Source organism: Homarus americanus, unplaced genomic scaffold (genome assembly GCF_018991925.1).
Source record: "Homarus americanus isolate GMGI-L3 unplaced genomic scaffold, GMGI_Hamer_2.0 scaffold48354, whole genome shotgun sequence".
Classification (NCBI taxonomy): Eukaryota; Metazoa; Arthropoda; class Malacostraca; order Decapoda; family Nephropidae; genus Homarus; species Homarus americanus.
The window spans coordinates 1,462,319-1,704,017 of record NW_024723833.1 but is presented as its reverse complement, the minus strand read 5'-3'; the positions used below and the strand labels follow the sequence as shown (position 1 = coordinate 1,704,017).

General features: G+C 40.8%; 4 protein-coding genes across 8 annotated transcripts; 3 read left to right on the top strand and 1 right to left on the bottom strand.

The window, feature by feature from the left end:
• The first annotated feature begins 31,147 nt into the window (after nt 1–31,147).
• Nucleotides 31,148–71,267, top strand: LOC121863720 (RNA transcription, translation and transport factor protein-like). Of its 2 annotated transcripts, none has more exons than XM_042362465.1 (5): nt 31,148–31,385; nt 61,928–62,152; nt 63,793–63,909; nt 64,517–64,656; nt 70,314–71,267. In XM_042362465.1, exons 1-5 carry the CDS (start codon nt 31,358–31,360, stop codon nt 70,515–70,517), a joined length of 714 nt encoding a protein of 237 aa, XP_042218399.1. In that variant the 5' UTR covers nt 31,148–31,357; the 3' UTR covers nt 70,518–71,267. The 2 variants fall into 2 exon arrangements, with proteins under 2 accessions (XP_042218399.1, XP_042218398.1); XM_042362464.1 differs by having other exon boundaries at nt 31,149–31,366.
• A 16,480-nt stretch (nt 71,268–87,747) lies between these two features.
• Nucleotides 87,748–106,451, top strand: LOC121863721 (transmembrane emp24 domain-containing protein bai-like). Of its 3 annotated transcripts, none has more exons than XM_042362467.1 (6): nt 87,748–88,111; nt 91,617–91,737; nt 94,165–94,235; nt 100,179–100,184; nt 103,334–103,460; nt 104,338–106,451. In XM_042362467.1, exons 1-6 carry the CDS (start codon nt 87,932–87,934, stop codon nt 104,457–104,459), a joined length of 627 nt encoding a protein of 208 aa, XP_042218401.1. In that variant the 5' UTR covers nt 87,748–87,931; the 3' UTR covers nt 104,460–106,451. The 3 variants fall into 3 exon arrangements, with proteins under 3 accessions (XP_042218401.1, XP_042218400.1, XP_042218402.1); XM_042362466.1 differs by having other exon boundaries at nt 100,176–100,184; XM_042362468.1 differs by lacking the exon at nt 100,179–100,184 and having other exon boundaries at nt 87,749–88,111.
• Nucleotides 106,452–119,573: 13,122 nt separating this feature from the next.
• Nucleotides 119,574–160,186, top strand: LOC121863719. Its single transcript, XM_042362462.1, has 4 exons — nt 119,574–119,761; nt 139,757–141,099; nt 150,693–150,875; nt 159,086–160,186. The coding sequence occupies exons 1-4, from the start codon at nt 119,608–119,610 to the stop codon at nt 160,076–160,078; spliced, it is 2,673 nt and encodes an 890-aa protein (XP_042218396.1). The 5' UTR covers nt 119,574–119,607; the 3' UTR covers nt 160,079–160,186.
• Nucleotides 160,187–178,260: 18,074 nt separating this feature from the next.
• LOC121863718 (zinc finger CCHC domain-containing protein 24-like) lies at nt 178,261–234,193 on the bottom strand. 2 transcript variants are annotated; one of them, XM_042362460.1, is made up of 5 exons: nt 233,396–234,193; nt 188,773–189,160; nt 184,950–185,080; nt 182,368–182,556; nt 178,261–179,549 (listed from the first exon to the last, which is right to left on the bottom strand). In XM_042362460.1, the coding sequence occupies exons 1-5, from the start codon at nt 233,642–233,644 to the stop codon at nt 179,436–179,438; spliced, it is 1,071 nt and encodes a 356-aa protein (XP_042218394.1). In that variant the 5' UTR covers nt 233,645–234,193; the 3' UTR covers nt 178,261–179,435. The 2 variants fall into 2 exon arrangements, with proteins under 2 accessions (XP_042218394.1, XP_042218395.1); XM_042362461.1 differs by having other exon boundaries at nt 182,392–182,556; nt 233,396–234,192.
• Nucleotides 234,194–241,699: the final 7,506 nt, after the last annotated feature.

Genomic DNA, 241,699 nt, shown 5'->3' with positions numbered 1-241,699 from the left:
ACTTCTATCATATCTCCCCGCACTCTTCGTCTTTCTAGGGAATGCAAGTTAAGTTTCTTTAACCTATCCTGATATGGAAGGTTTCTAAGTCCCGGAATCATTTTCGTCATTCTTCGCTGCACCGACTCTAGTGAATTGATATCCATTCTATAATAAGGGCACCAGAACAGAACCACATAATCGAGGTGCGGCCTGACTAGCGGAATATATAGTTGCAATAAGACCTCTGCACTCTTGTTACTTACACTTCTAGATATAAAACCCAATACTCTGTTTGCCTTATTTCGAATATTAACGCACTGTTTTCTAGGCCGTAGGTCCGGGCTTACAAGTAGCCCTAGGTCTCTTTCACCAGTCGACTTCTCTAGGTTGATGTTGTTAAGGCTGTATACATTATAAGTATTTGTTCTTCCAATATTAAGTACGCTGCACTTGCTGGTGTTGAATTTCATTTGCCATTTTTCAGACCACCCCTGCAGTTTATTTAGATCCTCCTGTAATGCATTTGCATCCTGCCCTGAATTAATCTGCCGTCCTATTTTGGTGTCATCTGCAAACTTGCTTATGTCACTGCTGATCCCAGTATCTAGATCGTTTATGTAACATCCTTAAATGGATTAGGGCGTGGTTACAGTACAGGAAACAGCGAGTGAGCATTAACGGCACTAAGTCCCATTGGAGCAACGTCACAAGTGGAGTTCCCCAAGGCTCAGTACTTGGACCATTATTATTTATTATATACATAAACGACATAGATATCGGCATAGACAGCAACATAAGTAAATTTGCTGATGACACTAAAATAGGACGTGTTATTAAATCTGATGAGGACTCAGCAAAACTACAGGAAGATCCAAACAAATTTTTCGAATGGTCTGAAAAATGGCAGATGAAATTCAACGTGGACAAATGTGAACATAAGAAATATAAGAAAATAAGGAGTCTGCAATAGGCCGGTTGGCCTGTGCATGGCAGCTCCTGTCGAGAGTTACTACCACTCTCTATCATCCATGAATCTATCTAGCCTCCTTTTGAAACTTTCCAGAGTTCCCGCACTTACTACAAAGTTGCTAAACTTGTTCCACTCGTCCACCACCCTATTTGTGAACCAGTTTCTTCCTATCTCCCTCCTAAACCTAAACTTATCCAACTTGAATCCGTTGCTCCGAGTCCTGTCCTGCTCGGATATTATAAGAACTTTATCTATATCCCCTTTATTGATTCCTTTCACCCACCTTAAATACTTCTATCACATCTCCCCGCACTCTTCGTCTTTCTAGGGAATGCAAGTTAAGTTTCTTTAACCTATCCTGATATGGAAGGTTTCTAAGTCCCGGAATCATTTTTGTCATTCTTCGCTGCACCGACTCTAGTGAACTTATATCCATTCTATAATAGGGGCACCAGAACTGAACCGCATAATCGAGGTGCGGCCTAACTAGCGCAAGATATAGTTGCAATAAGACCTCTGCACTCTTGTTACACTTGTAGATATAAAACCCAATACTCTGTTTGCCTTATTTCGAACATTAACGCACTGTTTTCTAGGCCGTAGGTCCGGGCTTACAAGTACCCCTAGGTCTCTTTCACAAGTCGACTTCTCTAGGTTGATGTTGTTAAGGCTGTATACATTATAAGTATTTGTTCTTCCAATATTAAGTACGCTGCACTTGCTGGTGTTGAATTTCATTTGCCATTTTTCAGACCACCCCTGCAGTTTATTTAGATCCTCCTGTAATGCATTTGCATCCTGCCCTGAATTAATTTGCCGCCCTATTTTGGTGTCATCCGCAAACTTGCTTATGTCACTGCTGATCCCAGTATCTAAATCGTTTATGTAGATTATGAACAAGAGTGGGCCTAGTACTGACCCCTGGGGAACCCCACTGGTTACACGGCCCCACTCAGATTTAACACCATCTACGCTGACCCTCTGCGTTCTATCGGTGAGCCATGATTTTATCCAATTTAAAACTTTCCCCTCGATACCATGAGCCTTAATTTTTCTCAGAAGCCTCTGATGCGGTACTCTGTCAAATGCTTTGCTAAAGTCTAAGTAAATAACATCGTAATTTTCGTCATTATCTACTACCTCGAAGACTCCTAAAAAAACGTTAGCAGATTTGTTAGACAAGATTTTCCCTTTGTAAACCCATGCTGAGAGTCGTAGATTAATTTGCTTTTCTCTAGATGCGATCGGATGCTATCTGCTATAATTGATTCAAGAAATTTCCCCACTACTGACGTCAAACTGATCGGCCGGTAATTTGACGCCGATGCTCTGTCTCCCTTTTTGAATATGGGTACTACATTTGCCTGTTTCCACAACTCTGACACAACTCCAGTGTCTAATGATTTTGTAAATAAGTTTACGAGGGGTCCGCTAATCTGTTCCCTACACTCTTTTAACACTCGAGGAAAAATTTCATCCGGCCCTGGGGATTTTGTATTCTTTAGTTTATTTATCTTCTTAAAAACATCCTCTTTTCTGATAGTGATATTCTTTAATTTTTCTTCTTCCTTTCCCTTAAATATCAGTTCCACCTCCGGAATTTCATCGCAAATTTCTTCTGTGAAAACTGATAAGAAGTAGCTGTTCAATGCTTTGCTTATTTCTCAGTATAGGAGATGTAAACAGGGAAATCAGATACCAGATGAACAACGATGCCATAGAGAAATCCGACTGCGAGAGAGATTTAGGAGTAATGATAAGTAGGAACCTTAAGCCAAGTAAACAATGTGTTTTTGCTCGTAACAAGGCTAATAAAGTACTTGGGTTCATACAAAGGAGTGTTAGTTACAAGACTAGCGAGGTCATCCTAAAACTGTATCTTGCTCTTGTGAGACCACACCTGGATTACGCAGTTCAGTTCTGGTCACCGTATTACAGAATGGATATAGAATCATTGGAAAGAATTCAGAGGAGAATGACAAGACTAATCCGGGCATTAGGAACCTTGAGTATAGAGACAGGTTAAAGCATCTTAATTTGCACTCCCTCGAGAGACGTAGAGCGAGGGGCGACCTGATAGAGGTGTATAAGTGGAAGTCAGGGCTAAACAAAGGGGACATTACAAAGGTACTCAAACTATCCAACTAGGAGCGAACTCGTAACAATGGTTTTAAATTAGACAAATTTAGATTTAGGCGTGAAATAGATAAACACTGGTTTGGAAACAGAGTAGTGGATGAATGGAACAAGTTACCAATTATCATCATTAACTCGAATACGCTGAATAGCTTCAAACATAGGTTGGATGCTTATGTGAGCAATAGGGGTTGGGTGTAAACGGGACTGCCCAGTATGGGCCAATAGGCCCACTTCAGTTTCCTCCATTCTTATGTTCTTATGAACAAGAGTGGGCCTAGTACTGACCCCTGGGGAACCCCACTGGTTACACTGCCCCACTCAGATTTAACACCATCTACGCTGACCCTCTGCGTTCTATCGGTGAGCCATGATTTTATCCAATTTAAAACTTTCCCCTCGATACCATGAGCCTTAATTTTTCTCAGAAGCCTCTGATGCTGTACTCTGTCAAATGCTTTGCTAAAGTCTAAGTAAATAACATCATAATTTTCGTCATTATCTACTACCTCGAAGACTTTCCTAAAAAATTCAGCAGATTTGTTAGACAAGATTTTCCCTTTGTAAACCCATGTTGCGGGTCGTAGATTAATTTGCTTTTCTCTAGATGCGATCGGATGCTACCTGCTGTAATTGATCCAAGAAATTTCCCCACTACTGACGTCAAACTGATCGGCCGGTAATTTGACGCTGATGCTCTGTCTCCCTTTTTGAATATGGGTACTACATTTGCCTGTTTCCACAAGTTTCCACTCCGGTGTCTAATGATTTTGTAAATAAATTTACAAGGGGTCCGCTAATCTGTTCCCTACACTCTTTCAAGACTCGAGGGAAAATTTCATCCGGCCCTGGGGATTTTGTCTTCTTTAGTTATTTATCCTCTTAAGAACATCCTCTTTTCTGATAGTGATATTCTTTAATTTCTCTTCTTCCTTTCCCCTAAATATCAGTTCCACCTCTGGAATTTCCTCGTGAATTTCTTCTGTGAAAACTGAAAAGAAGTAGCTGTTCAATGCTTTGCTTATTTCTTCACTGCCATTTATCACTTCTCCCCTCCCTGACTTTAAAGGCCCAACTTTGTCCTTGACTTTTGTTCTATATACCTGGAAAAATCCCTTGGGATTCACCTTGGATTCTCTTGCTATTTTGACTTCATAGTCTCTCTTTGCTTTCCTTACATTTTTCTTAACATTCCTAGATAGTTCATTATACCTATTTCTGAGCTGCTCCTCCCCTCCCTTTAATTTCTTATAAATTCCTTTCTTTATTCTTATGTTATGTTTAATTTTTCTGGTCATGCACCTTGGCTCATTCTTATTTGACCTAGTTTTTCTGTGTGGTATATTTTGTTCTTGTGCTTTATGTAATATACTAGTGAATATATTATAGTCATGATCATTGTTGTGTCATCTATGACCTCACCCCTTCCTACTGGGGACTGACGTGACTGTTCCCAGGTGACCTCACCTAGGTACCTTCTTAATCCCTGATAATCCGCCAACCAAAAGTTTGGGACTCTGTCCATATTGTCATTGTTTTTTGTTTCCCAATTTTGGGTGAACCTGATTTCTCTGTGATCACTGTTACCTAGTTCTTCCCCTACTGTGATATCTCTGATAATATTTTCTTTATTTGTTAATACTAGGTCTAATATATTGTCACCTCTAGTAGGTTCTGTAATTAGTTGTTTCAAAAAATTCTCCTATACTGCATCTAGGAAGTCTTCAGATTCATAGTCACCTACAATGTTGTCCCAGTCAATATTTCTGAAGTTGAAATCCCCCATAATGCACAGGTTATTATATTTTGCTGCCCTACTCATTTCCTGCCATATGGGCTGAGCTGCTTCTTTGCCCAGACTTGGGGGGCCTGTAAATCACTCCCATAATTAGTTTTTCTCTTCCTTCCGTGATTTCTACCCATACAGACTCGGTTCCCATTTCACCCTTTATTGAATTATTAATACAACATTTTAATGTATCCTTGACGAAGAGTGCGACCCCTCCCCCCTTCCTACCTTCCCTGTCCTTGTGAAAAAGGTTGTACCCTTCTATGTGGTACTCTGATAAAAAAATTTTGCTCGCCAGATTCATCCAAGTTTCGGTGATTGCTATGACGACTGTACAGGTAGGCGTTGCCATAGAATCGTTGCCAGCTATTAATGAATGCCCAACTATTGTTTGCACAATGTTTTTCCAGTCGGCAATTTATAGCAATTGCCCTGGACAGCCATTCACGACCAACCCCTCTTCTAGGCAAGACACCACATATTATCGGGATCCCTCCCCTATCTCTAATCTTCCACAGCACCTCCCTATACCTCTTGAAAAGATCCTCACTCCTAACCTTTCCTATGTCGTTTCCTCCCACACTAAGACACCACTGGATTGGTACCCTCCCCTGACAAAACCCTGTCTAATCTCTCAGCTACATGCCGTATCCCAGCCCCAGGAAAACACACCCTAAGAACATAAGAAAATAAGGAGTCTGCAATAGGCCGGTTGGCCTGTGCATGGCAGCTCCTGTCGAGAGTTACTACCACTCTCTATCATCCATGAATCCATCTAGCCTCCTTTTGAAACTTTCCAGAGTTCCCGCACTTACTACAAAGTTGCTAAGCTTGTTCCACTCGTCCACCACCCTATTTGTGAACCAGTTTCTTCCTATCTCCCTCCTAAACCTAAACTTATCCAACTTGAATCCGTTGCTCCGAGTCCTATCCTGCTCGGATATTATAAGAACTTTATTGATTCCTTTCACCCACTTAAATACTTCTATCATATCTCCCCGCACTCTTCGTCTTTCTAGGGAATGCAAGATAAGTTTCTTTAACCCTAGTCCTACGTTTCCTATCTCTTGTACAAAAAGTCCTATCTAAAAACCTCACCTGGCTGTCCCCAACTACCACGACCTTACCTCTGGGCAGGGTTTGTACAACTGTCCTTTCCTCCACCTGCACCACACTTTCCTGCCTCTTCTCTTCCTCGCCATATTTCTCCAGCATCTGGTAGGGGTTCCTACATTCCACACCCTGGTCAGCTTTCCTGAGCCTGACCCTAGTCCCCTTGGAGACAACCACTCTCCATGCCTGCTCCTCCTTCGCAGGTGTCCTGCTAGGCAGGACACCTACCAGAAGGAGTTCAGTCCTGAGGGCTTCATTTTCCCCCTTTAGAGTGTCAACCTCAGTCCTCAACTGCCCCAGCTGCCTTGGCAGAGTGGCCAAGAGGTCGTCTTTCCCCACACTACTCTCCTCTTCCCCCAAGACACAACGATCCAAGGCGGCCATTTTCCTTGGTCACTACGGGAGAACTTGGGGGCACGTCCTTCTCCAAGCTGGGTCAGGTAGCAACTGCCATCCAGGACAGAGGTTCATACACAAAGAAATACATCATATTAATTAACAGTATATATATATATATATATATATATATATATATATATATATATATATATATATATATATATATATATATATATATATATATATATATATATATATATATATATATATATATATATATAAATATATATATATATATATATATATATATATATATATATATATATATATATGCAAGTAAATCACTGTAGGTGTGCGTGATCCAAGTATATGCTGATAACCATAAGGAAACAAGAAAACACGAAGTTCCCAAACGCTTTCGTGTAATTCACATCTTCAGGGGTGAGTACAGACTAAGGAGAAATACTTGACAAGGCTAATATATACAGTAGATTCATGTGGGTGATGTCACTGTTCTCTGCCATGCAGGACAGAGGTTCGTACACAAAGAAATGCATCATATTTATCAGCAGTATATATACAGTAGGTCAGAGTCATGTGGGTGATATCACTGTTCGTTGCCATGCAAGACAGTGGTTCGTATACATTGGACGTCATATTGTAATTGGAGATTAATCAGTGTGAGCTAGCAAATTTGGGATAAACAGCAAGAATGTCCCCAAGCACCCCCGATTCAATGTAGTAATTACAAAGTTCATGATACAATAAGCCAGGTGGCCTGAAGTTTTTGATAGTGTCACATTCAATAATATAGTGTTCAAGTGTATGCTTTAAAGGTTTATCACAAAGTTTACATGTTGAGTGTTCCGGTATGGGTACAGCGTTACTAACTTGTCAGATGTGTCTGTATCCTAGCCTAATTCTGTCCACGAGTACATCACATTGTCTGGTTCTGTCCTTATGCTGGCCATACTGGTACCTCTTGTCACAAAATTTGTCATATTTACTAATGATACAACTGCCAGGTCTCTCTGCATTTCTCACTTCTTCTAGATCAGAGTTCATGATTCTGAATTGAATGTTTTTAAGTACAGCATTGGACAGGCCAAGGTCACGGTCAACATTTTCTTTCTTACATGCCTCATTGGCCAGTCTATCAGCACGGTCATGATACCTAATTCCAACATGGGACGGAATCCACACAAATTCGATACGAGAGTTGTTCTCATTGGCAGTTATCACATTTCTTTTAATATCACATAAAACTTTAGACATAGAACCTGACGGGCTGTTCATTGATTTCAAAGCACTCTGGGAGTCACAGAATATCACCCCACCTCCATTTTCTTTAAGGTAGTCTGTAGCTAAGTAGATTCCAGTTTATGTTAATATTGACCACCCAACCCTAACCTAACATAACCTAACCCCCCAGGTAGCGTCGATGCGTCAGGGTGATTACTCATCAGATAATATAAGCTGGGGGCTAATCTACATGTGGCCCAAAGATTCTTCAGCAATATAAAAATACCTTATGAATGAAATGAATTGATTAAGAACATCTCTTCACCCATCTTTTACTACTTACGTAGTGTACTTTGTAATATTCCCTATGAATTAAGGCTCTGGGTCTGAATAATCTAGTTGTTCATCTATGTAGTTACTCGACGGCAGGGTGGACGAGCTAGGGTCTGTAGTCGAACAAGACATCTTGACTTGTTCTGCGGTACTCCAGTCTTTTCCTGGAGGGCAACGTTTTGGAGATGTAGCCACCTGCTCAGGCAAGTTGCTCCATAAGTTCATAATCCGCAGTGAGAAATTGTCTTGTCTCAGTTTAGTGTGAGGACGTGTCTTGACTTTTAACACCTTGAAATAATTATAACCTCTGGTATCTATACTACACCTTTTCACATGTACGTTGAGACATTGTTATATACCTATTTGACATATTTCATAACCGAATGACAGAACACATATCGATTGACATTCTAAAATAACTGTTCGTTCATGCTAACAGAAATGATTGACAAAAGTTATGAAATTGACAGACGTGAACAATAAACCGACAGTCTGCATATAATTTGAGAATGCAACAATTGGAGAATGACATACCACCATAAGATTTTGACAAACAGATAATAAATTGACAAACAACATAACAACTATCATACCTCAATTCAATTTCAATTTCAATTGTTTATTCCTTGATAGAGGAAGCGGGATCCTAGTGCTGTCACTAGGTACCCCTGTACAATGACACCAGAATCATCTGGCAAGTGTGAAAAGTATATACAGTATAAATATTATAAAGGGGCTTACTAAAGCCTAAGGAAGGAAGGATGTTCCTTTAACACATAATTAATATTATTTACAAAATATCTGGCCAGTATTGGGAGGATCATCGTGTCTCCGTCAGGGGGTCGTGGAGTGGTGGTCCAGCAGGCGTCACGGAAGCGTTGTGTGTGGGGACATCTTAGGAGGTAGTGAATAAGGGTGCGGCTGTCGGGTCTTCTGCATAACGCACAAGAGCGTTGCTCAGGGGATGTGGGGATACCAATCTCCCAAGCAAAGTCATACCCAATGATGATACGGGCAGCAATCACGTCCCCCTTCCGCGACCCTTTCCCGTAGACGTACGAGAAGTCAGGAAGTTTACGGAGGACATCGTACCATGTGGGCGGGGAGTCCAGGGGGATGGCTGCTTCCCGAGCTTCTCTCTGTTTGCGGCGGATTTGGGTCCTAATCTGTAAGAGTGTTCGAGGAACAACGTAGTCAGGTGTGGCCTTGTTGCAGCCAGTCTTGGCAAGGTCATCTGCTGCCTCATTCCCCAAGATACCGACATGACTAGGTATCCATAGGAATATCACAGGACGGCCTTCATCCTGAAGTGTGGATGTTAACCCTCGTATTCGGAGGATGAGGTCCTTATTTTCCCCAGATCCAAATGCGATCCCGTCGAGAGCAGACCTGGAATCGCAGCAGACAAGCAAGGGGCAGAAACCATCTGCTTCTTCCTCAGCGAGAAGGGCAGCAAGGAGGGCTATTAGTTCAGCCTGAGTGGAGGATGCCCCGTCAGAAACTCTGAGAGACAGTTTGATAGGCTCAGGGGCATGAGGACGGGAGATGTAGACACCAGCCCCGGCCCTACCTGTAGCGGGGTCAACAGAACCATCAGTGTAGAGGACGACCCTACCTGGGGACCAGTGAGCGATCCTGGAGAGGTGGTATTTGCAGAGAATAACAGGGTTCACCTGGGATTTCGGGAGCAGTCCACCGAGGGCAATCACTTCAGGTTGAAAATCCAGCCAGGGAGAAGGAGACGAACCAACAGCAGGGGTGACAACAATATCAGGCAGGAGGTCGTGTTCCTGAAGGGCTCGGATGAGTGACCCTCGCCACTGTCTTCTAGATGGAGGTCGGTCTCGAACAGCAGTAGTCAAGTTGGTTTGGACATAGTTGCCCCTAGGATCCCGTAGAATGGAAACGGCAGTTTTTAGGTAAAACTCCTGGACACGATCCTGTAAGGGGGAAAGACCAAGTTCGTTATATAGAGAAGTAGAGCGTGTCCACTGAGGAGCCCCAAGGATGATACGAGCAGCTTTCCTCTGGATAACTTCGAGACGGTTGACAGCAGTCCGACTAATGTTGACGAGGGCAGGGGCGGCGTAGTCGACACAGGAACGAACAAAAGACTTGTACATGGTGAGAAGTACAGGGATGCTGGCACCAAGGGAACCCCTGCACATGGTAGAGAGGGGAGCGAGACGCCGAAAACATATGTCTCGAAGATAGCGGACTTCAGGGATCTGACAACGTGTGCGAGTTACATACACACCCAGGTATTTTGTCTCATTAACCCAGTCCAAGGGCGTTCCTGATAAGAAAAGGGGTGGAGGTACAACACGACCGTGCCACATGGCTTTTGTTTTCGCAGTTGAAAGAAGGAAACCAAGTGAATCACACTCTCTGGAGACCAGATCAAGGGCTTCCTGCATGCTGAGGTAGTCAGGGGCTTGGAGGAGGACATCGTCGGCATATCCTGAGTGGACAACTTCTGTCGGCCACGGGAGTGATGCAATGGAGTGCATGAGAGTGTTAAACAAGGTGGGACTCAGGACTCCACCTTGAGGGGTGCCGAGGTTCATTTCTTGAACAGGAGACATAGAGCCTTCAACGCGAACCCGGGCCTGACGTCCAGTGAGGTAAGAGGCGATCCATTGTAGAAGTCTCCCTTTAACCCCTAACCGTGCAAGTTCAGCTAAAATGAGGGCAGGCTGAGCCGTATCAAAGGCTCCCTTGATATCAAGGAAGACGGAGACGCGGGCAGTCTGATTGCAATAAAAGGAAGCAATGGAGTGTGCTGTGCTGCGATGTTGAATGAAACCATTGAGGGAGTTGTGGAAGCCGCCTATGGTGTGAAGAAGGCGACGATGGAGTACCCTCTCCATCATCTTGCAAACACAGGAGGTAAGACTAATGGGTCGATATTTCCCAGGATCTCCCGGCTTAGGGATGGGGATAATAGTGGCATTTTTCCAGTTGGACGGGAGAACCCCATGTTCATAAGACATATTGTAGAGAGCAAGCAAGGGGCCGTTAGGAATATTAGTACAGGCGTTGAGGACGGAGTAGGTTATCTGATCATCCCCAGGAGAGGTGTCTTTTCTAGAGCGACGAGCACTGTCAAGCTCGAACTGTGTGATGGGATGATCAGTGGGGGCAGGGGAGGTAAGAGCAGCACGAACAACAGGCTCAGACGCATCGATGCGGGCCTGCACTGCCTCTTGCATTGGATCTGGAAGTGCCTCAGGTGAGGAAGCTCGTGCCCAGTCCTCCATTAAAGAGCAGGCAAGGGAGGCGGGGTCAGGGTGGGGAGGAGGCCTCCGTCGAGTACCCCGTATAGCATTAATCCGATTCCATACATAAGAGGGTGACGACTGGAACGATAGAGATCCCGTGAAGGATAGCCAGTCCGCCTCACGTATCCGACGGCGCTCCTGAGTTGCAAAGGAGCACCAATTTTTGAAGTCTTCCCAGTCCTCTGGAGACCGAGACCTCCGTATGGCAGAGTGGAGATCACGGGTTACCTGCCGGAGATGTCTCATGGCAGGGATACGATACCAGTAGTTGGTGGCACTTCTGGGGTGACGGGGAGGGCGTGGAGGGGTAGCGCGATTGACAGAGTCATACACGGCATCAACAAAATCAGCGCTGTAAGAGTCAAGGGACTGAGGGACAACATAGGAATCCGCCCAGGTAGAAAGGTATTGGGTAAAGGGAGGAACAGCATCTTGTGTGAGACGAAGGCGAGGGGATCGATAAGGAGTTGATGTCGGGGCAGAGAAGGAGAGCCTGAGATGGGTAGTAACGGCAAGATGGTCACTATACAGAGCAGGCTCGGTGCAGACGGTAGGATGAAAGGAAGTATGACCGTTCAATAGTAAGCCAACATCAAGGAAACTATGGGGGAGGCGAGTAGGATCGTCAGGACAAAGAAAGCGAACATCATCATCCCCATTAAGAAACTGTGAGAGATGTGATCCATTAAGGGTACATGGAGTGGGATGATCCGGAGTAAGAGTGGGATGGCGGGCATTAAAGTCGCCAAGAACAATAGTGGGAACCCCATCATGGAGGTCGTGAAGAACCTGGGGGTCCAGAGAATCACTCTTGAAATGAACATTGACTACACGAAGGGTCCGGTCACCAAGAGTAAGGGAGACAGAAAGTAATTCAGACGGGGGTCCATGTGAGTCAGGTGAAGGGAGACGAACAGATGGAATGGTGTTACGCACAAGGGTGAGGAGGCCACGAGCCTGCCCACGGTACCGAGGCAGGGTGTAAACAGAATAGCCAGAGAGGCGGAGTGGAGTAACATCGTCTGTGATGGTTTCCTGAAGTAGAGCAACATCTACTTGATGGGAGAGCACAAACTGGGCGAGGTCTGTCCGGCGAGGTCTAAGTCCCTGGATGTTCCATTGTAAGAAGAGGAGGGAACGGCCTCCGGTGTGAGATGAGTCGGAGGGGCTAGACAGGGCTCCAGAGGAGGTACCAAATTCTGTTGAGAGAAATGGAGAGGGAGGAGTGGGAGAGCGAGGGATGGATCCTCCATCTCGGGAGATGGAAGGAGGCGGGTCATCAGGGCTTGCAAAATGCGCCCCTGTTGGGTCAGGGTGTCCAGAATGAGTTGTTGTTGCTTCTGCAATGTCGCAATTGTTTTCACAAACAAGTCGAGTTGGGCTGAGAGAAGGTTGATTTGCTTGGAGTGGCGATCCAGACGGAGAGTGATTGTTTCCATAGAACCAACTTGGTGTACCTGTGCATGAGCTGGAGGTGGCGGCGAGGATTGCCGAGGGCCCGACTGGGCATGTGGTGGTGGTAGCGACGGAGAGGGACGGTGAGGGTTCAGTTGAGTAAGAGGTGGTGGTGCTGGTGAGAGACAGCGGGGGTCCGGGTGGGCAGGAGATGGTGGTGACTGTGTGGCAGGGCCGGCAACGACCTTGTTCCAAGAACGGTAGGGAGAGGGAGGGAGGGGAGAAAGGATGGGTGGTAGGGGTGATGGAGGGGGTGGTAGAGGAGAGGAGATCAATGGGAAATCCTTGGTGGATGGAAGAGGCGGTGGTGGATAGGATTGAGGTTTGGTTGACAGGGGCTTCGTCAGAGACGAGGGCGGTGGTACAAGGTAAGTTTTCCCCGGGCGAGTGCCAGGACGCTGTGGGCAATTGGCATTCCAGGCGTGGTGACTGCCATGGCAATTGACGCACCGTGGAATAACTGGGATTTTGTTCTGAATTTTCGATTTGCATTCCACTGTGTCGTGAGGACCTGCACAGAAACCGCAGGCGACCATCCTCGTGCACTCCCAGGTGCGGTGTTTCCACGATTGGCAACGACCACAGATTTTCGGGGTTCCGATAAATCGGTCGAGAGGACAGTTGTGAATTGGTCCTACATTCACCTTCGGGGGGAGGGGGCCCACCCACCAGCCGATGAGTTCGATGGATGGACGTTTGGAGACCGGGTTGATGCAGCGTTCCATGTCCAGTAGTTGTGGGAGAAGAGGGCGAAGATCGTCGATAGGGATCTCCCAGTGTACGTGGCGAACCATTACCTTGGTACGACGAGTTTCTGGGGTGATGGTGGTGAACTTCAGCATCACCTCCCCCTGGGGAGCAGGAAAGCCCACCTGAGTGAGCAGGCGTACCGTCTCGTCCATTTGTGTGGTGACTATCACGGCTGTGGGACCTCGGCGGAGGCGAAGTGTTGAGTCCTGAAGTGGAGAGCAGTGACGGAAGAACCAGGTCGTCCGTGTGCTCAGAGGCAAGTCCCGAGGGAAGGCGAGACGACGAAGGCGCGACGGGGCAGGGAGACAAAGGGAATCCCCTATGTCCATCGTCGGCGGAGGGTCGGTCATTGAGCCACATGTAGGCTCACTTGGGGACCCCGATGACAGGAGTCCACCCTCTACAGCCCCAGAAGGGGTGCAAGGGGGAGCCGTGGCCCCTGCTGGAGACCCTGACTTCTGAGGTTTCTGCTTCTTCTTTGACGTGTCTTCAAGAAGAAAGTCGTCAGCATCACTGTCACCTACTGCCGCCGTTTCCAACGAACGGGAGCGTTTAACGGCGGGCATAGGGCACGTTGGTAACACTGCAGTCAGGTGGAGTGGTAATGACGTCACACTATCACATTGCGCATGCGCAAACTTGAAAAACTTTGCTCAGAGGGATCGGGTGGTAGGACCAGATGTTTTATCCCCAAAAAATGACAAAGTCCAAAAGTAACAAAAAAATATATGCCACTGTGCTGATAACTGGGTCTTACTATAGTTGTCTGCACAGGCTGGGATTGGTAGACACGCTGAATTCGTCAGAAATACGAATTTTAAGGAGCAGTCTCTTACAGCCTTTGTTGACACTACGCACGCATGCGCGTTGATCCTATCATACCTCTTGGTGCATTTTACACAGAGGGGTTGACCACTCAAAACCATGAAACATCATTCGAACCAGTGGTATGTACCGGAGATTCAGTGAAACAATGAATACGAGGTGACTTGGTGTGCTATCTGTAGGTCGGTATCAGTCCCGAGACACCCACTCAAGGAGTACTGTACATAGTCGGTCTGGCACACTTCGGAAGCACCCTGCTATGCCTCGTAGACGATATCGCCGGGTGTCAGACGAAGATCGTGATAGAATAATTACTCGATATGAAGCTGGAGAGGATTTTCTGGACACTGCTGCCGAGCTACGAATTCCAAGAACCACAGCTTATGAAATAATTCCCAAGTTTGTGGAGACAGGAGAAAGACGGGGCCGACATGGAGGGGGACGACCACCTGTGCTGGAAGACGAGGCGAAGGACTTTTTGGTGATGCTTGTTGAGGCTACACCAACGATCACCATTAGAGAACTTAACCATACAATTCGGCAAACATTTCCAGGCAAGCCACATGTATGACCCATGACTGTTTCTAGGGCTTTGGATGGCGAACTTATTATCCTGAAACAGGTACACAATGTACCGGCTAACCACAATTCAGAAGACTTGAAAACCGCTCGTGTAGCGTTTGCTCAGTACATGTATGAGGATGGCATTCGTCAACATCGTGTGTACGTAGATAAAACCGGCTACAACCTGTATGCGTGTAGGACCTACGGCCGGGCTCCACGGGGATAACAAGTCGACAGGATCCTTGCAGGACAGCGTGGCAGTAACCAGGGCTGTGGAGTCGAAGACAAAACCTTCGACTCCGACTCCGACTCCTCAAATTTTTATGCTTCCGACTCCGACTCCGACTCCGACTCCTTGGCCTATTTGTAACAACTATTTCTACCATCCTAATTGTAATTTGTATGTTGTAACCTGCATAGGTAAAAAGTAAAACACCGTGGCTATACTGCTACAGCTTTATTAATGATCTGGACGATATTTAAGAACTACAAAAAGATGATAGGCTTGACTTTCAAAGTTTCAATCAAAAGAAAAATAAATTTATTAAGAATTCAAGATATTAACTAGAAAACACCATTTACATGTATATCTAAAAGTTCGATCTCAGCATATGAATTTTGTTTAAGCTCATAATCTGATGTGGATCTAAATGATGATCCTACAATTCCTTTTAAAGTAAAGTTATATATTTATGTACATTAAAGAAATGAATACCTTATTAAGGAAAATGGATAAACCTTACATGATTAAGTTATTAAATTAAATTTGCCTTAATCTCACCAAAAACAGGTTGTAGCTAATTGTTTTGTAGCTGAGAGCCTCTGTGCAGTTTTCAACGAAACAAAATTTGATATAATTCAAAATTTCATATGGTAAAGAAGAGACTATCGTCCAAAATTATAGTGCTATACTGTGCCTGCTACAATAAATTCATAATAATGCTTATAAAATGGAAATAAATTCTTTTAATAATTTAAGAAAATTAGTGGGATCAGTGGAATCACTGCAATAAATATGCCTGAGTTCATATATTTGTTCTTAGGAACAGAATAGCTTCAGTCGGAGTCGGAGTCGGAGTCTGGACAATTTTACCGACTCCGACTCCGACTCCACAAGCCGAAATTTCCTCCGACTCTCCGACTCCGACTCCAGACTCCGACTCCACAGCCCTGGCAGTAACGTGACATTGATAGCAGCTATCTCCAATCTGGCAGGCCTATTCTATTATGAAATTCATGTAACATCTGTGACCAAGGAAGTATTAAAAAATTTCATGACCTCGCTGGAGTCTGTGCTAGGTCCTGAGGCTGCTGTGATTTTAATGGATACTGCACCTTGTCATGCAGGAATTGAACAGGAATTTGAGGATCGTGCCATCAAGAAACTTCCTCCACAATCACCTTTCCTAAATCCTATTGAGAATTGCTTCTCATTACTGAAAGCCACTGTGAAACGACAACTGAACATCATAGCTGATCGTTGCGATGCACGTGCTGCACCTCGACATGGGGTCACCAGTAGGATGTATCGAGAGAGACTTCTCCAACAGGTACTGAGGACAGCAATCCCCAGTATTGATGCTACCCTTTGTTCAGCAAACTACCAGCACTCCCAGACATACTTACGGAGGTGTATTGCACGAGAGGACATCTGGGATTGAAATCATCATTGGTAATGACACGTCTGCAGCTTTGTAATGTAAAGGAAGGGACCTGGGTGTTGCTGAATTAATTAATTGTTGAGCTTCTGTATATATCGTTTATATACATGCACTACTGTATATGTCATTCAAAGCTTATGCTAATTGTCAAATATATGTGTAAAACTATCCAATCTTTTATTTTCATTGTCAATATCCATAGTGCTTCATCAATAATTTTGTGAGTATCTCCTCTGTCAAACTATTTTGTTACAGCGTCAATTCATTACAAGGGAATGTCAAAGGATGAGATATAGCGTCAAAGCCATAGGTGAACTGTCCTTTAATTCGCTGAACTGTTCGAACTGTTATGTGATAAGGTGTATTACAATGCTGGTCATGCCTCTTCATAATACCTCCCTTATAATTACTGTATTTCGAAGTTCTCAATCAGATCCACGTATCCTGCGGGACTCCGCTAATAAGATTATCAACTTCCTAGCACGATTCTCCTAACTGGATTTTTCATATCGGGTTTCAAATTTGTTGCCCTCCTCCGAACGCTAGTGATTGCGTGAATGTCTATTTTGTGGGGATGCCGTATTCCACTTAAAAAAAAAATAAAAAAAATATACATATATATATATATATATATATATATATATATATATATATATATATATATATATATATATATATATATATATATATATATGTATATATATATATTAGGATTCACGGCGCCATATATATATATATATATATATATATATATATATATATATATATATATATATATATATATATATATATATATATATATATATATATATATATATATAATCAAAACCTCTCCCCGCCAGAATTCGAACCCACGATCTTATGACTGTGACCGGGAAACGTTACCTCTAGACCACCAGGATACTAAAAGCATTCCTAGACTCTGTTGTATTTTACAAAAAGCTTGTTCAACGAGCTTATGGCGCCGTGAACTTCTAATATATATATATATATATATATATATATATTATATATATATATATATATATTTCATTAGACCAATAAAGCACGCAGGCTTCTACATACAATCAACACCTCAACCCGCCAGGATTCGAACCCACGGCCACGAGCCTATGACTGTGACCGGGGAACCCTAACCGCTGCACCACCATCCAGCGGTTGTCCCAGTGCAATCATAAACTTTAAATGTTTAATTAAAATATATATATATATATATATATATATATATATATATATATATATATATATTGTAAGTGAGTCCCATAGGCGTGACTATCCGTAAGGAGGCAGAGTGGTTATTACCGCACTCGACCGCCTTCACTCCTCCATCTTGTACAGTTAGGTATCTATTTATAGCTGGGTAAAGTGCCCTGGGATCGACCCAGCTACCTGTAGGATAAGAGCAGAGTTCTGTATCCACATGGCCGCTGCACCCCATATATCACGTTGGTGTGCTCTAAATGTGGTCTCACCAAGGCCTTGTACTATCGTGCACAAAAATCGTGTCCACTACCCAGCCACAGTGAGGTTTCGAATAGCCTTGAGTCTGAAGTTTCGAAACAGCTGGGGGAAATGCTATGGTCGGCCAACAGATGTCGCCCACTGTAGTGTGTGGGGGGGGGGGGGGGGGTTAGAGGAGGAGGGGTTTAGTCTAGTAACAGGCTTTGTGTAGGTGGAGCATAACATCGTGAATTCTGCAATCACTGATTACAATAAGAATGTCATTAGTTAATATTATTAAGCATGGTGAGAGATGTGTAACGGGTAAATAAAAGCACTACAACGACCATATCTCTGCTGTTCATGGCTACGACGGTGCGACTGATGGGCACATCAGTAATTAATTCTCCGTGACTACGGTAATGGTAGTCACGGAGAATACACAAGTTGTTACCAAGGTTGGCGCCACTCACACCAGGGGAAGGAGATGACGTCGAACACTGAAACATGCCGAGGTCTCATTCCTACCATCGTCGTCACCAACAGGTAAGTCACATTAATTTGTCAGCACAGCCCATGTCGTCCTTATACTATTGCAGGGTGTCCCATGAGTGACAGCAGATATTTGTAGAGGTGAAAGAATATGTGATATTGAGTTGAAAATCTTCTATACACATAAGCATTTTTCGGTTGGCAAAAGTCCTGGGAAAATGAACCAACAAGTCATAAGGTAAAAATGATCAAATCATCAGTTTATCCTTGGTCACCATCAAAACAATCCTCTCGACATCACGAAACTATTCTGAATCGTCTGAGAATTGGGCATACGCGATTGACGCATGGGCAACTCATGTCTTCCCCTAATGGAGCCCCACCTATTTGCTCCAACTGCCGAACACAAATAACAGTTCAACATATTCTCATTGAATGCCCTATTTATAATCTGTATCGAACAATGTGCTTCACTAGCCCTACAATGTAAGATATTTTAGCAGAGACCCCAAAATTTTCCCTAAGTTCAGTTTTGACCTTTTTGAAATACTATGATCTCCTCCAAACAATATAACACTAAATTATAGAAACACAAATATATGTTAACTAATCCCTCTGGCCAGCCCTAGGAGAGACTCAAATGGGTCAAATGGGTGTCAGTGGTCTGGTTAAACTAAATCTTGATGATGAGGATGATGATTATCGGCGAATGTTTACTCTACAGTCGCAGGGGTGGTGGTGGAGGTTTGGGGGGGGGATCCACTTGCAGTTCACTATGAATACATGAAATAGGAAGGGTTTCTTGGGCAGTTGATCCTAAAAAGATTTACCAAAACGTTATGTCAGAGTAATAATACTTAACCTAGGTGTTACTAATACCATTAATTTACTCTAGTATATAAAAGCCTGCATCAGTTACCACAACATAATATTACTCTGCCATTTCAGATATGCCTGCAGGACGAGCAAATTCGTCGGCAGTGATTGCTGAGCGAGGCCAAATCATCGGGATGTGGAGAGCCGGGGCAACTGTGCCGAACATTGCTCTCAAAGTGGGGAGGAACTCTAAGACGATTTGGAGGTGGATCCGTCGGTGGGAGGAAGAGGGCTCAGTGGAGACGAAACCTCGAAGCGGTAGGCCACAAGTAACGTCGGCAAGGATGGACGCCATGATCGTGGCAGCTGCAACGGCATATCCAATGCGAACATCAGTGGAGCATACAAGAAATCTGGGCCTCAACTGCCATCACATGACGACGAGACGCCGACTTCATGAAGCTGGGATCGACTGCCATATTCCAGCTCACAAAGGGTGGCTAACACCTACTCACAAGGAGTGTCGACTCGGCTTTGCATTGGAACACCTTCCACATAGAGGAGAATACTGGAGAACCATTATATTTACCGATGAAACGGTGTTCAGGTCAGTGGAAGCCTTAAGCAAGGCAGTGCTGGCGGCTCCCCAACACACGCTACCATGAGAAACACATTCAACATCGCGCAGTGAGTGGTAGGGTGTCAGTTTTATTCTGGGGGTGGATGTGGGCACATGGGCCAGGTGAACTGGTCAAGATCAATGGCTGTTTCACTGGTGAGCAGTATGTAGACATCTTGGAGCAAGTGCTAATTCCTACAGTCCGGGCTATGGCAGTTCCAGCCCCCCACACTACCAGGCTGGTTCATGACATCAGTCCCATTCATACCAGCAACATAGTGAAGGACTACCTCCAGGATCACCCTGAAATTGAGGTCATCGACTGGCCAACACTAGGATATGATATTAATCTGATTGAACATATTTGGGCCATGATGAAACGTGATTGGGATATTGGGGAGCAGCGAACCTGTGCAGCAATAGAGGCCAAAGCTTACGACGTGTGGGAGAGTATATGTCGACGACCAGGGGTGTGCCTGTAGCTGGTCGACTCCATCCCTAATCGCCTTGATGAAGTCCTGAATGCAATGAGTGGCTGGACCAATTACTAAGATTGGTGTATTGTTTGGATTTTAGTATTGTTTGTAAATACAATTAATATATATTAACTCACCTACAGTGTTATCTTAAATCCATGTCCTTAATGATGTCTTAAACTATATCGCATTAAAATTCATAACAAAGTAACTTAACAGCCACAAATTATGTATTGTGTGGTATACAATGATCTGTATGACACGTCGTGGAATGTGTTGTCTTATAACACAATATAATTATATTGTTACAATTGCTACCATCATTGAAATGCTCATGATGTTCAGCACACAATATTAACGGTAACTGAGCACACTCCAAAATATATGAAGCTTGCATATTGTGGTGGGGTGTTTAAACACTGGAACTTGGAAGAATTGAACTAGATTAAGTCTGAATACTATTTTATAATACTGATAACTTTTTCACTCCACTCTTTTTAACATAAGTATATAATTATATAATATTGCATATTATCACAAATATTTATTAAGCAAAGGATGGGTGGAATATAAATAAATATTACCATAATCTCTTTGTCGGAATAACAACAAAATTGTGACGTGGTCGCTGAGTAAAACTAGCTGACCAAGGCCCTTCACCCTGATCCTTGCATATTTCACTTTTATCCTTAATATATTCCATTCTTTAAAGTATCATTGTGACCTGAGCGGCAATAAGCACCCAGAGCACTGCACCTGTTCCATGAATTCGTAACCATAAAGAAACAACTGTAAGACAAAACGTAGTTAAAAAGGCAGCTTGAAATTATGGTGGTATAAATAATAAATAAACCTGCCTCTCATCCAGCCCCCACCTCCTCTATCCCTCCCCACACACACACACACTACAGTGGGCGACATATGTTGGCATCGCATTTCCCCCAGCTCTTTCGAAACTTCAGACTCAAGGCTATTCGAAACCTCACTGTGGCTGGGTAGTGGACACGACTTTTGTGCACGATAGTACATGCATACAGAACACACATATGTGTGTATATATATATATATATATATATATATATATATATATATATATATATATATATATATATATATATATATATATATATATATATATATATATATTATATAATTATTTATAATGGCCAAATGTCATCAAATATTACATAATATCATAATATTATAATGTAAGAAATAAGAATTTCAACACAATGTGACACATCATTACTTTTAATCAAATTAGTTCTATATCATGTACATCTTATATATGGGAATAATGAAAGAAATACAATTAACTTGAAGCATAATCAATTTTGCAAGCACATGAAGTACAGCAAACTGTGTGAATTTCAAAATAAATTCTTCCTACTTTTTTTTCATGGAAAATTTGTCAATGATACTGTTTGTGTCAAGGGATTGTAGGAGGCCAGATTCAATGCATAATAATGAAAGTGAGTTTAATCTGGTTTGTCCCATGGTAGACCTCAGGTGATTTTTCACCCTAGATAGAGTAGAGAAAGACCTCTCTCCTTCACAATTTGTAATGGGGATGGTAAGGAAAATTCTTACCAAGATACTAATGTTTGGAAAGGCAGTTGTCAAAATACCATCTTTGGACCTCAGCAGAGTGAAGATGTTTGTCACTGACCTGTCAGATTCAGAAGACAAAATGTCTTTAAATTGCAAAAACTCATCTAGAACAGATGCTTCCAGGTCACTGGAAAAGGTACTGACAACCAATTCCAGTTGGGCTTTGAGATCATCATATTTCATACTGTCATACTCCGTTAAGAAGCTAAACAGCTTCTTTATTTCTAAATAGGCATTCACTCTGTGCTCTAATTCATTCCTAAGGCAATCTAATATGGTGTAGAAATTGTTCACCTTGAACTTCTCACGTGGATCAAGTTGAGTTTCAGTGTCAACTGATTCATCAAAGAAATGTTTTCTCTTTTTTTGTTCTTTTTGTTGTCTCTGTGTAGACAGGCTCAGCAAAAGCCCTAGCCTGATCTTCTATTTCATCAAACTGACCCTGTCTCATTTCTGAGACGAAGGAGATTAAACTCTCATACAGTTTCACAACTGACAGAAGGTCGGTCTCAACTTTTTGAAGTGATAAGCTGATTGCATTAAACCTTGTTAAGATTTTATACCATATTACAGTAAGAAGTGCTGTTTCAAATGCTTCCATTTGTCTTATGAGGCCTTCACCTTCAAGCTTTGTAGCCACAGTTTGTCTACTGTCAGAACATATGTTCTCCAGCGCTGACTTTATCTCAAGGTAATGTAAAAACACTGCTTTAACAGCATCAGCCCTCGCACTCCAGCGAGTTTCTGAAAGGGATTTCACTACAATCCCTTCAGCAGGTAGTGCAGCTTTCAAGTGATCCCATCTATATGCGGAGGCTGAGAAGAAGTTGTATAAGGCTTGCAAAAATCTGGAATATAAAACAGACCCAAGGCACCTGCTGGCAGCTGATGTTCCAACAAGGTTCAAGGAGTGACCTGCACAAGGGACATAATATGCCAGGGGATTCATAGCCTTTATTCTGGCTTGGAGACCAGTGTAAATGCCTGACATATTGGCAGCATTGTCATAACTCTGCCCTCTCATGTCACTCAAATCAAGACCAACATCTTTAATTAACTGTACAGCAGTTGAGGCTATGCTCTCTGCACCATGGTCAATTGGTCATGTATGTCTATGAACTTTAGAAATCGCTCAACAGGTTTGCCATCAGGTTTGACATAACGAACTATGAATGTAAGTTGGTCAGTAGGACTAACGTCCGGTGTGGAATCTACTCTAACTGTAGATATTTGGCTTGTTTCACTTCACATGATAATTGAGTGAATTTCTTCAGCCATCAGATTGACCATTTCCTCACAAATCGTTTTTGAGAGATATGAAGTCTTTCCACTACCTACAGCACCATACTTCTCCAGATGCTGTGCAAGAAAAGGGTCAAATTTTGCCAGGCGTTCCAGTACTCCAAGGTAATTCCCATTGTTGCTAGAGCCTATTCTTTCATCACTACCTCTGAGAGGAAAACCTCTTGGTGTTAAAAATTTTAGTGTTTCAACTATGCGCAATAGAACTTCTTTCCAGTATTTTTTCTCCAATTCTACTTGCAGAGCCAAAGTGGAATCAATTCGCCTTGCTGTAATTACCCTCACACCCCAAGTAGTAACTGAGATTTTATGCTCTTTGCTACTTTCATGTTCAGCAACTCTACGCTGGCAGTTGTTCCAGTCGCTAAACCCACTAGTAAACAATGAGACTTGCTTGCTGAATAGCTTGCATGGAACACAAAATACATCTCCAGTTTTTGGAGAATACACAAGCCATTCCTATTTAACTTTTTCATCATTTGCCATTTGACGTGTAAACAAGGATTTGGGCACATATCGAACTCTTTCCTTTTCACCCACATTTTCACTTCTTGCAGATCTTGAGACGTCACCTTGTTCACAATTTAGATCAAGAGGATGGTTTAGTAAATACTCAATCAGTTTATCATCAATTGTCAGCCAGTCAACCGGATCACTTGACACACACAAATCATCACTGACACCTTGTTCCTCAGAATGTTTCTTATAAGTCAACTGAGATGAATCGGATGAAGCTTCAGTCACAGGTGGTACTTCCATTGCTGCAGGTGCTGCTTTACTTAATCTCTGTGACTGTGACTCAGCTGACCTCGCTTCGTCATCTGTATCATGAAAGTGAACATCTACTGTGTCATCCCCTGGGAGTTTACTGTCACTGGTACTTGGCTCTGAATCTCCTTTTGGTTTAGAAAATGTTGTCAGCTTTGGAACTGATTGCAGTTGTGCAGCTTTGGCTGCTTTTAACGTTCTCTTTTGTAAGCCACTCAGATATTTTTTCAGGGACGACATATTTATCTCATGAGAATCCCCAAGAATAATCTGTAAGCAAAAAAATAGTGTAAGTCTATAAGAGATACCAACAGCACAAAAAATAGACACAAAAACACACGTAATATATCACTGAAGTCCATTAATGCAACATGTAAAATATCATTAGTAAATAATGAGTGCCGCGTACACAATATAAAATATCACTGAGCTGAGGCTGAGAAGACACTGACTGGCTGAGCGAGCTGTCATGGCAGGTTATTCGGCAGGCAAAAAACTTAGCAAGGAGCGAGGCATTTCGGGATGTATTCATTCACCCAGACTGCACGGTAATGCAGAGGGAACAGCACAAGAAGCTCCTGCAGGACTTGAAGCCGGGGGAGGGTAGTGGAAACAAGTGTGCCGACACAGGGCCAGGGGGCAGCAGTGCACCCTCCACCCACTCAACCCCCCACCCGGGAGGAGGCATCAGCTCAGCCTACCGGACAGGAGGGGGCGAGCGCCGTGTAAACAATGACATTTCTAACCACACCCTGCAAAATACAGTGTACTTAGCAAATGCTGCAGCTTCTGAGAATGTGGGGGTAGCGGGTTTATTACTAAGAGCAGAGACGTTACCGAGAACAAATTCTGGCTTGAATGTCATGTACACTAATACTAACACGTTCCTTGATAAGAGAGAGCAGTTTGAAACACTACTAAGAGTACACCAACCAGGTATTGTAGGAGTTGTAGAACTGTTGTACAAGAACAGGAGAATCGACCCAGAGGAATGTGAGTTCAGTATTGCTGGATATGAATCATTTACGAACCTTTCTCAAGAAACTTGCAAGGGGGGTGTGGTTATCTATGCTAGGCAAGACCTTAGAGCCAGCCAGGCGAGGGTACAGGGAGACGATGTTTTTGAAGAGTCCAAGTGGTGTAAAATTAAATTAAAGGGAGGGGGACTTACTTATCGTCGGGTTTATCTACAGATCCCCAAACTGTGGCCCACTAAATCAAAGGAACTTAAGAACCTTAATAAACAACGCGGCGATGCTCAACCCTAGCCACCTCCTTATCATGGGGGACTTTAACTATGGCGACATCGACTGGAGAAACGAGTCCACCCCGAATGACTTGAATAACCCTGCTACTCTTTTCGTAGAAACTCTGAGAGATAATTTTCTGTTCCAACATGTTAGAAGCCCGACACATTACAGAGGGGAGCAAACACCCAAGCCACTTGACCTCATCATAACAAACGAGGAGGGTATGGTGGCCAAACTGGAACACCTTGCCCCAGTTGGCACCAGTCACCATACAGTGTTGTCATTCAGATTTAACTGTTACCTAGTTCAAGATAAGGCCAGGCCAAGGTGCAAATATTACAAGGGAAATTACAATGGGATGAGAGAAGAGATGAAGGGTATCAACTGGCCTGACTTATTAAGGTACAAGAACGCAGACACTACGCTCAATATCATAACTGGTAAAATGACCCATTTGATCGATAAATATATACCTAAGACCAAACCCAGTGCTTCTAGGAATACGAGGGGCTCACTACACATGAACCATGCGGCGGTCGACAAAATTAAAAAGAAAACCCAGAAATTCAAGACGTGGGTTGGGTCAAACGACGAGCAAGACAGGAGGATGTATGCAAGAGCCAGAAACCAAGCAAAGATAGAGTGTAGGAGGGCTAAAAAGGAGTTCCAGAGGCTGGTTGCAAGCGAGGTCAAGTCAAACACAAAGGCGTTTTACCGCTACGCAAAGTCGAAATTGAAAACGCGAGTAGGAGTACCAGACCTGAGGCTGGTGGATGGTAGTTACGCAGATTCTGACCAGGATAAAGCTGAGGCATTGAACAGCTTCTTTTCCTCAGTGTTCACAAGAGAGGATGCAACTAACCTTCCTGCGTTTGAGGACAGACGGTTCGACACAGCACTGACCCACATTGTGTTCACAGAAGAGGGTATTAGAAATAAACTGTCCAGGCTAAAGATCCATAAGAGTCCCGGCCCTGACATGGTGCATCCTAGAGTGCTAAGAGAGTTGTGCAACGAGCTTGTAGAGCCCCTGAAGATCCTGTTTTGTAAATGCCTGGATGAACAAATGGTCCCCAGTGAATGGAAAGTGGCTTATGTGAGTCCTATCTTCAAGAAGGGCGATCGTCACTCCACAAACAACTATAGACCGGTGAGCCTGACCAGCATAATATGTAAAGTACTTGAGAGTATTATCAGAGATGCCGCAATGGAACATCTAATACGAAACAACCTTGTAAAAGATTGCCAACACGGTTTTATGAAGGGGCGCTCTTGCTTGACACAATTGCTCAAGGTATTGGATATTTGTACCCATATTCTGGAACGGGGTGGTAATATCGACAATATTTACCTAGATTTTGCCAAGGCTTTCGACAGTGTACCCCACGAAAGGCTGAAAATCAAACTGGAAGGGTACGGAATTCAGGGAAATGTCCTAGCGTGGATAGAAGACTTTCTACATGACCGCAAGCAGTGTGTGGTGATTAATGGCACGAAATCGTCATCTGTACCTGTAACAAGTGGGGTACCACAGGGCAGTGTATTGGGCCCACTGTTGTTTGTTTCATAAATGACATGCCTGACGTCGTACACTCCTCCATATAAATGTTTGCCGATGACGCCAAGTTATTTCGGGAAATTAAGAACCAAGCGGACTGTGAAGAGCTGCAGAAGGACCTCTGTGGGCTCCAGGAATGGTCGAAGAAATGGCTGCTGAGATTCAATGTCACGAAGTGTAAGAGGATGCACCTGGGGCGTACCAACGGTAAGGAGGCGTATCATATGTCCCAACGGGATGAAGAAACCGCACTAGTTGAGACTGTGTGTGAGAAGGACCTAGGTGTGTATGTTGACAATGAGCTGAAGTTCTCGGGCCATTGTGAGAAGAAGGTAAATCAGGCAAATAAAATTATTGGGTCTTATAAGAAGGTCGTTCAGATATCTAGACGGTCCGTTCCTCGTAACGATCTTCAAGAGTGAAGTGCTTCCCCATCTGGAGTACTTTCACCCCGTCTGGTCCCCGAGATATGCTAGGGACTGTCAGTTGGTTGAAAATGTTCAAAGGAGGGCCACCAGACTGGTGCCTGCACTTCGGCACCTCAGCTACCCTGAGAGATTGGAGCGCCTGAACTTGCCTAGCTTATACTACAGACGGGCAAGGGGTGACCTAATTGAGGTGTATAAGCATCTCAGGGGGCACTACTCAGTCGGGTGTCCTTACTTGGAGCTGGCGGACGCTCGCCCCACAAGGGGTCACAGCTCAAGATTGAAGAAGCTGCAAGTCCAGAAAACCGTGAGCGCAAACTTTTTCGGAGTGAGGGTTGTAAACTCTTGGAACAATCTACCAGAAAGTGTTGTGACGGCACGGAGTGTGAGCTCTTTCAAGACAAGACTTGACCAACACTGGAGCGGGTTCAGGTACATTTAGGAGCCGGTGCATGCCCAGTACTTGCCAACAGTGCGTAATTGAGACGTGGCCGATCGGCCAAGCGGTTAACGAGCCGATCTTTTGGTGAAGAGGATAAAAGAAAAGGAAAAGTAATCAGAGACGTGACAGATCGCCCAAGCGGCTAACGAGCCGATCAGTGGTGAAGAGGATAAAGTAAGTAAAGTAAAAGTAGTAACCCCCCATTCTCGGAAGCTGCAGCATTTGCCCAGTACTTGTAAACAGTACGTAACAGACGTGACCGATCGCCCAAGCGGCTAACGAGCCGATTAGTGGCGAAGAGGATAAAACTAAGTAAAAGAAGAAGACAGTAAGGTGATTTTGAGGTGGTAGACGTATAGAACTATTCTACCAGCTCAAGACTATTAAGAACAATGGGGGGATCTTATACAGGCCACTCACTCCCCATTTTCCCACGTCGTGGGCTTGTGGGGTACGGGTTATTGGTTCGCACTCAGGATGGGATGGAGAAAGGAAACTCACAATGTGCTCTCTGTATACATATTGTATTAGATGTACAATGCAGCTTGGTGCTGGGACGGCAGCATGGTTACAAGCGTGATGTAGAGAGAGCTGGTTGGTGAGGGTGATCGGAGGGGGACCAGCTTGTGGGTCGCCATGCTCGCCGGCGGGAGCGAGGGCCGCCAGGCAGGAGTGGAGTAGGAGGTGTTGCTTGCTGCGGCTGTAGCTAGAAGAAGGCTAGGTCGATGATGATGATGATAATGAAGTAAAGTGGCAAATGACTTTGCACTGGGAAAGGAGAGGAGAGAGAAGTAAAGCATAGAAACGGGAAGAAAAGTGGGAGGGGTAGATAGCAGGTGGGCTGTCCACCTAGCGGAGACGAGTTAAGGCTAGGTCACCACGAGGTCAGGTCTTATATAGCGGAGGTAGGCGTGGCTTAATAGTTGACCTCCGTCATGTAAGGCGGCGCTGGTTGACCTAGACCACGAGACATACACTGGGGAATTCGCGGGGTCGGCTACTCAGCGACAAACAGCGTTTGTAGGGGAGGAATCCACTTCAGGCTCCTTTAATTTGGGTGGCCATTATGTAAATAACTTACTATAGATACAATTATAATCAATACAATGCCTACATTATGGAGGGTGCTTATTATTATTATAGACTCACTTTAAGTTGTGCTTGACACGTGAATATTTATATAAAGATGAAAAGTGTTCCTAATATAAATTTCCAGGTTCTCTACTGTAAGAAACGTCAATCATTTCTTGTTCGAAGTTTGTCTGCCCTTCGCCAATTTCACAGGCTCTATCAATCTCTTTATTCCAAGTTTGTGTAGATCTAAACGAGCTTTGGCGTTTTTGTAAGCGCGGACGTTTAATATCAACTTTGTAAAACTTTCCTTAGCGCGAGTTGGAGAATTCGAGAATTGTAAAGGCTCTATTAAGTATATATGTATATATATATATATATATATATATATATATATATATATATATATATATATATATATATATATATATATATATATATATATATATATATATATATATATATATATATATATATATATATATATATATATATATATATATATATATATATATGTATATATATATATATATATATAATGTGTGTTTGTAATTACTGAGGAATATTACATGCCGGACCATTGGGAGGAAGCAAATCAAATAACTAAGCTATATAGTAGGTCTTATAAGAAGATTGTTCACATACATACACTATACACTGTGTAGTGTACCATGCTATTGTACTATTCCAGATGATACTAAATGTTACATAATACTTCCTTGAGATAAATGTATAGTATATATCAGGTGCCTCAAAAAGAGCTCAGGTTCTCAACTGGCTCAGCCATGTTAATATTGTTATTAAACTTATTATTATCCACTCTGTATCTGTATTTTTCTGGCTAAATAAACTGTTTCAATTCAAACTGTTTCAATTCAAACTATTTCAGTTCAATTCAGTAAATAGTTCATCTTCAATTCTCTTCATCGCCACTGAGTAGCCGCTTGGGCGGTCAGTCACATCTCTGTTACGGACTGTTGGCAAATACTGGGCATATACTGAATCCAGAATGGTGCCAGTGTTAAAACTTGACCAATCCTGGTGCAGGTACAGATTACAGATCGCTCTGAAGCCAATGCATTCGTCCAGTACAGTGTAACATGCCAACAGTGCGTAACAGACGCGACCCGGACTATTCCTTGGACGTGACCGAACGCCCAAGCTGCTAACAGGGCTATTAGTGGCGAGGAGGGTAAACTAATTACAGACTGAATGTGAGAAAGACCTGGGTGTGTATGTTGACAATGAGCTGAAGTTCTCGGGCCATTGCGAGAAGAAGGTAAATCAAGCAAATAAATTATTGGGTCTTATAAGAAGGTCGTTTAGATATCTAGACGGTCCGTCCCTCGTAACGATCTTCAAGAGTGAAGTACTTCCCCATCTGGAGTACTGTCTGGTCCCCGAGATATGCTAGGGACTGTCAGTTGGTTGAAAATGTTCAAAGGAGGGCCACCAGACTGGTGCCTGCACTTCAGTACCTCAGCTACCCTGAGAGATTGAAGCGCCTGAACTTGCCTAGCTTATACTACAGACGGGCAAGGGGTGACCTAATTGAGGTGTATAAGCATCTCAAGGGGCACTACTCAGTCGAGTATCCTTACTTGGAGCTGGCGGACGCTCGCCCTACAAGGGGTCGCAGCTCAAGATTGAAGAAGCTGCAAGTCCAGGAAACTATGAGGGCAAACTTTTTCGGACTGAAGGTTGTTAACTCTTGGAACAAACTACCAGAAAGTGTTGTGACGGCACCGAGTGTGAGCTCTTTCAAGACAAGACTTGACCAACACTGGAGCAGGTTCAGGTACATTTAGGAGCCGGTCCATGCCCAGTACTTGCCAACAGTGCGTAACAGAGACGTGACCGATCGGCCAAGCGGTTAACGAGCCGATCAGTGGTTAAAAGGATAAAAGTAAATTAGTAGGTCAATGTGCGTGGCTAACTGGCTAAAGGCGTAACTTTCATGATCATGTATTTTTTTAATCTCATTTTCGCCACTTATCAGATTACTGCCATTGCTTGTTAATTTAACAATACACTGAAAACACTCGACTCTAGTCGCACTTCCGTTTTCATCGTAAATAAAAAAAGTTATGAGTTATTATAATTGTCACGTGATTTACTAATACTCACTGCTGTGTGAGTTGCAATATAACAGAATTGTTTATAAATGTTATACAACAGTGAATGTTAGCGGAAGCTTTACTATTCTATATTCATGAGGTAATATCTATTGTCTCCATATGAAGCTCAGTACAAAGTGAGGAAGTATAAACCCCACCAATGAACCACTAATACTCATTCTAAACCGTATACTGAGGAAATAACGGTGTCTTACGTCAGAGTATTAAACCTATAATTTTCTGACACTGTATGGGCATTTGTTAGATAAGGTATTTTTCCTTAATATATGAAAACTGCCCGTCCCTAGCAAGGTTTGGGCCTGGGGTGCAGAGGTTGGAGGCCGTGATGGAGTCAGCGGTATCCGGCTCGTGGTAGCAGAACGCCTGGCACAGCTGGCATCGGCATCAAGGCTCACAGTCTGTCACGTTGCCACAATAAAAACCGCAATTGAACTTTTTTTTACATTAGATAAAAATGTTTCGGCGAAAGTTGACGGCGCTAGATTACATGACCCCAGAGAACTTTAATGCTAATGGTAAGCAGACGAGATTCAGGTGAGGTTAGACATGCATGTTACTGTTTTGTCCACTGTCTTGACTGCCTCCTCCCATATATGTATTATACACGTAATATAGGCAATGTATTTATTTCCATCATGTTAGCACATGTACCATAGCAGATCTTGATGTTAGAAAGAAGTGGGTGTAAATATTTTTAGTGATTGGGCGAAAGTGATAATGGTTTGTTTCTCTAGATTGTCTCTTAAGACGTTTTTTTTATAATATATTAAATATAAATACTGTACAGTGGGGAGGCTAGGATATGATTGTACATTTAATTTAAGATAGTTATTTACTACTATGCAGCCGTTGATTTTTCATAAAAAAAAAGAATTTCAAATGCCGCAATTTCAGTTTTATAGTTGACACTGTCTTAGTTATGGCAAATATGTTAAAAGGTCTTTATTTAAAAGTTCAAGTTAATTAACGTAACCTAACCGTACCTAACTTAACCTTAATCTAACCTTACCTTAATCTAACCTAACCTACCTATTAACCTAACCTTAAACTGATCTAACCTAACCAAACCTAAACTAACCTAACCTAACCAAACCTAAACTAACCTAAACCAGACTTAACCTTAACTTAGCCTTAACCTAACCTTAAACTAACCTTAAACTAACCTAACCTAGCATGACTTAACACCTGCTGTGGGCGAACTTACTGTTACTGAGACGGGGGAAAGCGAGTGTAAAGTCTTTTATATTAGCCTAATTTAATTTTTAAATGGCAAGTGGGCCATGACTGCCTTTGGTACTTTAGTAAATGAAAACAAGAAATCAAAGAACCTTGTATGATTTTATCATGAATGAACCAGTTCATGACATGGCACTTGCTTCAGCAATTTTTCCGGCATTTGTTCCGATTGGTTGAGGCTGTTGATATCATTCCATTATTGTATTTTGACAGATGATTGACTGCTATTTTGCTATTTCCTGGTTGAATCTGGCTATTAGTTCAGCCCACCTTAAACAAAATGACCCCTAACCTAAGTCAACCTAACCATATTTCTGGAATCTCTTTTATGAAGTCATAAAATGAGATACAGTAATTCAAACTTTTCCATAGTGCCTGTACATTTCATGTGTACATTTCATGTCCTGGAAGGATTTAAAAGAAGACGCAGAATATAGGTACGGCAGCCGTATGCAACACGCTGGTGTTTATTGGTATGGCAGCCTATTGAGCATTTGTGTTGGGCTGACTATACATTTATAGTTACAAAGATGGCCTTCTTTCTAACTAATCTAACCTAATCATACCATTAACAACACAGTCAGTACCTATAGCCAGTGTGTCAAAAGAATCATATGCAGTACTTGCTGAACGTCCGCATCCACAGCTTCCATGATTGCAAGTGACTGAATTCAGTGCAATGACCTTATCAGCATCATCAGCCTCAACCAATTTGAACAAATGCCAGACAAATATTGGAAGTGATTAAAGCTTCATGATTAGACAAATAACTAATGTCTAATGATAAATTCTTGGTGATTATCTACTTAGATCAGATGTAGATCAGTGGCATTCTTATTTTAATATGCTAGAAGCATGGCAGCCACAGCATACTTACCATAGCACAAACAAAAATCAGTGCTACTTTAGTTTGCGGTCTACTGAGCTGGAGTTGTGTCTACTGGAATATTTACAATGTAGCATCCATTAACCCAACCTAGGTTAGGTTTGGTTAAGATAGGTTAGGTTAAGATAGCTTAGGTTAAGATAGCTTAGGTTAAGATAGCTTAGGTTAAGGTAGGTTAGGTTAAGGTAGGTTAGGTTAAGATAGGTTGGATTAAGATAGGTTAGGATATATAAGATAAAGTTAGGTTTGGTTGGGTGAAAATATCCCGGTAGACCAACTCCAGTTCACCTCCAGGCCCTGATGTGGGTCAATGATCTGTGCCCTGGTGGGCTAATCCTGTAAAAAAAAAAAAATGCATTCTATAGTAGCATCCAAAAATCAAAGTAATTTTTTTATTCCACAAGATTTGTCCTCGATGCATTACAGTACTGTAATATTAATGTTCTATTTAAAGCCCCCCTCCCCAAAAAAAAACCAAACTGTTCCTAAATCTGCAGACATCCTAGACATTTATATTTTAAAAATACTACCAGTCAAATCTGTTTGGCACAATAATAATTAATATGGAGTGCTTGCTTTGCCGAATACCCTTAACCCCTTTTGCTAGCTGCTGTGCAATCCAAATCTCGCCTGTAGACGCTATCTGCGTCATTCAACATGCATACATTTTTCATTCAATTTATTTTTCATTTACTGGTAAAATTATGCAAATTTGTTCTTTTTTTTATCGAGTTAGAAATATAAATTGTTGGAATAAGTAATAAAAGGACAAAAATAGTTGCATAAATAATATGGGATGACTGCAAGTGTGTGAAAAGATAATATCTTAAACGCCAAACCCTCCCCTGTGACCGTGAGTGGTCTGGCCAGTGGGCTCGTGACACTCTTCTTACCTGCGGTGACCACTGTTTCTCTGTGGATGTCAGTCACGCTAGAATAACCCGTTATAGTACATCCTTCTTTCCTCACACAGCCAAACTGTGGAATGATCTGCCTTCTTCTGTGTTTCCATACTCAGACAATGTCTCGCTTCAAATACGTAGGTGGTTTTCCGGCATCTTCGTGGTGTAGATTAAGATAATCTTTTTCTTTTCTATTTTTAATTACTTTTTACTCATATTGTTTTGCCCCTTAGGCCCCTCTGTGGGTCAGTGACCTGTGCCCAGGTGGGCTACTCCCCGTAAAAAAAAGAAAGAATACAGTACAGTTAACCCTCACTTTATGCGGTCCCGCATTCCGCATTTCCACGTTTACGCGGTGCCTTGCCAGAACCTCACGTGCTCACATTACGCGGTACGTGAACCCCATTACGCGGAGAGTGTCCGGCGCGACGCTATTTTTAGATTCGCCCCACCCGCCACCCGCCCGCCTGCCTGCCTGCCTCTCCCTCCTCCTCCCTCCGCTTGGGCAAGCGGCGCGGTAAGGTTGCGCAGTGTGTGTCTTTGTTGCGTTATCACTGACGTCATATGACGTATCAGACCTGTGATTGGCCATGCATCCCTACCCCCCTCTGCTGCTAGCTGTAATTGGCTTAAAGTATTATGACGTGTCCACCCGGGGGAGGGAGGGAGGGAGGAAAGACGACGCTTGACCTAGCCGCGGCAGTTTCATCCCTCAAGGCCACTCCGTGTAAACGCGCATCCATTGTTCCGTAAAATGGCTTCCGCCGGACCACCACCCCCAGAGAGAAACCTTTCCTTACCTGGACCCAGCGGCACTAAACCAAAGAAGACACGACGTTCCTTAAGCTACGAGGTGAAGTATAGCATCATCCAAGAGTTGGAGAAAGGAACAAGGCAGGTTGATTTGGCGCGCCAGCATGGCGTGAACGAATCTACGATCCGGACTATAAAGAAGGATTCAGCCAAGATAAAGGAGCACATGAAGATCACAAAGTCTACAGGTGCTTCTATGATCAAGTATTTTCACAACCAGGTGCTTCTCAAGACAGAAAAATTACTTGTGAGGTACTTGGTGCGTCAGGCGCGACGGAACATGGCGGTCGACACGCGCTCTGTTAAGGACTACGCACGTGAACTGTACATGGCAGTGGCACGAAAGATGGGAACTTCAGAGCCCAAAACCTTTAATGCTTCCTCTGGGTGGTTACAGAGGTTTAAGATCCGGAACAAGATCACCAATATAAACATTGGTGGTGAAGAAGTGAGTGCTGATCGTGCTGCGGCTCGGGAATTTCCTCCGTTTTTACATGAGATTATGGAGGAAGGACAGTACAGTGACGACCAGGTGTTTAACATGGACGAATCTGGTCTTTTCTGGAAAAAGCTACCTTCCAAGTCCTTCGTTGTGAAGAATGCCAGCAGGATTCGGGGCCGGAAAATGCAGAAGGAACGCATCACCGTCCTGTTTACCACCAATGCCTATGGTACCTGTAAGCTCAAGTTATCGGTGATCCACACAGCCCGCAAGCCGCACGCCTACAAGAGCATGGACATGACCAAGCTAAATGTCCACTGGCTGACCGCACGTAAGGCATGGATGTTCTCTACACTGTCCCTCTCCTGGTTTGATGACTGTTTTGTTCCCGATGTAAAAAAATTCTGTGAGCGACAGAATGTGCCATTTAATATTTTGTTGCTGCTGGACAACGCACCAGGACACTCGCCCCTACTGTTAGATCGTCACCCCAACGTAAAAGTGGTCTTCCTTCCTCCCAACACTACGTCTTTAATCCAGCCCATGGACCAGGAGTTGATTTGCAATGTGAAAGCTGCATTCTCAACAAAAAAATTCCAGCTCCTGAACGACTACACCAACACCAGGGAAGAGTTGCGTAACCTGAGTGACACCACCACCGATAGCAAGAGCGAAGAAGATGAGGATCAACAGTTAGAACAGCAAAAAATACTCTTCAAACAATTCTGGAGAGTATTTAACATCAAGAAAGCTGTGGACTTCTTGGTGGAGTCATGGGATCAGCTGTCTATTGCTACAATTCGTCACGCATGGAGACATGTGTTGCATGGAATACCAGGTGAGAGGAGTCAATCTGTGACTGGTGAGGTTCAGAATGTTGCAGTAGCAGTGGACCTTGCCAGAGAAGCTGCGCAGACTGTTACAGTTCCAGGCTTCTCCGAGACCACCAACGACGACATCCTGGAGGTGATCAGAAATCCTGAAGTGACTGCCGACGAGATGTTGGAAGAAGAACACGTCAGTGAAGAGGAGGAAGAAGGTGCGGCAGTCTCCGAAGAACACAATTTAAGTCATAGTGATATTAAGGGTGCCATGGAGTGTGCAGAGAAGATGAAGTCCTTCCTTTCCCGCGACAATGACGATGACCGCTATGAAGTCTTCCATACCCGGCTGGTGCAGGCTATGGAGCCGTACATCAAGGTGTATCACGACAACATCAACGCCAGCCGTCAGCAAAGCATAACAGATTTCTTCGCCCGCAACCCACCACAGCCAGCCCAAGCCAGTGATAGTGGCAGTGAAGATGACTTTGAGGGATTTGTCAGGGAAGCCCTGACAACTGTAAGTGACAGTGATGGTGATTCACCTAGTAATGGTGATTCACCTGAGGGCCAGTAATCTGCCCTCTGCCTCGGAACCAGCCTCCATCCCCGTATGCCGACCCATCTCTTCTACTACCGTAAGTGTTACACCTAATTTTTAGTTTTCTAACCTTACCTTTATTTTTCCTATGTTAACCTTTATCTTTCCTAACCTAACCTCTTCTATATTACTTGTTTTTTCATACCATCATAAAGTTAAGATAAAATTTTTACTACAACATAGTTGTGTGTCGTCAAAAAGTGGAGTTTGGGGGTCGGCCCGGACTCCATTTCAATTAATCCCATATGTTATGTTATTCACTTTACGCGTTTCTCACTTTACGCGGGACCCTGCGGGTTACATTAGCCGCGTAAAGTGAGGGTTAACTGTATAGGCAATGCAGGTAGTAGGCAGCTACCAAACAGGGAGGTACTACTGCCTGGGAAGATATTGGAAGCATAATGTGTTGTCTAATGGTAGAACCTGCTGCTGTCAATGGCATCACGAAAATTGTGACCAAGTTCCAGGTTGCTGATCTGACTTTCTGCCTCATTTACACACAATTGCAGCGTCTCAATTGTTTCTCTTACTTTGACAACACTTGATTTTTTTTTCATTTTTGTATTTCTTTATGGTTCTTTATTATTATTTTTATTATTAATATTTTTATTACAGTGATCCCTCAGTTGACAAACGCCTCGGTTAACGTAATTTCGGTTAAAGAATTACCTTCCATAAGAATCTTCAATTCGGTTTACGAAATTCTTACGAAATCATGTCAACATGTTATGGCTTGCTCACCAGCTGGAAGATTAGTCCGCCAATACAGTAATCGGTTCTAGGGCTTATATTCGTTTCCATTGGAGTAAATCTCAAGAAGGTTGTGTTATTCAATATTTTTCTAAGTTTTATATTAAAATTATTAGTCGTTTTAACACTTATCTAACGTAATTGCAGTACAGGGAACTAATTTTTGGTGCGCCAATCAGCCACTTCACTCACCCACCAAGGCCTCAGTTGGTGTCTCTGTTCAGTGGAGGTAACATCTTGCTTGTGGGTCTCTTGAACACAGTATTTTTACGTTTTTACAGTACAATTATTGGTCATTCTGAAATTTATTTAACATATTGACAATATATATAGTGCAGTGCAGTGTTGATTTAAAGAAAATAATCTTGAATTACACCTAGTGAACTTAAAATTTTATTGGTGAAATGACGGCATCAAGCATTGGTCCCCTGAAAGGTGATTTCTTTTCCACCCCCCCACTTCCTTCTCTTCTCCCTTCTCCTCCTCCTCCACTTCTAATTCCCATCATCATCTACCAGGAGCCTTCTACATACACACCTCAAAGTAAGTGTACTTTACTGCATTTTGTTTTTACTTTGTATGTAATTTTCGGTGAGCTGGAACCAATTACCCAAAATCCCATTGAAACAATGGATTCGGTTAACGAACGACCCTCTGGAACGAATTGAGTTCGTTAACCGAGGGACCACTAAGTTGTTTATTACATTTTCGTCCCCCCAGTCCCCGATGTGGGTCAGTGACCTGTGCCCAGGTAGGCATTGCAGGTACACACAATCAAAAGGTAACTGTGCACATTGGGTCCGATGATTTCCTAAATGATCACACTAATGCCGCAACATAACCACCAACATGAACCACACTATCTATGCATGGTTTACAAGATAAACCTTTTTTCTTTTGAATGTGCATATAATAACAATACTCTTCTAACTATGGATAAAATAGGAAATGTTGCTAGCAAACGATATACAGTACTGTACAGTGGTCCCTTGGTTAACGAATGCAATTCGTTCCACAGAGTAGGTAGTTCGTTAACCGAAAATTTCGTTAACCGAATCCATTGTTTCAATGGGATATTGGGTAATTGGTTCCGGCTCACAGAAAAGTACATACAAAGTAAAAAAAAATGCGGTAAAGTACACTTACTTTGAGGTGTGTATGTAGAAGGTTCCTGGTTGATGATGATGATGGGAATTAGAAGTGGGGGTGGAGGAGAAGGGAGAAGAGAAGGAAGTGGGGATGGAGGAGAAATCACCTTTCAGGGGACCCATGCTTGATGCAGTAATTTCATCAATAAAATTTTAAGTTCACTAGGTGTAATTCAAGATTATTTTATTTAAATCAACACTGCACTGCATTATATATTATCAATATGTTAACTAAATTTCAGAATGACCAATACCGGGGTAATTCTAATGTAAAAATGCAAAAATATTCAGGGCATCAGCAAAATCGATGTTCACTCCACTGTCAACAAAGCCAAACTGACGCCTGGTGGCTGAGTCAAGTGGCTGATGGGTGCACAAAAAACTAGTTCCCTGTTCTGCATATATTATCAATATGTTAACTAAACTTTAAAATGACTAATAATTTTAATATAAAAAATGCAAAAATATTAAAGAGCACAACTTTCTTGATATTTACTCCACTGGAAACAAATGTAAACATAGAACAACAGATTACTGAATTGGCAGACTAGCCCATCAGCTGATGCTCACAACAAAACATCTTTTTCTTAAGGATTTCGTTAATCGAAGTTTTGTTCGTTAACCGAATTGAAGAGCCTTATGGGAGGTAATTCGTTAACCAAAATTTCGTTAGTCGAACCGTTCGTTAATCGAACCGTTCGTTAACCGAGGGGCCACTGTATAGCATTTTGTAATATCCATCATCTGTGGTGTCAGACTGTTTTGTGCGAAATGTACAGATACTTTTTTGATCGTGTACACATGGTGTGTATAGACTGTACCGGTATATATACAGTTTCCCATGTACCTAAACAGTGCAGGTATACAACAATCGTAAACAGTAACACCCGGAGTTTTAATGAACTTCTTCCGTTGACGGGAGTCATCGTGTTTACAACCAGTTTTAAAAAATTTGAGTCACAAAGGACACCGCACTGCAGTGCCCGACAGGGATTGATTGATTGGTGATGCAACAGCTTAGCTCATTTGTCACTGAATTAAAATATAGGCTTAAAACCCTAAAATCAAATAGGGAGGCATGGCAGTAAAATTAACTTATAATACTGTATTTGAATTAGTTTATTTTACCGCTACACCTCCCTGTCAAGTATTGTAGTGCAGTGTCCTTCAGGACTCAAATTTTTAAAACTGGTTGTAAATACGACAACCCTCGTTAATGGAAGAGGGTGATTATAACTCTCAGTGTACGGCACTTCGACCAAGGCTAGCCAACAAAGCCATCCTTTCATAAACATGACAAATCGTCTGCAAGTTTTTTGTATTGATGATTATGAATTGTTTTTAAATTATTAATATGCAAACAAAAAAACATGGTTTTACAGCAAATTTTTTATGATTAGTTTAGCAATTTTGTCCTGGCTTGCATTTCATCACACACACACACGTATGTACAGTATGTTTGCCATTGACCGATGATTTTTGTAAATACAGTACAGGTACTAGGATATACCAACCAAACCTGCTGAATCTACCATAGGATAGAAGTGCATTAATTTAGGTTAAGTAGATTTGGGTGTTACTGTATTTTGTTAACAGTTCATAGGGGAAGCATTCTGCAGCTTAGCATTAGGTCACTTGCTAGGAAGAATGTCAACAAATTAATTGTAAACATGGTGTCTGTGTGGATGGACCATATTTATTCTTAATAAAAATAAAAGAAAAAAATAAAGTTGTAAATCCTCCAACTATTATTACTGTATTTGTTATATATATAACCATTCCTCGACTTATGACTGGGTTAGGGACCCAATTCCAGGTCGTAAGTCGAATTGGTCCAAAGTCGAAAATGCGAAGATAATACATAGAAAATCTAAAATGGGTGTCTCTTTTTCTTCTCAGCACCATAAAACTCTCACTTTTAAGCATGCCAGCCATTTTAAAGGGAATTACAAACATTTTTTTTGTCAGTACACAGCGCAATCACTAACTTCGGAACTCGAAAATATGTACTGTAATTTGAAAAATTTTTTGGTACGACTGGGGCTGTCGTAAGGCGAGTAGGTCATAAGTCGAGGAGTAGATGTATTACAGTAGTATACAATATATTCTAGAGGAACAGTTCTTAATGGGGGGGGGAATAGGGAATTGTCTAAATGTTTGGAACACCACCTAATGACAACCCATCCTGAATTGGCCAACAAACCTAAGGCATTCTTTGAGGCAAGAAAGGAGTCCTTGAAGCGAGCGCAGATGGACAGCAGTGGAGCTTTTTGGCAAAAGACTTCAAAGATTGTTGAGGCTTCCTACGAGATTGCTCTGTTGATAGCAAAGGACAAGAAGAGCCATAACATCGGAGAGACTCATAAACCTGAGTCTACTGTGGGCAGCAGAACTCGTCCTGGGAAAGGATGGTGTTAACAAGCTCTCGCATATCTCTGTATCAAACGACACCATCAAGGGAAGGATCGATGACATGTCTCAAGATATCAAAGATCAAGTTATCGACCAGATAAGGGCCTCTCCTGTCTTTGCCATCCAGTGTTACGAAATGACTGACATTGCTCGTTTCATGTCAGACAACAGTGTCAAGGAGGAAATGCTGTTCTGTCATTCCTTGGAAAATTTTACGATAGCAACAGATTTATTCCAACTGGTATCGAACTTCGAGGAAAATCAACTTTCGTGGGACTCGCTGGTTGAGGTTTGTACAGACAGAGCTCTGGCCATGGTTGGTTCGCGATCGAATTTCATTAAGAAGGTGAAAGAAAGAAGACCCTCTGCTATTGGTACGCACTGTGTCATTCATCGTGAAGCCTTAGCATCCAAAACTCTACCTGCTGAAATGAGGGATGTCCTAAACCTGGTCATCAAGGTAATTAACTTCATCAAAGCTGGAGCCTTAAATACTGTAGTCGCCTCTTCTAACAGCTGTGTGCAAGGTCATGGATTCTGACCATCGAGCCTTGCTTTTTCCATACAAATGTACGATGGCTTTCGAAGGGAAACATGCTTGGGTGGCTTTACGAACTCTGAGAAGAAGTGGAAACTTTTCTAGAGTTGCAGCAAAAAACAGATCTCCATGAGAAGTTCCAGGCTGAAGAATTTCAGCTGTCTCTAGCTTACCTTGTGGACATCTTTGAAGCACTGAATGCCATCAACCTAAAACTGCAAGGGAAGAACTTCAACATGATAATGCAGTACGACGCCAATCGAGCGTTCATGGCCAAACTCAACCTTTGGAAATGTTGAATTGAGGATAGAAACACAACCTGTTTTGCAAACTTGGATTCCGCTCTCCTACATAGTCAGCTCGATTTTGAATTAAAAAACAAGTAATCTCTCATCTGATTTGAGTTGAAATCAGAATTTGTCTGCTATTTTCTGGATATAGATGAAAAGTGCAAGGCATGGAAATTCATCAGGAACCCATCCCACTGTAATGTAGCTGATGTTTCGGATGAAGTCCAGGAGGAGTTCCTTGAACTGAAGTTCAACTCCTCGGCTGAGGACGACTTTGAAAATCTGGATTTAGAGACGTTCTGGGTCAAGTACTGTACCTTCCTGTTTACCCCCTGATCTCATGTCAAGCTGTTCAGATTCTGACTGTTCGGAGCCATGTATCTTTGTGAGGCTGCATTTTCCACGCTCATTGCTGTTTGGACCAAATACAGAAACAGGCTGAACATTGAAGTGGACCTGCATTGTGCTCTTTCTGGCATGCGGTCACGCATTCAGGATCTGGTAGGTAAGAAGTAGTGTCAAGTATCTCACTAATGTATTGTGTATTTGCGAGTTGATTATACTTTACAGACTTCCTTGCATAATAAAACAAGTAAGAAACGCACACACGTTTCTCACTTCTCCTTTTTAATATAGGTCCTGCAGTCTTTGTTGTACAGTAGACTATAACCTAAAGAAATTTGAATTTAGGAAAAATTGTCTTAACAGACCTTTCCCCCAACATATCCTTAAAGAAAGGAGTTTACTACAGTATACTGCATACCAAGTTAGGCTTCAAGCTCTTATATTAGATCACTGGGGTACTGTACCTGGCCACATATTGAGGTTCAAGATTGGCATGTCACTAATTTTAATTTATAATTTCTCATTTTTATTAGGCTAATAATTGTTTGGGAGATCAATCTGTTCTGGAGTACCCAGAGAAAACCAGCAGTTTTGATGGGGGGGTCTCCCTTTTCTCATCTGATCCCAGTAATAATAGAAATAATATTGATTCAGTACAATTGTCATACAGGTTTACAATTGGAGGTACAGAGTACAGTTTTTATTCAACCAGTGTACATATTCACTCCCAGCCAATCATACCCATTTACGCTGTCACTATGTTGAAATGTGCTGTAGTATGATCTTCTCCCCACTTAATTATTATACAGTACATCATATTTGTATCACTTATGTTATTCGTCAATCAAGTGACCCATTCCCTAATTATGTAACTGTATATTTATAGCCTTCCGGCTGCTATGCCCTCTCAATAAACCGTTGTTTATTACTATTACTGTATTATTATTATTATTATTACAGTTGTATTAAAATGCATACAAATAAATAATAATGGGGAAATCCTCTCACAAATACTGTAATAAGAAACAACAACAAAATGTAATGTAATGTAGAAAAAATGTGAGTCTACCCTCGAGTCAGTTCTGTGCTTTGTTATTAAAGTTGAGTTGGTTGAGTTGCCACACGGCACCAGTGCCAGCTGGGTTGATACGTAGATCAAACTTACAGAATTTCTTTCGTAGCCATCTAGCCAACCCAATGTGAAGGATGTCGGTAATTGTGGTGTAATACTGTACTGTATACTTTTTCACAATACAGTGGGGTATGCTATAACGAACGTAATTGGTTCCAGAACCTCATTCGTTATAGCATTCGTTCGTTATAGGATTAATCCGTTCCAGGCCCCCAAATAAAACCGCTTAACACTGAAAAAATTCTGTGGAAAATGTAAAAAATACGGTACTTTATCTTACCTTAGTGTTATTCAGCATGCAGGTACCCCTAAACACTGGCACATCACTATCACTTCCACTGGGAGTCTTGGCTTTAAGGTCCTCAAACAATTGTTTAGCCTTCTCACAAATTATAGCTTCACTAATGTTACCACCTGCCATTTCTTTCTCCTTTATCCACACTAAGAGTAAATTTTCCATCTCTTCAATCACATTACACCTTGCTTTGCTAAGTCTAAAGATTCCCTTAGCCACTTGCACAGTTTTAACTCCTCTTTATTCTTCAAAATCGTACATATAGTCGATTTAGCCATCCCATATTCATCACTAAGTTTCGCAATGCTTCTTCCATTCTCACGTTTCTTTATAATTTCTTTCTTAGTTTCAAGGGTTATTAGCTTTCTCACTCGCTTTGGACGACTCATTGTTACAATTGTATACTTGTATAACAAAATAGTTATACAAATAACGCGAATTTCCACATCAAAAGACGAAATTTCAACAATAACACTGGTGCACAATGAGACAAAGATGGCGCCTGACGCTCTTGTTGTGGGTCGCGGTACAACAATATTCATGCGCCAGGCGAAGTAGTCCCGTATTCATCCGCCTTCGTTATACCATACCCCACTGTATATATATATATATATATATATATATATATATATATATATATATATATATATATATATATATATATATATAATAAAAAAAAAACACGAATGGTCAAAACCGCGATAAAAAAACCCACCAAAAACACGGGATTACTGTACTGTAATAGAGTACGAACTTGAGGGTAGACTGTGATATTTTTTTTTAATTTGTTTCTGATATATTTACAAAACAGTAAAGCCTCGAATAACGACGGTAATGTGTCCTCCAATATTGCAGTGTAAGGTGAATCGTCTTATTGCGAATCTTTAATTACCATTAAAATAAAGCAATAATTATGAGATGTGTTCCCAAGTGTGACCTTTTCATATCTTTTGTGTGGCTTTTTACCCTCTTTCCCCCCCAAAACAAAACAATTAATGAAAAGTGGAAACTATATTCTTTAAATAATGTTTCTGAATGCACTTTATACAATATGAATGAATAATAATATGGTCACACAAGAGGAGATGGGACGCCATTGTTTTTGTTTGTGTTTACAGCCGGGAGTCCGGGACGATAGTGCTACACGAGTAAATGAAGAAAATAAGACCCTGGTTGTAGCTGTAGTAAATTTAATTTAAAAAAATTAATATATATGTTTTAAGTAACGTTATTTAATGTTAATAAATGGAACAATTGAAGTAGCGAACCACTAATGGCAAAGAAAAAAAAAAGAGATGATTGGGAACGCCAACATATACACTCGCATTTAAGGATACCGTGTCATTTATCTTAAGAATATGTACAAAAGATTCATTATTGTTTATTACTGAATATGTATTTGATTGAATTAATGTTTACACATCTGAAATGAACAATGCAATTCATTAATAATACTTAGAATATTAAAACACACGAGGAGACAAGACGGCATTGTTTTCGTGGGTGACGATGGTTCTACCTAAGAAACTGAAGAAAATAAGACCCTGGTTGTAGCTGTAGTAAACTTAATTAAAATAATTGAATACCTGTATGTATGTTTTAAGTAATGCTATTTGATGTTAATAAATGGAACACTAGAAGTAGCTAACCACTAATGGTAAAGAAATAAGGCGAGATGATTGGGAACGCCAGCATATGAACAGTTAGTGCACACATGTGAAAACATAACGTCATTTCTCAACATGAATATGAAAGCAACGCTTATTTACTGTTCATATATGTTTTAAATAATATTTACGAATGTAAAACTAAAATTCTATTCACCAATGACGGTAAATTCTAAAACTTAATGACAGCCAATGAATATTGTGCGAGTTTTTACTCAGATGACGAAGTCCTCAGGTTCAACTCTGGCTGAAGCTGTAGCTTTCCATAAAGCTGTTGCTGAAACTGTTACTGGACCTGAAGTTGATGTTGAAGCTGCTTATGATGCTGAATTTGATGGTGTAGCTGAAGTTGATGGTTTAGGCCTTCGAATAATAAAGCTCTTGAAAGAACCTTGCACAGCTGCTTTCTTTTCTCATTACTGTATACATCTTTATGTAGAGGTCATTTGCATTTATTTAAATTTTAATACTTTGTTCTGTTAATGGATCCACTTCAGAAAATATGTTCATTGCTTGCTCCATATACAGTGGGTATGCTATAACGAATCCTAGTGGTTCTAGAACCTTGTTACGTTTATAGGATTAATCCCTTTCAGGCCCCAAATACAACCATAACACTGAAAAATATAATATAAAATTATAAAAATTGTAAAAAAAAGTGCATACATATCCATCTAAACCCCTGAAATAAAGAATATCATTAATACTTGTAATAAAAACAATAAATTAGTAAAAAAAAAAATTTCTTTTTAAATAATGTTCGTTGTAGGAGTTTCGTTCGTTATAGCATTCTCAATTTTATAGGTAAAACCGTTCGTTATAGGAATATTCGTAGTAGGATCCGTTCGCTATAGCATATCCCACTATAATATCCACAGACCTCTCACCTTTTTCATATCGTTATAACACATCTAGTTTCTTGGCTAAGCTTATACACTTTCTATTAGCTTTTTAAACAACACTACCATCACTTGCTCTCTTGCTCGTGTTGAATAGGGATGCAAAAATGCTGTAAGAAACCTGAGAAAGTTTTTCTCCAGTTCCTGTTCCAGATGCGTGAAAACAAAAGGCCCGCCAAGCTCCGACTGTTGTTTACCACTCATTAGCAAGGCAGCTTCTTTGCGCAAGGCGCTCTTCATTTTTTTACAGTAATTTATTTTTTATTTTTTTTAATACATATCGGGAATTAGTTATTATTTATATGAAAATGTAATTTCATTTTATTTTTATTATATTTTGATCATAAATACGAATGAAATAAGGACGTAAATTGAATTGGGTCCTAAATTAATTAGGGTCGTAAATATGAAAAGTTGATGGCCGAACCATTGATATTGGAGGCTTTACTGTATAGTAACATTATACTAACCCAACTCTACCTCTGATCAGAGCAGCTGTGTGGCTTGTTTATATTTTGGTCAAAGAGAATTACCGGCAGGATGTGAAACTCATATTTTTGGCTGTGATGTTTTGTGTTGCCGCGATCGGCCACCAGGGTGTAGCACCATCGCTATTGTTTTGGCGTCATCGACTCATTGCAAATGGCTGACTGGCGGCGGAACTTTCTGTTAACATTTCTTTAATCTTTCTAGGGTCATTTTTCATTTATATAATAAACAAATGTTTCTTAAAGGTAACATAGTTGTTAAATAATGTAAGACATGTATCTGGTGTGGGTTACATATGCTGGGGAAGGAGGTACAGTGAGATGTTGTGAGCTTCTCTCTGCCGTTAAGCCAATGTAAGCCATTATTTACGTCGTCTGCAAATTTGCCATAAGTTTGTGATTGTAATAATTTGGCTTGTTTTTCAGTATTTTATTATGAGTAATATTATTAGTAAAAATTTTGTGCTTATTGGACTACTGCTCGTCCCAGACTCCCTAGCTAGGCATCTCCACCTACGGCGCTCAGCCTCCCATCCGTAATACTGGTGCACTAGACACAGGGTAATTTGGGATACATAAAAAAAAAAATGCGTTTTATACGCCGGCAAATATGGTACGTAGGATGGTGTGTGTGTGTGTATGTAAATCAGGAAAAATAAATGAAGAAGGTTATGTATATCTACCCAAAAAATACGAGTTGAAAAAACCTTAACACCTCAAAGCCTGGGCCAGTAGCCTGGTGGATACAATGATGAGCTAACCTAGCTACAATGACAATATTAATCACTGTTAAGCACTCTTCTATCAGTAAACACTATTAATAACAGTAAATCCAGTGAAATGTGGCAGGGAGCAAGGAGAGTCAATATTGCAGACGGCGTGCTAACTGGCAGTCACTCGCCCTTAACTGTATGGAAGGTGCCAGGTGTATGTATGGGAGAAAAACATATTTTGTAGTCTATGAAAATTTTACGGGCTCTGATAAACAAATTATATAAACCATTCATTTTCCTACGATAACATAATAAAAAACATTGTATCATTACTAGAGTAAATGAATTAATATTCCCACAAACAAAAAATGTTGGCTATTTGTGTAGAGCCCATTTTCCTCTCCCCTTCCAATGATGAATATAATGATGAAGGCAGAGGAGTTACAAGTTTTCCTCCTCTGCTTCGGAAGAGGAGGCAGAGGAGAGTGGAGGGAGGTCAGCGGCAGGAGTAGGGTCGTCCATGTCGGAATTAGAATCAGGTGCTTGAACAGGAGGCTGAGGCTTTCTTGCAGGTGTAGAAGGTGTAGGGCTTGGGATCAGTCATACAGGACCTTGGCTTTCTCACTGATAAACTTATGGCTGAGAGGGATGTGCCGGCGGTTAAAGTCCTCAATCCAGATGTTAAGGGCTTTCTCCATCTTCACCAGAGCTGTATCCCTCACATTAGCAACAACCTTGGCCGAAGAGGGGGCACTTAGGGCAACTGCATTACGAATTCGTTAATGCCATACTCCCGGCCACACGCGGCAAAGCTTTGGCCACTCCCAAGTTTGTCCAGCAGTTGTATATTCTCCACTAGGGTCATGACCTTCTTTTCTCTCTTCACATGTTTGGGTGCCTTTCCACGGCTGGATGGAGGTGGTTGAGGGCATTTGGGAGCCATAACAAGCACGAGTAGCACAGTTGTTACGAGAGGAGACTCGCACATGCGCGGGACGTACAAATGTTTAGCCCTGACTGAGGCGTGGAGGGAGCGGTGTGCACGTGGGCCAGCCTCCTGGGACAAGAGTGACGCCTTGCGGGATGCCACAGAACTCGTGCACTTCCTGTCCCGGCCGCGAAAATGCCGGCAACTTTATAACTACCCGCATACATTCTTGGGTGTCATCCGCAAATAATAGAAAACCGCAAAAGAAAAATACGCGAACTTGGGGGCCCCTGTACTGCATTATATAAACGTCAGCATCAATATAGACATTGTAGGTACCCGTTATATGGTGAACATAGACCATGGGAGTATAGTACTGGATACAATTTTCTATGTGCCTTAGCTAGACAGTGCAGGTATACAACAAAGGTAAATAATAAGGCAATTTGATCAAGGATAGCCCAAAAAGATGTCAGGTGCTCGTTTCCAGGAGGGTCCTTAGCTTAAAGCTTATGCTTGGTCTCTAATCAGTACTGTAATACAGTGGGGTATGCTATAACGAATGGATCCTACTACGAATATTCCTATAAAGAACGGTTTTACCTATAAAATTGATAATGCTATAACGAACGAAACTTGTACAACGAACATTATAATTTTTTTTTTTTTTTTTTTACTAATTTATTGTTTCTGTATTACAAGTATTAATGATATTCTTTATTTCAAGGGTTTAGATGCATATTTATGCACTTTTTTACAATTTTTACAATTTAATACTGTATTATATTTTTCAGTGTTAAGTGGTTGTATTTGGGGGCCTGGAACGGATTAATCCTATAACGAACGAATGCTATAACGAACAAGGTTCTAGAACCAATTAGATTCGTTATAGCATACCCCACTGTACTACCATAGTATGTCTACAGGACTAACATTGGAAGTTTTTTGATAAATTCAACAAGCATTACATTGCATTTGGACTATCTGAGGCTGGCGGGTCACTTTAACAATAGAACATATTGTGGCTAATAATATAGAAACTATTGACTTGCTGTAGCTTCAGCTGTTATGCACTGTTTAGTTTTAGCTTTAAACTGTTTAATCCCATAACTGTTTTTGATGAAGTCTAGTAACTTGTTCCTGTCTGTTATAGCTGTAAGGAAGAAAGTGTACCATAAAATTGTGTTCACTCACTCCCGCTCCCAACCGGTTCATAACCCTACTTACAAAGTTTACTGTTACTGTTCATCTTCTGGGCACAGTCCATTGAAAATTCTCTTATTGTGATTCAGTCTCAGTTGCTTCACTCTCTCCACCACACTTAACATGTTGTGAACAATTTGTATCTTGGGTTTAGCTTATGTGTTAGGACAGAGTACCATGATGAGCAAGAGTAGTCCAAGTGACATTATATGAGCACCTAGCAAAGGGTCTTATGGGCATCAACTGAGAGGTATTTTGCATTTGTATAGAATTTTTTTTAATTTAGCATTACTGTACTGTACAGTACCTTTTTTTAAACTACTACAGTATATATTGTCTTTGATTAATTCACCAGACAAAAAAAGAGTCAGTCCAAGTACAGTATTTCTCTTTATCGACGGATTTTTTATCGACGGTTTCGATTATCGACGGATTATTTAGACGGATTTTTATTTTGGCTTTATTTGAACTCTGCGGGCCTTGTTTGTACTTTCGCCGCTAGGCGGCACTAGTGGCGTGACTAGCGTCTACCCGCGGCCCGCCTTCCCTGAACACAGACATCAGCCAAGCCGCGTGGGCAACAGTCTTTGATTTTCAACTTTTGCTGGTGGTTCATCACATCAACTTATATCACCATGCCTCCCAAACGACCTGCTGCTCCCTCTGGATCTACACCTAAGAGGGCAAGACGAGTGCTGACGCTGAATGAGAAGAATGAAGTGCTGAAACAACTCGACAGCGGTATGAGCTACGCAGCTGTTGGCCGCCACTTTGGGCTCAACGAATCCAGTGTGCGTGGAATTAAACGACGTGCAAAGGATCTGAAGCACGCTTTAGCTTCAAGTGCACCAGTGACATCAAAAGTGACAAGCCATGTGCGTGATGATGCCCTCATTAAAATGGAAAAAGCACTGAACATTTGGATAGAGGACCTAAACCGCCGCCGCATACCACTTGACTCGAAATTTATTAGGCAGAAAGCTAAGGAACTTTATGATAAGTTTTCTAAAGGTGATGATCATGGTGTTGGTGATGGTGATGATCAGGGTGATGGTGATAATCAGGGTGATGGTGATAATCAGGGTGATGGTGACAATTTGAAAAAATTTGCAGCTAGCAAAGGATGGTTCGAGAAATTCAGACATCGTTATGGGCTGCATAATATAAAAGTGACTGGCGAAGCAGCATCAGCAGACACTGTGGCAGGGGAAGCATACCCTGCAGAGTTTGCTAACCACATAGAACAAAAGGGTTATAGGCCGGAACAAGTTTTTAATGCTGATGAGTCAGGCCTATGGTGGAAGAAGATGCCACGCCGAACCTACATCTCTAAAGAGGAAAAAAGTGCCCCTGGATTTAAAGTTGCGAAGGACCGAGTGACAGTGATGCTATGTGGGAATGCGGCAGGGCATATGATTAAGCCCATGTTGTTATACACTGCCGCACGACCTCGGGCTCTCAAAAATAAAAACATGAACTTGCTACCAGTTTTCTACAGGAACAACAAGAAAGCGTGGATGACATCTGATTTGTGCGTGGATTGGCTGAAAAACTGCTTTGCTAGAGAGGTGAAAGATTATCTGGATGAACTTGGCATGGAGTTCAAAGTGGTATTATATCTAGATAATTGCCCTGGCCACTCTGAAGAACTCAAGACTGCCCACCCCAACATTGAGGTGGTTTTCCTGCCAAAAAACACCACCTCCATCATCCAGCCAATGGACCAGGGAGTCATTGTCGTGTTTAAGGCTAAATATGCAGAGAAGACTTTCAGCATGATTCGTGAGTGCCTTGATAAGGATGCTGATGTGACACCCAGAGAAATGTGGAAGAAATTTGATATTGCACAGTGCATAAACTTCATCGCTGAAAGCCACAATGAACTGTCGCAGAACTGTGTCCGATCATGTTGGAAAAAATTGTGGCCTGAAATTGTCCCAACATTCACAGGGTTCCCAACAGCCGAGCCTCAGTTACGCAACATAATAACTATGGCAAATGAAGTTGGAGGTGAAGGGTTCTCTGACTTAACAGCGGCAGAGGTGCAAGAAGAGTTATTGGGAAATGTTGGGGATCCATTTACAAGTGATGAACTAGAACAATTAGTGGAGCTGCAGGATGAAACAGAAGATGAAGTGAGTGATGATGAAAATAAGAACTTAACTTTAGATAATCTTGGTGAAGTAATAAGAATGAGTAAGGCCCTCTCTGCTCGTCTCTATGACATTGATCCCTCCCTTGATAGGTCCCTTAAAGCAAAGAGAGCTATTGAAAATGTTATGTTGCCATATATAGAACTGCAGAGGGAAATGAGAAGCAAGAAAGCACAGACCACCATCACCAACTTCTTCAGTCGCCGAGTGCCTGCCATCGCCGAACCTGCCGGCATCCTGCAACAGGAGGCAGAAGCTGCCGACACCTCACAACAACAAGACGTAGAAGCTGCCGGCACCTCACAACAACAAGACGCAGTACCTGCCCACACCCCTCAAGAAGATGCAGACCTTGACTCATCATACTCATCTGACTGGTCAGGCTTTTAATAAGCCTCAATCATCACACTTGTATATACTGTACACTGTATTGTTTACTGTAAGGACCGATGTTCACTTCAATAAATGAAATCGTAAGTTTGCTAGTATTTTTGTCCACTTATTATATTATTATTTATACACTATTATTTAAGGTTATGTGTAAAGGAAACGCATTAATGCTTAAAGGTACATTTATTCAACATATGCTAATAATAGTTAGAAAAATTACGTAACCATCACGGTATCGACGGTTTCTTTATCGACGGCCGTCTACAGAACGTAACCCCCGTCGATAAAGAGGGAGTACTGTACAGTATTTCTCTGAGGTTACAGCTGAGATGGGTTCATTCCTACATAGCACAATGAATTCGTTTTGTGTACCCTTATGAATTTTCATTTGGATCCAAATACTGTGTACATTGATATCGCCGATAGCCGGAACAATTGATGCAGAGCAGTTCTGGGAATGACAAATTTCCGAGTAATGAGACGACTCTATCAAAGCCAGAAAAAATCCCTCATCCCCGGATTTTTGGGGGTAACAAAAATTTTTCTCGGAGTGCCTGGAAAATGTGCCTAGTTTTCACCTCTCAAGCCCAAAAAAACTCCCATCCCCGGAATTTTTTGTAATTTTACCGGTACTGGGAAAATTTTCAAGGAACTTTCCAGAAAATGTTCCCCTTGGAAGATTGTTCCAAAAGCCAGAATTTTCCAGAAAATTCCGGATTTGTGAACGATTTTCTGAGAAAATTTCAATTCCGGCTCAGAGAGTTCTGGTTAAAAGGGATTCCTTCTAACAGAGATATTACTGCTGTAGTATTGCTTCAGCCATTCAAAGATGTAGGGATAATTTGTTGTCTGCGCCATTGTTTGCATGCCTCCAGTTCAGATAACTTGTTAGCTCCTGTACAATATATCATTTGGATCTTTACCTGACACTAAAATAGCACTGTTATTGGCATACAGCAAAAGTTTATATTTAACACTAATGGGCATGTCATTTCCATAACACTGGAACAGTAAAGGTCCAGGAATTAAATGCAGGATACAGTGCAGTGGTGAGAGTCATGTGCTCTACCACAGTGCTACCAACACTGTAGTTTACCTTGAAGAGTTAAGTGTGTTTGCAAATGTATCGGTGGAACAGTATTTTAGGGTTGCCACCATAATAAGGGTTTAGGTTCTTTGGAAGTATGTCTTCAATGTTTATTTTAATAACCCCTGTACTGCAGGGGTGGCCAACCTTTTGTGTGATGTGATATACTTTTTCCACAGTTACCCTGATGCGATCTACCATCCTATTATTCACCCAAAACACCCCCCGCCATTGCCATAAAATATGTAGATTCATAGCGAGAGAGAGGTACACAAATAATATTTTTCAATAATTATGATATATTGTTAACATGACAAAAGCATACACTTACTTTAATAATGAGATGGTTAGCATTGAATGTTGTCTGCCAGCTTTGTGTAAATAGGACTGCTAGCCTCAAGCAAGCATCCAGGTGTACATCTGACATTGTTGATCGGTATTTGGATTTGATGTGTTTCATGTGTGAAAATGTTGATTCACAGAGGTAGGTTGATCCAAAAAATACTGTGAGGTACATGGCACATTTTCTGACATTGGGATATTTTTCTTCACTGAGAAGGTTCCAGAAACTTCCTCCTGTTGCCATGGATTTGATCTGAATACCATTTTGAAGTTTCAGAAGCTCATTATTGACTTCAGATATGTCCATGTTAAATACTGATGCCATTCTAGATGCAATATCTTCAACATTTGTGTTTTTACCAAACGCAAAACACAAATACGTATGTTGCAACAGTTTCTATTGTTGCTATAACTTGAAACCGTCTGTCAAAATCTGAGACAAGGTATTGCACCTGTTCAATATATCGAGCACTGTCAAACTGGTCACACTCTTTTCCTTTTGTTTTCTCATTCAGACATATTGCTGATGTTTCCTAGTTGATGTTGCTACAGCTGCGAAGACACTAGTTTTTAGTTTCTGCTTGAAAGCAGCCACAGGACTAATCATGTCAACTAAAGTTTTATCTTTCCCCTGCAGATCTAAGTTTAGTTTATTCAGCATAGCAGTCATGTCAACTAAAAAAGCTAAATCTAACAGCCACACTCCCTTGTGATCAGAAAGCCGATCTTTTGAGGCAAAAAAAGAAGTGAGGAAACCTATCATCACTCCTGCACAGGGCAATGAACCCACTGATTCGGCCAACCATTGCAGGTGCTCCATCAGTTGTTATAGATACAGGCTTACTCACTGGCAACTGTGTACTGTTAACAAAATCACTGAAAGTCAGAAATGTGTCTTTCCTTTTAATGGTAGAATTTTCAGCAGTTCCTCTTTGGTACTCATGTCTTTAAACACCATTATAATTAAAATGCATAATTGTAATGTATCAACCACATCAGAATACAATACTCATCAAATGGTAATGAAAAGAACACACACTCGCGTATGTCTTTATTCACTTGTTCACCCAAATCCTCAGCCATAAATTCACAGTGCCTCATGACAGTTTCTTGATAACTGAACATCCTTAATAGAAGACAGTGCAGTATTTAAGACTTATTTTTGACAGTTTCAATCAATGAATCTGCTGCTTCTCAAAAGGCTTCTTTGAATATTTCTCCATCTTGAAATGTTTTTTTTTCACCTTGTAAGTACTCGACTTACCCTGAATGATAAAATGTTGCTACCCTTGATTTTGAGCTCTCACCTGTAAAAAGAGTTTGTTGTGCAGTAAGCTGTGATTTTTTGGGGTGGGAAATCATTATCATACTTCTTGTGAAAACTTTTGAAATGCCTTTCAAGAATTCCTTTCTTAGCTAGAGCTGGAGACGCATAGCAGATCAGACGCGCACTTCAAATTATTCATGGTAAAAAAATAGACTTCCTGCCATTCATTGTGAAAATGGTAAATTTTGGGCTTTTTAGTACTGTACTTGGTCCAGAACTCATTTTTGGTTCAGTTGATAGCCAATAAACCTGTACTATTTGGAAAAGGAAAAGTCGTACGTGAATACAAGAATTGCCTTATTTCATGACTTTTCCTATGTGAATATAAGAATTGCTAACCATGACAGCATAATGTTTTTATTTAAAAAAATTAATAAATACAGTAGGCCCTTAACATACGTGGGGGTTAGGTAACAGAGATACCCGTGAATGTTAAAAATCCGTGTACTTTTGCTGCCCCCCCCTAAAAAAAAAACCTGGCCCCCATGTCCTTATTTACCGTATATACCTGTGTGTAGTTCGAGTTTTTAAGACCAAATTATTTGGCAAAAAATTGGGGGTCGACCTCTAAATGGGTAATAGTTTCGTTAGGGTGAAAAATATTTACCAGTACCTACCAACGCACCACCAGCTGTGAGTGTCGGTACAGTTGCCAGGGCAGATCTCTTGCGTCATCATAGCAAGCCCAAAGTAGCTAAATGCATGGTATGGTATGGTATGCACAGGACGATGTAAAACAAAGTATTCATTTTTTTAAAGTTTGTTTATAGATACTGTACATAAATTTTTTTTCATTACATTTGAAACATCAATCTTTGTTAATTAAATTTGAAACAAAAGAAAGCTACGATACCGTATTTTCATTAAAATATTACATCACAAGTATATTTTACCTTAACTGTGACAGAATGAATATATTCTCAGAAATAAATATGGAAATGTAATATTTTGGCTGAAATGACGTACATATTACAGTGGAAAGTGGGATAAAATCGTGACGAAAACAATGACTTTCGCTTTCTTTCGTTGTTCAAAAGATTTTACCGTATTACAATAATATCCTATCATTAGCCTCATAATCCCACAACTGAAAACCATTCGAAAAGCGATTACAGTAACATCTTTTGAGCGAAAGAAAGCGAAAGTCATTGCTTCCATCACAATTTTATCCCACTTTCCACTGTAATACGTACGTCATTTCAGCAAAAATATTACATTTCCATATTCTCAGAAATAAATAGTAGTTTTGTTGAAATGTAATGTACAGTATTCAATATTAAAATGCAAAAAGAGCTATAAAAACAATTAATACTGTACACCTGTAATGTACTGGCTGGCATCTCCGCTCGTGCCTGCTCCCGCCAGTCACCACTCCTCCCCATTCTATCCCTCCGCCTCCTCCACATCGTCACTACTGTTGTATTACAATAATATTCTATCCTAATTCACTTGAATAAATACTACGATACCATATTTCTGAATATTTTCATTAAAATCCATCAAAATCATTTTCCTTGTCATCGTCTTCAACACCAAACAGCTCCTCCCAGTCTTCTCCTTGAACAGGGCTGGAGGGTACGTGTTTTTCGAATCATTTTCAGTTAAAAAAATTTACATCACATGTATATTTTACCTAAACTGCACCTGAATGAATATATTCTCAGAAATAAATAGTAGTTTTGCTGAAACGTGATGTATTTCAATGTAAAATAGGATAAAATACATGACGAAAACAAAAGACTTCATCTAACCTTCCGATGTTTAAGAGATGTTAATCGTTTTTATAATAGTTTTCGGTTAAAATACTGTTATATTACAATGATATTCTATTCATACTGTGCTTGATATACTACATTCACGGAAATGTAATATTTTTGCTGAAATGACGTACGTATTACAGTGGAAAGTGGGATAAAATCGTGACGAAAACAATGACTTTCGCTTTCTTTCGTTCAAAAGATGTTACCGTAATCGCTTTTCGAATGGTTTTCAGTTAAAAAAACTGTTGCATCACAAGTGAATTAGGATAGAATATTATTGTAATACAACAGTTTTTTAACTGAAAACCATTCGAAAAGCGATTACGGTAACATCTTTTGAACGAAAGAAAGCGAAAGTCATTGCTTTCGTCACTTTCCACTGTAATACGTACGTCATTTCAGCAAAAATATTACATTTCCATATTCTCAGAAATAAATAGTAGTTTTGCTGAAACGTGATGTATTTCAATGTAAATTAGGATAAACTACATGAAAACAAAAGACTTTACCTTACCTTCCGATGTTCAAGATATGTTACTCGTTTTTGTAATAGTTTTCGGTTAAAATACTGTTATATTAGTGATATTCTATTCATACTGTGCTTGATATAATACATTCACGGAAATGTAATATTTTTGCAACTACAATGCTGATGTCAACACAAGCGTGGTTACAGCGAGACTGACTGAGTGAGGGAGAGCTGTGCGTGTGTGTGTGAGGTTGCGGGAGCGGGCGGTGTCCCGTGTTCGGTGCCACGCGCGAGTTGAATGGCGCACGATTTGAATGTACAGTAGTACCCCGCTTTACGCGGTCAATTGAACCCACAGGGTACCGTGTTAAGTGAAAACCGCGTTAGGTGAACAACAGAACACATGGGATTAATTCCAATAGAGACTGGCCCGACCCCCAAACTCTACTTTTTCCGACACAATACCTATGTTCTAGTAAAAATAACATCTAAATATTATGATGGTACATGCACACAATTAATACTTAAGAGAAATAGAGAAATACAGTCGCCAAGTTAATGTCCATTCAAATAATGGACTCAACTCCCTCCCCCTCTTCTCACACTACACTGCTGGCTCTTCCCTCTCTGAGAAATTTTTGGGGGAAAACCACTAGATTTTAATAAATAATACCTCAAACTAAAGTTAGGATAATATAATTGACATTGCTGGATTCCTTGTAAGACCAGTAATATTTTGAATATAAATGTCATATATTTTGCACAAAAGATAACATATTTACTCAGAGTAAACATTACTGTATATCTAAAATTTGTATGTCTAATGCAAAATCTATGATGTTTATATTCAAAATGATCATCAAATTGTAAGAATTCCAGCAATGTAAATTATATTCTGGCCGGGTAATTTGTATGAATTTTCTGAGCTAAATAAAAAAAAAATATATTATACTTCACCGTGTATATGAGTAGATGAACCGCGTTAAGTGAAAGTTCGGTTCTGGCGAGGCACTGCGTATATGAGAAATCGCGTTAAGTGAAACCGCGTAAAGCGGGGTAATACTGTACTTCAATTACTTCAATGTACAGAATATTCCTCCGGCGGGGCAATCCGCGTATTTGCAAATCCGTGTATGCTAAACCCGCGTATGTTAAGGGCCGACTGTATAAGCAATTGCCGCTGGCTAGTGTGGACACTACTGTCTACTCTAGGGTTGCGGCGAGAACTGTTGCTAAGCTAAAAAGCCAGTAATTCTCGTAATTACCCAAGACTTTTCCATAACAAGAGACAGCACCTCACACTTTCAAGTAATGTACAGTATTGCAGATGACTGAAAATCACTGCATTGTTGGTGACACGTGTGTAGGCTCGTAGGGGCAGGGTTGCCAAATATGTTTCTCTCTCTTTACTTTTGACAAGACTCCTCAATATTAAGTCAACTTTTTATTCCCAAATTCATTAATACAAGGTTTAACGTGTGCAGTATTTGTAAACTTATAAGAGCAAATACTTGCTTAGTTCCTCACCATGAACCAGCCATCACTGGCCCGTATGAACGCGAACACTTCCTATCAGGTTCTGCCACATATAGCATGACACAGTCAAAGTTTTTTTGTATGTATCCTTCTGATGTATCCATAATGATAATCTATTCCCAGAAGAAAATCTTAACAAAAATAATATCCCAATGATTATGAGTAAAATTTGAATACGATTTTTGTATGGCAGCTTATGAAGCTGCCATACATTAAGTCTAATTATGCCATGCGATTGACTAGAGAAGTGCTTGTGATCGACTGGTTGGCCACCCCTGCCCTACTGTATACGTACAGTACTGTATTGTGTTGGTGCTGCAGCGGTAACAATTATATTTCTCTTTCTCACCAATATGTCAAGGATTTGAATCTTGCTTGGCCCAGACACAAGTGAGAAGGGTGTTACCCAGTGTGACCCTACCAAATTTCATAGGTTTCCCGGAGTCTGGTTTCATCTTGTACTAACACTGGATAGACCAACTGCCCAAAGGGCTAGTAAGCTTAAAAGTGGTGAAAATTATTTAAAAATATATTAAATCCTGGTGGAGCAGTAAGGAAAAATAGTGAATTTACTTAAGAAATGGCAAGAGAACCATTATCCCTACCTTTGGCACTTAATTACAGTAGTTAACAAACAAAACAAAGAACTGTGCCTGACTTTAGCAGTAATGGTCCTCTCAGTATTACCAGACTTAATTTTATAGTACAGTATGCCCTCCAAGTTCGTGGATTTTTACTTCGCGGTTCTCGGTTGTTCGGGGATGACACCCAGGATGTACCCAAGAATGTCTGTGGTTAGTTTTAAAGTTGCTGGCATTTTCACGGCTAGGACAGGGAACCATTCGTTCTATAGACTGTAATTTCCTTTACCTGTATTGTAAATATATATGTGTGTGTGTGTGCGTGCACGCGCGCAAAACACGTACAAATACAGTAGTACCCCGATTTACGCGGTCAATTGAACCCACAGGGTACCGCGTAAAGTGAACGACAGAACATATGGGATTAATTCCAATAGAGACTGGCCCGACCCCCAAACTCCACTTTTTGACGACACACAACTATGTTGTAGTAAAAATATTATCTTAACTTTATGATGGTATGCACACATAATTAATAATTAAGTGAAATATCAATAATATTAGTTTTTTTAACACTTACATTAGTAGAAAAGATGGCTGGGCACACAGGGATGGGGGGTTGGTCCCAAGGCAGAGGGCAGATTATTGGCCCTCACCTGTATCACTTATATCAATTGTATCACTATCCACCACATAGGCTTGCAGGCCCTCTTTGTCAAACCCCTCGAAGTCCATATAAGTCCATATCCTCACTATCACTGACTTAGGCCGGCTGTGGTGGGTGGCGGGTGAAGAACTCGGTAATGTTTTGATGACTGGGCGACCTTGTGCGCATCCTGCCCACGCCGCTTCCCGCGTATATGAGTAGATGCACCGCGGAAAGTGAAAGTTCGGTTCTGGCGGGGCACCGCGTAAATGAGAAATAGCGGAAAGTGAAACCGCGTAAAGCGGGGTAATACTGTAATAATAATTGGAAAATCCTCTCACAAATAATCAGAAACAAATTTATTAAAAATTTTGACAGTCCGCAAATGTTATTCGCGGATTTGGTGATTCGCGGCCATTTTGAGAACCCAACTTCAGCGAATTTGGGGGCCCCCTGTACTCGCTGGTCTGTTCCTGCTAAATATCAGATATTGTGAAGTGAATTTTTTTTAAAATTTTGTGGATATGAAAGCCGTGGTCTACTCGTGTTCGTACCCTAACCCTTTGCGGATGCGGATTCCCTCTGATCTAATAAAATCATATGGTGTTAGCCAAATAAAATATTAAAAGTGGCGTCCTCATAGTAAAGGGATTAAAGAGCAGTTATGCTGTGGAGGGCTTTCAGAATCTAGGTTCAGTTAAGATTTTTATTGTAAGAAGATATCTGTGGAAGTTAGTCCTTTACTGTTCTGCCATGGAAAATCTTTTGCTTTGACCTTCAATAAGTCTAGGATAGAGAGTATGGACTCTTTGCAAATGATAGTTGATCTAGGGAGGAGGTTGGAATTAGGAAGAATTATTGCCCAATAATATTGCTTCAGTTGTTGATAAGAATAGGTATTTCCTCTCCTCATTGTGACATACAGTACTGTAGTTGTTTTTGCTCATTCTCAGGATTTGAGTCAGAAAGAAGGGAGTGATAGTTTTCTGTCACTTTCTGCAGGTACCAGTTTGTGGAGGCCTGGGCTAGACTTATTGAATCTTGTCACTGCAGTTCAGCTTAACACTGATATTGCAAGCTTCTTGACAGTACTCCTTATGGATTCTTCTCATAGACAGTAGTATTTTAGGACTTTAGATCTATCTCTTTGAAACAACTTTTGATATTGATACATTCACCTGGTCCTGAGAACCAGTTCTTAGATTTCTGGAGTTTGTTGGGAATCTGATGAACGGATAATTTTAATTGGTTTTCATCAAAATAGTTTTTCTTATCTGCCCTTGCATCAGATAGAAAAGGGATAATACAGTATTATGTTCTCTAGAACCACTCTTAAGGCAGCAAGGTAGTCAACTGAGTCTTAGATTTTTATCAAAGACTGATTTCTGAGTTTGATGAAGGGATAATCTAATGATATTAGTTACAAGGCAGTTTATTCAAGAGGAACTTCTTTTTAATCATACATATATACAGTAAGTGGAGCTTCCAAAGGCTACACTTCCAAATGAAGGTGATAGGAGTTACGTTTTGTATGGGTATGAGGTGGTAGTGGCAGAACTTGTAAATTACACAAAGGTAAAAATGGTAACCCAGCTTATTCACCTTGGGAAGGACAGTTTAGCTGGTGCCTCCTAGGGCTCACAGTGGTGGGGGCAGGCATATCATATAGTAATTCTCAATTATCTGAACTTGACTACTGTATTTCTTTCTCTCTCTCTCTCCTGAAAAATATTTTTCAGGTTTACTGCACTAAACATTTCAAGTTAATAAGACAGTTACTTTGAGGATTTAGTGAGTTTTAGGGTATAAATTTGGGTCCCAGTACAGTACATAACTCCTTATTTCCTTTGTTCACCATTGATATACCATATGCAACCTGCACTGTCAGTTAACTTTTAAATGGCACTTGCCACCAGTGGAAGTTTCATGCTCCTTGTGCTGCAAGTGTACACATACACTGTAGGAGGGGTGTAGGGAATCCTTAGCCTCCTGTTGAGGGTTAAACCTAACCCCATGCATTAAAAGGGATATATTTTATGTATAATTATGTTATAGATTACATGAACAGCACAACAAAACATTATCAAGGTTATTCTTAACTATACAGTGTGAAGGAAAATCAAAATTACATCCTTATGGCTGTATTCTTATTATGAAGGTGCTGTACTAAATGGGCTAATAGGTTGGTAAAAGTTATTTTCTATTTCTGTTACTGTAATAATTAAATAAATAAGATTTTCTCAATGAAGTAATTGAAGATTGTTACTTACTTACAGATGAGAAGAGTTTCCGAGAACTCTTAGTCTGGCTTGAAGATCAGAAAATCCGGCATTACAAGATTGAGGACCGAGGGGACTTGAAGGCCATTGATTCCAATGACTGGCCCACAGCATACAAGCGTTACCTTGGTGGACTCAACTGTCCAACCAACCCTAATGACCGTCCAGCTGTAGTGGATTGGTTATTGGGGCTTGCTGTGCGGTTTGAGTATGGGGACAATGGTATGAGACCTTTAATTACACTGGAGAAGAAAATCTGTTATATTGAGGGTCTATCATATATGAAACCTCCATTTAACAAACTACATAGATGAGAAAGTCCATTATATCAATGGTTCCTTAGATGTGAAACCCCCATCTAATGGATTATATAGAGATATAAGTCTGTTATATGAAGGTTTTACTGTAAGAAGTTTTCTAATAAAACTAAAGAAATAGTCTCTTATGTGATAATATAGTTATTACAGTACAGTACTGTATAGATTTCTCATATTCAGGAGTGTGCCTCTTAAAGTTACCCAATGATTATAGCAGTTACTTTGTTACAAATGATCATGTGCTGGAAGAAATTTGCCATTTACAATCCCCTAATTATTATACAGTATTATTTTATGTCTATTTACAGACTGCACCTAAAAAACCTGGCAGTCTGATGATTTGGTTTTGTTCACTGTCAGTTTGACAGCATTTTGCACATTGTGAACTTAATGATTTTTTTTTCTCTGAAACAACTACCATCGCTTGGACTGTTCTTAATTTTAAATCTTCTTGTCAGTTTTTTTACTTTGATTTAGTGTTACAATATTTTTTCTCTTGTTTATTTAATTATTTTACACTTATTCAGTAATCTAGGATCTAAGGTTGTCCAATTCTGGAAAACTGATTTATTACTGTAATATTATAATATTTCCAGCTTAGACCTTTGACAGTGAAACAGGGACTTGAATGAAGCTGAATGGGCTAAAGATCAAGCTGCAGGAAATAATTACCTGAGAGTTACATCTAGGATTGACAGAATGGATGGGGTTAAAAAATACTGAAGAGTATGGGATGTTTGGATTGGCTAAGAGGACCGGTGGTGGAACAGGTGTGGGGAGACATTCTGTGGTATGTACACTCGCCACAAAAAGCTCTCGAATGCTCTAATGGTCATAAAATATTACAAAACGAACAAGAAATCTGAACATTGCTCTTTGAGGAAGTTTTATTGGAAATTAAATTACTTCTTTTCACATGTGAATACAATTAAGATGAACAACATATAATTATTACGAAATACTGAGTCACTTTGCAACCAGGCATACCAACCATTCTGAGATGACACAAGCCATAGTGCTCATTCTGAAATTGTCGTACCCTGCTGTTCGAGAACATTTTGTGCTGCGTGGACGTATAGGAATAAATGCCAGAGGATAGGATGATAAATATTATAGAGACTAAGTAGCAGATGCTTGGGATAGAGGAAACCTGTTGGCATTTTGGGAGGGCAAGGATGAATACTACAGTACAGGGTACAGTATTTTAAGGAAGGGAATAGAGGAAAAAGAAAATACAAACTGATAGGATGGCCTGGAGGCTTCTCCATCATTGTTACACCACCAAAGTGAGTGCCTTAAGGCAACTGCCAAAATCCTGCTGCTTGTTGGGAGACAACAGCCGAAATCTTGCTGCTTGCTGGGCTGTCAGGCCAGCGGCCAACAAAACTGGCAACATGTTTGGAGGAAAGTGCCCAGTGTGGCACTGCCTTTAAGGGAGTGATACAGCATGGCAAGAGGAGAACTGTATATGATAATGGTTTTGCTTTCAGATTATAATAGGAAATGAGTGTATATTTATTAATTTATGACTTTTGCTCCTTACAGTGGATAAATATAAAACAGAGACTGCTGAGAATGTGCGTAACAGACAACAGAGTGCTCCTAAAGTTGTCAACACTAACCCTCTTGATGCACTAGACTTCCAAAGCCCAGAATTTAGAGGTGAGTAATGTTAAAAAAAGTTAATAGTCTGCAAATAGGAACTGGAATGAGCTTACAGTTTCTTGTCATATGTAACAATTGCCAGTACCCTTTAAAATTACAGGACTTTAATGCTAAGGATAAGCTACACTGACAGAAAAACAAATGAAGAAGTACTAAGATTAGCAAAATCTTCAAGAAAAATACTTGAAATGTACAGAAAAAGAAAAATGAGATACTTGGGTCATATAATAGGGGATGAGGGAAGGGAATAATAACAAATATTTATGGTCACAGTTGAGGGTAGAAGGGCCAGGGGAAGGCAGAGACTGGGATGGATGAATGAAATTAAAAACTGGGTTTCCAGAGAGATCTAAAACCTTAAGAGGATTGGTAAAAACAGCCCGAGAATGTTTAGAGTGGAGGACTGTGGTTGCCACCCTTCAGATATGAGGAGGGTACTCTGGTTGATTGAATAGAGCTTAAGACACAAGTACATATTGAATACTGTACTTCTGTGTTTGTGTTTTTATATGTTAAAAAGTGTCTTGTGTAGATTTTACTCACATTTGTATCGCATGCACTATATACTATATAATCAGTTATGATACATTTGATACTTTTTCAGATGGAATAATCCGGCTGACACAGCAGCTAAATATAACCCCACATCCCGACCACCTTATAACACTCAAGGCAATTAGTAAACTCATCAGTACCAGACTGTCAACAGAAGCTATACAGAACCCTGGAGAAGTTGTTCATCAAGTATGTTGTACAGTGATTAGCGTACAGTGGTCCCTTGGTTAACGAGCACAATTCGTTCCAGAAGGTTGCTCGTTAACTGAAAAATTCGTTAACCGAAACCATTGTTTCAATGGGTTTTTGGATAATTGGTTCCAGCTCACCGGAAAATTACATACAAACAAAAAAATAAATGCAGTAAAGTACACTTACTTTGAGGTGTGCATGTAGAAGGCTCCTGGTTGATGATGATGGGAATTAGAATGGGTGTGGAGGAGAAGGGAGAAGAAGGGCATTGGGGTGGAAGAGAAGTCACCCCATGCTGCCATTTCACCCATAAAATTTTAGTTCACTTGGTGTAATTCAAGATATTTTCTTTAAATCAACACTGCACTGCGCTATATATTATCAATATGTAAAATATATTTCAAAATGACCAATAATTTGACTGGAAAAACAGAAAAAAGCATTTATGTTGAAGAGTCTCAAACAAGATGTTAATAATAATAATAATAATAATAATAATAATAATAATAATAATAATAATAATAATAATTAACGGTTTATTGAAAAAATTCTGCAGCCCGAAGGCTGAAAATATACATTGGACATAAATGACTTATTACATACATTGGTGGTTTAACAAAAGCCTTCATTAGAGAAAGGTAAAGGAACATGCAGTGAACATACAGATTAATGTAGGTATTGAACAGCAAACTCGTAGTGTAGTAACTCCCTCCCAGATGGTGTTAGGAGGAACTCACGTGGTGTAGTAGTTCCCTCAGATGTTGTTATGAGGGACCTGGCGTGGTGTAGTAATTCCCTCGCAGATGGTGTTATGAGGGATGGTAGTAATTACCTCACAGATGGTGTTATGAGGGACCTCACGTGGTGTAGTAATTACCTCACAGATGGTGTTATGAGGGACCTCACGTGGTGTAGTACCTCACAGATGGTGTTATGAGGCCTCACGTGGTGTAGTAACTATGAGGGGCATCACGTGTTGTAGTAATTCCCTCACAGATGGTGTTATGAGGGGCATCACGTGGTGTAGTAATTCCCTCACAGATGGTGTGATGAGGGACTTGACGTGGTGTAGTAATTCCCTCACATATGGTGTTATGAGGGACATGTGGTGTAGTAATTCCCTCACTGATGGTGTTATATGAGTGAGGTTTGGTCCCAGGCCTTCCTATCGTAGACGGATTAACACATCGGTGGTTGTTGTTGGGTCTCGTGGGGGCCGTTATCACTGGGTACCTAGGACCTCACTGTGTGAAGGCTAACTTGGGTATGACTGTTACTGTTGAGTTGCTCTCACTGACTTAAGCACTGTTCACCACTGTTCACCTCTGTTTAACACTGGTTCCGTTCCCCTCCCAAATGAAATTGCAACTTCCGGCGAGAACTTGTTGATATTCCGGTGGGGAGGAGGGTTGGTATGGGCCAACTCAACAGTTGACCTGGCTGCTCTGAGAGGAGCGCCAGGTACGTCTTGACCCTTCGGTGGTCAAGGATGTTCCTTCCTCTGAACTGGTAAACAAACTGACGCCAAGCTTGGTGTGTTGAGTGGCTGTTTGGCGCGCAAAAAACTAGTTTCCTGTACTTCAATTACAGTATTACCCCGCTTTACACGTTTTCACTTTCCGCGATTTCTCATTTACGCGGTACCTTGCCAGAACCAGACTTTCACTTTCCGCAGTGCATCTACTCATATACGCGGTGAAGTATAATTTTTTTATTTTTTTTTATTTAGCTCATAAAATTCATACAAATTACCCGGCCAGAATATAATTTACATTGCTGGAATTCTTACAATATGATGATCATTTTGAATATAAACATCATGGATATTGCATTAGACATACAAATTTTAGATCTAATGTAATAATTTGGTTTACACAAAGCAAATATTTTATCCTTTGTGCAGAATATATGAAGTTTACATTCAAAATATTCCCTGACCTGCAAGGAATCCAGAAATGTCAATTATATTATCCTAACTTTAGTCTGAGGTATTATTTATTACTAAACGTTAAAATCTAGAGTTTTCACCCACACATTTATCTGGTAGGGAGGGAAGGTGGGGGGGAGGGTTGGGACCGACCGCCCAGCTGGCGTGAGTGTGAGGAGGGGGGAGGCAAGGTGGGGTACTTTGATTGACAGATAGTGTCGTGAAGAATATTTTTTTTTTTATTAACTGAAGATACAACCCTCACTTTACGTGGTTAATGTAACCCACAGGGTACCGCGGAAAGTGAGAAACGCGTAAAGTGAATAACATAACATATGGGATTAAATGAAATAGAGACCAGCTGACCCCAAAACTCCACTTTTTCCAACACAATACCTATGTTCTAGTAAAAATAACATCTTAATTTTATGATGGTACATGCACACAATTAATACTTAAGAGAAATAGAGAAATACAGTCGCCAAGTTAATGTCCATTCAAATAATGGACACGACTCCCTCCCCCTCTTCTCACACTACACTGCTGGCTCTTCCCTCTGAGAAATTTTTGGGGGAAAACCAGGTATAGTAATAAATAATACCTCAAACTAAAGTTAGGATAATATAATTGACATTGCTGGATTCCTTGTAAGACCAGGAATATTTTGAATATAAATGTCATATATTTTTCACAAAAGATAACATATTTACTCAGAGCAATCATTACATCTAAAATTTGTATGTCTAATGCAAAATCTATGATGTTTATATTCAAAATGATCATCAAATTGTAAGAATTCCAGCAATGTAAATTATATTCTGGCCGGGTAATTTGTATGAATTTTATGAGCTAAAACAAATATCTTCAGTTAATAAAAAAAAAAATATTCTTCACGACACTATCTGTCAATCAAAGTACCCCACCTTGCCTCCCCCCCTCTTCCAACCAGCCAGATGGTCAGTCCGTCCCAACCCTCCCCCCCACCTCCCACCAACCCTCCCTTCAAGAGAAAGAGTGGGTGAAAAAACTAGATTTTAACATTTAGTATTAAATAATACCTCAGATTAAAGTTAGGATAATATAATTGACATTGCTGGATTCCTTGTAAGACCAGGAATATTTTGAATATAAATGTCATATATTTTGCACAAAAGATAACATATTTACTCAGAATGAACATTATATCTAAAAATTTTATGTCTAATGCAAAATATATGATGTTTATAGTCAAAATGATCATCAAATTGTAAGAATTCCAGCAATGTAAATTATATTCTGGCCGGGTAATTTGTATGAATTTTATGAGCTAAAATAAAAATCTTCAGTTAATAAAAAAAAAATATTCTTCACACGGTAACAGATGGTCGGTCGCCGGTCCCTCCCTCCCCCCCACCCCCCACCAACCGTCCCTACTACATAAATGTGTGGGAATACCAGACTGTTTACCTTTTTAGTAATAAATAATAAATCAGACTAAAGTTAGGATAATATAATTGACATTGCTGGATTCCTTGTAAGACCAGGAATATTTTGAATATAAATATCATATATTTTGCACAAAAGATAACATATTTACTCAAGAGTAAACATTATATCTAAAATTTGTATGTCTAATGCAAAATCTATGATGTTTATATTCAAAATGATCATCAAATTGTAAGAATTCCAGCAATGTAAATTATATTCTGGCCGGATAATTTGTATGAATTTTATGAGCTAAATAAAAAAATTATACTTCACCCGTGTAAAGGGGTACACCCACCGCGGAATGTGAGCATCCTGGGTTCTGGCAGGGCACCGCGTAAACGTAGAAACGCGGAATGTGGGACCGCGTAAAGTGAGGGTTGACTGTATTTACATGTTTTAGCTCATAAAAATACCTCAGACTAAATTAGATAATATAATTTACATTGCTGGAATTCTTACAATATGATGATCATTTTGAATATAAACATCATGGATTTTGCATTAGACATACAAATTTTAGATCTAAGTCTTAATTTTTGGTTTACTCAAAGCAAATATTTATCTTTTGTCCAAAATATATGAAGTTTACATTCAAAATATTCCCTGACCTGCAAGGAATCCAGAAATGTCAATTATATTATCCTAACTTTAGTCTGAGGTATTATTTATTACTAAACGTTAAAATCTAGAGTTTTCACCCAAACATTAATCAGAGAGGTAGGAGCTAGTGAGCTGGGAAGAGGGGGGGGGGTGGGATTTGAGTCCATTATTTGAATGGACATTAACCTGGAGACTGTATTTCTCTTAAATATTAATTGTGTGAGCATACCATCATAAAATTTAGATGTTATTTTTACTGCAACATAGGTATTGTGTCGGAAAAAGTGGAGTTTGGGGGTCGGGCCAGTCTCTATTGGAATTAATCCCATATGTTCTGTTGTTCACTTTACGCGGTTTTCACTTTCCGCGGTACCCTGTGGGTTCAATGGACCGCGTAAATCGGGGTACTACTGTATGTTCAATAATTATTAAAATGACTAAAAAATTTAATGTAAAACTTTTAAAATTATTGAATAGTACAACCTTCTTGATATTTACTAAAATGGTAAGGAATTTAAGCCCTAAAACCGATTACTGTATTGGCGGACTAATACTACAGCTGGTGGGCAGCCAAATGCAGGCGAAAACATGTTGGGAAAAATTCGTAAGGAATTCGTTAACCGAGGGCTTGCTCGTTAACCGAAGTGAAAAATCTTATGGAAGGTAATTCGTTAACCGAGGCGCTCGTTAACCGAGGGATCACTGTATTTCTATTTATTTTTTAATTCCTCATAGCTTGTCTCTAGAATTGTGTGGTATTCTGTGATTTCGCATGGCTATCAGAATATAGTTAGCTTGAACTGAGAAAGTAATGACTGTGAATAGGAAACAGCTGAGTTGGATGATTTTAGAGTCAAAGAAAGAATGTCTCAGAAATTAATGAATAATAATGAAATGGCAGACATAATGTATTAACCCATACATAGCCAAGGTTGAAGAGGAAATAATGGTTGTGTGAGAAAGGTTTGCATTGTAGAGATATACTGTGCAAGTAATTGGTAAAATGAACTGCTTTTAGACATCACTGTTGAATCAATCTAAGAAAATTTGTGACTTTTTATGGTTATTCAGCAATATCTCATAAATACATTTTAATTCTTTACTCCACGTTTGTCTGCTTCCATGCCAGGTGTATAGCCTGAGAATTATAGGGATCTGATTTTGTAGTAGTACTGTGCAGTAATCATGTAAGTGATGAGCCATGTTAGAAAAAACTGTGGGAAAATATTTTTGCTCTTCTATAAATGTTGAAGTACTTCAAGTTACCAGTACAGTACAGATAATCCCCAGCATGAAGTATATTCTACACACAAATGCCCATACCATGTTAAGTCTACCAGTTGCTCCCCTAAATGCAAAATCCTGAGCTCACTGCACAAGAGGTGCTTAGATATCCTTGTTACTTTCAGTTTCACCAAAATACTAATTCTCACAGATGTCTTTTATCAGTGAACTTTGGTTTGTTAAGAAACTTTTTTATTATTATTATTTGCTTTGATATTATTACACCGAAATGTAATTTGTTGCTCTTGAGGTGTTAATGATTATCATGATTAAAACATGATATTAAATTTATGGGCATGTTATATCAACAAAAAATAATATAAAACCCAATCCAGTGTCACTTTTGTATATGTAATATGTCTTTTTCTATTCGCAGGGCAAAGCTTACCCGATCTTTGAAGCTGACTTGGGCTTTGAGACTGGAGACTATGTCCTCAACAGTGCAGGAAAGGCACTGAGGCTAATGTATATTCATGACCTGAGAGAACTTCAGACAAAAATAAACGAGTGCATAGTATCAGTTCAGAACATAACTGCAGATCCCAAGACTGACACCAAGCTGGGAAAAGTGGGACGTTAATGGCAGATAACTTTACATATCCTCTAAGAATTTGGCCAGACTATGACAAACTGAATGATCTGACACATACTGTATTGGTATTTACTAGTCATGTCAGAGGAGAGTTTTTACTAAAGAGATATATACATAGCTATTAAGTGTGTGGAGGTAGAAGGTTACTGACTCCCATGCGGTAAAGTTTGACGAGTGTAACCCTATACTACTCTGAACCAAGTCCAAGACATATATGACTTATCTTGATGGCAAAAACTACCTTTTGGCATGATGTGCATGATGGCATTCCCTAGTCGTTACATATACAAATATGTTGCTATGTCTAATTTATTTTCCCAGTTGACACAAAGCCAGTGGTAAACTTGTTATGCCAAATAAACACTAATAAACACACTGCTATTAAACTTAGGGTGTGACAAGACAACTCATCCAACATTTGAATGGGTGTACATTGAACATTATTAATGCTCAAATTTTGTATTGAAGCATACAAAATATTTGGAATTTGTACTCACACTTCTGTTTTGAACAATATAGCCAAGCTTGGACCTCTTTCATTCTTACTCATATTTAGTATCCAGTATTTCTGTGATATATGACAAAACCTTGAGACTATATTAAGTCTTGCTTAACAGTGATTTGTTCAGTGGAGTATATCTCATATATAGCCAGTGTTATTGAGAGCAAGATGTCTGTGCCTGCCTGATTGTTTATGCAGTAAGAAATAAGGAATTGAAAAATATAACTACTATAAAATATTGTTTTATTTAAACATTAATTTTATTAGTAATGCTTGCAGGTTTACATATGTTCTGTACAGTGGTTCCTCTTAGTTACATACTAAGGTGTTTACATCTCCCAGCGTTGTCATGATGTTAAGGTATTCTCATGCTTGCTCTTATCAAATGGTGGTAATCTCAGCAATCTTGTAATACCAACTCCTGCAAGAGCTGAAATATATAAAGAGATATACATTAACTTAAAAAAACACTGACAATATTTTGAACAATTACCGAATATTCCAAAGATACAAATGTAAATTGTAGCAGAGATGATGCTGTCACTTACATGCCATAAAGCATGGAAAGACATTTTTTAAGGTGATTGTACACATGCCAAGTGTGGAGGAATGCCAATTAAAAATACTTTTATTGCTCATGGTGTTTGATACTAAGCACTTGTAAAATGTGAGGTAGTTAAAATGCTAGTCCCCTAAGCTTCAATATCACATTCAGAACTTTGTCTAGGTGGAGGAAATTATAATGGGTTGAAGAGCAATTCATGTTACAAAATAAGCACTCTTTATTTTTTATAGTTCATCACTCAAATCACAGTACAGTAATCATGTGCAACCTCCAAAGTGTGTGAGCCAACAAGTGACCTAGAACACTGACAGCGTTTAATGGTAATGAGCTATGGATGATGATTGCAAATTTTTGCTGCTTCTGGATGCCTAAGGCATCTACATTGTGGAACATTCAAATTTTCACTAATTATGGAGGGGTATATGGGAGCGTAGACCGATGTACAGTACTGCACTAATTCTCATTTCTTGACATACCCATCACTTAAACATTTTTTTTCCTCTAAGTTCTTGGGAAGTCTCGATCTAAACAATTTTGTCAATTATGTGTCCTGTCCAACATATCCTTCTGGATGCACTCTAGATCTAGTTTTGTTTTCTTGTGACTGTGTGTTAGATGTTGCAGTTGTCCTGGTTGATCCAGAAATCTCTGACCAAGATTTGGTCACTTGGTTTTAATGGTTTTACAGTAAAACAATTACTTTCACAAACTATAGAAACATTGACCAGACCATGATTAATCAGGAAGCTGATCATTCTGTTTTGTCCTCAGCTGAAATGGTTAAATTACATAATGAAGTCTTCCAGTCCATTTCAGACCATTATTGTCCAGAGGTCACAGAGAGAATTACAGTATGGGATGACACTCCAGGGTATGACTCATCTATAAGTTCTCTTCATAGGGATCATACAAGTGCTGAATGAGAGTGGTGTAGGTGGCGAACAGACCATACTAGATCAGAGTACATATGACTGCGTGTAGGACTGCTGTTTGTTCAGTGAGGGAACGCTTAGTTGAATACAGAAGTCAAGTAGCCTCTTGTGGCAGGGGATCAGAAAAATTGTATGCAGTTATGGATGGGCTGTTGGGCCAGAGGTCTGGAACTACTATACAGTAGTACCTTCTTCCACTTCAGATGCTCTGCTTGCCTCAGATTTTTCCTTGTTTTTTTTATAACAAAGATATCGCATGTAAGAAATGACCTTGATGGTGTTTCTTTAATTGAGGAATTTTTAGTTGAATTTCAACCAAGTTACACCATAAACCTAACTCGTTCATCATTTTGTCCTGTAGGGGTGAACAACATTTCTCAGCTATACCAAGGACTAGAAGAAGACTTTTGTTGTCTTCATCCTGTAAATGTATCTAAGGTACCACTCACTTATGAACATGCTGCAGACTTCATTTGTAGAATCCTAAGTATATGTTTTGCAGAGGACAATTTTGTGCAATCTGAGAAACAGGCTTTATTGCATCCACTTTTTAAGAAAGCTGATCTAGATACTGAAAATATAGGCGTTTATTGAAAGGCGTTTTAGATGAAGGAATAGCTAACTCGTCCGCTATTCTGTCTGCACAGATGCTTCTGCTGAGATCTGCACATGGCACCTCGAGAGGGAAAAGCAACACCTTGATCAGCAATTAGCGTGTGCCACGCCTGAATAGTTAACAACCAATCAGCGAGTTTCTCCCACTAAAACAGTGGGTAAATACGCAGATCATGGCCACTTATGGAGAATATTTCGATTAATATTGAAGAGTTGGGGGCATGTAAGGCATAAAAACTGTGATATAATAATAAAAGTACAGTGACCCCTCGTTTAACGAACACCTCGGTTAACGTAATTTCGATTAACGAACTGCCTTCCATAAGGATCTTCAATTCGGTTAACGAAGTTCTTACGAACCGAACTCAACATGTTTTCGCTTGCACTGACCAGGCAACCAGCTTTAGTATCAGTCCGCCAATACATTAATCGGTTCTAGGGCTTAAATTCCTTACTATTTTAGTAAATATCAATAAGTTTATACTATTCAATAATTTTAAAAGTTTAATATTCAATTTCTTAAGTCATTTTAACAATTATTGAACATAATTGAAGGTAAAGTGACTAGTTTAATGCGCGGCATCCAGCCTCTTAACACAGCAAACAGGAGGTAGTCTCTCTCTGTTTTCACTGGAGGTAACATCTTGCTTGAGACTCTCTTCAACTAAATGCTTTTTTTCTGTTTCCAAGCAAATTATTGGTCATTTTGAAATTATTTTACATATTGACAATATATAATGCAGTGCAGTGTTGATTTAAAGAAAATAATCTTGAATTACACCAAGAGCTAAATTTTATGGGTGAAATGGCACCATGGGGTGACTTCTCTTCCACCCCAATGCCTTCTCTTCTCCCTTCTCCTCCACCCCCATTCTAAATTCCATCATCATCATCATCATCCAGGAGTCTTCTACATACACACCTCAAAGTAAGTGAACTTTTCTACCATTTTTGTTGAATTTAGGAAATTTTCGGTGAGCTGGAACCAATTACCCAAAAACCACTAGCGTAGCTAGGGGGGGGCGGTCCGCCCCGGGCGGCACTTTTGGGTCTGCTCATCACCCATATCTGCAGCTACTGGAGACGTTAATCCACCCCTTTGTATCGGTGGCAAGTTAATCCTTGTCGTGTCTGACCTAACACCTGACCCACATCATCACGGCCACGTCATGAGATACACCCTTGCTATGCGCCCCCCCCCCGCCACACACACACAACCTGTAACCTGTTGAGGATTAAGGAAACAACTTCAAACAAGTACGCCAGTGAGCTCATGTGGTGTGGGTCAGGTGTTAGGTCAGGCTTGTGAAAGAATAACACGCTGTCTCAAAGGAGATTAAATCTCCAACTAACCTAAACTCACTCTGATCTCGAGGTCCAACATAAAATGGAAACTGCAGCGGGCCTATTGGCCCATACTGGGCAATCCCATTTACACCCAACCCTATAGCGAATATAGCAATCCAACCTATGTTTGAAGCTACCCAGCGTAAAGTTAACGATGATGTTTGCTAACTTGTTCCACTCGTCCACTATATTTCCAACCCATTGTTTACCTATTTCGCGCCTAAATCTAAATTTGTCCAATTTAAAACCATTGTTACGAGTTCGCTCCTGGTTGGATAGTTTGAGTACCTTTGTAATATCCTTTGTTTAGCCTGCCTTCCACTTATACACCTCTATCAGGTCGCCCACACACCACTCTCACGTCTCTCAAGGGAGTGCAAATTAAGATACTTTAACCTGTCTCTATACTCAAGGTTCCTAATGCCCGGGATTAGTCTTGTCATTCTCCTCTGAATTCTTTCCAAGGATTCTATATCCATTCTGTAATAAGGTGACCAGAACTGAACTGCGTAATCCAGGTGTGGTCTCACAAGAGCAAGATACAGTTTTAGGATGACCTAGCTAGTCTTGTAACTAACACTCCTTTGTATGAACCCAAGTACTTTATTAGCCTTGTTGCGAGCAAAAGGCACATTGTTTACTTGGCTTAAGGTTCCTACTTATCATTACACTCCCTAAATCTCTCTACTTGGTCGGATTTCTCTATGGCATCGTTGTTCATCTGTGGTATCCTGTTTGCATCTCTCCTATATGGGTACTTTACATTTGTCGTTGAGATTTCATCTGCCATTTTTCAGACCATTCGGCATTTGTTTTAGATCTTCCTGTAGTTTTTGCGAGGTCCTGCGTCAGATTTGATAACCGTCCTATTTTAGTGTCATCAGCAAATTTACTTATGTTGCTTGCTGTCAATGCCGATATCTATGTAGGTTTATGTATATAATAAATAATAATGGTCCAAGTACTGGGCCTTGAGAGACTCCACTTGTGGCGTTGCTCCAATGGGACTTAGTGCCATTAATGCTCACTCGCTGTTTCCTGTCCTGTAACCACGCCCTAATCCATTTAAGGATGTCACCTTTGATGCCATGTGCTTCTACCTTTCTAATTAGTCTTTCGTGGGGGACTCTGTCGAAGGCTTTGCTAAAGTCGAGATATACCACATCATAATTGTGCCCCTCGTCCACCGATTCGAAAACTGATGAAAAGAATGTTAATAGATTAGTTAGGCAAGAACGTCCGCTTGTGAAGCCATGCTGGGAATCATTGATCAATCGGTGCTTCTCCAGGTGATTTCGAATAGAGTTTGAAATGATTGCTTCCAGTAATTTGCCTACTATTGATGTTAGACTGATTGGGCGGTAGTTAGAGGATAGTGATCTATCCCCCTTCTTGAAAATCGGTATTACATTCGCTATCCTCCAGGATTCTGGTACTACACCGGTTTTTAATGACATGTTAAACAACTTTGCTAAGGGCATACTAAGCTCTTCCTTACATTCCTTTAATACTCTGGCAAATATCTCATCGGGACCAGGTGACTTATTAGGCTTTAGTTTGTCTATTTGCTTACTAACATCGTTACTAGTCACTACTATCTCACTTAATTTGTTTTCTTCACTATCTCTGAATAGAGTCGGATCATATCAGTTCATGTACAGCCGACCAATCCACCAGTTACAAGCAATTCACTTCAGTTCTGCACAAGTCTCCATCGTGACAAGACGAGGGGAGGCTAGACGACTTTTATGTTCTCTTGTGTTTTCGATCCAGTTATTTACTTCGTTGGAAGACATAATACTATAAGGTAAGAAATATTAAAGTATTGGTTAAAAAATATTGATGTGACTTTTGCTGCGGTACTGAGATTAAATATTAAGATTTTTGTTTCACAGCATTGCGATTTTATACTAAGACACTATCCTCACTGGGGTACAGACAAAAGCCCCCCCGACGGCGGCGGCAAACTCAAGGGCCGCCCTGGGCGGCACACACTCTAGCTACGCCACTGCCAAAAACCCATTGAAACAATGGTTTCGGTTAACGAACTTTTCGGTTAACGAACGACCTTCTGGAAGGGATTGAGTTCGTTAACGGAGGGGTCACTGTAATTCTATATACGGTAGTACAGTAAAACCTCAATAAATCGGACTTCAATATATTGGAATTCGCTTTTTTCGGACTCTTGAGATGCTCTGGTCATCAGAAATACCTAAAAAAAATAAATAAATAAAAATGAAGATTAAATAGAAAAACTGATGAAATTAACCACACCTACTGAACACTGTAGTGGTCAAAACAGATTTGCTATAGGCCTACTGAGAACTAAGACACTTGAGTATGTAAGCAGACTGGGGCTGATCAGGTGTTGACACATTCATCAGGTTTATTTATTTATTGACTCAGTATTATATTCTCATTTGATTGGCCTCTTATGGTTTATTGTTCATCAAGATTAATATAACATCTTCAGTCATAGAGAAAAAATACAATACTGTACGTGATTTGTAATATGACTTGAAAATAAAAGGATAAGCTGTATCAGAAGGTTGTTTACTCAAGATGCATTCGTGTGAAAGCTTTCAGTCGACCAGCTTACAACAGGGGTCACTATAACACACTGTATAGTATTTGATGTGAAGATACCTTCTTAAAAACGTTATTTACTACCTTTGAGTGTTATATGGTGACTCAGTTTGGCTACTTGTACACTTAGACAAATGATTAATGAATAAACCAGGGTATATGCAGAAGTACACTACAATATTACCTATTAAGTGATGATAAATGCACGACTGGACTGTACTGTACTAATTTACAAAGTGTTGGAGACACATTGTGGTAAGCCGATCACCTGTTTGCTCTTTGTAAACAAATGAGTATGAAATAACTCATGTTCAGTGAGGTTTTCTTTTTTCAGGAAAGTTGATTCTTTTAGGATAATATTTTATCAACCTGGCACCAGATGATCCTAAATTACCTGAAAATTTTGGTGGAATTGCATAAAAGTTTTAATGGAATCTTGGGGGAGGGAGTAACCCTGCCAGTTGCTCCCAGATAAACATTTTTCTTCCACAAACAATATACTCCTACACTTATTTGTTCTTACTTTTATCTTTATAGTACTGTACAGTATATAGTTTTCTCTTTATTCATAAGACAAATTCTGTGGTTACTTACATAACACTACAGTAAATAACAATCATCTCGGTGACAACAGTTGTTGACAACCAGACTTATCTGATTTTCAACCCAGAGAGTTCTGTTTCATATTTTTTTTCTTTGTAATATTCTTTTAATAACCTTGTTATACACTTAAAGACCTTAATTATTGAAGTGCAGTAATAACATAACAACAACTGATTTTCTTTAAACAGTTCAGATAAGCAATGTTATATTCAATCCGCCGCCCCATATACAGTACAGTATTCGCTTTTCTCGGACTTTCGCATTTTTTGGACTGGGGGTCTGCCCCAATTAGTCCGATTTATCGAGGTTCTACTGTATATTGGATAGGACCTAAAACAAAGTGTACGGCATGAAAGAATTGCACCTATTTGAAACATGTTTTGGCTCCGCCCGTTTTTAAGTGGGTGCCCTCCGATTTCATCAACCGTTGGTGACTATGGCGTAACAATATTGATAATTACTCAAGTATGATTGAAACCTTAATATCATCACTCATAAGATAATTTAAATAAGGGTGAACAAGTTCATTACAGTTCTGTAAGTGCAAAAATTAAGACCTAATGAACCTGAAATTGGTTGTATTTCGTGTATAAATATGCGAACACCAAGCGGTGAGAGCAGTGTGGTTTCAGAGTCCGGGAGAAATTTCCTTTACAAAAGGCCGGATTTTTTTTTTTCTTATTTATTGTTGACTGATTTACCTTTTTTTGTCTTTCCATAATTTTCTATATATTTTCTTCACTATTTCTTTCTGTATTGTGTCCAAATAACAGTTCTCATAATTTTAATGTTTTCTGAAGACTGTTGTACAACAGTTATTCCCAAGATGCGGTACAATGTCGTATTTTTTAATGACAGTCCGGAAAAGCTAACGTGTTAGCTACTTCCGTGCATCTACAAAAAATGCCTTAGGTCAAATTATCGTCTGGTCTCCAATTTCTCATTCTTATCAAAGGTAACAGAGCGTGATATGCTGGATCACTTACTTCCTCTGTTAAGAAATAAATGGAGTGATCCCTCTGGTCCAGTCAACCTATACAAAGCATCAGTCAACTGAAAATGCTTTATGTAAAATCCACAACAATTAGGTAATAAATACTTACTCAAGATTCTTTCAGGGTTTGGTGTCTGTGAGAATGCACGCTCACTGTTTGAGTTTTATTTGTCAAAGTGATGGTTGGTGGAATAATTTCAGACATGGTCCCATTAGCAGCATGGAGTCCCACAAGGATCAGTTTTGTGACCACTTCTGTTTACAGTCAATACCAGTAGTCTTGCATCTGTTGGATGCTCATGGTGTTGCCTACCATTTCTATGCTGATGATACACAGCTTGATGTGAAAATAATAAATCTTGAGATAATGAAATCCATGATGTCCGATACTAAGATTTGAATGGCTAGGGCAAAACTTAAGCGGAGTGACGTCAAAACCGAGTTTATCATCATTTAAAGAAAACGTACAGTAATACAGGGTATATCAGTGAGCTGGAATCCCTCGAACCCGAAACTCTGAGATAGCCGGAATTCTCCGAGGGGTATAGTTCTGGGGAAAATTTTCCCAATACCCAAAAAATTCCAAGGATGGGGGGAGTTTTTTCCGGGTTTGGGAGATGAAAATCAGGCAAATTTTCTGTACATAACGAGAACAATTTTCCAGTAGCCAGAAAATTCCGGGGATGGGGAATATTTATCCGTTCCCCGTAAAATTCTGGGGATGAGGGATTCTTTTCCGCCTTTGAGAGAGTCGTCTCGTTACCCGGAAATCTCTCATTCCTATAAGTGCTCTGCACCAATTGTTCCGACTAACGGGGATACGACTGTAGCAAGGGAGACAGCATATGATTTTGGCTCCTTTAACTTTGGGGAAATACAATTCAGTCCTGTCAATTCTGTTCGTGATTTTGGAGTGTACTTTGACTCTAAACTAAATTTTAAAAAGCATATAAATTCGGTAGTTAAGAATTAATTTTTTTTTGGGGGATAGACATTGTGTTCTGATACTATTACATTCACTTATTTTATTTTGGGTTGACTATTGTAACTCTTTATGGGTCTGCCTATGCAATTATCTGCTGAAGAAAGTTCAAACAGTATTGCCAGGATTACTTTTTCTCTCCCACCGAGGACTCCCACTAGCCCATTCTTGATCGAATTAGTACATTGGCTTCCAATTAAAGCTAGAATAAAGTTCACCTCATGACTTTTAAGACATTACGGAGAGAGACATTTGACCTTTGACCCGTGTGATCACCACCTGTGACCCCACTTGGACTTACCCAATATTAGTTAATTTCCAAGTGACCCACTGCCACATAACAGCTAATCCATCAAACAGACCGCGCCGAACTTGGCCCGTAAACTCACATAAGTTAAAATGGTTTTTAGTGTTTATATATATATATATATATATATACCATTACATTTTTGTAGCTACAGTGACCCCTCGTTTAACGAACGCCTCGGTTAACAAAATTTCGGTTAACAAAATTGCCTTCCATAAGGATCTTCAATTCGGTTAACAAATTTCTTACGAACCGGCCTCAACATGTTTTCGCTTGCACTGGCTGGGCAACCAGCTTTAGTATCAGTCCGCCAATACATTAATCGGCTCTAGGGCTTAAATTCCTAACTATTTTAGTAAATATCAAGAAGTTTATACTATTCAATAATTTTAAAAGTTTAACAATTATTGAACATAATTGAAGGTAAAGTGACTAGTTTAAAGCGCAGCATCCAGCCTCTTAACACAGCAAACAGGCGTTAGTCTCTCTGTTTTCACTGGAGGTAACATCTTGCTTGAGACTCTCTTCAACTAAATGCTTTTTTCTGTGTTTCCAAGCAAATTATTGGTCATTTTGAAATATATTTTACATATTGACAATATATAATGCAGTACAGTGTTGATTTAAAGAAAATAATCTTGAAATACACCAAGAGAACTAAAATTTTATGGGTGAAATGGTGCCATGGGGTGACTTCTCTTCCACCCCAATCCCTTCTCTTCTTCCTTCTCCTCCACCCCCATTGTAATTCCCATCATCATCATCATCATCCAGGAGCCTTCTACATACACACCTCAAAGTAAGTGAACTTTTCTACCATTTTTGTTGAATTTAGGAAATTTTCGGTGAGCTGGAACCAATTACCCAAAAACCCATTGAAACAATGGTTTCGGTTAACGAACGACCTTCTGGAACGGATTGAGTTCGTTAACCGAGGGGTCACTGTACCTACGCTTGGTTGATGAAACAGTGAAGAAATGTGTGTGAAGATTATTATTTCAATAAATATTGCTTAATTCGCCATAAACTGGCTGCATCTACCTGAACCGCGGGTTACAGTAAATAAAATTTCTCTATCACTCTGCGGGCTGCACAAAGACATGGTTCGGGCCTGCCTGTCTTAACCTATAGCTTGTAGTGCAGTTTATAGTATTCATGAATATACTGTATTTGAGTTGTTAATACTATGAATAATCAAACCAATTAGCTATACTGTACAGTACAATCCATAATATATCCTTCTACTGCTACTTACTCATCTTGTTAGATTACCCATCACACACTATTATTCTGTTTCATTCACCCTCTCATTTCACACAGTATCGTAAAGCTTTTCCTTCCCATTACCTATGTGGTGCATGAGCGGGATGATGTGTTCGTAAACCAATCGCCTTAAATTTTATAAGGTCCTCATCTAAGCAGAAACAAATGTGTATTCATTAATATTAATAATCTTCAACTAAAAGCTTTCTTGTGTACGTATACTGTAACTACTACTGTACTGTATTATCCTCTGAAGTCCAGTCTTAAATCTCTCATTTCATGTCATATAAAAGTTTTCACTATTGTTTAGTTTAATCTCATAAGTATCATTTATTAATTTCCTTTCTTAAATATGTCCACATGTCACATTTGCTTACCAGCCTGACTTATCTCTCTCATTTTTCACTTTATCATGTGTGCCTTCAATAGTTCTAGGAAAAAGTGTCATTTCATCGATATGGCTTACTATTCAGTTCCCCCCTTTTACAACAAACCTATGGATGATCTATTTATGCCCAAATCCTAATATCTATTAACCCAAATTAGTATACAGTACTGTATAGTACTTACAAAAGGCTGGTATAAAATGACTGCTCATAGTAGTAAATACAGTACAGTATAGAAATGCTATAATCACCTCCAGCAAGCACGAAGGTGAAAGCTCTCCCGGTGCGATTTGCATTCCTTGATGCATGATAGGCCACATAGAGGGAAGCTCCAAGGCAACCACCTCCTCCAACCAGTCGACAACCTAAGCAATCATCAGACTCCTTGACAGAAGATTCTTTATTGTCGGTCATCTTTTAAGTCAGATCTGAAATAAAATTTTTACAAAATTTTACAATTTCTGATAATATAATTATTCTTTGAAAACAGGAAAATCTCATTAAATATGTCACTGAAATTTGTGCTTTATAAACCAAAAAATGAAGTGTTGATCCTGAAGTTTCATTTCTTAAATAAAGACCAACCTGGGTGATTTTCACAATTCACCCAACTAAGCTTATGAGGTCAGAACAGAGACTTACCCCCTTGAAATTGTGGTTGGGACTAATTAGATGAATAGTGAAGACATTTATCTATAACCAGTATAATGAAAGGATGCTAATACCGGTATGTGTATGTGTTGCCATTTAAAGCGGCAGTGCATGGGGATATATATCACAGCGGAGCAGTGTGTTCAAGAGAGAAAATCCATAAACATAAAACAGCACAATATCATAAAAATATTGTTCCTTCCAAATCTTTGGACTTTTCATGTGGTAAGAAAGTATTTAACTTTGATAATATTGAATGACAGTTGTGCATATTAACCCCTAGGCTTTGGTTCATATCATAATTATATGTGATGTTTAATTAAAGGGCTTTGGTTCACATCATATGACTTATTATAATTTTGCAGGCGATACTGTTTGAATTGCCCAATGGGCCTGGCTAGATTACATTGCCAAATTGGCATTTATCTTTCACTCACTCGTACATGTTCGCCTTCCAGTCTCCTTTCTAAGCTTTTGTGATGTAGGGATCTCGCTCTTGGACTTCATGCACTTCAAATGTGTTTCTACCCCCAACCATCAGCAGATTTGTAATAAATTACTGGAGGCAGTAATTGTAAATAGTTATAACATAATAAAAAAGTGTCCTGTACCTCATACTGTCTACAAATCAGTGTTGTTTAACTTGTACTGCGTCACACACTTCCTACCCTGTGATGCCAACCTATGGTAAGAACATGTATTTCTTGTATTTTTTTTACTGTTTATGTTATGCATGACCAGTTTGTAAGATCAGAATTATTTGTTTAATTTATAAATATTTTTAATTTTCCTGAATCTACCCAAGGGGGGGGGGGGGTTATGCCTACCGTAGTCTAGTGTCTGGGGGTTAATAAGCGACTTGAAGAAATTTGTCTATAAAGATAAATGCTTTCTTACCTCAAGGAATAAGTTTTTAGAAACATTAGTTTACATTTTTTTGTCTGAAACACTTCTACACCCACATGTGAGATGCATACGGTATCCATTGTTCATATTAAAGACTTTCGTTTCAGTGAAAAAATGAACCAACCTTGTCTAGATTAGGTTTGTACATTTTATGTCCAATAAATTATATAAAGTAGCTGGTAAGTCATTCCCCTGTGTAAGTGTTCCAACCTATAGATGAAAGTCCCAGATGTAGAGTGAAGGCTGTTGTGTCGTAGCCTGTGGCTCTGCAGCATATGTGGGACACATAAAAATCATAAAAAATAATAAGATGAAAAACTTATTCCTTCCCATTTTTGAGGAGCCTTCATAGGTCGAGAATGCATTCGTTCGTCTTTCATAGAAAAATTTCCTCAAGTTCATGGTTAACGTGCATTACTTTCTTCTAGTAATAATAAATACTGTTCACTATGAGTGGATGCTCTTGTAAAATTATGGTTTTGGTCATCCACATATTTGGAAGCTGTTCAAAACAAAACATCAGAAAAACAAAATTTTAACCTAACCTAAACTCTTAATCCTAAAATTCGCTGGATGACCAAAACGATATAAAGGTATTTTCATAGTAGTTCACACAACATTCCTACCCCAAAACTATTATCAAAATCGAAAAAGACGTCTAATTTTAAGATAATTTTCTTCTATTACATTACCGTCGGAAATGTATAATAACGGAGATTGCGCACACCAATCTTTCTCTATTTAATTCCATTACAGTGGTCCCTAGGTTAACGAGCGCCTCGGTTAACGAGTTACCTCCCATAAGATTCTAAAATTCGGTTAACGAGCAACCCCTCAGTTAACGAGTTTCTTACGAGCCGACCTCAACAAGTTTTGGCTTGCACTGGGTGGTCAACCAGCTGTAGTATTAGTCCGCCAATACATTAATCGGTTCTAGGGCTTAAATTCCTTACTATTGTAGTATATATCAAGAAGTTTATACTATTCAATAATTTTAAAAGTTTAAAAATAATTTTTTTGGGTCATTTTAACAATTATTGAACATAATTGAAGGTAAAGTGACTAGTTTAATAAGCGGCATCCAGCCTCTTAACACAGCAAACAGGCGTTAGTCTCTATGTTTTTACTGGAGGTAACATCTTGCTTGAGACTCTCTTCAACTAAACGCTTTTTTTCTGTGTTTCCAAGCAAATTATTGGTCATTTTGAAATTTATTTTACATATTGACAATATATATAGTGCAGTGCAGTGTTATTTTAAAGAAAATATTCTTTATTTACAACAAGTTTAACTTTGAAAAGCACGTGTTGATATTGTTTGAATCCAGCATGGGGCCTAAGAGATCAAGAAAAGCAATTTCAATCCAAACCAAGCAGGAAATCATAAAAAAAACATGAACAAGGCATTAGAACAAATGCGCTATGCAAAGAATATGGCATGTCGACATTAACTGTGTCGACAATTCTTGCACAGAAAGACAAATTTAAAGAAGTGAAAGTGAGAGACAAATCTACAAGTGTGTTTAAAAGTAGATCCCTAATTGCAGAAACTGAGAGGTTACTTATCATCTGGATTAGGGAAAAACAGATGAAAGGTGATTCAGTTTCTACTGAATTCATTTGTGAAAGAGCCAGGGAGATTTACGAACATTTAAAGACAGATCAACCTGGTTCTTCAGGCACAGAATTTGAAGATTTTCGAACCAGCAAAGGCTGGTTCGAAAAATTTAAGAAAAGTGACATTTTCAGTGTTGTTAGGCATGGTGAAGCTGCTAGTGCTGATAAGGAAGGGGCAGCAAAGTTTTTAGATGAGTTTAAAAAACTGATGGAAGAAGAAAATTATCTTCCACAGCAAGTGTTCAATGTGGACGAAACTGGCCTGTTCTGGAAAAAGATGCCCAAAAGAACATTCATCACCAAAGATGAAGCCTCTTTACCTGGGCATAAACCCATGAAAGACCGTCTCACTCTATTGCTTGGTGCCAATGCTTCAGGGGATTTCCGACTGAAGCCTATGCTTGTCTACCACTCTGAAAACCCCAGGGTGTTCAAGCAACAGAAAGTGGTAAGAACAAAGCTTGGAGTTTATTGGAAGTCCAACCGTAAGGCATGGCTGACAAGACAGCTCTTTAATGAATGGGCTGTTGATGTGTTTTGCCCTTCTGTCAAGAGCTACCTAACCACCAATAAACTCCCTTTAAAGGCTCTTCTCCTCATGGATAATGCTCCTGGTCATGACCCTGACCTTGCCAGAAATTTGGAGTATTAATTTGACTTTGTGAAAGTGTTGTTTTTGCCTCCAAACACTACATCAATCATACAGTCAATGGACCAGAATGTGATCAGCAACTTCAAGAAGTTGTACATGAAGAAAATGTTTAGGAGGTGTCGTCAGGCAACTTCCAATGATCCTGAACTAACACTGAAACATTTCTGGAAGACACAATTCAACATCCTGGAGGCTGTAAAATTGATTGTGTCATCATGGCAAGAAGTCTCCACTAAATCCCTCAATTCTTCATGGAAAGCACTGTGGCCATCAGTAGTCCATGATTTTGAGGGATTTGAGGAAGAAACAGAGTTGGACCAGGAGATTGTGTCCATTGGTCAGTCATTGGGCCTTGAAGTGGAGGAGGAGGATGTGGAAGAGCTTGTGATGTCTCATGAGGAGGAACTTACTCCTGATGACTTGAAGCAACTGGATGAGATGTTACAGGTAGAGGCTGACAGTGGTGAGGAGGAAATTGAAAGTGATGACCATATGTCAGCTAAACAGTTGAAAGATGTGATTTACTACTGGGAGAAGTTCAGGGAACTGGCTTCAAAGCACCCAGAAGTGGAAAAAACTGAACTAACTTTGTGTCATGTTGAGGACTCAGTGGTTTCCTTCTTTAAACATAAGTTAATGGTGAGGAGGACAGATGCCCCACAGACCACAATTGACACTTTCTTCAGTAAAAGGCAGAGGGAACAAGATGCTATCCCTCAGCCTTCCACTTCAAGAAGGAGAGAGGATGTTCATGGTGGAGAATCTGTCAGTCCAGAGGTTCCTGACATTTTCATGGAAGGTGACTCACCTTCCAAGAAGCAGTAAAATGCTTCTCCTCCACCTCCACTTCCTTCTCTTCTCCCTTCTCCTCCTCCACCTCCACTTCCTTCTCTTCTCCCTTCTCCTCCTCCACCTCCCACTTCAAATTCACATCATCATTATTCAGGAGCCTTCTACATACACACCTCAAAGTAAGTGAACTTTTCTACCATTTTTGTTGAATTTAGGCAATTTTCGGTGAGCTGGAACCAATTACCCAAAAACCCATTGAAACAATGGTTTCGGTTAACGAGCAACCTGCTGGAACGGATTGTGCTCGTTAACCGAGGGACCACTGTAATCTTCTCTTCATAAATTGCCAAGCGCATGCGTTCCCGTACATGCCACATGGCCAATAAAAAGCGGAGTTTTTTTGCCACCAATTAAAATGAATTGTGGTTTCTACTTAAAGAATTCGTGGTATTTTTTTGCCCAATCAGATTCGAAATAAGGTAAGAAATAATGGTAAAGGTGTAGAAGAGGATGACCACCAGAAGGAATTGTCCGAATTGGTTGAAATTTTTTCTGCACACTAATATCATGACATCAAACACAAAAATGGAAACGACAATACATAGAACCTGACCTAACATACCCAACCTATGGGTTTGTTAGGTCAGGTTCTATTAGGTTCTGTGCATTACTGTATCGTGTTAATTTATGTTAAACAGCTTACCGTAATATTGAGGTTGATATAAATCAGCAATAGCGAGGAGGAATACGTGGGAGCGTTCACCATCATTTATAGGAAACATCTCTTGAAGAGGGATTCAGCGAGGTAAACAACCAAAATGGTGCGGGGAGGAGAATTGTGAAGCGGGATAGAGTAAATAAAAAATAATAATACTTAAAATCATAATAGAAAGTTGTCATTTCTTTTAATACACTTAAAATCATCAAAACACTAAGTACAGCAAAATATAAAGAAAATCAACAAACAACTTCTGGTGGTAGTCATTATCTACACCCTAACCGAAATAACAAGTGATTCCCTCATATGGTGAGTCTGGTTACGTAAAAACACCGTGAGAGTTAGGTTAGGTCATCAAAAGAAGGTTAGCTTTATGTTTTCTAGTGTTTTTGTATTCACATATCCATGATTTTTGTCGGAAAACGGTTTCATCTGTCCCCCACCAGGATCCAACTATAAGGTTAAGCACTCATTGATAGTGTGCTAATAAACTTATCAAAATCTTAAAGGTGTGTTTGCCCTTAATCAATACTTTTGTTAATATAGGCGTGATAATAAGTGTGGAACAGTTATCTTGACCTATTATAAGACGTGGACACAGGACCACGCCTCACGCCTCGCTCCTGTTAACACCTGGAGAAACATACACACAGTAACTAAAAAACTAAACTTTTATTTCAATATTCAAATCTTTTCTTAATAATATATCCATATAAAATATATAATTTGTTTATACTTATATTTTTATGAATTATAATTAAAGATAATCATTAAAATTATAAATAAAGTTGGTAGTAGGTTGATGGTGGCAGCTGGGGGGACTTACGTGGAACTCGTCTGTAAGTGAACGTCATCGGCGGCTTTCACCAGATAAACTCAGTTATTAACAAATTACAGTTGTTCTGTCAATACCTGCCGTTCGAATAAGTGTTGTAAGGCTTGATGCTATTGACTTGAAGGGGTACTGGTGTTCTAGAAGAGGAGAATGGAACGGTTAACATGGGTAATGACGATATTAGGGGTGTTGGTGGCGGCGGCGGATGGAGTGATGTTCCACCTACAGCCTAACACTCAGAAATGTCTCAGGGAAGAGATTCATAAAGATGTCCTCGTGTCTGGAGAATACGAAATTCAGGAGTCACCTGGACAGAAAGTCGATATACAGGTAACCGCTCAAGTGAACATTACGTTACACATCTGTTTCATCAAGTGCAATTTTCAAAACGAATTTATGATTGTAAATTAATATTCCAGATTTTTTCTAAGGTAAAATTGTAGTTTTGGTCATCCATGGTATTTAGATATGCAAACTAATCTAACCTAACTTAGGTAATATTGCAGTAAACGTTAATAATTACCTTTGTTCAGTCAATATTGAAATTAATTTACTATATCACATTGAATTAATATTTTGGCTAATATTGACGACATACCCGTTACCATGGAATTTATTTTGATGGATCTTTTCATACTGCTGGCATAATTTACATCACTGAGTTTGAATATAATTTTCATTTCTTGTGCAAATGATTTGTTTGTCTTACACCACTTCACTTTCTTGGCTTTGAAATGGTATGGTGGCCTGATCCACGTGTGATGTAGTTATCTGCTGTTTGTTTGTGTGCTTCAGTCGGTTTGAGCGTACAGTACTCTAATGTCCACAAAAAACGTAAAATTTCACCATAACAAAGTAAGTTCTTTCTGTTTGATATGCTGGGGGTTGGAGTCCCCTGGCTAGAAACTTCGGTAAGGTTAGGTTGGTGCCGTTTACAAACAACACTTCAGCCGCTTGTTTCTTATCGTCTAACGTTAGGTGAGGTTTAATTTAGAAATAGCCCCATTTTAACACGTGCCCAAACTATGGCAGTGTCCACTGCAATGCACAGCGAAATTGTGGCATTTTAATTTTATTTTTTCTGGGAAAATTCAGTGACGGGTATGTCATCAATAATTACCAATATTTTAGTAAGAAAAAGTAGAAATCTCTTATTGGCTTCAGAAAGTTGTGTACGGTAATTGAAAACTTTCCATCTTTTCCTGTAATTTTGAGATAATACTTTATATACTTGATCCTTTTCACAGTGGATATTTTGCCATGATGGCTAAGTTCCTGCTAATGCTATTTCACTGTTAGTGTGCTCTGATTGGCTAATCGTCCATTACCGTTGAACAAAACGGCAAAAATATCCAAGCATTAATTTTTTCTCAGTGTTTTTTGGATAACAGTAGGAAAATAGAAACGACAATGCAAAGGTTAGGAAGTTAAGTGAGGTTAGGTAGGTGAGGTGGGGTATGGTTCTAATAGGTTTTGTGCATTGTCATTTTGATTTAATTAGCCAATCAGAGCACACTCACGGTAAAATAGTGTTAGTAGGAACTTAGTCGGTCATGGCAAAATATCCACTGGGTATCCTTTTTTGCCACTGATCGACTCAATAGCTAATTGGATGATCAGTTGCATCTATTTTGCACTGTTGGCATGTGCTGGTTCCTGGATGTATCTGTACCTACTCCAGTGTTGGTTAGTATGGTCTTGAATGAGCTTACATTCAGTGCCATCACAATGCACTCTGGCAGATTGTTCCAAGAGTTGTGATGCTCACTCCAAACAAATATGCCCTGAAAATTTTTTGAACTTGTGGCTTCTTCAACCTTAATCTATGACCCCTAGTGGGGTGGGCATCAGGCAGCTCCAAATATGGACACTCGACTGAGTAGTGCCCTTTGAGATGTTTATACGGTAATGGACGAGGTGACGGTCAAAATTTTTTCATAAGATGGCAGGTCAATGGGTAAAGAAAACGCTTAAATTCACTATGATAATGATATTTTAAAATAAATTGGGCCAAAAAGTGTCAAAAATATGGGTTAAAGTTGCTAAAAAGTCACGTGACTGCAAAAATATCTGTGATTGGCTGTGATAACGCTGTAGTTGTCCAACCGTCTTGGCTGATCGGCTCTGTAAATAAATATTATTAGATAATTAATTGTGCTTTACTGTGCAACACAGTAATACTATTTTGAATATATAAATATTACTAACCACATAAACTAATTCAATGGATATTAGCTGCCCATACAACAAATTTCATAGTACGTATACCGGTAAACATTCCAAACAATAATGGTATTATTTTGGTTCTGGTCATCTGGAGAACCTTAAGATTCTAACTATGGGATTAAGTACTTTAAACAATAAGACACATTATCCATACAGGATTTCTGTCACAAAACATTATTCGATTGCATAAGAAAATGCAGATCATATATAAGATTAGGTCAGGGTATGATGAGTTATAAGGCTAGCTTAACATACATTGGTAAGGGGGGGGGGTAGTAACTCAAAACTGGTGATTTCCGATAGAAATGAAGGTCTAAATCGTTCATAATACATCGCAAACCATCAGAAAAAACCATAAGTCTGCAAGTCTAAATACAGGTATGACCAAAACTTAAAATTTACCCAACATAGCCTATCTCGAATCTAAACTTCAAAATACTTATGGTAGTTATAGTAAAAAATTTACCCATTAATTAATATAAATGATGTTATATCCCAGTGGTTCATAAGCGAATCATCAAAACAATAACAGCACTATGTTGTCATGTTAACTAGCACCAAGCTTTATCAAAACAAAGGCCAGACAATGTCATCACTTCTAAATTGACTTGTATCTCCCTCTAGTACTGATATACTCTGTAAAGGCACTGAAAAAAAAAGAGAAGTCTACCAGGTAAGTGACATGACAGCTGAGCTGGTGTGAACATGGCAGTTTTTTATGTCCAAAAGAACATAAGAATGGAGGAAACTGCAGTGAGCCTATTGGTCCATACTGGGCAGTCCCATTTACGCCCAACCCCTATCGCTTATACTGTATATCCATCCAACCTATGTTTGAAGCTGCGCTCCACAGCACATTTCTTCACTTACAAAATGTCCATTGACTTAGACCATAAAAAAAACCCACCCTAAAACTTATCTGAACGTGGCATTTGGGGTCTGAAGAGGCCTTCCTTTCTACTACCTCCGACTGCAGCGATGAGTTTGAAACTAGTGACGTCATTGCAGGACTTTAAACTTTTATTATAAATTATATATACCGTATCACTCTACAAATGTGGCAGAGTGTATTTCTTGTGTTTGCCCAGAACCGTCAACTCGTCCTTCGTGCAGATTACAGCAACCAAGAATTCCGGAAATTCGCTTCACTCATTCGATAGAACGATTTTTTCTATTATCAATTTCTTATATACATTTCCGTCGCAGATTTAGAATAATGAAGTTTTTGAATTTTAAAAAGAATAAAATCAGATCACCTGTCCCTGACTTAGACTTTGACTCAGAGTAAGGTAGGAAATACTCTAATGGCTATTTATATTATTGTGGAGGCTTACCACGCGACTCTAGGTTATTACCTAGCATATGGCCCTAGCCAGGGGGCCACCAGGGGTCTGGGGGCTCTTCATTATGAAAATTGGAAACCCTCACATTTTATTTAATTTCCATGAGGTAATAAAGGAAAAATTCCTAAAGTTGTTGGTTTACCTGCGATGCTGCTCCAGAGTAGCTCATCCATTATTAAAACTGGCAGCAGTTGGTATGAATATGTTTTATATGATAATGATAAAGCTTCACTCCACAAGTAAATCTTACATGTGATATGTTACAGGTTACAGACTCCAAGGGTCATCACCTCTATGTAAAAGAAGAAGCAGAGAATGGCAAGTTCATTTTCAACACCGAGGACAATGATGTGTATGAAGTATGTTTCATTTCTAGGGTCCCCCCAAGTAAGTTAAACTCTATATTTTTCATATACAGTAATAACAAATCAATTAAACAAGGAATATAGACAAAATACCAAGCTGTACTCCTTTGATTCCTTAGGCTTAACATTAAATTCATTGACTATTTTGTTTATGAGTACAGTACAGGAGTGTGATCTTGTCTGCATTCTTGTGTACAGTAAAGTCCTGCTTAACTTTGAAAAGTGTTCATTCGGTTAATTCTTGGTACAGGTATATAACCAGGACTCATTTTCCCATAGGATCCCATTTTAACCCTTAAGCCCCGGGTTAGGGAGCTGCTGGCAGTACCCCCCATGCCGGGGTAAATCGAGAAAAATCAAAATGTTTCTAAAAATAATGTTTAACCTTTTTAAACAATAACACAGTAAGAAATAAACTATATATTGATGCTCTAGAAACTTCCCTGGCAGTGCTGAGGGAGGGATATAAGGGGACAATGTTGTTTTGACAGCTGAGCTCGTGGTCACCTATGCACTTACCAGCTATTTTTAGCTTGCCTTTGTGTCCGAGATGTCCATTAATGCGTATATTTACTGATCATAATACTTATTTGCTATAAATAATTCATTTAGAATATTTTATTTGCATTATTTTTCATAAAAAGTGCTTGGCGACCCACTCAGTCGGCCGCCAAGCTGTCCGGCTGTCTTTGTGTTTGGTAGAGCAAGTAATGCATAAAATGATAATAATTCCACAAATAAATACATTTATAACAGTCATAGCATTATTTTCCAGTAATACTACACTACAATACTTTTAGCAATATTACAATAAGTCCTCGCTTATCGTCGGGATTACGTTCCTAAAATGCGACGTTATACGAAACAACATAAAGCGGATCAATTTTTCCCATAAGAAATAGATAAAATACGGGAGTTACGTTCCTGAGCCTCCCTTTGCCCCATGAAATACATTACGTATACAGAAAATCATTGCCATTTCTATAGAAAATTGTGCATACATATACAACTACTAAGTTTGTATTGGTACTCACTGATGGGCGGAGGTGGTAGAGTGAGTGTGTGGTGGGTAGTGAGGCGGATGGTGGGAGCGGAGGAGTATGGTGGGAGTGGAGGAGAAGTGTGGTGAGTCACTGAGAGACTGCGGCTGCCGAGAGAGCGTAGCGCAGCCAGACAAGAGAGGGTGATGTGCCGTAGCAAATAGTCCATAACGACGCAAAACCACGTTGTACCGAGTCATCGGGATGTTAAACAAATTTTTTGTATCTAAAGATTAGCGACGTAGTATGGAAACAACGTTGAGCGGGCTTACTGTACAGGTACTTTGATACAACATGATAAAATGGACAAACAATGGAAATGAAACAAACAAAAGTAGGTAATGACGTTCAGGAAGCTTCCCTGTGGCCGAGCGTGTGGCGTGACAGGCAAATAGTCACACTGGAACTTGATAACCCGCGCTGGGCATTTAATCACTGGCTGGAAATGGCGCGCGTCTTATTCCGTCACCTGGGGCGCGCTAGTCGGGCGTCTTAGTACGTCACCCGGGGCGTACGGGTTAAAGGCCAAGATGTATTCCAGCCCCCAAAAATTTGTCCCAAAAGACGATGTTATAAACTTTTAATCCCAAATCATAATATGAAAATATTAAACTTGGACCCTGATGTGGTAGTGGAAACCAGGTGAAAGGGTTAGGTCACTACTTAATGACTTGAATATGGTGGACACCTACTGTCCCTAGGGACTTGATCTCAATCTCCTTTACTGTATACAGTATATTAGCCTCGTCAGTAACTACTCCTTAGTCTGCACTCACCCATGAAGATGTGAATTACACGAAAGCGCTTGGGAACCTCGTGTTTTCCTATGTAGTTATCAGCATATTCATGGATCACGCACACCTGTAGGCACCAGAGCTGAAGATTTGTGTTACCTGTATTAGCTTAGCATTTTTTATAATATATGCATAATGTTTTGAAACAAATGAAGTATAGTACAGTACTGTATTGAGTTAAATCTTAGGTAAATATCAATATTTACTGTTATAGAGTTCAAATGATGGCATTTTATTTTTATTACTGGAGAGAGATGATACAAGGGTAAGCAGATTTTGAGTGTATTGAAGTGTTATTGAGGTATGAGTGCATGTTGCCTGATTTGAAGAGGTGTGTTCTGAGGTAACTAGGGTCTAGAATTAAAGTTTCATACTTTACTTGTCTTTTCTACACTTGTCATTTCCTGCTCACCTATACATTTTCCCTTCTTTCTTGAAGTTTGTTTTCCTTGAACTACCCAATACAAAAGTGGAAAAGGAGTAAAGATGGTGGAGGGATATTTCTTTTAGGAACCTCTTTAAGATATTATGGTAATTTTACACCTCTTACTTACAGTTTTATGTGTTCACCACGGTGGTTGAAACATGTATCAAAGCCCTTTTTTGTTTTTACAGCTCAGCGAGGCATCCAGCAGGAGATCACCATCAAAACCAAACATGGGGTGGAAGCCAAGACATATGAGGCAGTAAGTCATGTGTGTTGACGTCACATTGTAAAATGGTTACTGTGCTGTACAGTAGTATTTTAACTTAATTCTGTTGATAGATTTGGGCTCAAATGAAGTTTAGTGCGAGATACGTATTTTTATATAGTACTGTACTGTACAGTATTGATGTAGATTTGAGTTCAACTGTTGAGAACAGTGTGAACTTTTCTTTTATATATTTTTCAAGCGTAATTAGAATTATTTAAAATTTTGCCCATGGTTTATTTCTGTGTTACATTAATCTCTGGAAATTCCCATGGAGGGCTATCTTATTTAAAGGTGCTTCCCGGCTTTGCTCAATACTTCTTCTGAAACTTTTTCTGTGGAATATGTACCATTGGTTGGCAACCTACTGCCCATGGGCCATATTTGTCTTGAAAAAGATTTCATCCAGGAATATCAAAAGGGGCACAGCTGAGATTTTTTGGGGGGCTTATACAGGTACACCACCAATTATCCGGGAACTGATGGTCCGGCACCTCCTTTAGTCCGGACAAAATTATGAGGGGGCACTTAACTTCCCTCCCTCTCTCCCAGCCAGGATAAAGGTAGTTTTAGGCTTAAAGTTTTATCGTATAAAATGTAGCTGACTCGACTTAGCAGAATAAAAATTGCATTGCTGGAATTCTTGTAATATAGTGATTAATTTGAGTATAAACTTTGCATAGTTTGCACAAGAGATAAAATTTTTAGTCTAGTGTAGTACATTTGAGTACAAAGTGTGTACAATACAGTTATGTTGCTAAAAATTATTGCTTTTTCACATTTAATTTACATTTAATATATGTTTAATTTAAGTTTCTAGCAGTCCATGGTGCTTTAGAGACACAGGAGGTATAATTAGTGGGTCAGAGGTGTTTTATTGAATTATTATTTCCTGATCTCGGTTGGTCCGGCAAAATGAATAATCCGGCAATGCTTTGGAACCAAGGGTGCCGGAAAATCAGTGGTATACCTGTATTGGGAAATATTCTGATGTCAATAGTAGTTACTTTTTACTTTACAAAAATGCCCAAGTACAATACAGTACTGTATAAAAGAAAAAATATTCAAATTTTCTGAGGAAAGGGGGATTCAGACCCCTAGGATCCACCTCTGGATCTGCCCCTACCATCTGACTTGCGGTGACAAATTTAGTGTAGGTATTAGCCATCTGACCACCTAGGTGCAGGTCAACATTCAGACTTTTCACTTCACATGCTGCAGCACTGTATACTGTATCAAATTATGTTATTAAAGTGTGTACAGTACAGTATATTGTATACATATTTCTGTTTTATTGAATTGACTGAAAATCAAAATATTAATTTTTTTATGGGATAACTGCCTGACAGGCTGTTTTGGGCTATTTTGTGAGTCCATTGTTTATGTAATAAATATAATGGTATAATAGTATTTATTGTAGTTTACAAATAAAAACATGACTTGTGAGGATATATACAACTATAGCCCAAATAACATTCTTGGTATTTGCACACTTTAGTTAAAAATGTACAATGGCCACCAGGTAATACATGGCCCATTGTCCACTCAAGAATACCCCTGGGTATACAGTGGGATGAATCTTCAGGTGAGTACTGAGATCCGTGCACTTATCTTTATTTTATCCTCTTCGCCAAAAATCCTCAGCTGGACAGGATGTGGATTTTTGCAGTTCAAGATCAATTATTCCTAAATTTTATTACTTTCATTAATTTAATTAGTACATGGATTAAACAGGGAAGGGATTTTGTGTAAAGTGTGCAAATACCGCGTGTGTAATTTTCACTAAAGTGTGCAGATACTCACTTAGTAAAAATAATAATAAATAAAATGAGAAAAACTACTGCATTGTTAATTGGCAATTTTCACTTACCTGGGACACAAGACAGAACAGCTAAGAGATCCCCCCTATCCCTCTCCTATCCCCAGCTGTGAGTGTTAACTCCTGCGCACATAAGAAATGTTTATTTCTATTTTGTTGACCTTACGATAATTATTTTAAATTTGTTTTTACAAATTCTGTATGAACGATTGTGTGTTCATATAACAGTATAAAAAATTAAGAAATTAAATATTCGGTAAATTCTTATAACTCGGCATTCGATATCTCAGAATTTCATATAATTCGGCACGTATAGGTTCTCGGAATGTATCTTAAAATAACTCAGAAAATGCCAAGTTATATATAATTATCTGGGAAAATCTCAGCACATTTGACCACGTGGGTCACACTCGCCTTGCTGTGCTCCACGCCTGGTCAGTCCGGTGTTTGTTATTGTTGTGGTCGGGTGTGTGCTGGCTCACTCCACTCAGTACATGAACGTAGGAAGGGAGGGTGCTGTAGCACCCAAATATTTAGGGTATAACATACTATACATTGCATCACAGATTGTCTAGGGCACCAGAATTAATACAGTATTCAGCACTTCCTGGTAAAATTGGTTCCTGCCAGACTAACCCAGTAACATGCAAGAACCTTCCTCATTCATGTCAGGCCAGCCACTGTATGCAGAACATCTCCACTATTACAGTAAATCCAGTGTCGTAGATATTATTTAATGTACAGAAGCATTTCATTTAATCTGAATTCCTACTATCTGAATATTCCAGGTATCCCAACTTTGTCTCCTTTGGTAAAAATTTTAATTTAGTCCAACAATCCAAAAGACACTGAAGTTGCTTATTCACGTGTCTGACACCTGGAGCGCTATAACCGCTTTTTTAAAAAAATTTGCTGAGATAAACAATAAAATTGATACAGAGTATATCATAAAATACAATAGCATTTATTTTATGTGCAAAATATAGCTCCTTCCAAACTCGAACCATCATCTAAGTGATGCCACAGTTCAGCCAACCAGCTGACTTAGACGTGTTTGTGCCGTGACATTACATGGGAGGGAGGGAACCAGGTGAGTCAGCTGTGCAGTACAGCTCACTTCACATACGTTCACCTTCCACACACACACCTAGGCTCTTCATTTTTCTTATTTTATAGTTTTATATTATATTTTCTTTATTTCTAAGCTACACTAGAGTACAGTATACTCTCAAATTTACGGAATCCGATATACCAGTAATGAACTCTCAATTTAGCGAAAGGATTTTTTTTCGTTATTAAGACACCTCATACACTTATGTACAGTTGGGTCAAAGGTCTTGAACACTTAGCAATATGTGGCATCTACTTCTGAGTTATACTTATATGGTTGGGATATACAGTATAGTCTGGATTTATGCGGTTTTTGTTTACGCGTTTGGTCATTTATGTGGTGCCTTGCCAGAATGAAATGTTTTAATTACTCGGTAAATTTGGTCATTTACGCGGCGAGGTCCAGACGCGCCGTGCCATTTTTTACTCACGCGGTCCATTCTTCACCATACGCGGGAAGCGGTGAGGGGTGCGCATTAGGCCACTCTTACGTTATCGCTGACGTCATATGACGTATCGGACTGTGATTGGGCCATGCATTCCCTCCGCTGCTAGCTGTGATTGGTCTAATGTAACATGACGTGCCCTGCCACCAGAGGGTAGAAGTCGCTGGCCTAGCCGGGCCAGTCTCATTGTTCTCAGTCCGCGTATACAGTTCTCTCTTGTGCCCGCTATATTCCCCTCACAATGGCTTCCGCTGGACCCCCACCACCCGAGAAAAACCTTGAATTACCTGGACCAAACCATGATTGTGTGAAGGAAATCATCGAGTTGGGGGAGAAAATTAAGCTCATCCTTGACAACGACCCAGACAAGCATCGGTATGAAGTGTCTAATAACCTTCTGACGAAAGTTTTGGAGCCGTATATCCAGATCTATCTCGACAACATCAATGCTAGTCGTCAACGTAGTATTAAGGACTTCTTCGCCCACAACCCACCACAACCACAGCCAGCCCAAGTCAGTGATAGTGACAGTGAGGATATGGACTTTGAGGGGTTTGTCTGGGAGGCCCTGCAAACCTCTGCCAGTAGTGAAAGTGATTAACCGAAGGGCAACTAATCTGCCCTCTGCCTCGGAACCAGCCGCCATCCACGTTTGCCGACCCATCTTTTCTACTAATGTAAGTGTTAAAAAACCTAATATTATTGATATTTCTCTTAAATATTAATTGTGTGTGCATACCATCATAAAGTTAAGATGTTATTTTTACTACAACGTACGTATTTTGTCGGAAAAAGTGGAGTTTGGGGTTCGGCCCAGTCTCTATTTCAATTAATCCCATATGTTCTGTTATTTCACTTACGCGTTTCTCGTTTTACGCGGACCTCCACGGGTTCAATTGACCGCGTAAATGCAGACTATACTGTACTTGTAACACTACTTGTCATCACATATTTTGCGTGAACCACAAAATGGGATAAAACTCTTTAATACCTAAGATCTGTGGTTACTTACATGCCAAATACTGTCAAGCGTTCAAGGCTTTTGACACCGACTGTACATAGAAACATTATTCATGGCTTACCTTAAACTAGGGGGTTTGTTGTTTGTTTCAATTTTTTCTATAATTTCCAAACTTTTTTTCAATTGATAGCTGCACTCTTGTGACTTTCTCCCCCACACCACTTCCTTTTTGAGACTTTTGGCATGATGTCTAAGCACAGTGTAGTTAGTTGACCGAGAGATAGCAGTAAACAACATACGCGGTGGTGGCAGGACACGAGTGGATGTAAACAAACCCCATGTACCAATCGGCTCATTTAGCACACAATTTAATGGAATCAAACTCGATTTAGTGAACTAGTTTGCTAAATCAAGCAAAAATAGCAGAAAGTTCGATTTAACAGTAAGGGGTGGCTCAAATTAGTTCATTACATCTAGAAAATACTGTACTTTAATTTATACTCTTTTGCTCTGTAATCAAGAATGCTGTTTACCTAGGGTGGACTATTATATCCTTAGTGATATAAGTTATGTGTTTATTTACATACTCAGACTTAAATTATATGTAGAGAAAACGATATTTATTAAAATTTATTCTATTTTGTATAAATGACCAAATTACAGTACAGGTAGTATACATTAGTGCCGCACTGTTTATGGAGCGTTTCCCCATTCCTTGCGTCACCTACCATTCCCCTGTGTCACCTACCATGCCTCCTGCCTACTACTGTACAATGCATCATTCTTTGCCTACAGTGCTGGTAGGTGGTACTTTTTGAAAATGAGTAATTACATGTACTACAGTAAACGTATATGGACCGATAATTAATTATTTTTTGTGGGGGGGGGGTTTGCCTCGATGCGTTGGAATTTGGGATAATTCGGCAAGGCTAGAGCCCCGTATATGCCGAGTTATCAAGGTTTTACTATACTGTATCTACCTGAAATTATTACGTAAACAATGAACCAGCAAAATAGCCCAAAACAACCTGTTAGGCTATGATGCCAGGACCGAAAAATTAGCCTGTCAGACTATTTTGCTGTGACCGGTAGTGTAGCCTATTCATTCTTTTATACCCTCTCAGGGCTTTTAATTACCTCCCCTTTCAACTCCTTTTCAGTTATCTCACTAGCTCTGGCATGCAACCTGACCGCTCTCTGATTCATCTGACCATTAGTAAAAATTTCTTGTTGTATGCTACCCAACTTCCCTCTCCTCAGAATTCAGGCTTCCTTCCCATCCTTCTAGATATTTTTACCCATTTCATATATTCTTTACCTTGCACAGTTACATCATACTTCCTATATGGGCTTTTATGTTGTTTATCTCCTTTCAGATGATACCAGAATTATTATATAAAATCTTTTGTTAATCTCAGCAACATGAATAAAAAAAAAAGATCTGTTGTGTCCATCAGAATCAGCAAAACTGTGTTGTCTTATTAAAGTTCAAATTGAAATATTAAATAAAATTTATTTTAGGAAAGTTATATACTAGAAGATAAACTTATTAATATATTATTTCTTTTTCCGCTCATCGATATGTACATTTACTTCAGCAGATGTTTGTAAGTTTCATTTGATCCGTGACTTGTATGTGTTTTTAAGCTTCCAGCCCTGCTGCTTCTAGGCATCTGTATGTGGCACATCACTGTAGGCCAACATTTGGTTAACTAATCTTGTGTTATCACTCACTTATCATCTTACAGCATTTAGTAAAGTGTGCCATATGTTATTAGAATAACAGTGTGGTGTGTGTGTGTGCTGCTTAACCTTTATAACCAATTTAGCTAAAAATAAAATTGGTTTGGAAAATGACTGGGTTAAAAAAATAATAATTTTATGTGATGGTGTGCATGAAGTTACTTGAAATAAATAGTATGAAACACGGAAATTACGTTGATGATCCTACATAAGAATTGAACCTGTCAGTTTTTGCTGGAAGGCCTTCTTCATGTGTTTTTACTCTGTATTTTGACTGGTTCCTTTCCAACCAAATTATCATCTCCAATATGGTTTCAACAATCTATTTAATAATTGGTCTTTTCCTGAATTATGGTATCTAGTTAAGTTTCATCTTGGTCTACTGCTGATATGTTCATATTGCAATATAATCAGCCTGTTGTACTTAATATATTAAGTATTCCATGACTGGGTTAATTGATATGCAGTCAGTTTGGTTCAGGAAGAACTTTGGTTGTATATAGACATTCCTTTTTGAAACAAAGGTCACTTTCTGTAATGTTCCAGTTACTCGTGGAATTCTCCAAACTTTGATTACACAGCCATCAATAATATACTGTACTCAAGACATAGAAAAAGACATTTACTGTACAGGTAATGTTAAAAGTGAAAGAAAGTAAACTCTTGTACTTTATTGTCTTTTGTACATATATTTTTATTGTACATCTTCTGTACTCTGGAATGGGGGTGACAGTGCATTAAAGGGTTATACTAACCATTAGAGGTTATTGTGGTCTGTTCCAGTCATCAGTCTTTGAACAGCATCACTTGCGTTAACTTTACACTGATACACCACTAATTTAATCTATTACCTGTATTTCAAGCTTTTCTTTTAATTCTCAGTCACCTTTTCTTCTTGCTTTTCTTGTCTGAAGGCTTGGCCAGCACATTAGGCATGGTTCATTAGTTATTTTACGCATGGAAATTAATATTGAACAAAATGAAAATAAAATCACTGCATCACTCAAGTTTGTATCACAACAGCAGTAGAGACACTGGTAGGATATAAGTGAGAGGGAACCAATCACAGCATACTTTGGTACTTGACTAATCCTTTAGCACTGAGCTTACATACTCCTGTGATATAAGAAGTTATCAAACCACATTATGAGCATGGTGGACTGGAAATTTTCATGAGTAGCCAGAAATGTGGAAACATTTGGGAAACACATGCAAATTATTGAAGATTTCCAGTAAAATGAGGCTTGAGTGAACTTGAAATCTGTGAAAACTTTGTAACAAATGAAGCATTTGAAAAACCATAGCAAAGTATTGTATTGAAATTCACAGTCCCAGCTGAATATGGGATAGATGTAAGACTGTGTATAGAGTGGTAGAGGTAGAGTCTTGAGTGTTTTGTGTCCATGTCTATAGTATACCTGTTTGTGTGTTTGTAAGAGCAGGTACTGTATTGTATGTCTTAATTTGTGTGTGTGCACAGGAATTTGTTTTGAATGATATTGATATTTGGTATAACATAGTTTGTCAAGATTACAACAAGTGCAGGATAATAAGCATATAATGCAAAGGATGTTAAAATTATTTGGAATATAGATTCTGCACTTCAAACACTAGTTTTTGGAGGTAGAAATGGATAGTGTAGAGTATAGGATTATTATATGATGTAGGGGATTTGGGTTTTGTTAATGATTAGAGACATGAATTATCATGCGGGATATGAATTTTGTATAGAGTCGAATGTATGAGATGGACTTTTGTCCTTTATAAATGTTACTGGATTGGGGTGTGAAATGTGTACAGTACAAGGTTTATCTTGGTGTTTTTTAATGTACAGTATCTGGACTGCTATACAGTAAAACCCCACATAATGCGAGGGCCAAGTTCCTGTATAGCAACACCCTTGATTCTATTTTCCCCGTCCATATTTTAATTGAAATGCAGTAAATTACTCTGCTACTATTGATGAATAAACCATAAAAGTATTTGATTCTTAACTTAAATATAAACAAAGCACTTAGATTCAGCTCATAAATACATTGGAGACAGTGATGGTTAACTCCTCTGGTACTCTTCATACCCATGGGGATAACCAAAGTCTGTCTGTGCTGATTAGGATCGTCTGGCATTTATCAGATATAATATTAAAAGTGACGCCTGGTAGTGAAGGGGTTAAGGCAGTGGTTGGGTTGTATGATTTCTATCTTTTGTTTCTTCTAAGTTGAAACTTCTTGCCTGCTGCAGCACCACCAGAAGGCTGTACAATATAGGGCTCTTGGGACCCACTATAATGCAAAAGAACTACGTAGTACACAAAAGACACAAACAATGCGGAAGTTAAGATATGTGGTACACAGAGTGCTGTGCAGACAGACATTATGCAGTGAAAAATGCTAGGTGACTAATACTCCCTCCTTCCACACCATGGGCATTTCCTAGACAGTTAGTGAAAGATTGTCTGTCTGCACCACACAGAGAAACAAGTGACCTATCTCACTAACTTCATTAATTGGAGTTTTTTGCCATGTTTTGCAAAATATTATAACAGTTATGTATTGCGTATCTGTGGTTGCATTATATGTGGTTTTACTGAACAATATTGTTATGGTGTACAGTACGTACAGTATTTGTATTATGAATTTGGATATTAATTTGTGTGGGTTTATATTTTGTGTGTCCACATAAAAGTTTATTTAACAGTACTAAAACAGAATGTTGTTGTATTTCACAAATATTAAATTTTGTTCTTTGAAGATGAAGTAACCTTCAGCACATAATAATTAGGAGTGAAGACATATCCTTCATGTTCTAATTAATAATTATACTGTTGAGGGATAATGGTACAGTATTTGAATTTAGGACAAAAATTTTTACAGGAAATGGTAATGGTTTGTTTCAGAATTTGTTAAAATGATTTTTCATGTTAATATACTGAGTTAGAATAATTGGTAAATGTTACTTAAACTAAAAGATGAAATGGTGTTATTTGTTATTTGGTATTTTTCTTGACGTGCAGTTGGGCGAAGCAGCCAAGTTAAAGCCTCTGGAGATTGAGCTGAAGCGTCTGGAGGACCTTAGTGAGAGCATTGTACAAGACTTCTCATACATGAGGCAACGTGAAGAAGAGATGAGGGACACCAATGGTAAGAATCATAAAGTAACTGACAGTTATTTGAATAATTATGATAAATTATGTAGTTTTATAATTCTTTGTAATATCACACCACCTATATTCACAGCCAAAATTTTATTTGCTAGACATTTGTGGACTTGAATGCTATTTATTCAGTACACCAATAATTCTAATAATTGTTCAGAGAGTAGTGAGTATAGTATAGACAGGAGGTTGTGTACAAGGATATGGGATCAGGTTTGAAAGATAGGCAAACATTAAGATTTGTAAAACAAATTGGTCTTGCTTATTAAATGTTTGTCTTTAAATGCATATTAGAATGAGCCAGGATTCTAAGATAATAGAAATGAACATAACTACACAGTGTTTTCAATGCCTTTTACAATGCTGATCAACATCTTGTGTTCTTCATACTGAGAACTAGTCATTTAGTTGGGTATTTTCAATGCTTGTCATGTGGAGTTATTTACTCCTTGATTTACTGCCATCAGGGTTTAAGCCTTGGTAAGTAAGTCCAAGTCTTAGTTGGCAGAAGGATGTGTTACCAAATAGGTAACTTAACTACCTGTGTACCTCAGAGAGGCTTATTGGTTTTATAGGTTGTTTACTTTTGCAATAATAATGATAATAATATATAATGTTATAAAGGATTATAATCACTTTGTATTCTGCATGTTGAAGTTGAGGATTTAAGCACATATGTGTGAACTATTTATCCTTATGCCCTTTGCTGTCTATTGCTACACATATACCACACTCTCCAAATATATCCCCCCTTTCTTTGTGGTTCGGCTCCCCCTTGATTCATCCTACACACAAGTGGAAGAGGAGTGTTTACAAATTGTTTTCCCATTTCACAGTTTTCATTACCATTTGTTCCTTTCCAGAGTCTACAAATTCTCGTGTGCTGTACTTGTCTTTGTTCTCTCTCTGCTGCCTAATTGGCCTAGCCACCTGGCAAGTCCTCTACTTACGCAAGTTCTTCAAGGCCAAGAAACTCATTGAGTAAAACTAAAAACCTCAGTTTAACAAAGAACAAGTGTGTCTCAAGTTTGGGATACAAATTTTATTATCCTCAGCATTAAAAATCTGACACATTATTTTGAAAATATTAGAATACATGTGTACTTTATAAATTATTTATGCATTTAATGAATGTTTTTATTATTCTTAAATTTGACTTGTGTCATTATTTCATAAAAGAATAATACACTGGTAATTACTGTATTTGAATAAACATAGCTGAGAACTATTAGAAGTATTTAGAATTTTCTTCTTATGAATACATTCTTGCTAATGCATTTTAATTTTTGTTGAGATTTTTATCCAGTTGTCGCAAATGGTAAAAGGATCAAAAGTTATAAGTACACAAGAATTATTATTTCTTAGAGAGAAAAAAAGGAAAGTGCTAAAGGCTGAATAGTTTTTGATTTTAAAGGAATCCTAAAATAAGTAAATATGTTTATATGTACTGTATACAGATGTGATTTGAGTTCTTGATTTTGTCAAGGACTGAAACATTGACCCTCGGATTACAATTATCGTTTCTTAAATATCATTATAACTCGGCACAAGATTCTCAATTCACATAAATTTTAAGGTAAAGCTTTTGTAAAATAATGTGAGTGTGGATAGGAATACCCAAACTGTTGCATCCTTACTTCTGTAACACTTGCATCAGTGTAAATGAATTGTGATTACTGTGGCTATTTAGAAATTTTCTGCGTGTAACTTTCATAAAAGGGAAACAGGTAAATATTCATTGCCTTGTGATGCAAAGTGATCACTTGTGTAAGTGGTGCATGAAAGTTTGTTGGAAAGATCATTTGTCTTTTACAGTGTGTTTCATGTGATATATTGGATGTGCTGTACTGACTGACAGTGTTTTGTAATACCATTAGCTGTATACTGTATGCTATTGTACAGTTACTGTATTGCAAGTTTAAGTTAAACAGAAGTTGGATGTACATTTTTGTTTCTTGTTTTCTGTTTTATGTGTTTACTTTTCTTTATCTAGGTATGTAATTGCAAGTGAACAGTGTCAAAATGAGCACACGTATTCCAGAAGTTTTAGGTAATAGGATATTTAGGAATTAATGCTGTCTAATTGCAACACCTCTTTATGGCTCTATAGAAGCACACAAAATATTCAGATTTGGTAAAATATGAAGGAATAGCTATTAAGATTTTTCATATGGAAAGTAAAGTGGTATGCAGGTGTTGTGTGACATTTCATTTTGTACAGGAAGCTTTGCTTTGCTTTTGAACTATAAAGTTTATTGGAATTACTGTGGGTTTATCTTTGACATGGAAATGAAAAATAAAATATATTTTATTAAACAGGGTTTATGAAAAATCCTGATAAAGCCCTCCACAAAATATTGATGTTTTCTGTACACCATAGGACAGGCATACTCATCAGTAATGTTAGGTCTTATACTTTGCTTGATGGAAAATGCAAAATCTTTTGATCTATGTATCGTCATATAATGTACCTCAACGAGATAGCGTGATAAGAGTACTATAGTTAACAGCCTTGCTAGAATTTAGTTATTCATACAAAGCTCTGTCATGTTACACAAGTTGAATCATTAATTCAGCATTTGTATTGAAGCAAGGTGTTTTAAATTGTTTTATGGTGCTGAAAGCTTGGGTTGAAGGAAACAAGCAGTCTCCTTATATAATGTGCCTCACATGATATCTTTGGGATTTCAACCGATTCCTTGTAGAGTGGAATCAGATCGGTCAAAACGACTAAAAGTTGCACGAGTTTTTGAAGATTAACCTTTTGCACATTAGTTTATCACTGAAAGTCTTTAAGTACATTTTGTAGGTTGACAGAAGTTTTTCAAAATAATTAGAATGAGCTATGTTGTATAATGCATTATTTCACATGACTTATATAAGCTCGCATATTGTTAGGTGGTCTGGTGTGACTGTGTGTGAATCTGTGAGTCATTCTCAGTGAAGTGTTCAGATCTTGAATAAATAATAATTTGTATGTGATGTTTATTCTATTCATTATAAAAAAAAATTACAGCAATTAAATTGCTGTTACTATGAAGTGGAAGACTCCTTTTGCATTTAGTAGAACTACATGATTATTAATGTCAGATGCTTCATATACTGTAATTCTGTTTTATTTTTCACGTGAACCCATTACTACTTTGGCACTGGGTGGTCAGAATCAAGAACAACACAAGACTTTATTGTTTGTCATTCATGACTTTATTCTAGCTGCTGTAGCATGTTATGTGATATAGTTGACCTCGGTCATATACGATAATACAACCAAGTACAGTATCTCATTATCTGTTATCGGCACCACGTTCATCCTCATAAATCACATACAGTCATGACTTCCAGTCATGCACTTTCACCACTGCTTTTTGGGGTTTTTTGTAAATATTGAATTCCATTGCTGATGTAATAACTGGGTGGCCTAAGATAACCTTAAAAAATGTTTGTTTCTGGAATATCTAAACACACTGCCTTTTTTGCTGTGACTTAATACTCAAAGCAAAATTGGCCCATAGGCATGACCATATTTGATGAAGTATGGTTGCACAAAGTTATGACTGCTCAGAAGGAGTTTTAAGTGATAATAAAGGACTAAAAGCTAATGGTAAAATATAAAATATGCACTATGCAGATGATGCTTTTATCACAGATAGTGAAGAGGCATTACAAAAACTCGTGCACAGATTAGTGGAAAAGGTGAAAAATGTGGTTTAAGAATTAATGCTGTAAAGACTAATGTAATGATTGTTTCTAAATTGGAAATAAATCCTAAAATAAAAGTTATGGTGGTTAGTAGGCAGCTATCAGAGAGGTACTACCAACCTGGGAAGATATTGGAAGCATAATGTGTTGTCTAATGGTAGACTTTGCTGCCATACGGCATCACGAAAATTGTGACCAAATCCCAGGTTGCTCATCTGACTTTCTGCCTCATTTACATACAATTGCAGGGTCTCAATTGTTTCTAGTTCTTTGACAACACAACATATATATTGTTTTTCACACTCGATTTGCTAAATTTTTTCCATTTTTTTGGACTTGTTGCTTCTTCAACCTTGAGCTTTGACCCCTTGTGGGATGGGCGTTCACCAGCTCCAGGTATAGACACTTTACTAGGTAGTGCCCCTTGAGATGTTTATACACCTCAATTAGGTCACCTCTTTCCCGTCTGAAGTATAAGCTAGGCAGTTGCAGGCGCTTTAATCTGTCTGGATAGCCGAGGTGCCGAAGTGTAGGCACCAGTCTGGTGGCCCTCCTTTGGACATTTTCAATCAATTGACAGTCCCTAGCATATCTCAGGGACCATTCTTGAAGCTCAGAGATTTTTCTGCAGCTCTTCACATTCTGTTTGGTTCTTAATTTCCATGAATAACTTGGTATTGTCTGCAAACATTTGTATGGAAGAGTGTATAGCTTCTGGCATGTCATTTATGCAGCAAGCAAACAACAGTTGGCCCAATACACTGCCCTGTGGTACCCCGCTTGTCACGGGTACACATGACCATTTCGCGCCATTAATCACCACTCACTGCTTACGGTCACGTAGAAAGTCTCCAATCCACGCTAGGACACTTCCCTGAATCCCGTACCCTTCCAGTTTAATTCTCAACCTTTCATGGATTATGCCATCAAAAGCCTTGGCAAAATCTAGGTATATACGTATTGTCAATATTGCTGCCCTGTTCCAGAATTTGGGTCCAAACATCCAGTACCTTGAGTAATTGTGTCAAGTAGGACCGTCCCGGTATAAAACCGTGTTGGCAATCCTTTACAAGGTTGTTTCGTAGTAGATGTTCCATCATGGCATCTCTTATAATGCTCTCAAGCACTTTACACACTATGCTGGTCTGGTTCACTGGTCTATGGAGTGATGATCACCTTTCTTGAATATGGGACTCACATAGCCATTTTCCAATCACTAGGAACCTTTTGCTCATCCAGGTATCTACAGAACAGGATTCATGGGCTCGGCAAGCTCGGTGCACAACTCTCTTAGCACTCTGGGATGCACCATGTCAGGGCTGGGACTCTTATGAATCGGTAACTTTGACAATTTATTCCTTATAACCTTTTCTGAGAACATAATGTGGGTCAGCGCCTTGTCAAACCATCTATCTTCAAATGCAGGAAGATTGTTCACATCCTCTCTTGTGAACACTGAGGAAAAGAAACCGTTCAATGCCTCTGCTTGTTCTGATCAGAATCAGTGTAACGACCATCTTCAAGCCTCAGGTCCGAAATGCCTACTTGTGGTTTTAATTTCAACTTTGCGTAGCGGTAAAATGCTTTTTGGTTTGACTTGACCTCACTCGCAATCCGCCTCTGGAACACTCTTTTTTTTTTCAGCCCTTCTACACTCTGACTGCTTGGTTCCTGGATCTGACATACTGTACATCTTTGTCGACCGCCACGTGGTTCACGTGTAGTGGTCTCCTTGTATTCCTGGAGGCACTGGATTTGGTCTTGGACATATATTTATTGATCAAACAGTTCATTCTACTGACTATGGTATTTAGTGTAGTGTCTGCATTCTTATACCTTGAGTCAGGCCAGTGGATACCCCTCATCTCCTCCCACATTCTGTTGTAATATTTGAACCTTGGCCTTGTTTTATCATGAACCAAGTAACAGTTAAGTCTGAAGGACAACGTTACAAGGTGACTGATGCCGACGGGGCTGAGTGTTATGATGAGGTCCAGAGGCTTGGGTGTTTGCTCCCCACCATAATGAGTTGGGGTCTTTAGCATGTTGGAACAGAAAAATGGCTCAGAGTTTCTTCAAAAATTGTAGCCAAAGTTAAAAATTCCCATGACAATGAGGTGGCTTGTGTTGAGCACCATTGCATTTTCTATTAAGGCTCTTAAGTTCCTTTGGTTTAATAAGCTACAGTTTGAGGATCTGTAGATACACCCGGCAATAACTAAGTCTCTCCCCTTTAACTTAATTTTACACCAATTTGATTCTTTAACTATTTTTTAAATGTGGGGCAATGAAGCCAACACAAGAAGCATTGTAGTGGCTCCTCACCTCTACAACTCCCAACTGAGCTCCGGCCGCGCGCCTACCAGCCAATCAGCGTACAGCCAGCTACGCCGAGAGACTAGGTCTATGCAGTAGACGTAGGGGTACGATCGCCGACCTAGTCTCGACCTTCAACCTCCAGCTCAGGATCAGAGCGTTTCACACCTTACGCTTAAGCCGCTGTGATTGGCCCTCGTAAATTGTATAAATACGGCCATGCCTGGCCAGGGAGACCATTCTACACTCGGCTACCGGACCAGCAACATCTCTCACAGCTCCTCACCACCCAGCTTCCTCAGAAACCTCCTCACCCTACAGGACCTCGAGCAAGTTTCTCCTCACCTAGTCACTCCTAAGCACTGCGCTGTACAACAATATATATACAGAAAGCGCATTGTGAGTTTATCCTACCTCATTCCTGAGTGTGAGATATCTACATGTACGTACGTTTGTGTGCCCATACTAAGAGAATTGACAACTGGCCACATACAGAACGCTACAATTGGTGACCCCTGGAGCCGTGAATACCACACTCCTTTCTGCTGCCTTACTCCTGGAGCTGAGAAGATCGTCCTGCCTGCTGCCAGCCTAGGCCAACCGCCTTACCTGCACCACTCGCTACCCCACTACTCCACAACGACACCATCTCACGACCGTAAGGTTTATAACGCATTAGTCTGTTCTCCCCACTGGCGGTGTGAGTGACCCACATCACAGCTGGAGAGCAACTGTTGTGCGATATTCCAAACGTGGTTTGAGCTCTTTTGCCTATTCTCCTATTTTTCTTTTGTTTTTTTAGTTCTGGCCTAAGAACCTGCACCCTAAAAAGTGTATTCGTCCCGAAGTCCCCCCTGCAACTGTTCACCTCCCTCCCAGGAGATTGTGAACACGGAAGGGGGTCGGAACAAGCGCCCATCCCTCATCCTTCCCTAACAGGTGTGACATACTCCCGCAAGAATGGACGGACGGATCTCTCTACCGACCTTCAACCACAACGTAGAGGACTGGTTAGTTCATGTGGAAGCAACCCTCATCGGCTCTACAGCTACAGACGAGCAAAAGTACGGCGCCCTGCTCTGTTCCTTGCCCACTGAAGTCGCCACACAAGTCTCACAGACCACCTTCAACCCTCCAGCGAACAACAAATTCGCCACTCTGCGGGATGCCTTAAAAACGCATTACCAACAGACCCGCCCCAGTCTCCGACAGAACCTATCTTCTATCTCCCTTGGAAACTCAACTCCGGGATTTCTCTGGGAGGAGATGTGCAGGTTGAACTCCCGGCACACAGACAGACTTCCTGACTCTATCCTGCGCCAGCTTCACACACAAAAGCTACCCACACAAGTACGCAACATCCTGTCCGCAGTAGATTACTCTACGGCACCAGAACTGTATGCAACCGCGGCAGACAGAATTTTCAACGAGTGTGCTGCTGAGCGCCTTGCCGCCACGGACAACCCCACGGTCACACCAGTACCTACCACCGAACTTGTAAGCCGGGTCAACACCCCTCAGCCGAGCAATACCTCACAAGACATCAGGGACCTGTTGCAAACTTTGAACTGCAGGATGGACACCATTGAGCAGTTCTGCTCCTCCATACCTGCTGCTGTGCCAGTTCCTGACTCACGCACCACGCCCTACAAGTCTCGACGCACAGCAGCCAGCCCCCAGCACAACAAATATACCCTCTGCTGGTATCACCGGACTTTCGGCCACAATGCTCAAAACTGTGAGCCCCACTGCACCTACTCGGGAAACTGCAACACCGGAGGCTGGTAGACGCCTCAGCCCCCGTCCATTCAGGCGTCTCATTACTGCACGTCACTGACCGCACCTCCGGCAAGAAGTTCCTCATCTACACAGGTTCATCGGTCAGCATCATCCCTCCTTCACTACAAGACAAGTCAAACCAACCCTCTTATGACCTGCTCGCTGCCAATGGCACCCCCATCGCCTCCTACGGCGTACGCACCCTCGCCTTAGACCTTGGTCTGCCCAAGACTCTGCGTTGGTTATTCGTGATCACAGACGTGTCTCAACCCAACCTTGGCTTCGACTTCCTCACCTTCCACAAGCTCGGCGTCGACCCAAGTCATCTATGCCTCATCCATGAGCCTACAGCACGCAAGATCCAGGGTTCTCGTGCCAGACACACCAACACTATCACCTGTCTTGCGCCTTCCAACGAGTTCTCCTCCCTGCTCGACGAATTCAAGGAGCTTTTCTCACCCTGAGTCTCTCTACCCCCTCCACCTACGTCGGGAATTTTCCACCACATCGAAACCAAAGGACCACCAATCTTTTCACGCCCTCGCCGCCTGCGCCCTGAGCTCCTGAACACAGCCAAAGCAGAATTCAATAAACTACTGCAAGACGGCATCATTCGTCCTTCAAAGAGTCCCTGGGCATCGCCTCTTCACATGGTTCCTAAGCAAACACCCGGCGAGTGAAGGGTGTGTGGCGACTACAGAGCCCTGAATCTTGTCACCAAACCTGACAGGTACCCTATTCCGCATGTCCAGGACTTCCACCACAAACTTCATGGCAAGACTATCTTCTCGAAGATCGACTTGGAGCGTGCCTTCCACCAGATCCCAGTAGTACCTTCAGATACCCAGAAGACAGCCATCACCACTCCGTTTTGACTCTTTGAGTACACTTTCATGAGTTTTGGCCTACGCAATGCAGCACAGACTTTCTAGAGGTACATGGACCATATGTTTCGCAACCTCGATTTTGTCACCGTCTACATTGACGACATCCTCGTCGCATCTTCGATGCCTGCTGAGCACCACCACCACCTACAACTCCTTCTCCAACGCCTGCAGAACAACAACATGAAAGTTCATCCTGCTAAGTGCGTCTGTGGAGCCTCTGCCATCGATTTCCTCGGTCACAGAGTCTCGCCCAGTGGCATACAACCCCTACCACAGAAGATAACTACGATTAGGGAGTTCCCCAAACCTGAAACGGCGAAGAAACTCTTGAGAATTCCTGGGTTTAGTCAACTACTACCACCGCTTCATTGACAAAGCTGTCACCGTCCTAGTCCCCCTATACAACCTGAAGGGACTCCCAAAGAAGTCTCACAAGCCTCTCGTGTGGACTCGAGAGGCTGTTACGGCATTCACCACTATCAAACAGCACATTACACGCCTCACCCTCCTGGCCCACCCCGCGCCTAACGCCAGGACCACTCTCACAACAGACGCTTCTTCTACTGCAGTGGGAGCCGTCTTACAGCAGGAGATCAACGGAACTTTCATGCCCGTTGCTTTCTTCTCACAACGGCTTCAACCACCACACCTCAAGTACAGCGCCTTTGATCGAGAACTGGCCATATACCTGGCTGTCAAACATTTCCAGCACTTCCTCGAGGCCCGTCAGTTCACCATCTTCACTGATCACAAGCCCCTCGTCCACGCCTTCGCTTTAGCTTCCCAGTCACATACACCTCGTGTCCTGCGCCACTTGGCTTACATCTCGGAGTTCTCCAGCGACGTCCAACACATTAAAGGCAGCCACAACGAGATCGCCAACGCCCTCTCTCGTTGTATATCCAACATTCTTCCCTCATCTCCACCCATTAATTATGGGCAGCTCGCCGCGGCTCAAGAGAACGACGAAGACCTGGCAGCATACAAGACATCCCCCTCAGGCCTCACACTCCAAGAACTCCCTGTTCCTGGCACGAACATAAAATTGTGGTGCAATGTATCCTGTGGGCAGCGTAGACCATTCGTGCCTCACGTCCACCGCCGCGCTGTTTTCGACCGCATCCATGGTCTCAGCCACCCGGGTGTGCGGGCCTCCCAGCGCCTCCTCACGCAACGTGTCGTCTGGCCCAGCATCAAGTCTGATACTAAGAAATGGGCTGCCCAGTGCCTGGCCTGCCGGTCCTCCAAAATATATCGTCACATACGGGCCCCCTTAGGAACCATCCCTATTCCCAAAGGACGTTTTCAAGTAGTACAACCTCGACATCGTGGGACCTCTTCCATCATCTTATGGTAGCACCTACATCTTCACCTGCATCGACCGTTTCACCAGGTGGATAAGCGTCCATACTGTGATACCTTGAAGACTACCGTCCGCGCCCTTCATGTGTCGATTGGGTTTCCGTTTATTTACCAACCTATCATCTGGCCGAGGCGGTTTGTTTGAGTCTGTCTGGCAGGACCTGGTTCTCGGCGTCTACAAATAACGTACCACCCTCAAGCCAACGGCATGGTAGAGCGGTTTCACCGGCAGCTGAAGGACGCACTCAAGGCACAGCACGACCCTTACAGCTGGACTGATGCACTTCCCTTAGTGCTCCTTGGCATCCGTGAGTCACACAAGGAGGATATGGACTGTAGCCCAGCAGATCTCACACTAGGCGAGCCCCTTCGCCTACCCGGGGATTTCTCACTCCCTCCTGACCTCCACCAAATCACTCCTGCCATTCATCACGACGTACTCCAAAAGCTACGACAAGCAGTTTCTGCATTCAGAGCTACTGCTCCACGCCAGCCTACTCGGCGCCCTGAACACATCCCTCCTGCACTACTCACAGCCGAGTATGTTTTCGTCAGGCATGATGCTCACCGCAACCCAGTACAACGCCCCTACGATGGACCCTTCCAGGTGGTTACCCGTTCAGCAAAGTTCCTGACGATTATCCGGAATGGCAGACATGACACCGTCAGCATATACCGATTCAAACCGGCCACCTTACCCATTGGGCCCCCAGCCCAGCAGCACCACCAACAAACTACACCTGCACCAGTCTACCCGCAGTTACCACCGGCAGCATCACCACGCCCATGACATTTCTGGGCACCCTCTTTTCACCCTCAGGTACCCCCTGCTCCTGTCCTGGACCTTGCTGCTGTTGTAGAGCCTGCTCCTATCATAGACCCTCCTCCCGTCATAGAACCTGCTCCTGCCATGGACCCTCCTCCTGTCATAGAACCTGCACCTGTCATAGACCCTCCTCCCGTCATAGAACCTGCTCCTGCCATGGACCCTCCTCCTGTCATAGAACCTGCTCCTGCCATGGACCCTCCTCCTGTCATAGAACCTGCACCTGTCATAGACCCCCCTCCTGTCATAGAACCTGCTCCTGCCATGGACCCTCCTCCTGATGTCGCCCCTGACCCGGTCATCCCAGCTAGAGACCATGAGGACGCAGCCCCTGCAGCAGCAGGAGCACAACAACCATTGCTTGTACAACCTCCTCTAATCCCAAACCCTCTTTCTCCCCCTAATTCTCCCGCAGGTTTTGTGTCACTAGATGGAGTTATTACACTTAGCGGCCGAGTCGTACGTACACCTGCCCGGTATGTGTCATGTGTGGGACGCAACCCGGACAATATCCAGCCTCCCGCCGCGCCGGGAGGGGAGGGGGAGTATTGTAGTGGCTCCTCTCCCCTACAACCCGCAACTGAGCTCCAGCCGCGCCCCTACCAGCCAATCAGCGTACAGCCACATGAACATGAAATGCTAGTGACAGGGGGGAAGGAGGTTCAGGGGAAGGATAAAGGGAGGATTGAAGTGAATTTTAGGAGGAGAGAATAGGTGCAGTGGCTAAACACCACTTGCGTGAGGGAGTATAAGTTGGATGCAGCAGCAACTCGCCCGGACGCGGCTTGGAGGCGGCAGGGCAGAGTCAGGTTAGCGTCAGGTGCGTGTTTGGTTGGGCCATGGTTTCTCAGTGCTTGGTCGGCTTGATTGTGTGTGTTGTTTTCTTGTGTAGAGGAAATGTCTTGGTCTTCTGTCTTGGTATTCTTCTTAGCTTGATGTTGATTTTCTTCTAACTCTCCTCCTCTTCTTGCTCTCTTGAAGTGTCCATTCATTCGTGTTTGGGTCTTGTTGTTCGTCTTCCTCGTGTCTTATGTCCTCATAGGTGTGGAAAAAGTCGGAGACGGTGAGGTTGACCACGTGGGCTTCAGCTCCATGGGCCTCATGGTGTTCTTGATTCTGTGTGGTGGGTGTCTTTTCTTGAGTTTTCTTTTCTTGGTTTTTCTTTTCTGCTGGTTTTTTCTTGTCTTGGGAGTGTACAGCAAGGAGGGCCTCTTTGTAGCTCAGTTTCTTGTCGAGTCGAGCCTTGGCTATCCTGCATTCCTCCTTCCATTTCGGGCAGGTCCGATCGGCGGAGGAATGTGGGCCGCCACAGGCAGCGCATTTTTTTACTGTGTTGGGGCAGACCGTGTAGCGGTGTCCGGGGCTGCTGCACAGGGAGCAGGTGTCCTCCTGCACTTCACACTTGTTGACAGTGTGTCTGTAGTGCTGGCATTTGTAACAGCGTTTCGGTCTGCAGTAGGGCTTGACTGGCACAGTTACCCACGCCAGTTGAGCCTCCATGGGTAAGGTTGTATGGTGTCCGATGAGGGCAGTGGTGTCGGACAGCTTCTTCACAACTTGGAGTTGCCCCTTGAGGAGCTCACTCAGCTCTGCTTGGTCCACGTGGGAGATTACACCCAGCTTCAGGTTGTCCCACTTGTAGGCAATCCTTTTAAATGGAATGCCGTTGATGTCTGGGATCTCCGCGAGCTGTACGGGCATACCCTTCTCGGCGAAGGTGATCTTGATGTCACCATGGAGCTTCAGTCGTTCCACCTTGGTGACCCGCATGATCTCATTAGTTTCAAAGAACTTCTTGAGGACTAGGAGGTTTAATTTCTTGGGGCAGGTCGGCGTATCCGGACGTATCCGCGCCACGTTATCAAACTCGTAACCGTTCATGGTGAGAGAGGGTTAGAGAGTGGTTGACTGAGGTTAACCAGCTACGCCGAGAGACTAGGTCTATGCAGTGGACGTAGGGGTACGATCGCTGACCTAGTCTCGACCTTCAACCTCCAGCTCAGGATCAGAGCGTTTCACACCTTACGCTTAAGCCGCTGTGATTGGCCCTCTCGCTACGCTCACCCCAAATCCTGATCCTCGTAAATTGTATAAATACGGCCATGCCTGGCCAGGGAGACCATTCTACACTCGGCTACCGGACCAGCAACATCTCTCACAGCTCCTCACCACCCAGCTTCCTCAGAAACCTCCTCACCCTACAGGACCTCTGAGCAAGTTTCTCCTCACCTAGTCACTCCTAAGCACTGCGCTGTACAACAATATATATATAGAAAGGGCATTGTGAGTTTCTATCCTATCCCATTCCTGGGTGTGAGATATCTACATGTACGTACGTTTGTGTGCCCATACTAAGAGAATTGACAAGTGGCCACATACAGTACGCTACAGCATCACAGCCGCCCTAGATAAACCGGCAGATATAGATACCACAAAAGGATCACGAGAAACATATTGGAAAAGTTACTTTGGTTTATGACGCTATTAGAGTTGTGGGGTTTTTGGGATGTTTGGTTCACACTCAGGATGGGATGGAGAAAGGAAACTCACAATGTGCTCTCTGTATACATGTTGTATTGGATGTACAATGCAGCTTGGTGCTGGGAAGGCAGCATGGTTACAGGCGTGATGTAGAGAGAGCTGGTTGGTGAGGGTGCTCAGAGGAGGACAGCTTGTGGGTCGCCATGCTCGCCGGCGGGAGCGAGGACCGCCAGGCAGGCGGAGGAGGAGCGAGGGCCGCCAGGCAGCGGCGGAGGAGGTGTTGCTGGCTGGTTGGTGTAGGTAGAAAGAGACAGGTCACCAAGAGGTCAGGTCTTAATTAGCGAGGGGTAGGCGTGGTTTAGTAGTTGACCCCCGCTCCGTGACGTATGGCGGCGCTGGTTGACCTAGACCACGAGGCACACACTGTGGAATTCGTGGGGTCGGCTATGCAGCGACAAACAGCGTTTGTAGGGGAGAAATCCACTACAATACTCCCCCTTCCCTCCAGGCGGTGTAGGAGACTTGTTGTCTGCAGGGTTGCATAGCACATGTGAGGCAGAACGGGCGGTGCGTGCCTCATGTGAGACAACGGCGATGGCGTGGATGAGCCGGTCACTGGAGACAACTGTCTAGATACACAATATCTGTGGGAGTAGAGAGGGAGAAAAAGGGTGTGTGGAGGCGATGAATGTTGTGCTTCCCTTACGGCAGGTACAGAGTCGTCAGATGCGCCTGCTGGGGTGTGTGGGCCTGGGTCAGGAGCAGGGGCTGCGTCAGCAGAAACGGATGAGGGCTCGTGACAGCAGCTGGGTCCACGACAGCAGCAGGACGCAGGACATTAGCAGGGAGTACCTGAGGGAGAAAAGAGGGGTGTATGGGTCCGCACTCAGGAACAGCGGCCGCGTCAGGAGAAGCGGCATGGGGTACTGCTGGGCCGGGGTCGGCGTCTGAGGCAGGACGGGTGTGTTGGTCTGCGTCAGGAGCAGGGGCCGCATCAGGGGCGGCAGGGGTTACTGCTGGGCCGGGGGCGGCGTCTGAGGCAGGACGGGTGTGCTGGGGTCGGTAGGACGTGGTGCTTGGGGCAGGAAGAGGAGCTGGCGTTTGCTTAGAGAAGCAGTGCTGCTCTAGGGTGTCTAACCTGCGGTGTAGAGACAGTAGTTGTAGAGCCGATGAGAGCTGCTTCTGTGTGGATAAGCCAGTCTTCCATGTTGCTTGAAGACTGGGAGCGTGATCAGTTTCTCCTCCATCCTGTGAGTGGTCACTCCGGGGTCACCATTTGTGGGGTTTTTGGGATGTTTAGGTTCACACTCAGGATGGGATGGAGAAAGGAAACTCACAATGTGCTCTCTGTATACATGTTGTATTGGATGTACAATGCAGCTTGGTGCTGGGAAGGCAGCATGGTTACAAGCGTGATGTAGAGAGAGCTGGTTGGTGAGGGTGCTCAGAGGAGGACAGCTTGTGGGTCGCCATGCTCGCCGCAGGAGCGAGAACCGCCAGGCAGGCGGAGGAGAGGCGAGGGCTGCCAGGCAGCGGCGGAGGAGGAGGTGTTGCTTGTTCAAGTAGAGAGGCCAGAATGAATCTCAATGAAGAGACAGAGCTTATATACCCAGCAGCCGTGAGTCATCTATGAGTCATGTTGGGAAAACCCGAGAAACTCGCTGGTCTTTTGACTCAGTTGCTAGGATACGGTGACATCTGGTGACGCCGCCGCCTGGTTGCTAGGGAAGGTGGTAGCAGCTGGTGGCTGTGGCTACGCAGTTGTAGGCAGTTGTAGGGGAGACGTCCACTACAAGGTGTTGCTGGCTGGTTGGTGTAGGCAGAAAGAGACAGGTCACCACGAGGTCAGGTCTTAAATGGCGGGGGTAGGCGTGGCTTAGTAGTTGACCCCCGCTCCGTGATGTATGGCGACGCTGGTTGACCTAGACCACGAGGCATACACTGTGGAATTCGTGGGGTCGGCTACTCAGCGACAAACAGCGTTTGTAGGGGAGAAATCCACTACAGAGTAAGGGATAATAGTTGAAAAGTACTGAAGTTCGAATTGTTTATTGATTTTTTTTACGATTTGATAAAAATTATAACATATAAAGTGTAGTAGTGATAGGAAAATGATTAAATTGATGACGAAGAAAACCATTTTTCTCTGAATGATATTAAGTAGGAGTGATTTTTGTGAAAAAGAAAGATTTCAAGAATTGGAGTTTTATGTATCGACCTCAGTAAAGACAGCAAGTTAGATATTTTTTTAGTAAAATCTTTAAAGGAATTCACATTTATTCAGCATGTATATATATATATATATATATATATATATATATATATATATATATATATATATATATATATATATATATATATATATATATATATATATATATATATATATATATATATATATATATATATATATATATATATATATATATATATATATATATATATATATATATATATATATATATATATATATATATATATATATATATATATATATATATATATATATATATATATATATATATATATATATATATATATATATATATATATATATATATTATATATATATATATATATATATATATATATATATATATATATATATATATATATATATATATATATATATATATATATATATATAGACAATTTTCATCAAGATCAATTCGACAAAGTTTTATATTTTAGTTTCTTCTTTATCATTACATCAGCTTTATAATGACGTCATATCCCTGTAGCTCTCAGGAACCATTGATACGTCACGACGTCAACAAACAATTATGCTCAATATAGCCTTTGATGTGAAGATCTCTGAACTATTAGGATATTTTAACAGTTTTGAAAAGGCCATAAAAGAAATTCGGTCATTCCAGAGAGAGACAGGAACTTACTTCTGCCAGGCATGGAACCACATAAGAGATTCAGGTCACACAGGTTTGTATTCGCTTATGGGTTTGGTCAACATGATGGATAGATAGATCGAGTTTATTTTGTATTTAACAGGCGTAAAATCATGAGCACCTTTCATTACACTCAGAGAGTCTGGGAATTTCTAGTGTACCAGACGTTGCGGTCAGTTTTCGTTAACCACTCGTCACCTTTTTTCACATGAAAAATTAATTTTTTCCGGTAAATTTTTACTTTAGGACACGAGTCCGTAGGAGTTGACCAGTATGTTTTGCCAGTGTATTATGGTGTGTTTTAAGCGAATCTGACCTTCATTTTTACCCGAAATTGCTCGTTTTTTGCCCCCCCCCTCAATAATGTGGGAGAGCCTGGGAAATGGTGATTGGTGTGGGGAAGAAAACGAGTCATCTAACCTAACCTAACCTAACCTAACCTAACCTAGCCTAACCTAACCTAAATGATTCAGTAGTGGACGCGCCATGTCTGAAAGTACAATACCTTAGTTAGAGGTGGAAGTACCAGTGATACGTAAGAATTGGATAGAATGATCGTCTTTCTTGTAAAACTCAGCAATGAACTTAAAATAATCGTAGGAGCATAAATGACAACCAACCTCCACCACGGCCATTGTGAGACTGGTCACTGAATTTCAAATCCATACCTAGGCTGCTTCCTTTGAAAAATTCAAATGTGATTGGGAAAAAAAAAAATCGGGAGATGATATCGATACATCATTGGTTATGACTGGATGTCATCAGTCAATATTGCGCATGCGTGATACATAATTAACTCGGTTTTGCGTCGTTAACATCTCACAGACGAAGACTGAAAAGTATGTAAAATCAATTAAATTAAATTGTGTCGCTATTTTCTATTTTCGAATGGTATAAATGGGGGTTCAAAATGCTCAGAATAGCGAGATCTAGATGTTCAGTAGCTTATAACTTTCGGGCGCGCTGTGTCCTAAAGTAAACTAATACCTTTTTTGCTCGTTTTCTTGCTGTTTTAGATGATTCTGACATTTATCTTTGGGGCAAATCACTTTATTCTTTTTTTCTTTTTTAGTTAGGTTAGGACGTGGCCTGTTAGGTTTGGTCAGCTAACTTAACCTAACTAAAAAAAAACAAAGTGATTTGCCCCAAAGATAAATGTCAGAATCATCTAAAACAGCAAGAAAATTAGCCAAAAATTTATATTTTTCATGTGGAAAAAGGTGATGGGTGGTTAACAAAAAATGACCGACGTTGCTACATTCATGCTTCATAAAATGAACCAAACTAACCTACCTATCTTAATGTAATCTCGTTTAACCAAACCCAAACTAAAATAAACTACAGTTAATGGTACTTTTCTGTTAATTCATGAAAAAGGAGTAAATTCTTTCTTGTTGTCTCCAACAGAATATCGGAAATTTGATTTGTGCAATCAATATTTTAATGAAAATTGGGTAAATTTGCAGTTTCACTACCAATTGGTTTTTCACCAGAAGTCTTGGTCAGTTTATAGTCTTGCACCGGTCTTTCTTTCGCTGTTATTGATATTTATTTTGTAACGTTTAGACAATTCTAAGACATTTTTCTTCTATGATATTTCCATCAGAAATTAAGGATAACCGAGATATTAATTTTTCAATATTATTATAATCTTTTAGTCACAAGTTTCACCAGTCTTGTTTACTTTTGGCGGAGTAGGTAGTATTAAACCGGTCTTTATTTTGATATTAAAAATAGGTTTTTGCTCTGGTATTTGAAGAGTTTTGAACGAATTTGATTTTAATTTCCGCTGGAAATCACTATTTTTTTTTTAGTTTAACTCCCCACCCACACACCCCCCCCACCCAACAATCATAACGGAAAAAGTTGGATTTTTTTTTCGAATAAATCACATAATAAAATACCAACCAACCAGCAAAACCAAACCTAACCTAACCTGAGCTACCCTAACCAAACCTAACCTAACCTAACCTTTGTTCATGCCCCCATATACTACCTTATTCTGAAAAAGAATCAGGATCTCTGGGTCGTCAATGCACATGCGCTGTAGACGCTTAAGAAGTGAAGACGGAGGTAAGGAGGTGTCAGACTACGCCAAAAGTAAACACGACATGGTAAAACTCGTGACTGAGCTAATGTAATAATATTAATATCTCGGTTATCCTTAATTTCCAGTGGAAATATCATAGAAGAAAAATGTCTTAGAATTGTCTAAACATCATATCTGTCGGGAATCACATTCTTTGGATGTCTACATACAGGTATGACCGAAACTAAAATTTTACCGGAAATCAGTTGTTTTTGAGTTATCACCCCATCCAAAGAAACCTACCTAACCTTAACTAATTTCCTAGCTGGGAGGGGCTCCGCCTTCCAGACCTCATGGCATATTAAACATAAAGTACTTATTTTGGTATCTGGTACCAAGGAAAGCAACTTTGTTGAAGCATCATGGTGTAATTTTACTTTTTTGTGGACGTTTGCCTCACAAATGATCTAAAAATGACCTAACCTAACCTCCTAACTGGGGAGGCTCTGCCCCCTGGAGCCCCTGGCATATATATTTCATTTATGAGAGAAACATCATGGACAAAAAGTGTCTTAGAATTATCTGAACTGTTGATTGCAACCATAAACTTTTCAAAATGCTTTGGGTGGCAACAAGTAAAATACTGAACAGTAGTCATAAAAAAAGAAGGGTAATGTATGAGAACACTGCTACCACCAGAAGGAGTTGTTCAATTTCATTAATTTTTTCCACAGATGTCCTTATCATTACAGTAAGTATTTTAAGAGTCAACCTTGGTTAAGATTCATTTTAGTTACACCACAGAACTTCGTATTTCTATTTATTTAGCGAGAAAGAGCAAAAACTATTCTGTTACATAGCCATCTCAGATTTATATTTTCCAAGTATTTTAACCGATGAGACCTCCCCAATTACCATCAATATTGGTTGTTCAAAGTGGACAGGGCTTTGAAGTACAGTAGGCTCTCACCAATAACGTTTAATAGCTGCCTGAAAAACACCGTTATTAGCGAAAACGTTATTTGTGTGACATTAAAATACATGTAAAAAGGGTTTATTGGTGCCTCTGCCACAAGAATTTCATCCATTTTTTCCCCCTTGAAGCCCTGCCTAACACTTTTTGTTAGCTGAAATAAAAAGAATTGCTATTCAATCATCAAAATAAAGAGTTTGAGTAATATAACACTTAGTTTTTGAGGTGCTTGGTGTGATGATTGTTCCGTATCTGAGGGCCACTAACATTTGCATTCTACAAGCTAACCATTTCACAAGAAAATGCTCTGTTATCACTATCAACCTGTTTCTATCACTTTTATCATTCATAGCTCGCCTCGCATTTCCATCACTACCGAAATATTTTTAGCCAGCACAAACTCTTCTTGGTCTCCTCTAAGTTCCTCTTAATATTTCGCACTGTAGACTCAGGACAGTTCAATTTCCTCACTTTAAAAGTTCCCAGTCATTCAGGTGGCAAATCACTCCCTCCACCACCTCCCTAGCCCCCACAGGCAAAAATGCATTAGCCACTATTGATCACCGACCCTAACAACCACTGGTTATAGTGGCGAAAATCTCACGCGTGGGCGCAGCGCTGTATTCCACTGAGCATGTGTGAGAGTGAGGCGGAGTGGACAACTACGTCATCAACACGGCGGCAAACAAATGCTATCATTGATGCGCTCGGACGCTTCCCGCGAAATTTCCGTTATTCAAGAGAATCCAGACGTTATTATCGAAAATGGGTACCTATTGTAACTTACCGTTATTGTCGAAAACGTTATTGTGGAAGTCGTTATTGGCGAGAGCCTACTGTAGAGGGAAAATGTGGAGTAAAATGTTGAAAAGAACACCAAATAAACCTTTGAAAACCTTACCTAACCTTTCCTAACTTGTAAAAAGGTTAAGAATTGCTTTGAGTGTATGGATTCCCACCTCATCTGAACACCGAAAACAATGCCACATACTAAACACCGAAAACGTGACTAAGGTACCGGTAAGTCTTTTATGGTTTTAAGATTTTTGTAGGTTAGGTAAGATTTTCAAATGTTTGTTTTGTGTTCTTCATAGTATTTTATCCCATAATTGATCGATTTCAAAGCACTGCCCACTTTCAACAACCATGATTGTTGGTAAGTGGGGGGGTCGTATCTCCATAATGGCTCATTGTCAATGGAAATAAAGGTCAGATTCTTTAGAAGTAGCAAAAAAATTACTTGGAAAACCTATTTTTGTTAGTAGTTTCTGTGGTGTAACTAAAACAAATCTTTACCGTGACATTTACTAGAACCAAATAAAATCTGACCTAACCAGCCAAAGAAACTTACCTAACCTTATGATAAATTATACTGGTCAGTACTGTACTGTATAATGTAGCAGTACAGTATCTGGTACTTTCAAGAAGTTCCCAGAGTCACTGAATGTAAACAAGGGTGCTCATGATTTTTGGTTTGTCAAATACGAGATTACCGTTTTATATTTATTTTATGAAATGCTCATGTAAATTTACGTTTAGTGTACTGTATTTCATTGTAGATTTTTAATTTTTTTTTTTTTTTTTTTTTATCTATGTCGGACTTATGACCATGTCGGACTTACGACCTGGATTTGGGTCCCTAACCCCGTCGTAAGTCGGGGTCTAGCTGTATATATATATATGGGTGAAGGTAGTTTTAGGCTTAACGGTTTTATCTTATAAAATGTAGCTGATTAAACTTAGCAGAATATAAATTGAATTGCTGGATTCCTTGTAAGATAGTGATTAATATGAGTATACCGGGTAAACTTCGCATAGTTTGCACAAGAGATAAAATTTTTAGTTTAGTGTAGTACATTTGAGTACAAAGTGTGTACAGTACAGTAATGTTGCTCAAAATTATGGCTTTTTCACATTTAATTTACATTTAATATTTGTTTAATTTAAGTTTCTAGCAGTCCATGGTGCTTTAGAGACACAGGAAGTGTATAATTAGTGGGTCAGAGATATATTGTTCAATTATTATTACCTGATCTCAGTTGGTCTGGCAAAGCGGATAATGCGGGAAGGTTTTGGAACCAATGGTGCTGGAAAATCGGTGGTGGACCTGTGTGTGTGTGTGTGTGTGTGTGTAGACACACACATACAAAACACATACTGTACAAATAAATAATAATGGGAAAATACTCTCACAAATACTGTACTTCGTAATCAGAAACAAATTTATTAAAAATGTGACAGTCTACCCTCAAGTTAAAATGTTTATATTGTTGAATATTTATACTTATTTTACTTTTACATTTTCGTAGTTACTTACTATTAGGTGATGAAATAGTAATGAATTTTATGCGAAGATTATTATTTTAATAAATATTGCTTTACTTGCCATAAACTGGCTGCATCTACCTGAACTGTGGGCTACAGTAAATATGATTTCTCAATCACTCTGTGGGCCACACAAAGACATGGTTTGGGCTGCATGCAGCCCAGGTTGCCCATGCCTGGTCTAGAGCTAATTTTTTTACAAGAAATTTAGGTATAAAGGTTTCTAGAGTTGCTGTCTTCATAATAGTTTGTTTTATTTCTTAATTTTATTCACGCTCTTGCGTTTGGATAGGTGCTCTCCCTTGAAACACTCGGGATCTGGCCTATTACTCACCTCACTGCACTTGACTGCACCACATTAAGAGATAATTGTACATAATGAGTCATAGCAAGCTTGCTACTTGAGATAAAAAACAGGGTTTGTTGCATTAGCATTGTTAATAAATTACAGTATTTACAAACTGTTTTATATGAGTAATCATGATGAAATGATTATTTCTATATGTAAGTGAGAGTAAAACCTCAATTTTTTTTCCCGCTTAATGAAAATGATTACAGTCTCTCCCTGACTAAGGACGGGGTTAGGGACCCAAATCCAGGTCGTAAGTAAAATTGGTCGTAAGTCGAAAATGCAAAAAATAATACATAGAAAATCTAAAATGACATACAGTACAGTAAAAGTAATCAATAATGAAGAATGAATTCAGTGTTACTGTGCTCTTACCTTTAATGTAGTCAGCTGAATGCACACGGGGCCCCCATACTTTTCTAATTATACATGGAGACTACATTAAGTGGATGAAGCAGAGGAGGAGACAAGGGCTGGGTGGGTCATCAATGTCGCTTTCTTCAGACAGGTTAATATACAGGGGAAACTTGCTTGTTGAAGGTATTGGATCATCTTTATGGAGTGAAGAGGTAGCACTGGTGGGGCGTGAGGAGACAGCAATGGGGGAGTTCTTAAAATATATGTCCAATTTAGACTGCACAGTTTGCTTTTTCTTGTCATTGTAAATCTCCCTGTAGCAAGCAAGTGCATCTTGGATCATTCTGTCAACTTTTGCAAAACGCTCAACATTTTGATCCGTTCCTTCAAACATTTGCATCCCCTTATTAATTGTAACAAATGCCTCTGCCATTTGTTTCACAGAAATTTTTTTGGGGGGGCTGCAGGTTCTTATACATTTTGACTCTCTTCTTCCTCTGCAATTTTCTGTGCTTCCAATTCAATAAGATCCTTGTTACTTAGCTCTTCTGCTACACTTTCAACCAACTGCTCAACATCTTCATTATCAATTTCTAAATCAAGATGTTTACCCAACTCCACTATCTTGTTACTAATCTCAGAAATTACCTCATCTTCATTAAATCCTCTGAAACTGTTCACATATCTTTTCAGGACTTTCTTCCATATTCCATTCATGCACTGACCTGTAACCTCATCCCATGCTGCAGCTATGTTCTTTATACATTTCAAAATGTTGTAGTCCTTCCAAAATTCTCTGAGCATTTTCTCACCTTCAGTAGCAGCAACAGCCTGAGCGAAGGTAGTACGTAATTAATTCGCTTTAAAAGCAGCAATATAGCACCTTGGTCCATGGGTTGGATGATAGAGGTAGTGTTTAGGTGGAATGTAGACTACCTTAACATCAGGGTGCAGGTCGTCCAGGTGTGGTGGGTGTCCTGGAGCATTATCTAAAATTAACAAAATCTTGAATGCATTCCCTTGTTGCAGACAATACGCCTTTGCTCGTTGAATGAAACAAGTCAGGAACCAATCCTCAAACAGTACTAGGGTTATCCATGCTTTCTTGTTACTGGGATAAAACACTGGCAGTGTGTGCTTGCTGACATGTTTAAAAGCCCTTGGGTTCTCTGAATGATATATCATGAAGGGCTTTATCTTGAAACCAGTTACAGTACATTCCCTCCCAACAGAAGGGTGATTCGGTCCTTGAATCCCTTGAATCCCGGCATGGTTTTCGCCTCTTTGTGGATGTATGTCCGTTCTGGCATGCGCTGCCACAATAAACCAGTTTCATCCACATTAAATATTTGCTCAGACAAATAATTTCTCTCCACAATGACACGATCTAGCTCCGTAAAAGCTTCGGCAGCACCCACATCAGCACTTGCTGCCTCTCCACTCACCTTTACACTCTGCAAACTGTTGCGGTTCTTAAACCTTTGGAACCACCCATGACTTGCTGTGAAGCTTTAGTCGCACTCATCTCCTGCCTGTTCTTTCAGGTTTTCGAAAAGGCTTCTTGCCTTAGCCTGTAGGGATAGAAGGCTTCAGGGTACACGCTTTTGTATCTGATCTTCCATCCATATCACAAGTAATTTCTCCATCTCATGAAGAGGACCTTGTCTTTTTTTCGTTATTATTGTTCCCTTTATAGGTGCTGATCCTTTCACTACCTCACGAATACGTTCCTTGTCCTTCAAAATTGTCGATGTAGTCGAGTGTTAGAAGCCAAGGTTGCGTGAAATGGTTGCTACCGTTTTTCCATTTTCATACTGCATTATTATCTTCATTTTCGTCTCAAAAGCAATTGACTGTCTCCTTTTCTTCTGAGCACCACCATTATTCTCACTTCTATGCTTGCCAGTCATTCTAAAGTGAATTAGAAACAAAAATATTGTCAGTACACAGCTCGATCACTATCGACAACAATGACAGCCAAACACCAACTAAGCGCTCTACGGCGTGGGTGCTGTAGCCACGAGGCGACCCAGCCCACGTGATGCTCTCGTACGGGACGGAAACATTTTGGTCTAGAAAATAAGTGCGTCATTTGAAAAAATTTTGGTACCAACTGCGGCAGGTGGTCGTACCGACTGAGGCAGGTCGTATGTGCAGGTGGTCGTACCGACTGAGGCAGGTTGTATGTGCGGGTGGTCGTAGGTCGAGTATGTCGTAAGTCGAGGAGTAGCTGTATTATTTTCGCCTTTTCAACTTACGACCAATTCGACTTACGACCTGGTCGTCGGGACGGAACCCCGTCGTAAGTCGATGAGACACTGTACAGGTATCCCTCGTTTAAGGATCGTTCACTTAGCGATTTTTTGGTTTAGTGATTTAGAATTGCTGTACTGTATTAACACCCTTTGTTGTTTCATGATCTGCAATTTTAGGTTTAGTGATCTTTGACTCACTGATAAAAATTCTAGAGGGAAGTTGGAAAAATGGGGATTTTGTGCTCCAAGTGTGCATCTCTACTGTCACTTAATACTCCTAATGTACGTGGTTTAGGGCATAAATTAATGTCTGCTAAGGTAAGAGACGCCCAGGTTTAGGGCATACATCTAAGCGTTTTAAAATGATAAAATTCCCATTAATCTTGTAAATGGTGTAAATATACTGTACTGTGTGTAATTTGTCATTATTTTAGGGTCAAGTGCCGACTCCTAAAAATTGCTTCAGTGAATATTTTAGTACAATAAGTAGTAAAATAAATGTAAAATTATTTAAATTTATATATTTTTTTAAGTAGGTGATGTCTGAAACTCAACATGGCATGTTTGTTGTGCAGCAGTGGTCTCTGATATTCATATTGCACTTAGAATTGCCACATGTAAATAAATAAAAATAAATTATGTTTGAATTCCATCTTCTGTTCACCGACCTATCCAGTACAGTGGAAATAACAAAATATAGTGTTAGATAGATGCCGAATGTGATGTCTCCCGGCCCACTCTGAGATTTTGGCAACATTGGATTTCCAAGGCCAAGGCTTAATCGGAGATGCTATACAACAATACCTACAATTCAGCCAACCTGAATTTTAGAAATATTTTCCAACAAAAAACACAAATTAAGTTATTGGTAACCAGAAGGGGGTATCTAAGTTTATTATATGGAAACTACATAGGAGTACGCTACCCGAGCACCACCAACCCATCCTCACCATATACCCTGTACTACTCTTGTTTACTGCTTGTCGTTTGATCGTTGTCTTCCATTCTTCGCTGTTATCACTCCGTACATTATCGACCTATGTACATCGTCCCTATTGCTGTGCATCTCCCTTATTGTTGTGACTTGATTACTGTATGGACTGTTCATATACCCTGTACTGTTGTGATATTGTGTAAAGCGAGTGAACTTTGTGATAATGTTAGGTAAGTATGCTACTCTTTCTCCTTCCTCATTAGGCAAGGCCAAGCTCTTCCGCAAGTCTTTGAGCTTGGAGGTGAAGCTTGACATTATACATGGACTTGGTGAGTGTTACTTCACTGTAGTTTATTGTTATAGCAAATTCTACGTATTTTCCCTCATTTTGCCATTTGGGAATTGTTTCACTCCGCACGGGACAAGAGACAGCAAAAAGCTGGGAGATCCCCATGCCACTCCCACCTCCCGTTCAACTCCCCTACACTGTGGGCTAACTGCCAAACACCTAGGAAATGTTTATTACCTTTACTTTTTTTATTTTATTTTTTTTCACATCCTGTATGAACGATTGTGTGTGCATGTAATAGAGTAAAAGAAAAAGAAGAAAATTACGTATATCTGCCCCAAATTACAAATTGAACAATAACATAGCTCACAGTTCAGCCTCACCCACTCATGAGTGCTCCTGGATGGCGAGTCTGAGACTGGACTAAACAATTACTGTATGTGCCATTTTCACGGATATCATTCCTTGTTATCCCTCGTTTCGTATATTGTTTCTCGTTTTCCTTCTTTTAACGACCATTTCACTTAGCAATTGTTTTTTCGGGAATGCATCCCCAATCGCTAAACGAGGGATACCTGTACAGCATGCCCTGACAATTCGTGGACCTCTATTATTCGCGAATAACACCCTGGATTTACCCAGGAATGTCTGAGGGTACATAAGAACATAAGAATGGAGGAAACTGCAGCGGGCCTAGTGACCCATACTGGGCAGTCCCGTTTATACCCAACCCCTATTGCTCATATAAGCATCCAACCTATGTTTGAAGCTATCCAGCGTATTCTAGTTAATGATGATATTTGGTAACTTGTTCCATTCATCCACTACTCTGTTTCCAAACCAGTGTTTACCAATTTCACGCCGAAATCTAAATTTGTCTAATTTAAAACCATTGTTACGAGTTCGCTCATGATTGGATAGTTTGAGTACCTTTGTAATGTCCCCTTTGTTTAACCCTGACTTCCATTTATACACCTCTATCATGTCGCCCCTCACTCTACGCTGTCGAGGGAGTGCAAATTAAGATGCTTTAACCTATCTCTGTACTCAAGGTTCCTAATGCCTGGGATTAGTCTTGTCATTCTCCTCTGGATTCTTTCCAAGGATTCTATATCCATTCTGTAATACGGTGACCAGAACTGAACTGCGTAATCCAGGTGAGGTCTCACAAGCGCTAGATATAATTTTAAGATGACCTCGCTAGTCTTGTAACTAACACTCCTTTGTATGAACCCAAGTACTTTATTAGCCTTGTTACGAAGCAAAAACACATTGTTTACTTGGCTTAAGATTCCTACTTATCATTACTCCTAAATCTCTCTCGCAGTCGGATTCCACAATGGCATCGTTGTTCATCTGGTAACTGGTTTCCCTGTTTACATCTCCTATACTGAGTACTTTACATTTGTCCACATTGAATTTCATCTGCCATTTTTCCGACCATTCGAAAAATTTGTTTATATCTTCCTGTAGTTTTGCAGAGTCCTCGTCAGATTTAATTACACATCCTATTTTAGTGTCATCAGCCAATTTACTTATGTTGCTGTCTATGCCGATATCTATGTCGTTTATGTATATAATAAATAATAATGGTCCAAGTACTGAGCCTTGGGGAACTCCACTAGTGACGTTGCTCCAATGCGATTTAGTGCCGTTTATGCTCACTCGCTGTTTCCTCTCCCGTAACCACGCCCTAATCCACTTAAGGATATTACCTTTGATGCCATGCGCTTCTACCTTTCTAGTTAGTCTTTCGTGGGGGACTCTGTCGAAGGCTTTGCTAAAGTCGAGATATACCACATCATAATTGTGCCCCTCGTCCACCGATTCAAAAACTGATGAAAAGAATGTTAATAGATTAGTTAGACATGAACGCCCGCTTGTGAAGCCATGTTGGGAATCATTGATCAACTTGTGCCTCTCCAGGTGGTTTCGAATAGAGTTTGAAATGATTGATTCTAGTAATTTGCCTACTATTGATGTTAGACTGATTGGGCGGTAGTTAGAGGATAGTGATCTATCCCTCTTCTTGAAAATCGGTATTACATTCGCTATCCTCCAGGATTCTGGTACTACACATGTTTTAATGACATGTTAAACAACTTGGCTAAGGGCATACTAAGCTCTTCCTTACATTCCTTTAATACTCTGGCAAATATCTCATCGGGACCAGGTGACTTATTAGGCTTCAGTTTGTCTATTTGCTTATTAACATTGTTACTAGCCACTACTATCTCGCTTAATTTGTTTTCTTCACTGTCTCTGAATAGAGTCGGTGCCTCGGGTATCATGTTTAAATTTTCGGTGGTGAAAACTGTTGAAAAATATTTACAGTTAACCCTCACTTTACGCGGTTAATGTAACCCGGAGGGTACCGCGGAAAGTGAGGAACGCGTAAAGTGAATAACATAACATATGGGATTAATTGAAATAGAGTCCAGGCCGACCCCCAAACTCCACTTTTTGACGACACACAACTATGTTGTAGTAAAAATATTATCTTAACTTTATGATGGCATGCACACACAATTAATAATTAAGAGAAATATCAATAATATTAGGTTTTTTAACACTTACATTAGTAGAAAAGATGGCTGGGCACACGGGGATGGGCGGTTGGTTCCGAGGCAGAGGGCAGATTATTGGCCCTCACCTGTATCACTTGTATCAATTGTATCACTATCCACCACAGAGGCTTGCAGGGCCTCTTTGTCAAACCCCCCAAAGTTCATATAAGTCCATATCCTCACTATAATTATCACTATCACTGACTTGGGCCGGCTGTAGTGGGTGGCGGGTGAAGAACTGGTAATGTTTTGATGACTGGGCGACCTTGTGCGCACCATTTTCGCACCTCTTACACAACATGGCGGATGGCGGGAGGTTTGGATCCAAAAATGGCGCGGCTTGCCAGCCGCTCTCCGCGTAATGGGGTACACACACCGCGGAATGTGAGCATGTTAGGTTCCGGCAGGGCACCGCGTTAACGGTGAACCGCGGAATGCGGGACCGCGTAATGTGAGGGTTGACTGTATTCAGATTATTGCTCATTTCTCCGTCGTTATCAGTTAGCTCGCCGGTATCTGAACGTATTGGTCCAATCTTATCTCGTGTTTTAGTTTGATACATTTGGTAGAATCCTTTGGGGTTTGTCTTTGCCTCCCTTGCTATCTTCAGTTCATTATTTCTCTTTGCTTTTCTTATCTCGGTCTTAACCCTTCCGGCCAATACCTTATAATACTCCCGGAGGTAAATTTTGCCACGATTTATCCTTCTACTATAGCCTTCCTTTGACCAATAATGTTCTTTAAATAATTATTTATCCATTTAGGGTCATTGTTGTCTGATCTGAGTTTTTTGTATGGTATGTTCTGCCTTTGTGCATTAAGTAACTCATTATTTAAATTGTCATGGAACTCGGCAATCTCAGATCTTGTTATCGGGCTGGTGTCATCTGTCAGGTTCACGTCCAAGCGCGACACCCCCTCTCTCAGCTGCCTCTTTAAACTATCAAAGTTTGCCCTTCTGAGATCTGGGACTTTAATGGAATTTTCCTTACGTCTGACCTGAAAATCTAACTGGAATCTAATTTCTTTGTGATCGCTGTTTGCAAGTTCGTTCCCTACCTCGACATTGTTAATGAGGTTTTCTCTGTTTGACAGAACTAAATCGAGTATATTATTACCCCGGGTGGGTTTGGTTATATGTTGACTTAGGAAACAGTACTGGATCGTTTCGAGGAAATCCTCTGATACTGAGTTACCCGTAAGGTCAGTCCAATCTATTTGGCCAAGGTTAAAATCGCCTACTATACAGACTTTGTTGTGTATGGAAGCCCGGGACAGGGAGCCATTCATTCTAGAGACAATAATTTCTTTTACTTGTTTTGTATATGTGTGTGTGTGTGTAGACACACACATATGCTACACATATATACATACAGTATATACATACACACACACATATATACAGTAATATCTCCGTTAGCCCTAATCCCTCAAACCTGGAAATCTCCAATAGCCGGAATTAAAATTTGCTCGGAAAAATGATTCCCAAAGCAGGAATTTTCTAAAAATTTCGGGCTTTAGGAAAAAATTTCCGAGGTAGAAAATCGAGAGAATTTCTGAAATTTGATTTGAATAAAGACGAAAGTTAAAGTATTTTGGGGGGGATCTGACCTGACCTGATTCAATGTCAGGTGGAGGTAGGGTGGGGGATTAGTGGTCTCATATTACTGATCTTCTGATGGAATGTCAGGTCGCCCTTTCTTGGGTGGGGGTTTGTGGGTCTCATGACCTGAAGATGTCTTGAATAACCACGAAAGCTAAAGTATTTTTAGGGAGATTGTGATAAGTATAAATGAGCTAAGTTGTATCCCTTCAACATTACATTACATAACATTTTAAAATATGGAGTGAGAAAGCAGAAAGGTGTTGGAGATTAGAGAGATGGAGTGGTAGCATGCACCAGTGTAGCCAGGTGATAAGCTCCTCAACATCTGATATTTTAATTCACCTTCATACAGTCACACAACAAGACCCTCACTGGTTGCTTGTTGCCTCAATTCCCATGTGTGTGTGTGTGTGTGTATGTGTGTGTGTGTGGTTTGAGCTTGTCAAGCACATATTAGGATTTTAATAAGTTGATGAAGAGTTTGTTCAGGAGTCAGGTGGTGAGGTGACATGCCAAGACACTTACACAGCACACACATTAACAGCACTACTAAACTATTGTCTTATGACATTTTACATTACAGTCAACCCTCACTTTACGCGGTTAATGTAACCCACAGGGTGCCGCGGAAAGTGAAGAACGTGTAAAGTGAATAACATAACATATGGGATTAATTGAAATAGAGTCCGGGCTGACCCCCAAACTCCACTTTTTGACGACACACAACTATGTTGTAGTAAAAATATTATCTTAACTTGATGATGGTACAGTGAGTTCTGCTATAACGCGTGTTTTGATAACACGAATTTGCTCTAACGCGATTTATGAATAGAGGACCAATATTTGTATAATGCGAACGCTTGTTTGCTGTAACGCGATTTTTGCTTACTATTTCTCCAATTTTGTGGTATTAACTGTGAATATGGTAAAGAAGAATATCTCCAAGAAACGTTCTGGTGATCGAATTCCCGGTGATAATCGTAAAAGAAAGGATATAACACTTGAAGAGAAGCTCGATGTTATCAACCTCAAAATCACCCTTCTCCCCCATCAAGTTATATTCATATTTTTTCGAGGTAAAGTGTTACATTTACTGTATGATTTCATTATTAGATATGAATGTAACATTTATTTAGACTGTGCTATCCTTTGTGTTAGGCTAACTACTAATGTTTTTTCGATTTCGAGTAGTAATCTGCACCTAACCCTATTTTCTCCATAAGCCCTGTTATTTCTATTACGCGATTTTCTATAACACGATATTTTACAAGAACACAACTATCGCTTTATAGCAGAACTGACTGTATGCACAAACAATTAATAATTAAGAGAAATATCAATAATATTAGGTTTTCTAACACTTACATTAGTAGAAAAGATGGCTGGGCACACGGGGATGGGCGGTTGGTTCCGAGGCAGAGGGCAGATTATTGGCCCTCACCTGTATCACTTGTATCAATTGTATCACTATCCACCATAGAGGCTTGCAGGGCCTCTTTGTCAAACCCCTCAAAGTCCATATAAGTCCATATCTTCACTATAATTATCACTATCACTGACTTGGGCCGGCTGTGGTGGGTGGCGGGTGAAGAACTCGGTAATGTTTTGATGACTGGGCGACCTTGTGCGCACCATGCTCGCGCAGCTTACACAACATGGCGGATGGCGGGAGGTTTGAATCCAAAAATGGCGCGGCTCGCCAGCTGCTCTCCGCGTAAAGGGGTACACGCACCGTGGAATGTGAGCATTCCTGTTTCGGCAGGGTGCCGCGTAAACGTGGAATGTGGGACCGCGTAAAGCGAGGGTTGACTGTATAATTTCTATATTAAAATTAATTGATATATGATGGCTTGACTGGGCTACTTTTCAATTCATCTCTTTAACACAAATACAGTACAGTAAAGATAATAACTTTTGTTGTGAACTAAGCAGGAGGGAGAAGGGTCCATTGGGGGGTAAAGGTCACCACAACCCCCCCCCCCTCCAAAGGGTCGCCTCTGTTTGTCTACTGTACTGTCTCATTCATGATACAATGTTGTTTATTTGTTTTTCATTAATGAGTGAAGATGCATTATTGTAATAATCTGTACCACATCACCCCCACCATCACCACCCCCACACATCACCACCCCCACACATCACCACCCCACACACCACCACCCCCACACACCACCACCCCCCACACATCACCACCACCACACACCACCCCACACCATCACCACCCCCACACATCACCACCCCACACATCACCACCCCCACATATCACCACCCCACACATCACCACCCCCACACATCACCACCCCACACATCACACACCCCAACATTAGATGCACATACTCCAACAACCACCCACAGACACCCTCCAACAACCACACACACCCCAACATCACACCCCTGACACACATGGTACACATTCCAACACACATCCCCCAGCAAGGGAATTAAGACAGCAAGCTTAACCTTTAGGTCCCGGGTGACGTTCCAGAACATCCGCCTATTTTCCCGCCAATTTTTATTTTATTTTATTATTTTTGAAAAGTTGATTTTTTCTCTCAATTTAACCCCAAGATACTGCCAGCAGCACCCTAACCCGGGGTTTAAGGGTTAAGGAGTGAAGGTCTTATTGTATGACACATTTGCGTCTGTGTAAGAGGTCTAGTTCAGACACTCGGAAACTTTTCCCAGTAACCGTAAAAGGTTGCGGGGAAAAGGAATTTTTCTGGGTTTGAGAAAGTCGTCTGGTTACCCAGAAATCTCTCATCCCCGGAAGTGCTCTGCAGCAATTGTTCCGGCTAATGGGGATATCACTGGACAATATTGTACAGGTTAAAGAAATAATTGTCCAAAGGGCAAACACATAAAGGAAATATACATTTATTTGCACACATGTAAAAATGTACACACACACACACACACACCGGTCAACAAATGTTATTCGCGGATTTGGCTATTCGCGGCCATTTTGAGAACCTAACCCCTGCGAATTTTAAGGGCAAGCTGTACTGTATTTTGAATGGTACAGTACTGTTTACTACAGTACAGTCATGCGCCGGTTAACGTCCAACCGAACAACATCCGATCGCTTATACATCCGTGTCCTCTAAAAAAACTTACGTGACGCCTGCTGGACCACCACCCCACGACCCCCTGACGGAGACACGATGATCCTTCCCATACTGGTCAGATATTATGTGTGAAAGGAATATCCTTCCTTTGGCTTTAGTAAGCATTTGCCTCCAGGTGTAATGTTAACCTACATCTATTGAGGATAAAATCTTTCACATACAAATTGACAATAACACATTTGCTGTAATCAGACATATCTAGTTGCCTCAACAATTGCAACCCCAGTTGCAATTGGGGTTGCAATTTCAAATTCTGTGTCATTACTCAGGAATAACGAAGTCTCTGGTGCACTGCACTCTAAGATTAAGATAAAACGGACTCAGGCGTCCTGAAGCGAGAGAAAACGGACTCCTATGATGGGGGACACAAGCACTCACACATGCCACTCATACTGACAGACTTGACACTCACTTACTTGACAAGTTTTACCAACCATTAGTTGTGTACGTTATCTAGTGAATTTAGTCAATATTGTACAGTACACTGCAATACAGTGGTCCCTCGGTTAACAATGGAACAAACCTGTACTGTACATGTACTAAATGATTACGGTACTTAAATTGTTATGTCTATTGCAAATATAGCTTGTTTATACAGGTATTCAAATAAATCACTATCTTAAAAGAATCCCAGCAATGTAAGTTATATTCACCCAGGTCGTTTGGGTGGCAAATTATGAGAAGAGCTTAGTCACTCTAAGTAATGATAAATAGACACGCAGCCTTCAGCGCCAACTGTCAAATCTTATCTCAAATAAATAAACAAACACCAGACACTGTCACCTCACCTCCCCCCCCCCTCTTCCCATGCTCGCTGGCTATCTCCCTCCTTGTGTTCCAGACAAAAGATTGGTGATAACTTTATGCTTTAAGGTGTAAATTTTATATAATATCTCAGACTAAAGTTAGGAGATTATAATTTGCATTGCTGGAATCCTTGCAAGACAGCCAATAATTTTAATATAAATGTCATATATTTTGCTCAAGATATAAAAATTGTAGTACATTAGTGTACAATACTGTAGTACATTTTATAATACAGTATAGTTTTCAACTGTATTTTTGGGTAGATTTACATAAATTTCTTCATTTATTTTCATCAATTTACATGCACACACCATACTAAAAGAAACGTAAAAGAAATAAATGACTTTAGTGCAAAGCTGGAGTGTACATGTACTAATTTGATTACGGTACTAAAATTGTTATGTCTAGTGCAAATTACTGCATGTTTATACCTGTATTCAAATTAATCAGTATATTACAAGAATCCCAGCAATGTTAATTAAATTCTTCCAGGTTATTCACTGGCATTTTAAAATGAGAGAAGCTTAGTAGGACTGTTAAATAAACAAACAGAGACCTTCGGCTCAAACTGTCAAACATATCACCTCAACCGCCCCCCACCCCTCGCTGGCTGGCTGGCTCTGTCCCTCCCTCCCCCATCTGCTCAGCCAGGGTTTTAGGCTTACAGTTTTTATCTTATATAATATCTCAGACTAAAGTAAGGAGATTATAATTTGCATTGCTGGAATCCTTGCAAGACAGCCAATAATTTGAATATTAATGTCATATATTTTGCTCAAGAGATAAAAATTGTAGTACAGTGGTCCCTCGGTTAACGAGCACAATCCGTTCCAGCAGGTTGCTCGTTAACCGAAAAACTCGTTAACCGAAAAACTCGTTAACCGAAACCATTGTTTCAATGGGTTTTGGGTAATTAGTTCCAGCTCACCGAAAATTGCCTAAATTCAACAAAAAAGATAGAAAAGTACACTTACTTTGAGGTGTGTATGTAGAAGGCTCCTGGATGATGATGATGATGATGGGAATTAGAATGAGGGTGGAGGAGAAGGGAGAAGAGAAGGCATTGGGGTGGAAGAGAATTCACCCCATGGCACCATTTCACCCATAAAATTTTAGTTCTCTTGGTGTAATTCAAGATTACTTTCTTTAAATCAACACTGCACTGCATTATATATTGTCAATATGTAAAATAAATTTCAAAATGACCAATAATTTGCTTGGAAACACAGAAAAAAAGCATTAGTTGAAGAGAGTCTCAAACAAGATGTTACCTCCACTGAAAACAGAGAGAGACTAACGCCTATCTGGTGTGTTAACAGGCTGGATGGCACGCCAGAAACTAGTTTCTTTACCTTCAATTATGTTCAATAATTGTTAAAATGACTAAAAAAGTTAATATTAAACTTTAAAATTTATTGAATAGTATAAACTTCTTGATATTTACTAAAATAGTAAGGAATTTAAGCCCTAAAACCGATTACTGTATTGGCAGACTAATACTACAGCTGGTGGACTGCCAAATGCAAGCGAAAACATGTTGAAGTCGGCTCTTAAAAAACTTGTTAATCGAGGGATTGCTCGTTAACCGAAGTTAAGAATCTTATGGAAGGTAAATCGTTAACCGAAATCTCGTTAACCGAGGCGCTCTTAACCGAGGGATCACTGTACGTTAGTGTACATTTTATCATATAAAGTTTTTCAACTGTATTTTTGGGTAGATTTACATAAATTTCTTCATTTATTTTCATCCATTTACATGCACACACCATACTAAAAGAAACGCAAAAGAAATAAATGACCTTAGTGCAAAGCTGGAGTGTACATGTACTAATTTGATTACAGTACTAAAATTATGTCTAGTGCAAATTATAGCATGTTTATATTCAAATTAATTAGTATCTTACAAGAATCCCAGCAATGTAAATTGCATTCACCCAGGTCATTTCACTGGCTTTTTATAAGAGAAGCTTAGTCACTTAAGAAATGATAAATATACACTCGTTAGACCTGGGTCTGTGCCAACTATCAAACTGCTCCCCTCCCCCCACTCCCTCTCGCTGGCTCCCTCCCTCCCTCCCTCTCTCTCCCCCATCTGCCCAGCGTTGCTGGAATCCTTGTAAAACAGTGAATAATTTTAATATAAACGTCTTGTATTTTGCACAAGAGATAAAAATTAATCACCTGTATCTTATTACAGTAGTGATTTAAGAGTAAAAGTGTATATGTACATATATAGTATTCCACATACACGTAAGTATAAATACAAAGTTTATGTGATGACCGGACAACTTCCATTTCGGTTAACGGCACGTTTCCAAGAACGTATCTAGGACGTTAACCGGCGCATGACTGTATATGTATACAGTAGTTATTATGGGTCTGCATTTATTTATTTTCATTCATATTTTTTCAGATGTGAAACCTGGTGCACATAAGATATTCTGGAATGATGGTGAAAATAGCAGGATTAAGATGTGCCATCTGGACTTTGATGGTATACCGTATATTGTTCTTGGAAGCCGGACATATGACTGCCAATATGGAGTTGATCGTAACTTGAATCACAAACGAAGGTACAAGAAGACTCGGATGAAAGGAGGTAAAATAATCAAAAGACACTACCATCGGGTCCCAGGAACTAAAAAACAAAACTGTCCAGCTCAGATATATATACGAGAAGTAGTAAAATTTCCAAATTTCAGAATAACATCAAATACTGAATACTATCGGAGAAAAGCCTCATCCCAAGTTCAAAATGCCATGAAAGATGGGAATGCTTTTGGAGAGAGAAGGACATATGTTCACTTTCCATCTATGGCAGATCACAAATATCATTGTGTGGAACAAGTTCAGGGGTTAAAGCGGCCCATTGACTCTAGAGTTAAAAAGAAAATACATGACTTGGTTGCAGAAGGAATAACAGATTATAAAGTTCTTAAAACAAATCTTCAACAATATATACAGACTGAGTTATTTGCAGGACAGGATTTACCATCAAGGAGCAGTCGACGTTTCTTTCCCCCAAAATCAGAAATTGAAAATTGTATAAATTTAGCAGCAATGAAATTGAGAATCTCTCAGGCTGACCAAGAGAATGTGAGTGTTAAGATAAATGAATGGCAGCAAAGTCAACCAGAGGACAGATTCTATTTCAGACCTTTTACAGATGTGAAAGAGGAAGCCTCATATCATCCACCTGTTTATGGACAGCAATTGTTGGTTGTTCATCAGACCAAATGGCAATGCCAGTTGTTGGAATGGTATGGCCAGGATATCTGTATATTGGATGGTGTTTATAGAAGTATAGAAAATTCTCTGCCTCTGTTTTTTTTAGTTGTTAAAACTGATGTTGACTATGAAGTAGCTGGATCATTTATAGTTCAAAGTGAGACAGTGGCAGCTGTGAAAGAGGCCCTGGGTGTTTTGAGGGAATGGAATCCCAAATGGAAACCTTCTGTCTTCATGTCTGATTTCTCTAGAGTGGAGATGGTTGCAGTTGAACAGACTTTTGATAATGTGAAAGTTCTCCTATGTGATTACCAACGTGAACAAGCTTGGGAAAGATGGGCACTGAATGCTGATAATGGCGTTTACCCAGTAAAAGAGGAAGTTCTTTCTCAGCTTCGAGCTATTGCCCATGCAAGTTCATTCCAAGAATACAGTGTGGCAGAGAAACACCTGTATGACAGTGACATTTGGATGAAAAATCAAAAGTTGCAGAAATGGTTTGGGAAAATGTGGCTGCCTGAACATCAGGTATGTACTGTACAGTATTTACCCATTATGTATACTAAATATTTTTGCTGAGAACCTTTCTTATTTAGATTATTTTTTTTTATACTCTTATCTGCATTGAATGATTCAGCTTGTGACAATTATGTGTTAAAGAAAAATATAATGCATTCTGTTTCTTACAAAATGAAATTTAAAAATTTAATTTGTTTTAACAAATTTAATTCTATTTTTACTATACTGTACAGTACAGTGTAATACAAGATTACAATACAGGTACATATAATCTTGAAGAATATTATTAAAGTTTAAATATCATTTTTTTTTTATCAGGAGTACAGTATGCACTCCTGCAGAGCCATCTTAAGATACAGTATCATGGACTCTGTTTACTTACAAATTTAAGCATGCTGACTTTCTTGGTACTCTTTCTAACATCCAGAGACTACATATTTCTTATTTTACTGCATCTTTATTTACATAAACAAAGCATTCCTCCATTCCATATTTGGAGTTAATTTGCCGCTCTTCAGTATAATATTAGATCTGTAGAATATTTGTCTAATCATCCCAAGAGGTTGACTTAACTCTGTCAGGGTTTTCATACACGTTTCCTGTATGGAATTTATATACTGTACCCATTGGTGACTTCATATGCCTTTTGTGTAAGAAGTAGCACAAAATTATGCAAAATATAGTACAGTGAACCCTCACTTTACGCGGTCAGTTGAACCCACGGCGGCCCGCGTAAAGTGAGAAACGCGTAAAGTGAACAACATAACATATGGGATTAATTGAAATAGAGACTGGGCCAACCCCCAAACTCCACTTTTTCAGACACAATACCTACGTTGTAGTAAAAATAACTTCTTAATTTTATGATGGTATGCACACACAATTAATAATTAAGAGAAATATCAATAATATTAGGTTTTTTAACACTTACATTAGTAGAAAAGATGGCTGGGCACACGGGGATGGGGGGTTGGTTCCGAGGCAGAGGGCAGATTATTGGCCCTCACCTGTATCACTTGTATCAATTGTATCACTATCCACCACAGAGGCTTGCAGGGCCTCTTTGTCAAACCCCTCAAAGTCCATATAAGTCCATATCCTCACTATCATTATCACTATCACTGACTTGGGCCGGCTGTGGTGGGTTGCAGGTGAAGAACTCGGTTATGCTTTGATGACTGGGCGACCTTGTGCGCACCCTGCTCGCGCCGCTCTCCGCGTAAAAGGGTACACACACCGCGGAAAGTGAGCATTCCGGTTTCGGCAGGGTACCGCGTAAACGTGGAAACGCGTAAAGTGAAACCGCGTAAAGCGGGGGTTTACTGTATTTTATTTGCATGTGTTTTGAGTAAGATGCAGGGTCATATGCCTTGTACACCAAACAGTGGGGAGTATGGCGCGTTTTGCTAGACCAGGTAATGTGAGTACAGTACTGTATCTTGCTACAGGTGATGGGGGAAGCAGTTGGGATCCCGAGAGAGTTAATAATGCATGATTTCTGGTGTGTGTTTCACACAACAGCTAGGTAAGGACTTCAAAAAAATTTAATACAGTGCTGTATGTGGATATATCACAAGATCTCAGATAAGTTGGATAATCAGCATTTATATGAACACTATTACTTCTTTGCATTATGGGCCCTTGAACTTAGCTGTGGCACAAAGAGAGATTTGGGATTCTTTACTGGTAACTTTGTTTTAATTTTCTCTTTTTACTTAAATAATATGTTTCCTTTGTAAGAAATGAAACTCACCTCCTTGTCTACATTTAAGCATTTTGTTATCAAGATCCAATAGCAGGAATTGAAATTTGCTCAGAATTTTTCCTGAAAATTTCTATCATTTCCGGGTTGTGAACTATTTTCCGAGGTTGAAAATCAGGCGCGTTTTCTGGAAATTTTCAAGAAAAGCCCAGAAACTCTCCCGATCACTCCGTTTTGGGTCTGGGAATAAATTTTCAGGGCATTCTGAGAGATTGCATCATGCTCCAATGCATCCTCATGTGCCAGGTAGGGGGGGCGGGACTTAGCTGCTTGGATCACTTAGTTTATATTATGTTTATATTATGTTTTGTGTACAATTTGTGTTGTGCAGTGCTGTACATTACTGTACCAGAAGAAAATCAACCAAGAATACAGTGTTAAGAACGTAAAAGGTGATTGCAGCACAGTTACGTAAACTACAGGTATACTGTACACTCATTAAGTGGGAAACACTGGAGCACCTTAGCTTTCATCTTTATTGAAGACATCTTCAAGTCACAAGACCCACTGATCCCTCACCCTGACAATGGGTGACCTAATATTGCATCAGGTCAGGTCAGTACTGTAACATCATCCACTAATCCCCCACCCAACTTCCATCGCAAGTGTTAAGACATGATTACAGTTACGTATTTCATGAAGCTGAATGAACAGTGTCTGTCCACTGTAGGCTCAAGATGACAGAATCTGCTGGTGAGTGCAGAAAATGCAGTATAGTAGTCGTATACATTACAGTATTTTGTTTACAGTATGAACAATATTGTACGTGTACAGTGGTGCTTGCGTAAATAAATGCAGCTCCATGCGAGATGCGTCATTTAGACTAGGAAATTTTCTTGTGAAGAGCGGAAAATACCACTATCTTTGTTGTAGTACACAGCTTCATTCGTGCTCTTATCACATAGATTTTTTTCTAAAGATATTTAATTAGCCATACTTTTAGATACATTATTTAGTATTATTTTGGTAAAACAAATGGTGTGTCTAAGTTAATTAGAACTGATTTTATTGATTTGGGTATCAACATTTCTTAGGTTTTTTTTTTTATAAAAGAATGGAATCCCCATCATTATATCATAACAAAATATTTTGTTTAAGGATACAGGCATCCCCCTGGTTACGGAAGGGTTAGGTTCCGGAAAATTTTCCATAAAGTGAAACTTTTTCCCATTGACTTGATTATAAAAGTTGAGATGCGTTCCTAGGGAAAATTATTGAGGCCCAAAAACGTGATACAAGCACGTATATGTATGAAATTTGGTTTTAACCACAAACTGTACAATGAGTCAATCATGATAATTAATTAACAAAACAGGTGAAGTGGTGAGGTGAGGTGGTGCAATTGGAGTTCATGGGAGGGAGATGGTGGGTCGCTGCTGAATCCTACCTCTCCCTGTGGGTCATCATCATTTTGTTTTGCTGCTGGTTGAGGTTTTGGGGACAAGAACTTGTCCAGTGTGGTCTGTTGTTGATGGTCCAATTTCTCTGTGTACAGCTCCCTGTATCCCCTCCTGGCATTCTTGATTTCTCCTGTAAACTTGTGGCTGTGTTTATGGTCTGGATCATGTGTCTCAAAGGCATGCACCACTGTCACATCTTGCAGTTGACTAAAACTGTAGCTTTGGACAAAATCTTAGTTGTTAATTCTGTGGCTGCAGATGCAACTTCTGTACAGGTGTCCTCCTGTTCCTCAGCAGATCCTCCCTGTGTGACCCTTAATTGCTCTACAACACCAACCTGGTCTACCTCTTGGAAACCTGAATCATTTGCCAGAGTTGCAATTTCCTGTTGCACCTGATCCAAGGTCTGGACCTGGGGAATACCTGGAAAATCATGAACACAATCTGGCCAGATGTTCTTCCACACACCATTCATAGTTGTATTTTTTACCTCATCCCAGAAGTCAGTAATGTTGTTTACAGCATTCGTGATGTTAAATTGTTTCCAGAAAGTGATTATTGATCCTCACTATCAGTTGCTGCTATAAGTTGTTTAAGTGGCCTGCATAGATAGTAGGCCTTAAAGTTGGCATTCATCCATAGGCTGTAGCAAGGAAGTTGTGTTCTTCGGCAGGTATTCAACCCTGATGTTTGGTGAAAGGTCATTAAGGTTAACAGGGCGGCTGGGAGCATTATCAAGAAGTAGCATGGCCGGCCTTGTTGGAAATATTTTGTTGGTTACTGTACCTTTCTACAGCCTGAGAGAAGCAGCTAGTGAACTAATCTTGGAAGAGGGTGCCAATCATCCATACTTATTTTATTGGAGTGCCATATTACAAGTAACCTGGTTTTGTTGTAGCCCTTGAAAGCCCTGGGATTTTTTGAGTAGTAAACAAGCATGGACTTCAGCTTGAAATCTCATGCTGCATTACCCCTTAACAGCAGAGTCACGTGATCTTTAGAAGCCTTGAACCCAGGAGCTGTTTCCTCTACAGGTGAAATAAAGGTTCTGGTAGGCATACACTTCCCAAAGAGGCCTGTTTCATCAACATTATACTCTTGCTGTGGTGTGTATCCATCAGCCTCAAATATTGCTTTTAGTTTAGCAGGATAAATTTGAGCTGGCTGCTTCACCTACCATCTGTGTTGTGTAGGTTTGAGCATATTTTAAACTGTTCAAACCAGCCTCTTTGCTGGCATTAAAGGGTTTTTCATCTGAGCTAGCACCTTAAATCTGCATACAGACTCATAGTCTTCTCCTGAATAATCATTGTACTAAGGACCACATTTCACATGGTCTGGTCTTCTGTCCACACACTAAGTAAACATTCCATTTTTATCATTAAATCACTCCAGTGAAAATACACTATACTATAGTGTACGGGCTGATGATGGAGTAGCAACCTCAGTACCAGCCCTAATTTTGTCTTTGTTAATACATCTAATTTTGTCTCTAAAGTAATACCTTTTCATGCTCAGTACTACTACTGGCACTAGCACTTGCTGGCCTCTTTCCACTCATCTTGAGTAATAATGCACAGTACAATACCAGTAACAGCCCAGAAAACCGAGAGAAAGCACAACATTGGCTGGAAATTCAAGCAGACTGAAACCATTGTTGTTGTTGTTGTGGGACCACTGGTGCCTTTGTGCTGCTACAGATGCATTCACTTATCATATTTTCTATTTTTTTTTAATGTTGAGAACCAAAAAATTGCAAATTTTTTTTATTTTTTATTTTTATTTTTTTTTATTTTTCAAAATTGCATAAACGCATTTTTTTCCATAACCCGAAATTAAGTTCTAAGTTTGTAATTTCTGTAAGGGTGAAATTCCGTAACCAAAATTCCATAACCCAGGGATGCCTGTATCTTATTGGAAACGTCTCGTAGAGAATTTATTCGGGATCATTGTGGTGTCAAATTCATCTCTCTAACTCAATTAGAAGTTTAGAACAGATGCTGTGAGGAAGGGAGGTAGTGGGAGTATGGAGGGGGAAGGGACCATTGGGGGGTAAAAGTGACTGCACAAACACCCCCTTCTTCTCCCCAACCCTGCAAAGGGTCACTTCTCACCCAGTGCTTGTCACTGACTCCTGCCTCTCATTCATATTGTCATTCATGATACAATACAGTGGTCCCTCGGTTAACAGACACAATTCGTTCCAGAAGGTCGTTCGTTAACCGAAAATTTTGTTAACCGAAACCATTGTTTCAATGGGATTTTGGGTAATTGGTTCCAGCTCACCGAAAATTACATACAAACTAAAAATAAATGCAGTAAAGTACATTTACTTTGAGGTGTGCATGTAGAAGGCTCCTGGTTGATGATGATGATGATGGGAATTAGAATGGGGGTGGAGGAGAAGGGAGAAGAGAAGGCATTGGGGTGGAAGAGAAGTCACCCCATGGTGCCATTTCACCCATAAAATTTTAGTTCACTTGGTGTAATTCAAGATTATTTTCTTTAAATCAACACTGCACTGCATTATATATTGTCAATATGTAAAATAAACTTCAGAATGACCAATAATTGTACTGTAAATACGTAAAAATAGTTTATGTTCAAGAGAGTCTCAAGCAAGAAGCTTCCTCCACTGAGCAGGGACACACACTGACGCCATTTTGGGTGTGTTGAGTGGCTGTTTGGCGCACTAAAAACTAGTTCCCTGTACTTCAATTACGTTAAATAATTGTTAAAATGACTAAAAACTTTAATATAAGACTTGGAAAATTATTGAATAGTACAACCTTCTTGATATTTACTCAAATGGTAACGAATTTAAGCCCTAAAACCGATTACTGTATTGGCGGACTAATACTACAGCTGGTGAGCAGGCAAAAGCAGGCGAAAACATGTTGGGAAAAATTCGTAAGGAATTCGTTAACCGAAGTGAAGAATCTTATGGAAGGTAATTCGTTAACCGAGGCATTCGTTAAACGAGGGATCACTGTATTGTTAATTTATTTATTAATTAGTAATATACATGTACATTATTGTAATAATCTGTTCTTATTAATACTTATACCCTTCATATACAGTATTGAATATATCTCAGAGGTAAAAAATGTCATCAGGAACACATCTCCACATATGCAATGGTATGAAATTAATTTCTCTTCCAGCATTGGCTGTTAAGTTGTTGGATCTTTCCTACTGGATAGTGAAGCAGCAGGGACATATGTGAAATGACCCTTGATGTTACTTTTAGAATGTAAGAGAGAATCACGTTTGCAAAATATTCACATCATAATTTGCATTTACATTCTGTGGTAAACGGAACCACTCAACCCACCAGTAATTCAGCATGTTGAATCATCGGCATCATCATTATCACTGTTTAACAACCATTTTCCACATTTATTACCAATAATTCCATTATGGCAGTTCTCTATGTTGTGCAGCCTCTGGCAGCCTTTCCTCATCTTGTTTTTATCTTAAAGTAATTTTTTACAACCTCTCCCCATGTTATTCTTGCCCTACCCCGAGCTCTCTTTTCCTCCACATTCAGACTCAATTAGTCTCCTCAGTTATTAGCATGTAATAAGAACTGAGATGTTTTGTGAACTGTTGATTGGCAACCTATAGAGGTTTTTCTGTATTTCTAATGGGCAGAAAGCGAGGATGAATTTACATGAAGTGAAATACCTATACTAGTAATCAGAAGGAGGACTGTGAGATTCAGTATGCTATAGGACACGAGTTGAGAGATTAAAAAACTTTAAGGACAGTTAATTCAGAGCTGAACGGCAATAGTTACAGGAATTAAAATGGTTACCCATCTTCTGGATGGGCTAATGAAAACAACTGTTAATTTGAATCCCTTTTTAAGGAATTGAGTTGAACTTGAAGAAGATGCACTTCATAACAAAACTACAGTATACTCTTGATTTAACGGAATCCAATATCACGAACTCTTGATTTAGCAGAAGGAATTTTTTCCATTATTTTTCGCTCAATTTAATGAGCTAGTTCGTTCAATCTAGATCAATTCCGTTAATACGCTCATACCTACAGAGACACCTCAGACACATGATATGTACATAGAACCATTAGAAATATTATTAATGGCTTACCTTAAACTAGGGGGTTCAGTGTTTTTTTTTTTTTTCTATTATTTCCAAACTTTTTTCCAATTGATAGCTGCATTCTTTTGACTTTCTCCCCCACACCACCTCCTTTCTGAGACTTCTGAGAGATTTTCGGCATGATGTAAGAGGTCTGTCCAAAAAGAAACCAAACTATTTAAAAAACAAATTTATTGCTTCACTTACAACTTAATCAGACTTGTCTCCTTCAAAGTACTCCCCTCCACTGTTGATACACCGCTCCCAACGTTTTTTCCAGTTCTGGAACGCGTTTTGAGGGATGGTGCGCAGGTCTCATAGCGAATTTTCTTCTATCTCTTCTATCATCTGAAATCGGCGACCTTTCAGGGTGGATTTCAACTTTGGGAACAAAAAAAAGTCCGCAGGGGCCAAATCCGGAGAGTAGGGCGGCTGGTGGATGATAGACGTCTCGTGCTTCGCCAAAAAGTCACGGATAAGGAGCGACGCGTGAGCAGGTGCATTGTCATGGTGCAGCATCTAGGTCTTGTTTGTCCACGCCTCAGGCGTCTTCCTTTGCACTGCCTCCATCAAACGCTTCAGGACCTTCAAGTAAAAATCTTTATTGACTGTCTGACCACGTGGAACAAGCTCATGATGAACGATTCCCTTCCAATCAAAATAGACGATCAACATCACCTCCACATTTGAGCGATTCTGACGTCCAGATTTAGGATCGTCTTCGGTGGATGTTCTTCCCCTTTTGAAACGCTGGTATTACACGTGACATTGCGTACGGCTCAAACAATCCTCTCCTTCAGCCTGTTGCAACATTTGAAAAGTCTCCTTAAAAGTTTTTCCCAATTTGAAACAGAATTTCACACAAACACGTTGCTCTTCAAGATCCTTCATTGTTCAACTTGCAACAAATCGCCAAGTGCACTAAACACACGTTCACTCTAGCACGTGTAGCTCGATGACTAATTGACGTGGTGTGATGCGGCTAGTGTTAGACTAAAGTTCAAGGTCACCGCTACACAGCGCTCCCGTCGTGAGCACACTGCACCGGCTCGTTGGCACGCTATTTAAAAAGTTTGGTTTCTTTTTGGACAGACTTCGTATAAGCACAGTAGTTGTTGTCTGAGATGTAGACCGAGAGGTAGCAGTGAGCAACGTACGCAGTGGCGGCAGGACACAGACTTAGTGGATGTAAACAAACCCCACGTGCCAAGTGGCATATTTGGTGTGAAATTGAATGGAATCATGCTTGATTTAGTGACCTAGATCGCTAAATGGAATGAACATAACAGAAATTTCAATTTAAAGCTCGCTGGAGTTAGGTAAAATGGACCCTGTGAGAAAGCAAAATCCATGAGTTTTTCATGCCGGTGTCCCAGGAGTGTGCAAAATACATATACTGTATAAATAGCTATATGCATATGTATAACAACATTATGTATGCATAAGACAATATAATAAATAGGAAATGCATAAACATGAAATAACACTGTATGGACAATAGGTCCACACAGTGATAGTTGTGGTAGTGACAGTGTAAAGACATACCTCTGAAACATCAGCTGATTGGTGCACAGGATGTAAACAATCCCTGTACTGGACAGTACCTAATGAACATGCCCGGTACCGATAAGTATTTGTAATGTGTATAGGTACCTATACTGTACGTATAATTATATCCTTTTGTATTAAATTAGGTAAATTTTATTATTAATACCAACAAATGTTTGATAACAGGTCCATAAAGTGATAGTGAGTTGTGGTAGTGAGAAACATGATAGCATATAACCAGTAACTTGGCTTTGCCAGTACAGTAAGCTATTAAATCTGCAAAAATTATTTTTCCAAAATATACCTTGCTAATTATAGGGTGCATCTTATGACCTGGGAAATATGGTACTCTGTACTGTCCTGTAGTGTTGACTCCTCTTGATCCCTGGCACACAGCCTCAAATTTATTTTATTTATTTTCCATGGTATTCCGTGAGTTTCCAAGGAACGCGAGCTTTAAAACTGTGAGCTTTAAGGGAATACAGTATTGTAGTTGCTATTTCAAGAGGTTGTAAGGGTTCTAGCTGCATGGACTTTATCTGGCTGTTATCCTGATTCATCCGCTCCATTCTCAGACATAAAATGGGATACAGTATCTGGAGCAATTATCCAGTTTTATAAATGATCACATTGTAATCAACAAATTTTTCTTCATATTTCCTTCTTTTATTGTGCAATTTTCCTTGTGTTATAAAAAAATTATATAAATTTAAATTTTGCCTTTACTTAAAGATTTGTTAGTGTATACTGTACTTTACCACATACTATTTCTCTCTTTTCTTGTAGAGATGGGTGTGGGCATACCGCAAGGATTATATTACTGACATCAACACATATAATGGAATTGAACAACTTAATGAGACCCTTAAGTATTATTATCTGAAGAGTCAACATCAACATGTCTTGAGTGGACTGCTGGCCATTGTTGTGGAATATTTCGTGCCTCATCTTTACACCAAGTACTTACAGGTAGGTTACAACTGTAGACCTGTAGACCAAATAAATGTGCTGTGGAGTGAGTAAAGTCTCCTAAGAGCTGTATTTGTCAGCTTTCTGGATATCTTCCTTGCTTGAGTGACTTGACTGATGCACTGAGAGAATAGAATGATTTCAGGTTGTCAGAAAAAATGGAAAAATAACCTTTAATAGTAAATGCACAGAATTTCACCATGGTAGTATGCTTATTTTTGCAAGAATAACTTAAAATAGGGATATATAGGATTTTGAATTAACCAAAATTGTATGTGGCATCAGCATGCACTCTGATTGGTTGTGATGTAAGAAGCTAGTGGCAGAGCCTTCATTTGGTGATGGTGTGTGGGTGATACTGTTGAAGGTGCTCATAATGTCACCATGTCAGAGACTGTAAAGAGACACAGGTTGTGCTATGTGCCAGAGTGCTGATAAGACCACACCTGGAAAAATATTCATAACAGTTCCCAGGGAGCAGAGAGTCAGGAATTTGTGATGGCATGTTGTTTGTGGTACTTACCCGATACCTAAAGCTTGCATCTGTTGCTGTGAAGATCATTTTGTTGTCAAAACTGTCTTTAATATCACTAACAGATGCTAATGATAGTATGAACAGCTATATCATAAATGCTTCTCACACTATTTCTCTGAATATTTTAAAGTTCTTGGTCATATTATATACAGCTCCTCCCTGACTTACGACAGGGTTACGGACCCAAATCCAGGTCGTAAGTCGAAAATGCTTAAATAATACATTGAAAATCTGAAATGAGAGTCTCTTTTTCTTCTCAGCACCACAAAACTCTCACTTTTAAGCTTGCCAGCCATTTTATAGTGGATTACAAACGAAAATTTGTCTGTGTACTGACGTTGGGACTCAAAAATACGTAATTTGACAAAATTTTGATACGACTGAGGCAGATCGTAAGTGCGGGTGGTCGTAAGTCGAGTTGGTTGTAAGTCGGGGAGGAGCTGTATAGCTTATTATGTCATAAATTGGTCCATTCAGGTATTCCTAATATTTTACTTTTAAAACCCATACCGTATATCTCGGCCTATAAGGCGTCGGGGTGCATAAGACGGCCCCCCCAAATTTCCATTTAAAAAGTAGCTTTTGAGCTCTATTCGCTGTATAAGACCAGTACCCCAAATGTGACACTTACCCACTGACTCAGTAGTCCTTTACCAACCATCCTTGGTTTTTTAAAATAAGGCCAATTCACTTCAAGTAATGTCATCAAATGTTACCCGCTGGTGTAGTGTAAACACTAGTGACGTCACTGAAGCGTCTGCTATTTACCGGTAACTGGAACTAATGTCTGTGTCGAGTAAAATTTTTCCATTTACTTGAAATATATATATATATATATATATATATATATATATATATATATATATATATATATATATATATATATATATATATATATATATATATATATATATATATATATATATATATATATATATATATACATACACATACATACAAACATACATACACACACATACATACATACATACATACATACATACTTTCTGCCTCATTTACACACAATTGCAGTTTCAATTGTTCCTCTTACTTTGACAACACAACATACATACAGTATATTATTTCTCAGTTTTGATCTTTTTTTTTAATTTTTGTATTTATTTATAGTTAGTTACTTAAAATAAGGCCAATTCACTTCAAGTAATGGCATCAAATATTACCAGCTGGTGTAGTGTAAACACTAGTGACGTCACTTGAGCGTCTGTAATTAACCGTCGATAGTTTCAAGAATTAATGCACTCATTTACTGAATATTCTTTGTAAAAAAATAAAATTTAAATCAATTATTTATAGGAGATAAATATTATTATGAGTAAATATACCGATACCGGTATGCATTACTGACCACCTCCACGGCTAAAAATAGCCCAATCTCGCGGTCACTTTCCCTTTCTTGTCTCCTCACTGGCAAATGGGGGGGGCGTGGGGAGGGGTGTGTGATGATAGCTGTGTTTATTACAGGGTATGTTAGACAGGTTTATAATACATTTTTATTATTTTAATATACCGGTAATCTTAATTTGAATCCAGCTTGCCAAACGTAAGTTTCAGTATAAAATAATTACTGGTAGGACTTTGTGAGTGGCTTACGATGTTTCCATCACCACTCTTGACACAATATTTAAGATGTAAGAATTTTATATTTGTTGCTTAAGACGACCCCCTAACTTTGGGCAGATTTTTTTAATGTTCAAATTTCGTCTTATAAGCCGAGATATACGGTACATGGGGCATTAACATTAGTGTCAGAGTATCAACCCCTAGGGTGCTATAGTGACGAACCCATGGAATTGGAATCACAGTATATTAGTTATAATATATTAAACATAATACAGTAGTACAGTTTGCTCTAATCTTTCAAAATTACATGTAATATATTATTCTAATGCTGCAGCCTATTGTACTATTGTTGGGGTATGTGCCAGTTTGGCAGGAGTGTATCGGTCCGCCAACGGCCGCGGAGTTAGTTCCGGCTCAGACGCTTCGCTGTGAGGACATGTCTGTCTTTCCTTGTCACCTTCACCAATAAATGGACTATGCACGCAGCCTTTACTTACCCCCCGGGTTGGCACCCTAACATTGTGCAGTGTACTTCTGTGGGTGACCCAGAGAGAATGTCGCCAACTTATACAGTGGTATTCCTAGGCCGGGAGTGCTGCGAAGAACACAGTTCACACGTGGTCGTCGACGCTGGCCCAGTACCATCGCCACAGAGCAACGGCGGCTCACTGTGTTGGAGCCGGCCTGCTGTACCCTATGACCCCACAGCAGTCCCAGGCAACATGGCACCCACCTGCCCCGCCGATGGCCCTGGGCAAAGCGTCCATGGGCATGTCTCCCACCGAATTCAGGGGATGGGCATTGAGTGTCGCCACCTACAGGTATGGATGCAACTGGCCACAGGTTCTGGCAGCAGGCTACGTCTTCCTTCTTTGCTTCACGGAGGTGCAGCTGTGCATAGACGCTCGGGTGAAAAGTGTGTCTTTGATAACATGACGGTGGAGGAAACCATAAGGGTTATGGAAAGTATTGTGGTAGGCCCAAAGTGCATTGTGGGTGCATGGGCAGACTTTTTCGCATATATACAAGATCCCGGCGACAACGTGTCCATGTATGTGGTGAGGTGCAGATTGAAGGCTGCGGAATGCAAGTTTCAGTGCCCCTCATGTGAGTCTAGCTTGGATGACTACATGCTAGCGAAGAAACTAGTGATGGGGCTCGCTAACCCCAGTATGAAAGGTGAAGTGCTGCGCCGGCTCCCACTTTTAAAAAGATGTGGGCGACGTTAATAGTGCATGTGAGGTGTATGAGTCAGCAGAGAGAACTGCTTCCATGTTGTGTGCAGGAACCCGCCATTTTAAACCAGAGCTGCCGTCGCCTAGCAATGCCGGTATCCCTTGCACCCAACCTCAGCAACGTTGCCAAACGTGCGGACGCGGCAAGTGTGCTGGCACTTAACCTGTTTCAAGTGTGGCCTGGAGGGACTCCTCGCACGCGTCTGCAAGTCACCAGTACAAACCAGCGCCTATGCAAGCCCCTCGGGCACAGCTGTGGTCGCGGGCCTGACGAAGGACACGGCCTGTTTAACAGTGTCGATCAGCTGCAGCGGGGCTGAGGAGGCGCGGCAACTGGGCACCATAGCAGACACTGGCGCACAGGTGTGTCTGATCAGGCTGCAACACGTCTGTGCCACATCTCCGGGGGGGTCGTGAACATACTCGGGAGCAAGGAGTGCCAAGTCACCATGGGACATTCCACAACCAGGACGCACCTGTAATTTGCGAAAGGCATCCGGTCTCCGTACCTGTCTTTGCCTGTGTGCAGAAGGCTAGGCTTGGTGCTGCGCGACTTCCCCAACGCACCCACAGTAGTCGGCACTACGGGGCTCATCAAAGAGGAGCCAAGCGCTCCTGCCCGACCCATGATGCCCCCATGCGAGTTGAAAGAAGAGAATGTGGAGAGGCTGGAGAAGTGGTTCGTTGAGCACTTCGGGCGTACGGCATTTGCGGTGAACCGCACCCACCTGCCCGAAATGCAAGGAAATCTCCACCACATTAACCTGCTCCCGGACGCTAAGCCGTACGTTGTGCACACGCCCGCAACAATACCCCACCATTTCTATGACAAGGTTCGCCAGCAGCTCGAGGAAGACGTGAGGAGGGGCATCATCGAGCCTGTGCCTGTTGGAGAGCCGACAGAATGGTGCTCTCGCATGGTGGTCGTGCCCTAAAAGGACGTGCGGTCGCGCAGGACAGTAGACTTTCAGCGCCTCAACCAGGCAAGCCAGAGTGAGACCCACCACACCCTCTCCCCCCCTTTGACATGATCTCGAGCGTCCCGAAGCACACATTCAAGAGGGTGGTGGACGCATACCTGGGGTACCGCCAGATCCCACTTGATGACGAGAGCAAAAAACTCACAACGTTCATTACCCCTTGCGGCTGATTCCACTATAAGCGTACCCCCATGGGCCACTGTCCGGCGCAGGACGTGTTCACCAGACATTTTGACGACATGCTGGCGGACATACCAAGGAAAATGAAGTGCATCGATAACACATTGTTATATGACCGCAGCATCGCCGACGCGTTCTGGCACATGTACGATTTCCTCGAGACACATGCGAAGGGCGGGGTCACTCTCAGGCCCGACAAGTTTCACCTTTGCAAGAGGAGTGCAACATTCACGGGCTACCTTCTCGACTGGGAAGATTACCAGCCGAGCCAGGACCTCATCAGCAGCATCATCGAATTCCGCATGCCACCCAAGCCCACAATCACCAACATATGATCCTGGTTTGGCCTCGTGAACCAGGTGGCCCCGTTCATCGTTGTCGCGCCCCTGATGGAGCCCTTTCGCGACTTACTGAAGAAGCCCGCCAGCAAGACAGCATATTGGGACAGCCAGTTGCAGGCGATTTTCAAAGAGACGAGGGAGGCGGTGGGCAAACTGGCTGCGGAAGGGCTGCTGAACTAGGACGTCTCGTGGCCAGCAATGGCACTCACCGACTACAGCCGACAGGGGATAGACTTCGTTATATAGCAACAGTACTGCCAGTGCGTGACGCCGGAGACGCCCCTATGCTGCAAGGGCAGCTGGAAGCTGACTCTGTGCGGCAGTTGTCACCTGACGCCGGCTGAGAAAAACTATTCCACTCTGGAGGGCGAGGCACTAGCCATTGCGTGGTGCCTGAAGAAGGCCGCCTGTTTCTGCTCGGGTGTCCGGACCTCACCTTGGCCACTGACCATTGAGTGATGACGAAGATCTTCAAAAACAAGGAACTCAAGGACATAGGCAACCCACAGATACTTAACTTGAAAGAGAAGACACTGATTTATTCGTTCCGCATCAAGTACCTGCAAGGGAATGGCGACTGTGCAGCCGACACCCTCTCCAGGTACCATATACTGTGCAGCAAACATGACGAATCTGACAGGGAGGAAGATGAGGCCGTGCGTGCATCATTAGCAGCCGACACGGCTTGTGCCATGGAGGGCAAAGACGCATTTGTCGTGGACCAGCGTCTTGTGGAGGAAGAGGCCGGGCGCGACGACGAATACAGGCTGCTGCATGCCCACGTGTTGACCAGCGATTGGGAGGATTGCAAGAATGGTGAACCGCTCGCTCTCCGCCCCTTCTACTGACCTGGCATAGACGCGGATGTAGAGCACAAAAGGCGTCAGTGCCAGGTGTGTGAGCGGCACACACTGTTCTCCCCCGCAGAGCTCCTGATACCCACGCCACCGCCGGAGTACCCATTTGAGCAGGTCGCGACCAATCTGTTCCAGCTGTACAGGCACACGTACCTCGCATATGCGGACAGGCCCACAGGATGGCTGGAGGTGGAGCACCTACCGAATGGCGCCGCAAGCAGCAAGCTGGTGTCCACCCTCAGGAGGCTTTTCAAAAGGTCTGGTATCCCTGAGGTTCTGTCGTGTGACAGGGACCAACTTGATGAGCGCCGAAATGTCAAAGTTCTTCAAAGACTGATGTGTGATGTCTAGGGTGTCGTTAGCGCATTACCCACAGTCCAACGGCCGGGCCAAGGCCGCAATGAAGTCGGCCAAAAGACTACTTACTGAGGGTCTACACGGGTCTATGGGACTCCTTAGACACGGACAAGGTTGCGAGGGCCCTGATGCAGTACCTGAACACACCACTGCAGGACTCAACGCATCCCCGACACAGCTCTTCACGGGGCGACAGCTGAAGACTTGGTGCCTGACGCCAGGCAGCACTACAACGTCAGCAGGCACTGGGGGAGGTCGCTGAGGAACAGGGAATGCGCGATGGGGCGCACCAATGAGAACATGTCCCGAAGGGTCAACCTGACCGCCCACAACCTCCTGTCTCTCGTATCAGGTTAGCGGGTATGAGTCCAGAACTAGGAGTCGGGGCAGTGGGACCGGTCGGGGGTGGTGGTGGAGTCACCGGCCCCCAGACAGTACCTTATGTACATGGATAGCAGCGGACGAATGACGAGCAGGAATCGCCGTCACCTCCACCCTTGACGCCCACCGCCGCGCCAGAAGCCACCCCAGACATCACAACAGCTCCCACGCCACCCGCCGTGAAGCCCGAGTGGACAAAGTGCGCTCCCAGGCACCTTTAGGATTATGTCTCTTAGATGTGCCGATTTGGCAATGGTGTATCAGTTTGCTAACGGCCGCAGAGTTAGTTCTGGTTCAGACGTCTCTCTGTGAGGACATGTCTGTCCTTCCTTGTTACCTTCGCCAATAAATGGATTATGCACACGGCCTTTACTTATCCCCTGAGTTGGAACCCTAACAACTATCCAAACGGTTCTCCCCACCTTAACACACTCTGGATCGCCTGCAATTTATTTAATGAGCCTGTCACTCATGCACTCTTGTTGCTATCAAGTTTATCTAACACTTCAATATTCTATGCCAGTCATGACTTTCTTCACTTTCTTTGCACCAGATGCACTACCACCAGTTAATGGCCGTTTGGGAGCCATGACACTAATAATTAATGTTAGAATTTCTCTCAGACGAGACTGGCGGGCAATGCAGAACTCTCAAATGAGACTGGAATGAAAGAACAGCTATGCAGGATGCAGCATAATGCCATGCCGTCACATCTTGGGGACACCCGTGGTTTTTAGAATAAGCACCTTACCTTTTTGTTATTTTAATAGATAACCTCTGAGATTGTTTTGCGGATAGTCGAATTCGCGAGAGTTGAACTTGCATATGTTGAAGTACAGTACTGTACTGGTGTATAAGTGAAAAGTGAGAGTTTCCTGTTGATTCCTCTTTGTGCTGTACCCACATCATTGCATCAGTCAGTATAAAATGCACATGTCAAGAAAGAGTAAACCAGGAGGAAGATGATGATGTACCCGTAATCAGAAAAAAATATAATGTAAAAAGTAACAGTTACAGAATAAAAAGTAAAAATAAGTGGTGGTTAGGTGCGCAGTCACCAAAATGTTTATATACCCTTTTTTCCTTGCTATTTTTTTGGTCCTGGAAGTCCCAATGTGACTGACAAACAATGGACAGATGTAATGTACATTGCTTACAGCTAATATAACTCCATGCTTCCTCATCCATTAACCTGAAGAGGCAACCTTTATTTGCAAGTATCTCTTTTAGGATGATAGTTGCAGTGGACAGGTAACAAATAAATGGTTCATCCAGGGCATCACTGTCTAGGTATTTCCGGAGTTTTAATACTGTTGACTCAGTGGAATATACACAAATCACCTGGTCCAAGTGAAGGTGGGTTCCATAGGCATGACTGCCTGTTATGGCCAGTGTGGATACTGTTTACTAAACCTTTGGTACTCAAGAAGGCATTGTGGCTGGCATTGCACTCCACTTCCTTCACTTACCCAACTTATAAAGTTTGATACTCATTTAGACATTTACAGTTGTGTGGACTGGGAGTGCCCTGGGATGAAAACAGCAACCCTCAGGACAAGAGGCAATTTGTGTAAAATGGAATTCCCAGGATAATTTTTGGTTTTATGTATGTGCAACAGTTCATAATTATATGTACAGTAGTTGTAACATTTTCATATAGGTTTAGCAATTTTTCCTGGACAAGTTTTACTTGTGTGTTCCTTTACTGTTTTTCTAGTTTGGTATAAAAATATATAAGTAAGATGATTATTTGTTGTTTACAGGAGAATGCTGAAGAAGACATAGACACCAACATCCCAGAGGAGGCACCAGTTTATGAGCAACCTGAAGAAAATTTTGCGTTAAAGTGCCGTGAAGTGATTGACCACATCCACAGTTACACGTATCTTTTGAATGATCAGTTAATATTACAAGAACTTTATGAATCCCTTTTGATTACATATGACACTGTATTGGATTATGCTGAGGGTAAAAGAGAACCAACAGTAAGACAATTAGATGATCAGTTGCAAGCAAATCAGGTCATAAAGGTCACAAAAAGATCCAGTCTCAAAGAAAAAAAGAAAAAAATCTTGAAGGTTCCAGTGGATGACAAGGCTTGTATTATACCTGAAACTTTTGAAGTGTTAGCACCAGATGAGGAAAATAACAAATTAGGTAATTTTGTAGTGGAATCAGAATGGAGTCAACCTCAGACTGAAACTGTTGAAACTTGTATCACTTATGAAACAATTTTGGAGGATACTGATTGTGAAAGAGAAATAACACTAGAGGAGAAAGAAGGCACATTTGAAGTGAAGCCAATCCAGATTATTAAAAACTCAAATTTTATTCAATCAAAAGAAATTGAGAAAAATATTGTGAACTGTGTAGGTGGAAAGACATGTGTAATGCCTGGAATTTTTCAAGTGTTAGTGCCAGTGGAGGCAAATAATAAAACAGGTGATGTAGAGGAAAAGAATAGTGTAGTGCCAGAAACATACCAGGTGTTAGTACCAGTTAGGGAGAAAAATAAACTTGGTGATCTTGTGGTTGCACCAGATTGGACTCCATCTCAAAGTGATGTAGCATCTTATGTGACAATATCAGACACAAGAGGAAAGAAAAGAAAACGTGAGGGAAAATTTTTGTCAGTCAGTCCTGAAAAATCGACTAAGCCAATTTTTAAGGTTAACAAATCGGGTAAAAACCATCCAGAATCAGAAGAAGTAACAGAATCAACGATTACTTTATTTAAAGCTATTTCTCAGAGGTAGAAGACTTGCACTTGGGACCAACCAATATTAACCCCTCATACCCTGGGCCCCCTTCATATAAGCTGTCCTGGCCTGTAGGCACCTAATTGGATAATTTTTTTTTTTTTACATCTTTCCTGTGACAACCGATTCATTGTTCCCTCTTGGCTCTGGATATTCTCACCATTCAGTTACTGACAGGATGGCAAGGAGAGAGTGTTGGCCTGTATCAGCACAACTCATGGATTAAATGTTTTCCTGTTTTTTGTACAGGAAAACATGGATGTATGAACTTCAAATGTGCTAATGCTCTCTTCCTGGGACAAAGAGGTACAGTATTAAATAATAAGGGGGGCTAGGGTCTTAGTTAATGTAATATAGAAGGACCCTTTTTAGGGGGGGGGCATGGTTAAATATTATTGTATTAATAACAGTTACAAGATTAAGGGAGCTTACTGAGATTTACTTTTTACTTTTACTTTACTTTTATCCTCTTTGTAACTGATCGGCTCGTTAGCCACTTGGGCAGTCGGTCATGTCTCTGTCATGCACTGTTGGCAAGTACTGAGCCTACACTGGCTCCTGAATGTATCTGAACCTGCTCCAGTGTTGGTCAGGTCTGGTCTTGAAAGAACTCACATTCATTGCCATCATAACACTGGCAGATTGTTCCAAGAGTTCACAACTCTCACTCCGAAAAATTTGCCCTCACAGTTTTCTTGACTTGTGACTTCTTCAACCTTGAGCTGTGAGACCCCTTGTGAGGTGGGCGTCCGCCAGCTCCTGGTATGGACAACTCGACTGAGTAGTGCCCTCTGTAGTATAAGCTCTAATTTCTAATCTGTGGATAACTGAGGTGCTGAAGTGCAGGCACCAGTCTGGTGGTCCTCCTTTGGACATTTCAATCAACTGACAGTCTGTAACATATCTCAGGGACCAGGTGGGGAAGCACCTCACTCTTAAAGATTGTGATGAGGGATGGACCATTTAGATATCTGAACTACCTTCTTATTAGACCTACTAGTTTAGTTGCATGATTCACCTTCTGAATAACTTCCCATTTCTTATCCCCACCCACCAGTGTGATCTTGAGAGGGTGGGGCTTGTTCTCCTGCCTTTGCCTTGGCCTCCTCATGTCATGAGTGGGAGCTGACAAGTTTAGAGCCTCTTCACAGATATTCTGAAATTTCATCTTATGCATTTTCCTAGTTTCAGCTTCCTCCAACTGACTCTCAGGGACTCCAAACACTATTAATTTGTTCCTGCTCTCGAAACGTTCCTGTTGTTCCTCCTCTCCCATATCAGTAGGTCTACTAGTTGCCATCTCTTCAACACACTTCTGTAGAGTCCCTAGCTGCTGAAGGACCTGTTTGGATCCCGCATTACTCTCCATCACCCTCTATGACCCTGCTGCAACCTGAGCATTGCTCCTCTTAGCTACTTCCTCTATTCTGTCAGCTACTTCCTCAGTCTTAGTGAGGATCTCTTTCCCAACTTGCTTTAGTTTGGTAACCAACAAGAATCCAGCTTCCTCTATTTTCGTCTCCATCTCTCTTTCCCTTATGATCTGCAATAACCTCATATACTTTGGTTATACAGTCAGGGCAATACAGCCTCCATACTTTACCGTATTCTGCAGTGTCCTAAACGCTGGTAAGCTTAGATCTCCACAATCCATCCTAGACTTCCCCTTACAGTAATTTTATGTCAACAAACTTCCTGGTGATGCTGGGGTTTTAACCCCTGATTTCCTACTCCTATTCATGTTTGTCACAAACTTTCTCCTTCCTTTTACGTACTTACACCTGCGGGATATGCATTGCTTGACAGCTGTCGTTGTTGGCAATCCTGAGGAAGGGGGGGGGAGGGAACTCCAGACTCTGTAAGAATCTTCTTAGCCTTAAGGCCAGTTTACGATGTGATAGAATTCTAACTGTTGGCTTAATAATAATGGTAATTATTATTATTATTATTACAATAATTGTTTTTTTGCATTGGTGACAGGGCTTAAGTGTCAAGGACCTTTTAAAGCTCACGACTTAACTACATTCGTACATAGGCCACTGTGTCTGGTGTGTGTGTGGGGGGGGGTGATGCCATCCTCCATAATCTCTCACTTGCTGGGATGACTTCCTTTATAATTACACCTACTAATTGTAATCTAAGTGAACTAAGATGTGTGAGTGATCATTCCCTTGTGGCAGGATAATATTATTTAAAAATCACTTGGCTATCCTGCTGGTCTTGATCTCGCTGATACCCTCATTCATCCATTTTTTGTTTTTTGTTTTACTATTTCATTTCCAGTTCTCCTCGACTAGTTGATGGTATCTCTATGTGGTATCACTTTGTATATGTACACTGTATCTCCCGATGAATGGTGGATCATATGCACAATTGCAGTCCTTTAGAAACACATGCACCTGTATTTTTATTTTTATTTTTTTTGTGGCAGCAATAATGTGCCTCAGTTACTTCTAGGCACTCATGCCTGTTGCTTGCCTCATTTTTTTTCACTTCAATTTATTTTCAGTTTCCACTTTAGTTACTGTTATCACTAAGGACTGCCCTAGCTAAAGGCACAGTACTACAATGTCTGATCACCCTTTGGACGGTCAGTCACAGCCATGGACATGCCTCACTAAAAATTTTCTGAGTAAATCTTGGCAGAGGCAGTGGTTTTATGGTTGTATCCCAACAGCCTACAGCTCCAGTTGAGTAGAAAGAATATTTAAATATACAATCACAAATCACATTAAAAATCTTATATCGATTTACACATTCACATCACTAAGACGATCTTGATGCTCTTATGCATTCACTGTCCATTTTCCGCCTTTCAACAACGACAGCCCAAATGCCAACATGCTTTGTTACAGAGACGCAACACAATATGACCCACAAGTTGGAGAGACTGTTCCGATTTTATTTGTGTCACAGAGTACGGTAAATGAATACTGTTTATTATTAAGTGAATTTCTCTTTAATTGTAAATATAAATAAGATTTAAGCATTGTGTTGGTTCTATCCAATGGTGTTTACAATTATTAAATGACAAAAATGAATGATGATATTATGAAATCTCTTTTTATACCTCAGGATATTAGAGTATTGGATGAGTGAAATAAGTTACCAAATATCATCATTAACTTGAACTCACTGGGTAGCTTCAAATATAGGTTGGACGGATATATGAGTCATAGGGGTTGGGTGTAAACGGGACTGCCCAGTATGGGCCAATAGGCCCACTGCAGTTTCCTCCATTCCTATGTTCTTATGGATTATTGTAAGCTTTAGTTACAGATAATCACCTTGTTAACCAATGTTGAAGCAAATCTTCAAGCTCCTGGAACTGTGGTGTCTGTGAGAGATTGTGAGGATTCACGCCCGTATTATTAAACAACATCTTCCCTCGAAGAGGGTCGTCGTGTTTCAACCCGAGTTTTACTAAATGAGTCCTGAGGGACACCGCAGTACTGTACTTAACGGGGTGGTGTGGTGGTAAAATTAACTAATTCCAATATTATAAATTACTTTTATTGGAATTAGTTAATTTTACCACCACACCACCCCGTTAAGTACAGTACTGCGGTGTCCCTCAGGACTCATTTAGTTTAAAACTCGGGTTGAAACACGACGACCCTCTTCAAGGGAAGATGTTGTTTAATAATACGGGCGTTAACCCCTTGACTGTAGGGATGCTGCTTATAATATTTTATTTGGCTAACTCCAAATGATTTTATTCAACACATAGGGGACCCCCATCACCAGGTTACAGACTTGAAAAACAATGCATGTAGTTCCTTCTTATCCTAAACGTGCCATCTATAATATGAGTCATGGTTCATTTTATCACAGTAACTGCCAACTTGGAATCTCATGAAAGGAAGAAGATGGGAAGCCAGGATGCTTGTTTCCTCCCTTAACTATAAAATGCATTTTCCTATTCAACCTTACTTATATGGCTTAAAATGGAAAGTCGATGAGTGGCGTATGTTTCAAGCCAGCAGAAATGTAGGGTGAGGAAGGCTAATTGTGAGTTGTAATATGAACCTATTGACTGCTTCCTAACTAGGAAGAGTATGACAAAAAAAGAGGACTCGTAAATTTCCCAGTACAGTGACCCCTCGGTTAACGAACTCAATCCGTTCCAGAAGGTCGTTCGTTAACCGAAAAATTCGTTAACCGAAACCATTGTTTCAATGGGTTTTTGGGTAATTGGTTCCAGCTCACCGAAAATTTCCTAAATTCAACAAAAATGGTAGAAAAGTTCACTTACTTTGAGGTGTGTATGTAGAAGGCTCCTGGATGATGATGATGATGATGGGATTTAGAATGGGGGTGGAGGAGAAGGAAAAAGAGAAGGCATTGGGGTGGAAGAGAAGTCACCCCATGGCGCCATTTCACCCATAAAATTTTAGCTCTCTTGGTGTAATTCAAGATTATTTTCTTTAAATCAACACTGCACTGCATTATATATTGTCAATATGTAAAATATATTTCAAAATGACCAATAATTTGCTTGGAAACACAGAGAAAAAGCGTTTAGTTGAAGAGAGTCTCAAGCAAGATGTTACCTCCAGTGAAAACAGAGAGAGACTAACTCCTGTTTGTTGTGTTAAGAGGCTGGATGTCACAAGATTAAACTAGTCACTTTACCTTCAATTATGTTCAATAATTGTTAAAATGACTAAAAAATTGAATATTAAACTTTTAAAATTATTGAATAGTATAAACTTCTTGATATTTACTAAAATAGTAAGGAATTTAAGCCCTAGAACCGATTAATGTATTGGCGAACTGATACTAAAGCTGGTTGCCCGGTCAGTGCAAGCGAAAACATGTTGAGGTCGGTTCGTAAGAAATTCGTTAACCGAATTGAAGATCCTTATGGAAGGCAGTTCGTTAATCGAAATTACGTTAACCGAGGTGTTCGTTAAACGAGGGGTCACTGTACTGTACAGCGGTCCCTCGATTAACGAACAGTTCAATTAATGAAATTTCGGTTAACGAATTAGCTCCCATAAGGATTTTCAGTTCCATTAATGAACAAAACTTCGATTAACGAAAGCCTTAGGAGAAACACACTTTGTTGTGCGCATCAGCTGATCGGCTAGTCCGCCAATACAGTAATTGGTTCTATGTTTACATTCATTTCCAGTGGAGTAAATACCGGGTATCAAGAAAGTTGTGTTCTTGAATATTTTTGCATTTTTTATATTAAAATTATTGGTCATTTTGAAATTTAGTTAACATTGATAATATATACAGTACAGGGAACAGTTTTTGTGCGCCCTTCAGCTGATCGAATCACCCACCAATGCTTCTCAGTTTAACTTTGTTTACAGTGGAGTGAACATCCAGTTTGTTGGTCTCTTGAATATTTTTGCATTTTCACAATAAAATTATTGGTCATCCTGAAATTTAGTTAACATATTGATAATATACAGTGCAGAAATTATTGTGAAACGTGAAGAAGGCATTAGAACCAATGCACTCTGTAAAGAATATGGCATGTCATCATTGACTGCCTCTACAATCAGCTGATTGATATGTAAACAAAGCTGCTGGGAGTACGACATACACACCTAAAAGTAAGTTAAAATATAGTAGGCTATTGAGATTTTATAGTATTTATAATTGAACGGCATTGATCTCATTAAAATTAAGTGAAGAAACAATTTTAATTGATTTTAATGCAAATAGGTTTTCATTAGAATATTTTTTTATACAAATGATTAAAAATTACATTTAACATTTCATTTGACTTTTGTTTACTGTACGTCCACTGAGTGCGGCCAATATGGATTCTCAAGCCTTCCCAATTATTTGGAAAATGTACTGAAACTTCCTCTGTTGATTAAGTGAGGGACTGCAGTGTTGTGGGATTTCAGAGATTCATATATCATGAGTCACGATCTGCCTTTGATCTTGTTTTGTTCCAAGTGACGGCTATACACGGGAATCCAGGAAAAAAAAGTCACAGAAAAAAAGTCACAAAAAAGTCACAGAAAAAAGGCACGGAAAAAACCTAAACTAACCCAACCTAACCTAACTTAATCTAACCATCTACGTGCATCATATATAAATTGTGTTGTCAATATGTAAAAGTCTTTATTGTCAGTTAATAACTGTTTTAAATTATTTTTAGTTTTATTACCTTAATTGTTTATGGCATTTTAATAAAATGTGACTTTTTTTTCCTGTGACTTTTTTCCGTCCACCACACACGAACGGTAGTGCTGCAACTGAACGTGTGAATGGAAAACTTTCTGACCAAGAATTGAAGTTTGCGGAAATTTTGCCGAGTGATAAGGTAAACTGACAAATATTGTAATGGCGAGATGTAACATCATCCGGATGTAACAATGCATTGTTATGTAATTTCCAACATTAAGAACAAGGTAAGAAAGAGAAGGCCGTGTGTGCTTTGATAACCTTGTTTACTGAGTATGTGTAGTTTTTAACATTTATTGTGGTAAATCTAGATGGATAACAAGGATGGCTGTAGGTACCCCAGATAGGTTAGACTTACTGAAATTTGGTTCGCCTTTCTTGATGTGGGACTGTCTTTTGGTGAAACTTGTCCAATTTTCGAGACTCGCTCGTTTGGTGGGAGGCGCTCTTTTCAAGGACATAATTGTTTTTAATGACTATGCCCTCAGGACAAATTTTCCCCAGTTTGATATACCCGAAGGACTCTCTTCCTTGTGTCCGGGTAAATCCCGTTAAAAAATGTACATGTCCTTCAGATATATCATAAAAAATTATGTCTTCGGGAAATGTTAAAAAAAAAGGGTAAATGATTAGTCGGTCATCAGGGGAATCTTAAGAATTTATCTATTGGAATCAGTAGTTTGGAGAATTCTAAGACAGTATTCTTCTATGACGTTTCTCTCACAAATGACCTAACCTCCTAACCGGGGGCTCCGCCCCACGGCAATATCCAAGTTTTCACCACAGAACAAACAATTGTTTTTGAAATCAAATTCTTTTTCTGACCGCAAAGTACACTCTCTTTGTTTTAGGGCTTCTGTTTTGTTTTTAATCTCTGGCTATATTTTTTTCCATAATGTATTCACGTCTGTAAACTTTATGCATTTCAATTGTGTCCACTTTCTTTAACATCTCAAAATTACCGTCTTTTCGGATTTGACTTACACGTCTCATTTGTGGATGCCATCCTTCACATTCACAGTTTCACCCCCATTTAAACTCTTCTTGCAACAAAAACAATTCCTTGTTGATGCCATACTAAATAACTGGAATTTCATTCACATCTGAATAAGAAAAGTGAATTATATAGGTATTATTATATTTCCGCACCCAACATTCCTACCCTTAATCTATTATCATATTTGAAAAAGACGTCTAATTATAATTAGACGTCTTATTCGAATTATCTTATAATTATAAGATATTTTCTTCTATTACATTATCGTCGCAAATATATAATAACGGAGATAGCGTATCCAAAATTTCTCTATTCCCCCTATTAATCTACCGCCATTGTCGCCTACTCACCTCCCACTTTAACACTGCGTGTCTCCATAAATCATCACGCTCATGTGTTCCCGTACACGTCACGCGGCCAATCAAAAGCTTTTGGGGAGGGGGGCTTAGCCAATTAAAATGATTTGTGGTTTAATTCATGGTATTTTTGGCCCAATCAAATTCGATTTTTATTTTGGGTTATATTTCGAAATTCAAATTCATTTCCGACCATGGAAGTCTGCGATGGGTGTTCCCCAGGGCCCAGTACTAGGCCCACTCTTGTTCATAATCTACATAAACGATCTAGATACTGGGTTCAGCAGTGACATAAGCAAGTTTGTGGATGACACCAAAATAGGGCGGCAGATTAATTCAGGGCTGGATGCAAATGCATTACAGGAGGATCTAAATAAACTGTAGGGGTGGTCTGAAAAATGGCAAATGAAATTCAACACCAGCAAGTGCAGCGTACTTAATATTGGAAGAACAAATACTGTCAATGTATACAGCCTTAACAACATCAACCTAGAGAAGTCGACTTGTGAAAGAGACCTAGGGGTACTTGTAAGCCCGGACCTACGGCCAGAAGACAGTGCGTTAATGTTCGAAATAAGGCAAACAGAGTACAGGTATTGGGTTTTATATCTAGAAGTGTAAGTAATAAAAGTGCAGAGGTCTTATTGCAACTATATCTTGCGCTAGTCAGGTCGCACCTCGATTATGCGGTTCAGTTCTGGTGCCCTTATTATAGAATGGATATCAATTCACTAGAGTCGGTGCAGCGAAGACTGACGAAAATGATTCCGGGACTTGGAAACCTTCCATATCAGGATAGGTTAAAGAAACTAAGCTTGCATTCCCTAGAAAGACGAAGAGTGCTGGGAGGTATGATAGAAGTATTTAAGTGGGTGAAAGGAACCAATAAAGGGGATATAGATAAAGTTCTTATAATATCCGAGCAGGATAGGACTCGGAGCAACGGATTTAAGTTGGATAAGTTTAGGTTTAGGAGGGAGATAGGAAGGAACTGGTTCTCAAATAGGGTGGTGGACGAGTGGAACGAGCTTAGCAACTTTGTAGTAAGTGCGGGAACGCTGGAAAGTTTCAAAAGGAGGCTAGATAGATTCATGGATGATAGAGAGTGGTAGTAACTCTCAACAGGAGCTGCCATGCACAGGCCAACCGGCCTATTGCAGACTCCTTATTTTCTCATGTTTTTATGTTCTTATATGGAGCTGATTGTGAGTTTTAGGGAAAAAAGGAAGAAACTGTAGCATTTTTTCGATCTCATGGTGTTCTCCCGACCTCAGTAAAGTGTCCTTGCAAGAACGAATCGTCAAGTCCAACATATGTGGCATTGTGGTAACTCCAACGAATGAACGAGAACCAGGCCAATAAGGTAAGAAATAAGTGATTCCATCATATGGTGAGAGTCAGTTAGGTTAGGTTAGGTCAGGTCAGGTTTATGTTTTTCTAGTGTTTTTGTGTATTTTGTATTCGCTAAGCCATTATTTTCTTTCGGAAAACGCCCCATAAAAAAAATCGATAAAAAAAACGGCCATTTTCCGAAGGAAATGAAAGTCATAACCGATCTAAATGCACTAGAATTTTTTTTTTTCTATCAGAGTTGGGTGCACTTCTACAAATTTACCATGATAGAAAACATTTATAACTTCATAAAAACTTCTCTCATCAACCCATATAAAGAACTTCCCACTCTACAATTTCATTATGTGTAATTTTAATGAAAAATTAGCCGTTTGAGAGTTATTGATGGGAAACTGAGCGCGAGACGGAAATGTCTGTCTTTACACTCAAACTCGCCTTCCACTTCCAGTCTTGTTTACACAAAAACTATAACTCCTTGGGCAAAAATGCATATAGAAAATCTTGTACAGAATTTTATTTCCAATATTGTTTTTCTATATAAACTTTTTTTGTCCGATGCACCGTTTTCCAAACAATAAGGAAATGTAGTAAAAAGGTCCCCCTCGGTGGTTTGGACCCCCCAAAGGGTTGGGGGGGGGGGTGGGTTGCTGCAGTCGAACGGAGGGGAACTCTTTCGATCTTAAGGGCCAATTGCAAATCAGTCGTTGGGTGTACGATGCCGTTTACGATGACCTTCTTGCCCTGATCTTGTTTCAGTTATACCACCCTTTTGAAGCTCTGGAGAGATCTCGAAGTTTCGATATTTTGAGTACAGCACTAGCTAATAATTCCCACCAGGAAACCTGTTTCGAGACTCCTCCAAAGCTTCGAAAAGTGCAGAGTTCCATGTGTTAAAGGCAATATTGCTGAAAAAGACCAGGGCAAGGTAAATGGCGTCGTACACCCCATAACCGTTCTTGCAATTGGCCCTATAGTATCAGGAATTCCTTAATTACCAATGTATAAGTGAAAACATCATTGCATGTATACGTAATCGTTCAGAATTTTTGCTCATGCTCTTCAAAGCATTGATTAATGAATGTTCAGTTGTAGGGATAAAGAAAAACTTGAATATTTTTCACTACTGTTTATTGAACGACAAAGCACACACAAGGCGCGTCAGTAAGAGTTAAGTACAGCAGTACAAGGTTACAGTCACTACATGCGTCTGCTGCTACGCGAACACGGACGCATGCATCATACAAGAACCACCTCAAAAGCAATAATCCGGAGTCATAATTAAAACATAGTTAATAAATTAAATCGTTAGTTGCATTTAATTTAGAGAAAAAAATATATAATTATGATTTCAAATACGCATGTAGCTCCTAGAACAATCATCCTTAAGTTTGAAATGAACTCCGGATTTTGCTTGCGGAAATGAGCGCCTTCTTCGGCCCAAATTCCCTGATGAATGTGAAACATTAACATTGTCATGGCAAAACGTAATGCCGGGACTTAAAACGAAATTTTTCACATAGCCCCTAGAAAATTTATATTTCACCTCGCCCAATAAACAAAACATGTCAGAAAATATCCTCTTTCTGAAAAATATGGCCAAAATTTACAAATCAACTCTTCTCGAACTATATATGTGACAGAAGAAGTGACAGAGGCTTCTCTTTGTATGATCTAAGTTGGATTAATTGAATATTAGACTCAGTGTGAGCTGTGGTTGGCTCTAACATGCAAAGGAGAACTGTCAAAGTCACAGTACTGTTCTCACTTCTTCGACGCCATTACAGTAATATTTATAGAAAAACTATGGGGACTTTGAGATATTACGATCATTTAACAGAGATGACGCCGAATATTTGAAGAAAAAAAAACTTCCCAGAAGGTAGAGAAGAAATTTAGTTAGAGATATTCAAATCACTTACCGGTACATAAAAGCATCAGACTGCAGATGGAAAGAAGAGGTGGAAGGAAGATCAGAAAAATGAAAATAGTAGAAGTGATAGAAATACTAAGTGTAGTAAAGCAGCGGACACTGAGCCTTACTGAGGGAGTAGATGAGGTCCCTTTTTCTGTCACGGTGAGGGGACTCCCCGGGTCGACCTCCACCTGCACAATATTGCACGCTAACTGGCACACATGAGTAAAACAGTTTCCGTTCTGACTTGTTGCTGCCGCCTGGTCCACACCGCCATTCTTACCCAACACACGATAAGTTTTTCCAGGTACTTTCTTAACCGAAACTTTTCCAGGTTGCCACATGACTGATTTTGCTCTAGCCTCGTAACTGAGTCTAACGTGCAGTGATTATGCCTTGATTATATTCCATATCCACACCAGACTTGTATGAGATGAAGAGGTCGTGCACAGCTCACAACACTGGGAAGGTTTAACGCCAGCTCAAAGTACCTTAGGTGTTGTATCGTGTACTTAAAACACCGTGGAGAGAAAACATGTGTCACAGGTTCTTATTACTGGAAAGGTTGTCTTGTGACCTCACAACACGGAGAGAGTGAAGGTTGTGTCGTGATCTCAAACACTTGGTTAATATTATAAACCTGAGTCAGCAATATTTAAGGCGAGGTAAAGGAGGGTGGCGGCCTCCAACACAATGCATGTGTGGGTCACAGTGGTCGGTGTTGTCCAGTAGGTGTTATAAATTTGTATCCAGACGGCTCTCGTGATGAACAAATTTTCTCCTTACTAACAGGAAAAAAGTGGAGATTTGGATCTTTTTTTTATCGCCAAAAAGGAATCAAACTATGTGTCTCACGAGGACCTTATATAAACTTGAGCAGCACTCATGAAACACACTTTACTTAAGTTAGAATTTCAAATAGTGACTCTAAGAACGTGGCTAACAGTAATGAAATCCATCTATATATACACTGAGAGTCTGTAGCATCCCTTCAGTGGAACTCCGCTGGCGTGAGTCTGAGACTCTGCTTAAGTAAAGTGAGGTCCAAGAATACTACACCTACGCGCCCTGCCTGGCCCCGCCAAGAGGTACGCAGTACACACCAACATATGTGGAATGCTGTTGTCTTCATCCTGCGGCTGGCACCCCTCCCCCCCCAGCACGCTTACTCTTAAGAGGATTGTGGCATGTGCCCCCTAAAGCACGCTCACTAGGGGGGTGATTATAGCATGACCTCCCCAAGAACGGCCAGCAAGAAATAAACTTAACAAGGATCGTGGTGTACTTACAAGTGGATAGTCATGGTACGACCCCCAGAACGGTGTGTGGTCGTAGCATGACTTTCCGGTACAACCATTAAGGGGTGGTCCCCATGACGGTCACATCATGGCTCCTCGGTACATCACCAAAGGGTTGATCATAACACGGCCCTTGGGAAAGCCTTTTGGGGGATGGGCATAAACCCCTCACAGGACGGCTCCTTGGGGTTAGTGGTAACATGGCCCCCAAGACGGCCTTTTGGGGCGGTCCTAATACGGACACTGAAGGACTTTCCTGTCAGACCTCCGAAGACGGACATTAAAGGGTGGCCTGCCATGACGTGACCACCCGCAGGGTTTTAACACCAGGGCAGTTCTGTAAACAAAAGAAGGACCATGGCTGAGGGACGCTCGTTGTGCTCGGTAAAGTGTATTACTGTACTGTAATGCTCTACGCAAGACCCACAGGGCTAACTACTGTACAGTACAGTATATGGAACTAATGTGTCTGTGAAATACATGAACCTATATGGAAGCGCTGTGTCCCCCAAGTATCTAAATCAAGAGATACAAGTCATTGGAAGAATACCTTAATAATTATCCTTATTACTTACTGTAGGTATACAAGAGGCAGGACGTAAGTTTCTTTGTCAAGCACGTCACGTCCTGCCAATACTGGCACTTGTCCCTGGATGCTTCTAACACCTCACAATACCTACGTCATTACAATAATCATTCACACCATTTTTTTTACCATTAATCCTAGTTTCCTTAAACCTTAATAATACCACACGTGACATGCTGTGTGCGATGACTGGACGGGTTCATGCGTCATCACCAAGGTGTATATGGTATTATTGTGTTTGTGTAAAATGTGAAGGTGATACTTAACTTGTGTGTTTAAGCCCCGGGTGTTGGTTGACATTAAGAACAGGTCATGAAGTGTTGTGGTTGAGGTGATTGAGCGCCACCTAGAGAGCCAACCGGTTCTTCTTGTGCTTACAACAAGTCAGTGTAGTGACCCACTTTCATCCCTCACACTCCACGCTGGCTGATTCATCTCTTGCATCATTACCTCAGCTGGACAGTTTAATATTTGACACATTCATATGCCAATTTTAATGTTTAATTTATTATTAGACAGTGTCATTTAACTAGGGCGAAGACGTCAACATCGTCTGCGATTTCTTCTGCAGTTAAAAATCAGCATCAGTACAGTGTATATGAAACACAAAAACATTCAGAGAAAGTTAAATATTTTGTCAATTATTTAAGACAGTTTGACACAGAGGTCCTCCCTCGTCACTGAGGAGATCCTGCCTTTAGTGGACGTCAAAACATCAACAAATGCCGTTCTTGATTAAGGCAGTTTTGTTTCTGTGTATCAGGTGTGAGGAGTGAAGAGAGTCACAATATATATGGAATTCGTAGGAGCCAGTCAATAACACTAAAACCTCCCTCCAATTGTCAGTCATTTGTGTAAATTGAACCTTAATTATGTTGATAAAGAAGACTTAAGATAAGTAGGGGACGCATAGTGGTGTTGGGCTCGACCAACCCAGAGTTATAATTTTTACAGAAGTAAACTTGATATTAATCTTATTCAAATGAACGACCGGTTTATGTATTTATAAAACAAGAAAATGTGTGAAGTTTGTGGTGACAAGTTAGGTGGCGGCGTGACACACCAGAATATTTTAGGCATAGCTCGACACCACACGTTCCCCTTCAAGATGGTTTACACCACTCCCATCCTCCTGTATATGAGAGAAATTATAATTTCATACACCAAAATAATAATCAGAACAGGACTTCATCTCTTATCAAGATAGGATAAGCTGCCTTCCTTCATATGGTGTCCACAAAGTATCTAAACTACCATCCGGTATCTATATAAAAATAATTATAGCGTGACTTATATCAAAATGTACTAAGTGTTTACATCATCCTGTCTTGATCAAAGACTCCAGTATATATATTAAGTACAAGCCAAGGTTACAAAAATAATACATAATAAGGCACATCGCGTGAACACCAATACAAACTGGTACTCAGTTCATCCTGTAACTCAGTGGACACATCAAAACCCTATGCGGTGTTAATACAACAAAAAGCTACAACATGAAATAATTAAGTATTACCAGTAGAGTATATCATTAATTAAGACATCATCATCTGGAGGTTGTGTGCTCGTCCAGCAACACAACAAGTGGAAGACATGGAGAGCTCAGCCATGTGAGCGGTCACTATCCTAAGTACGGAGGATTGTACACTCTTTATCAAGATTACATAACTCATGTTTATTTTACATATAAAATGCGATCGTCCGAGAGATACATTCCGGACTCGAAATATTTGATACGACATTGCACCGCAACATCATTAGTTTATCAAAACATGGCAACTGTAAGTTACAATGCAGTCTTAATACGAATAAGGAAAAGAAGGTCATTTCCCCAGCCTGCTGTTGTGTCATCCAGGCGGACACTCCCACAATAATACATCACCTCACCTTAAACTAAATACTGTAAACAACAACAACACACAACTACGATTAATGGTGGGAGTTAGGGGAGGTTAGGGGCCGAGTGGTGGGTAATGGGGTGGGGGAGGGGCGTCAATGCCTACCAGCACCGCCCACCCTGGCACGCGCCCACCAACCACGGGTTTTTTAGTGCCTTATTTGGCAACACTTCGAGGGAGACACAGTTACGTATATACTGTAATAAAAATATGTTCCTCGCCGGGAAACTTTAACTGTGTTAAATCTCGCAAAAATGTTAAGTAAAAATAGTGTCTTTGATAAATTCAAGTATTTTTGCTAGTGGCATGAAGCGTTACTAGTGTGTTGTGTACATGGGAAAGTGAGACTGAGTTTCTCCCCCGTGGTGTGCAGCAGCTGGTACCGTGAGTACCTCCACCGTGGCCCCGCAACCCGTTCCCCCTGCCCACCAGTGGAATTGTTGTCGCCCTGGCGGGGAGCCCCGCACCCTGGCCGTCACGTGACCCGCGACCACCGCCACTGTCTCGTACTACCCTCACGTCTCCTCCTGTCTCTCTGCTCCATTTACATTGCAACAATTAATGTTGGACTGTCAAGTCTTATAGCTGTAATTTGTTATGCCGAAATATATATTTCGGTTGATTTATTGAACTAAAGATGTTAGCAATTAAAAGTACCTTAATTAACACTCATAATAATATCCCATTATGGCCTAAACGTCACAAATAAAGTTGAACATTGTGTCGACGCCACAGTTCAGTGACCTCGTTAAGGATGAGGGTGGTGGCAATGTCTCGACCCACGCAGCCCGCCACCGCGTCCTCACCTCACCCATCAACACTGCCAATAGTGTAAAACCTTCGGCAGAATAGCTCATTTTAAGTTGCCTCTGTTTACGTTGAGTGAATCACCGAAGGCGTCAAATAGTATGGGCACTAAAACTGCAATTTACTTAGAGAAGTCTCTTGGTACGACACAAAACTCGGATGCACGTTAGTTGGTGGCGACAGTACCTTGTCTACATTACCGGTGTTTATTGTAAGCATAACTCTGGTTGGGAAGGCAACATGTATGGATCTTTTGTCAACTACGTTAAGGTGTGGCTGCCAGGAAGCAGGCGGGGGGAATTCGGCCAGGGAGAGAGGCTGATGGAGTTAATTTTAGCCCGTACTCCTGGCAGCCGCAGAACACTCTCTGCTCAGTCACCTCCGCCGCTCCCCTCGACAATCCGAGAGAACCAAAAACTAGTTTCGCTTAAGTGTTGCACAAATATGTGAATGACACCTGACTGATATGTCCTGATGTAAAGACTGCCATGATACATTACGTAATGACTAAGCTCATAATAAGCCTAACGACACTTGAGTCTGAACGCAGTCACAACTCCTGATATGCGAGGTATTCCATGACCCAACCTTGTTGTTTTTCACTATGAATTTATTGTAATTACAGTAATTCACGAAGCACAAGAGATGAAAATAATGAGATGGATAATAATTACTGACTTATAGAAATAACCGAATTACATTGTTTTTAGAATTCTCGGGAGGTCAGTAGTAAAGTACTGGTTGTTTATACTAAAAATGGGTAGAATATTGATAAAAAAGACCGAGTGAGTTTTAGGTTCAATCTACGTACATTACAAGTTACCCTTTGTATGACTTAACGATCTTGTAAATCATTGCCATATTAGTTTGTAACACTAAATGAGCAAGTGAAAAATATTTCTAATTTCTATACAATATTTAACACTATGCTTTCTGTTGTACAATGATGGAAGTTTTGAGCGGGCCATAACGGTCGATTGTACTCTTGTCCGAGTATAGTGAAACAAATATTTAAGCTCTACACCTCGGAGACAGTAGAAACAATGTAACTCAGGAGACTAAACGCTCACCGACGTCTTCTTGTTCGTATAATAATCTACTACAATTCTGCCTGAAGTAAAGCGCAGTTTGTGAATCTCAGAGACCTGCTGAATGACGTCACTCAAACATAAACACAGTTCTGAGTGCGCTAAGGACACGCCGCCTTTAACACACTCCCATTAAAAAAATCTATTACACTTGTTAAGAAGTCAAATGTCTAAATCAGATTAATTGATTGAAAAAATGGCGTAACTTAGAGAAGGGCAATTCGACGGCATGAATACATTTATAGCGTCTCGAGAGCAGTATTTAACAGACCAAGAATCTTAGGAGAGTCCTGGGATAGATTCAGGGAAAAAATGTTCCGATTGGCTAAGATGTCCAGGGTGAGGGACCGAAAATGTGTAACGAGGGGTTGGAGGAGAGACGTGTTCTGAATAGTTGACAGATCCAGCGAAGTATCCTGATTGATAGGTTGTGAAGGAAAGATTTGTTTAGAGTTTAGACAGACCATGACCATGGGATCGATTAGTTCTGACTGACTACATAGAAATTTACTTAATGGAAGACGTAGCTGGTATGTAAACACTGGCACATAAGGCAGGAGCCGACGTTTATGAATACTTATTATAGTTAGGATAATACAAGATGCCTTACGAAAATTTCAACGCCCATAATATGAATTACAAATGGTTCATATAAAGATTGAAGAGCATTTAATGAATATTCCGGCGAACTAAGAGACAGTGACGTCACAAGGGGACGGGGCTGCACGCCACAAGCGGTACACGTCACAGCCGAGGCGTGATGACGTGTCGAGGCCAGATGATGTTCCAGGCCAGCTCTACCATGAGCTTGTTGTCCCATTTGTAGATGCTTCTTCAGCTCCAGCTGAACATGATGGTGTATTGCTATTGTCCCACAGACTTTGAATACATGAATTGAAATTGTGGTACAGCGGAGCTGGCGGGCTAGTTATATATATATATATATATATATATATATATATATATATATATATATATATATATATATATATATTTATAAATCACAGAAAGAAGCAACAGGCACCTTAGCTTTCGTCTTTATTCAAGACATCTTCAGAGTTGCCTCTGAGATGTGGCAGGCGAACAGAATATATTTCCCCGTGTGTATTTATCAAATTATCTTATCCACGTTTTTCATTGTGGATCTACATGAAAAAAAAAAAAAAAAAAATATATATATATATATATATATATATATATATGTATATATATATATATATATATATATATACTATATATATATATATATATATATATATATATATATATATATATATATATATATATATATATATATATATATATATATAACCATTACTTTCAACGAATTAGATTACCTTTCGTTGGAAACTTTGAGTGCGACTAGCTAGTTTGTTCCTCCCTTGGCTCGTGGTAGTGAGGCACTGAGAGCGTCAAGCAATGAAGCTGGGGAACATACTTGAAAAGAGAGGGCAAAGTTCTTCTGAATAATAATAACATTATCGTGAGGAAGTGTACGACTCTGAAGAAGTTGAGGGAAATGCTGCTACTAGATATGTAACGAAGGGTTAAAGCCTGATTTGACTTCAAAGAAATACTGTAGTTTTGTTTGTCAAATGAAATGACAAACTTAATGTAGGATGTTGTAAAATAATACACGACAACATAGTACCGTCGTGATTCATTCGAAGAAAAAACCGAGCCATAAATAAAGATTGAATAAATGTCATTAAAATATTAAGAAAATAAGCATTGAAGCTGATAATAAGTGTATTACCTTAACCCATGACAGTCGACACTCCTCATTCGTCCTTAAGAATATTAGCACCAATCTTCAGCGTAGCCGAGACCAGTCCATCGGCAAGTCACAGTGCTCACCACAAACATATCTCATGCATATGTATAATAAACTAAAGAAAATTAACACCAAAAGACTTCACCTGGGGACATACCAGAGCGACAAAATAAGACAAAAAAAATTGACATCCATAGATTTCAGTCTACCTTCAACACTAATATATAGAAACTGGATATATATATAGAGACACAGAAAACCATTTTGTTCAATACATTAGTAGAGTAAAAAAAGTTAAGGCACGATACTCATAAAAGGAACTGATGCCTATAGGACCTTTATCATACAGTGGCAGGAATCACACCTCGCTTTCTTCAGTATACATTTGACATAAAGAATACGCATAGGGGTATTAACACATACATTCTATATAGCAGGGGTTAACAGTGGTTGTTTACTGGGATAGGCAGCTTCTACTCTAAGCCTCAAGTACACACTCATGTAAGACACTTTATTCCTGTAGTGGGTCAGTACACGACGCTCCACGTAACCACCACGCTGGGAACGAGATGAACCCTGAATGCACAACTCATTGAGCCGATAATTGTGAGAAAAAAATCCATAGAAATTAAATACTAAGGATTACAGTATATCTCAGATTCCTGTAAAGCGTCAGGTAGTGGATATCTTTTACTGAGGCACCACTACAGGGGTAGGAGGGGTGAGGGGAGGGGAAGGTGTTGTGTGTGTTGGGCGGGGATGGATGGTGGCAGCTGGTCAGGGCACCAGGGCCACCCCACCAATCCCCCTAACAACACACCACTAAAGCTACTGTTTTCTCTGCTGCAAGCTGCCTTGTCGGAGGATACATCTTCATGTCTCTCAACTTCGAACTAGTCGTTTACGTGTTACAGTTATTACGTATCGTTAACTCTCCTGAGCCGCTGACACAAGTTAGCCTTCACTGGAGAGCTGGGTCTAAGGAGGTGCCTCTTGACCAAGGGCTGTAATCCGATCCACCTTGAGTAGGGGTTGCCAAAGAGTGAGGGAGAGTGTGAGTGAGTGAGTGTAAGTAGGAGACTATCACTCCCCCTCACTCCTCATGGTGGAGGTGGGCGGGCGGGCGAGGGTGTTAGTTGACCCTCCTACAGTAGTAGCCAAGGCTCTTGCACTTCTCACAGAGGTGTTGCGGGTGAACCTTGGACTGGTCAGACACGTCCAGGCCGTCAGGCTTGTCCAGAGGTCGCTGTGGGGGGCACACACATCAGTGACAGATACATGCATCAACCGTCCTTATTGAAGAAACACTCACATTATGTAAAAAAAAAACAAAAAAACCCTAATTCATAAAGTTATGTGTATTAGTTCACCCATAACTGGAGATATGAGAACCCACGTCACTAAATTATAACACAATGTTAGCGTCCAGAATAGAGTTGTATATATACTCGTATATGTAATGAAACTAAGTAACTGCTTTATCTTATTCTCACCACGGGAGAAAAGTTCAACGTAAAAGTCTCTCAGAATCTGGTGGCATGAGACATACATTATCTACACTTCAGATATACGAGTATTATGATGCCAAATAAACCATGACCGCTTAAGAGTGAAGGCACCACTATGACAGATCAACGAGGCTTATCAGTAATGTAGAGTTATATGACACCAGATGATTTGTGTTTGTAAATAATGAAGACACAAGATGCTTAAGTAATGCGAGCTATACAGTAGATGTTAGACGTGTGAATGACGTTTGTTGATACCGAGAAGGATATGGGGAGGTAAACAAGGTGTGTCCGCCCTGATGGAAGAAGCTTGTGGAATGATGTTGGTCGATAATTGTGATATGAATGTTGACTAATGAATGATATTTTCTATAATAAAGAGATGGAGGTGACAATGTGGCTCAACTTACAATATACTGGAAATAAACCTGTAATTTACTTAACATAGCTGTAGTCTACTAATGATCAATTTGTATTACTTATGGGTCAACTTATAGTTACTTATATGGTATGTGTAGTTAATCCCAAATAAGACACCTCGACATAAACATACTTACAACAGGTACGTTGTAACTTTCTCTGTATGTTTTTTGCTGGCAACTTCCTTCTTAAGATGGCAATTTTCCGTCTACCTTTAAATGGCAACGCTCCATGCGCCATCTAATGAAACTCTACCTATTAATGGCAATTCTCCATCGACATTTTAATGGCATCTCTCCCTATACATTGACATGGCAGCTGTAACCCATGACGCCAACTCTTCATGCACCTCTTAGTGGCAATTCTCCGTTCACCCTTTAATGGCAACTTTAGAGGTATGTCCCCCATTCCCTACCACCACAACTAACCCTCCTACCAGCCCAACTAACCCTCCTACCAGCCCAACTACCCCTCCTACCACCACAACTAACCCTCCTACCAGCCCAACTAACCCTCCTAACCTCCTACCACCCTACCACAACTAACCCTACCAGCCCCTCCCCCTCCACTGGCCACAACCCCCTACCACCCAACTAACCCTCCTACCATCACAACTAACCCTCCTACCACCAAGCTAACCTCCTACCTTTCCACCACCTAACCTACCTACCACCACTAACCTAACCCTTCTACTAACCCCTCCTACCACCACAACTAGCCTTCTGCCACCACAACTAACCCCCTACCTGCCACCACCACAACTTCTCCCTCCCTCCACCACAACTACCCCTCCCACAACTACCACCACTTCCCACACTCCACCACCACAACTAACCCTCCTATCACCACAACTAACCCACTACCATCACAACTAACCTCTACCACCACAACTACCTCCTACCACCACAACTAACCCTCCTGTCACCACAACAACCTCCTGCCACCACACTAAACCCAACTACCCATCCACTATCACCACACCACCACAACTACACCCTCCTACCACCACAACTAACCCTACCACCCATCATCACCACAACACTAACCCCTTCTACCACAACTAACACACCACCAACTACCATACCATCTCCCCTACCTTCTACCACAACTACCACCACAACTAACCCTCCTATCACCACAACTAACCCTCCACACACAACTTACCACAACTGCCCATCCCCACCAACTAACCCCACAACTACCACCACAACTAACCCTCTCTATCCTACCACAACTTCCCCTCCTATCCACACTAACCCTTCTCACCACAACTACCCTCCTACCACCACAACTAACCCTACCCCCCATCACCCTCCTTCACCACCACCCACAACTACCCTCTGTCAGCCTCTACCACCACAACCCTTCCTATCACCACAACTACCCTCTCCTACACTCACCCCAACCCTCCTACCACCACACAACTAACCCTCTAATCTACCACCACAACTACCCTCCTACCACCACAACTACCCCTCCTACCACCACAACTAACCCTCTATCACCACACACCCTAACCCAACTTCACCCTCCTACCACCACCCTACCCTCCTACCACCACAAACTAACCCCTCCTACCACCACAACTAACCTCTACCATCCAACTAACTCACCCTTCTACACCACAACTACCCTCCTACCACCACAACTATCCTCCTATCACCACAACTACCCTCCTAACTTCTACCACCACCACCACAACTGCCCCCTCCTACAACCCTCCTACCACAACCACCCCTCATGCCAGCCCAACTACCCCTCCTACCACAACTAACCCTCCTACCACCACAACTAACCCTCCCTATCACCACAACTAACCTCTACCACCACAACACCCATCACCACCTACCTCCTACCTCCTACCACCACATCTACCCACACCACCCCACCACAACTCACCCACCTAACTACCCCTCCTACCACCACAACTACCCTCCTATCACCACAACTAACCCTCCTACCAGCCCAACTACCCCTCCTACCACCACAACTACCCTCCTATCACCACAACTACCCCCCCTACCACCACTGCTTTATCGTGTGTATTCACATTACAAATTGTCTTTGCTTATAAACTCCCTCCTACTGGTGACTTCCCATGAGAGCGAGTGAGGAGCAGAAGGGCATAAGACTCACGGGGGAGAGGGAGCCAGCACGGACCTGCTTGTGGGGGTAGACGTTTATGCGGCACTTGATGCACTCTTGCCCGCAGTTGGCCCACGAATTGCCGCTCATCCATTTTCTCTTACACTTGGTACAGCGGAACTCCCCGAAACACCTCTTCTTCCCTTGGTACGGCGTCAACCCCTCACCCTTGGGACGCGCCTGGTGGGAGACAATATGGCCTTAAGGTTATGTGCTGTAGTGACTTATTGGAACGGATGAGGACAAGGGCGTGATCTGGTAGCAGAGATGTGTGAGAATCTGTAAAGCAAGGTTATTGGGGAACTTCCTGAATGAGGGGGGGTGAGGATGGGGGGATGAAGTCTAGCCACAGGTGTTATACCAAAGTACATTAGCCAGAGTCATGGGCCTAACACTTGTAAATAGTCAAAACTTTTATAGAAACGAGCAGTGATATTTTTCCTCATACAACACACGGATCACCTCAAGATTAGCCTCCTCCATCCCTCCCAGTTTATTTCACCTGAAGAGTAATCAAGATAATGCTAACCCACCCAATCCTTAGGTCTCTTTTACGCGATATTATTATTTTTCTTTTGGCGACACTTAGAAATAAATGAAGTTCAATATACGTCCGTGTGAAAGGTGCCATTAAACTCCATCGATTTCTAAGTCGCGCGACGAAAACACGCTAATGTGAAAGAGGCCTTACCCCTCCCCCCAGCAGCGTTAGGGTCTAGGGGGGGCGAATCTTCAGGGGAAATAAGTTGGGGGCGAATCTTCAGGTGATCCCCAAAAAACTTATGTTAACCCTTGTGAAAATTAGTTAAAAGCTTCGTACATGTTATCTACCTGTGGCAATTAACTACCTGTACATACCTGACATACAGGGACAACAAGTCTATAGGCCTACAGTATAAACACAATATACGGTGTTGTGTTTTCCCCAGGACGACCTACAACACACAGCATGTTAGGGATAAAGGAAACAATAAAGTAGACCCAACTGGGGATGTTTTCTATCAATGACTGTGTTGTGTTGAGGTTTGGGGGCCAGGATGGTATCGGGCGGGGAGGCAAGTACTGGCTGTTATTCCCTTGAGCCACACGTCAGGCGGGTGTGAGCGTGACTGACACCGGAAATGCTATCATCTTGCTGACATGAGGGAGAAGTGCCCATATCCGGGTATCATTTACCTCCTGAGTGACGACTTCTCTGGGCACACACGGCTGGGTGCACATCTACGTATACGTGGCTGACGCCCGGAGTATTAAACACCCTCTTCCGTTGAAGAGGGTGTTTAAAACTCCGGGTGTCATTGCACATATGTACACTTTTGAATGTAAGGTTACGCTGTTGAAGGGTGTGGCGTTCAGGATGTGGGGTTCAAGGTGTGGGGTTCAGGGTGTGGGGTTCAGGGTGTGGGGTTCGGCGTGGGGGGTTCAGGGTGTTGGTTATAAACGTCAACCCTCAGTTTACTGGGAGTCATCAGAATAAATAATGAATCCAGCGTGAACATTCCAAAGCTGCCTTCACACACACACACACACACACACATACACACACACACGAAAGAAAGCCAGTACTTATCACCGATTTCTTCTGTATTTCATGATAGCAGACTGTGGTAATATATCATGGCTGGCCTGAGTGTTTTATATGTATTGGTAATTGAGTAAAGCTCATCTTATATGAAAAGGTAATAGTAGTCTTTGAGCTTATAGTCTCCCGCCAGCAGGAAGTAAACTGAGAGTGAGTGAGTGAGAGAATTTATAAACAAAAGACTATTACAAAGTCGTTTCGGTTATACAATCTTGGAATTAACTTTTGCTCGTAAATTACTGGAAAGTAGTAAAGGTTTATAGCACATCGGTTAATACTTTATGAGTGTTTTTTCTGTTTACTCATGTACGAAATAGTGATTGTTGTGTCACTAAGAATTGTGAAGAACAGGTCCCTGGTTTTTGATATAAGTCCTCCTGCATCGTCCACTGATATGGTATACTTACACCTTGTTCAGGGATTATATTGAGGGGTTATACTGTGTCAGGAGTTGTGTGTGTGTGTGTGTGTGTGTGTGTGTGTGTGTGTGTGTGTGTGTGTGTGTGTGTTGGGAAGATCATACATTTGTTTCTCCTCAACACACGTGGATTTTTGTGCATGTTTAAGTTCAAGGTTTTCACACACACACACACACACACACACACACACACAGGCGCCAATATCACCACCGTATCCACTATGACCCTCTGATAATAATAACACATGAACTCTTTTGGAGGTTCTCGACTCTTAACTCTATTTTAGTCACACTTTACGTCTACTCGAGATAAGGATCCATTTCTTTATGGCCTCACACTCCAGGAGATGGAGTGAGAGATTAGTCTGGGTCTCTGGGATCATATTTCCATGGGACTATAATGTGAATTAGTCATATCATCTTGTATCAGTTGTCGGGTTGCCTCCACTGACATCCTCTGATTTTTCTTTCCCTCTGACGTCACCACTGACAGGACTTGACAGGTTACATATACACAACACACGTTCATGACACCTGCCCTGCTAACCAGAGTGTGTGTAGTGAGTGACGCACCTGTGGACAGTCCTTGATGTGGTGACCCTTCTTGAAACACAGGTGACACAGGTAATTGGGCGGCAGCTTCCTCCCCTTCACCTTCTTGTCCAGGCCCAGCGTCAACTCGTTTAGTTGGTCTGCCAGCTCACCTACACAACACAACAACAAAAACATTTTATTCAACATTTATATCAGTAGTAATAATAATAATAATAATAATAATAATAATAATCTAATGTTCCAGTTTTGTTTGCGTCTGTATTTCTATTCAGTAAATGACTAGTCTACAACAAAGATATTATCATAAAAAAGAACGACCTTCCAGACATGAGGTATTAATATATTTGGCGTAAGTAGGTCACGAGTATTAAACATAAGGGTCATTAAGTACTTATATGGTGGTCAACAAATTCATTTAGTCGAGGTCGCTGTCACGTTGGTACGCCTGTGAACGCACCACCACACGGGCGTTCAACCTCCAGTTACATTATTCTTTTGATATTTACTGTAATACTAACACGGTAAAGATAGTCCTTACTATCTTTTGCATTTCATTTACTTTTTCAAATGGTTAAGTATTTGTTTTAGTTATGGCCGTCAAAGTGAGACGCACAACGTTTGCCAAGACGAGTGTTCAGACATGGCACGACACTGTTTTGGTGTGTGTGTGTGCAGAAGACGTTAACAGTGTGTCTAAGTGTTCGTTTGCACGTGTGTATGTGTTCGTACAGGAGGTAAAAAATCAGTGTTAATAAAACTTTGAATGTACTTAGAGGTCACTAATAGACTAGCAGTTTGTACATGATTAACAGCGCCAGGCCAGGTATTCAGGCTTACCGGCTGAAAATAGCAACAGCCCAGCGGATGTAGAGACGAAAATAAACGTGAGTGGGGAGCAGGACAAAGGGATGGAAGCTTAGACAAGGAGAAAGAAATTATACATTACATCTGTGGACATGATAGACGTGTATATTCAGATTATTGAACACCCCACTGGATCCTGTGCAGAGCGAAGCGCCAGTGTTTACAGTGCCCAACGGGGAAGCGTGCGGAGTTAATGCTTGCTTACTTTGACTCCTGCGATTAAGGACGCGAGTGCCTGAAGGGCCATGGATTATGTCGACAAATTACATATAGTGACAGGAGGATGAGTGTGTGGGGGGGAGAATTCCCGATGCAATTCATCTATTTAAAGCAAAGCGTGATGGGGTCCCTAATAATGTCAGGTGCCAGATCTGTCTCTACAGGAGGAGGGATATTTGGTTAGGGAGGGACGAGGTGTTGGTGACGGCTGGGGACCTGCAGGAGGAGGTCTTAGGGCAAGTCAGTAAGATGAATATGAAGGTCGTATGGAAAGTGTTGACCTTGTATGGTGGTGTGGAGACATTTACTGAAGGTTGTTATGAGTTTTTAATATAGAAAAAACAAAGCGTGTGTGTGTGTGTGTAATAAGCGGAGCAGTGCGTCAGAGAGATGTGTGATGTCATCTTGGTTACTTAATATTATCTTCTAGGAAGCATTAGTAAGTAGTATGGATGAACGGTTGACTGTAGAATGAAACTAAGAAATGATGACACAGTAGATGTTGTCATATATATATATATATATATATATATATATATAAGGTCACCCTGTATATTTAAGCCTCTCTCTGTCCATGTAATCCAGTTGCCTCTGAAGATGTCTTGAATAAAGACGAAAGCTAAGGTGCTCCGTTGTTTCTCTTTTCCCGTGTGATTTTATCAATATATATATATATATTGTATGAAATCACCACAATCTCTGAGTTACACTTGAGGGAAGTTGAAGAAAATGGTGATATGTATTGATGTATATTACCGGATTCTTTTTTATATACGTAAATACTGTGAGGAAAAAAAGAGAAGGTTGGGTTGGGTTGGGTTACGTTAGGTTGGTGTATTGACATCACGAGGTGGAGGCCCTAAATATATGAAAGTGTGTTAGAGAAATGTTCAAGGAGAGAAACGGAAGAGCGGAAGATAACGATAGAGTAATGCAAGGAAGAAGAACAAAGGAGGCACTGTGAACATTGATTAATGGGAGCAGTGTAGTGTACAAGGGGGGACTATAATGAGGGACTGCTTCTTCCAACTCTTACATATCGTTGAGAACGTCAAGTACGGCACAATATATCAAAGTAGTGACGGATTAACACTCACACCACGACAGATGGGGAGTTTGGAAAGAAACATAGGAATAAGAAGACTTAATAGAGTGAGTAATGGAGATGTAAGATGAATAAGCTACGTAGTGTTTTAAAAGTACACGGAGGTTGTGACTGACGAGTTAATTACAGGTGGACAGACTATAACAGGAGAATTAGTGAAGTTTAACGTGACATTCTGTTCCTTTTGGAGGCGTTATCATGTTATAGTGGCTACATAATCAAACACTGTGGGTCATTATGGATGTTAAAGGTTCACTCTGTGTGTGTGTGTGTGTGTGTGTGTGTGTGTGTGTGTGTGTGTGTTAGCCCATCTCTGACACTTACTAATATTACTTAATTTTTCCTATGAGTAATTGTGTGTTACTCTTGTACGTTATTCTCTTATTCTTTAAACTTACTGTACACCGTTTTCTCTGTTATCCCCCCTCCCCCCTGTGAGGTTTCTGTACCCCTTGATCTATCCCACACAAGAGGTGAGTGTTCGCCCTACATTTGACTGAGTTGTAAGTTGTGGCTGGGTGGGAAGACGTGAGAAAGCAGGGAGTTCTTAGATGAGACCTACGAAGAATGGAGGAGGGTAATGGTGATGGAGTTGTACTTAGTGGTCCTTGCACGCAGGGTGGATGATAATGACCTGTATAATGACTGGAGTGGACAGAATGAAAGAGAGGGATGGACTGGGTTACATTATCACGATGGCCGTGGGAGTAATAGAAGCAAAGAGAAAGTAAAGAGACAAGAAGAGGAGAGAAAGAAAGACTTAAGCGACTGGTCGTTGGTGGAGATAATAGCTTCTGGTTGTGTTTTGTCTAATGATGATAAGTAGAACTATGATGTGCCAGTCCACCATGACTAGACCCTGTCCATGGTCTACGTTCTTACTCTGGTGGACAATAACTCTCAGGAGAAGTGAAGCATCGCGCTGTACTGAGGCAAGGAGCCAGGGGCATTACTTACAACACAGGAGTGACTAACAACGTTCATTATACCCAACAGTTTGACCTATGACGCGTTTTGTATCATATTTACATTCAGTGTTTGTATTAACAACTACAAACTAAACCAGCATTTGTCTTCCATTCCTCCAAGAGAAGCTGAATTCACTCATCTACAGTTAATAGATTTATTAAACGTTTGTCAAATTCTGTAAAAATATCATCATCTTTTCCTGTCATTGTGAGGTTTTTAACTTATAGATAAAAATATTTTATGCATTATACAAATTTTATATATTTACCTACAACCTTTTTAAGATGGTATTATTGTTACTTGATATTGTCCACGGGGAAGGTATGTACAGTACACCCGCCACTCACATGCACTACTCAACTGGCTCTGACAACACTCAACTGGCACTGACAACACTCTACTAGCTCTGACAACACTGGTGCACGCAACTTGTACTTAACTCGCTGCTGTCGTTATCTCAAAGCACCATAATAAACACTGGCTTTTGTTTTAATGTTGTATGGTATTAATCCCCGTTAAATTTCTGTTTTTTTTTCCGTGAGAATAGTTAAGTCAGGGTGAGATTGGTGAGGTTTTTGTTAAGTGCGTGAGTTAACCCTTAAATACGAGAACTTAACTTATAAAGGTGCGATAATTTCCAGGTAACTGTTTACATTTAACCGAAACTGTATTGTGGTTTCTTACCTATACTGCCGTTTAAGCTGCTGCTGTTAACGGGGCTATTAATCCCATTGAGACCGTTGCTGAAGCTTCCGTTGATGCCGTTGAGTGAGGTGAGGGAGGTGAGGGCGGAGATGTCAGTGGGCGTGAGACCAGCCAGACCGTTCAGTAGGCCGCTGCTCAGTCCGCCGCCCCCGTTCAACAGGGAGTTCAGTCCGCTCATGTTGCCGCCCAACAAACCCATGTTGCCGCCCAGGCCGTTGAGGCTACTACCAGCTAGGGAGCCTAGGGAGGTGGGTGGCATGGACCCCACACTGCTCACCCCTGAGCTGCCGCCCACACCCGACCCGCCGCCCATGCCGTTGCCACCCGCCATGCCCAGGGCGTTCCACCCCCCAGGCATCATCTTGTTCTGTAAGAGAGGAACACAAAGATTATGGTCACCTGCAGATATTGTTCTCCAGTGTTCACAAAGTCCCTTGATGTTTTTGTTTACAGTGTCTTGATGTTTGTGTTTACACTGTCTTGATGCTTGTGTTTACAAAGTCCCTTGATGTTTGCGTTTACAAAGTCCCTTGATGTTTGCGTTTACAAAGTCCCTTGATGTTTGTGTTTACAAAGTCCCTTGATGTTTGTGTTTACAAAGTCCCTTGATGTTTGTGTTTACAAAGTCCCCTGATGTTTGTTTACAAACTCCCTTGATGTTTGTGTTTACACTGTCTTGATGTTTGTGTTTACAAAGTCTCTTGATGTTTGTGTTTACAAAGTCCCTTGATGTTTGTGTTTACAAACTCCCTTGATGTTTGTGTTTACAAAGTCCCTTGATGTTTGTGGTTACAAAGTCCCTTGATGTTTGTGTTTACAGAGTACCTTACTGTTTGTGTTTACAATGTCTCTTGATGTTTGTGTTTACAGGGTCCCTTGATGTTTGTGTTTACAATGTCTCTTGATGTTTCTGTTTACAGGGTACCTTCATGTTTCTGTTTACAGGGTCCCTTGACGTTTCTGTTTACAGGGCCCCTAGATGTTTGTGTTTACAGGGTCCCTTGATGTTTGTGTTTACAGGGTCCCTTGATGTTTGTGTTTACAGGGTCACTAGATGTTTGTGTTTACAATGTCTCTTGATGTTTCTGTTTACAGGGTACCTTCATGTTTCTGTTTACAGGGTCCCTTGACGTTTCTGTTTACAGGGCCCCTAGATGTTTGTGTTTGCCGGGTCCCTTGATGTTTGTGTCTACAGGTTCCCTAGATGTTTGTGTTTACAGAGTCCCTTGATGTTTCTGTTTACAGAGTCCCTTGATGTTTGTGTTTGCCGGGTCCCTAGATGTTTGTGTTTACAGAGTCCCTAGATGTTTGTGTTTACAGAGTCCCTTGATGTTTCTGTTTACAGAGTCCCTTGATGTTTCTGTTTACAGAGTCCCTTGATGTTTGTGTTTGCCGGGTCCCTAGATGTTTGTGTTTACATTGTCCAATGACCACTCCTCAAGACACCCGAACCACATGTCTCTGGACTTACGACCACTGGCAAAAATAAATTCTCTCCGTCCTGATAAGATACACAAACAACACCCAAATACCGTGTATAAATATATCTCCACAGACTAAAGCAAAAGAAAACCTAAAAATACACACGTTATTTCCTCCATGTAAAACCTAACCTAACCTAACCTAACCTAACCTAACCTGTTGAAGAAAACCGACAGCCTCAGATATTTACTCCACGGTGTGAGTAAGTTCGCGGGGGAAGAACATGGTCGGGTAACCTCAGACTTGTGGTTTATGAGCCGTAACAGCCTGCTGGATAACGTCCTCAAGTAGTGTTTGACACGGGCTGGGGCGAAGGGCGACAGGCGACTACAAAAAAAGACCCTCCCTACGTGTAAATACTCTTGTTAGGCCTACTGTAACGAGCTCACCAGCCCCACCATCCATCATCCTACCACCACCACCCCATCACCATACCATCTCACCACCACCCATCACCATACCATCACCACCCCATCTCACCACCACTCCCTCCCCACTCCCTCCCCATCACCATACCATCACCATACCACCACCACTCCCTCCCCACTCCCTCCCCATCACCATACCATCACCATACCACCATACCAACTTATCCCACCTACCCATCACATCCCCCAATACCCCATCCTGCTTCACCCACCCCATCACCGCCCATCACCCACCCCATCCCTTACTGTCACCACCCCATCAACCTTTACCGCCCCATCAACATGCACCATCTCACCACCACCCCATCACCATACCACACCACCCCATCAACATACCATCTCACCCACCACCCCATCACCATACCACCACCACCCCATCACCATACCATCACCACCCCATCATACCATCACCACCCTATCATACACCGCCCCATCAACATACCATCTCACCACCCACCCATCACCCATACCACCACCACCCCATCAGCACCAACATCCTCACCATCCCATCATACATCCATCACCACACCCACCACCCCATCACCCACCACCACCCCATCCACTATACCATCACTTACCCCATCACCATACCACCACCACCCCATCAACATACCACCACCCCCCATCAACATACCATCTCACCCACCACCCCATCACCATGCCATCACCCACCCCATCACCCATACCACCACCCATCCTGCTACATCTTACCACCCACCCCATCACCCTACCACCACCCATCACCTTACCACCACACCCAGCCTTACATACTCACCCCCATCACCATGCCATCTCTTACCACCCATCCACCATACCACCACCACCCGTCACCATACCACCACCCCATCTTATACCATCTCTTACCACCCCATCACCATACCATCACCATCACCATCACCATTACCACCACCCATCACCGCCTATACCACCCATCCACCATACCACCACCCATCCACCCATACCCCCATCACCATACCACCACCACCCCATCACCATACCACCACCACCCCATCACCATACCATCACCACCCATCACCATACCATCTCACCACCACATAAATATTTACACTCCCCAGACCTTGTAGCCTCACAGACTTTGTTTACACCCACCAGGAGGCGCTGAGGAAGTTCTACCCATCACCATCACTAGCATCACCATCACTAGCATCACCATTACCATCACTACTACCACCACCATTAGCGGGAGGCACTCACCATGTGACCCACTATCATCATAATTACTACCACCATCACCACCACTATCATCACCATTACTACCACCATCACCACCGCGTATTGAGTTTTAAGATTATTAAATATTATTTATTTATAAGATGTTTGGCTGACAGTAAAGTACTTTGTATTACATCATTTATTTGAGTTCCGAATAAATGGTTTTGTGTTCCATGTCATTTTCTGGCGGAGAAAACAAAACATCTGGCTCGTTCGTCTAAAATACAAAATCCGTTCACTCTCTAGCAACATTTTATTACACTTTCGGATTATCGTATTCGTTAAACCCCTCACAGTAAAAGCACTATCAGTCAGGTAAGAGAAGGTGGGTATTGGGATTAAGTTAACTAATAAATACAAACAGGTAAGTTGACTCCAGTATGAGGTGACATAATCAACACTATCACGTGACCACAGGTGTACACACTCCTACATCTGTCACCCCACTAATGTCATTATCGCCCTACGCTGACGTCATTATCACCCTACACTGACGTCATTATCACCTTACACTGACGTCATTATCACCCTACACTGACGTCATTATCACCCTACACTGACGTCATTATCACCTTACACTGACGTCATTATCACCCTACACTGACGTCATTATCACCCTACACTGACGTCATTATCACCCTACACTGACGTCATTATCACCTTACACTGACGTCATTTGCGTATAGAATTCACTCGTCGTTTTCTTGGCACAACTGGTAAGTGGTAGAGATTAATAATACAATAATACACGCAGGAAAGTTAATAAAAGCAATAATAGAAGCATGGAAGTTAATAAAAGCATTAAAAGACGCACGAAAGCTAATAAAAGCTATAATATAAAAACGCATAAAAATAAATGCAAATAATAAAGAAACACATGAAGCTAAATAAAATAAAATAAAATATTGTATTATTTACGCTAAAAAATCAATGTGTATTTTTATTTATTATTTTTTTATTTACAAAGGACTCCAACTGTCAGGATTTATTAAGTAATATATATTAAAGTTTAGTTTCTACAATAAAGTCTTGACAATTAAAAAATATCCGTTGTTTAGTGTGTAGAAATATCCTTGTATATTTCGTCATTATTTTTAGACTATACTGTAAGTGTGGTCTGTCCGATGCTGGTATTAAGGTTAGGTAGGTAGGGTTGGTTAGGTAGGTTAGGGAAGGTTAGGTTAGGTAGGTAGGGTTAGTTAGGTAGGTTAGGGAAGGTTAGGTTAGGTAGGTAGGGTTGGTTAAGTAGGTTAGGGAAGGTTATGGGAGATATTACATGATTTATGTTTCAAGAAGATTAAGCACATACAATTATTCCACCTGAAGATTAACCACCCTAATGTTAACCGAACCTAACCTAACTAAATTTAATCAGACTGAACTTAATCTAACATAACTTTACCTTATCTAAGCTAACCTAACCCAACTAAATCTCCCAGGTAGCGTTAGCGTTAAGGGTGGGGGGGAGGATAATCTTCAGGTGAAAATTAAACTCAGTTAGTACAGTCAGGGACAGGGCTGACAAGGAAGGTATAAAAACTTTAATTGTTGGTGACTCACAGGTAAGGTACATGGACAGAGCCTTTTGTGGTAAAAACAAAAATAGGATGAGGGTGTGTTTGCCAGGAGCTGGGGTGGGGGATATAATTGACAGGATGGAGAATATCTTGACTGGTAATGGGAACAAACCCATTATCTGCCTCAGTGCAGGAGGCAATGATATTGGCCGGTGTAGGAGTGAGGAGCTTCTTGATAAGTTCAAGGCAGCCATAGATCGTATTAGGACTAAGGGAGGGATCCCTATCATATGCTGTGTCCTGCCTAGAAGGAGAGTTGGCAGTGAATAGTTGTCAAGGGCAGTTGGTGTCAACGACCGTCTTGACAGATATTGCAAGTCAATATCAGTCCCATTCATTGACAACTGGGACAACTTCTACGGCAGAAGGGACCTTTATGCTAGGGATGGGGGTGCACCTGTCTCGGGATGGGGTGGCAACCCTGGCGGGGTCTCTAGAGGGGGCAGTTCAAAAGATATCGAAGTCTTTAAACTGCTAGGGGAACATATGGGCACGGGGGTGGAGGGGACTGCAGTGGGAGCGAGTAAACAAAGTAAAAGGTTACAGGGAAATAGTGTTAGGAATGATGACAAAGCTAAATTAGGCAGCGAGTTAAAACCTAAAAGCTGTAAAGGGAGGACTCGGAACACGACTATCTTAAATGTCTACTACGCGAACAGTAGAAGTATGAGAAACAAACTGGATAATATTAGGGCCTTGGTATGTACCGAAAAAATCGATATAATAGCATTCACTGAAACATGGATCAACCTAGACTCACGTGAGTTACCTGTCGAATACCAAATTGCAGGTTACAAATTATTCCATGCCGATAGGCAGATTAGGAAAGGACACGGAGTAGCAATCTATGTCAGGGATAATCAGAAGTGTGAAATAAATAAGGAAATAAAAACTGAGCGGAATACAGAAACAATTTGGATAGAATTAATCGACGGTAGGGAAAAATTAATCATAGGAGTAATATATAGACCTCCCTATCTTGATAGAGTTAATGAGCGACTTATCTGGGAAGAAATGCGCAGGGCTTCCATATACAACAAAGTCTGTATAGTACGCGATTTAAACTTGGCCAAATAGATTGGACTGACCTTACGGGTAACTCAGTATCAGAGGATTTCCTCGAAACGATCCAGGACTGTTTCCTAAGTCAACATATAACCAAACCCACCCGGGGTAATGATATACTCGATTTAGTTCTGTCAAACAGAGAAAACCTCATTAGCAATGTCTAGGTAGGGAACGAACTTGCAAACAGCGACCACAAAGAAATTAGATTCCAGTTAGATTTTCAGGTCAGATGTAAGGAAAATTCCATTAAAGTCCCAGATTTCAGAAGGGCAAACTTTGATAGTTTAAAGAGGCAGCTGAGAGAGGGGGTGTCTCGTTTGGGCGTGAACCTGACAGATGACACCCACCTGATAACGAGATCTGACATTGCCGAGTTCCACGACAATTTAAATAACGAGTTACTTAATGCACAAAGGCAGAACATACCATACAAAAAACTCAGATCAGACAACAATGACCCTAAATGGATAAATAATTATTTAAAGAACATTATTGGCGAAAGGAAGGCTTTAGGTAGAAGGATAAATTGTGGCGAAATTTACCTCCAGGAGTATTATAAGGTATTGGCCGGTAGGGTTAAGACCAAAATAAGAAAAGCAAAGAGAAATAATGAACTGAAGATAGCAAGGGAGGCGAAGACAAACCCCAAAGGATTCTACCAAATGTATCAAACTAAAACACGAGATAAGATTGGACCAATACGTTCAGATACCGGCGAGCTAACTGATAACGACTGAGAAATGAGCAATAATCTGAATAAATATTTTTCAACAGTTTTCACCACCGAAAATTTAAACATGATACCTGAGGCACTGATTCTATTCAGAGATAGTGAAGAAAACAAATTAAGCGAGATAGTAATGGATAGTAACGATGTTAATAAGCAAATAGACAAACTAAAGCCTAATAAGTCACCTGGTCCCAATGAGATATTTGCCAGAGTATTAAAGGAATGTAAGGAAGAGCTTAGTATGCCCTTAGCAAAGTTGTTTAACATGTCCTTAAAAACAGATGTAGTGCCAGAATCCTGGAGGATAGCGAATGTAATACCGATTTTCAAGAAGGGGGATAGATCACTATCCTCTAACTACCGCCCAATCAGTCTAACACCAATAGTAGGCAAATTACTAGAATCAATCATTTCAAACTCTATTCGAAACCACCTAGAGAAGCACAAGTTGATCAATGATTCTCAACATGGCTTCACAAGCGGGCGTTCATGTCTAACTAATCTATTAACATTCTTTTCATCAGTTTTCGAATCGGTGGACGAGGGGCACAATTATGATGTGGTATATCTCGACTTTAGCAAAGCCTTCGACAGAGTCCCCCACGAAAGACTAATTAGAAAGGTAGAAGCGCATGGCATCAAAGGTAATATCCTTAAATGGATTAGGGCGTGGTTACGGGACAGGAAACAGCGAGTGAGTGAGCATAAACGGCGCTAAATCTCATTGGAGCAACGTCACTAGTGGAGTTCCCCAAGGCTCAGTACTTGGACCATTATTATTTATAATATACATAAACGACATACATATCGGCATAGACAGCAACATAAGTAAATTTGCTGATGACACTAAAATAGGACGTGTAATTAAATCTGACGAGGACTCTGCAAAACTACAGGAAGATCTAAACAAATTTTTCGAATGGTCGGAAAAATGGCAGATGAAATTCAACGTGGACAAATGTAAAGTACTCAGTATATTAGATGTAAACAGGGAAACCAGATACCAGATGAACAACGATGCCATTGTGGAATCCGACTGCGAGAGAGATTTAGGAGTAATGATAAGTAGGAATCTTAAGCCAAGTAAACAATGTGTTTTTGCTCGTAACAAGGCTAGTAAAGTACTTGGGTTCATACAAAGGAGTGTTAGTTACAAGACTAGCGAGGTCATCTTAAAATTATATCTAGCGCTTGTGAGACCTCACCTGGATTACGCAGTTCAGTTCTGGTCACCGTATTACAGAATGGATATAGAATCCTTGGAAAGAATCCAGAGGAGAATGACAAGACTAATCCCGGGCATTAGGAACCTTGAGTACAGAGACAGGTTAAAGCATCTTAATTTGCACTCCCTCGAGAGACGTAGAGTGAGGGGCGACATGATAGAGGTGTATAAATGGAAGTCAGGGTTAAACAAAGGGGACATTACAAAGGTACTCAAACTATCCAACCAGGAGCGAACTCGTAGCAATGGTTTTAAATTAGACAAATTTAGATTTCGGCATGAAATAGGTAAACACTGGTTTGGAAACAGAGTAGTGGATGAATGGAACAAGTTACCAAATATCATCATTAACTCGAATACGCTGGATAGCTTCAAACATAGGTTGGATGGTTATATGAGCAATAGGGGTTGGGTATAAACGGGACTGCCCAGTATGGGTCAATAGGCCCACTGCAGTTTCCTCCATTCTTATGTTCTTATGTAGATGCTTAATAAAATGCCTGCACTCAAGGGGTTAAAAGGAGGAGTGACTACCTTCAATATCAGACCCATTAAATGAACAGTTGCCTTAGTAAACTAGTACGCAAATAAGGCCCCTCAATTTTAAAGGTTTGTCGCCCCAAAAAACAAAACTAATTGAGAGGACTTTTTTTTTGCCCTTTGTAATATAAATAAATAAATAAGTAAATAAATAAGTAAATAACCTGCAGCCCGTGTCACCCATACTGGTTGACCTCCTTTGTTAGTACAGGTCACTCACTCTCAAGCTTAGTCATGTACCGGGTATAATGTATCGACTTTTGTTTGACACGAGGATATGTGATTGGTCGAGTTAGTTATTGTTGGATGATGTTGAAATGTGGTGGGTGACCTGTGGATGATGTGGTGGGTGACCTGTGGATAATGTGGTCGGTGACCTGTGAATGGATGACGTAATGTGGTGGGTGACCTGTGGATGATGATGTTGAAATGGCCGGGGGAATTTGTTTGGACACTCTTCCTAGTCCCCTTTGTCCCTGTTCACCTAGCAGCAAAGTAGGTACCTGCTGTAAGTCGAAAGTTGCGAATTCGTATTCAGGGACAAGTTGTTGGAACTTCCAATAACTTGCTTAAACATAAACCATTGACTCTTCAGGCTTCTACGCCCTCGACTCTTGAGGCTTCTACGCCCTTAACTCATGAGGCATAAGGCAAGCATGAACTTGGCATGCTTCCCTGTTGGGCGCTGTAAACGCTTCTGCGCTTCACCTTTCACATGGATGTAGGGGGGTGCCCAATAAATGAAAAAAAAATGTTGAAATGTGGTGGGTGACCTGTGGATAATGTGGTGCATCACCTGTGAATGGATGTCGTCGTAATGTGGTGGGTGACCTGTGGATGAATAATGTTGAAATGTGATGGGTGACCTGTAGATGGATGGCTTCTTAATGTGGTGGGTGACTTGTGGATGATGATGTTGAAATGTGATGGGTGACCTGTGGGTGATGATGTTGAAATGTGGTGGGTGACCTGTGGATAATGTGGTGGGTCACCTGTGGATAGATGACGTCGTAATGTGGTGGGTGACTTGTGGATGAATAATGTTGAAATGTGGTGGGTAACCTGAGGATGGATGACGTAATAATGTGGTTGTTGGCCGATGAATGACATCACTACCTACTACTTAACCGGTGGATGACGTCAGGATGCGATATGCGATGTTATACTCAGCTAGGTGACGTCATCAGCTAGTCTCCGTGAATGTGGTTATGTTAGTATTCCTGCGCTTGATGTTCCCTGACCATAAGACAACACACTCAGGTAAGGCAGGATCAAAATGTACCTCTAACATCGCGTTCACACATCACCACCTACTGCACGGGAAGTCTGTTGTGCCAATTTCCGAGAATCCTGGCACTTGAGTATACAGGCTACTAATAGTGTTTCTTGACATTCGTGTTTACAGAATGCTTACAGGGTATTACGCATCAAGTTCATGGGAAGTGTTTTATACTACTTTATATACCTAACTATTGGACCAGGCCCGTCGTCAGTCATAGCCTATGGGAGAGGCAGCTGACCAACCTAGAGTGGGGGGGGGGGTATTAACGGCTCTGCCATACATGACATTATTAATTGTAATTTCTGTAATATGCCGTTGTTGCTACTACTTCACTAATATATTTCTTTGTGAGAAGAATGCCATTTTTAACCCTCTCACCGAGTCAATGTCCAACGTCGCATGGTGTAAAGACATAATGAACAGATCATCAGGCTGCCCAAACCCGAGCTCTTCAACACATTATTTTAGTGTGCTAGAGAGTTATTGGGCAGCCTGATGACACTTGCTGATAGGGTCCAGTTCCCCGTGCCATGAGTTTGTTTTATTCAATCGATTTTTTCGGCTATCTTTGCATATACTGAATAACTGTATTGCTCTTGGAACAGGTCTATAAGAGTGCGTATATAGTAATTATGGGCAGTAATTTTAAGCATGGTTATATTTTATGTACAGTACAAATTAAAACACTGGACACCCGGGACATTCTCTAGGCGAGGTAATCTCCATCTTGTAACAACTCCTAATGATGTGCAATACCCAGAAAAACACCTGATAGCGACATGGCTGGTAAACACGTACCTCTTATACCGGGTGTCAGACCGTGAATAAATAAACTGTTCAGGGAAGGCGGCGACCAGGTAACTGGACGGGCATAAACACCGTAACACGTACTGTACGAGTCAAGATCGCGATGACTAAGGGATTGTGGTCGGTTGTTGCGCTCAGCGAGAAATATTAAAATCACACAGTGAGAAAATGTTCCTACTAAAGTTTCACTTTCACAAGCTGTAGCTACAGGTAGTACGGTATATGTAACTTAAAATCAAACAACGTGTGTCTCTGAGAGGTCTTTCAATACATCTAAAAATACTTTCTGCTGTAATATGATGTAGGTACAGTACAGTACAGTCACCTAAAAAAGTCCGTTTTCTTCCGAACAAGTCTAATTTTAAACTAAATGAAATACTGCAGCACCAGCAGTGTTGGGATCCTGAACTACACACACCTGTGAGTAGTCTGTGTTATAAGGTCCCTTACCTTAGGATGTTATACACTTTTCTTCTAACATTCTGTTCTGAATGTAAAGTGAAAAAAAATATGAACAACAAATGATCCTCACTTCCTCGTTCATTGGTGTTGTCACCCTAGACCTCTCTCTCTCTCCCTCTCTCTCTCTCTCTCTGTGAAGATGACATGTTATTGACGTTCTCAGGGAAGAAAGTCATTCGTAATACCTATGAAAATTATGCCCTTGATCATTATGACAACAGAAATTTCAATATATTTTACATTTATATCAATAACATATTTATACGTGAATCTGTATTACATAAAAGAATATGATGTAAAAAATACAAAGGCGCTTATTTTTCAATTGAGAGGCTCAATAAAAGCTCCTTATGCACGAGATACAACAAACAAATATTGTAATATATAGTCAAAGCAGGTGCGACCCAAGTGACATGTTATCGTCCACCACCAGCTCAATCTCTCCCAGCGGCGGGGAATATATAGAACTGCTTCACGCTCTATGTTTACTAAAAGATTGGATCACTTGTTATAATATTAATTTACACATTTTAGTGTGGTGGTCGCAGACGCCGGGGCTCGGAGCAATGCACACAGCTCGTCCCGTAGTGAGAATTACACCGGGCGGCCAAAACTGAAGACTGTATGATGGTGCGATAATAAATGTGCCCTGTGGAGTTAAGGCCTTCGGGTTGTGCAGTGTGTAATGAATAGCACAAAAAGTGGAATAATTGTTCCCACAAGGAGTATCTGTCGAGGTGAAAGGTTTAGAAAGTGCCACTGTAGAAGTAGCTGCCCAATAAAGCGGTGCTCTTGTCTGAACGGTGCCATGTCATACCATAAATCATGTGAAACGGTGCTTAAGAATTCTCCTTATGTGCATCATACAGTGTTTTGGTTAACGGTCGACCACGGAATTTCATATGCATGTTTATATGGGGAGATAGAGTAAAATATATATTAATTTATTACGTTTCTGTTGCAAATTTATATTTTTTCGAATATTGTGGACTTAATTTCACTCAAGAACTTACATTTTCGCGAGACATACGATTGTGAAAGGATATCAAGAGTTTGGTGTTTTGTGTTAAGAAACATTACCAACAATATTTCTGTCTAAACATGTTCCATGCCGAATACAACGATCACAAGACTATACTCCACCACTTCCTCAGATAAGTAGCATCACTTTATGCTCTAAACCTCTGTTAATTTTTTTTTTTACTAAACAACGGGGGTCTAGGGAACTGGTTTCTCGGGTTAGGGAGTTTCGTTGTTTCGTTTCGTCAGTTTTTGCGTGTTATTCACCACAATTTCCTTTACTTCAAAGCCTTGCCCACTTTGTGCAACCAATATTGTTGCTAATTGACGGGGTCATATAAGAACATAAGAATGGAGGAAACCAGCTGGCCTATTGGCCCATAATGGGTAGTCCCATTTACACCCAACCCCTATTGCTCTTATATCCATCCAACCTATGTTTGAAGCTATCCAGCGTATTCGAGTTAATGATGATGATTGGTAACTTGCTCCATTCATCCACTACTCTATTTCCAAACCAATGTTTACCTATTTCGTGCCTAAATTTAAATTTGTCTTAATTTAAAACCATTGTTACGAGTTCGCTCCTGGTTGGATAGTTTGAGTACCTTTGCAATGTCCCCTTTGGTTAGTCCTGACTTCCATTTATACACCTCGATCATATCGCCCCTCACTCTACGTCTCTCGAGGGAGTGCAAATTAAGATGCTTTAACCTGTCTCTGTGTTCAAGGTTCCTAATGCCCGGGATTTGTCTTGTCATTCTCCTCTGTATGCATTCTAGGAATCTAGGAATTCTATATCCATTCTGTAATACGGTGACCAGAATTGAACTGCGTAATCCAAGTGAGGTCTCACAAGCACAAGATATAGTTTTAGGATGACCTCGCTAGTCTTGTAAATTACACTCCTTTGTTTGAACCCAAGTACTTTATTAGCCTTGTTTCGAGCAAATACACATCATTTACTTGGCTTAAGATTCCTACTTATCATTACTTCTAAATCTTTCTCACATTCGGATTTCTCGATAACATGGTTGTTCATCTGATATCTGGTTTCTCTGTTTACAGTACATCTCCTAGACTAAGTACTTTACATTTGTCCACATTGAATTTCATCTGCCATAACAGCTCATTTACGACGGATATGAAGGTCATATTCGCTTGAAACAACGCAAAATACACAAGGAAAACGTATTTTGTTAGTAGGTCCGTGGTCGACAAAAAACGAATATTTATCTTTTCTTGTATGTGAAAGGAAAGTGAATTTTATCTATGCGAATTTTATTTACCTTTTCATTCATACAAATTGCCCAGGTAAGATTTCACAAACGTTTATTAGTAAGACGGAGGAGCAGACTGTGTGTGTTAAAACAAGTCTACTATAATTATTGAAGTCTCTGGTGCCATGGTAGCGTTCCTTACTCTCACTTAGAGGTCCGGATTTGGGCTGGTAATGTTTTATTTGGGTAGAGTTTTAGTAACGGTCATTCGGGGAATCTTAGGAATTTAATTATTGTAATCGGTAGTTTAAACTTTTCTTCTATGACGTTACCCTCACAAATGACCTGACCTAACCTCCTAACTAGGGGCCTCAGGCATATGTAAGTTGTTTGCGAGGGAAAAGGAAGAAAAGTGTCTTCGAATAGTTTAAACTACCGATTACAGTAGGTAAATCAATAAGATTCTCCGTATGACTGAAACTGAGCTAATACCATTATTTGTACCAAGGTATAAATTTTTGTACCTTGAGTTGTATATTGAGTTCCATGGTATTGAGATCCGTGTGCATTTGGACTTGTTAGATAATATATATATATATATATATATATATATATATATATATATATATATATATGTATATATATATATATATATATATATATATATATATATATATATATATATATATATATATATATATATATATATATATATATATATATATATATATATAATATATATATATATATATATATATATATACAGTATATATATTGTGTGATAGTTTGCACAGGACTGCAGGAAACGAAGGGGCTGATAATTATACAGTAAATCCTGGATGAAAATCAACATACCCTCGAGGCCGACAGTGTAGGGGGTGATGGTGGGGCTACATACACTGTCCTCGTATAGCTTAACGTCACCACATAATGAGACATCATAACACCTCAAGATGTGAAAGACTCAAGGTAAACAATATTAACCCGATCATTGTGTTAACCATTCATAATTGTTAGTTCCCAAGTTACTAACTTGCGGATACGACAGTCGTCAGGTTTTCTTTACTTAATATTAATGATGTAAAGTGTGATAAAATGTTGATACATTACAACATAACATTAATGACAGGTCTGACATGTAGAAAAAAAAAGCTACAATCAATATGTGATACCGAACGATGACCCAACAATGTGGTAATTTGCATGGTAAAGTTTCTATATACGTTCACGACAAGGGAGTACATTAACCAAATATTGTTTTCTACAGTATTAGTCTCATAAAAATATTTTTTATTATAATTTAAGCATGATATCTCATCAGTGATTTGGGTATCAAGTCGCCAGGCGGAATAGCTCTCCGCCTGTTGGGACACTGGGCGCCGCACCGTGTTTAACTCTATGGGTTAAAAATCAAAATTGAACCAGAGGACACGCAGGGTTCTCTCCAGAGGTTCATTCTGATTGCCGAAGACACCGACTTTTTGAGGTGATTACAAGAAAGTCAACAAGGTATTTTGAATGTTACTTCGTATAAAAAAAAAATCCACAGTAGCATCAGTTAATTTGAAGTCCGTTTTGAAACTGGGGGACAGTGCCCCCTCAGTGGTGGTGGACATGAACTGTTCTTATCACTAAATGAGTTGTGTTGCAGGTGACGTAAAGAAGGACTCACACATATTGTTATGAGTTTTATGTATGTCACTGGCGTGCACCACTACACTCCACATTCCGACTTTCAATTTTTTAAGTTTGTAAGGTAAATTTTACTTGTTGGAACGCTTCTAAGTTGGCTGACTTCTGTTCAAGTATAAAAATGACGCCCCCAAATCTGTCAAATTTACAATAAAACATTAATTTGATAAGTTCTGAAACAATTTTGAGGGCAATAGTAACACAAAAACTCCAGGGTATTATATCAAGTGGAGGTTATAGTTACGTATGCAAAATCCCATGTGTAAATATCGCTTACTACTAGCGTTGGTGAATTATACGAGTGTAACACAACACCGCAGCTCAGGCGATATATTTGAGTAACATGCTTCACGCCCTCCCAGTTGATGGTCCTTGGTCCAGGACACATCCTAGCTGACACAGGAATAATGTTTCTTAATCTCGTTTTCATTTTATCAACTCAGAAATAATAAAAGAAATATGAGGATCACCCTTACGCTCACTTAATATAATACCCTCCCCCCCCTCCCCCCCTCCCCAGGTAACATTTGGGTTTTTAATCATCAGGTGAAATAATCTCAGGGAGATAATCTTAAGGTGATCTGAATATAAGAACATATACCGAGACTTGGCAACCACTAAGTGACATTATCATACAATATTATAATAACATCTCGTGGACATATTTCCCTCAATGGTTGAGTGTTTTTAAACCAACTGGGTTTTTGCCACAATCTGGCGTCTCACGGCGAGTATTTCACACAGGACTATTTCTCCTCATTGGGGATTCAAACCCGGGAATAACAGTCAGACAGGTCACTACGATAAACATTAGCCAAACATAATGTTATGGTTTTGGAGATGCGAGAGCTGGTGTGAGCCAGGCGGGACTTGTCACCTGAGCTGAATGACATCAACTCCCCCCCCCTCCCACACACACCTGTCGTCCCCCACACCTGCTGTCCCGTGTTGGTTATCATGTGTGTTGTGTTATACATTATTGTCCACCACACCCGCTGCTTCATGTTTGCTCTCGTGTGTGTGTGTTTGGTGTTGCAGTATGCGTGTTGTAAATTGTCTTGCGTGTGTGTGTGTATGTATTTGTTGTATGATGTATCGTCTGTGCGTGCGTAATGTGTTTTCAATGTGTGTGTGTGTGTGTGTGTGTGTGTGTGTGTGTTTTGCGGGCATGTCCTGTACAGTAGGTGTTGTGTGTGTATCTGGTCCCTGAACTGGAGACAATGATTCAGACTGTGTTGGCACCACTGGTGAGACAAGTGTAGTAGTGTTGGCACCCTTGGCGTCTGAGAAGGTCACGTGACACAAACACGCGCGGGGACAAGTGTCCAGAATTATTATATACAGTTAGAGGCGACCTCAGCACTTAATCTCTTCTCCTTGTTGGGGTCAAACGTTTCGTGCCCAGCAAATTAAACGAGAAAAAAAAAACATTACGTACATAAGTAAATAGAATAATTATATAACAACAAGATATATTGTTACATGAAATCGACATATGAACAAAATGACCGGTAAGATGTAAACAATTATTATACAAAATTAGAGCGAAAGAATAAAAAGAAAATCAAGTACAACTACAAAGACACTTGAAGGTTTAGATAACATAACACAAGACAAAAACACTCACACAGGTTTACTGTAGGTTCGCGCCTTACATAAATAACTCTTAAATCGAACGTAAACACAGCTGACGTAATAACTTCCAACATAAGTAAGAATAATGGGGGTTGTTTCATACACTTAAATGGTTAAACGTATTTGAGCCCCGTACCCCTCTTGATATTCTTAAAGTACAGTATGGTAAGTATTCGTCCACAGTCACACTCAGGGTCCAAACTCTCACACATAAGAATGCGTATTAGAGGCGAACGTACATAAGAACATAAGAATGGAGGAAACTGCAGCAGGCCTATTGACCCATACTGGGCAGTCCCGTTTACACCCAACCCCTATTGCTCATATAAGCATCCAACCTATGTTTGAAGCTATTCAGCGTATTCGAGTTAATGATGATATTTGGTAACTTGTTCCATTCATCCACTACTCTGTTTCCAAACCAGTGTTTACCTATTTCACGCATAAATATAAATTTGTCTAATTTAAAACCATTGTTACGAGTTCGTTCCTGGTTGGATAGTTTGAGTACCTTTCTAATGTCCCCTTTGTTTAGCCCTGCCTTCCACTTGTACAACTCTATCAGCTCGCTCCTCGCTCTACGTCTCTCAAGGGAGTGCAAATTAAGATGCTTTAACCTGTCTCTACACTCAAGGTTCCTAATGCCCGGGATTAGTCTTGTCATTCTCCTCTGAATTCTTTCCAAGGATTCTATATCCATTCTGTAATACGGTGACCAGAACTGAACTGCGTAATCCAGGTGTGGTCTCACAAGAGCAAGATACAGTTTTAGGATGACCTCGCTAGTCTTGTAACTAACACTCCTTTGTATGAATCCAAGTACTTTATTTGCATTTGTTACGAGCAAAAACACATTGTTTACTTGGCTTAAGGTTCCTACTTATCATTACTCCTAAATCTCTCTCACAGTCGGATTTCTCTATGGCATCGTTGTTCATCTGGTATCTGGTTTCCCTGTTTACATCCCCTATATCGAGTACCTTACATTTGTCCACGTTGAATTTCATATGCCACTTTTCAGACCATTCGAAAAATTTGTTTAGATCTTCCTGTAGTTTTGCGGAGTCCTCCTCAGATTTAATAACACGTCCTATTTTAGTGTCATCAGCAAATTTGCTTATGTTGCTGTTTATGCCGATATCTATGATCGTTTATGTATATAATAAATAATAATGGTCCAAGTACTGAGCCTTGGGGAACTCCACTTGTGCCGTTGCTCCAATGGGACTTAGTGCCATTAATGCTCACTTGCTGTTTCCTGTCCTGTAACCACACCCTAATCCATTTAAGGATATTACCTTTGATGCTTCTACCTTTCTAATTAGTCTTTCGTGGGGGACTCTGTCGAAGGCTTTGCTAAAGTCGAGATATACCACATCATAATTGTGCCCCTCGTCCACCGATTCGAAAACTGATGAAAAGAATGTTAATAGATTAGTTAGACATGAACGCCCGCTTGTGAAGCCATGCTGGGAATCATTGATCAATCTGTGCTTCTCCAGGTGATTTCGAATAGAATTTGAAATGATTGCTTCCAGTTATTTGCCTACTATTGATGTTAGACTGATTGGGTGGTAGTTAGAGGATAGTGATCTATCCCCTTCTTGAAAATCGGTATTACATTCGCTATCCTCCAGGATTCTGGTACTACACCTGTTTTTAAGGACATGTTAAACAACTTTGCTAAGGGCATACTAAGCTCTTCCTTACATTCCTTTAATACTCTGGCAAATATCTCATCGGGACCAGGTGACTTATTAGGCTTTAGTTTGTCTATTTGCTTATTAACATCGTTACTATCCATTACTATCTCGCTTAATTTGTTTTCTTCACTATCTCTGAATAGAGTCAGTGCCTCGGGTATCATGTTTAAATTTTCGGTGGTGAAAACTGTTGAAAAATATTTATTCAGATTATTGCTCATTTCTCAGTCGTTATCAGTTAGCTCGCCGGTATCTGACCGTATTGGTCCAATCTTTTCTCGTGTTTTAGTTTGATGCATTTGGTAGAATCCTTTGGGGTTTGTCTTCGTCTCCCTTGCTTTCCTCACCTCATTATTCCTCTTGGCTTTCCTTATCTCGGTTTTAACCCTACTCGCCAATACCCTATAATAATCCCGGAGGTAAATTTCGCCACGATTTATCCTTCTACCTATAGCCTTCCTTTGGCCAAATGATGTTCTTTAAATAATTATTTATCCATTTAAGGTCATTGTTGTCTGATCTGAGTTTTTTGTATGGTATGTTCTGCCTTTGTGCAGTAAGTAACTCATTATTTAAATTGTCGTGGAACTCGGCAATCTCAGATCTCGTTATCAGGTCTGTGTCATCTGTCAGGTTCACGTCCAAGCGCGACACCCCCTCTCTCAGCTGCCTCTTTAAACTGTCAAAGTTTGCCCTTCTGAAATCTGGTACTTTAGTGGAATTTTCCTTACGTCTGCCCTGAAAATCTAACTGGAATCTAATTTCTTTTTGATCTCTGTTTGCAAGTTCGTTCCCTACCTAGACATTGCTAATGAGGTTTTCTTTGTTTGACAGAACTAAATCGAGTATATTATTACCCCGGGTGGGTTCGGTTATATGTTGACTTAGAAAACAGTCCTGGATCGTCTCGAGAAAATCCTCTAATTCTGAGTTACCTGTAAGGTCAGTCCAATCTATTTGGCCAAGGTTAAAGTCGCCTACTATACAGACTTTGTTGTGTATGAGAGCCCTGTGCATTTCATCCCAGATAAGTTGCTCATTGACTCTATCAAGATTGGGAGGTCTATATATTACTCCTGTGATTAATTTTTCCCTACCGTCGATTAATTCTATCCAAATTGTTTCTGTATTCCTCTCAGTTTTTATTTCCTTATTTATTTCACACTTCAGATTATCCCTAACATAGATTGCTACTCTGCCTCCTTTCCTGGTCTGCCTATAGGTGTGGAACAGTTTGTAACCCGCAATTTGGTATTCGACAGGTAACTCACGTGAGTCTAGGTTGATCCATGTTTCAGTGAATGCTATTATATCGATTTTTTCGGTACATACCAAGGCCCTAATATCATCCATTTTGTTTCTCATACTTCTACTGTTGGCATAGTAGACATTTAAGTTAGTCGTGTTCTGAGTTCTCCCCTTACCGCTTTTAGTTTTAAACTCCCTGTCTAATTTAGTTTTGTCATCATTCTTAACACTATTTCCCTGTAATCTTTCACTTTGTTTACCCGCTCCCACTGCATTCTCCTCCACCCCCGTGCTCATATGTTCTCCTAGCAGTTTTCGTAAGTAAACTTTAACACAAAAACACCTTCCAAAAATTTAGCATTAAATTTACACTTTAGACTTTACCTTAATTAGATTCGTTTACTTAGCATCAGTTACAAGATAAAATTAACTTAAAATAACCGTTCCTATTTTTAATTTTGTCTGGTAGTTTTGTTTAATGTTCCATAAACAAAATGCAAGTAAATAAATAAATAAACAATCAACATATCAGTGTGTGTTTGGTAAAATTTCCACATGCGTTTGGTCGTTCGGTCTTGTTTGGTTGTTTAGTTACAATGGCATGTGTCCCACGAGTCCTTTGTCTTGTAGAGGCTTCATGGTTCATTCTTCATTACTATACATCTACTGCTCCTTCACCTTATTACCATATGTTACCTAGGTCACATGAAGAGTAAACATACCAGCTTATTTCACCTGAATATTAACTACCTTAACGCTACCTCAGGGGTGGATCTAAGAATATAAAAAAGGGGGTCCAAGAAATTTTGTGGGGAAACATGGCGAACAAAGCGAACCCAGCCAACTTTTTTTGAAGGGGAGGGGGGGGGGGTTAAGCCCCCTCCTCCCTAAGAAAATTTATTGAAATCTGACCAATACCATGGTCGTTTTGAGAACATTTTGAAGCCATGTGCACGTGATATTAGAAGATATTTTGAAGTCTATAGTAATTTCTTTTTACTATACAAAAAATGTCTGAGTACGAAACTGCATTAAAGAAAAATTGGAATTTTCTGATGAAATGGGAGACCCCCAGGAACCCCCCCCCCCCGCTGATCCGCCCTTGTTAATCTGGGTTCTGTGGTTAGGTTAGGTTACGGTGGTTGGTCTTCAGGTGAAATAAGCTTTGGGTTGTTTAATTTTCAGATGATATGTTAATTGTATATATACCGCACTTCTGCACCCTGCACCTCCTCCACACACCAGCCTCTCTGTGTATTGGATACTCGGTATTGTTCTTTTCTTCTCAGTAAATACAAAAATTCGACGTTGAATGTGTAGAAACTACGCATCACTGTTTTAATACGAGGGGTGATGGTCGTCTATTTGCTATTTTAGTAAGATGAATAAGTATGAAGTAAAAAATCGTGTCAGGTTAGTAATTGTTATTTATTTATTTACTTTTTTTGTGTTGATACAGTATTTGTATAAAGCGATCAAACAGATCTTTTGTGTGTCTCTTAATACTCGCTGACGTATGTATACTAGACCCTGGCCAGAGTGAATGACATCAGCGCCACAAGAAGTGTACCCAGTCGATTGTCCTCACGCCGCGCCGCCATGTAGGTCGCTGACTCGTTGTTGTTCGTCCATAGAGCCGTGACGTGCCAGTTCCGCCGTGCTTGGCATATTTACTCTCTCTCCCATAATGTTGCCTTTCCTTGGTAAAATATAGAAACGATTATATAATTGAAGTGAACGTTTTAGAGTTTAAATTAAAAAGACATTTCTGACATCTGAATTAACCCTTCAAACCCTGGGTTCTACGACAGACTTATAGTGACACTCTACCTTAAGGTCGAGGGAGTATTAAACACATACGAGTATATACAGACACCTGATTGGAATACTCGCAAATCAATGAGACGAGACGTAGTCAAAACAAACCTGGCGCACGAGGACGAAAAGATATTGCAGGCAAAAGATTTTTCGTCGTTACTAGTGCATGAAACTGAACTTTAATTTACATTCAGAAAAATGAAACTAAATAATTTCTTTTCCACTTAAATTACGAACTAACTTAATTAATTCCAGTGTAAATCGTTGTTTCTCACTTTATGAGATATTTTGTTGTGTGCAGAACCATGGCTGGCTTCCTCCTGTACTAACACTCGGTTACTGAATTTAATTGAATTTAAACAGTTTATTTAGCCAGAAAAACACAGATACAGAGTGAATAATAATAACAATAGTACAATAGCATGGTGGTAATAAGAATACCTCATAATGTTACCACGGTTATCCTTTCAATATTTATTAATTTTATTTATTTATTATTATTATTTTTTTGTTTTTTTTTTACTTATATATATATATATATATATATATATATATATATATATATATATATATATATATATATATATATATATATATATATACACATACATATATACATATAAATTAGAGTGGAATTTAAAAACATAAGTATAATGGGGGAGCAGTACAACCTGGGTTGTACAGTAATAAGGTTGAACAAGAGGACAGAGCTGTCAGGATTATGTCTAGTTGGCAATTATGTTTATTGCAATGGTAATTACTTATTTATTTACATGATAATTTCCGATAAAACGGTTTTGGTGGTACAATAAAAGCAGGTACTGTAAATATAGTAGGTGTTACAAGAAATATTAATACTTCGACAATAGATATTTTTTTAGAGATGATTTAAAGGAAGGGAGCGTAGTCTTTGCTCGGATGGGTGGGGGTAAGTTGTTCCACACCTTCACACCATGATATTTTATGGAGGTCTGGGACTGAGAGGAGCGCATGGGGGGTGGTCTTAGTAGCTCTGGGTGCCTTAAGTTGTATCTCTGATTATTCCGGAACTGGAAATAATTATTGTCAAGCAAGTGATTGATAGATTTGTAAACAAAGAGGGCACAGCAGTAAGTGTTAATATCTTCGAATTTTAAAAATTTCAATATAGCAAATTTTTCGTTTGTGTGATCTGTTTTTTTCAAGTAGGTCATTGTCCGTACAACTCTCTTTTGTGCAGTAACCAGAGATTGTGTTTTTGAAGAGCCAGAGGCCCCCCATAGTGTGTGACAGTGTATCAGGTGTTGGTAAACAAGATCATGATAGATTTCTTTCATTGCTGTGAGAGTGAGTGACTGTCGAGTGTGATACATGATACCGCACTGTTTATTGACTTTACTGTGAATGGCTTGTATGTGGTTTCTCCAGTTAAGTTTCTCATCAACAATAACTCTGAGGAATTTAGTATCTTGTTCGCGTTTGAGGACTGTATTACCAAGGTATAGGGGGTCCAAGTCTGGGGGTAAGTTTATTCCTTCTGTGAAAGATCGTGTAGTGGGTTTTCTCAAGGTTTAAGGTCAGTTTATTACGTATTACCCAGGTCCCGACTTTAGTTAATTCAGTGTTCATATTTCTCATCAAGGAATGGAGGTCTGAGTTGCTGGGATAGAGATTACTATCGTTTGCAAATAAGTTGTATTTTATGAGTGAGCTGGCATGGACTATGTCGTTTATGTACAACAAAAACAGTACTGGACCGAGAATGGAACCTTGGGGGACTCCATACAAGATTGGCGAGGAGTCAGATTGGTGGTTATTATAGCAGACATACTGCATCCTGTTGGACAGATATGAGGTAAACCAATTGTGGGACAGGCCCCTAACGCCGTAATGTTCAAGCTTTGAAAGGAGGATGGTATGGTCGACAGTATCGAAGGCTTTAGAGAGGTCCAAGAATATACCGACTGTGAACTGACTGTCATCAAAGGAATTTAAGATGTCATTAGTAAAGGATAGCAGAGCACTCTCAGTCGACCTTCTAGCTCTAAATCCAAACTGGGAGTCTGTAAAGATGTTATTGGCATTGCAGAAGGAATTTAGTCTATTACATGCTAGCTTTTCCAGTATCTTACTCAAGGCTGGGAGGACTGATATGGGGCGGTATTCTTGAAGAGACCTTTGTCCCCAGATTTTTTATATGCTGGGTGAACTTTAGCAATTTTCAGTTTATCAGGAAAGACACCACTAGTGAAGGAGGAGTTACAAATGTGTAGGAGAACAGGTAGTAATAAGTGGGCTACTTTCTTAATGATGCTCATTGGTATATTGTCTTCGCCTGCTGCTGCATCTTTGGACATTTTTATGATGGCCAGTAATTCATCTGCTGTGACAGGGGATAAGAACAGCTCATTTCGCTGTCTGTTTTGCAGGTAGGCTCTAAATTCTTCATGGTGATCAGGGATGCTCTCTGCAAGATTTTCGCCAACATTAATAAAATATTCATTGAAATGGTTGGCAATGGGGGAGGATTCCGTTACAACTGAATCATTTATCATAAAAGCTGAGTGGGGGGCCGAAGGCTGAGTGTTCCTGTTCTGAATAGAATTTATGACATTACAGGTTTTCTTACTGTCGCTTGATGCTGACTGGAGCTTATTTGTATAATAGTTACGTCTGGCATTTCTTACTGTCGCTTGAGTTACTCTATTTCTGATACTTCGGTAAGCATCATCGAAAGTTATGGGTCTTTTTGCAAATTTCCTTTGGAGTTTGTGTTTTTCTTTTATCATTATCTTAATTTCGCTTGTGATATAGGGTTTGGAAATGGATACAGTTTTCACTAACTTAGTCTTGAGCGGGAAGAATTTATCAAAGCAAGCATTGAAGATGCAAGAGAAGTTACAGCTGTTCACGTTAGGGTTGTTGGAGGCATAGACAAGATCCCAGTTAGCATTCATTAGGTTGTTTTCAAAAGGAGCATGTTGTCGGTGCAGTAGTCTCTCTATTGTATTGAGACTCTACTAGACCTTTCAGGTCTTGTGGCTGTTTTATACATGGCAAAAACTGGGAAGTGATATGAGATATTGTTATAAATAATTCCACTTGCAAGATTGTTAGGAGTGTTGTTAGTACAGATATGATCTATCACAGTGGGAGAGGTGGCAGTTACTCTAGTGGGTTTGGTTATAGTGTTGAAGAAGAGTTTAGAATGACAGGTAGCAAGTAGGTCTAATACTGAGGTGTCCATCTCTGACTTTAATAGATCAAGGTTGAAATCTCCTGTAATGTAGCAATGTTTCCTCTCTGAACCTATGATAGTGATAAGCTCCGAAAATTTATCAAGAAAATTCCTTACATTAGTGTGGGGTCTTCTGTAGATTACTCCTACTAGGATATTTCGTGTGTCGTTACGTAATTCAATGAAAACACTCTCCATGTACTCCTCCTGAACCTTTAAATCATCTCTTACAGAAGTGTTATACTTGATATCAACATATAGGGCGACACCACCACTGTGTCGTGATGTGCCGACGCAGTGTCTATTATAATTAGGAATGTTATACAAATGGTCAATATCGTTAGTGAGTTTGGTCTCACAGAATCCAAGTACATCAAATGTGTGGGCAATAGAAGATAAACACTGATCTAAAAAGGTATCTAGATGAAGCGGAATACTGCTGATGTTATGGCTAATCAAGGAGAAGGATTGAGGTAGTAGGAGACTAGAACTAAACTCGGGCGAGTCAGGAAAGTAATAGTTACAGTTTGGGTTGGTGTAACCCAGTGAGTTTTGTAGAAAGGCATCAGGATTGCTTTGAGGGAGTATTTTGTCGACACTGGGTAAATGTGGTGTAACACATACGATCTAGCACATCTAAGGGAATGACACTAGCATCATCACTGTGGGAACATTGATACTGATTAAGGAACAGTAAAAACTCAGGGTCACTGAGGTGTGAAAAAGGAAGATCTAAGAACATTATAATAGTGGGGGGTGGGGGGGGACGTACTCACAAGTGCTACGACCAACAGAATTAGGATATATGCCGGACAACATTGGATACAGACGCTTAATGCCTTCCTCCAGCATACTCAGGAACAAAGGCATTGATTTTGCTCTCTACTTGTACTTTCACTGTCACTTTGCATGTATTAGTCTCTGTCACATTAATATTATATAAATATGGGCTAAGGAAATATATTCATTATATACATTCTATCACCCAGACTATTGAGCATACAGCAACATAAACATTTGTTCTGTCACACCTACTAGGGTGTACAGCTCATAAACATTTGTACTTTCACACCTTCTAGGGTGTACAGCCCATAAAACTACAGACTCAACCCTCAGTGTGTGGTAGGCTATTTAGTTAATGACCATGTTGAAGTGTGGTTACCCTCCAACCACCAGGCACCAGACTCGAGAGAGTTCAGCCCAGTTCTCACCAGTCCACAGCCCAGCACGATGCCTTAAAATCGTGTCGAGAGACCAGCTCTCCAGGCTGTGCCTCTACATATATCAGCTAATTTCAAGCTAATAGCTAATGCTCATTAGTCTATCAATACCAAATAATTGTACAGACATGACTACCCAATATAACTAGAAAATCACCACGTAAGACTTATCCCGGGCATTAGGAACCTTGAGTACAGAGACAGGTTAAAGCTTCTTAATTTGCACTCCCTCTAGAGACGTAGAGTGAGGGGCGATATGATAGAGGTGTATAAATGAAAGTCAGGGCTGAACAAAGGGGACATTAACAAGCTACTCAAACTATCCAACCAGGAGCGAACTCGTAACAATGGTTTTAAATTAGACAAATTTAGATTTAAGCGCGAAATATGTAAACACTGGTTTGGAAATAGAGTAGTGGACGAGTGGAACAAGTTACCAATCATCCTCATTAACTCGAATACGCTGGATAGCTTCAAACATAGGTTGGATGGATATATGAGCAATAGGGGTTGGGTGTAAATGGGACTGCCCAGTATGGGCCCACTGCAGTTTCCTCCATTCTTATGTTCTTATGTGTGTTTGCATTAAACCAAGGAACAACGAGTGAGGAGAACATTACCTGTGTGTCTTGTTTGACTTACAATCTAAGATAATTACAAGTACAACCCAGGACAGCTGTGACGATTTCAACTATCAACCAATCTACGACTGTATCAAAGGTGACATGCCGTGAGATTACCTGATAGCTCACTCAGCTGCATTAAAGGTACCAGCGACTAACCTACACTCATTCAGGCAAGTGTTAACAAGCGAGATAGTTTGATATCATACCACAGATAAAACAATGGTGGCAGCAGTGAAAATGAACCTACAATCAACTTAATCAGTACTTCAGAGTTCCAGTTATAAAACAATACAGTGATTTCTAGTGAATTAGAGAGAGATAAACATTATAAGTACCCAAAAGTACTTATAACACAACAAATAACAGTGACTACTACAGGTAATAAAAACAAGTTAAAATAACATGTTACCTTAACTGTGTACCAGTACAAAGTGGTAACACTGACTCTTAAGTGGTAACACTGACTCTTAAGTGGTAACACTGACTCTTAAGTGGTAACATAGGACGAGGCCTAACCAACAGAAAACCCTTGAAGACAAGTTTATGGTGTGGTCACAATAGCCATAAACAGCTCGACAGGTGGCGAAAGCAGAGACCCAGTGGTATTTTCTCATGGTATCACCTATCGACCTCAACGACCTATCAACCTCAACCACATCGACCTCTACCAGAGCAGATGTGTGTGATATGGGAGTCCCAACAGTGACGTCATCTAGACCGACGCCATCTGGAATACTACGTCATCTACCCAGCCCAGCTGATCAGATGTAAACAAGAGGACTTCTCCGAGAAACCACAATCAGCTCTACGGTATTAGGTATTTCTCAAACAATCATTAGTTTATATATCCACATTTTATATATAATTTAAAACGTATCTTCACAAGGTAGGCATCGTGAGAAATTATTAATTAGCAAGTGCCTTGTAACAATTAATGGAAAAATAACATACAATTAATTATCACTAAAATTTACAAGTCACATTACCTTATTGTGAATGGATTGGCAAAGTTATTAAACATTTAACTCTAATAAACATTTATGGATCATTTATATGTTTTAAACGATCAACAAGTTGTAAACCATAATACAAACTTAGATAGTGATTCAAGTGACTGTACCTCATGACACAGTTAACATTGACACAAGAGAACTCGAAGGTGCGCATGAATTACAAGTCAGTGAACCTGAACTAACAGTAAACACTTTAATTGAAGTTAGTGAAACAGTAAAAAATAAAACAAATAACGAATTATTATTTACACAAGTTCGGTCAGGACGTTCTTACGACACTACACCTCTGTATAGTGAACCTACCTCTGACACTACACCTGAGTATAGTGTATTCGCATCTTCTAATACTTGCACTAGTGATTTACCAGCATTTCAGTGAACTAGTAAACCTCTAACTACTAACATGACGGACCCAGTAGAAATAGTGCCACAGCATGATCAAAATCCAAGGTTAAATTCAAGTGCAGTAAGCAGGACATACAATGCTGCAGAACCCAAAAGTGACCTGTGGTGTGTACTACATCATTCTAGATCACACAGTTCAGAGGATTGTGTAAATCTGCGTCAATGCAGACAGGATTATCAAGAGCGTAATCCACGGCGTAAAATTCAAAATCCGTCGGGGGAAGATTTGCGCCATGTCCAACACGACCTGGGATAAGATCACATATAACGAACAATGCTTCCATGACAGCTTCATTGATCGCTGCACTAAGTAAAGTGGAAGTATTGACAATACCAGTGAGAGTAGGTAACACCAAGCTCTCCTTAGACATAGATACGGGAGCGTGCGCTAATGTTATCTCGTTAACGTCATTTACTGAATTGAATCGACGTTCTCCTGACAATAAATGACAAATAAGACCTACTGATGTCGATCTCTCCGGAGTATCAGGCCAACATTTAGATATTATGGGAGTCATTACATTACCTAATATGTTTTTGTGATTCCAGTAAAACCTTTCTAGCAAAATTTTATATGGTAAAAATTTTTATCTGCCAGCTGATGGATTATTAGTTCTTTAAACACTAAAACAAAATAATATTGATGTTCACTGTCACTTTGCACTTTCACTGTCATTTTGTAATTACACTGTTTCTTTGCACTTTCACTGCCACTTTGTACTTTCACTGTTATTTTGTAATTACACTGTTTCTTTGCACTTACACTGTTTTTTTGCACTTCCACTGTCACCTTTGCACTTTCACTGTCACTTTGTACTTCCACTGTCACTTTGTACTTCCACTGTCACTTTGTACTTCCACTGTCACTTTGCACTTCCACTGTCACTTTGCACTTGCACTCACTTTGTACTTTCACTGTCACTTTGCACTTACAGGTACACTGTTTCTCTGTATTTTCACTGTTACTTTGTACTTTCAGTTTGAATTTTCACTGTTACTTTGTACTTTCAGTTTGAATTTTCACTGTCACTTTGCACTTTCACTGTTTCTGTGTACTTTCACTATTACTTTGTACTTTCACTGTTACTTTGCACTTTCACTGTTACTTTGCACTTTCACTGTCATTTTGTACTTTCACTGTCACTTTGCACTTATTCTGTCACTTTGCACTTACACTCACTTTGTACTTCCACTGTCTCTTTGCACTTCCACTGTCACTTTGCACTTGCACTCACTTTGTACTTTCACTGTCACTTTGCACTTACAGGTACACTGTTTCTCTGTATTTTCACTGTCACTTTGCACTTTCACTGTTACTTTGCACTTTCACTGTCACTTTGCACTTCCACTGTTATTTTGTACTTTCACTGTCACTTTGCACTTTCACTGTCACTTTGCACTTTCACTGTCACTTTGTACTTCCACTGTTTCTTTGCACTTCCACTGTCACTTTGCACTTCCACTGTCACTTTGCACTTCCACTGTCACTTTGTACTTCCACTGTCACTTTGCACTTCCACTGTCACTTTGCACTTTCACTGTCACTTTGCACTTCCGCTGTCACTTTCACTGTCACTTTGCACTTCCACTGTTTCTTTGCATTTACACTGTCACTTTGCACTGTTTCTTTGCACTTCCACTGCTTTGCACTTTCACTGTCACTTTGCACTTCCACTGTTTCTTTTGCACTTCCACTGTCACTTTGCACTTCCACTGTCACTTTGCACTGTCACTTTGCACTTCCACTGTTTTTTGCACTTCCCACTGTCTGTACTTCCCACTGTCACTTTGCACTTCCACTGTCACTTCCACTTTCACTGTCACTTTGCACTTCTGTTTCTTTGCACTGTCACTTTGCACTTTCACACTGTCACTTTGTTTCACTTGTCACTTTGCACTTCCACTGTCACTTTGCACTCACTGTCACTTTGCACTTACTGACTTTCACTGTCACTTTGCACTTCCACTGTCACTTTGCACTTACAGGCACTTCCACTGTCACTGTCACTGCACTTCCACTGTCTTTTGCACTTCCACTCACTGTCACTTTTCACTGTCACTTTGTACTTCCACTGTTTCTTTGCACTTCCACTGTCACTTTGCACTTCCACTTCCACTGTCACTTTGCACTACTGTCACTTCCACTGTCTTTGCACTTCCACTGTCACTTTGCACTTCCACTGTCACTTTGCACTTTCACTGTCACTTTGCACTTCCACTGTTTCTTTGCACTTCCACTGTCACTTTGCACTTCCACTGTCATTTTGCACTTTCACTGTCACTTTGCACTTTCCACTGTTTCTTTGCACTTCCACTGTGACTTTGCACTTTCACTGACACTTTGTACTTTCACTGTCACTTTGTCCTTTCACTGTCACTTTGCATTTCCGCTGTGACTTTGCACTTTCACTGTCACTTTGTACTTTCACTGTCACTTTGTACTTTCACTGTTACTTTGTACTTTCAGTCACTTTGTACTTTCACTGTCACTTTGTACTTTCACTGTCACTGTACTTCTTCTGTGACCTCGTACCTCCACTTTCTTTAAATCAATGTTCACTTCCTTTGTTCACTGTTCCAATTTTCTTTTAAATGTTCAGGTGTTCTTTAATTGTTCAGGTGTTCTTTTATTGTTCAGGTGTTCGTTTAAATATTCATGTGTTCTCTTAATGTACAGGTGATCTTTTAAATGTTCAGGTGTTCTTTTAAATGTTCAGGTGTTCTTTTAATGTTCAGATGTTCGTTTATTGTTCAGGTGTTATTTTAAATGTTCAGGTGTTCTCTTAATGTTCAGGTGTTCAGGTGTTCTCTTAATGATCAGGTGTTCTTTCAATATTTAGTTATTCTCATTCAAATGTCTTGGCGCTGTTCACTTGTTCTTTTACTGATCAAGGTCGATGAAATGAACAGAACAAACGTGTATTTCGGTGAATAATCTATAGAAGTAAATGCTAATGTCGTCTTCATGCCTCTAAAAATACCAAACTCCTACACAGAAAATTCTGGGCATTTTAAAACCCGTTCTTAACTTGTATTTGCTTTTAAATTCTAAATACTAACAAGTTTGATGATGCACCATTACTTTAGTCCTGATGGAAATTATACAATGATGTAGGAAACTTAGTGGAAATTCAGGTAGAAAAACAATAATGAGGATAAATTTATAGTGAAACCTCAAACGGACTATTAGGAACGGAAGGTCCATTACATCGGGGGTCTGCTAGAAGTGAAACCTCTATCTAACGAACTATATAGAGATGGAAGTGCATTATATTGAGGGTCTGTTAGATGTGGAGCTCCTATGTCAAGGATTATACAGAAAGAGAAGAGCGTTACATAGAGGTTTCACTACACAGTACGCTCCCCTCTATGGGTGAAGTTGTCGGTAATGCGTGTACTGTAGTTAGGTTGCGTTATAAAGTATCACTGTTTGTGGTCTCACCTTCATAATGTTCGGTTGGTCCACCAAAACATAAAACAGCCCACAGAATTCTCCCGCCAATTGGCACACTTCCTACTTTTTCATTGCCAGTTTCGTCGGAAGATTATTGCAGAGTGGGTGTTTTATTGATCGTAGAATTTTGTGTGTGTGTGTGTGTGTGTGTGTGTGTGTTAATAATGACGAAGGATGGAGATTGTCACAAACATCAAATAACTTAGATAAATTTTAGACAAGGCATTACATCCAATAACAATGTTGTGAAGGACATAGCACTACTGTCTTAGAAGGATTCGAACCCACACAACTCAGAAGTCAAAAGCTGAGGTGCTAACACTACTTCACTTCGAATGGGTGAAAGTCAATTGAACCTGCTGCCGTTGGCCCGCACCCAGAGAACCTGTTGACGTGCTTTTGGCTTCCACACTTCTCTAACTTGTGACGGCAGAGTCTTAGTGTAATAGCAACACAATTGTATTCCATCTTTTTTGCCATAACTTAAATAATTTAGTTAGATTCTTTCTCTGACGTTTAATTAAATAAAGAAACGCGCACGGAGTCCAAATCTGGGGGTAAGTTTTCCTTCTGTGAAAGATCGTGTAGTGTTTTTATTTAGGTTTAAGGTCAGTTTATTACGTATTAACAGGTCCTGACTTTAGTCAATTCAGTGTTCATGGTTTTCATCAAGGGATGGAGGTCTGAGTCAGGGACGATTCTACTGGGGCATGCCCCCCCCCCAGATTTTGGGCTGGCCCCTGGGTTGCCCCCCCCCCAGATTTTGGGCTGGCCCTGGGTTGCCCCCCAAAAAAAAATTATTCTCAAAATTGTAATTCCAAAAACATTCCCAAAACCAGGAAGTGAGTCAAGTGACTCAGGCAATGGGCGCACCGCACGCCAGATGCAGACATGGGTGAGGTGAGGTGAGATCACTGAGGTGAGGTGAGGCCCGAAGGGCAGGAATTGGGAAGGTGCAGATATGCGGGGTGGGGTCACATCACGGTGTATATAAACAAACTGCCTTGTCGGTGATGAACATTACCACTCTATTTCCACTGAGGAGGGTGACAGACTGACAGTAATTGTTGAATTTGTCGCCGAAACTACCCAGAAGAAATATTTCGTCTGCCACAGTGCCACTGTGGGTTTTTCTACTTGTTTGTATAAATTACTGTTGATAGCTGTAACTCTCCCTGTTACCAGTGCTTCATGCGAGAGAAGCTTTTCGAAAATGAAATTAGTGAAACCATTCCTAAGAAATTCCATGTCCAGTGACAGACTGAGTAACATCGCGCTACTATCGATTGAAAGTGCACGCGTTGAGGGAATTGATTTAGATTGTTTTGTCGACGAGTTTGGCAGCCGACATAATAATCGTAGGATTAAGCTGCACTGAATATACTGCTACAGTCACAGTACCGTGTGAACTGAAACCGCACCATTGCCATTTGCCATTGGGTATAATGTAACAGTTGCATGCGGCGCCCATGTCTGAAAACGTAAACGTTGTCTCCCTTATGTGTGAAGCGTGAGATCATTCATTTTTTCGCTGATGCATGTACATACATTGTAAAGACACTGCTATATTTTTCAGTGTTTGTTATGTGGTACACCCGCCCTTTATGTGACTATGTGAGCAATAATACAGTTTTAGAGATATGTTCAAGTGTGTCAATACTCCAGTGAATCATGATAAGTGGAATAAGAGCGTTGCCATTATACCGCCATATGCTGATTATTTTAGGCTGGCGTCATGAGAGACGTCACTTCACATTTGTCAATCAAATTGGTGTAATAATGCCAAAACTGCATCTTGCAAGTTGTACACAGGTTTGGTTTTGCCCCCCCCCCAACATTTAACCTGGCCCCAAAGTGGCCCTCCCACTTTCCGAAGGCTAGAAACGCCACTGGTCTGAGTTGCTGGCATAGAGATTACTATCGTCTGCAAATAAGTTGTATTTTATGAGCGTGGACTATATTGTTTCGCTGATGAATTGGACGAAGAACCATTTTTTTTGCTTATTAGCAATGCAAAGAAATTACTTTTGCCAGACATGGCAAGGTGGTTTTTTGTGGGTACTCCGGACAACTGGATATTGCCTTACAATGTACACTTAAGAAAATAGTGCACGTTTCACGAGGAGTTAAGCATCGCGGCCGTCGCTGGTGAATTAAGTGATGTAACTCTTAGTTTTTCTTATATTTGGGGCGATATTGTTATCTTTTGACAGACGTGGTAAGAACAATGTCTCGCGGTCTTCTGGATGACGTTACAGAATTAAGAAACTATAGGAAATCTTCCCTCGCGTCGTGAAACAAGCGCGACGTTGACACCTGAAACCTACGTACGGATGTACTTAACTTTAATTTTTTCAAGATTATTAAAAATGTTCAGAGTTATTTTTGGCCACATATAACAAGATGAATGTCTCACCTTCCTGTAGATACCTGGGTATCGACAAAACATTCCAGAATTAAGGAGATACAAAAGAAATATGAACTCTCTTCAAATAAGTTTTCGGCCCGCCTAATAGTTATTTTATCAGAACGCTTGTGGGCATTTATCCATTTATCACAAGTTTTCTTATGTCTGGGATATCTGTAATACATGATGTACTCTCTGCTTGGGATTTGTGCATTGCTGGTGCACCCGTATATTGCACAAATAACCATAATTGTTGATTCACTGGTCCCGGGACCAGACGCGGGCACGCAAGGAGGTTACCAACTTACCAGATGATGCGTGTTTACAACAGTGACGTCACCGAGCTGTGCATTGTGGGTAAAACAAGTGTCCGGCGAACTATCCTTACTGTTTCTAATCCTTGATTGAGGTCACTTCCGGGTGGACGCCTTGTCGCCTGCAGTTGTTTTCTCGGCCACAGTGACGTCGAGGATCCGGGTCCGCGTTCTTGCCCGTGGTCACAGCTGTAACACCCCGACAGTGTTCACGTCGCCTTGGCCAACACTACAAACTGTTTGGCTTTTAAACAACTTTAAAATAATGTTGAATAAATACTGTACATTCACTATCAAGTAAACAGTGAGAACCTATTGAAATGGTGGCCGTGCTTACTGCTGCGTAATTACTATATGTAAAGTAAAATATAATTAAGTAAAGAGATATAAAGTTAATAGGTACTTGAACAGTGTCAACTCTTCCGACCAATGGTTCATGCTTTAAAATGTGGCACCTTAGCCCCCAACATTTTGTCTTAAAACCATCGCGGCTGTAGAGGTTGTTGTGTAAGTGTACGGTACATCAATAGAATGAGGTGTGAACATTGTAGCTCTTTCAGTTCTTGAGCTTATGTCGTTAATGGTAGACTTGTGTTCTGTTAGTCTTCTGTTGTACTGACTTTATCCTTAACTCTTGTAAGTTTTTTTAGTGTACATTGAACATTTCCCGCACGTATGAACTGTATGATCAAGCTTCTACATTGCTGAGAACACGTTACCACACTTTATACTGTATGTTGTACTGTAGATAAAGAAATGTTAATATGATGTAATAGTTATGCTTCAACAACTTAAGTGTTTAATTAAGTGCATATTCTTGGTTAACACTACACCTGACATGAACAAACAGAAGCTAACACTACACCTGACATGAACAAACAGAAGCTAAGTAATGCGTCTTTCCTGTTGAAAAAAGAAATAATTTATACAGGGATGGTAAGCGATGAAGACTCCTGTTCCTTGTCTGTAGAACTAAAATAATTCCATCTGGAGGTGAGACACAACAGGTCTCGGTATAATTCAATGTATCCGCAAGTACTGGAAGGCGAGGGTCTAAATTTGTAGTCGCTGGATTGAAAGACACGATGTGATGTTATGCAGAGGTACAGCCAACATTGAATCAATAACAGTATTATAATTGGTCAAAGATTCTTTAAGGTTTTGTCAGATGGAAAATGCGTGTTGGGGCGAGACACTACTGTAGCATATTTAAAGGAAAAATTTATGAGTTTGAGCGTTGTTGAGGAGTCAGGCTGGGGAGTAACACACTGCAGTTACTCGAGTACATACACTGCATACTATAATATAACACATTAACACAGCCAGGTTGAGTAACACGAGGTAAACAGGCTACATGTCATACGATACTACCATCACAGGTCCATAACTTGATTTGTGACAGAAAGAAATTTTATGTATTAATTCGTTGATGTCTCCCAGATTATTTAAATTTTATAAGGAGATGTTGGTCGTTGAGGGCAATAGTGTTTTCATAACAACAATAACATGCACCAAGGTTAGCTGCTGGAATCTAGACCCTGACCGACTCATGCATGGCAACACTTGGGTATACCGGTGTGTGTGGGGGGGGTATAGTTAAGTTACTGGTAAACAACATAACACTTCTATCCTATTTAGACAGTGTTAGAATCTCCCAGTTTTCCCATTTATGTTGGGAGAAACCTTATTATCAGCGTGAGGTTATGGCGCACGTTTTAGAATGACTGCATGAATTTAAATCGTTGGCGGGGTTTGGTTGATACTTCAGTGCTGGTGATACCGTATTATATGAAGATTTGAAGCTGTAGAAGGTATTACTGTTTCAGAGATACCATGGCCTATTTCCATGTTTCGAAGGAAAATTTGTGAATATTTATTCACCGGTCTGCATGTTGAGAAAAGTTGAATGATGTTTTAAAACTAAGATGTGATTCTGATTCGTTTTATCAAGGATTTCAAAAATAAACTTTGTTTTGCTCTATCACGTCACAGTTTATTACCAATAAGACAAGATAATATAACTTATACATATACAAATACAACATACAAATATGACAAGATAATACAAATAAGACAATTCAATAGGCTTCAAAGTTAACTAAACCTAAAGATTATTGCAATTTAGGCTCTTTGTCTGCAGATACAGAAAGAAATGATATATATTATATGAATATGTATGAACATAATATTAGGCTTCTAGGAGGGGTGAAACTTTCTTTTGTTTCGATTTTCTGTCAATCTGTTCACTGGCACAATCTCTCTTCAGCATCCAACATCCATCATGTTCACATTCCACCTTCCTTGATACCTCTTTTACATTTCCTTAATGTCCTGGTGAAATCTTTCACCTTGCTCTTCACCTAAACTACCTAAATTTTCAGGAAAATACTCAAGATGCATTGGTAAGAAATGCACTTTTACACTCATATTGCAACCCATGGTTTTAAAGTTATCCAACATACCTTCAACAATGTTTTGATAGTTTAGATCTTCTCTATTGCCTAAAAACTATACACAACATTCTTGAAACTATTCCATGCTTCTTTTTCACTGGTTCATCGATTCTTCAAACTGGTGGTCTAACATTAACTTTCGGATTTGAGAACCCACGAAAATGCCAGCTTTGATTTTTTTCATATGTGACTGTTGGAAATTTCCTGCAGATGTACCGGAAACAATCACTTTCCTTATCTAGGGCTTTTACAAATTGTTTCATTAACCCTAATTCAATATGCAGAGGAGGCAACAGCACGTTCTTAGGGTCAATCAATGGTTCATGTAGAATATTTTTTGAACCTGGCACAAGAGCCTGTCTACGTGGCCAGTGTTTATTTGCTCCAATGTTCACGTCTTGCTCTGCTGTCCCACTCACACAAAAACATGGCATTTTCGTGTATCCACTCTGTTGACGAAGCAACAAAGCATTGACTTTGAAATCTCCACAAACCAACCAACCAATCTTTATAACGAACTTTCTCAAGAAGTAGCTACAAATTTTCATAAGTTTCCTAAAGATGAACAGAGTGAGCCACAGGAATTGATGAAAATATATTTCCATTATGAAGTAAAACTCCTTTGAGACTTGTTTTTGAAGAATGAACAACCTCCATTCAGTAGCTGTATAGGGAATGCCAAAATAGTTAATTAAAGCAGACACATTATTACAATAAACCAAGGAGCCTTCCTCCGAAAAAAAGAACAAGTTCTTGTTCACGTTGCCTATACAATAAAAAATATGTCCCTTTGCTCAATAAATTCTTCGATTTCAACCTAGATCCTACAAGTTCAGCAGACTCCTTTGGTAAATTCAAATCCATAACCAGATCGTTAAGTTCACTCCGGGTAAACACCTCCAGTACATCACTAATATCTTCAGGTTGATAAACATCACTTCCGATACCTGACGATGAATCACGGTCAGATTCTGATGACACGGACTGCAACACATCTGGCGGAATGGGGACTGGAACCTCAGGACCATGTGGCACGGGTCTCATGGCAGATGGAATCTTGGGATAAATGATTCCTTGTTTATTTTTTGCATTATAATCCCTCTATCTTCACAGAGGAAAAATTGGTCCTCACCACGATTTTTAGGCTCCCGCCATACCATAGGGACTCCAAATGGCATAGCTTTTTCCCTACGATATTTCCACAGTCTTAAACCTTCAACACAAGTGCGACATACTTTATGTGGCGCCCATGGTTTATCTAAATCACATATTTTTTTACTCCAAAGTAGGTAAAATATGCATTTTTCACGAATGCGGTTAATTCTTGTTGCTTACGCACAACAAAGCACCCACATATTAGTTTGAAAACATCAAAATTCATGCAGACCGGTGGTTTAAACACGACCCACAACATTAAACTTATATTAATTTTTGGGTCCTGTTAATTCTTGATGAACGAACACAGACCGTGGTGCAGCGATACTCGTATACTGTTCCTCTATAACTGGGATTCCAACCAGTAACTTAACACATGTTTGTTAGTATCATGAACCCTCGTCTTCTTGGGGTCCCCTGAGGTAACTATTTCTTAAGAGTATAACTCAAAAGTCTCATAATTTTAATGTTTTACTTCCTTCATATTTTTCCTCGTATTCCAGGAAGAGAGTTTGTCAGAAAGCAGTTTGTTCATTATGATGCACTTCCTGTGGTCACTTACAACACTACAGTCATTAAGCTCGACCACACACACACACGAGAGAGAGAGAGAGACGCCGAGGCTGTCACAGTTTCACAGATGAGTGTTTGATTTCGGAAACTAGTCGTCTTTGTCTGCCAATCAGATCACGCGCTCAAAGTTACCCGCATCCTCAGTGGATGATTCACTGGCGGAATTTCCTTTCTGTCTCGTTCACAGTCTTAATAATGTCTACATCCACACTAACTTCAAATGTACAGTAACCTCTACCTTACATGCGAACCAAAAGTTTACTTAAAGTTATCAATTCATTTATGACTTTCTGAAGTCTTCCTGAAATGGATTCCGTTGGACTTATCTCTTTGTGTCTTTTAATATAACTAACTACCACGAGGCTGTGTGATCAACCAGTCTATTGCATATCCACCAGTCTGGTTGATCAAGTCTACTTAAACATCTTCGGCAAAAGTTAATGACAAGACCTAATTGTAGGAGGTTGTGAGAGGCAGAGGAACAGAGGCCACCCAACAGAATACAGTACATCTACATACAGCAGCCCAGGACATCACCCACTGGAGTTTGTGTCGAGTGTGCCAGTAATGTGAGCTTCAGTGCCTTCTGTGTTGTGGCTACTGTGTACAAGGCTATAACATTACTGACTCTCTCTCTCTGATCATACACTACCTAACTAAGATATTTGTATTACTTGAAACCCCAATAAACAACCTCAAACGTATAGATTTGAAGTTCGAAATTTAAGATCGTACACTAGAATATTTTTTTAGACTGTGTGAGTTACGTACAGTATGGCGTAAAGAAAGCCGAGGCAAATTGTAAACATCTTGAGCCATAGACTTTACCACCGTATAACCAACAAGTAGAAGAAATATGTCGAAATTTAAGATCGTACACTAGAATATTTTTTTAGACTGTGTGAGTTACGTACAGTATGGCGTAAAGAAAGCCGAGGCAAATTGTAAACATCTTGAGCCATAGACTTCACCACCGTATAACCAACAAGTAGAAGAAATATGTCAAGTTGGAGGTCGGGGAGTGTGTGTGTGTGTGTGTGTGTGTGTGGTGGGGTGGGGAGGAGGCAGTTGACCAGCACAAGTGGGTATAGAGGCGTGCCAGCCGCCAACACAAATAATCAACATAACTGGAGAAGAACCTCGAATCTGGTCCGTAGCCGAGCTGGGGTGAGGGAGGGAGGGAGGGAGGGAGGAAGGGCGGGAGGGCCACCATCACACCTCACTACACGGTAAGCTCCAAGTAAACAACAGTGCTCTACGTTTTACAGCCAGGAGGACCTTCGGATCACCTGGAGATTAGACACCCCAGTTTACTTCATCTGAAGATTAGACACCCCTAACGCTAACCTAATCAAGCTCCCTTCACCCACCTGTTTGTTTTTTATATACATTACTGTACAATCTTCTGGTGGTAATTAGCAAAGGATAGATTAGTAGTCTTGTTGTGTCTGGCAAACCATCTAGTGTGTTAATACTTCACTGTAACACGGTCTAGTGTGTTAATACTTCACTGTAACACGGTCTAGTGTGTTAATACTTCACTATAACACTGTCTAGTGAGTTAATACTTCACTATAACACGGTCTAGTGAGTTAATACTTCACTATAACACGGTCTAGTGTGTTAATACTTCACTATAACACTGTCTAGTGAGTTAATACCTCACTATAACACGGTCTAGTGTGTTAATACTTCACTATAACACTGTCTAGTGAGTTACTACTTCACTATAACACGGTCTAGTGTGTTAATACTTCACTATAACACTGTCTAGTGAGTTAATACTTCACTATAACACGGTCTAGTGTGTTAATACTTCACTATAACACTGTCTAGTGAGTTAATACTACTTCACTATAACACGGTCTATGTGTTAATACTTCACTATAACACTGTCTAGTGAGTTAATACTTCACTATAACACGGTCTAATGTGTTAATACTTCACTATAATACGGTCTAGTGAGTTAATACTTCACTATAACACAGTCTAATGAGTTAATACTTCGTGTAAATATCAGTTCACAGGCGATTTAACAAAAAATTATCCCTTTGCAACAGCCTGTCAACAACATTTCAGTCTAGTATCACAATCAATAGGGGAAAATGCTACATGGAAACTCCCCCACTCGTTATCCCGTCTCAAGAACTCTCAGGGTTCAATTTTCAATTTCAATTGTTTATTCCTTGATAGAGGAAGCGGGATCCTAGTGCTGTCACTAGGTACCCCTGTGGGTTTTATGACAAATGATCTACTATGGTCATTATGATGGTATTTGTCTAAGTTATTTCTTCATATTTCTGGGTTAATATTTGTCAGACTTTGAGAGATTTAAGTGAGTACTTATCCTGTCTTTACTTTGAGTCATATTGTTCAGAGGTGAGATGGATATAATTTAACTCTCTCTCCCTCTCTCAGTAAACACCTTCCCAGCTATGCAGCCTTGTACACTTCACACAAGGTTTTTCACCATATTGCCAACATATATAAGTTGGTGAATATATAATTATGAACTGTTATATAGATGTCTTCAAAGGTATATAGATGTCTTTTAACTCGAATGGACCAGGCGCTATCGTTGCCCATACTGTAACTATATTTAATGGCCATCGACTTAACTGTGTATGTGCATACCTTGGCAAATGGTCTAATTTCGTACAGTACCTTTATTTATCCACAGGTAGACTAAAGATACCACTCCCTGTTACGTGTGTAGAGTCAGTAAAACATGTGGAGCAGAAAAAGTCACTAACTTCGGACTCCGAACGGAAACGAACCCAGTGTATCGTATCCCTAATATACTTTAATTTATTGGTGCTTCGGTTGGCCCAGCTGACACCCCTCCCCCCCCACCCTCTCTCTCCCTCCTTCTCTCCGCCGATGCTTAATAGGGCGAATGGGAATTTGATTGTAAATGATTGAGAAAAGACGTATTCGTTTCTATAGCGCGCGGTGCCCTGGGGGTGACACCTGCCCCTCAAACTGAGACCCGGGCTCAAACCTTGATGCCGGGGATAAAGTATGATTTATATACTATCTTATCTATCAAATTGAAACAAGTTGAGACACAATATTCTCCAGCTGCTGGTTGACTACACCGCCACAAGCATTCTAGAGAGAGGGAGAGAGTTTTGGGGGGCTTTTTTCTCCTCGTATCCTGATCTCTACAGCCAAGCTTCCCACATAACGACGTGGTCAACCGAGATATTTTATTATATTACCCACAGCCTGGTTGAAGACCCCTATGTCTCAATACCGTAAATTCTGATTGTACTTAAGGCAGCTGTGTTTAATGGCTGGAGTTACTTTAAATGTTTTACCGAGTTGTTTGTCTCGCGCTGTGGTTAAAATGACAGCTCAGTAGTCCTTCACAACATATACTCAGAAGGCCTGCAGAGATGATTAATATCCGCTGTGGGATACTGCCAGAGATATAACATCCCGTGACTTACACAACATTTGTGTTGACAGTCACCGTTCCTTAAGGAAGGTGTGCACCTTAAACTTATGTACAGTACCATACAGTACAGTACAGTTCAGTACAGAAACAATACAGTACTCCATTATTTTCTACACTAATGTCCGCTGTGACATGGATTTGCAGGCAGTACTGTACAGTAGGTTACAAAATGAATCCCGGAGTCCTAACAAGTGATGTGTTCTTTACAACGTCGCTAACACGGACGTGGTGAATACAGTTACATTTAGAAAATAATGGAGTACTGTATATACCCATGTTTCGGGTGTGTGCCGTGTTAGAGGGTCTCAACACAAAAGCACAAAGGAACTTTATAAATTTTACAAAGAAAATGATGTAAAAATTTATGACCAGAAACTTGTGTACATATCGGCGTATACAAGTAGCAACATGGCCGGCCACCTCGAGGAAGCATCAACTAAAGTTACTGTACTCAAACGTTGACAGCCAGGTTTTGGGGATAGGCACGAGACTGAAATCAACTTAGAGTAAAGTAAAGTACAGTACTCAGACAAGTTAAATTATCGAGCCAAGTGCTGGGTTAATCTACAAGATGAACCCCGCCAGCGGGTGCACTCAGCAGGCATCTTGACAAAGTCCTTCAGAGTGTACTTGGCCAGCTGAGTGAAGTGGAAATTCACGACTACGAGCCATGAGCGTCAACAGGCTGCTGGTGGATGACGTTAACGGTAATGGTTGACTCGGGCCAGACAAGCCAACATTACTGAAAACCTCTCTCACACACACCCTAATGCTAACCTAACTTAGACTAACCTAACCTAACTCAACTTAATCTAATCTACCCTAACCTAACCTGACCTGGCTTAACCTAACCTAACAAACTAAACTAACCTAACTCAACATAATCTAAGCTAACCTTACCTAACTTAAGCTAACCTAACTCAAGCTAACCTAACTTAATATAATTTAACCGAAACTAAGCTACCTTACCCTAACCCCCCCTCCCCCCCATCAAGGTTGCGTCAGGGTGCTTAATCTTCAGGTGATATGACAAAAGTTTCAGTGTTTATAAGATTCAATTAAAACTGTTGAGGACATTCAGCCACTAACAGTATTAGGTTGTACTTGTATCTACGTAAATGACTGATCTTCCACAGCCTTTGTCACTGTGATGTATATACATGACGCTGCTGCTCACGTCCACGGGGAGGGTGACCTGACGCCACCACCAGAAATTTGAATCTAGGAAAAAAAACACGGGAAAAAAATGTCACATTCACCTAACTTAACAACCTTACCTAACGTCCTAACCTAACCATATCTAACATAGCTACATATAACCTAACCATATCTAACATAGCTACATATAACCTAACCATATCTAACATAGCTACATATAACCTAACCATATCTAACCTAGCCACATCTAACCTAACCTAAATTATGACTGTAACTTATTTTTTTCCCAGTCACCGGAGACATTAGTCACTTACCATCAGCAATATTATTAGTTCATTAGCACACAGAAGCAACGCTACGAATATCTTCATTAACTCTACTTTTGTCTTTATGTACAGTATGTAAACAAGTTAGTTCAGTGGCATATTCAGAGAAAATAAAATAAATGAATGAATGGAGGAATTACGAGACGAGTGAAAGGGGCAGCAGAAAGAATGTTTGATGGACCCTGTGTGTGTGTGTGTGTGGAGCGTCAGGTACAGTGGATCACAACACGAAGTTTAAGTAAGGCAACACGACGTAACATAACACGACGTAAATAAGGCAACACGACGTAACATAACACGACGCAAATGAGGCTACACGACGTAACATAACACGACGTAAATGAGGCTACACGACGTAACATAACACGACGTAAATAAGGCTACACGACGTAACATAACACGACATAAATAAGGCAACACGACGTAACATAACACGACGTAACATACTACGACGTAAAGAAGGCTACACGACGTAACATAACACGACGTAAATGAGGCTACACGACGTAACATAACACGACGCAAGTAAGGCAACACGACGTAACATAACACGACGCAAATAAGGCAACACGACGTAACATAACACGACGTAAATAAGGCTACACGACGTAACATAACACGACATAAATAAGGCAACACGACGTAACATAACTAACGACGTAAAGAAGGCAACACGACGTAACACAACAAGGTTCTATAACTAACTGTAAATATAAGAACGAATATTACTGGTTAACTTAAGCTAAAACGCAGAAAAAAAAATCCCCAAAACATCATCAAAACATCACCTAGATTCTACCTTAACTAAACATGTTCACTTAGTACCATGCAATTAGTTCCATTTTCAATTTTAATTGTTTATTCCTTGATAGAGGAAGCGGGATCCTAGTGCTGTCACTAGGTACCCCTGTTGATGAAATTAAGTTAGAGTAATTTTTTTTTTTATCAGGAGACTCTGTACTCTAAGACCGTCTCAATGTTTGCACTTTAGCCTGAAATTCAACTAGTTATAGGTGCGTTATGGTCCCAGGCTCTGTCAGTCCTCGAAAGGCAGCGGTGAGATGAGGACTCGGGATAACCCCTCAACGTGGAGTTATGACTAATTGACTAAATCTGGACGACCTCAAGACACTACAACAGTTCTACGATTTACTTTCTGCTGGGACGGTTTTCTTTGGGTAAAATATGAAGTATCGATATTAAATTCACAAATATGAATAAAATACATGTAAGTAAATATCCTTATATGTATTACACCTACATACAGTATTTAAATTTAATCTTATACATATACATACACACCGGTATCATGAACACGTGTTGGCTATACTGTATACGCGCACGCACGTACGTACACAATGAGGTTCACACTCATATTTCACCATCCGTAACGAACATGTGTATTTATAACACTTACACGTCTAAAGGTTCACACACACACCCTTCACCTACACCTCCACCAATATATTCTTCACTGCATATTGTACAGTACACCCTTACCCTTACTTTCACATCCCAGCCCTTTATACCCCGCAACCCACTCACACAAATACTAAAATCCTCCAACCATGCAGATTGTCCACGTATCACCTGCAGTGACACACACACACACACACATGTACCCAGTACCCCCCCCCCCTGCTAGACCTACCTGTGAGGTGTGAAGGGGTGGCGGAGGGTTGTGGTGGGCGCCGCCGCCCGCCTGCTGGTTGTGGTGGTCGGCCAGGGTGAGATACACCCAATTCAGCAGCTGTGCCGGGGCCGCCCCTCCTGGTAGTCCCCCGCCGCCGCCCGCCCCTCCGCCTACGTTGGCCTCCAGCCCGCCCATCATGGAGGCCGCCGTGGAGGCGCCGCCCCCGCCGCCCATGGCGGTCCAGGCTTCAGGGGGCGCTGGCACCATCACGCTGTTGGCGGGCCCTCACTGGGGGCCCTTACTGATGGACCCTCACTGTCACCCTTAATGATAGGCCGTTCTTGGTGGAGCCTCACAGGTGGACCTGCCTGGCGGCAGTGTGTGGTGAGGGTGGCTTCTGAAGGTGGTGGTGCACTACACTGCTACACTACACTGAAGCACAACACTGAGGGGAGGTGGTGTGAGGGAGGACAGAGGCAGCGTTGAGGTAGTGCTGGGTGGCTGGTGGCCTCGTCACCGCCGCACGCCCACCATCACACTGCCCACACACACACACACAACACTGTATTCACTACTTCCTTCCTACTTTAGAGTTTCAGTGGTTCACGTGGTGGTGACAGAGGGCGGCCATGACGCTTCCTGTGTGTGCGTGGTGGCACCGCCAGATCTCCGCCGCCCACCACCGTCTTACAGGGAAAAACTACCACGAAGACGCTACGGCTGCATCTTAGGCAGCCACTGTACTAGAGGGCGCGGGGTACAAGGTGCCAGGGCGGCGGCTGTGTCTCGAATGCCCGGGCATCTGGCACTGACACCCCCCAACCCCCAGTTTTGGCCTCCCCTCACTCCCCCCTTACCCCAGCTCCCGACATACCAAGCGCCAACCATCTCGCCCACTCACGCATTATGCCCAAGGCTTTTCTGTCTCTCCCTCATATTCCCACATCATATAACTTATTCCTAAATAATTATATTGGCAAATGCTTCAACATGCGCGACTAACAGCTGATATGTGTTTGTGTAGTGAACTTGTCAGAGAAGGTCGTGTTAATAGGGAGGCTGGTGCGGTCCAAGACGGCGCGTATTTTATTACAACGCCTCCCCTCAGTCAAGACGCCACCGCGTCAGAACACACCAATACTCTCCCTTTGTCGCAACGCTCACAACATTTTTCTGCACAGAAGTATTTATTATCACGATATTTGATGAGATAAATCTGTGGCACAAAGACAACATAGTTATCTAACCAAATGATAAGGTATTTCGATACATTGCCTCGAGATGGGACGGAGGAAGGAAATTGCCGAGTATTAGCTGGTTTCTGTGGCGGGAGAGAGAGGGCGGTTGTTCTCCGGGCAGGAAGGCGGTCGACCCACCACCCTCTTACCACCACCATATAACTTATACAATTTTGCACTTACATCATACAGTCTTATTTATTATTGCATCACACTATACATTATATTCCCGCCTGTCGTGATAACACATTTACAAGAAGGATCTACGCCTTAAAACCGCCACTACTATACTTTTGGCACACACCGCACCATCATGTATGTTTACGTAAACACACACACACACACACACACACACACACACACAACAGATCTCTGTTGGTGCCATTATATTACACGAGACAGAAGGAAGTCAGTCAGTTACAGGTCCGACATAACGTAAGTACATTTAATACCCATAAAATCACTGACTACATTCTGTTCGCCTTATGAGGATATTTATGGTGTGGTGGCGCTGGTATTATGTCTCCTGGCGGTTGTCTTATGATGTGTAATGCCTCCAGTCTGAGGGTATATATTGGCGCTAATCTTATGATCATTAGTGGCGTTGGTCATATGGTTTACAGTGGTAGGAAGAGCCATATGGACAAACAGCAAACAAGTAAACCTCCACCCACCCTCTTCCTCCAACCCTGACCCTCCTACCTCCACCCTTACTCTCCCTACCTCCACCTTCACCCTCCCTACCTCCACCCTCACCCTCCCTACTCCACCTTCACCTTCTCTTCCCCTTCTTCATCTTCCCTACCCCTCCTTCACCCTCCCTACCTCCATCCCCACTCTCCCTACCCCACCTTCACCTTCATTACATCTACCCGCACCCTCCCTACCCCACCTTCACCTTCTCTACCCCTTCGTCAGCTTCCCTATCCCACCTTCACCCTCCCTCCACCCCCCACCTCCCTACCCCACCCCACCCCCACTCTCCCTACCTCCACCCTCACCCTCCCTACCTCCACCCTCCCTACCTCATGTTCACCCTGACCCCTCACAACACCCACCTACAGGAGGTAGTGGAGAAGGTTCACACAACCTGACACACACACACAGTATGTAAACACAAACAGTCCCTCGCTTCTACACTCCCTTGTACTCTCACTTGTTGTTGTCATACTTGTACTCACCCCACTTATATTGTACTAATTGTACTTCACTTGTTTCCTCACTAGTACTTTGAGCGTTTATACACATTTGTTTTCTTGTTTGGAGTTGCATAACCATTTCAAGTGTATATGTGTAATTATAAATGCACTCGTACTAAAAAATTCTCACATTATGTATTTACACTTGTACTCGTGCTCATTCACTTGAGGTCACATCTAGTATAACTGACTCTCACTGGTTCTTTTACCAGTTAGTACTTCTCACACACTCACAATTTACCCCCACTAGAGGTGGCCATGCCGAGAGAAGGCCAGGCCAGTGGCCTATATATAAAGAGGATCCCTTAATTGTTCTTGATAATTTTGTCAAGGGCAGTTTTAAAGACCAGTACTGTTCTTCATTCTATAGCTTGGGCTGATAGACCGTTCCATAGGTCTACCAGCCTTTGTGTGAAGAACTGTTTCCTTATGTTCGTTCTGCACGATAACTTGGCGAGCTTGTAGTTATCGTCTCTCGTGTTGGTGGTGCTTGACATCACAAAGAAATGTTCAGGTTCACGTTTTTCATCCCTTTCAGGATTTTGAATGTTTCAATGAGATCTGCCCTATTGTGCCTTATCTGAAGGGCTGATAGTCCTAAGGCCCCCATTCTGCATGGATAATCAAGATGACATAGTTTCGGAATCATCTTAGTCACTCCGTGTTGCACCTTTTCTAGGGATGCTAGATATTTCTGAAGGTAGGGTTTCCATGCCTGTACACAGTAATCCAGACTGGGACGTATTTGCGATTTGTACAGTTGAAAAATTTTTTTCCTATCACTGTGTTCAAAGGTACGTTTTATAATTTTTAAATCTCGATTTGCTTTTCTCACTGCTGTCCCCACTTGTTGCTCCGCCTTCAATGACTGATCTATCACAACGCCAAGATCTTTCTCCTTATCGACAGTGTCCAGGAAAGTGTTATTAGCAGAATAGTTGTACCTAGGGTTTCAATGTCCTACGTGTAAAGTCTTGCATTTTGTAATGTTAAAGATCATTTTTGCTAGTCTTGGGACCATTTGAACAGCTTATTCACGTCTTCCTGCATTGTTGCGATCTCGTCTTGACTGGCTCAATATATTTTCATCTACAGTATGTCGTTCATGTAGATCACAAACAGGGTGGGTCCAAGGATAGAGTCTTGTGGTACAGTACTCCACTGAAAACCTTTTTCTATTCAGAATGTACTCTATTAATTACCACTCTTTGTCGCCTGTCTTCAAGTCATTTGTTAATCCACATCAAAATTTTGCCTGTGATGTCATGTGCCTAGATCTTAGAGGCTAATCGTGCATGTGAGACTTTGTCAAACGCCTTGGAGAAATCCATGTACACCCACTAAAAAATTAATCGGCACCCTTGTCATATTGTATCACGCCGTAAGGGTGCCGAATAATTTTTTAGTGGGTGTACATGTATGTATCGTGCATGTATACGTGTGTGTGTGTACACGTATCATGTACACTCACTAACAAATTATTCGGCACCCTTACGGCGTGATACAATATGACACGGGTGCCGAGCAATTATTTAGTGGGTGTACAACACATCTACTGGTGAGCCTTGGTCCACATATTCTGTAACAGTTTCAAGGAACGTGAGTAAGATTGCCAGACAGGATTTCCTTTCCATAAAACCGTGTTGTGATGCGTTGATAAGACTGTGTTCGGTCAGGTGTTGGACGATGACGTCCATCATAATTTTCTCAGAGCTTGTATATGTGATGTTAGGCTGATCGGTGTGGAGTTTTCCGCTGCCCTTTCCCTACCATTCTTGTATACTGGGTAACGTTGGCTAATTTCCAGTACCTAGGCGCTGCACCTTGATCTAAAGATTTCCAGAATAAAAGTCTTGGGTTGGGTGCAAATCTTGTTTGCCACCTCCTTTATCACCTTGGTCTGTGCTCCGTCCACTCCAGGGGTTTTGAATTCTAATATTTTTCACTTTTTCGCATCTTTATGACCTTTAAGTAATGCGGCTCTAACAAAACACAGTACATATCTTAGGTACTTGTAGGAAAACATGTTAAGACGTTATATCAGGGATTTCCAACACACACACACACACACACACAAGGGCACCTCATACAAGGTTATCAGAGGACCTCAGTATTCGTGTATCGATACCACTGTAATATGTGTCTACTGGCCAGCACAACACAAACTGAACTAACTGGAATCTACTTAGCCACAGACTACCTCAAAGAAAATGGAGGTGGGGTGATATTCTGTGACTCTCAAAGTGCTTTGAAATCAATGAACAGCCCGTCAGGCTCTATGTCTAAAGTTGTATGTGATATTAAAAGGAATGTGATAACTGCCAATGAGAACAACTTTCGTATCGAATTTGTGTGGATTCCGTCCCATGTTGGAATCAGGTATCATGACCGTGCTGATAGACTGGCCAATGAGGCATGTAAGAAAGAAAATGTTGACCGTGACCTTGGCCTGTCCAATGCCGTAATTAAAAACATTCAAGTCAGAATCATGAACTCTGATCTAGAAGAAGTGAGAAATGCAGAGAGACCTGACAGTTGTAGCATTAGTAAATATGACAAATTTTGTGACAAGAGGTACCGGTATGGTCAGCATAAGGACAGAACCAGACAATGTGATGTAGTCGTGGCCAGAATTAGGCTAGAATACAAACACATCTGGCAAGTTAGTAACGCTGTACCCATACCGGCCCACTCAGCATGTAAACTTTGTGATAAACTCCTAAAGCATACACTTGAACACTATATTATTGAATGTGACACCGTCAAAGATTTCAGGCCACCTGACTTATTGTATCTTGAACTATGAAATTACTTCATTGAATCAGGTGTGCTTGAGGACAGTCTTGCTGTTTATCCCAAATTTGCTAGCCCACACTGATTAGTCTTCAATTAGAATATGACTCCAATGTATGTGATCCACTGACCTATATATACTGCTAATGAATATGATGTATTTCCTTCTTTGTGTACGAACCTCTGTCCTGCATGGCAGTGAACAGTGGCATTACTCACATAAATCTGACCTATATATAGTGTCAATGAATATGATGCATTCTTTGTGTACGAACCTCTGTCCTGTATGGCAGTGAAGAGTGACATTACCCACATGAATCTGACCGACGTATATGTATGTATGTGTGTATATGTGTATGTATGTGTGTATATGTGCATATGTGTATATATATGTACATGTATATGTGTATGTATATGTGTATATGTATGCATATGTGTATGTGTGTGTATACATAAATGTATATGTACTGTCAATGAATATGATGCATCTCTTTGTGTACGAACCTCTGTCCTGCATGGCAGTGAACAGTGACATTACTCATATGAATCTGACCTCTGTACATTTATAGCTGTTAATGAATATGATGTATTTCTTTGTGTATGAACCTCTGTCCTGCGTGGCAGTGAGAAGTGATACCACCCTCAGTGTCAAGACCTGACTGAATTACTCAGAATAGGCAAACTGTACTACAAGCTTTGCCAATAAAATTTGTTAAACTAAAAAAAAAAAACTGACAAGACACTTATAAAATATATAATCTCCGGAAACACTGGCAAGGGTGGTGGCCAGAGAAAGGACAGTGAGGGGTGGTGGACAGAGAAGGACAGTGAGGGTGGTGGCACAAGACAGTGACGGGTGGTGGACAGCACAAGACAGTGAGGGGTGGTGGACAGAGAAGGACAGTGACAGGTGGTGGGCAGCACAAGACAGTGAGGGGTGGTGGGCAGCCCAAGACAGTGACGGGTGGTGAGCAGCACAAGACAGTGACGGGTGGTGAGCAGCACAAGACAGTGACGGGTGGTGGGCAGCACAAGACAGTGACGGGTGGTGAGCAGCCTCAAGAAAGTGACGGGTGGTGGGCAGCACAAGACAGTGATGGGTGGTGGGCAGCAAAAGACGGTGACGGGTGGTGGAGCGGCACAAGACAGTGGGTGAGGGGTGGTGGGCAGCACGACGGTGACAGGTGGTGGTGGCACAAGGCGTGATGGGTGGGCAGCACAAGACATTGATGGGTGGTGAACAGCACAAGATAGTGACGAATTGGTGAAACAGCACAAGACAGTGACGGGTGGTGGGCAGCACAAGACAGTGATGGGTGGTGGGCAGCACAAGACAGTGACGGGTGGTGGGGAGCACAAGACAGTGACGAGTGGTAAGCAGCACAAGACAGTGACGGGTGCTGAACAGCACAAGACAATGACGGGTGGTGGGCAGCACAAGACAGTGATGGGTGGTGAACAGCACAAGACAGTGACGGGTGGTGGGGAGCACAAGACAGTGACGAGTGGTGAGCAGCACAAGACAGTGACGGGTGCTGAGCAGCACAAGACAGTGACGGGTGGTGGGCAGCACAAGACAGTGACGGGTGGTGAGCAGCCTCAAGAAAGTGACGAGTGGTGAGCAGCACAAGACAGTGATGGGTGGCAGCACAAGACAGTGAGGGGTGGTGGGCAGCACAAGACAGTGATGGGTGGTCAGCACAAGACAGTGACGAGTGGTGGGCAGACAAAGAAGTGACGGTGGGCAGCACAAGACAGTGACGGGTGGTGGGCAGCACAAGACAGTGAGGTGGTGGGGCACAAGACAGTGACGGGTGGGCAGCACAAACAGTGATGGGTGTGGGCACAAGACAGTGATGGGTGGTGAACAGCACAAGATAGTGACGGGTGGTGAGAAGCACAAGACAGTGACGGGTGGTGGGCAGCACAAGACAGTGATGGGTGGGCAGAGGTGGTGGGCAGCACAAGACAGTGACGGGGTGGTGGGCAGCACAAGACAGTGATGGGCAGCACAGACAGACGGTGGTGGGCAGCACAAGACTGTGACGAGTGGTGAACAGCACAAGACAGTGATGGGTGGTGGGCAGCACAAGACAGTGACGGTGGTGGGCAGCACAAGACAGTGAGGGGTGGTGGGCACCACAAGAAGAGGGCAGCACAAGACAGTGAGGGGTGGTGGGCAGCACAAGACAGTGACGAGTGGTGAGCAGCACAGACAGTGATGGTGGTGGGCAAGCAACAAGACAGTGAGGGGTGGTGGGCACAAAAGTGACGGGTGGTGGGCACACAAGACGGTGGTGGGCAGCACGACAGACGGGTGGTGAGCAGCACAAGACAGTGATGGGTGGGCAGCACAAGACAGTGACGGGTGGTGCAGCACAAGACAGTGACGGGTGGTGGGCAGCACAAGACAGTGACGGTGGGTGACAAGACAGTGACGGGTGGTGGGCAAGAAATAAGACGTGACGGTGGTGGGCAGCACAAGACAGTGACGGTGGTGGGCAGCACAAGACAGTGACGGGTGGTGGAGCAGCACAAGACAGTGACGGGTGGGCACACACAGTGATGGGTGGTGGGCAGCACAGTGACGGGTAGCACAAGACAGTGACGGGTGGGGCAGCACAAGACAGTGACGGGGCAGCACATAAGAGGTGCACAGACGAGTGGTGGGCAGCACAAGACAGTGATGGGTGTAAGTGGCACAAGACAGTGAGGGGTGGGAAGCACAAGACAGTATGTGGTGGGCAGCACAAGACAGTGATGGGTGGTGGGCAGCACAAGACAGTGACGGTGGGCAAACAAGACAGTGACGGGTAGAGGGGCACAAGACAGTGAGGGGTGGTGGGCAGCACAAGACAGTGACGGTGGAGGATCACAAGACAGTGATGGTGGGCAGCACAAGACAAGGGATGGGTGGCAGAACACACACAGTGACGGTGGTGGGCAGCACAAGACAGTGAGGGTGGTGAGCAAGCACAAGACAGTGACGGTGGGCAGCACAAGACTGATGGGTGGTGAGGCACAAGACAGTGACGGGTGGTGGGCAGCACAAGACAGTGATGGGTAGTGGCACAAGACAGTGACGGGTGGTG

Excerpts from the sequence above, each read along its gene's own strand:
- LOC121863720 (XM_042362464.1), top strand. The coding sequence starts at position 31,306 with ATGTTTCGGCGAAAGTTGACGGCGCTAGATTACATGACCCCAGAGAAC. Across the intron at positions 62,153-63,792 it reads GTTTGAGTATGGGGACAATG|TGGATAAATATAAAACAGAG; the intron begins GTATGAGACCTT and ends TGCTCCTTACAG. Across the intron at positions 63,910-64,516 it reads CCAAAGCCCAGAATTTAGAG|ATGGAATAATCCGGCTGACA; the intron begins GTGAGTAATGTT and ends ATACTTTTTCAG.
- LOC121863721 (XM_042362466.1), top strand. The coding sequence starts at position 87,932 with ATGGAACGGTTAACATGGGTAATGACGATATTAGGGGTGTTGGTGGCG. Across the intron at positions 88,112-91,616 it reads GACAGAAAGTCGATATACAG|GTTACAGACTCCAAGGGTCA; the intron begins GTAACCGCTCAA and ends GATATGTTACAG. Across the intron at positions 91,738-94,164 it reads CATTTCTAGGGTCCCCCCAA|CTCAGCGAGGCATCCAGCAG; the intron begins GTAAGTTAAACT and ends TTGTTTTTACAG.
- LOC121863719 (XM_042362462.1), top strand. The coding sequence starts at position 119,608 with ATGCTCAATATAGCCTTTGATGTGAAGATCTCTGAACTATTAGGATAT. Across the intron at positions 141,100-150,692 it reads TGTGGCTGCCTGAACATCAG|AGATGGGTGTGGGCATACCG; the intron begins GTATGTACTGTA and ends CTTTTCTTGTAG. Across the intron at positions 150,876-159,085 it reads TTTACACCAAGTACTTACAG|GAGAATGCTGAAGAAGACAT; the intron begins GTAGGTTACAAC and ends TGTTGTTTACAG.
- LOC121863718 (XM_042362460.1), bottom strand. The coding sequence starts at position 233,644 with ATGGTGCCAGCGCCCCCTGAAGCCTGGACCGCCATGGGCGGCGGGGGC. Across the intron at positions 185,081-188,772 it reads CAGCTTAAACGGCAGTATAG|GTGAGCTGGCAGACCAACTA; the intron begins GTAAGAAACCAC and ends TGTGTTGTGTAG. Across the intron at positions 182,557-184,949 it reads ACATCAAGGACTGTCCACAG|GCGCGTCCCAAGGGTGAGGG; the intron begins GTGCGTCACTCA and ends GTCTCCCACCAG.